Source organism: Aythya marila (genome assembly GCF_965140915.1).
Source record: "Aythya marila genome assembly, chromosome: 5".
Lineage (NCBI taxonomy): Eukaryota > Metazoa > Chordata > Aves > Anseriformes > Anatidae > Aythya > Aythya marila.
In genome coordinates this window covers 17,735,648-17,971,406 of record NC_139046.1, presented here as the reverse complement: position 1 = coordinate 17,971,406, position 235,759 = coordinate 17,735,648, and the positions used below count along the sequence as shown (strand labels likewise).

The 235,759-nt window shown below is 44.8% G+C and overlaps 1 protein-coding gene and 1 long non-coding RNA gene across 6 annotated transcripts; both read right to left on the bottom strand.

The window, feature by feature from the left end:
• Nucleotides 1–22,142: 22,142 nt before the first annotated feature.
• LOC309878230 lies at nt 22,143–31,008 on the bottom strand. Its single transcript, XR_014317512.1, has 3 exons — nt 30,849–31,008; nt 24,958–25,055; nt 22,143–22,280 (listed from the first exon to the last, which is right to left on the bottom strand). It is a non-coding gene; the product is annotated as an uncharacterized lncRNA (long non-coding RNA).
• A 12,926-nt stretch (nt 31,009–43,934) lies between these two features.
• On the bottom strand, nt 43,935–235,214 carry FOXN3 (forkhead box N3). Of its 5 annotated transcripts, none has more exons than XM_082761076.1 (7): nt 235,101–235,214; nt 166,968–167,524; nt 143,002–143,138; nt 114,998–115,062; nt 67,621–67,686; nt 56,783–56,891; nt 43,935–45,837 (listed from the first exon to the last, which is right to left on the bottom strand). In XM_082761076.1, the coding sequence occupies exons 2-7, from the start codon at nt 167,508–167,510 to the stop codon at nt 45,288–45,290; spliced, it is 1,470 nt and encodes a 489-aa protein (XP_082617202.1). In that variant the 5' UTR covers nt 167,511–167,524; nt 235,101–235,214; the 3' UTR covers nt 43,935–45,287. The 5 variants fall into 5 exon arrangements, with proteins under 5 accessions (XP_082617202.1, XP_082617201.1, XP_082617204.1 ...); XM_082761075.1 differs by lacking the exon at nt 235,101–235,214 and adding an exon at nt 169,395–169,451; XM_082761078.1 differs by lacking the exon at nt 235,101–235,214 and adding an exon at nt 169,395–169,451 and having other exon boundaries at nt 67,624–67,686.
• Nucleotides 235,215–235,759: the final 545 nt, after the last annotated feature.

Below are 235,759 nucleotides of genomic sequence, written 5' to 3'. Positions count from 1 at the left end.
TCAGAATTTCTTTAGTTCATTCCTGACTAAGCCAATGTAAACCTACTTTATTAATCTTAGATTAGAAGTTCTTTGAGTTTATGATGTTTTGGCAATACATGTGCAATACTAAAGCATGTAGAATATTGAAAGAGTTTATATTTCATTTTTCCTCTGAAGGAGAAACCAGTTTTCAAGCCATTGACTTCGATTCTCTGTTCCCATTATCAAAATGATATCACAATGAGGTAATCTAGGCTTAGATATGTCAATTTTGCTACATATCTGGAAAGAAAAACAGTATAATCATGAAGAAAACAATCCCTCCTTGTGTTATGCTGCCTGCTGCTGAACTGAGCAACTGGCTACAAATTTCCTTGGTGGGGGGATAACCAGAAGAACACAACAAGGAGAAATCAACAGCGAGTTAGATCTCCAGGACGAAGTCAGAATATCTTGCAGTGATGGCAGATTTGCCTTTGCAGATACAGTGGTAATTCCCAGGGTCTCTCCTAGTAATCAAATTGAAAACACAATTAGTACAGTCAGGCCCTTCATCACAGTTCAGAGAAACAAACCATAAAGACATTTTCTAATGACATCAACAACAACTTTATCACTGGACCTAATGAAGGTCACTTCCACTTTTCAGAGCAAAGCTTTGACACATATCTCACCTTCAGCAACAACAGCTGCTAAAGCTTCCTTCAGCAGGAAATGGAGACCTTTGAAGACATTGCTTGTAGAGGATGGTGGGAATTTTGGGGTCATTCTTTGGCTGGGATTTGGGAATGGTACTTTAGTGTCTCATGGGGATGGAGTCGGCTCCAGGGAGGCCTAGGTGCATCTCCTGCTTTCCACTCTTGCATATGTATGAATGAGGTAGGGGCCCGAGAAGTGGCACAGGTTGGTCTCTCCTCATGCAGGGTTAACAGCCAGGTTGGGGCATGGAGCAGCAGGGCCCAACCCCGGGCCCACCACAGCCACCTTCACCTGGGGGCCGGAATGTACTGCTGAGTCCTTGCCCCCAGCTGCAGTCGTCTGCAGGTTTCTGTGGGGTCAGCTCTAAGAGGTTGCCCTCTGCTATGTACAGTACAACAGCAGTATGATTGTAAAAAAAATATTTTTAAAAATCTGCTGTTCTAAAATAGGCCCTGTTTAATTATAAAGATATGCCTCTGAAAAATGAAAATTCAATCTCATCAGCAGAAAACGCAGTCACACACTCTGGACCCAATTTTCAGGTGCTCTGTGACCCAGTATCCCCAAAACACCCAATCCCCTAGGTAGTTCCTGGCCATAGTGGATGCCCGAGTATGTCCAGAAGCACTTTGCACAAGTGTAGAGACCCAGTTTTGACGAGCAGGCTCTCCCTCTGGAGGCCTCCAAGAGCATCTGCCTCTCTCCTCTTATATAACAATATGCAGTTAATTCGGAGGATTCAGTTAGTAGATTCCTAAAATGGAAGCACAATTTAAATGCTGACATTAGGTGGCTTAGCTCCCACTCATGCAGCTTCCCAACTGCTATAAAGGCACACGCATCAACCTGTCAGTGTTTTAGAAAAGCCTTCCACGGTAGTTCTTGTATATAGCTATGACAAGCAGGAAGAGATGAACCCTGTTCCTGCTACATTTGCTGTATGTAAGGAACAGATCAGTCACGCATCATTTGTATGATCCGTCTTTCCACGGCAAAAACCTCACCGTCCCATCACCTGCGCTCAGACATCGATCACGCTGGGCTCCACGAGGCCTAAGTGCAGAGGCTGCTCCTGCATGTCAGTAATGTTTTCTGAATGATGCTTTATAAGCACACAAATGATTTCTTAAGACAATCTGCACCCCAGAGATCTGGTATCGCTCTGGTGAGCCATGGCAAAACCCAGCTCCCCCTAACTGCTGAAACTGGCAGTAGCAGGCCTCTGACCAGCAGCCCAGAGAGAGCAGGCTCTCCCGGTGCTGGGCTGGTGTCCCTGCCTCCACACTTTGGGAGGATTACTGAACCAGGGGACTGGTTTTGATGTTGGTCAGCTGGGGGCTCTGAGGTTAGGACAAAGCACCGTTTTCCCAGAAGGGATGAGGAGGCAGTACTCAAACTAGAAGTCACTTCAGGCAGCACCACAGCCTACATCGCTGTGCTGACACGTCGAGCCACAGCCGTGGGCACACAGAGCTGCAGCCCCCTGCAGCTGTGAGCATCTTCAACAGCAACACCGCACGCAGAGCCCCTGGCAGGGTGAGCACTGCAGCTGTGGGCCTTTCCCCGGCCTAAATGTACACATTCATTTCCCTGCTGGATGTCAGTAACTGCTGTGTTGTTTGCAATACTGGAAACTAAATGTGCCATTCACTAGATTTCTGGAAAAAAAATAATGCATATTTTTAAAGTGTGGTGCTCAAGAGGATTATTTGTGCTGAGGTTTCTAGCTCTTTCTATAACCTAAAAGACAGAAGAAAAAAAAAGAAAAAGAAAAAAAAAAAAAGAGCCAAAGAATTATTGCACCTCCTCTGCCCAGCCTCCAGCGCAGAAATAAAACCAACAGCTCGGCCTCCCCGGCAAGCTGTGAAGAGTCAGATAATCCTGCCCCGCTTATTCTCCACTCAGAGGCAATTTGTTCCTTTTAAAACCCTTAACAGCATTTTGCCGAAGCTCCCATCAGGGAAATTGCGGTGCGAGCCGTACAAATACTTGGCCATCCCCATGCCAGTTTCCAAAGCACTTGGTGTTGCCCCGCTCCCCGCTGGCACGCAGTGCAGGCAGTGTTTAACCAGGCAACCCGTGTCATTGCTCAATCATGGTATACCCACACCGTTTATTCCGCTCGTAACAAAACCCACCGCGTACACACGCGCGGTTCGTGACCACCCACGCAAATACTCTAAAATAAGGGCAATTGGCAGCGAGCTCAGCGCAGGGACACTTAAAAATTCAGGAAGGCCCCAGCGAGGATCGAACTCGCGACCCCTGGTTTACAAGACCAGTGCTCTAACCACTGAGCTATGGAGCCGCCGCTCAGCACCTGCCCCCGCTCCGCCTAACAGCCCTCACCGCCCCCCCCCCCCCCCCCCCCCCCCCACACCCGCCCCCTCAGCGCTCTCCGCCGAGCCCCGGCAGCGGCCGCGCTCCTCCCGGGCCGGCCGCCGGGCCTGGCCGCCTCTCCCCGGCCCCGGCGGGGCGGGGAACGGGGCTCGGGGCCCTGAGGGGCGGCCGCCGCCTGGAGGAGCCCGCGGCCCGCCGGCAGCCAGCGGCCCGTGCGGGCCCGCAGCGCCGCCCCTCGCCCGGCCGCGTGTGGGGGGCGCGGGTCGTGAGGCGGGGCGGAGGAAGACCCGAAGCGTCCTCCTCTCTCGAAGGCTTTACTGGCGTTAACCCCCGTGTATTTTGTACTAAATGGCAGCAATAAAATTGGGAATTAAACCCTGAACAGTTGTTGTTGACTCTGCGAAAACTAAGCCCCGTGGGGCAGCAGGACGGTAGATACAGCACAAGGGGGGCAGGCCCATTTTCTCCACAGAGTGGTACTCACTGCCTGGGTGTCAATTCCAGTCACCTTTAGAGCAGTCAGGGACAATAAGCGTTTAAATCCACTAAGAGTTTCTTCTTAATTCTGTATTGGCTTTGGAAAGAAGATAGAAGTTGAAATCATGATACATACACACAGAAGGTAAAATTACAGATCTATATATTACTCAGGCATTATTGCTGTGTGTTTTTTTTTTTGTTACGGTTTGGTTGGGTTTTGTGTGGGGAACAAGTGTCCTCTAAGATACTACAGCAGGCCAGGGAGCAGGCTTGCCAGTCTTCAAAACTGTTGGGTGACAGTGTCAGCTTCAGTGCATCCTTGGCTGGCAGGGATCCCAACAGAAAGCCTTGGACTAGATGTGTCTATCAGCATACATGTGTGTAATGCAGTGCAGGTAGAAGAAACCACAGAATTGTCTAGGTTGGAAGAGACCTCAAGATCATAAAGTCCAACCTCTGACCTACACTGATTGCTTCCAGATCCTCCTGTTTGTTACCCATGCTGCGTGCATTAGTGTAGATGCACTTCAGCTGGGCCATTGCCTTCTCTCCCAGCCTTGCCATTGTTCCCCCGGCACAGCTCTAACAAGCCTTGTTTCATCCCCATCCCCCTTCTCACCTAGTTTAAAGCCCTCTCAATGCGCCCCGCCAGCTCCTGGCCCAGGATCCGTTTTCCCCTTAGAGATAGGGACCCATCTGTGGCCATCAGGCCAGGTGCTGAGTAAAGCACCCCATGGTCAAAAAAACACAAAATTTCTGTGTTGGCAGCAGCCTCTGAGCCACGTGTTTTATCAGGTGGGCTTTCCGTGTCCTCTCTGTACCCCTCCCTGCCACCGTAGGGATGGACGAAAACACCACCTGTACTCCCGCTCCATCCACGAACCGTCCCAGTCCCCTATAGTATTGTTTGATGGTCTTCAGGCTTCTCTCTTCAATGTCATCACTGCCAGCCTGGACTATTAAAAGAGGATAATAGAGGGGAGAACCAGGTTGGAAAGCTTTCTGGCAATGTCCCTGACCCTGGCCTCAGGGAGGCAGCAGACTTCCCTGTGGGTAGGGTCAGGCCGACAAATAGGGCCCTCTGTTCCCGAGAAGGGAGCCGCCCACAACAATCACCCTTCTTTCTGTCCTGGTGGAGGCAGCCCTGAGGCGTGGAGTTGACTTCCTCGCCCTACACATCCTCTTGGGTAGACTTTCTACCTCTTCCTCAGCTACCTGTCTCTCAAGCTCCAGGGCCTCAGACCTGTTGCGTAAGGGCACCTGGGAAGGTGGGGCTGGTGGGAGGTGGGGCATCGCCTACGATGCCGAGCAGAGACCTGTCTCCATTCCTCCTCAACTCCTAGGTCTCCTGCCTCTGCCCGACAGCAACAGGGCAGGGGGTCCACCTCCATTTGGGGTGTCTCACCCCGGTGCCTGCCCTTCAGGCCGCACAGGGAGTCGCTCCACAAGTCTATCTCCCGCTCACACTCCCTGATATCCCTCGACCTCTCGACGTCCTCCTTGAGTTCTGCCACGAGGCGGACCAGGTCATCCACCTGCTCGCACCTCATGCACACAGTCTCTCTGCCCCCCGCAGGTGGTAGCAACAGGCTCAGGCACTGCCTGCACCCGGAGACCTGAACTGCCGCAGTTTTGATCGGGCAGTCGGTCTGGGTGTGTACAGACCTACTGGAGAGCGCTGTGCCTGGTGTACACCATTGCAGCTGAGCAGCGGTAGACCGCCGTTAGAGGAGGTGTTCGTATGGGCGGGGGGGAGCGCTCTGCCCTTCCTGCTCGCCCTGCCTGCGCGAACTGCCGCGCCAACTGCTGCGCCACACCCTAACTGCCCGCCGTTAGAGGAGGTGTTCGTATGGGCAGGGGGGAACGCTCGCCCTGCCTGCTTGCCCTGCCTGTGCCAACTGCCACGCCACGCGCTGTTTGCCCACCCTGGTTGCTCGCGCTCCCTAGGGGCAGGTTTTGAACGGCCATGGAGGGGGCGCTGCTGGCTCCGCCTACGCCTCGTTCTCGCCTCGTTCACCTCCCTCGCGGGGTTCTGGCGTCTCCCTCGCGTGGGCTCTGTGCCGGGAAAGTTAGCCCTGCCTATCTGATCCCCCGCTCCGCTGCAGAACGCGTCTGCCCCGGAGCCGATCGCCTCGGCAAGTACAACCAACACTGGAGAACATAAGAACAGTACAGATTATTCATTATCATGATTATATTGACATGATAAATTGTTACACTCTGGAAAACTGAAAAAAAAAAGTCCCTTCACCTTATGAAGGACCTCTCTTCTAGTCCCTGTGCCTGTAAGGCCCAGCCTGAGTTGCCATGTGCCCATCTGTGAACCTGGGGAACCAGTGAAATCCCTGCTGCAGGGTATCGTGCAAGTGCATTGATGCATAAGAAGTCCATGAAATATTTAAGCATTGGTAAAAAAACAAAACAAAACAAAACAAAAAAAAAAAACAAACAAACCATGAAAATACCTGAAAAGCCCAACAACAGCAACAAAACTATATGGAAACTTGATGCATGTTACCATATTGTTCTCTTAGACCTCTGTTGTGTCCTGCTGCTACTACACGTCACTGCGGAGGCAGACAGACAAAAATTGCTCAGTAAAGTTTTGAAGTCCTGACACCTTCCCTCAGATGCCAAAAGGAACACATTGGCTGTGGTGCTTGAGCAGGACAAAGCTACATGGCAGCATCTGTCAGTGAGAGGAACAGCGTGTTTCCTGCATTCTTCAAAAGGGAGCATGATTGAGAAAAAACACAATGATAATTAAAAAATAAATGCTTACCTCTTATCAACATCTTAAGTGACTGAAAGTGGGGTTTTAAAAGACTGGCTTTTCCTCTCCTTGCAGTCTCTTTAAGCTAAGTTAATTTAAAGCAATAAAACAAGATTGTTGTTTGGTCCTGGAAGACATGCACAGAAACCCCACGGTAAGAATCTTGATCTAGCCATCGCATAGTCCAACAGCGAGCAGCCAGGTCAGAGGTGTCTGAATTCAAAATAGGAGAATGGACCCATTTCTCAAGCAGAGCTAATTGTGCTTTAAAATTTTCATGTGCTTGCACTTTGTTGCTATGTTCACATCACTTTGGGGAATGTACAGATCATCTCTAAAAACCCTCAGATTAGTATGGAAATAAAAATCAACAAATAAACCAATAAATCATTTACATTCCTTCCAGTAATCTCTTATTCTTCTACACTCCTCTATTTTATCCCCACCACCTTCTTTCAAACACAGTGTCAGAACTGAGCCAATAGCTAGTTGGCAATTTTCCTTTTAAAATCTATAATTCATATTCACTTCAATATAACTGAGTATCCCATCTTTTTAAAACAGAGAACATTTTTTTGCATATGAAGTCAGAAAATGCTTGTCTACCTTAAGCAACCAAAATCTATTATTGCAGTAATCACTCCCTCGCTAAGTCAGTACATCAGTGCTTGAGCTGGGAAACCCTCAGTTCCTTCAGTGCATTAGTATTGACAAAGCTAGTTCTTCAAATACATTTTTAATAACCTTTTTATACGGTGCAATATCACTGAAAGTTCACTGCATTTATTTTTGTCAGTTCAGAATGGGGAGATTTCATATGAAAGGACTGAAGAAATTTTTCTATTAGTGCTCTCCATTCTAAGGGCCCCAAAACATTAATGCTGTGAACGTTAATATTCTGCCCTGATAAGTAATCTGGTTCTGCGCATATTGCAGTAGGGCTAATGGGAGAAACCAGAAAAGTAGCTTTGTGGATCAGGAGCACTGCCAAATTGCAGGGATCTCCTCTACCGTTGATGATTTCTCTCTCTCTTTTGATTTTTTTTTTTTTTTTAATGTCACAGTACCAGAGCGGTGGCACAGGCTGCCTTTCATGTTACGTAAGACATCAAAGGGAGATACCGAGGACCTGACTCTTCACTGTTTTCCACCTTTTTCCAGCACTGACACTCATGCCTAATGCATGCAACATACTGCAAAGATAGCATCCCTGTACAAGTCTCATGCTAGCCTTCATTGTGTCTGAGGCTTCAGATTACAGCTTTCAAGCTCTTTGAAGCTCTGAGCCCAACACTAGTCATATCTAGCCACGTGATGGGAATGCCCATGCCTTGGACCACGAACTGGTCTTCGCTGGCTCCTATCATGGGATAGGGCTCACGACACACAATGCCTGGGAATCTTCCTGGTAGTCTGAGCAGACAAGGCAAGTAATAAATGGATTTGCCCTGCACGCTTGTATCACTTAAAGGTTTGGTCCCATGGCTGGAGTGAGGTCCTTGGAAGAGAACATGCTTCTCTTAACCAGCAGAGATTTTGACATCATCCAGCGGCTCTCAAGGACATGGAGTTCATTTGCCATTTATCACTCACAATTAATCTCTTTAATCGTTTGGAGGGGTAAAATTCAGTTCTCTTGCATTACACAGCTGTAAAGACCACCTATGTGCTTCCTGTGCCAGTCTGTTTCCCGAGCTAAGAGAGAACTTCCCCTGAGTGGAACAAGACTGCTTCTTGCAAAGGAAGTACCACAGTCTCTTTGTTTTTAATCAGAATAATAAATAAATAAAATTCCATTTGCATTTCCCTCTATTTCTTTCTGTATTCACTTCCATGTTTGTTTTTTCTTTTCACCAGAACAGTAGGCCAGGAGAAAGGCTTGCTGGGCACCTACAGTATGTGTATGAAATAATACCGTACTGAATGAAAACACCAAAGTCATCTGTTTTTTTGTTTGTTTGTTTGTTTGTTTGTTGCACTTTTGTTTGTTGCACTTTTTTGTTTGTTTTTGTTTTGTCTTTTTTCTTTTTTCTTTTTTTAATAGATGAGCTGATAGGAAATGAGTTCCGTACGGGCACGAGTTGGGGGAGTAGACTTCATATAAGATTTTCCATAGCATTGTGTAACTATCCATTTAAGAACAGACATCAAGCCACAGCAGGGGTCAACAGGTAATTTTCTCTGACACAGAGAGCATGATGCTCATGCCATTAAACCATGTCAGGGTAATGCAGTGAATATTACATTGACTTGCCAAACTGCATTAACTGTAATGCTTTCTCTCTGAGCCTTTAAGGGGATGCCTCTTGGAGTAAAACCACATGAGGCTGCTGGGAAATCTGACTGGGTATTAACATCTTTGCAGAGGCTAGAATCTCTCAGCTTTCTTGAAGAAGGAAAAAAATCTCCCACTGAACAAATACCATCATACTCATACAGAATACCATATGATACATTCAAAAGGGACAAGAATGAGTTATTAAATACACCTCACTTACATATTACAAGAGAGAGATTTGGAGGACAGGGTTAGGCAGTACTCTCACACCCCAGCCTCAGTTTTCTTGTGCTAACACTAGTATGAAATCTGCAGAAGGAATTAGGAATGTTCTTCTGCCTGTCCTTGGCAATGAGAAACAGGGTCCCAGCACTTTCTTAATTGTGATGAAGAGTTTTTGAACTTCAGTAATTTTCCAACTGGAGTTTCATCTAACAAAAATCACAGCCCTGGGTATCTAGTTATGAAAGTGGAAAAAAAAAAAGTTCTAAACCAGAAATTAATTGCTATGGAAAGATCTGGAAATCTCTAAATTAAAATTAAATCTTTAATTTTAATTAAAAAAGGGTCTCACAATAATTAGTCCGGCTTCTAAAGTAGTTAGATTAAATTTTCTAAATATGGATAGAAAGTTGCTTTAAAATCAGCACCGATACATGCCAGTATAATTTTCTTGTTAAAAATACTTTTTTTTTTTTTTTTTTTTTTAACATGTTCTCATTATATAATTCTTGTTGGTTCACACAGATCATATCATAGTGGTACTACTGCATCATGAAGTGTAACCCTTTGGTGGCACTCACCAGCAATGTGCTGATGCTTTTCAAATATTATGTGGTGTTATTTACCCAGGTGAAAAAAGGAACTCAGCATTGATATTGTAATGCCTCCATCCTTCTGGAAGAAACAAACACCTGACACAACCCATCACATCTCCTGGCAGTATTGCACTGTGAGTTACCAGGGGCTGTTCTGTCAAAAAGCCACGTTTCTTGTTTTGAAAAAAAGCCCAAAGAACCCATTTAAAATTATGGCATAAAGTGTCTTGGAGGAGCTATTAAGCACTATGCAGTAAATAAAATCAGTCTGCTTTTAATACAGTAAATACCACTGGCTGAATGTCATATTTTAGAATACATTCATTATCAGAAAGTACTTAGATAATGAAAGTAAAGAAAATCTAATTTAATTTCCATCATTTATGCAGTTTGTTTGCTTTTCTTTCATTTAATTCTGCTTGGATAATGAAAACGGAACGCTTTTTTTTTTTTTTTCCCCTTGGCAATATCATTTTTCTGGCTGTCAGGCACTTGCCAAGGCTGCGGTGATGGGGTCGCAGGTACCCCAAGGGAAATGGCTACATCCTGTCTTCCTTGGAGGTGTTAGCAGGGGAGATCTGGAAAACACACAGGTGTAATTCAGTCAGATCAGAGCCTGCCCATGGCCAACATTGATGCCAGTCAGCCAAGTAGCACGTACCAGACCGTGCTCCAAAGGTTAGGGCCTCACATTCATTCATACACTGTACGTAAAAGTTATTCCCATCCCATGCTCACAGCCAAGAGTCAGCACCCTGGTTGCGTTTTGGGGACTTATATTGATTGCTGGGAGCTGAACTGCCATTTTGGGTCCAATAAGCAAGCTCAATTCATTCATCAAGGTGAAAGCTTCTGCCTTAATGTGATGGGCAGAACTTGGCAAGTAAGTAAAGGTAAAGCTGAAGAATGAGAACGTGAACCGTGGCTGTTAGGAGAATATTTTTAAAGTTTTTTCAGGACCTAACTCCAAGCAATGGGATGCAGGCCCAGTCAGAAGTCCAGCTACCTTTGACAATCTGGGCTATAGTTCTTGCATTTAAGCGTTTAGGTGCATGCGTCATGTTTTTGCAGGGTCTGTTAACTGGGATAAAGTCCTACATCCCCACATCCCTGACCTTCAGTGAAACGGTTACAAAATTTACCTCAAAGTTTAGGCTGAACCCAGTTCCTACGTGGCTGAGTTTCAGAGAGGTCTGGATTTGAATTGCTTGTTTTCAGTACAGTATCATTTTTTACTGTGAATCCCTGCTATCTTCCAGTGCAACAACCATCCAAGCCATCAGAACAAACTTTCAGGTCCCACAGCTGTTGAGTGCAGGGACGTTGAGGGATTACACCCAGAATGAACTTCAAGTTTACGATTCTTTCCCTTGAAGAGGTTAAGGCTGTGACAGGAATGTTTTATTATGGTTTAATATTAAACATCCTCATTCATCTCAGGCTGTTGCAAGAACCTGAATTCTTGGAAATTCTTATACACTAGGGGGTGCACACATCCTTTTAATGATTCCAGAGATAGAAGGTCTTACCGGTACCAGCAAGGAAAGAGGCTGGTTCTGTACTAAACCTTGTGTGGAAGCAATCTAATTTTTGTCATCTTTGTTTCATACAAAGGAATAAATAAGAGTACTGCTTTCAGTAACGGCTTCTTGATGTTGTCTGGGTTTATAGACAGAGCACAGAAGGTGGTAACATAGGAGTTGCATAAGAGGACGAGTCAGACCAAGCCCACTTTGCCTGCTATTGCCTGCAGCGTTCTCGGTCCTGTGGTGACTCAGACACTGCTGCAAGCTCCATGGAGGGACAGTCTCAACTTTTCACCCCCACATTTTCGTATCCTTGTGTGATGATATACTCTTCTGACTCAGGCAGCTGGCTGAAGTCCTTACTTCAAAGCACTTTTCCTTCTCCCGTTGCATTAAGACTTGGCTCTTGCAAGTCATGGAGTGAGGCACGCTGAGCTAATAAGGCTGTGTTGACTCACCTGCATGGGCTCCATCTGACAGTGCTGATTTTCTCACCTTGCGCCAACAGGGCATGGAAGTATTTACTTGACAAGGAGCAGTCATGGTGCTGCTGAATGTGATGGAATTGCTCACATGCATAAGCATTAATCATATATTTTCACACCTGTAAAAGGAATGGAGAAACACTGGATGTGAGCACCGAATTCCAGCTGCAGCAGCAGTATGCCTTCTGTGCCCCTGCTTATGTGTCCTTACTCACAGATCAGGAACCCAGCATCTGAAGAGCTATCATCCTGTCATGACAATACTCTCAGGTCACTGAAATCATTCCATCATTCCACAGCTGCAAAGGAAGGCTTATGAATGCAGGATCCTCTTGTGTGGCACTTTTTTTTTTTTTTTTTGCATTTATGCATTTGCCCATTCCTTATCTCTGCAAGGCATGAGCCAGGCCAGAAACTCCCTTCTAAATCATGTACACAAATGACTAAAATCCAAACTCATAAATTACTGCTGGAAAAATGCCCATGTTTTAATGCACTTAGGCTTTTATGTCTGTCTTGCCTAGATTCTGTTTTTCCAAATGTATGATGGTTTTACAGATGTCTTTGCATCACAGACAACTGCCACCTTCTGATTGATTGTACCCTACCTAAATACTTCAAATTCTCTGCCCGCATCTTGGTACCATTCATACTATCAGCTTCTCTTTCTGCAGAGTGCTTCATATTACCTTATTTTTCCTGTGGTACCTTCTATGACTCTTCATCATTACATCAAAACAAAGCAAGCGGATTAAAGCAGGGTAGTGCATTATGGTAAAATATTTCTTTCTAAGGGAGAGCAGACCATTCAGAACACCATTAAGGCAGATTCCTGATTGAATCTGGTGCAGCCATAAACTATCTTAAATGAATGTTAATAGAGAACTACAATTATTGTTGACTTCAGAATGCAAACAAGAACTTCAGACACTGATTCCTATCAGCCCATTAGAGCTGGCTGAATTCTGCAACTGTTTTAACAGTTGCTTAGCAATGGAAAATAAGCTGTTCTGTCTCTTATCACTAGAGGTATAGTTAGAACAATACCTATTATTGAACTGAATAGGTATGAAATTAGTTTATATTGTTCCTCTTCTTGAGATGGCACTTGGCAGCAAAGTGAGTTGTTTAGGCTGCAGGCAGAAGCAGTGATTTTTTTTCCTGGAGCTATCTAGGAGATAAAATGAAACTGAGGCTTTACTGTGGCTGTTTATCTGAAAGCATCATCAAAAAAGAAGACTTTGCTTGTGTCTGTCTCTGTGTGCAGGAAGAAAGAGGTTCTCCTTCAAATGTCTTCCTTAAGTGAATTTCCAGGGATGTGACAGCATTAATGACTAGAGCCTATTCAAAAAGCAAATACAGCAATACTACACTGCAATGCCTCCTCCTCCCTCCTATCCCCATGGGCACCTCTGATGAAGTACCTCAGGTCTGCTCTGGGAGAACACACTACAGATGAAGCCACCAGAGCCAAAAGCCAGAAGGACACCTAGACACTTAACGCTCACTGTTGCAACTCCCATAAGCGTGCACCTTCCAAAACAGAGCCCACACAACAGTGGGGGCAGAATTCAACATCTGCACGTATTCACAACCCCTAGTTTGCAGGGTGTGTAGTTGTCACAACAGTGAATGCTTATCAGAGTGGTTTGTTTTCATTCCTGGTTCTGTGAGGTCTTCATTATATCTTTCTAGTTAGGACTTATAGCTCCTGCCTCCCACAGGAATACCCCAACAATGTGACTGTAGGCTACTTTAAGGTAGATGCATTGCAAGGCAAACTGAGCTTAGGTAAGGGCTGTATACCAATGCCAAAACCTTAGTGTTTTGTTTGTTTGTTTGTTTTGTTTTGTTTTGTTTTGTTTGTTTGTTTTTGTTTTCATTTTTTTGTCTTCCTCTAATTCTGGTCTGATGACATGTGAATTATTTTAAGTATAGTTGAGTAATTTCAATAATAACAACAACAAAGAATGCTCCTACTTTGTGATAGACAGCTTTAGTCACCAGTATGTTGGGGCAGTGAAAAGTATGGGTTTGAATACCTCAGGGTAGAGAAATAGTTTAACTTGCATCTCTGTGGATTGTCTAACTACTAAGCTACTGCAGTGATAACATGCCACTGCTTCCCCTTTCTCCAGCCACATTTTAAAGAAAACAGCAGCAGCTGCTGCTGGATCCATAGGGCTGATCCATATAGCTGGCTCTCAGCTTACTTGCCAGGTTAAACCAGGACAGACTAGGAAAGGAATACCTATTTCTGAAACCTGATGGTAACCCTATAGAAGACACACACACAATGGTTGAGGTATGAAGGGAGTTCTTGAGGTTCTTGAGATGATCTCGTCCAACCCCACATCCTCAAGCTGGGTTAGCTAGGGCCACTTGCCCAAGACCATGCCCAGACAGGTTTTGAACATTGAACATCTCCATGGGTGGAGACCCCACAACCTCTCTGGGCAACCTGTGCCAGTTTGTTGATCCTCAGAGTAAGAATACATAAATAAACAATGAATAATAAAGTCTTCTTGTGTTCATGTTGAATTTCCTGTGTTTTAATTTGTGCCCATTGCCTCTTGTCCTGTCAGTGGGCACTGCTGAGAACAGCCTGGTTCCCCCATCTGCATTCCTTCCCCTCAGATATTTGCATTCATTGATGAGGTCCCCTTGGAGCCTTCTGTTCTCCAGGCTGAACAGCCCCAGCTGTCCCAGCCTCTCTTGATAAGAAGGGTGCTCCAGTCCCTTTATCACCTTCATGGCCCTTGGCTGGACTCCCTCCAGAGGGTCTGTGTCCTTCTTGTACTGGACAGCCCAGAACTGGGCATGTGGGCAACTCTAGTTCCTCTCGGATCTGCACCTTTGTCTTCACATTTATTTGCTTCTTTGGTTCTCAGCCCTTTAGTAAAGCTTCCAAAAAGTGTGCAGAATATAGCAGTGATATTTTATGGACTGTGCATTTTTCCTTCAGAAATAGGCTTGATGCTACCAGATTTATTATGCCAACAAACACCCACAGTCTTGGAATGATTTAGGGCTTCCTGGGTGACAAAACTCCCTCATGCTCTGTGGAGGGAGGATCAGACCTTCATTACCAAACTCACTGCCTGCCAAAACGTGCCAAGTGCTCCTTCTTCCATGAATAACCCATCAAGCTTTCCAGTTACCTCATAGAAAAGATATACTAATTTTTAGCTTGTGCTACTGGGTCCTTAAAATGCCTTCAGTATTAATCAGTCATTTACACTGATGCAAATTACCCCAGTTAATATTTCTACTAATAATTTGATTGCAGTAACGAGACTCAGCAAGAGCAGTATAACCTGAGCTTAAAGCCGGAGTCAGAGATGAAAGGTTTGATCACTCATTCTTACCTGAATTCCTGTCCTGCAGCTAAATAGCTATTTTCAGATAACTAAATGAAAAAAAAAAAAAAATCAATTCTCAAGTAGAAGTGCAAAATGGAGTGGAACTACAAATTTTCACATTAAAGGTATAAAGCACTCCATATGGGGGAACTGCAGCCAGCAGAGAACTGCTTTGGCTCCCAGTCACCAGGCGTTCGGGCACTAACTGAGGGAGCAGGCCAGGAGCTGGCCAACAGCAGAGCCATCTCCCCAGATCTCCGGGTGTTGAGGGGAATTTAGGGGTACACGTTGGGGTCCCAGGAACCTCCAGCACCAGTGAGGACATACCAGTGAGAGAGCCAGAAATAAACTATGGTCTTGGTAGGAAGCAAGAAAGGGCAGAGCACCTACCAGGCAGATATTTCAAATACCTCTTGAAAGGAGAATATCATGAGCATTTCCATCCCAGCTTGATGCACAAAGCTTCCAACCACTTGTAAGCAGTTTCAGTGCCATTGACATTCTTTCCCAACTTCTACGGTGCATGCTTATGCAAGCTGCCGTCAGAAAAATAATGAGAAATCAAATGATCAAAAGAACAGTCAACAACATATCTTAAAATAAATGCTGTAGCAAAGTGGGTAAACAAAATTGTTCTGACCACATTTAAATCAACAAAAACTCATAGTTTGTTGGTTGTTGTTTTTTAATGAGATGTCACTGCAGAAATTTAAATGTGCCACAGAATTTATCATGGTGCACCACAAAGCCAGATGGGGCTAGCCCAGGTTTGGTGCTGGTGATAAATATAATTAGAAAAAAGACACAATATTTCAGGGTGTTTGAGCATGACTGTAAGTAAATACTGTGGTGTTGACCCATCACAAAATCCTGTGCCTGACAGTGCTGAGTCCCCTCACGCTCTGTGTGAGCCTCCCCAGAGGCCAGCAGATGCTCCAAGCCACCTCTTGCCTTCTGTTGTGCGAACTCTTCACCAGAACTGCAATCTCATTAATACTCACACTTGATGCTCTCAGGCTAGATCATGGCTTTGAAATACCAGGCTTTCTGGTATCTCTCTCAAACCCTCCACCATTACTGTTGTTGTCTCACATGCATGAAGAGATTAACAACATTTCCAAGGTTTCACATATAAATATTTCTCCCAGAGCTGTTTGCTTTGCCCAGCATAAGCAGTGCTGTTTTCATTTAAATAGCACTACCCACATCACTCTGTTATAAAACTATGACAATTGTTATATCACAACCATCTAATGGCAATATCTCTAGCTCTGGGTCCAATATCTGTTGCTTACTGAAACCCCTCACGTGTCCCCTCACGTCTGTCAGTTAAGTCTCTGGCACACAGAAATTTGCTTTCTCAAATCCAGTACAGGGTCCTATTAAAAAAAAAAATAAAAATGTTACAGACTTCTGCTTACACAGAAGTCTAACAATTTTGCACTCAATTTTACCTGTATTCGGGTTTCACAATGAGGATTTCACTGCCTAGTTTCACCTCTAAATATGTGTGCTAATGTTTCATATTTTATTCTATTTTATTTTTATTTTTATTTTTTTTCAAATATTAGCTTCTGTTTCATGAGTTCTTAAATAATATTTTCAGGAGGAGGAGGAGGGCTTGAGTCACCCACTGGTGTGAAGTGAACAGGAATCTCATGCAGCTCTCAACAGAGAATCAAGTCCAGGAGTCTGCAATATTTGTGCCATGGAGTAGATCTCACCTGCAATCCAGTCCTCCACTTTTCCAATCTCCTGCATTGTGCTACTGCTGTCTGCTGGAATTCGAGGTTAAAAAAAAAAAAAAAAAAAAAGGCAAAACAAAATGAAACAACAAAACAACAGGAAAAAATGATCTGTCTGCAAACTACCATCAATTCCACAAACAGATCTTTTTCTCCTTTAATGTGTTACTTATCATTCTCTCAGGTGTTAATTAAAACAGCAGCATGAGCTTCCAGTGAGTTCTGTAGGGATTTAAAAGATTTTTTTTTTCTTTTAGGACAGCTGAGGGTGTCTCTTAGAATCAGCCCTGCTACTACAATACACCATTAGCAAGAGGTTTTTTTCCTTACCCATATTATGAGAGAAATATTACACACAACATACTTTGCAGTTCAAGTTCCTAACAGAAGACACGTATGATCATAAAGATTTCCTAATGAATTTAGTGCACATGTACCATCAGAAGAAGCTATATGACTGTTTCCCATATGCTGGTGCCTAAGCTTGGCCTTATCCAACTTCTCCATCAATCACTGCACACTACTCTCTGGTATCATGTCATCATATTTCCATAATCATTAATCATGTTACCCAATAAATCCTTGAGCAATTATTTAAGCTGCTCTCTTAACAGCTGCCCACTTTGCATATTGCCACCCTGGCTGCTCACTTACCAATGTGTCTTTGATCTGAGAACTGTTCAATCAGATCAATAACATGTAAGGAAAATGCAAAGAGTTTGAAACGAGAAGTTCTTTCATGTGGAATATTCACATTTGGAAGAAGTCTTTCAACTCTGCAGCTAAAGTTTTTTCTTCCCGGAGATAAGGTTCTGTACAATGATTTAACACATTACAGCTAGGTAATGACAAAGCACAGCAAATTCAGTAGCAGAGTGGTACAAGGGGGAGCTGGAGCTCCCAGCCACACGCACAGTGGCAAGGCCCCATTTATCCCTTTTCCTTCCTGTAGGTCTCCGATACACCTTCTCCATCTTCTGCAGGTCCTGATCCACACTTCGAATGGTTTCCCACCCAGCTCTCCCACTCCCTTTCCCATCTCAGACCTTACTTTGGCATTTCTGAGCTGCCGTGATCCTGCCCTGCTCACATTTGCACCACTGCCACTGTACCACTGGCTTTGGGGGATCATTTTTGTTGTTCTGGTTTTGATGACAGGTTTTGTCCCGTGCAAGAGGACCTCTTTGGCTGCAGACAGATGCACAGCCCCTCTCTGTCTGTCAAGAAGATGCATGAGGAATAGGCAAGACTACTAAATACAGTTTACTATCTGCAGTGACTAAATGCCAAATGTGGATATAAATTGTAGAGCACTTGGAAAGGTGGTTAATTAAAAAAAAAAAAAATCAGACAAATGCTCTAGTTTCGAATGTTACTTTATCAGCATCATCTTACTCTTTATAGACTCAGGGCAGATTACCATCAGGTATTTTCCTGCCTCTTCTAGTGAAGCTCTCTTAACCATTTTGATACCTTGAAACAATTCTCTTTCTGCAGCTCTTGTTTCCTAACTGTACCACCTCTCTTAGTCATGATTTACTGTGGTGGTGTATAAATTTTCCCCCTAAAGAAGACTAAAAGGAAGGAAGAAAAAGCAATATACATCTTTATACACCATTATATTCCATGCTTTGTATTTTGAAACGAAAGCTGTGTGATGAATGATACCACATGGCCGTGCAGTTTATCATTTTACCACAAACCTGCACGACTAACGTTTGTACTGCAGCACACCTCTGGGCCTCCGGCGGGCCCAGCCCCTGCGCTAAGTGCTGTACACATACAGTGAGTGGCAGGCCATTCTTCAAAGACCTTACGAGCTAGAGACACAGAGAGATTCCTGCTGACCAACAACGTCTCCTACTTCCAGATGGACAAACAGCACATTTTGTTTCTGTGGCCTTTGTAGCCACAGATTGGCTGGGAAGGTGGAAAGCAGGGCAATTCTTACGATGCCGTATGTAGCACCTAAAGAAAAAAGTCTTCTTTCACTCACAGATGTAATTTAGAAGAATCTGGAAATATTCAAAAGCAACCTTCCTGGGATGTATGTAGCACACAAACTTCCATAGTGCTGCAGTAGGATTTTACTGGCCTTCACTTGGGATAACTTACTTGCCTCTTGCCTGCCTTTAATGCTCATAAATAATTTTGTCCTGAAAGTTCCAGCTGATAAATATATGATATATGTCGAGAGGTACAGGATCGAATATACAACATATGAACAGCTGTTTGAGCACTACACATTCTTTTAATATAAATAGTTACTATGACATGGTAATTTATGCAGAATGGATGAAAATACATATCTGTGTAGTATGTGCAATGACTAATTAATGTTAGAATATAACACTTGAACTCAGGTCCAACACTGTCTTTGAAAAGTTTGACCAAATCTGATGCAATCTGGTACTTTCCTCTTGATTAAAGTGCATCATATCCTCCTCTGGAATGAATGGAAAAATTTGGAAGACTGTCAGAAGGCTCTTGTTACATGTAATTTATACATCTAGATGAAACATGTAATTTATACATCTAGTTGAAATCCAGGGCGCTTTCCATTCAAGGCAATGTGGACGCTGTCATTGATTTCAAAATGGATAATATAACCTCCAAACAGAGCATTACTGAATGGTTAAGCAAGTGACAGATACAAATAGGTGGGTTGAAAATTAATCATTGGACAGTTCTTCTGGGGATATGCTTCAGATTTTCTTCTTTTACAACTTGAAGTACTGCGCTGTAATGAGAAAACCACCCTTACTCTGAGGATTTTGCTCATGCACAAGGCACAAGAAGATGCATAAGGCACAAGGCACAAGAAGATGCACATATAACAGTAGCAGGTCATGTCATGAGCTGGCATAAATGTCATGTGTACTTCAGCTTCAGATGCTTCTAGCTTCCCCGGCTTCATTTGAGCAATAAGAATTTCTACCACCAAACCATTTGTTGCTTGTTCCTTTTTTTGTGAACAATACTGGATACAGTAAAGTTAGGAGATCTGGCAGAAAAAAAAATAAAAAAAATAACATGGAATTTTGGAGAAAGAAGCTGATAACAGGAGCCATTTAAATGTCTAAATCTGGATGTCTGGTGCCACTTCAGAATACTTCAGGAATCTGAGATGTTTCACAAGATGATGGGCAATATGACTTAAGTGATCTGTATATGTTTAGAAAGGATGTAAAGGGAGGACAGGCTCATCTGTGTTAACACTCAATAGCTGCCACTAGGAAGCAAAAACCTACTGCTCACCTCTCATGGAGAAGAAAGAAAATGGTTTCTAAGGGTTAAGCAGGAGCTCAGCAAAAGCATGCAAACATGAGCAGCAAAAAATGATATATAGGAGGAATATTTAAGTTGAAAGAACAAAGACTGAGAGCGGGAGGAAATTAGAGAGGCGGTTTGGGGGAGGAGGGAATATTGTGGAGCAAATGTTTCCTTTGTGGTGTGTGTAATACCACCACTAAAAATCTGTTTCAGAGAGGGCCATGGCCTGGCACTGACAGGGAGCTGCTGCTGTTGCTGCTGCTGATAGCAGTGGCTAGCAAATAAAGTGTGGTGAGGGGGCAGAGCACAAGGAAATGAAGCAGCGGCAAGGAATGAGATACGGTTGGAGAATGAGACAAGAGGTTTGAGTCCATCTCATTTTATACAGATTGCAGTGGGAGCATGGTGTTTTCTGATGATATGAGCCAGTACCCAACAGTCTTGCCTGATGGACACCAGCCCACAGTTGCTGAGGGAAAACAAACAAACAAACAAACAAACAAACATCACAGCGTGACCTTCTGCCTGTGCTTACTCCTATGATTCCTGGTCACTTGTATTAGTTCTCTTCATTACTTTCCAGGCAGGAGATAGCAACATGAAGGTGACCATCACTTTTTAGAAGCTTTTAAACTGAGATCTCTTCTTTTAATTTCAGGGAGTGCATGTGCATATTGCTTTAGACAGAGATGCTCTGTACCATGTAGGACTATTCATGCCTGTGAATCACAGACTCCCTGTGAAGCAGGGCAACCAAACATGCTAATAACAGCAAGTATCCAGCACCACAAAACACTACCTGAGACTCGTACCTCACTTCCAACTGTATTACCACTGAGCTCTGTAAAGGCTACTGCAAGATCCAAGATGATATAAAAATCTTCTGACACGGTTTTACTAAAAATATTGAATCTTTTGTACTGCTGCAACATTTGCCTATGAACTAGAAAACTGTAGGTCATTTTAGCACAGGGTGATTATATACAATAATTAACATTTTTACCAGAGCATGTCAAAGACTAATAAATAGGAGTGAAATCCTGATCCTACTGAATCCAGTAGGGGTTTCTCAGGGGCTAAAGGGGTTGGCTTTTGATGTTCTACATTCTGCATCATTTTGATAAATAATTTCCAATATGATTGCATTAATCATATAACTGTATTGTTCTATTGGCAAAAAAAAAAAGTGTTCGTTTATACAAATCACCATTAAAAGTGTCAATAGTAGATGTTACAAACAACACACACAACTCTTCTGCAACAACAAACCTGTTTTAACATCCCACTTCCTATTAAGCAACCATATTTTTTTCCCTCCTTATATGCTTGTTTTCCAATTCATTTGGTTTCTAAAACTGCTTTGAAACCAGTCTCAGGACTTCAACAATGTATAGTTAGTTGTTGTGGCTGGATCTTATTCAATCTGGTGAGAAGGTTTCAGAGAGCTGGGCCCTATCACTGACCTCAGCAGTATGGGCATCACTGTTGAAATTCTGCAGTCTGGCACGACACAGCCTAGCATTTGAACTCCTGGCCCAGGTTTTCCCCAGAGGCTCATCTTCATTTTCCCCAGTGGCTCAGCAAGCCGAAGGGCTTGCTGAGATACTCGGTAGAAACTAGCCAGAATCAATATCAATGTATCTGGAAAATTCCTAATAGCAATACTCCCCACACACAGACATATCTCATCTCAACAGGGAAAAAAAAAAAAAAAAAAAAAAAGGCCGAAGTGAGTCATAGAGCCATAGAATGGTTTGGGTTGGAAGGGGCCTTAATGATCACCCAGTTCCAACCCCCTTGCCGTAGGCAGGGACATCACCCACCAGATCAGGTTGCTCAGGGCCTCTTGCTCAACTTGGTCTTGAACACCTCCAGGGCATCCACAACCTCTCTGAGCAGCCTCTCCCAGTGCCTCACCACCCTCTGAGTGAAGATTTTCCTCCTAAAGTTGGCAGCAAAGCACTCTTGCAGCTCAAATGCAAGCAGGCAAATGTAAATACAGACAAACTGACAAGACAGAAAACTATTTTTGAAATAGCCTCCAACAGCAAACCTCTACCAGCAGGGAAGGATCATTTATAAGATTTGTTTAGAGCAATGCAAGACTAAACATTATGCAAAGTCCTTTGGCTTTCTGAGACAGAAGAGGCTTTCCACAGGCCATGGATTCCTTCTTTGGGAAACACAGACGAGATATTTCAGAAGTCCTGTCTAAACACCTTCAGTGAAGGATGTAGGACATAACACAACAATGTATTGAGTCAAAGATGGGTTGTAGCAGGAAAACCTTATCACCTTCCTCAGCAATAAAATAGATAAAAATATATACAAAAGGGATCTTAGAGGTATCTCACACATCTTAAGAACTGCAAAACCAAGCTGGCTTCTTTAGCATGTCTTTGCCAAGTATGTGGATGGTGCTCCAGCTCTGTGTTTTTACTCCATATTCTAGAATTAGGAACCCTCTTCAGCAGCTGCCTCTTTTGAAGAAGTGTTTCCTTTCCTCCCCAAAGCAGTTTCTGCCAACACAGGGAAGAAACATCCAAATGTTAGCTTGCAGTCCCTCCACAGCTGCTCATTGTTCCCATTGCGCCCCTGCCACGCTTCCCTCACCTGCCCGGGGCTCCCCTCCAGCATAGCATCCCCTCCGCGAGCACGTTGGCAAACACAAGAGCTTACTATGAGGGACATAGCTGACATGGGTTTTAATGTGATATCTACTAACTGATGCCATCTTTTTCTGTTGCAGAATATATACCTAAAGCACTGATAAAGCATGTTATCTCTCTGCTGGGGGGCAATATTCAAATACCACTCAAAGCAGTCTGTGCTGTGCAGTGCAAACAGGCATGGCCTTAGTTTTTTAATCCCTCCTCTATAGTCTCCAGTACACAAGATATGTAACACAGATCATTATTTTTTTCCACTCAGTGCTCAGCCAATTCCAGCTCATTTTTGTTCCTGGAGATCTCTAGTGTGCGTCTTATAAGTTTAAAATAAATACACCATGTGTAATTGGATCCTGACCAGACAACATTAAACAAACATATTTTTCGTTGATACTTGATGCTTGTTTCTAATATGAGTGGAAGGCTCTTCTGTATGTTTTAGCCAACAATTAATAGAAGGCATAGGCCTATTTGTAGCCTCATTCCTCAGACTCCCCTTTCTGTGTGAATTGTAGACGGATTATAAACATGTAACAAGCAAACCTTACCAAGAAAAATAACTTTAATTTCTACTGTAACCCAACTGGAGAAGCTACAAATAAGCCATGCCAAGAAAACGTTCAGAAAAAAATAGCTACTCAATAATTTCCCATTTATCATTTACTTAGGCACATTAAAAAAATGAAATCTGTAATATCTTTTGCTTTAGTTGAAGTGTCACATTTTTCTAAAAGGCTCCTTGCTTGTTCAGGAGGGCAAAGCCATTGTATTGTTAGCCAGTTGCTTTACAGTGGTCTCATGTTTCAGGATATAAGTTCAAACAGGGAAAGAAAAACAATGACTTGGGCTAAGATGCAGCAGATTTGGAACCTGTTCTCACCTACTATTTCTCCTTCTCTTGGATGAATGATGAAAGTGGACAAACCAGCTTCGTGCTCTGCTTATTTGCACAGAAGGAAAACTACCCAAGTTGAATTCACAAATTTTCTGTGCAGGCTGCAAACGGTAAAATATCCTCTAGCCTGTTTTTGCCCCTGGTCTTTGACAACCAGCTTAATGAGTTAGAAATATATGTAGGTGTTTCTGGTTATTTCATGGATATTTCTGAATTCATATTCTGGACATTTCATGCAATTAATATTTTCTATTGTATAAGAACAGGAGGACTATATTATGCACCATGCTATATAAATTAGTCATCCAATAGCTTTACTGACCTGTTGTATTTTTCCTTTCTATTCTGGTTTTTCTGTATTACACTTGCGTGATTTTTTTTTCTCTATTTTTGCTTTCTATTTCTTTTGTGTACAAATAGGCCTCATTACACCGAGGCCTACCACCTTCCCCTGTGGATAGTACCACCTGACCTTTGTGCAGGCCTACAGGAAAAGAGATGGGGTGGGGCTGCATTTCATCATTTGTGATCAGGTATCTCCTAGTAACTCTGTCTGTCTTTCTTACTGGACACCCTCTTCTGTGGAATAAAAGTCTTTTAATTCCCTTATCAGGATGTAGACTTCGGTTAATTCTTCCTATATGCATATTAACTCCATTAGGAGAAAACAGGATGACTGGGGAAATAAAGTTTTGAGAAACAGGCTGAGGAAAGCATCTGAGATGGAACAATGCAGAGATGTGCTTGGGGCAGAGGGGTTGTTAGGACACCTCTGACATCTATAGATGATGCTTATCTTCAGCCAGAATCCAGCACACGGTCTTCCAGTGGATGCCACAGTCATCCTGTCTGGATGCCATCCTGCACAACGTGCTCTAGGTGATCCTGCTCGGCAGGGGGTTGGACTAGATGATATTCAGAGGTCCTTTCCAACCTCGGCCATCCTGTGATTCTGCAATTCAGTGCTAGAGAAAGAGGGTGAGATTCCCTTTTCCACCTGTGGCCAATGAAGGCTGAAGATCAAAATAACAATTCTGTGGAGTGCAGCAGTTTCATCTTTGAGTCTATGTACCTCCACTCTCAGCATCTAAGGAAATGCGCTTTGTGCAGAAGGAAGGAGGGATCCGTTCACATCTCACCTGCTGGCTTCTGTTGAGCAGGGAAGGAATCATTTGACACCTACTCGTGTTTTAGACCCCTGTGAGCACCAAGTTCCAGCATGGAGACCAGGAGGAAAATCCTTCATCTCTCATGATAGAAAGAGAACACATGGGCCAGTCACATCACCATCAAACCAACATGGACACGGGGTACAGGGAAGAGTATGTTATATTTTCTGTTTGGGTTTGGAAACTTGTCAGCCTAAGTATTTAATTATGTCTCACAACACTTCTATACATACTTTCTAAGTAAATTTTATTAGAAGACAGGCAAATTTCAAATGACCTTTCCTCTTGTGTTTTTTGTTTGTTTGTTTTTTTCTTGTTTATAAGCATTAGAACTTTTGTATGAAAGCAGATGGCCAGAAGGAATAATAATAATAATAATAATAATAATAATAATAATAATAATAATAATAATAATAATAATAATAATAATAATAATAAAGCTATAGATTATCATGTCACTTACCCTCCAAAGAACTTAAAACATTCCCTTGTGCAAAGTTAAAAAGAAGAGGGATCCAGACAAGTAGAAAGACTTCAGTATTTTTCTTTTTCCTTTTCTTTCTGCATAGTCAGAGAAATAAAAGAGGTTATTTGTGAAAAGCCACCATGGACTGAGCCTGCAGTCTGATAAACAACAATAACCTTTTTCTTGACACTAATTCCTTTATTATATTTTTAGAAGAATTTAAAAGCCACTTATTTTTGAAAACTATGATTTCAGAAAAAAGTATAATTTTCACATTTCCTCTGATGTGTTGTGTGCCCTGCTGTGTTATGACATTTCAAGTTTCATCAAGTCACATTAATTTACATTCTCACACGTTTTCTCAGTGGAACCTGCTCTTTGGGTCAATTTTCATTCATTGCTTGATCACTTTAATGTATTTGTATTACTGAATACTTGGGCCATATTAACTGATCTTCCCATACCCCATGCTTGCAATTCATTAGCAATCATTTCTCCTCTCTGCACGAAGAAAGGAAAAGCAAAATGAGAGTGAGAGAGGACATGAGAGGAAGAAAAGGGCTTGGAAAGAAAGTGAACAGCAATTTAGTACAGAGCCGGTGATGCAGCCTGCTCTGTCGCTCAGAATTTGTTTATATTAGGAAATTTTCTCTGGTGTGACTGATGTAGGTTGGTGACCCAGTAGAAACCTGTACAATAAACGTAGTTAACTGGTTTTAAACCTTCCTTGATTTTGACCTTCTGTGCTTTGGCAAGTGTGTTTAAAGCAGTGGAAGCAAACCTGTTTTAGAGATTTGTATTGGCAGTAGGTAAAGCAGTCTGTTGGATCCCATCAGTGCAGGAAGCACCAACTGGGCACCCCGTCACGTCTGTGGCAGTGCAGCCTGCAGTGCCATTTGGGGTACCCGTGCCTCTCTCACCGACCAAGGCACAGCGAGTGCAGGCAGGGCTCGGAAAGCAGTCGGGGACACTTGCTGTGCCGCTGACACAACCCATGGAGCCCCGTGCAGCTGGTGGTTATGGTCTGGGGTTAGAAGTTCCTTCCGTCTGGGCTAATGACCAAGTCCAGGCAGCCAGATGTCTGCTGCTCCTCCACACTCCCCCAGGTTGAGCTTGAAAAGAGGCCCAAATACCCAAATACGAACCCCCCTAAATTCCCACGGGGAACTGGCATGGGAAGCTTGTCCAGAGCCACCAGCACAGCTGAGGCACAGTATCACTTTTCTCCATTTCCTCACATGGTCAAATGATAAAATATTAAGACAGGAAACAGCCAATTTTGCCTTCTCTTTCTCTGTATTTATTAAACTAGTGGCTGAACTAACCCAGGGGTTCCCCACCCTCTGCTAGAAGGCCAGGTGCAAGCACTCAGGAGGAGTGCCATGCTCCATAAAACTGGGGCATGGGTTTCAGTTACTGTGCAAGGTTTGAGCCTTTTTCAGCCATTCTGCAGCCCAAACAGTGAGGTTTGGAAAGCCTCCAGCTTGGGAGGAAGGGGACAACCTGCACTTGAAGCTGTGCTCCCTGCAGCTTTCCATCAGCAAGACGTCGCACACATCTGCCATGGTCATGCATCCTATCTGTCCCCTCTGCTGTTAATACCCTCCCAACTCACCCCACACCAAGCTCTTGCCAGAAACCCCACCTCTCAGTTTGCCTCCAAGCCATGGGATCTACAGGAAAGTGAACCTTCAGCATCACAGCAAATTGCAGCTCACATCCCCCCTCTGTGTCCCTGTGGATACACACCTCCTCCCCACTTACCCCTGGCAGTGAAACACCACCCAGAGCCCAATAACCTCAAACTGTAAAATTCATTTTCCTGTCCTAGAAGCAGCTCCACCTATGGAAGGAAACAAAGCTGGGGATGGGGCCTGGTCCAAGGCAAGTCACGACCAGAGGCACAGAGAAGTCAGCCTGCCCAGTGCAACAGTCTCCTCTCCCTGAATGAGCCCGATGATAAAGCTTCCCCTAGAGGGCTGGCTAAGCAGCCTGAGTTATCACAGCCATGGGAAGGGGGCAGGGGAGGCTTTTCCTGGCCTTTATATCACTGATGGCAAATGAGCCAGCGCCACATGCTCCGCAGGAGAGCGATCAGCACAGCAGAGGGAAAGCAGCACAGCACACCCGTTATCCACTGGGCGCTGGTGACAGTGAGGAATGTAATCTGCGTGGCTCTGCTCGGGGATTAAAGACACCAGCAGGCTCCAGCAGCACGCTCTGTCCTGAGATGGGGAGCAGAAAAGGATGCTTACGTAAAATGGCCTGGCAGCGGTGCACCAGAGGTAGAAGCGGGCTCATTTTGTCCTGTGGGCAGCACAGGAAGGGATTACTCTTTGGTGGGGGCAGGGGAAACAGGGAGAGTGAAATTAGGAGTCCAGATGTTTATCTATATAGAGAGATTTCAAGAGCTTTGGAAATAAAATAATAAAAAAAATGCTGTGCCACAAAGTCAGCAATGTATGGAGGGAGTCCCCGTGTACTCAGCACTGAGGTTGTGTTACATGACCTTACGCAGATCTGGTCAGCTGGACTGCATCTCCTCAGTCTTCTCTAGCCCCGGTGAACCTGAAGGGCAGATCTTGCAGAGCCAGCTTCCAGCCAGGCCCTCCCTTCCACTGCGATGCAAACGTCCTGGTCCTTCTTAAGAGATCCTAAAGTACCCGGTGGGAGGACTGCATGGACAGCTAGGGCTGCTGTGATCCCCTCATTCACGTTTTTGGCAGCTACAGACAGTATTAACCCTGCTTCAGAAATCAGTGGCCATGAATAAGTCAACCCATAGTGGCACATAAGTCTAAAAAAAAAATAAATGGTTTGCCACAATATAGTCAATCAGAACATAAATTGTACTGTAAATAGTGTTCAAGCTTAATTAGGACCGAGGGAAGGGATGTCAAAATGCCAGAGGATGCCCGCCCCTTCATGAGAAACATGATTTCTGGCACCAGGATAGCAGAAGAAAGCAATAACTCAGAAATATGATGTTTTCCAAACACCAGGGGCAGCACCACCAGTATCTCACCAAACCACACAATTGGCCTTTTTGCTCTTTTTCGTGCCTTTTCTCACTAGTTACGGGAGGTAACAGTTATCCCTGCCATGGTGAAAATAGAGAAGCTGCACGCGACCAAGTGTTTATGAAATAGAGAAGAGTATAAAGCCCAAACCTCTGTTCTTGCTGTCACCTTCCTGCCTCCATATCTGCACCTGTGAAGTTGCTGCCCTCCTGATGTGGCCGTGGGTGGTAAGCAGGTGGTTTTGCAGGGATCCAGGCAGGAAGGTGTGCCCAAGTTCCTCATTTTGTTCACTGCCAGTTGGCAGCATGACCAAAAATCACCCCCAGCCCACCAGCTCAGGTGAGTTATGTTTTAAGTGATGTGCACTGCACAGTAAAGGGAGACGAAGAGCAGTGGAGGACAGCAAAAATCTCAATTGGCAGTACCCTAATAACTGTGGACATTAACTAATCTGATGGGGTTTTAAAGTTCACACTGTGAACACTGATATTTGCTGTGAAATGGGAAGACAGTTTGAACTGATATTTTTCCTATTAGTAAGTGTTTGAAAGGATGTTAGAAGAAATTATTGCTGTAGCAATCAGAGCTCTCTGTGTGAAATCGCTTCACGGGCTTTGAGTTCAGGGCAAGGCTGCTGAATAAATTTTGGGAGCTGTCTGGAGAGGACCCAATGCAACCAGCACTGTGCCTGGGTGCAGAATTGTTATCCTGGGAGTATTTCTTAGGTCTGTGTCTTGCCTAGTTTTAAATTCACTCCGATGGCATCGTCTGCACAGGAAGATGCAGGCGAGGTAACAGGACCGCACCGTCCTGCCTGTGGGTAGCCTTTGCCTGTGTGCTTGTACCTTCTTCTCTTTCAGACACAATCAGTCCCTTGCCAATCTGACAGCATGCTGGGAGCCATGTGACATCCTCTGGTTGTTCATCCACCCCTCTGCCATCCTCCCATGACCGGGATCACCCCATCCTCCTGCCCAGCCCCTGCGCACAATTCCCCAGTCCAGGATGGAGCAGCCCATGCTGAGCAGCCAGCATCTCTGCTGGGACGAGAGGAGCAGGGGACACCAGCCATGTGTCTCCCACAAAGCTGTCAGATGCCATCAGCTTGCATGCCTGCAGCCCTGAGGAAATCCCAGTCAGCACAGAAGCGGGTACAGTTATGTTTGTTTAGCCACTCCTCACTAATGAGGGTCAAACCACACCACATTTAATGGCATTTGTAGAACACAGAGCGCTTTGGGTTAGGCATTTCCCTGTGTTTCCTCGGGTGTTCAGTACATCCCCTAGGGTGTATTGGTTCTTACATACACACGTGGTTTGTAGAGGTGAGGCTGTCCTTCACAGTTTCTTCTGTTTCTCAAGCATGCATCAGCTTTGTGAATAGTGCACATAATTTAGCATCAGGTGGCTACACACAGTGGCTTCTCTCTCTTGCTTGGACAGGGAAAAATGCTATTCCCTTTTCCCAGGGTGGAGCTGAGACAAAGATTGTAACTTGTACTGATGCTAAGCAATGCTGTGATCTCCAGTGCATATAAAACCCAAACCAACCTTCCTTCAGCCAAATAATTACATTTATAACATAATACACCTACAGTATTACACAAGAAGGAGTCTGGAAATGAGCATTTGACACTCAGTCCAAACCAGAAAAACCTTCAGTCAAGGAAAAAAAGCAACTGCTAAAACCTTCTGATATTCCTTCCCAGCAGCCTGCTGCAGGGGGGAACAGATTCACTCTTCCTTCAAATCAAAGCCTTTTGTTTTCCTCATGTTTCCCACTCTTCTTTCTGCCTTTACATCATAATCAATACGGTCTAAGCTTAGGGAATATTATCGGAGCCATGATTGCAGCCTCTAACATTATAATCCATAGGGTTGCTGGGAGCATTAAAACATCCAGGATAAATTAATTCAGTGTAAGTAAAAGCTTTGAAGCTAGGAGCATCACTAGGCTTTTGAAGCTTAAGCCCTGTTTAGATTACTTGATTAAAGCAGGTCCAAAGCTTCACCAATCAATACATTTTGCTTAGGAGCAGTGTTGATACAGAAGCATATTTAATTGGATCTGCAGCACCCCGCCCAGAAGATAGTCCTTGAGAGCGAGATAACGTGCTGGGGCAAAATCCTCCCCATGTGCTGCACACTCCCACACAGCTCACTCGCAGAAGTGGTAGGGAACAGCCTGGGTAAGGGAAAAGGGAGCAGGGAACGACTAGGAAATTACAAACTTGGAAAAGTAACTGAACCTTCTACTAGCCTAAAATGCTATCAAGTGACCTAATGTAGACAGATGCACCTACATCCACGCGTTATTAAAGGCACAGTCCTGCTCTTCAGCCAAGGTTTACCACCACCTTCAGAGGAAACAGGGCAGGGGGTTTGGTTACCTGGCTGGCAGCATCTCTGACACCATTACCAACATCACACCCAATGGCCAACATGGACCAAAAGGCAATTCTTTGTGCTAAAATTAAGAAAATGGCTACAAATGCTAAGTGGTATTTATGGGGTTTTACGGGTCCCATAAAATTATAGTATTTATGTTGCCTGTTTAAAATATTACAGTTTTAACAGACCAGTGAACTCTGCTGGGTTTTTCACAAAACTGAGAGAAGAGGATACAGACAACAAGAGGGTACAGACATTGAATTTTAACACCAAAATCTAAAACCTTGTGTCCATCGTAATAAGACTTCTCAGCAGTTCAAGGTCTGTCCTTTAACCTTATTATCTGTGAACAGATCATCTGGAAAAGCCCTTAGTCTGAACATTAGATCATGTTTCAGAAAAGCTAAAATAACTATTTATTTTTTTTTGTCACCTGAAAATATGAATATACAACAGGTACTGCCTATTCAGACTTACAGTAAAGGGGGAGAACACGCTTACTTTTGCTCCTCTTGGGTTATCTCCTGAGTTATTTACACCTAAAAATAAAAATAAATAAATAAAAATAAATAAATAAATAAACAAACAAATAAATAAATAATAAAAATAAATAAATAAATAAAAATTAATAAATTCAAGTGAGGATCAGGGAAGGACAAAGGAGGAGGTCAAGATAAACCAAAGAACACCTACAAAAATGCTTTGCTTTCTTCAGAGAAGGTGTTGCAGTCAGCAGAACTCAGCACAGCTCTCTTTTTAAGGGTTGCTGAAGTCCTGGTTATATGGGGAATTGTTTGGCAGAAGTGCTTGAGGTCCTAGGGCCACGTAGCAGAGATCTGAGCTCACCCTGGCTCTGGGCAGCCCTGCATGGAGCCAGCAGGAGGTGGCCCCCAGCACTGAGCTGCTCTCAGGAGGCAGTGAGTGCATGAGGTGCTCAGTCCTGGCTGCGGGGAATGCCAGACGATGGCTTCAGTGCCAGCACTGGTGATTGGAAACAAAGCTGCCTTTTGTACCCCGGTGGAACACATGATCCATTTAGATTTCTAATTGGACCTGATTAGACATTTGGACAACTTATTTGCAGTAGCAATTTAAATGAATTGGTTGTATTTTCCAGCCTATTGAATAGGTCTTTAAGGAGCTCCGTGACGTGCTGAAGTATTTCCACAGGTAGCTTGTTCGGCACCACGCATGCTCGCACCCAGGTTTCACAGTCTCCTCCCCACAGCTCCAGCAGGGTTAGCTCTAGCAGGCTGAAGGTCCTCATCTATACCTGTCAGTGAAGAGCAGATAATGGTTTGCGTATTGTCCCACATCCCCACATGCCTCCCTGGCTGTGCAGCTAACTCCACATTCAGACTTCGGGTAAGAGTGAGCCACAGCACAAGAGAAATCACAAGTTTCTTTTGCCAGAGGTGACTAAAATGCAGCTATGAAAAACTTCTAAGGCGGTGAACCTTATGCAGCCTGCCCCTTCCTTTGGCAGCCACTTCCGAGTTTCTCATTTGTCTCAAAATCTGTATTTTATCGTCAGTGCCTTAAAATTAAATATGCATTTGTCTTTTTACTTCATTGTACATCAGACAGTTATCCTGATAGTGAGCTCTTGTTTATTTCAGTGGCATTTGCACTCTGAATGAATAAACAACTGGAGGCACTGTGAGGGATACAAGCTTTCCCTGCCTGTGAGCACATCTTTTCTTTTGCCCCTGAACCCGGAACCAGAAATGATTGCAATTTTTCCTTATGAATACAGCTAGGCACAAGTGATTACTTGGCTGTTTCAAGATGAATTGCTGAATTGCTTTAACAATAATAATAATAAAATTCTCCCAAGTCTAGGAAACAATTAATCCTTTTTTTTTTTTTTTTTCTTCCATTGCCACTAAACCCTGAAAAGAGATCACTCAGTGCAGCCTTCAGAGTCCAGGTACTCCATGTGGAAGCGAGGCCATGGCAAGGCCTTGCTTCGTGGCCAGTGCTTTGCTCCACAGACCAGGGTCCCCTCTGATCCTCCCATTTGCTATGAACACCACCAGTGACTGGGATGACATTACCCGCCTGACGGAGATGAGTGATTTGCTTCCAGTTAGATCCATTGTCACAGGCTGTTAATTCTACTGCAGGCTCATTTGAAGGGAGTGGCGAAGCAGCATGGCAAGCAAACAGCTCCTGCCTGTGTGGAGCACTGGCTGCCCAGGCAATAGGGCCTCCTGTGTGTTGGATTTCAGCAGTCCCCTGTTTCCACGTTTGTTTATGCTCCAGCTTACTAAAGCAAACACAATGCCTATGCAAGGCTAGACGTTCCTAAGGGGTCAGACTGTGTTAAGTCAGATGGCTCTCTGTGTAAATAGCTGGTGTTATAAAAAGAGAGATAAGAAAAAGCTGTGAAAGGTACTTTGTACTCAAACTCTGTATTGGAGGCTGTCAGCCTGCCACCACACAGAGTATGGTTCAGTTGCCTGAAATGAAGAAAAACAGGGCAGTGAGGAAGAAGAAAGGAGGATGGAGATGTGGCTTTGCAGAAGCAGAGATGCATCCTGACATGGAACCCAGGAATCGGTTGGTAATTCTCTTCCAAGTCATTTAACAAGTGGAATAATTTCAAGGCAGTGATTTTGTTCTCACTCACATCAGCATTCATCAGCCTCCAGTCCACTAGATGAAGTGACGTTTAGGCTAACTGGTTCAGGAAAAGCCCTCCAGGCATTATTTTAATATTATTTAACTTTGGTACCTGGGTGAGGAACTCAGCCTCCCAGAGCATCCCCAGAGCATCCAGATGTTGATGGAAAAGAGACAGTTCACCCCCATGGAGGCTCCTCCACCATCCAGGGAGCCTCGCCTCCTCGTTCTTGCACCTATTTCAGATATTTAAAGTTAGGAGATGTTAAAATGGTTCTCACTTCTCCCTGTAGAAAGTTAATACTAAAACTGGTCCTGTGTGTTGTCATTTGGGGAATAGTCTAGCAGAAATGTTAAAGGATGCCCTGTCACTGTAATTGCATGTTACTGTTCAGACGGTGGCACTTCATTACGTGGGACAAAGACAAGGCAGCAGGGGCCTGGATCCCCAGGAGCAGCTGCAGTGCTGGGACAGTGGCTGTGGTGGCACAGAACAGGCAGCCACAATGCTTTAGAGGAGACAAAATGCTGTGAGAAGTGGTGAAATCAAACAGGATTGTCTGTCTTGCCTGGGGTGCCTGAGCTCTGTCTGTATTCACCATTTTCCTCAGAAATCCCAAGCTTGATGAGGAGTGACATCAATGCAGCCCCAGCACGGAGAAGGGTTTGTAGCGAACACTGGCCATGCAAACCTCCTCAGGGTACATTTGCATGGCTTCAGGCAGCCTGAAATGTGCTTCACATCACCATCGCTGCCATTAGGGAGAAGTCCCTCAAAAGCAAAAGGTCTAGGAGAGACAAAGCCATGTTGGTTTCCTGCATGAGATCCTGAGCACTCACTTCTGACAGGGCTTCCTTTCCCCAGGGCTCCTGGATGTCTCAGCACCAGGAACCTCTCGTGTTGCCTCCTCTTCCTCCTCAGCAGCTGGTAAGCACTTTCCTTTCCCTCCTCTTCTCCACTTTACTCACAAAACTCAGTAATTCAAAGCAGCTGACCGGCTGCTGTTTGCAGTCTTATAGCTAATATTCCCCAAATCCATTTTATGCAAGGTGGATCACCAGCTCTGTCTCACTGCAGGCACAGCTCCTCCCCACCACTGTGAAGGAGGGGACAGAAGGCAGTGCCCACCAGGAAGAGGTCAGGTCTCCTCCTGGAGGCTGGAGGTCTCTTCCTCCGGTTGAGGAGGATTACAGTACTGCATTACACAAACCCCCTTGTATTTGATTACACCCCAGGTAGCGTGGCTTCTGTAACTGAGATGGTGAATGAACTAGGTTGGAATAAGCAAGTGTATTAATTAGTATGCCGATAGCAGAATAAAGCTATTTTTAAAATCACTGTACAGCACTGCTCTTTACTATGATTGCGGAGATTATATAAGATGATGATTAAAATCAGGTTCCTGCATCGCAGACTGATCCTTGCTTTAGAGATGCAAAAACAAAGCTGCAGAGGAATGAGGAGAACGCATTTTTTTATGTCTCTCTCTGTTTGTATCTCCTAATAAAGGGCAAAGCAGTTATGTCATCAACCTCTGAGTCGTCATCCTAACTCATCCCACTTTTTATAAGCAATATTTTGCCAACAAGCCATTTATTTTTTAAGAGTGGGTGTGTACATATGGGAATGTCGGCGCAGGAGAAAACTGCTGTGTCACCCACCAGCACGCAGCGAAGTTACCGGGCGTCCCCAGTGCACAGCGCCTGACTTGTGCATTGCATCCAGCAGAAGTATTTCTCATGTTCATGCATCACTCTGTTGATGTACTAACATTAATTAAAAAAAAAAAAAAAGCAGGAGAAGAAAAAATGTCTGCACTATCTTTGTGTATTTTATAACTCATTGAAAATAGAAAAAGAGAAGCATCTCAGCAGTAGGAAGATACTACACTCCAGGACCAAGAAAAGATGCTCTTGTTTTCAATCACGGTTACTTGGGAAAAGCCTCTAGAAATTGATTGTCATTAAGGACTTGGCGAGAACATTGCTTATGATGATAAGCAGAGATTTCAAAATTTTGTGTTTACAGCCTCCTGCACTGTAATGCTTAGATTGTTATATATACAATAATTATTTGATTTCTTACACCACAGTGGAGAGCAGCACTGCTTATCAAATATAAAGAGGCAGCCAATCCTAACACAAATAGAAATATAACAAAGCCTGCAGATTTATAAGCAATCAGAACTATGTCAAGAAGCATAAGATAAAAAGCACGGTATATGTTTGTTGTTAATTCTGACAAATGTTTGCCTTACAATGTTTTCCACAGAGTTTCTCGCCATTGTTAATCAATCATCAGCTGTATTTTTAGATGAAATTTTAAAATGCTTTAATTATCTTGTGTGGAAAACATGCCCAGTCATGGCATCGCATTGTATTAAAGCTGAATATTTAGTCATTTATAGTAGTTCTTTAAAGAAGCAGATGTCAAAGAAAATATCATTATTTGATTTCCTGGCATAATAAAGGATCATACCTTGAAGCCATTTGCCATTGCTTACATTCTCTTCTTTCCTTCCAGTCACCTCCACCAGACGACATACCCAGGCAAGCACATGGGTCAAACGCAGCCTTCTATGCCAGGGTGTCGATAGTAGCAGGTACTGTTGTAGAGAGAAAGAAATTTAACAAGGAGACCATATAGACTTTGGCATTTTGTGCTTATCCATTTTGTGAAAGACACCCTCCTCCTGCAAACAGCTCAGGTGAGTCTGGGCTCCCACGATCTCCCACCATCACGTAACCATTGAGGCCTGCGTTGTTCTTATGAGGGCTCCCTCAGCCTCATTCAGGAGCTCAGCTCCAGTGAGGGCCAGAGGGCTTGGACGAGGACATGCTGCAGCTCTGCAGTCTCAGTGGGAGAAGTGGGAAGTGCCCTGCTTGTGCTACCTGGGTTGTTTGGATGTTTTTAGCTAAAATTTGCAATTGCAAAAGCTCAAAGTCCTATACATGCCTCACTCCTGCTGTTTCTCCATGAGGCTCCTAAAGGACCCCACCACCATGTAGGGAGCAGTGGGCAGCAAGGGCCCCTGACAGCATGGTGGCTTTTGGTGGGCAGGTGCCCCTGTGTGGAGCAAGGCCCAGAGGGCACTGATAGCACTGCAGACTGCAGACATGGCCAGGCCCAGCACCCTATGGTGGCCTCTGAGGTGCTGTGGTGGCCAGGAGGAACCAGGTTTCAGCATGGGGGTGGTGGCACCAGCGCCCGCTGAGCTGGTCACAGCCAGATCTATTCAGTCCAAGGCTGAGGTCAACAACAGGGAGGAACCTGCTGGGCACCACCACTGTGGGGTGACAGAGGACAGGGCTCTCCTGCTTGAGGGTATATATAATAAAGGATCCAGCAAATGTGGACTGGAGACCCATTTTGTGTCAAAAGGGGCATGTGAACTTCTGAGGGAGGGACTGCAGCCTGTGGGCCACCCATGATGGAGCATGGGCACCTCTCAGGGTCTGCATCCCATAGCAGCCCATGCTGGAGCAGGGTCAGCCCTGAAGAAAGGGCAGCAGAGGAACTGGGTAGGCCCAAAGCAGCAGGACAAGCAGTAAGCATCAAAGAGCAGCAAAAGAGCCCCCACACGTCACTTGGACTGCTCATGCTGCTCAGTGGCTTGCTGGAGGCATTTCGACAAACTGATTGTAACCTGTGGTGAAAACAGGGATGTTGAGGCTGGAGAGGAGGTAGGACAGGTGTTTATGCAAGTAGTTGATTGTTTGTGTCCTTTCTAAATACCCAAATGAGCAATCAGCAGCTTGTGTTAATTGGCAATAAAGTAAAATTTGCAACTGGAGACCATTTTGCCCATGACAGGCAAATTTCAAGGTTGCACAAAAAGCTACAGCACAGCTGGGATTCAGCCTGCCTCAGAGTGCCTGAGGTGAACCAGTTAAGGCCTTCCTGCAATTCCCCTGCAAGGGAAGCCCAAGACCATGCATTTGGCAAGCCTGCATCTAAAGGCTAAGATCTCCTGTGCCGTGACTGGGTGGGCCGGGTTTCTCTTGTCCGGCAGCTCCCCAAATGCCCTGAGATGTTGCAGGGCACGGTGTGAGGGGGAGCAGGACAGGGAGCTGTGGGCCTCCCGCCCCCAGCACACAAAGCACTGCCAGTCATCTGCAGAGCATGGCACGGTGGTGGCTGTGCAAGGAGCCACCAGAGGATGGCCCAGAGCAATTACATGTATTTTCATTCCCACCAGTCTCCTCTCATCTCCTTGTCTGAGCTGTTTTGTCCTCACCTTCATTCTGTCACAGTGGCAGCGAACGCTGAGAGCAGGTTTCAGAGCAAAACTTTGATGGGCAATACATGAAAGCACCAATTGCCTGGTCAGACATAGGTCTGGGCATTATCATGCTCTTCTATACCTATCTTGGAAACTTGTTTCTTTTGTCCCGTGCCCTCAGGAGGTGTCCACATCTACCTGGTCCTTGAGATGCCTGCAGTGGGGTACCCAGCACCAACTGCAGGGCAGCGAGGACTGAGGGGTATTTCTGTGGCACCGCCTCAGCCACCAGCGCACGGAGCTGCCAGGAACCACCCTCCGCTGCCAGCACCAGCTCCACCCAGCCACAGAAAAGATTTCTGTTCGACAGAAGAACAGTGGAGCTTTTCTTCTCTTTCTGCTCAGCCCTGTTACAAGTTAAATCTATAAATATAAGGGCTCGTCAGAGAGCCCATGTTCAAACCACAGTACTTGGGGAATAATTTATAAGATTTCGCTCCTCAGATTAGTTTCAAGTGGAGAAAGCTATGAGGCAACTACATTGTTTTATGTACCCTTTATTATTCACCCTCTGAAGAGATGACTTCTGCACTGTTCCCCCTGCTCTAGCCTTATGTTTTATTGCTTGGACTATACAGAAAGGCATCGACCAGGCTGGGCTTTAGCAGAACTGGTCCCTGTGGCAGCCTGGGGCAGCTCCAAGGACTTGAAGAGTAGGACATCTACTAGATGGTGAAGGACTGATTCGCTTTAGGCAACTGGCTTTCAAGTTCTCAGCTTTACAGTATTTCCTCCTACAAAGAGTCTTCATACAGCAGTGCACAGGAGTAACTTGGCAGAAGAACTGGGAGTCCTGGTGCTGCAGAAATAAGAATCAAGCCTGAGGACGGCTGATGCAAAGATTAGAAAGCAATGTTTTTTGGACTCTTATATACATCCCGTTATATACGTACAATTACTGAATCTCTTCTGATAGTTGATAATATATAATAATAATAATAATAATAATAATAATAATAAAAGATACAATTCCCAGTGAAATCAGCTTTGTTTCCAGACTCTGAAACTGATGACAAAGGAAGATCAAACCCTAACTTTAACAGCAATTTAATATTGCCTATTCATTTGCATATGACAGGAAATTAACATGAGTTGATACCTACTGCAGTGAAAATACAGGTAACGTTCCACTGGGGCTAGAACTATTTAAAAATGAAACAATTAATTTGCAAAAGAAAATCACTGTTGGTTCTCCTTAATATCTAAGTATATTTTGAAGCCAATATTCACAAAACTACAATTGTTCAATTGATGCAACTCAGTAATTTTTATTGCAACTGGAAGACAATACATCACAGAAACTTTATGGTAGGTTTTGGGAAAGTGTTATTTACAATAATAATTGATGAAATAGTTTGTCTTTGGCAATATGATTACACATCAAGAAAATGTAAAATGCAAGTATGCCTCTAAATCAACATTTTCATATTTCCTAAAGATCAGCTGATTGCACTTGCCTTCGGACTGCTCATTTAGGTAAACACAAATACAACTTAACATCACTGTTCATTCCCCATCACAGTTCGTATTTTAATATTGATGAAATTGGCAGTTTCAGACGCCAAGTACAGGAAAAAAAAATTGGCTTATCACTGTACTAAATTAACTTATTGGCCAGTTAAGGTCCTGTGACCCTTAAGCATCGATATTAAATTTCTCGGTCTTTTGATTGCTTTATCACTTTTTCTGTAAAACAAAATATTTCAGAAATTACAGATCAGAGTATAAAAAAATGTACAAGTCCATAATGCTTTTCATACACACACAAGTCATTCCCCCCAACATTTTACATCATGGCAGTTTTAAGTAGTGAGTGTGAATGATGCAGGCATGGAACTGGTTATCAGATACAGGTATTACTTTCAGTTGTTGAAAAATCCCACACACATACTCAAGAAATGTACAATGCTCTCTTAACTTAAAAATGTACTGAAGTTTAATGTCATCTGAATGAAAAAAGAAAGTCTTGGGATTTTAGGCCACAGTGAACACAAGAGAAAGAATCCCACTTCTAGATGATGGCCATCATAGAGCACAATGCGTCATTTTAGCACAAGTTGTCATTTATCCCTTAAACCCTCAGACAATGAGCTCTCGTAACTGCTGGCCTGATCCAAAGCTCAATGAAATTAACTGAAAATGAAAAAGTGAAACAAAAAAAAGCCTTCCATTGACTGTGAGAGGCCGTTACATCAGGTCATTTTCCCCCTCTTTGCAAAAGGAAATGTGATACAGTAGAAAAACCATTACATAGCTTCAGATAAATATTCCTTGTTTCAATGTTAAAACGAAAACAAAACCCAAGCTCCCAAAACCAGGAAAGGCTACTTATTAGAACAACTCAAAGTGACCTTTAGATCATTTCTGGTTTTAAATGTACACCAGCAAAATACAGCACCATAGACACATTAGGTTGAGACTTCTTTTTGGTCAGTGAAGCTAGTACTTGTTGGCTGAACTGTGGAAGAATCGTAAGGTCATATACATGATAAAGCAACCCAGCTGACAAGTCTCTGCTTAATTCAAGAATAACCAGTACTAAAAATAAAAATGCAAAAATAAAAAACCCTAATAAACCACCATCAATTAATACTTTCTAAATAAAAGGGGGTTAACAGATGAATTCACAAATGTATGCAGATTTATACAGAACACCGAATGTTGTGTGTAAATCCTTATAAACTCCAGCTTAAAACAGAAACACACAAATGTATAGTTCGACTTACACATTCCATTTCAAAGGAAAAGAGACATCATTACAACTCGGTAACTGTGCTAACTGCAATATAAACCAAACAGAAAGTCAGAGTTTGGCAGATAACTAAGAAGAGGGTTATCACTTAGGTTATATAGCAAAGTGTTGATGTATATTACATAGAGTAGTATAAATAATAAAAAAGTATTATTTAAATTAGATCACAGTGCTGCATTATGTGCATAACAGTGTTTGATATATTACTGGAGGGCTGTGAAGAACACTAAAACTTAACTGGTCAGACAGTCAACACTGATACTCTGTTACAATCAAGAGGATGTATGGTTCAAATGCTCTTTTGGTGGCAAAGTCAAGAAAAAGTTTTAAAACGTTTCCTACAAGGTATGCCAATGAGCTCTTGAGGCAGCAGTGGCATGCCTGAAGGAACGTCTGCATTCTCCATGAAGTGAAGTAAGTTGCATTGCCTCTGAAATTGTAAATGCGCGCTCTCTGTAGTTTTCTTCTAATCCTGGAGTATGGGAGAGGAATGTTTTAGAAAATGCCTAGGGCCAGATCAAAGGAAAAATGGCAATAATACTAAAACAGTAGATTTTCAAGAGCACTTGGGTGTCCATAGCTCCACTGACTGCAATGGAGATGAGACACCTGGAGGTTCTAGAAAATCTCAGACACGTCTATCTACACCTTTAGATACAGAAATACTTCAAGAAAATTCAGGGCCTCAATTATTTGGGAGCCAATATCAATTGTGGCTGCCAAGAAAATAGGACAAAGTATTGTTTTGGTCATTTTATCCACGGTGCTGTTTGGCATACAATTTGGGATTTCGTTCTTTGCTCAAGTTCGTTGACATCTCACTACCTCACTCCAGTGAAGAATGCAGCCCACAGGGTTTCCTTGTATCTTTTGCAAAGGTAGACAGCAATTCAGTTGAACACTGGGAGCTGATGCACCTCCTTTGGGACTCCTTTTTCCCATTTCAAGGTAAGACAGGAGTCGGCCTATGGAAATCAACTGAATTACCAGTGAGAATACAGTCACAGGCTAGTTCTGTAGTCCTAAACAGCACGTCTCATCAATCTGCAAAACTCTGGTGACCTCGACAGAACTACTGCTGGTTTTGCCAGGAAAAGATCAGCATCAGATTGCTTTCAGAAACAGCTACAGATGATGCATTAAAGCTGTTCAAGAACTGTGCTTGAGTTTCTAAATGCAGGCAAAATCTGCATCAAAATGACTTCTCAGTAGAACATCCACCTGCTTGCAGCATGCAAGCACGAACGGCAGATTTCACCTCCCTGCAGACTCCAGTGAAATCTGCTCGTGGCATTAGCTCTGGCCTGCAAGAGCCCCTTGCTGCAGAAGGCATATTCCCAAGGAACACGTGGTGAAGTCTGAGCGACCCTTAAACACATGCCTGTGTGAAACCTGCCACTAAACACTTGCTGACCTACTGGGATTCCCCGAGCCCCCACCTGTTTTGGAGAACCATGAATTTGGCAATACTGATAGGATGAGGAAAATCGAAAGTTTGAGATTCTATGACTTCTCACCTAAAAATGGCTTAGTAAGGAAAGCAAACAAGCAAAACCAAACCACCTCATGTCTGGAAAGGGAGAGAGTTCGTAATACAGTGCAATAACCACTCAGTTTTTGGCATGACTTGGTGAAAGGAGAGACAACTGGATTGAGAGGCTGACCACGCACTTCTTTTGGGGGAAAAAAAGTTTCAATTCCTCTTAAATAAGAGAACTTTTCTGATGGAGCATTATTACCAATTCTGACAAAGCTGCCATTGTCAGCCAGGCACAAAAACGTTTTAAAAGGCGACTCAAATATTTTATACAATTCCAAATTACGTACTTCTCATCAATAGTTAGAGGAAGGGTTGGTAGGGACGAGTTGTTTCAAACTCCAGAAATCATCTGTTGATGGCATCAGCGCTCAGCCAAACTGCTGGTTCCTGAACAAAACTGTGTAAATTCCTACTGAACACCACCTCCTCAGCAGATCAGACTAGGAACAACACATTTTACATGAAAATAGATGTTTGCCAACGTTTTAAGTTTACCAGCAAGTATATAAAGGAGGTGTTGAAGTTGTAGATAGATTATATATGTGTATATATATAAAAATAACCTGCCTAATTAGATATTTATGCAAATGACCATTTTCTAAGATAATACTAGAGGTAATTATATATCTAGCCACCAAGAGTCCACATTAATGTATGGTAGGTATACAGCAGATACTGATCTCACCTGCACTGCCATCAGTGAGGTTGCTCTGAATTAGTGTTGTGTGTGACTGGGCAGGAGCTGGCCACCTGCACACCACCACATCGCTTTCTCTGGAGGAAAGAAATGGGTGAGCCCTGTTTTGAATGTATTTTCTGCCACTGAATTTGAGTTTTAAATGTGGCTTTTTGATAAATACTAGAGGAGCTCCTCGATGGAACAACTTACGCACTGAGTGAAGGTGGTGGCAAGCTGGTACTGTGCTGTCTGTATTTCCAGTGACTCTCCCAAAGTCCGTAACAGAAAGGACCGAGCTGACTGACCCAGTGCAATCACACTGGGAGGGCTCTGGCCAGAGGGAAGGATATGGCTCATTCATCTCTGTGCTACCTGGCCGACAGAAAGCTTCCCGTTTTCCCCAACTTTATCTCAAGGGCTTTTGGCAGCCAATAGATTTAGTATCTACGTACTCCAGCTTTAGCTTATGCTGGCCATCAGCCCCGGGACCAGCAAAGGGGAGCACACAGCTGCTCCTTCCACCGTCCTTGGCTCTCTCCTTCCTGATCTGCATAGCTGGCAGTTGTGCTGGGCTCCAGCAGCTGTCAGGCAGCTCCTGGATCCCAGGACACAGGGGTGAGATGGGAGGAGAGGCACAACATTGTGTGCTGCCCCCAGCATGGTCCTGTTCTTCACATTACAAAATGTTCGTGGAGCACAGGAAGGCTGGCAGGCCCAGCCCAGCCTGCCTTCAGTCTTCCCACTCCTAACTGCACATACAACAAGTGCAGTTTTTATTTCACCCCACGGAGTGGGAAGTCAGACCCTTCTCTAACTCACTCTCCATAAACCAGCTCCGCCTTGGTGATGCTGCTGCCTGGAACAGCTGTGAGGGCTGTAAACCTGTGTTCTTTTACAGGAGCAGACCATTTCATTCTGTTAAGTGGTAGGGTTTTTCAGTCCCTGGGATTTTCTTTTTGCCTCTAGGATATTCTACATGAGGAATTTTTCATGCCAAACTGACGAATCCAGGTGAGAGACTGCATTATTTATTTCACAGCTTCCCTCGGCTGTAGGGGGTCTCCATTCTAACAGTCGTCATGTCAGGAGAGGAGCACTATACCTGAATCACACCCTCTGTAGCACTGGTTTTTCTCGGGACACCTCAGTAAGGCTCTTGACTAACATCATTTTCTCATGGCAAATTAGCAAAGCTATTTTCTTATCTATTTATTCCTGAATCAAATCAGCGAGTTTTCCTCAATTAATCTCCCATTATTCTCTTGATTCTGTCATACACACTCACTACTAAACTTGCCCTCATATTATTGCGTCATGTTACACATGTACAGACGAAGAAAGGACACACTTTTAACTTTTTTTTTCTTTTTTTTTTCTTTTTTTTTTTTTAAACAGAAGTAGGGAGAGGGGGGCTGAATGTGCAGACAAGGCAGTATAATTCAACCATCCAAGCCCTACCAGAGCATGAAGATTTTATTTTTTAATATTGCAGAGTAAGTTCCCCAACAGTCAGTGTTTGTCCCTGAAGAAGGTTAAACCTTAAACACCTGCTTCAAAAAAACCCCAACAACAAAAAAGAACCAAAACAAAAACAAAACAGAAAACAAAACGAAAAAAAAAAAGAAAAAAAAAGAAAAAAATATCAAACTCTAAGCCTAAGGGCTTAAAAATTAGAGGCATAGCCTTTTTCTCTATTTTCTATATTTATATGAAAATAATTCATGCTTCATGCTAAATACATTATTTACCTTACAAGAACTTTGTCATCTTTGAATAAAAAACATTGTTTGCTTTTTGTGTTCCCCCCCTCCCAAAAGGAATCCATGCAATGTGGATCAGTTTTTTTCTGCTGGCTACGCTGGTTGAATCTGGAAATCTGCTGTTATTTTTGCACAGACGACTCCTGACTGACATTAACTGCACACTCGCTTCTGAGGGCAGTGTTGGAGCTGTTTTGTTGAACTTAATTTCACTGCTCACCAATATGCTGTCTTGTTTTGCGAATTACAGAATAATACTAATGGCAGGTTTTGTAGCTTTTTTCCCCCAGTTAGATCAAGTATTTGATCCACAGAAAAAGATTTGGATTTATTTCCTTCCTTAATATAGCTGTAATTTCTTAGACTTGATTGCTTTTCACTCAGGCAGTTTAGAAGACATAGCTTGTTTTTCCCTATCACTATTATTTTTTGCACGCAGTGCCGATTTTCAGGCTTATGGCTTTTTGAGTATTTAATTTAATATAGAAGACATAATTCAATGCTTAGCGATGCTATTGACAGTGCCCCTCCAATTCTTCTCATAGTTTCACTGAAACCCATTGCATACATTGTTTCACTTTCCCCAAACTAAGTTTACCAGTCTTCCCATTATGAGCCACGTATAGTACATGAAGCACTACAAGTGCATTACAGTATGCGTAGCTGCCACCAGTGGCTGTCTAAAGACTTCTATGGCACAGTATCCGAGTGCCTCTAGATAGTTCTTGGTTTGGTGTTGAGAAGTACGTGCCTCCTCTTTCCCCCAGATCTCTTTATTCACATTCACTTATAACCCAATTGTAAGGCCATTAAAAAAAATATCATAAGGGCCAGGCCTGAATGACTACTAAATTATGCACATCTCTTCTAGTGTAAAAGGGATTTCCAAGTGCCCAATTTTACTCCCATCACAATAATGTTGATGTCACTGCGTATTCAACCATGCATTTTTTTGACAAGCCGGAGAAAGCAATGGCAATTTTGGCTTTTTGTTGTTGTTAACTTTTTGTCTTCAGGTAATGAAAAGCTTTTGTAAATTAGCTGAGTGTCAGTATGAGTTCTATGGCTTCAATCTCCTTTAAAAGTAAAAATCTTAAGGGTCCAAAAAAAAAAAAAACAAAAAACCACAAAACCAAAGGAAAGAAAGAAAAAAAACAAAACCAAAAACAAATAGAAAGAAAAAAAGGAAAAAATTGCTGATATTGCCACAAATCATTAGAATTCACCTGACGTGCTGAAACAAAACTTTGTAAGTTCAAACAAATCATTGATTTGTTCTAATTTTTTGTGGTTTCCTTTTGCTCTTTCTGCCCCTTTGCCGTCCGATTGGTGATGTTGTTCAAACAGGACCGAATTCCTGCTAAATGCAGGAGGGATCCTGCCGCTTCTTTCATCTCCTCATCGTCACTCTCAGGGGGCTTTTCCGTACGTCTCTTTTTAAGAGGCAGTGTGTCACTTGGTACTTTTTTCGCCTTCATTAAATGTTGCCTTTTCTTGTACTGGGATGCATACCCACTGTCAGCTAAAGAATCCTTGGTCTCCTTCCGATTTTGCTTTTTGTCCTCCTCTTCTGTTTCACTATGGCTCTCGTGGCTCTGGAAGCTAACTTCACTTCCTTCACTGCTGTCTTGGCTACCTTTAGTTGCAAATTCATACTGGTCATCAGCAGAGGAAGAGGAAACGGAGTCACTAGCAGGTGATGTGCTCCTGTGGTTGGAAGATTTGGCACTGCTGTAGTTGTGATCCTCCTTCGGGTCACCACTAACAACTGGAGAGCCACACGACTGTTCGCTTTCTGTCCGCATCCGGCAGTTTGTTATCCCATTCCTGTAACAACAAATGGAAGCGGTCTTAAAAAACACATGGAAGTAATCCTGCTTCAGAGCAAAAGATACTGAGGTAAAACCAACTGACAGAGAATTATGACCATCAAAGTAGTGTCCATGCAGGCCACTTTCAGAGCCTGACTTTTTACAGACTCCAGTTGCTTGAGGATTGGACTCTACACATGTAACAAGGCAAGAGAAAGGCAGCAACAGTACAAGAGGTAGGAGCAAGGAGGATGGCCACAATAAGCAATGACTAAACAGTCCTGCTCTGAGTTAAAAAAAAAAAAGAAAAAAAGAAAAAAAGAAAAAAAAAACACCAAACCAAAAACATTGTTTTATCTACTAGTTATTAAACAAGCTCTGATGAGTTGCATCTTTTTCCCTATACCCTTTTCATGTAAAATTAAGCTACCAATAATGTGGGGAAGAGACACTACCTTTCTGGTGTACTGCTTTTGCCTCCTCTCAGAGACTTCCTCAGCTCTCCAGGGTAGCAAATGTTTCAGCTAGAATTAGCACGGCTCCCAGACAGGACTTTTCCTGACAGTGCACCCAAGTAGAGCACTCAGGTAGTAACCCAGTCATGTTTCTGACTGAGATCACTTTACTGATGATCTTAAAAACGATATAATATTAAGACACTAGCTGTCAACAAAATATTATGATGTGCTTAAAACAGACAGTAGAAAAAAATCTGTGTTTGCTCTAGAAGTTGTCGTTTTCCACTTGGGTTTTATGGCACTCAGCGCTGCGGGAACTACTGCAGCACAATATATTTTAAAACTAATAGTGTCCCCTTCTGCACTGAAAATATTAGAGCATTGCCACTGACTTCACAGTACAGAACTCAATGGCTGAAAGGCTGTTGCAGAAGGGACTGACCCTGTGCAGTGCTTAACTCCTACCAAAAAATGAGAAGAGGATGCTCATCACTGAGTAAAGGCATCCTCACTGCCCCTGACAGCTCACTAGCCTTGAACCCCTCATTCAATAAAAAGAAAAATACCAAAACCAAGAAAGATTGTTGCCTGTTAAACTATCACATGATAAACTGCTTCAAAACCTGGTCCTACCGCCTCCATGCTATCACCACGGTGCCTTCACACATTTACAGCTGTGTTGGATAAGAACCTTTTCTTAAATGCACGCTGAACACAGGTATTTCTTCGGAGGAATGGCACAGTGGCAAGCCCAGAGTATTACTGTGCCTCTACTTAAAACATGAGCAAGTGCTTTAGGGTTCAGGGGGTGGACCTCGGGTCTGGTTTCTTTACAGAAGAAACAGCAGAGTATTATCCATTTCAGAAAGGTAAGGCTGAAAGGTGGGAAATATAAGAATGGTAGGTAATCCACAGCTCCCAGTCAGCTCAGTGCTCTTGTCTGTGGAGCTTACTGAAATAAGAAAGAGGCTTTTGAGAAGCAGTGACAGGACAATGCTAAAAGGCAGTGCATTAATCAGTCACTCCAAATGTTCTTATTTACAGTATTTTCAAATAAATGTATATAATGCAAGGGCTGGTTATTAGCAAAGAAAGCCTCTTGCCAACCTCTTCTGCTCAATAAAATTATTTTCCCCTAGATTTTCAAGTAGCTTTATGATCCATAAATTATATACAGAACCCAGAAGGAATACACAAAGCTCCTTCAATTATTAATAACTAAATGCAATGTCATTCACGATTGTGCAGCAAGCCAGCTGCATTTACTCTGTGATGGTTTGCCACTGCAGGGGTTGTCATTAGAGGATGCCAAATGCTTAAAAGAAGAAATCATCCGTACTAAACTAGTTGTAAGGTGAATTTATAACCAGCTCCTTAAGATCAGTCATTACGAAAAAGCATGTGATGCATTTTAAGTGACAGATTCTTCATTTTTAGGGTAAATTTACATTTAAAGATGTTCAAAATTATCATAAATTAGCATAAAATTAAAGTGACTTGATTTTACTAGGCATCTAATAGTCAGAGCAATGCGGCTCAATAAAAATCACATGCCACTGATTTTCCATACAAAACCACCAATAAATTCCTGCTCCAAGGGAAAAAACACAGGACAGAACAGGTAGGAACTCAAATGGGATTCTTACTGACTTGGTTATGAGTGAACGAGACTTCTGAAAGATGGGATTTAAATCAAGATGCCCATTTTCATGTGATTGAATCTAACCCTGTTTGTTCCCAGAGAGGATCAATAAAAGGAAAGCAACAGTTCCATGAAGCAGAGAAACCATGTGCCAAAAGGCCTCTCTGGTTTGCCCCCTCTTGAGTCTTCAGTGTTTGCTTTTCCATAAAGGGGCTATAATTTGGATTCAAAAGCTCTGCCCAAGGGACTTACTCCAGATCCCAATCCTTTCAGAAAAGCACAAAAACAGAATGAAAAGGCCTGGGGATTACAGAAGCAATGTCCTGGGGGAAGGTGTAGTACTATGGGGTTAGGATCCCACAGAGAGTGACTGCAAAGAGGTATGATGGCAAAGAAAGACAGAAAGGTGGAAAAAAAAAAAAAAAAAACACACAAATGTAATCACTTAAAAAATGGGAGGAAATAGGAAATACCAATACACTTCAAAGGAAAGGGAACTATGGTGGAACTGGTCAGGAAATGGACAGCATTTGTATCTCAGAAAATTCTTTGTTTTTCACTTACATTTTGAAAGATTTCCAACCAGTTCTGCTTGGGGAAATAAAAAAAGGAAGAGAAAGCAGGTCAAGGAGAGAATTAGCAAAGGATATCCACAGAAATGAAAATGAGTTATACAGGGTTTTAGGATATACATCAGGTCAAAATTCATGTAGCCTGGAAGTAAATTAATCTGATAGGCAATAGCTCAAGCATAAGATATGAAGAATTAGTTGTAATTGATATTACTACATAAATAAGAGTTGAATAAAATAATATCTAAACCATTCATGTTGCACACATGCTTCGAGACGTTCTAAAGCTTTATATTGCTCTTACACAGTTACACACTCACTAACAAATTAATCTTGTGATCTACAAAGTTCAACATACAACATCAGTGGACAGAACTCCCCTGTGTTTCGGGGAATATATTTTGGCCAGCTAAATCTACTATTGCTCATAATTCTGGTTGTAATTCTAACTTTATCACTACAGTAATAGTGATAAACAATAGATTAACTATCTAGCAATAATAGATTTTTAAAACCGGCAACTGCTCTGATGCTTGGATTATCTTTAAATTACACAGGGGAAGATAAAGCATTTAAAGTTCTGTGCTTAGTATAACAGAGAGGGAAAAAATATTTAAATACCTTACTTCCCATTTTCTAGTTCAGCACTTCATTTCAAAATTCTCAGAAACTGACATTTTCAAATATTTTAAAGCAGTGGCTTCCTCTATCAGGAAAGGCCATGGGACAGTCACTAGAGCTTTTCATCTTATACACATGGACTATTTTATTTGCTTGATGGACCTCAACCACAGTTATACAACCAAAAGTACCAAGCACAGCTTCTTTTAAAAATATTTCAATTTGGCTGTAGCAAAATTACACAACCCTCAAGCACTACAGGGATAAGTTTGGCCTTTGGAAAGCCTGACTCCATTCCCACTGTTAGTTGATAAGAGTTCTGTTACTAATTTCATCGGGAGCCAGACAGAGCCCACAGGAGCTGGATCTCAAGTTAGCAATGAAGCAGTTTCCTTTGCCTTTTGAAGGGTTTTTCCTCAGGATTAGACAGGATATAAGTCTCCATCCTTCTGCCAAGGGCAGACGTACCTTCCTTAAATTTCTCTACTGTCTTTAAAAGAAGATATGTAACCACGTTCTGTTTGCAAAATGGCAAGATGTTTTGCTGGAAAATACTTACTGTATTCCACACCAGAGACAGGTACCTTCCCTTGATGAGCAAAACAAACCTATGTAGAGTTTAAGTACCAGCTTAACTACCTCCAGTCCTTCTGGATGACAAATATTGTATACACGTAGGTGACAGTTTTGGAAACAATCAGTTAAAAGATATGAAGAAAACAATACAGTGTGGTACTGTAAGCGTGGTATACACATTTTGACAGGTTCCAGGTTTGCTAAAACTGTAAAGCACTCTTTTACTGTATAGGTAATGTAATTCCAGAGGAAAATTCAGGAAAGTGAGAAGTTTTAGACACAGGTAGTTGAACTGTTATTTAAAAATACTACACAGGAGCAGATAGGCTGATGAGCTAGCACATGGAAGATAATTGATGCTCACTTGCTGCATGATGAGATTCTGGTTATTGAGTCAAAAGTCAACAAGCTGGTTACACTACTGATAGAAGCTCTTAGAGAGATACTTTACAGCATAATCCTATGCAAAGGACCGCAACAAATATGAGTCATGAGCTGTTAGCAGAAAGAGCACTTTGTCAATATCAACAGCAAATCTGAAGTTCAGACAAATGCAGTGCTCTTCTTTTGCAGGAAAAATAATTGTCAGACAGTACTTTTGTCCTTTAGTTACTAAAAAAAAAACCTTCAGCTGCCAAGGATCCTACCTATTACAGGTGAAAAGGGGAATGCAATGCAACAAGGGTGACCTGGGGCTTGTTAAGCTGATCACACCAGTAATAAACAAGAACATGAAGACTATACAGGTAAGAATTTATGAAAGAAAGCATCTACCAGTTCTTTTACCTAAGCTAAAGTAAACATTAATAAATAAGGACAGTATGTAATTCTACTTACGCTTTAGCATCTATGCTGCACGTGTTACTTATGTTTGGTTTATTTAATCACTGCTTGAATGGCTGACTTGAGGAAGAAAAAAAAAATCAAAAATAAAGCCAGCAGGAGGAACAAAGTCACCATAATGGAAGCTAGGCTGAGCTAATTGCCCTATAAATTTGAAGTTAAAATAATCATAACTAACAATCTTGCCTCATCAAATAAAGTTGGGCACAAAACCCATTCTTGTCACACACCAATGATGAGGAGCTACAGAGGAACTGCAGCATTAATGGTAAAAAAAGAACAGATATTTTAAAACCTAGTTATGCTGAAGGAGATAAGGCTTGTTAGTGTTGTATTTTTGTGTGTTGTGGGTTGTTTGTTTTTTTCCTTCTCCAAACTAAAGCAAGTGCAGTAGCTCTACCTGTGTGGATGCACTTGCTTTCCCTAGGAAGAGGGAACATATAGTCTTGGAAACTTAAACAGGAGTTTTTTTTTCACTTAGGGAAATTCCCTGGGAAATTGTGCTTGCAATTGGAAGGTAACTGTGAAATTCCTTCAGAAGCTAGAAATATTCTGTGAGGAAAGAGAATTTAAAAACAAAAAAATCCCAATAATTTCCCACTAATTTTTATTTTTAACCTGTATTAATTTAAATAATTGAGTTTTCCTAACAAACACTAGTGAAAGCAATTTAACCTGTTACCTAGGCATAAGTGGCATATAAAAAAGTTTTGCCTAAGTTTTCAACTAGCCTGAAACATACGTTGGATTCATCCTGGTGAATTATTATCTAAAAAAAACCAAACAAATAGTTAAGCAAAGATGGTCAATACTATTCTCCAACCTCAATTTTCTGACTGTATCAACAAAGACAATGCCAAGTTCAGCCACAGCATCTTTACTAGGACTGTCCCAAAACCTAATGGTTTTACCTGCTCCTTAAGATTTCCCACCAAGGTAGCTGTGAACTCTGCTTGCCTCTTTCCTACCTGCATCTCACGTGAATTTGCTGGCTAGTGCTGTGGGATGGGGTTGTCTTTCGGCCTTCCCATCAGAACAGGCTGTTGAACAGACCATGAAGCCCTGTGCACCAGGATGAGCGACAATCTGTCCATACAGTGCTGCAGCTCCAAAGGTAAAAAGAAATCCGTGGGAGCTAAAAGCATCTGCTTTCCTCAGCTATATAATTCAGTGGGAAAAGCATAATTAGGGCAGAACACAGCCAACAGGTTAGGAATTAAGAATTCAGACCCAACCTGGACACCCTGGGAGTCTATCTGAACAATGTTCAACAGCCTCTGTAGCACAGCGAACATTCAGGGCAGAGGAAAAGAAAAAAAGGCCTATTACAGAAATATTACCAAGGATATTTTGTAAAACATCTTTTGCAGGCTATCCTGGACCGAATAACAAGGCCTATGCCACACAGCTGGTGAGGTTCTCTGTGGAGAGAAACTCCACCAACTGCACCTCGGTGGGTCTGCCTGCTTCAGGCAGACACAGACATGAACCACTCGTGCACTGGGGAAAACCAAAGAACACTATAAACGTCATGGTGAGAGGCTTCCTGCTGACTGCTCTGAAATCATAGAGCAAAGAGCTCTTCCAAGCTCGTGCTCTTCCACAGGGTCGGTGTAACTGGTAACGCCTGACTAATTTGGAATTATATAGATAAAGCTTCTTGCATCTTGCCACACAATGCACACTGCAGATGCATTGGCCATTTTGATAGAGACTATACCTACTGAAGTGTCTACAGAAGTCCTCCTAAGTAAACATCTAAAGGGTATTTTCTGATTTTACATTGAAGAGCAAAAGCTCACCTTTGAAGCACAGCCAACTCCTTGTTGCACGGAAGGCACTGCTGGTTTTGCTGACTTTCACTGGATTCCTTTTTAACTCAGTATTTTATTTTCTACATATTCAGACTATCACTGCATTTGCTTTTAGATTCACTAAGGGAACTGGATAGGGATATGGTCTGCCAAAAATATCTATGATGGATCTCATGTAAGAGACATGCTACACGCTGTGCAGCTTTGAAGCGTTATTTTCCCCTGCTGTCTTCGGGTGGGTCTTAGACTTGTCAGCCACAACATGGAAAGTATGGATGATAAACAAGCTAAAAGTGGTGGGAATAAAGTAAATAAAAAGCTACTGTCAAAACACATCCAATTATGCTCTGCTGTGGAGATTTAACACCAGAGGATGATTTCAAAGTAAAAAACAGTGTGGGATGCCTTTTCCATTTGTAGATTAGTTTGGAACGGAAGGTCTATTTGTGCAATTTAAGCCAAATGCACTACAACATAATGATGCTCTCCTCAATTGCTGTTCTTTCTTCGTGGAAATGGGTGGATTTGTTGTTTTTAAATACTTTTCAGTAGGTTTTTTAAATTCATCCTACTTAAATTCACTGTATTTTATTTTATATATAAAAGATAGCATAATTGCACGTAATTACATAGGAACAACAACACATCAATACATCGTGCAGGAACAAGGTGTGCTAATACATTGTCACACTGTTGAAAAGAATAGCACAGTAAACCTTCCACCTAATGGGAGCTAACGTAACAGAAATCACTGATTTCAACAACTTAGTTCTGTGTTGTGGCTTCCCTTCTGAATAACAGAATACCACCTAATTACAGCTGCAAGTCTAACCTAAGACCAACCTTTTTGTTACTTTGTTTTGACAATACGAGCAGTCTGTGAAACAGGATAACGTACTGCAAGTTATTTGCACAGTCTGCTTGATAACAAATCTTTCAGCTGGCTGCACAGACATTTATGTTTCACTTTGCTGCATTCTTCAGCATGTGACATGGACCTGAACTGTAAGTGCAAGCAGTGGGCAGTGTAACAGAACTAACATGCTAGACCTGCAGAGGGGAAATGAGAGGGTTCATCAGTACAGAGAAATACAGAAACTTTTATGTCTGCAGAGACTCAGCAGCAGCAGTATCAGAGTATGTCCTAGGGCACTAAAGGGAAAAAAGTAGCACAAAAAAAAAAAAAAGTTTATACAGTCCCCAAAATGTGAGGAACTCCAATGATGGTACAGAAAACAGCATCTCCTTCAGGGAGGGAGCTGGCAGACTCCATGTGCACCACACTACTTGCTTTAGTTACCTAACTGCCAGCAAGGAAAGAAAAAACACATGACCAGACAGCACACATAGATACAGACACTGCAACGAGTGTCTGAAAATGTTCTCAGGCATTTCTGTTTCACAGCCTATATGAAAATTAACAGGAAAGTGGTGGTCTGTGGTCTGGCCTGGTTTTTGAGAGAAACTAGTGGTTTGCCTGACAACCACGGAAGAGGCTGGGTACTAAATAACTAAACATTTCCCAAAGCACTGAATGCATTAGGTGAAAAAGGGGAAAATAAATGCTGTATCTGTGAATGGTCCAGGCAATCCTATACAGCAAGAGACTTCAAAAGCATGGACTGTGGTTTGCAGACAGGCTCTCGCAAGCAAACAGTATTTCCCCAGTCTGGGGAACAGCAAGCCCAAAGACCATTAAGACATTGAGGAAATAAACACAAAATGAAATAAACCCCTTAGACAGCAAGGAAGGGCCAACAGAACACCAGCACCTTAGAGAAGAACCGGCAACTTCTACATTATGTACAGTAATAAAGAAAACCAGTAAGAGGTTTAATTTGATATGCAAGGATCCACTACCAAGGGAATGCTAGAGGCCCCCTAAGTTAAAACAAAAACCACATCATTTTAGGCCTTTCACTTAGGACACCAGAGGAACTCTCCAATACCCATTTGAATAAAATCTTGTAAAGAAGCTGTCTGGCTCTTCCTGAGTATACAGGCTGAGGGACATAATTTCTGCAGATAACTGGAACAAGAGCCTGCACCACCCCTGGTGAAAGCTGGAAGGGGAAACTGACCTGAACATGCCTAAAAATGCCCCCTGCCAGCCTGACTGGAGCATCTCCCTCTGTGCAGGGATGACAGCTCTGTGTGAGCAGAACTCCTACTCGTACTGCAACAGAGGAAGGCTGCATGGACACTGTGATAAACTCCCTCTGCTGTACATGATAAGCAGAAGTTGTATGGATTTTCATGAGATGCCATGAAAGCTCAACAGGACAGGCCCCACTTAGCTCTGTGTATTTGAGGAGAGGAGCAAGCACGAATAAACAGGATCTCATTTTTACAACAACAGGTAACAGAAGTATTCAGTTTTGAGAAGCCAGAATGATGGTCTAAAAGGTACTGTGCATCCAGGCTGACCTTCCTAGAGAAATTCTGAATTTTGATATCCCCAGCAGGCACAATATAAAACTGCCTTCTGAACTTGCTCTACTGCAGAGAGCCCCCTAACTTCTCAAAGTGCATGTTTTTTTCCAAGAATTAGGAGAGGGGATATTGCAGGAGCCCTTAAATATGAGCAGACATCATGCAGACTAGCAATATATTCATAGCAAGCTATTTCTAATACTGCCTAAGGCTGAAGAAGAGAATAAAAAGAATTAGAAATATGTCTGCATTAACAAATTATAAATGCTTTTCTCTGAAACAGGGCAAGAAGCACATAAGCAAAGGAGGTGTAAAATCCCTTATTTCCTGAATTTACATTAGGAAGTAGCTGGCAAAGATCCTGTCCTACCTGCTGGAAAAAAAAATAACAAGAGTCCTCTGAAAATGCATAAAAATTAACATAAAAGTTATATACAGTCTCACAGCGGCATAGCAGTTTGGGGATGTCTACATAGAAGGAAGCTTCTTAGTGGCCTGGAAGGAAGAGCAGACATATCTCCATCCTAAGTCAACCCTGCTTACAAAACAGTCTCCTCTGCTTAAGCAATAGCCCTGAGCTGGAAATGCAGATAAGCTCAAGAGAGAATATTCAGACCACTATGTCCTCCATTTAGCTTGGACACTTCATAAATATAAATACATATATATAGAGAGAGAATTAATGATCCAATAGTCCCAGAGCAGTGCAATCCCCACTGGAGCAGAATGCAAGTCCTGGCCAAAGCCAGCGGCAAAGCTAGTGAAGGGGGTTGACCTCCACTGCTAGCAAGGCCAGACTGTGGAAAAGCGAGGCGGAAACAAACTGCAGACTTCTGGAGGATGACCCTCGGGGCTGCGTCCCTACAGCACAGCAAATGTTAAAAACATTTGAAACAGCTGCCACCAAAAATCTGGATTTTATTCCAATTAGTGTCTTCCCCTCTATGCATTTTTAAGCATCAAGATTACATGAATGTCATAGGTTCTCTCTCTCTCTCAATTTATTGCATGTAAAAACTATCCAAAGAGCTAGACACTAATTCTAAAAAGGGAGAAAAACTAAAGTGCAAATGGGAAAAAATCCCAAGCAAATAATGATGGAGTAAGTAGCTATCAAGCTACTTTATTTCACTGCTCTGCAGCCACTTGCTGAGATCAGAGGCTGCAACTGGAGTAGCCCAGCAAAGCAGGGGCAGCGCTGATAATGAAACCCCACCCAGAACACCCAACTGCTTGAGCTGAAATGGCTTTTACCTATTCTGAGGGCTGTGAAAGAGAAGAGCACTGACAGCACACTTGACCAAATTTATCTCTGTTGTGACTGACTGCAAATGGAGCTCCACCGAAGGCAAATTGTTCTTGCAATGAGAAACCATCACGGCTTTAAGTAAAGCAAAGCACTGATGCACAGTTCTTATTACCATCACTAGATGTCCCTTACTGCCCTGCTTTCTGAAAAAAGTTGAGGATCTTCAGACATTTTACCCTTGAATGTTGCAGTATAACCTTGAAATAGAATCTGTAATGAAAGAAACCACCTCACAAAGACCTACATTAATAACAAAATGACAGCTATATGTTTAGATATCTTTCAGAAATTGCTTTAATATTACTGATATGCTTCTCTCTCATATTTAATCCTTGGAAAAGGTTCAGGAAATTGTCTTTAAAAAAGTGGCAGAGGCAGGGGGAGCAGGAAAACACATCTGCACTTAGAAAAACAGGTCACCCAAGGAGCTTCTCACCATAAACTGCTTGCAATTTGCTAGTGAAAACAAAAGTATGCTTTTTATAAGCCACTATGCAACAGACAGATATGCTATGACTATCCTGCAAAGAATGATAAACCACACATTTTAGATGGCAAAGGTTTTTTTCATTTATAATCTCCAAAGCATTAGCAAGCAGTAAAGTTTCTATTGATGTGAGCTTACATATACTTCTACATTTTTTACAAAATACTAATTTATTTCACAAGGATATCACAATGAATGACTCTTACCTTACTGCAACAGCCATGCTTCCTATAGGGTTGATTGGCAATGGCCTGGCTCCAGGAAATATTCCTCTACTCAGAACTCGAGCTCCATTTTGTATCACTCCTGGAGGAACTAAGAAGAAAAAAAAAAAAAAAAAAAAAAAGAACATTTTTCCTTTTAAAGGAAATGCCAGAAAAGCATGTGTGCAAAATGTGGAAGTTAAGCTTTTCAAATAATTGAGAAAACATTAGAGAAGTAATACACCTCATGTAGTACTCTGCTTACCTTTTAGCTTCTCAGTCTCAACTCTCATGAATGCCATCCTATTTTCAATGCTATTTTCATGGCAACAAGTTTAACAGCAACCAGTGGTAACATGGCTTGTAGAAGCCACTGCCTGACCTAGCTGCTGCTGACCATTCCTTGTACAACTGAATCACTGGATTTATAATCACAGTTCTGCTGGGAAGGTATGTGCTTGGAGTCAAAACCAGCTATGAGCATGGATGCAACTGTTTCATCTACAATAAGAAAGAATGACCCCTCACAGACAAACAGAATAAAAACAATTTACTCGCAAGGACATAAGTCACAGCTTGTTATCATCCTGGCTCACTTTCTGAGCAACAATCTCTTGGCCTCTGTCTCCTGCAAAATAAAATATTAACTACAAATGCGGATTTACAAGGCAAAGAGAAGAGGCTGAAAAGGCATTAGCTCCATACCACTTCTCAGCTCCTCTCTTCTGCACCCAACGACCTCTGTCACCCCACCTGACAGCAGCAAAATGCCCCCAGAACCCGGAGAGAGGCTTCATGGGGACTTTTACCTTGGCTGCATATCAAAAACTGCAGCTCTGCCCAATAAGATTTTAACCAAGGACTGAGTGCTTTGTTTGCATCCAGGCACTTTTCTGTGTCCTCAGCATTTTCTTCCTCCACCCTGGGCTGCAGGACTACTGAACACAGCACTCACCTGTGATTTAGGCACAATACCCTTGGTTTGCACTGCTGTTATGTCCCTGCAGGCTGCAGTGACAACCTCCAACAGCCTCCACCTGAACTTGCTTCTTTAATGTCCACAGATAGACAGTTTGCTCATTTTTTCTTTACCCTCATAATAAGTCAACATTTCTACCATACCCTCCCCTGGTGGGGAGCATCCAAAAAGACAGTGGTTACCATCACTCTGTATGTCATTTTTAAACATCCAGGTATTATAAAAATACATATGAGATAAATACAAACCGCATCACCTCAAATACAGCTACAGAATTTTACTTTTAAAGGTTGTACTTAAGCAAATTACAGAGACTGAGAAACTCATTCAGCCTAAGAACCAAAGCATACCCAGCTTCAAATGCTGACCCCTAAAACTGTTAGTGTATTCCTAGGCAGAGAAATACAGGCTTAGAAGTACATTATTTTTAAGCTGCTGAGGTACATTGCTATCAACACCAAGCCAGATCCAAGCTCCCCTTCCTGCCATCCTGATGCTCACCTTGCTTCACTCCTGACCACAAAGATTAGTTCTGGGAAAATAATCTTCTTTCTGCTGCTGGTGAGAGCACATCACCCCTAATCAAATCCTGCCACTGCCTGATACCCATCCTTGCATTTGAGCACCTCTTAAGAACAGGTCATTTATATTTAGGTGCTTAAGTACAGCCTAAAATGGCTAAAATTACAGAATCTACTTTATAACAACTAGGGTCAGCTTTCAATGACCAAAATAATTTAAAAATTGCTTTTTACTATTTATACTTCACTGCTGTGTGCATTTTCTTCCAGCACTAGATTATGAGAAATCGATCGTGGCCATTTCACTCAGGGGACACTACAAGACTTTCAGTGCTCCAATGTTTGGGTTCGTAGGTAGTACAGAGGAATGCTAAAAAATTGCTAAAAAATTCAGACTTTGGAGTTTTTATTATATTTGTTTCAACACCATGGCCTTAAGAAGGCCAAAATAACACTGTCATAAAAGCAAAGCACTCTGCTCAAGGATATAGCTAACCAAATGCACAGATAACAGGCAAACTCAAAGCTACAGACAGATAAACCTGCTAAATATCGAAAGATCAATAAAAAGACATCATTTCCAATGGCATGGTTTTTCCATCAGGCTTACAAGAGGGATAGATATCATTTTTCACTATGTAGTACAGTTTCTCTGTATTTACAAAGCTCCCTTAGAAGAAATGAACCAAGAAATTTGACCTAGAGAGATATGGTAATTTCATCTTTACTCAGATACAAACCATAGAGTTTTATACTGAAATAAAACATTTATGCATAAACACACACAGTCACTTGTCAATTAGTTATGTGTGTTGCTTAAATAAATACACATACCCAACTTCAAAGTAAACACGCTGACAATTCTACTCTAAAAAAAGAGCAACAGGCTCCTTGATGCCCAAAGTCTTCTCTCCATAGTTACCCAATTACCCTGGTCTATTGGCAAAGTTAGCTGATGCTTATCTTACCCTGGCTTCTCTCCTGCTCTCTCTTTCTGCCTGACAACTCTGTTGCTTCTTTAAAAAAAAGCCTGCTCACTCTTCCAAATCAATTCTCCCAAAATCTTGGCTCATTTCCTTCCATCTTGACTTTCTCTCAGTTTCATTCTTCTGCACTGCTATGTATATAAAATACACCGTAACGTTTAATAGCTTGGACTTTCTATATATCAACATCCCCACTCCAACCATTCCTCCATCTTCCACCACCCTTTGCTCTTTGCAGGCTTTTAAGTCATGATGCCCTACTCAGAAGCATTCTCTTCAAAAGCTTCATGTTTAGAAACATCCTCACCCCAACACACAATCTCTGCCCTTCAGGAATGTACAGATCTTACAGAGAATAAGGAAGAGAAGAAGGAAGAGAAGAAGGAAGAGAAGAAGGAAGAGAAGAAGGAAGAGAAGAAGGAAGAGAAGAAGGAAGAGAAGAAGGAAGAGAAGAAGGAAGAGACGAGACGAGACGTAGAAGTTTGCTATCCTATGAAATTAACCCCAAAGAGACACCTTGACTGCCCAGTACCTGTATTCCCACCTATGAAATTCACTTCAATTGTGCCTGGTCTGTTCAGCGTGCCACCACTCATTCAAAGACTTCAATTAGTGCCAAAAGAAGCCTTCATTTTTCTCTGAAGTACACCACAGCTCTGTATATTGAAATCAACACTCAGAATCCAGTAACCATTTCAGCTTGCAACAGCAGTGGTTTTGGAACTCATTTCTCGTTTTGTTTGCCAACGCAGCAGTACCACTACATGGGTAGTTAAGCCATGCAGACAGAAATACAGGAAGGTTGTAGACAAGGGATCAGCTGAAGGAGGACACTGGACTTGGCAGTGTATCCTTTCTGTAAACATCTGGAACCAGCAAGAGAAAAACACAGCTTACTGGTAAATGAGCTCCTGTAGCATCATAACCTCACATGAAAAGCAGTGGTGATCAAAATAACTCAGTGGTAAACGTTATTAATTTCTACATCATGCACACAGCCGGTGTGCCACTGTAAGCCTGACACCTATTCATCACGCATCTCTACTTATAAACTAGCATCTCAAGCAGCATCGATACCCATCCCTCCCCAGATGACAGTAACTGATTTATATTACAATTTTTTTATCTATAAACTGCTAATGTGCATGTTATCCAGGGTACCTAGATCCTATCCCTGCCTTTGTGCAGGCTGTATGAAGGTGGTTACTGATTATCCAAAGAACTGTTTTCCAGCGTTGGTACGTTTGAAGGTTTGTGGATTATTTACTGGAAAAGATGCGGTACTTTTATTCCAAAGATACAGTTGTGCCTTTCCAGCTTTAATTAAGTTTTGAAGCCGTACTTTGAGGTTAGGCGTTTATACTTTAGATTGAAGATTCAAGGTGTGGAGGTAAAATAATTTAACCCGAACCATATCAAAAATCAGTGCCAGTCTGGGCTAACACCTTACAGCCCCGACTCTTTTCTAAGGCTTCTTTAACCAGTAGCACAGGCAGGTTACACGGTTCCTCATTCCTAGGCAGAAGTGTGAAATGCAATTTACACCTTTTCTGTGCAAGTGCCTAGAGACATTTATGTCTGAGAAACTCAGCTCTGGAGTACAATGCAAAAAGATCAGTGCACCTCTTTGATAAAGGTTTCCTCTTTCATAAAATGTTCTTAGTGAAACTTGAAGAGTCTGAAACAACAAAATCATTACTCACCTTTCAGCTTCTATCATTGCTATGTTTTGAAAGAGGCAATGGATCTCATTTCTCTCTCAGAAAGCTTAAAACTCAAGCAATACTTCAACTGCAGTAAACAGAGGTAAAAAAAATCTAGAGAGAATCTGCCTTTAATCTTTTGCATTAAGAAGGAAATGATTTGGGGATCTTACACTGCTCTGGTGAAATTCCACAACTGGAATAGGATTTGATGGAATTTCAAGCCTCTAGTGATTAACTGTGGAGAGAAGCAATACATGTAACATCAAAAAATCAAAACTACATCTCTGAAATTCTCCAAGGGGGAGAATAATCCATCTTTTATACTCTATAACGAGCCTTTACATTACAGTTTAACAGACAATAAAGTGAATGCCATGTTGTAGAACATACCATAATCTGAATCCATCAAAGCATTGTGTTCAGATAACGTTAGAAAGATCCAAGAGAAGTCTACAAAGATCCAGTGCTGCTCTGCAGCCTGCATGCAGCAGCTGGAGGTGAAAGATAACTAGAAGGCCATATGACCATCCTACGTCTAATGCAGGACCTGCTTGAATTCAGAGCATATTCTTGAGCAGAGTATCCCAAACTATGGGGCTTCTTTCATCACAGCCCTTGGAACATGGCATCCATAACCTCTTCCTCTCAAGTGTGCGTGTGGTGGTGAAGCAAACTTCACCTAACCAGCTGAGCTAACAACCTTGTCCAAGATTTTTTGTAAATCAAGGAAATTAAAAAGAAAAGATGTAACAAACAAGTAGCTTATGTCATCAGGGAAAGAAGCATACTCTATTAAACTGTCTAGCTCAAGGTAACCATGATTTAGACCAGTGAGGAAGAATGAATATTTACTGAAAATGAACTTCTCAAAAGTGAAATATTAAGAGCACTAAGGTATCCTGTGGGGACAGACTGGTTCTCTGCCTCTCTGTCACCATGTGGCACATGCATTTATGCCAGGACTCTCTTCTGTGACCCATCACGTGTAGCACAGAACAAATCACTGTAGGCAAGAGAAAATTGAGTTTCTGCTAATATCTGTCAGCTTTAGCTTCTTTCTGCCAATTCCTCTTCTAGGACAGTGTTTAGCAGAATACTTTATCTCAGGCTACAAGGACTGAAAATAGGAAATTGCTGATGATGTGTAATTGATGGGACAGAAGAAGTTGCCAAAAGCAAATGTTTTCTGCCAAATGTGTAACTTTATTCACTTCAACTCTCTTATCTCAGCCATAAATTTGATACCATCTGCCCAACTTCTTCAGTTTTACTGTTCAAGAGTAATTTCACAATTCTTAAATTCCAGAGTCTGCAGTCCTAACGAGCTGCAAATCAAGAATGCATCCGACAAGCTATTTACCCTAAGCAAAAATTTGAGAGGGGAGGGAAAAGTATATCCCGATAATCCCATCCCACTCATACCTTCAGTATGGACATTTTACAAAAACAATGTAATCTTCAGAGTTATTTTTCTGCATTAAGTAAAAAAAAATAGCACTGCTTATTTTGGAGAACCCTGCAGTGAAATATCTTGTGTTCAGAAACAGGACAAAAATTAACAACCCCCAAACCCACACTTCCCCCAAACAAACAAACCAAACCATACTGCTAAATCAGAATACAAGGAACAGGGAGAAAGAAGTAGAAAGTATTTCAGAACAGAAAGTTCTCTCTCCAATTTCGTTTTTTCACTTTAATGACATAACACTGAAAAACTGAAGTTAAAAAAAAATCCACTTAAATAAAAGTTGAGGATGCCATTCTCCGCAAGTCGCCAACAAATGGAATGGAAAGTTTCAACCCAATGAAAATGTTTTTCCAATTTTCACTTTGCTACAGAATTGTCAGCAAAAATAGCTTTATGAAACATTTCACTGTCAATGATTTGTCATTTTCTGATATAAAAAGTTAGGCTGGAAGCCGCCTCATCAGCTATAGTAAATAATTTGTGCACAAGCAGTACAAACAGAACACTGCACTTAACAAATTTCACTTAGAATAAAAATACACCAGGAAGGCAGCATTTTCTATTTGGTCTGTTTTTAAGGCAATTTTATATCAGCTTTTTGCCTTTGTTTCTCTAAATGTACCTCTGATGTATACAATCCACCTGCATTCACTTAAAATGTAAATTTCATTGGCGTAGTTTTAGAAGCACAGAAGTAATAGTAGATCTCTTTCAGGAATTTCTTCTTATCCCATCAAATTTAAAATATACTAAAGGTATGTATCCTGCATTATATATAACTTGATGAAAGAAAGACTTCCGAAACAGAGAGATGCTGATCGCACCCTTGGAGAGTCTGCTCTTTAAGAAGCACCCAGAAAAACTCCATTCTCCTATCTTCCCAAACATCCTTGCCACAGTGCACCTATAAGGAACCATCCCCAAAAACAGCATTGTAAAGTATCCTGAAGGCCACCACTTCACAGCTCATCTGGAGGAGTAGTAACAAAAATGGGAGATAAATTCTGGGAGCTGAGGAGCCTCTCCTGGAATTTCCTGGTTTCCACCCAAATTCCTTCTGCAAGCATTGTTTACAGCCAATGGTAGTCTTAAACTTCAGCTTGAGCAACATACACATGGTGGTGTGCAATTCCCAAATTATATAGCAATGGGCACAGGCCTGTGAAGCTATGTTTAAGATCACTGAGTCAGGAGCTTCTCACATTAAATAAGGTTTCCAGCACACTGCTTTGACCACAGCACGTTTCACCAGCATTTGCATCAACAACAGGCTATACGAGCTCCCTTCACACTGGTTTTTGCAAATAGTTTCAAGTTCACTATGATCTCACTAAACAGAAAGGTATTGCTACTTAAAATGCCAACAGCGACTTGAACCTCTGGAAGTCCAAACACTGCAGAAGCACTAAATGCAGTCTCCATTTTGTTCATGGCAAAACAATGGCTAAATGACATACCCAGGACAGTACCGCTCTGGAGTCAGGAATGCTCTGCTGGTGTAAGTGCCAGCTAGCAACATTCACATTATCACTGGTAAGAAGCGAAGTACTGAAAATCTTAGCAATCGTACAAAATAACTCATGGGCTTGACTGAGTGAGTAGCCATGACCTCAAAGCAGAGCTTTGCCACGTATTTGGCACCTTTTCCTTTGTCCTCTCTGTGAGCTAGGTTCCACCAGAGCAAACAAGCCCAGCCACTGGACACGACCTGCCCGTGATGGCCCAGCCACCATGCAGTCCCCTACAGGTAAAAATGCAGCATTCAATGAAAGTCATGTATTTTGGTATGAATATTCATGTACTGCTACTATTGAAATCTGAAGTATTCACAAGCTGTGATAGTTCTGACTACAGAAAGCAGGTGTTCCAGGTTGTGTGTTTTTTTTTTTTTTTTTTTTACATAATCAAACCATACAAAACTTGATGAAATGCAAGGACTTCAACAAACTCAAATAAATAAACCGTTAAAACTATGTTTCTGCCTGCCCTTAGCATATCACAGTATTTTAATGCTTCATTCTCGGTGCCGGTTGGATGGTGTGTTTCAACAGAGTCCTGCACAGACCTAGCAACTCCTTAACTTCTGCCTTTAGTTACACTCTCAAAATATTTAGTCTGTGAAAATAGTGCAAAGTGTTAATATTTGGAAATTGTTTAGAAATTTCTGATGTCAACAACCCAACTATAATTGCACTATTTCCAACCTTTAGTGACAAAATGAACAATCAATTTCGTAAGTCTATAAAGTAACCCCCGCCCCCCCCAATGTCCAAATCATGATATTTTACTCTTTTATTTTGTTATTTTTTGCATGAAAATTAAACCACGGTGTCATTGGAGCAAATGGAAAGCAATGCTTGTGCCAGATCAGACACCATTTCATGATTTCATATAAAAGCAAAGGCTGATTTTTAAATTCATGTGCGGCTGTCAGCAGCGTTGAAGATGTTGGTATGGAATTTTAAATGGCCATTTAGAAATGTAAAGCTAATTAATCAGTCTATGACAAGGAAGGACTCGTTTACTCTAGATTTGCTGATGCCACTGAGATGGGATTCCTTTCTGACAGACAATATTAAAAACAAAACAAAACAAATTTTAGTAGGACTTTGAATGATGGCTGTAGCTAACTTTATCCTGAAGATGCTTTTAGCATCCACATTGCCCAGACAAGCACAGATTTTCACCCTGATGGAAAGGCAGCTGTTAGTTCAACAAGATGCCTTCAAAGTAAAAAGCCAGCATGTGCAACCATCCACACAGGCATGAGTTTGGACTGTGCCATAACCTCCTTTGGATATATCCATGGTTCACAGTGACGTTTACATATTTTCAGGACATTTTGCAACCCTGATGGTTTGAGCACATGCTTGATACCACAGTGTGATACGACGAACAGAATCCTAAATCTTCAAGGCGCCAAAGAATATCAGCATGCTTACTGCACTGATAATTTACAGGTTGATTTACAGAGCACTGCAGTCACTAACAGAGCACAGAATGAATTGTGAGCTTCCATACGATGCTCAGGATTGCTGTGAAACTTTTATAGCCCATTTGCCTTTTATTTGAAAATGAATTTAAAATGCAATTTTTCATGCAATTGTTTCTTAATGTGCACTAGTAATTAATTTGCTTTAAGTTGTCTAAGATTTTCCTAACGTGGTAGATAAGCTAGACTCTACTGCAATTTGTACAATATGCTGATTTATTTCCTCAAGGGTCCATTCTCACACACACACAAATATTTCTCCTTCATAATTTAGAGGACCTCTGAGGTTATAATCAACACTCCTGCCTTTTCTCCTGGCTCCAGTCAATCCTACCCAGCATTTGGAAGGATTCATGAACTGAGTAGACTCAGCACGTCATTGTAAAGGCACAGAAGAAGACATCGTTACTACTTGCTGGCATCGAGGAGGGAGCAACACGAGTGAAGGAGCCACCTTCCTGCTCTCATCTCCCTCTCACTTCTGAGGCCCTGACACAACAGCCCATGGGGAAGGTGACATGGAGGAGAGACATGCCAAACTCGCAAAAGGTTACAATTTCCTTCCTCAGAATGACCTCTTCAAACTGAAATGGCAATGAGCCATTTTCCAATCCACACTCTAAGATCTCTATGACATGAAAGTGTCCACATCACTTTCATGCAAACAGCTACAGCGCTGGGAAACATGTACATGACACAAAAATCTGCCGTGTGTGTTTAGTACGTGCAGCATACTATGCATTTCCTCCCTTTCCTCCCTTCCACGGCTCCTCCAGAAGTCTGGATTATTGTGATTTCTCCCCATGCTTTTCTGTCCACATACCACTACATTTCTTCTTTGGTCTCTCACACACAACCTGTCTTGCACTCTTATTCTATGCCACTCTCTTCCTCTTTTTTTCCCCCCCCCCCACAACTCTGACATACTGAAATTTCTGATCCTCTAAAGACTTCTCATTTCATTCTTCCCCCAACCCCACCAATAACTTCCTCTCCCCGATAAAATCCTTCCTTTTTCCTACCCATACATAGCTGGAATTGCTCACTTTTACTGCCCACAGCTCCTGAAGGCTGTGTAAGAAATGAGGGCAAGGACCAGCCTCTCTAGTATGGACTGTTTCTTGGTACATCATGCTCTCCCCCCACAGGAGCTTCTCAACAGATATTTCTCTGGCAGGGTCACAAAGCAGGCTGACAATAGCTTTCCTCGGTTGCACAGGAGATGCTTTGATGGTAATTGACTCTTCCCCAGGCAGAGTATCAAAGCGCGAATCAAGGCTTCCCCTGGAATTTGGATTTGGTTGCCTGAGCTAGAACAATAGCGGTGAGGCTAGACAGGCTTCATAATGGCTTCTTCTTTAACTTCTGCCTTGATTTTTTAGAGCTGCCTGTCACTTGGCATTACTGCCGTGCTTGCTGACCAGTGATATGTTTGTTTTCTTGCACTCCCTGCTTTTGTGCAGCTGTATTCCTCCATGGATTCCTCTAATACCTCTGCTGTAAGCTCTCTGGGGCAGGATGATTCTCCCACCATGTGTGCAGCCCAGTACAGTGGGGGCCGGAGCCTCTTCAGAGCTCTGCTAATACATGGCATCAAACCCTCAGGTCTGGTCACAGAACAAGAAGGGTTGTATTGGCAGGAAATCAGACTTTTCCTTACTCCCTGTTGCCTGCCTACTGCCTTGAATCAGACAGTGCAAAAAAGGGAAGTGGGCAGGATGCGTGCAAGGAAGGAGTTGAAACGGTGCCCAAGTGAATGGAAAGTATCCAGATGGCTGCGGTAACTCACACGATGGGAGTCAAATCAAAACAAAATGAAAACAAAACCATATGCCGTGTACCCTCCGCTCTCTTGCTCTCTTTCTCTCCCTGCCTTTCTCCTGGCTGTTGCCCCAGGTCTTTCCATCAGTATGGATAATAGTACGTTACTCAATTACGTGTATGTCATGAATAACAATAACCCCTCTTTTACATTAGAGATTATGGATTACTATTATTCATGTAACAATGACTGTAACATGAACCACAAAATTATACTCATGTAAGGGTCAAGGAAGTGTAAGGGTCTAAAAGGGAAGTTGTATTTCTTCATTAAATCCTTCTTTTTATCTGGTATGCTGTATACTTACAAAAGAGAATATTAACTTTACATGTCTATGTTGCTATATGCTATAGAAATATCTACTCACAACCTGCTTGTATCTCAGGGGGAGTATTCAAAAGCATCATGGCAGTGGCAGCATCAATGTCAGGATCTGGAAAATCAACCAATAAATACATTATTTACAACTGGGCTAATCTTTTTGCCCCCGTTGCTAAACTATAGGTTCAATTGAATCTCTGCAGTGAAAAGGTGTAAGAGTTCATTACTCAGATGGCTCTTTGATCCCACATTGTATTCACCCCCAAACTTGCATGTGATCCCAATACTGCTGCTGAGCTGAGCGCAGTGATGAATGTCACCACACCGTCCTCGTGTGTGCACGGTAGCACATTAGCCTCTGTTAGCCTCACAAATTCGCTATTTAATTTTGTGACAAGTATTTAGATTTCATTACACAGGATCTGTGAAAGCAGGTGCAACATCACAATTTGGTATCAGCACAACGGGACAAACCAAGAGAAGAGAGGGAAAGCATAAGGACACACCTTCACCTGAGCAAGTACAGAAGACGACGCTTGGTCTTTTTCATTTGTCAGTAAGGATTTCAGTCATGTCTGAGAAAGTGTTGGGGGCAAAACTGCTACGATTTAGAGAGAAGAGAAAAAAAAAGAAGCTAGCATTTCATTGAAGCACCAACTTACTTGCATCCTTATCCATTGTCACTTTAATATAAGCAAAAACCATCAGCCGGCTGCTGTTACTCTTAAATTGGTTTCTGAATCCATCACCAACAGTCAGTTGACAGATGGTAAGTTATAGAGACAGAACAAAATATGATCCTTTTATAACTATATTCAGTTGCTTCACACACAGCAGCACGGCTGCCATGGAAATGTGGGTAGCTATGACAACAGTAAACAACCCAAGAACGGCCACTGAATAAGCTGAAAAGAACATCTGCCCCAGCCAAGCGTCCCAGCTGCCCTGGGGCGCAACTCGCTAATCGTGCTGTGTGACAGAGAAAGCCGCCTATGCCGTGTCCGAATAAATGAAGTGTGCAATTGAAGCAGACATAAAAACGCACACCCTTGCTGACTGCTGCCTCCGTGCTGCTAAACTGAATGACTAATGAGTACAGGTTTCTTGTTTTTATTTTATTTTTATTTTTTATTTTTGCAGCTTGTTAGTATTTATGCTAAATTGCATACCAAAAAATTCAATTTACTGGTAATAACTTCATGGCTCTTTCTTTTGGCTATTATGTCAGAAAATTACTTTTCACTGTTAAAAAAAATAAATATTTTGTACATCTATATATTTTATATCTGTTTCCAGGAGAGTAATGTGATGTGAAGTAAAAATCCTGCAAGTTATTAACAATGCAAATGGTGTAGAGAGCATTTCACCCATTAAGAATATATATTTTTTTTTTACTAGTTTAAGCATGTACTATTTTGCTGTGATAACACAGCTGGAAATACAATCCTAATATGGCTACTCTATTATTTAATTGCTAAAACAGTAAACAGCAACACTGTAGTAAGTGGAAAACTAAAGTCGGAGTAGCAGCAGACTACCAGAATAAAAGGTGCAAACATACTGAGGAGCAGATGCCTGTCTGTGTCCTGGACAGATGAGCATATTCTTTTCCAAAAGTCACCAGCAGACTCCTCAAAAAAGCAGCTGTACCAACTTATGTTAGTTTTCAACTCTGAAGGTACATCAAAAGCAATATTCCTGCTGCAAGCATCTGTGCTGCAAGTGCCACCCCCGAACAGTTTAAGCCCTGAATGAGTGCCATTTTGCAGCACTGGGTCCAGACACCACACAGACCACACAGCAGAAGAGTTTCCCTTTAGTCAAACTGAAGAGGGATAATCTGCCTAAATTCAAAATAAAAAGGGGAAAAAAGCAAAGAAGCCCAAGACAGTAAAGCCAAACCACTAAACCAGAATTCCTCCATCTCTTTCACAACATAAAGGACTGCTAGAAGTTGAATTTACTGTCCTAACTTGTACAGCCAACTTCAGCATTTGTTTATAGACTGTTCCTGGATTTTATTTGCTTGTTTTACTTTAAATAAGTCCCACTACTTGCTAACTGTGTAGCATAAAGTTAATTTTGCTGCTGAAAGAATAAAAGGGCACAGCAGAGAAAAAAAAAAAAAGACAAAACAAAAAAACAAACACATTTCCTATTGACTTTGGTTTTTGTTTGTGCAACAAGCTTCTGTGTTTTCAGATAAAATTGATGCAACCAGTCTATCTTGAAATGTGTATTCTTAGCCTTCAGACCAGTAACGGCACCACCATGTTTCTGTAATGACTTCATGACTCTAATACGAGCTGTTTACAACACGCTATTGAATCCACGGCAGCTGCTTTCCAAAGCACACCCGTGATTCAAGCCCATCCGCACGTGCTGTGGTGCCTGGCATGTTTATATTGGTATGCTCCGGAGGACACCAGGCAGCTCCGTGAAGCCCCAGCAGAGACAGGCACCTGTGGTGGTGTCAGCAGGACCGAGGACAAGGTGCTTTGGGTCATCCTCCTGCAGACGGAGGAGAAAGGAGGGCCTGGCTGCACAGGAGGAGGCCTCAGCCAGGCCGGAGAACGAATGCATCAGACTTGCTCAGGGAAGAAACCTGGGCAGTAGGTAAGGCTGAAGACAAGGGCCAAGGACGAAGAGAGGGGCTGAGGTCAGGCACAGCTCTCAGCAGCCACAGACCATACCAAGAGGTGCAGCAGCAAAGCCCGAGGGCAAACTGAAGGGCCGGATCATTCTCACACAGCGGTTCCGCTCGCAGTTTGGAGGTGCCCTTCTGAGAAGGATGCCAAGAAGACCAGTGAAGATGCAGTCATGAGGAGCAGCACTGAAGGCAGGTGAGGGCAGGGTGCCCCCCCTCAAACTGCTGCTTCCCGCTCAGCTCCTTGACCCCCAGCAGTGCCCCCAGCGCCTTCCCACAGGTGGGGTCTCCACGAAACCCCTTCCAGGCCGACCCTCCCGCTTCCAGCAGCACAGGCTGACCTCGGGGGGCACCCCGACTGGCACAGTGACGAGGGTCCCTCTGTGCATCGCTGAAGCCCTGGATTTCCTAGCTGACTTCCCTACCCCACCTGAAGTGTCTGTGATCAGCACAAAGGCTTTTGAAGTTATTAGCAGTGGGTGGTGAGTGAAAAATGATTGCAGGAACAGCTTTCCCTAGGAAACCGGGTTAAAAATAACTACATCCAAAGTTTTGGAGTTTAGAAAATTAAATAAATATTTAAATGAATGCATTTGAGTTTCTTTTTGCTAATTAAGGTAAGTGGAGAGTCGACTCAGTACACAAACTGCGTTTTCACTTTTTGCTAGTGGAAAACAGAAGAGGCCCAACTTTCCCAGTGAAAAAGGAAAGTAAAAAACAAAGAAGAAGGAGGTTAGGGGATGTTTTATGAAGTAAGAGTCAAAGTCTCAAACAGGCAACATCAGATAGTGACAAAAAATTGCCAGCAGCCACATCCTCCCTAACAGACAACTGCTGCCTCATCTACTCGGTGCTTCACTCTACACCCTGAAGTTTCAGAGCTCGGTGCCCCATCCCCAATGTGCCCTTTACAGGCTATCAGGAGGAACCTGGAAGGAACCTCAAGCACTTACATGAACTCATAAGGCACAAAAGCATACATCCCAAGGCGGTTCAAAGCCAACGTGGTGCAGGAACTCCGATACAGATGTAGTATCCCCACTAGCAATGGAAGCCTAGCATCGTTTTTGCTAGCATTGCTTTCAAAGACAAAGCTTCCTTTGATGAAGACAACATCAAAAACAGGTAAGACACAAACCTCATAGCAAGTGTGTTTCTTGCATTTTAGATTCAAGGCCCTATTCAGCAAAGTGTTGAAAAGTGAACACCAAAGCTGTAAGGAGCATGCAGTTTTGTTTTTTTTTTTTACTGTGGAACTAACCTAAAATGCATCCCTTTGTGGAATTACAATCCAGTACATGTTGTCAAGATGTGTTTTGAGCCAGGCCTACATATTACCTGTGAAGATTAGAATCTGTCCTGCACTGACATTGAGTGGCAAAATAGTAGGCCTGAAATATTATGGCATGAGGTAATTTAAAAACATTCAGCAACACAGAGGGTAACCTTTGGGTAACAGACTGTTATTCTGGAATTGACAAAAAAAAAAAAAAAAACCTAATAGGGTACCTGAGAAAGTTGGACAGCTGTCCATCTATTATATTTGTGATCTCTGATTTGAGTTCATTTCATAGAGAGAGGAAGTGTTTTATAAGAATTAATATTATGTTCCTTACTTGGTATTTTATTATTTCAAGCTTTTATCTGATCTCACTGAATGCTTCAAATCCAGCCCCGTCCAGCTAAGCCACAATAAAAATTAGAGTAACAGAGTCCCTCTTGATTTTGCTAGAAGGTATTTATTTTTACAGCTATACTATATGGTTTTAAAGAAAATAGCAGTTAAGGCAATTCAAAGCAACCATGACCTGAATTTTCAAGCACAGATGCCTACTGAGAGACACTTAAGATGCATATTTAGGTAATACTAAAATGTTACTGCCAACTGATGTAAAAAATACAGTTAGTAAACAAACTGCACCATCTGTACACCGCAACCATTGCCATGTTATCTCATCAGGAAGGAATTTATAAGATCTTCTTTTAATTTAAAATTACTATATCTAAAATAGAGCTATTTTTGTAAAGAATTTCACTTCACCATTCAGTGTTGTAGCTTTCAACCCCTTCTGTTTCTGCAACAGCATCCTCCACTGCTTTTTTCAATTCAAATCCTCTACTCTAGCTGGCATGCGTAATACTTACAGCCACTCCATTCAGAATATAAAAGTCCAGTTTATTCCTTTTCTACAAGATCAGTCTCTTTATTCCCTGCCTCAATTCCTAGTATAGCCCACTCCTATACCCTTTTCTGTGGTCTGTTTCTTTGATATTTTCAGTTTTCACCAGCAGGAAAATGCTGCAATAGCAACACTGTCTCCCACCTTTTACCTTCGGGCTTATTAAATTGCAGCAGAGTGAAAAGCAGCTTGGCTCTATTAAACTTGTCTTTTAATAGATGTGCCTATTCCCTTCCCACATCATGATGGTTAACCTTGGTATGAGTCAGGTTAGGTCAAAGATACGGAGATGATTAATAGAGTGAAGGCTTTTATAAATATATATATATATTTTTCTGATTTTTTATTTATTTTGCTTAATGACAGAATAAGAACTTAGTTATTAAAATAGAACAGCAAAGTACAAGATAGATAGAAAGAAATACCTGAAGAGAACTGTAAATACAGTAACTGTAAAACTCTTTGATGTAGGATGCTACTGAGTCCACTTCTGCAATATTTAAATAAGGTTGAGTAGTGCTCTTAAAACAAGCACGAGTACTTGTGGCAGCATACTGTAAAACAATAGGATTCAGAACCAAGAGCTTGGGAAAAAACACGAAATTATATTCATACCTCAACAACAGTGCACGAAAAGACCAAGAACAGGAATTGTGAAAGCTTACAGTAGAGGCTAGGAGGAAGTTATTTCACAAGTAATGCAAAATTGGTCTGGCAGTTACAGTGGTTCTCTCTCTCCTTTGAAAGGATCTGGTATGAGGCACAGGAGACAAAAGGTATGGGTCTAAATGAACCATTAATTTTTCCTGTGTTTTAAGTTTATTTGTGGCACTGCCAAGTAAGCTACTGCACAAAGAAACCCAAGAAGACAAAGTCCAAGTTTAAACAATACAGAGCATTTAAAACAGAAACCTTCTTCCTGCTCCTCTGTTTTGTTGAACTTATATCATCACAGATCTACTGAAGCAATTTCCATTTTCTGACCACCATTTTATCAGCTGAAAATCTTTACAGTTACCACATGTATTCTTGTTAAAAACACTAGTTTCTGTATAAAAAAGGGTAGGAGAAAGAGTTAAAGAAGGTATTACAAATGCCCAAATTCATCAAAAGGATCATCTATCGCTTTGAAAGCTGTATGAAACCAAAACATATCATCATAACTTTTTATCTCTGCAGTAAAGATTAAGATCAATTAACTGTTAAAAGAAAGACTAACAACACTGATATGTATTTTACCAGCACAAGATAAACATCTTCTAAGAGACAGCTATGGAGATATGAGAAATACAATTTTTATATGAAAATGGCACATTATAATATATTCTCTGCTTAAAAACAGGGGAGATGTTTGATTTGTTTTTGTTTCTTTAATTTTAAAAGCACTTTTCCTTTTGCCGTGCATTACTGCGAGCTTCTTTGTCTACATTGAAGGATGTGAAAGTAAAATCTACCCATTGCAAAGGCAACAGTAAAGACTTCGTTGACTCCATGCAGCCTGTGCAGCTGGTGGGACTGAAGAGAAAACATCAGCTGGAGAAAACACTAGCCACAAGCCTAGCACAGAAGAGAAACAACTTGCTGTTCCATCATGTACTTACCTAATTCGTGATCAGGAATTTCAACCATCTTCTTAACTCATTGCTGCAGCCTCAGCTTCTACAGTAGAATACGGGATTGTGAGGGCTTCAACTCCTTGCAGCCTTACAGGTTGCACACACATTTTCATCAAAGGATACACACACACACACACACTCCCTCTTTGTCCCCAGTTATACAGATGTGTTATCTCTAACTGGGACATCAAAGTGATCAGTGCTTGAGCTTTCATAATGCCCCTGCTGCGAAAAATGTTTTTTTCTTCCAGCAAAGCTGGAAGGCAGATGGCAGGAGGAAGCCCTCTACAGAACTCAGACCATTTAAAGCCAAATAAACCATACCTAATTGTCACAGACAAGTGTTTTTTGTAAGCACTCATTTCCCTCTTGTGCTATTTCAAAATCATGTCCGTCCCAAGCCAGCCACTGCCCTTGAGAACTGCTCACACCTTCCAGCCCTGCAAGTGCAAGGCATGCTGGCTGGCAAAGAACCGCCACTTCTTGCACAGCTGGAGGGACCCTCAGGGAAATGCTTACAAGTTCCTCCCCTCTCTCAGCCAAGAGTTGTGCAGGAAAAGGTGGCTTTTGGGTACTTCTCAGCAAGGCACGTCTTCGGGAGGGCTTCACCCATGCATCCCACCTGCTAGAATCGTGAGGGCGCAACCCATGAACACAGAAGAGGCAGATAGAAATTCCATGTGGGATTCACGATCCAGTGAACAAACAGAAAAATGTCAAGTAAACATGAAAACAACAACAAGAAAGGTTTTTCAGTGATTTGAAGGAAAAAAAATGCTACTAATGATGAGGAAAGGGGTCAGGCATGTGACACTGTCAGCGAAAGGACTGAATATATTGTAACTGGGGAGCCAAATGCAGCAAAAACAACAGCAAAATGATGAACAAAAACCCAACAGCTAAAATAGCTGTGTGCTAATAAAGCAGGCAGACTGACAATAAAAGAGGAACTCAAGGTACTAGTGTTATTACAGGAAAATTCACAAATAGGGTGGAATAGCAATTACTATTGAAACAGGTGTCAAAAGGTCTGCGCTTTTCAGGGAAAAGAAATGCAGGTTTTATACAGTAGGATACTGTCACGCAGTAATGAAACTGCAGGCTTCTGAAAAAAATAGAAAACGGGAAATGTTGAGATGAAAATCAGGCTGTTGCAAGATGGTCAAAGAAGTTTTCTAAGAGAGTGACGCTGGGCCTGCTCTTGAATTTTTGCACCAGCTCTAGATGTGGATAGAGCTCTGCATCATTAACGAAATGGGAATTATGTCAGCACAGGAGACTAACTCCGCAGTACAGAGTAGAGAACAAATGCTATTAGCAATGGTAAGGCCAGTTATTCCTGAATGTGACAGCTGACAAGTTTCTTTATCCACGTTGCTGAATGAACAAGAATAGATTCTTTTCTGCTCTTTTTCTTAGGTAATAAGGACAACTTTGGAACAAGGGACCACAAATTGATTCAGCTTATATGAAGTGGGAAGAATAACAGCGAGCCTAATTTTGCTGCACAGCTATGATTTCAGGAGAAAGTTTTGCCGAACTAAAAATGGTTCCTCTGGAACTGCTGGAAGACACTGTCTGAAGAGCCCTCAGCATGGAGGAGATCGGCAATTTCCGTAAGTCAACGTGCAAAGACCTCGCTCAAACTTGTATCCTGAGAAAAGCTGGCAAGATTCATTCATTCGTTAAAAAAAAAAAAAAAAAAAAAAAAAAAAAAAAGCTGGACAACTGAAGTGACTTGGAAACCTACTTTAGGAGAGAAAACAGAGCTTGGCTTCCTCAGCTAAGCAAAACAAGCAGAGAAAAAGTAAGGCTCTGTCAATACAACAAGGTGACCAAGGAGCACAGGAGGGGGAGGAAGCTAAGAAGAAGAACCATTAAGTTTAAAGGTAACATCAGTGAAGCAACCTCAGTGCTGAAGAGACTGATAATTAGAACAGTTCTAGACATCCGAGCAATGACATTCTGGAAAACTCTTCTAATGGGAGCTTGAACAAAGGAAAAAGATTGAATGTGAGCTTTCACAAGTATTTATGCAGTGACAGGGCTTAGAGTGTGACCCAGGGAATGGGACTCACCAGAAGCTGCCTTCCAAACAGTGCTGCTCTACAGCACTTCAGCCGTGACACCACGAAGGAAAGCTGGTGAGCAAGCTGTGCGAGATCTTGCTTCCAAGAGGTCTCACCTCTCCCTCTGTGCACCCATGCCTACAGATAACTGCCTGTGCAGACTCTCTCAACTTCACTTTTCTGCTTTCCTCAGCAGGGCAGTGGAGCAGGTCCAGGCAGGAGGTGCTGGGAGGTGCCAGCAGGCACAGCTTTGTATGCAGGGGACGTGGAGAATTGAAGGTTTGGCTCAGTGACCTGCAACTTAGGGAAGTCTGTGCAGAGTGGCTTCTTCATGAATCTAGGAAAGGCTGGGAAAATTGGCTGCAAGCCCACAAGTTCCCTCGCTGGTATACATTGTGCAGGCCTGGGTTATGAGGTGTGGATGCAGACAGCCAGAATTGCCACCAGAAGTATGTTTAAAATAGCACACAACGATAAGCAGAACCGACAAGCAGGTACACAGAGGGGTGGGCATGCAGGCTGCCTGGGCTGAACTCCATATCACAGAATCATGAATCCAACCCAGGTTTGGCTTCTAGCTCTAGATTAGATGTCTTTTCTTATTTTTTTTTTTTTTCCCCCAGGGAGGGTTAAGAGAGGATAAATGGAGGTTGGTTAGTGCTAGTTCTTGAGAAGTGTCACACCTTAGAGAGCTGATCACTTTCTGTTTGCAGAATTATGTCCAAGACAGGCATAGCATAAATAAATCAAATCCTAGTCAGTACCATTTACTTCTCTTCTTCCTCAGATTATGATCAATGAGCAGCCATTACTGTGACTCAATCAATAAATAAATGCATCAAATGACTAGTTTTGAAAAATGATTACTAAACATGTTGGAAACCCTGCTTGGGTAACTCTTTCTCCCTTGTGAGTGTTTTTAAGTGTATCCCCATTAAAGACCAACAGGACCAGACACCCAGCCACACTGGAGCAGATTAAAGCCTATTTTCCATTAGAGCACTCGACAATCGATACCTTGCACTGCTGCAAGCCAGCCCCAGCCCGCGTGTGCAGGCACTGCAGACACGCCGGTCCCTGGTGATGACCGAGCGCTCCCCGCAGGGAGCCGTGTCCAACACCGCTCCTACAAGCTGCTCGTCTGCCCCTCAGAGGCAAATCGATGGACAAGGGAAGGCAGTCCCAGCAGCAATGCCATCCTGTGACAAATCCGCTTCCACTCTTCCTGCAATACTTGTTCTTCTACAAGTCATCCGTTTTGAAACAAAGGGAACAAGAGAAGAGCAGGAACCTGGTGTTCAGGACCTCTTGACATTTTTGGCTGCATACCCAGGGGAGTTAAGGGAAGAAATGCAGGTCAGTGGGAAGACAAATGTGTTTCATGACAATTATTTTGAAGAATTATTATCATAAAACATGAAAACAAGACAGCCTTTGAAGACATCAACACTTCAGTTGTTGCAGTATGATGTAACATAACCAATGAATTAGCAGCAGAATTATTTTCTAATTCCAACAGTGAAAATATTCTGACACCACATTAGCCTTTTTTAATGAAAGCTCCTATTGAAAGCAACGCACTGAACACAGGCTGGCTGAACACTGAGGAGACTTTAAGAGTGTAATTAGTCAGCCTTATGCAGGGCTTTAACTTATCTTAAATAGCATACATAATAATAGTATTTATTTAAAACAACTGCAACACATTTTGTTCAGACTAAACATTACAGCGTAGTTATTAGTTTTTTGTTTCTTACTTTCAGTACTCAGTAGATGAGATTTTGTAGAAGATGCACTGCAAACCTGAACAAACTATAAAACTCGCTTTCGCTTATACTTTTAATTCAGTTGCATGTGCATCTTGTATCTTCCAGTAAACACTTTGCTAATGCAAAGATCTATAGCACCTGTGCTATACAATATCAAACACGTAAGTTAAAATTGGCTTTGCTGGAATACTTTATTTAAACATTTCAAAACCAGAGGAAATAAGAAACGCTATGAACCAAACCGTGGTGAGAGAAGAATTCACTTGAGCCACTAGAGAGGGACCCAAGGCTTGGCTTTGCACGTAAGTTGCATTTACAGGCCCTGGGATGGTTCCAGCAGGCCAAACTGCTACCAAGGAGCTCCTTTCTAACCAAAGGGGTTGAAACACCTTTCTACTTATCATTGAGAAGGGGAGGCACAGGAGTCCACTTCTGCCAGCCTTTGGTTTGCTGTGAATGGTCTAAGTAATGGACAGAAAACAACACAAAGTCCTTTGCAAGCTTTCAGATCTTCAATGGAAAGACGTATCACAGAATCACAGAATTTCTAGGTTGGAAGAGACCTCAAGATCATCGAGTCCAACCTCTGACCTAACACTAACAGTCCCCACTAAACCATATCCCTAAGCTCTACATCTAAACGCCTTTTTAAAGACTTCCAGGGATGGTGACTCCACCACTTCCCTGGGCAGCCTGTTCCAATGTCTAACAACCCTTTTGGTAAAGAAGTTCTTCCTAAGATCCAACCTAAAACTCCCCTGGCTCAACTTTAGCCCATTCCCCCTCGTCCTGTCACCAGGCACGTGGGAGAACAGACCAACCTCCACCTCGCTACAGCCTCCTTTAAGGTACCTGTAGAGAGCGATAAGGTCACCCCTGAGCTTCCTTTTCTCCAGGCTGAACAATCCCAGCTCCCTCAGCTGCTCCTCGTAGGACTTGTATACTTCACAAAATGGAGTGGGTAAGCTAAGGGGGCTCTTTTCCCATTCTCTTTACATAATGAATGGAGAACCAAAAAAGCTGCTGGATGTCTAAAAAAAAAAACACACATGAAGTGAAGCTTTATCCAAATAGTAGCAAGAGCTGTGCCTGTAATCGAGGCGTATATAAGCTGGGTAAGTAGCAGTCTCTGTGGAAGAGGATCGCAGTGCCAGCATCCTGCAGGGCTGAACCTGGGACTGGAACAGCTGTACAGCTTAGCTACAGCTCAGGACAGTTTTGTAAAACGTTAGTGCTTCATTAACAAGAGTCACAAGTGTGTTTTTGCACCATTCTCATGAGAATACAGCAAGGCTGGGAAGGAAACAACGGCTTAAATTGTACTAGGTCTCATTACCACTGCAGCTCTACCAACCTGGGCTGGAGGTAAGGCCACTGCTCCAAGCACAGTGGGTGGGTGATAAAAGCTGCTATGAAGAAAGAGGCAACTTGGTTTCAGCAAATATAAAGTCTTGTCATTGATGTTATTTTTACAACTAAATAAGAAAATGCCCCACTCTCCTTTTTGTACTCCATAATTTCAGTGAATTTCAGTGAGGCCATGGTTTATTGATTCATCCACAGGTCTCTGTAATACCTGTCAGTAGTATAGCATACAGGTATTTCTGGCCTTTTAGAGAGTTCTTCACATGCATACAAGTAAACAGTTCACAGCAACTTCAACTTAAATTTACTAGCATTATCGGTGTGTGTCAGATGTGTGTGTTTGTGAGAGCAAAGCACCGTCTGTCTGAGGAGACAAATCTGAATAAAGTTTGGCAGTCATACTGATTAAATTCAAATAGAACAGAGAGAACACATTCATCTTGCCCTGCTCCCCATCTCTGCCTCTCTGAACACTGACCTTCACTGATCACCTGCCCTCTCAAGCGAAAGCCACATGGGCTCACTAATGACCACTCTAAGAGACCCTCTGGGCTCATCTCCCGACCCTTCCACAACCACAAGATACAGAGTGTCTACACACCAGCACCTCATAGGAGGTCACCCTCCCCACTCTTCATCTTCCTGCTTCTCTTCTTTCTGTGTCCAGCAGGGGGTAGAAAAATCTCAAAGTATATGGGTGGCAGACCTCAAAACAAGCAAATTCAGAATGAAAAAAGCTTCTATTTATTTTTCATTTTAAGTTCATCATTTATAAGCAAACATCTGTCTTGCAAGCAGTCAAGAATAGAACTGAAAACCTTATGGGGATTCTTTTCTCTTCCTTCCCATAGCACATGCCCAATGCCCTGGTTTGAAAATCATTTTTCATAAATCTAGCGCAACATTTCATCTGCTACAAGAAACATGCTAATGGGATGCATTACAGTCATTGTAGAACCTTAGTTATAGAAGCCACTAATATTCTTGCATTGGTATATACCAGTGAAAATACTTCTATTTCATGCAAAATTGTCAGTGAAATTCCAGTAAAATCAGAGAGCCATGAGTTAGAGGTAACCAAGACAGGTAACCAAGTGCAAGATTTAACAATAACACAGTAACAGAAAACAGAATAAAGCCTTAAAATGGCCAGAAATAAATTGTCTCTCTCCCTTGTTTCAGAGGAGACCAACCAGTGGCAGCTATTGTCAGATTAACAATTAACATTGCTGGACTTGATGCTGGCTGGGAAGGGCCTCCTTTCTCAGGGATGCATCTAGGCACCTACCTTCATTTCAGTTTCAATGCAAAATACCGGCAAAAATATTTGACGTTTATTTCCACATCATTATTGGACATTTTAGAAGTGTGGGAATGTCTTTGCAGTTTATTCATAATGATAGTTTTAGAAGTGGGAAAACTTCCTTTTCTACTCCTTTCATCTCAGAAACATCAAATCTGATCTGGTCCTTGATCATGATAATGTAACACAGCTTGCTTAGAATTTTTACTGATGGGACTGTTTTGAGATTTCTAGAAAGGACGCTGATGAGTATTAACTATGATGTCTGTCATTTTATATCTCTGGGTAATCCTTCAGTTCTAGCATTGTAATAGCAGAGGGCCTCTCAAGAATTTAAACACAGAAATTCTCCCTTCTCATTCCAAACTTTCCGATTAAGTAGTTTGATTAGGGATATATGTGTACAGAGAAAGAAAGATGGACAGATGTGTTTGTACAAAGTAATGGAGAAAAGAGGTAGAAAAATGAATTTTGTAGCAAAACCTCAGGTAAAACTCTGGCTGAGCACACATCCAATGTAAAATCTGCCTTTCATGGCCCTCACAGTCAAGGCAGCAATTGGATGTAATTGCTGATGGAGGTCACAGCTTTTCAGGGACAAACCTGTAGGAAATCTCTTGGAAAGCTCTGACTAGGCTTTCTAGGCTGGAAAGTTAAGCAGATACAGTCACAAGAAGCTCTATACATCACAGAAGGAAATTTTATTTTAAAATCAGCAGAAAGGTTCTCTCTGAGTAGCAAATTTTCAGATATACTAACAAGCTATGTGAGAGCTTACATTTCAGACCAAAGGAGAGGTTGAAAGTCCCCCGGTCCAGATGGGTGACAGCAGATGCTTCTTGCTGGTGTAGTAAAATGGGGATTCGGGATCTCTGAAAAACTGACAGGCCCCCAGAGCAGAGGCAGAAACAACTGGTCTGCTGCGGGAAGGACACTGCCTTGCATCTGTCCCATCTTCTCCACCACCCACTTTTGTCACTTGCTCACAGAAACCTGGATTTCCTAACACAGACCAAAACACAAATCTAAAAGAGCTGGAGGCTTACATGCCATGTTGGTTGATGCCATCACCTCCATGAGAAGACACACAAATCTTACATCTCCACAGTGCCACCAGCTGACCAAATCCAGAGGAAGCTCCTCGCTGACCCTGCATGGTTATTCGGTCTTCCCTAATTTTGCCTATTTTCACACGTTTTTAACATGCTAAACCTCATCTTGCTTTACAAATCTGGCTAGGGAAGAGCAGTTGACTGTAATCACCTCTGCATTTCACAAGCTGGCCAAACGGCTTTCCTTTCAGATGCCCTAAATGTATTGACAGCTGTTGTGATTAGTGACTTTCCCCTCTGCACCCTGCAGAACACAACTGAAAACAAGTTACTAGTCAAAAGCTTTCCTAATTCTTAAAATATGATTCCCTTCCAATTTTCCCTTCCATCTTCCCATTCCTCTTTGTCACACATTAGTCCTCCCAATGCTTTTTTTGTCCTTCTTCTAAGTGGTGCCTGTCACCACAGCACTGCTGCCAACTCCAGCCCCAGGCCTGCCCAGTCACAGCCATCACCTGTGCTTCCCAAAAGCAGGACTCAAGGCCAGGCCTGCACAACGACTGCTCCCAGCAAGCCAGGGCTGGACTTTAGGTGGGGTCAGAAACAAGCTCCACACTCAGCAGACAGCGATAGCTGAACACTGAAATCCAATGCTGTAATAAGTAGGTCAGCTTGTTCCTATAAAAGCAAAGGGTTTAACGCTGACCGTGCCTGCCAGCGGGAGCAGGAAACGACTGCAGCTTCCCACTGCCCATGTTCAGCCCCTTCCTTTCCACGACTCTTCTCCTTCTCTTCCTCCTGCTCCTCTTGGGCCGCAGTGTGCAGGTGCTGGACCTGGCGAACCTTGGCCAAGCGACTCCTCCTGCGCAGGGCTGCGGCCGGAGCCACCCCTGAAACCTGGCAGCAAATTCCAAGAAAACAAACACCATCGCTAGGCAATTGAAGGGGTTGGTAGCAACAAACAAAACCCGCTTCGATGAGGATCCAGGGCTCTGTTTTTGCCAACAGGTTCAACAGGTTTTGAGCATGAAGTCACAACGAGCTTTATTAGTGCCTAGAAGCGAAACACCACAAAGATCTCGTTATCTGGGGTTTCACCTCTGTCCTTGTCCTTGCTGGGCACACACTTCAGTGCCTCAGTGCTTTGCAGCTCCGCTGCTCTGTCCCCACTGCAGGCCTGGCCCTGACCCCTCAGCTCCTGCTGCCTGTCCTCCTCCCTGCCTCCCGCAGCACAAAACCCCAACACCCTTCCCAGCGCAAAACCCCAACACTCTTCCCATTTCCTCGCACGAGTTTCCAGTTGTGTAAGGAAGCAGTACTGGAACAGCAAACTCAAACTTCACACAGCAGGACTGAAACTGAACTCTCCCTGGTGAGTGCTGCTGCTGGCCATTCTGAGGAGACCGCTGCAGCCTCAGGGGAGAGAGCTCCATAAACGCGCGGCAGGATCACACCCACACACCTCCTTCACATCCCCACAACTGACAGAGAAAGCTCATCTCGGTGCAGGGATATCGCTTGCTAGGGACACCAGGATATTCCAATAAAGGCTCCGATCTACTCTTTGTCATTTTTTTTTTTTTTAAATAGAACAGCAGTCAATGGTGTTTACTAAATATAGCACAAAAACCAAGAAAGTTGATTCAAACATTTCTTTTTCTCTCAATGAAAAAGACCACGACGGTGCCTCCGGAAGTGTTTCTATGAATCAGGCCGGCATGGCACTGCATGGGCTGGGAGAGCACGACACGATGCCAACCACCACCTACTCTTCCCACGAGCTGCCCTGGAAAGCGTTCAGCTTTTGTCAATAACCACCAGTCCATTTTATTTTGTGATGCTGCACAATGTAGCAGAACACACAAGCTGGCTGTAATCAAAAGCTTTATAGCCTGCTAAACTTGTTTTAAATAATGCATAAATACCAAAAAAGACACACTGTACTCTTCATCCATTTTCACGTGAACTCAGTTCCCTGTTTGTTGCATTTTCTGTTTATAGCAGCATGACTTAAAACCACAGAATAAATAAAATTACTTTCCACTCCATTTTAGCTCTATTCCAGAAACGTACACTACATTTAATTACTGTTTTGGTCGAGTCCACCTACACAGATGAGCTGTGCCTGTGTGAGTCAACCGGTGTGTCTGCATGCAAAGCACAGAAGAGGTTAAAAAAATGAGGGCACTTATGTCAGCCCCTCCTTCCTCTCCCCTGCATTTCATCACACTGAAAGGGTTTAAAAGTAAAAAATTCCTTCCACATCATATAATCCTGGCATCTGCTGTGTAGCAAATCAAGCTCACTCATTTTGCGATGTTATTCCCAAAAGTAGCTGTACAGATTCAGGTCTAGAACTCCATTTTCCATTCCCCGAAGTTTCTGAATACCTGCTTTTCCTATTTAGGCACATCAGAAAAAGCAGTAAACACAGCTAGTAAATACAAAGCAATCTTCTCTGTCTAAGTGCAATTCTGACTGCATTACTTAAGAAATATAATTTCCTGAGGCTTTTTACTACCTTGCTTTATGATACACATGATATGGTATCAATCTACCAACTTCCTTCTGCTGCCCCTTTCTTCAGCAGCTCGCAGCTCACCCATGACATTATTTAGTTCAAATACTAAGCCATTACTGAGATTAAGGCACAGAAGGAATGCAGTCTAGAGAGCGAGTAGGTCGCTGTGGTCATGTTTATTATTTAATAACAGTGGGAATAATTCATATCACAGCAACAATTCTCTGTGACTCCATTTATCAACTTCAAAGTAAAGCACATCAGACCGCCAGGCAGGGACAGGAGACCCAGAGACTCAGCTCAGCCACACTCCCTCTGACAAGCCCTGGGCCCACAATCAAGGTTGGGCTCCAGAGGAAGACTTTTGCGATCAGTCCTTCTTCCCATGTCCAGCAAAGCTGTGTCAACAGAACCTGGAGTGTGGCAAAGCCTCAAATTCATATCCCCGTTCACTTCCATGCAGCCACTGTGGTTTCAGGTGAGGCGTTGCATTCTCCCTTCTAAATGGATGAAGTGTAATTCCTCAATGTTGCATGGGCTGCCTGTCTTCTTTAGTTACTCAGCAAGCTTTTTGAGGCAAAGACTCTCTAACTACATGCGTCTTTGATGGCAGTAATTGCTGCATTTGTCCTGAAGCGCACAGTTTTTCAGAGTTCTAATGCGATTGAACAAGAAACCTAATGCCCTCACTAACAACTTTCTGATACATCTCAGCCACACAGGACAACGTCTCAGTCACTGAGCTAAGATAACCATTAATTTCCTTCTTTAACATACTTTTCTACACGCTCACAATTTGTTGCATGGGATTTTCAATATATATTGAAGCTACAATGAAACAGAAACAAGAAGGGTAAGAAAGAGAAGACTTTATTCCAAGAATTCCCTGAGTCCTAGAGACGGCGTAGATGAGGTATTTTATTTTCAGCTTGCTTTTTCTTAAATGCCTTTATTCTGAAGCTTCAGCAATTGATGAACTACTAACTGTGTTTCCAAATCCTTACAACAGGGCCAAGGTTTTTGCCTTTTTGTTTGGCTAATCTTTTCACACATCTATTTGCCTTGCTGCCACGACAACTAAACAGCAAATAAGTGATTTGGGTTCATTCAATAGATTCCAAATTGGGAGCCTGCCTATTTTGTTTGCTTTAGGGCAAAAGGAGGAAGCAAACAGCAGCTTTGTAAGTGAAGTTGCTGATATTCTTCTCTCAATTATGGCTCTGAAAAGATATAGAAATGCAAAGTACTCTTTACAAACAGAGTCGGTTCATGCTGATCCAACTTGTTTCAATTCACTTTAATTTAATTCTGCCTCTAGAGGTAGTTTAACTGTGATACCTACCATGGATTTTTGCATTTAGACAGATTGTTTTCAACGCAGCAGGACAAAATAATGTTAATAAGTTCCATTTAGTTTTGAGTATTTGCTTAAAAAGAAGGTGGAGGCTCACAAGCAACAAACTCCAAGGCCATAACCTGCTTTCAGGGTGCTTGATCCTATTTTCTGATTTGTTTCATCTTACCATTTCCCAGGGCTGACATTGTTTAATATTTTTCCCTCTGAGGTGGAAAAGAAAAAGCTACTTTATAAGGTTAAAAACAAAGCAAAACACTAAAACCAAAAACAAAAAAAATATATACAAGCATTTTTGAATAACTGCTTGCCAAGGATGTAATGCTGCATAATACTTTTGCAGAGTAGCTGCAGCAGGAGTCAGGTCTGGCACATGCCATTTGAGCTGCAGTTTGAAACAGGTACGGTTGTTTTGCTTTGAAGCACAACTTTACTGCTCTATGACTTTATGGCAGTAATTTGAAGACTTCTTATCCAACTTAAAAAAAATAAAAAGAGAAAAAAAAAAAAAACACTGGAGTCAATATATTCTTTAATAAAATTAAGGCAATTTAAGATTTTCAAACTTCATTCAGCTTCTTCCCAGCCTGGCCTGGCAACTAAACAAGTACAGCACACACCATGGCAAGAGGCCAGAGTAATATCACAGCTAGGAATCTCCTTTCTTTAAAAGTCCACAAAATGTCATGAATGAGATTTGGCGTTTTTTTTACACGGATTTTAAAAAAACAAACAATTCCTGCATCTTCACTGAAAGGGAGCCCTCTCATGCTATTCTGCAAGGAGCAGAGAACAAAGACAAGGGACACGAAGAGCATAACCCACTGAGCTCTGCCAGCAGAGCAGGGGCATCTCCGCTTCCAGCTTCTCCTTAAGCACCACAGGCAGTCACAGAAAACTGTTTATTCAGCAACATCATGCTGGGAAGTAAATCCCCAATGCTCCCAACACACAACTTTCAGAAAGTTCCCAGTGGTGCTTTACTATTCCAGTCCCTATTTACTGTGTGCTCAACAGAAGTCACATATATGATTAAAAGCAAAGCTGCTCTCACGTAGGGTGATCTCCTGAGTGCAGAAGAATAACTTTGCTCTAGAAGTGGAATTGTTGTTGGGTGGGGGCAAGATGGAGGAATGAAAGGGGAGAGGCAGAACAGCAAATTCCTCACCTGGTTACCCCTCCTGGAGACAAACATGAGAAAGGAACAAAAAAGATGTCACCTCAGAGGCCCAAGAAATTCAAAAACATGTGACCAATACAAGACTCACAGACCTGCACAAGGATGGAAATCTGCTCCTTTGTCAACTGAAGGTAGAAAGTCAACCAGAAAGATGTGAACAGCCCTCCACAAAGCTCACAGAAGCACAGAATACCCCGAGTTGGAAGGGACCCACACGGACCAATGGGTCCAGCTCCTGGACTTGATGTTGACCCAGCTGTAGTTTCTGGTGGCATTTACAGCCCCATAGACATCCACATCCCCCCTCCCTCCCCCATATGAAGGTTCTCGCTTTACACAAACTCTACAAATGATTAAAAATTACACAAAATTTTATAAAATTACATGGTATGCTTCTGCTTCTGCTGCCAGCCCCGAAGTGCCGAGCACACTGTTATGCTATCAAGTTCTGTACTCCGTGCCAGTCACTCCCCAAGGTGTTTATGTGAAGCACTCAGGCAAAATGAACAGAACATCTGTATTCTATTTGCTAATGAGCAATCATCATTTCTACAATTCTCCAGCCAGGAATTTTGCTGTTTGGAATACTAATGCCATTTAAAAAAATTAAAGGGAAAAAAAATGTTCTGCTCATTAGTACTACAGTTACTAAAATACTTTTGCACCGTTTACAGTGCAACCAGGCTTCTACTGGAGTTGCTTTTCAGTATTTTTAAGAAAATTAGAGCTTTCAGAAATAAAAACTTTGATGATATGTACTTAATGTATTTTCAGAATTAACATCATTTGCAATGTAGTTCTTGCTTTAATTGCTTTTCACCCACACAGAGGCAAGAATTTAAAATAAACTATTATAAAAGCCTTTCAAACACACCCTTCTGAAGATCCCCTTCATCACTTGCTTTTTGTATTTTGGCAGCACCCACAGCAGGCTAGAACAGGTTAAAAAAATAAAGTTATAAAAATACAGGCCAAGGTCTGCCAAATTAATTATCTGAGACTCTGGGTGTGCAGAGACAGCGGGGGAAGACAACAGCTTTGAAACGTGGGACACGTTTTGTCTGTGGGCAGAAATGGCTGGCAGCTTCCCTGCTACCCATGGGTGTCTGCACCACATGAGGGCCTGGCTGCTGCTTGGACAGAAAGGCCCTATCCTAAAATCATGCAGCACTTGGGCATTTCAGTGACCGCGTGCAACCCTCCTTTATCATGCCAGGCATCAGAAATAGTCCTGCTGAAGTCAGTGAAGGGCAGCAAATGAGATCAGAATAGGATATTAAATTGACAAACATAATTAAAGTGGCTTATGTAAGAATTGTCTGTATATTTGCTCATGGCTTACTGAAAAATAACTTAGCAATCAAGAGGAAAAAGACTAAATACAGGGTTTGATCGACCTAAGAAAGCCCAGCGTGGTACTCGTGCTGTGGTGTGGCAGCAGGGGAGGGAACACAGCCCTGCGAGGCACATGGAGCACAGCACCTCAGAAACGTCTGGTTCCCTACACCGGGGCACAGATGTATTTCAATATGCTGTCATGCCCTAAGAATAACCACCCTTATCACCCGACCCACCACGGCACGGGGCACGGTCAGGACATTTCAATCCCTGACAAGACTGCCAGTGGCAGCTCCGCTCCCGAGTGGGACAAGGTCTCTGCCACTGCCACAGGGTCTCCTGGCCAGGGCGAGGCCGCCCTGAAGTGCACGTCCCGTCCACTGCCATGGCAGCCGGCAGCACCCGCAGCCCCTGTCACGCACAAGAGGGAATGCTGTGCCACGCTTAAAAGCCACCTTCCTTGGAGGCAGAACGAAACAAGAGGAGACAGCAAGGAGAGCCTCGCTCCTGCAAATGCTGGGTGAAACCATCTGTTCAGTGCAAGCCTTGCCCTCGCCGCACATCCTTGGCTTCGCATCACTTCAGAGGTGTTTCGTTTGCACACAGCTGGCCACATTTCCTGTGTTTCGTCCGGTCAGGAAGGAGGAAGTCTTTATTCTTCAGCATTTACCTGTAATTTTAGCAGTAACCAACCAATTTTGACAATATGTCTTTTCTTCTTACAGGTCTTCCAGCTCCTGGCAAAACCAGACCGAGCCTGAACTGAGAAGCTGGCCCCAGCTCTCAAAAGGCCCACCAAATGTCCTCTTCTCTAGCCTGCCTCACCTGAGCCAAGTATTAGGACGACCAAAATTAAGGCTACACAACATGCTGATGTGAGAAAGTGCTTCTTGTGCCCTGACAGGGTAACTTGCACCCCTTCTCATCTGCCTTCAGCGCGCAGTCTGCTCTCCCCAGGCGAAGGAAAAACACAGCACAAGGGCTGCTGCCATTCTGCAGCCTTCTAGGTCTGCTTAAGGAAACAACAAAACCCTATTCTAATACACAGATGACCACAAATCATACCTCTGCCTCACTTCCCCAAAACTAATTATACACGTGTCACCAGAATGTCATACATCTCCCTCTTTCCACCTAAAGACCACATTTCTACTCTTCACGGTCTAACACATCATATACTGAACACTATTCTCCATGCAACAGTTTAGGGGAAAAAAAAACCAAACTAATCCTTCAAGTGATGTGTGTTCTTTTATAAACTTACCTAAAAAATAACACTGGAGCACAGCAGTTATTATTTAACAACACATCCAATGGGGAAAAATAAACCACACACCTTATATAAATATCGATAGAATCCTTTCTTCTTACTGTATTACTAGTAGCCCATACCCACACCAACAGCAAACATAAAGAAACAAGGTGTACTTGCACTGAAATATCCAGCACGCCTTCACTGTGAAAGTCAAGCATGAACCACATTTAAAGGTATACTAAATAAAAATCTGGTACATGCTGAACACAAATTCACACAGTTCGCTTTAAAGTGCAGAATTTGTTACATCTGAGTTTGAGCAAAGCTGCAAAATTACCTGTGGAGGGCCAGAAGATTCTTTTAAAGGGAAATACAAGAATAAGAACCAAAAAGAAGCAGGAAAACCTCAGAAAGTACAAAAGGAAACCGTTAAACTGAGCATGTATCAATGCCTGTGGTAAAATAACAGAGGTGGGCTGTGGAAAACACAAGGCTGAAAGACCCAAAATGTTCACACAAATACATCATTTGCACATCAGGATTCCCTGTCTCAGTGTGAATCAAATGGAAACTCAGAGGCAACATTAATTACCTTCATTATGCAATGCCTACACATTTTTGCTAGAATATACTAGCAAACAAACAGACCAATTGTTTCAAAATCCATCAGAATCACAAATATTGATGTGTTTCTTTGACTTCAAGAAAAGGAAAACAAACAAAAAAAAAATAAACAAGCAGTGGAAGTTGAATGGCCCACACTTGCTAAAAAGCAATAAATTAGAACTGAACAAAAAATCCCATGCAAACATGAAAGAGTACAGAGACCTTTGTCTCCTCAAATATCCAAACACCCCCCTCCACTAGTACATGAGCACACAGCACTGGGCAACGTACCAGCGACACACTGCAAACAGAGCAGGCTGCATTACTGAACCAGCAGCAAGACATGAGTTCTTAAACTAGATTTTAATGGAAGTACTTTCATGAAAATTGAAAAATAGAGGGACACCAAGAAATCTGATGGAATTCAGTGCAACACAAGTAAGTCTGATAAAATTTTCAGTTTCTGTTTTAAGTCAAAAAGCCAGCTCTAGAGGATGTTCTCACAGCAAGCCCACTAATGAGGAAGTTTGATACTTTGAGCATAAAAAGATAACATATTCAAATGGTAAGCATGGGAATAAAGCCACCTACCTTCAAAGTACTTGTGACCAGCAGAAGGCAAGGGAGTTGGATCTTACTTTCTTCTTACACATTAATGGAGTCATGGTCACTCATCATTAATAAACTAGTTTTAGCAGTGCAAGATTGTAATTAGGAGAAAATTCATACGCGAGTCCCAAAAAGAGATGCATACAAAGAGCATCAAGCAGCAGGACTGTAGGAAACATCTGATAACCAAATGTGTGCACACAACATAAAACAGAGACATTTGTTTATTGACAGTTTCAAACTAGGTTGAACATTTTATTTACTGTTATCTCTTTTTCAGTATTACACAGCTCATCTGGGAGAGGGCAACCAGGATGCGAGTTTAACAAGCACGAACCACATTCTTGTGCATGTGCTTGTGCTAACAACCACAGGGAACATCAGCTCTTTACCTTCTGCTTTTCCCTGTGTAGGGCTACAGCAGCAGAACTACCTCAAGGCACATCAAGCACGTGGCACGCAGCATCATCCCTCGTACCAGTGTCTTCAGGCAGCTGCTGAGCCAGGTGACCTGCTGCCAGCCAGGCTGTCCCCTCCTTGGCAGTAGCAATGCCTGCTCTAGGTGCGGTATAGAGCTCTCCAGCTGCCTCCCTCCACACCCCGCTGAGGTGAGTCCAACTCTTTCTCCCAGTCAAGCCTTGTCTCCTGGTGCAGAGATCTGGCAGATGCCACTTCTAGTGGGAGGAGACAGAGCCAAGCATTTGGTGGCTTGCAGTCAGACTTTTTGGGATGGGACAATGTTCTGGTGGGACATCTGCTATGGATGAAACGGTTGAAATAAGATGTTCCTGAAACATCCAGCCCTACCACACTGTTTGGATTCCTTTGGGGTTGGTGCGTTCAACTAGGTTACTGGGTTTAAGTTCAAGGAAAGAACAACCAACCACATTTTAAACTACCAGGGTTTCGATACAGACATGCTGACAAAATCACAACATAAAGTCAACAGGGGTGCCATGCAAGTTTGGATTTCTCTTTTTCCTTCCTCTGAGACAGCACACAGCTGCACAGCCCCAAACAGACAGACAGCCCCCGTCCTTCCAAGCAGCTCTGTGCTAGGTTAGCCTCATCCTCTACGTGCACATTAACATTAAATGGTTCCATTTGAGAACTACCCACTGAAGCAATTTTAGCTTCACAATTAGCACCAGCATGAGTACAGAAAATCAGACCTATGGCTTTAGCCCAGTTCCAGTCCTCCTGTACTGAGTCCAGGGCAACGATTTCATAAAGCACTGCAGTATCCTGTACAGCTGTGTCAAAATGGCGTAACACTGATCGCCTGTGACAGGAGGCATTTGTACTAAGAGATCTCTGAAAGCAGTACAGTATTTCTTTGTGTGAAGGAGCTGAGAAATCATACTCCCCACCCCCCTAAACCTTCTTTTCCTTTGTGCACTGCCAAGCAAAACGGGCCCAAAAACATGCTCTTTTTATTCTTTAACTGATGGAAATTACATTAGAGAGAAGCCCAGCACAAAGGAAGTTTTGGCAAGGAATATGCCTTTTATGTTATGTTCCATAAAACACTCAGAGATGTATCGACTGATATTTACAAGAGATGTTCTTCACACAGCTATACGTGGTGGCTGCTGCACTGCTGACTTGATCTCCACTTCAAACTGGCAATATAAAACAAAACATTTGGTATAAGCACTTTTTAAAGAAAGAAAGACCCGAAAAACAAAACTCCTATTCCTTTATGCCAATTTTTAAACTAATGTGTGCTGCACATAGGAAAGAACTTCCAACTTCCCATGCATTTCTGAGTATTACACAAAATAGGAGCGACCTGCATTATAAGCAATTGGTAACAAATGTATATGGAGTCTTTGTTCCTACATGAAAATAACCCTAACTTATTTCACAATCTAAGCAATCTCCTCTTCTGAGCCTTCGAGCCAGCGTTATTCCCCATTTTGTTCTTTCCCACTGGCAGCACTGATTTCCTGCCTTCCTCTGTGACTGCTACAACTTGAAAACCAGGAAGACTTCTGGTTTCAAACTTGTGCTCCATTTCCAGTGATAGTGGTCTGGAATAGTTTTTGTTGGGAGACAGCAAAGAGTCAACAAACCACACGAATATGGGCAAGGTGTGCAGCACGGTGCCAGAACAAACAGTCCTTCCCAGCAAAACCTTTCCATCACAGGGGTGTGCTCCAATCTTTAGCTACACGGTTTTGCTCAGCATTGATGCTGTCACTGTGCTCTGAAGTGCTTTATTAGTGGCAATTCGTCCCCAAAAGGCACTCTTATCTGCACAACCGTGAAGCTGTTTAGCAGTAACAACGCTAAGAAATTTTCCAGTTTTGATAAGGATAACTAACACGCTGAAACACTCTCCAGTTTCAACTTCTTGCCCAAATACTGACAGAACATGATTTGAAACACATGAGAGAGGTTAAGGGGTTAGAGGGTGAAGACTGCTCTGAATATGGCAGAGTTCATTTTTGTAGCCACAGCCCACACTTGCCCATACCACCGTGTCCATATAGAACCAGGAGGAAAGCTGCCTTGGTTTGCGCTGACTTGAAAGAGCAACAAACCATTGTGGTGGCAGAGGTAACACATGCCTTGGTGTGCACGAAAGCCATCTCTAAACAACCGCCAGGGCCTTTCGTGTACCTGAGGAGGCTAACTGGCAGTGGAGCTTGGAGGTCTCTTCTACACCCAGGGCCTCTGGGGCACGGGGAGCACTCATCAGCGGTGCTGGAGGCATCCCCTAGGGTGATGCTCACCCACCCTCCACATCCCATTGCAGCAGCATTCTGCTCCTCCACCATCCAGACTGTCAGGTCCACATTTCCTTCTCAAGAAACCAGTGGCTGGCAGAGCACAGCTGGGATCATGCTGGTGTGAACAGCCTCACACTTCCAGGGAAGCAGGTCACAGCCCAAGCATGTACCAGAGACCTGCTCTCACCAAGCCCAGGTACAACACTGATAGAGCCAACAGGGGGAGAGCTTTTCATGGACACAGCTGTACAACTCTTCTCCATGACAATAAGTGATTGCTCTTCTGAGTTCCCAAAGCTGCAGTGAGGAATTCAGCTGGGAGCACTGGTTTCTCTTTGTGAGGGGATGATGAGGCGGAACTGGCAAAGCTTGCTGGTGTAAACCAGAGCTTGGTAACATTTGAGCCAGGTCTGCACAAGGAACTCACTGACACAGCGATGTTGACAGAGAGCTAGAATTGGTGATGCCTCGAAAGAAATACTCTAGTTAACAGAAGCAACTATGCCAACAAAAATGCTTTTGAGTGGCCCGCCATGTTATTAAGAAGAGAGCTTACCTGTAAAACCACATTAACAAATCCTCCTCAACAAGAAGTTCACCCACATTTAATGCTCAGGAGGTACAGCCTTAGTTCTGCATTTCTGGTAGAACGAAACACACCACAGCCCGTCAGGCAAGGAAAAGTTCTCTCCATTGTTTCTAAATAACTACTACTTTTAAATACAGTACTTGCAGCAACGTTCTAAAAGTTAACTCGTATTTCAAAATCTTGCTGTTTTGCATATAAAGTCATTTTCACTGCACTTCTAAGAGTTAGACGCTTAAATGTCTGGAAGGTCTTTAAAGAAATGAGCTTTCAAAACACTACAGAAACTTAATTTTCTTTATTTCTTTTGGCAAATTGAATCAGAACTGTAATACACTCTCTGTAGCTTTGGTAAATTACTCGTTTCCCTGAACAAAAGAACATAACTGGCCCAACATTTGGGAGGAGTTTTAGGTTACAGACAAAATAAACATTTCACAATACAGAAACTGAGCTGAAGCAATGACTCAACACCCATTGTATCTCCTTAAATTTACTTCCCAAATTTTATTACTTCAGCTTTTGCCTGTCATTTCTGGAAGGAAGGGAAGTGCTTAATTGAGAACTTCATCTAAGAGCCACAGGAGTCTGTCCTGTTACTGCGCACGTGTTGCTCTCATTAACGTGACTGTCTGTCAGACACATGAACCAGGATGAGAGAACCGAAAATATTTTAAGTTGATTAGTAGTCAAAATGCCCCTTGGATAGTATGGTGGCACTACTGCCAGCTTTTCAGAGTTTCAGCCTATTTACTTTCAAACCTGTCAAAGCCATGCCCAAGCTGTAAAACGTACCTGTGTCTATCTGAGCCACATGAAGGTCCATGAGTCACCAAGCAGAAAAGCTAGACTGATAGGAATCTCACTTCTTTGATGTCTTCCAAAACCACAATAAAAGCTCAACTTTTTGTAAGTGAAGTTACGTTACATTCGGTAAGCACTGTGTATGTAATTAAGCACTCGTCAATACCATGGGCAAAGCAAAGCCAGTGGGGAAGGCAGAGACCCCAGCCAAAGCCCCACACATGAATGCCACGCTGCCACAGGATTTGCCTGGCCCAAAAAGCCCCACAGAAATTCAGGTGATGCACGAGCTGCTTCCCTACCGCATCCCCTGAACATTAAGCTGTTAGAGCAAGATCATTTCACTTCCAATTGCTCGCCTCCTCCCCCGTTTATCACTCCGCACACCTCTCGGTGTTAATTGCTTTTTAAACAGTGCTCACACTTAAAATTCAGACTCAGCCTATACCATTTATTTCCCAATGTAACATGATGTTCAGAGTAAAACACATAATTACTGCATACAAAGTTGTACAAATATAATTAAAAATAAGGTGGCAACTTTTTCCCCCTGCAACTCACTTTACAACATCCATCCCCTAATTGAGACTAAAGCTTCCGATTCATGCGGGTGTTTTAGTAGGAGCACGAGCAGTCCGAACCCCTTGGTGAAGGCCACCCTGACTCCACGGACTTGCAGAGCTGCACGTGGTGGAATCGGGAGCTCCCACTGGGGTCTGCTTGCAGCGACTCAGCTCCCAGCCACCAGCCTGTCTGCGGCACCACACGTGTGGTTTGGGGCCAGGCCACCACACTCGGGTGACAAAGGATGATAGAAATCATTAGGGCTGGAAAAGAAGTGGCGTTAGCACGAGCACTCATAGCCAGCACATGGGAGCCTTTATGAGGCTGTATAAGTTATACGCTGCTCCCTTAAGCTCCACTCGGAAAGAAGGAAAATCATTAAAGCCTAGATTTGGGCAAGGCAACACAGTAACCCTTTTCTCTGCGTCAGTGCTAGTAAATATACACTATGCTTTTTGTTTTGTTTTTTCTTTATTCTGGTGTGAAATCAGGACTACCAAGCTAAGCAAACTAACACTGTCAAAAGGCTAGGTGGGAAAACATCAGATTTTCCTCCTAAAAAGAAATGCTAAACATTTTCCCCAAGACTACTGATATCAACACCCAATACTGCTTGCCATGAATGCTGCCTCTTGCCACAGGCTCAGGTAAGAGGAACCTGTTTGGTTTTATCCACTAACGGACACAGGAGAAAATGACTGCAGAAATTAGCATCGACCCTGAAGCACCCTTACCCCCAAGCTCACTGAACCTTTCACGAAATGTAAACTTTTGTTCATACCTCTGACCAACAAGAAACTCCAGTGTTCACTGCCAATTTGGGATTAATTATTCTTGGAAAATGAAGATTTTCAGGAAGAACTGAGGTTCTAAGATGTGCTGGTTTGGGTCCTACAGGACAACAGCAAATTTATTTCCTTTTTACTTCTCTCCCATGCAGTGTAGTGTTTTTGGGTCATTGCTGGTTTTTGTTTTTTTACCTCGCAGCTCAATTACTAACTCTTCCTTCTCTACAACACTTGCATCTGTTTCCACAACCTCTTTTCCAGGATAGGGCATGTTAAGTGTAAATACAAAAAGCCCATTCTCCTGTCTGGAGTCACAGGCAGTGGTTGCTGCAGCAATGGAGGCAATTCAAGTTTGTGCTTTTTGGAAGTATAAGCCTGCTTCTTGCTTCGGAGAAGTAGCTTCCACTATAGCTCTGACAGCTACAGTAGAGCTTCTGAGCACATTTCAGTATAAATGACCTACAAAATCATCTTTTTATAATGCTGGTACGGTTACAAGTGCCTTTTCTACAATTGCTTGATTTAATTGGTAGGGATAGGAGAGAGAGAAAAAAGGGAAATGTGTGGCTAGAAAACCATGATCAAGACCAGCGACGGTGGATCAGCTCCTGCAGCTCGTCCTGAGCAAATGGGTCGGTGTCTCGTGGAGCAGGCACATACTAATCCCCCCAACAAACAGCCAAGCTGGGCTAAAGCATTGCCAAGAATATGCACATAGCATCAGTGCAGCAAAATACTCCATTAGAGAAGAGAAACTTATGCTTGCAACAGATGTTGTGATTAAAATGAAAAGGGCTGCACAGCTACTCCTCATTCTACCCCAGAAGCAAATTACCGAACTGTAATTAACGATTGGTTTATTAAATAAACACTGGGCTTTTACGTCATAATTCTCCTAAAATCCTCAGCCGTTGCATAACACGTAAGGCTGAATTGACATGGGCTACTTTGATTCTGAAACATCAGTGTTCATTCATCCTGCAGAGGCCCAGCAGGACAGAGTTTACCATCCCTTTTAAAGTCAAACACAATGTGATTTTACTTGCTCTTCAAAATTAGGTCAGTGTTTGCACTTTTGTGTGTCAAATCAGTTTTAAAGACTCCCTTTCAGAAGTTCCTGGAACCCACTGTATTTATCACAGCAACAAAGCCACAGGAAAGGTCTCTTTGTTTTTGTTTTTTTATGTTTGCTTTGTTTTCCTTTGTAAAAGTACAGTACTTTCTGGCATCCTTTTCTTTTCACAGGCACTTTTAACAAGCCAGCACTGCCAACAAAGGCAATCTGTTTCATCAGATTTACTGAGTCCATATTGTGAAGAGACTACAGATTTGTCAGGGCAATGCCGAAGTCGTTATCCTCTGCTAATAAAACTTGCTGTAATATGCTGCAATGCAAACAGTTAATCCTAGAAGCTACTTTACAGAAAACAGTAAAAATATCAAGGTTCCTGGAGGCAACATCATTATGCTTTCTAGGGTGCTACCAGACATCTCAGCCTCAATACTACTGGAGAGAAAAAATCTCCAAGTTATGCTTGAAAACCCCTAATCCATCGTGGAGCACAGAATCACAGGTTTTATAGCCCTCTCCACTACCTCCAGAGAACGCGAGCAAAGAACAAAATACCATGCTGTCAGCGTGGAGAGAGCCGTTCTGCTCCGCTACCCATCAATGCAGGGAGTGATTAAGTCTTGATTCCTGGTGCCACAGACTTCAGATACAGAAGTGAGCCATCCATTTCCAACCATGATCACACTTAGCAGAGAAAGCAAAGGAACCAACAGTGAAGTCTGCTTGGCTACTGAAGTGTATTCTGAATCACTTGGAAGTAAGATTTCTTTCTACACTGATGTATAAAACTCCACTATGTGGAGGCACCAGCACATGCTTATTTATCGAAGGGCTGGCTTCACGAAGAAGCAAGAAATACTTGGTTTAGATGACAAATCATTCCACAAACATTATTAATCCTCAAAGCGGTAAATATTTCAGCTTTCGAGAGCCAATTAGAAAGGTCAGCATTCATCTTTTTCTGTTTCTAGCCCTAATACCTTTTGCACTCTGCTTACAGATTAATCATTGAAGGAAAAGTTACAGAGTTTTACAAATAGGAAAAATAACCTAGGTGTCATAAGAGAAGGTCCAGACTGGATACAAATTCTCTCTACCTGTTTTGGTTCCAATGGCTATAGCCTACCTTAATCCAAAATCTAATTATTTGGATTAGATTAGGAGAGTGGATTTTCCTGAAATGCCCAGGCAAACCACATGCAATTTCATATTTGGGGCACAGGGTTACATTTCATTTTCAAATCCCTTTTAATTCCACACAGGCATCTGTAACTTCTATTTTTCCATTTCCAAACAGGAAATATTTGTTCTTCTGCAAAAGTTTAAAAACCAAAATCCCTGTCTCTAAACCCCGCAGAAGACTGTTATTTGGCTTTCATTGCTATTCATTTGCTACACCTGAGGTCATTGCTATTACTACGAATCCAATAAATTCGACAGTTTTTCAAGTGAGAAGTGTTTTACAGAGGGATTGGCTTGTTGTTGGTTTTTGAGGTGCTATGTGCTTATGTTCCAGAAAAAGGCGAAGTAGCAAATAAAATACCAACACTACCCACATCTGCCAGTGCATGAGATCATTCCACCCGAGATGCAAAATACGGGATGTTTCACAGAAGCAGGGATGCAAACAAATCAGAGTCATGAATGCACAATAAGACAGCAAAGAAAGCAAAGCTGACATGGTAATGAAAAGCATGCCTCCCATGTAAACACTTTCTGATTACAAAATGGGAACCTTGCTTCCATGCTTAAAATAAATAAAAAGCCAGCCCCACCTATAACTGGTTGAACTCATCCAAACTGGTTCCTGGATATGTTCAAGTTGTCTTCATGAAGAAGTATCATTAAGAAACAAGTAAAATCTCTTCCCTTTACTGCTGGGAGAATCAGGATCTCCAAAATGCATTAGTAAGTACAAAACAAAACAAGACTCCTCCAAAGCTATCCGCATACATACAAACCTCTTCCTTGAACGGGGCACAGAATTTGGATCCCCTGTTTCTGTGCCGTTCTTGGAGGCTGCACTGAGCAGACATGTACAACTCGCAATTTACTTCCAAAACACCCCCTTAGGAAAAGATCCTCCAAAAGATTTCCTAAATGCTCGTTTGTACACTCTGTGTTTTAATTAACGTACAGAATAGAAATTACCATTTAGATAAGATAATGCTCCCCAGCCACCCCACCCTTGCTTTCTGAAACTCTGCCAGGTTTATCAGCCCCTCATCTGCCCATATTTGCTAGCAATCCTCAGGCCCCAGTTAGCATTAATTCAGCTGCAGTTTGAGAGTTTCTCCAAGGCACTCTCTTCAATTCCAAAGTGCATGAACTGCTTAATTTGAGTGCTCTGTGATTCCAGTACTTTAAATAGAAAAAAATACTGCAGGAAATTACTGACTGACTTATGTGACTGCTCCAATAGCTGTGCAGATGAAGTGAGCTACATGCCTATGTGCAGCTCCAGCCAGCAGTAAGGAATGCAAAGATACCCAGTAAATCTTTAGTCTCCTGACTGAAATTTTGGAGTTCATGGGCATGGGTTGTGGAACCCAAAATGGACAGGGTCAGGGGGGCTGTTACTTGACAGCAGGCCCAAATCCTACACAGCAACGATGCCTGCAGCGAACAGTCACGCAGATAATCTGAGATAGAAAGATGCTGTCTGGCCGTGGAAGTACTAATGGGATTTATAACCACCTAACCTGGATAATCTTCTACCCAGTTCCTTTCCCCACTCCTTGTTTGGGATGGTGGCCAAGTGCTGAATGCCTTTGCATCCCCTTATCACCTCCTCTGTCTAGGCTCTTATGAAGTAACCCTGGTGCGTAAATGTCCACCACAGACAGCAAAAGCCTGTGGCAATTTTCTTACCGTGCAATTATTAATTCAGGTCTCCAAACCTCAATGTCCGAAGCAAAGAGGGAGATATGTAACAATTCTGCAGCATGTTTCTTGACTATGTTGGGAATCTCTTATGATATGGATTCTAAAAAAGGACCAAGGAATCACAGTGGGATCAGGGATTCTGTGGCTCTTGCCAAACTTGTTGGGCTCAAACTCTCCACTTAAGCTTGGGGTGCTGGTACTCACCCAAACCTGCTGAAAAGGATGCTGGGCAAATTAATTAGATAATGCTTCAAAGTGCTTTGAAGATGAGAAGTGCTGTATGTGGTAACTGCCAAGTTATTAGCACAATCCAAGTAATTCCATAGTTGCATAGAAAATATTTGGTGGTTTTTGAAAGCTAAACATGCTACATGTATACGCGTCACGTTAGATATTGCCTATTGTAGGTCTTTTGATTTTCTTTTTGGCCTTTTGGTTTTCTGCAAAGTGCCATGCACCCCTGAATTATGGGCTTAGTTATAAACTTAGTTATCATATAACATATTTCTATTATAGTGACCGGGTTGTGAATTCCTAAAAAATGCAAGTTTTCACTGACAGCAGAAATTTACCCAGAATTTCAGTTTCATCAAAGGAAATAATAAATTATGAAGCCAGCATGCACAATGGGCAGAGGCAAGGGGAATAAACTCTTGACTAAACAATTAAGTAAAAGAATAAACTCGTGTTAATTGGAAACCTTAGTCTCTAACTGAGCAAATTCAAACTTTTACAATGGCTGCTCAAAAGCCTTTTTTTTTTTTTTTTTTGAACACCCCTGATAATAAAATAAACAAACTAATTCCATCCCCTGCAGAACTGGCATGCAGCATGCAAAAAACATGGCATAACCAGCAGTCTAGATTTGCTTATATACACAAATAACTAACCTAAATAGAAGTCACGGAGGTGGCAGAATCCCCTCTCCCCACCCAAAAATAATAATAAAAAAATCCCACTATGAAAAGGTGAAGCACTTAATAGCTAGGAAATGCTAAATTTAGCTAGATTTATAGTAACCCACCAAATCGCAGTTTCCACAATTAATGCCTTTAATAGAGGAGGAGAACAATGCAAACATACATATAAAGTGATTACATAGTAAGAGAACTGCATCCTAAAGTAAGCAGGAGAGATGAATTAAAATTATATGGAAAGACATAAAGATGTAAGTTTTGTTTGTTTGTTTGTTAAAAAAAAAAAACTCCTCTATTTATAATAGACACATCACTACCAATAGCTAATTAATGTAACTGACAGTCAGCTTTGTAAGGAGAATATATTATGGCAGAAGAGCAGTGTGACGTGGTTCAGCAAGTGCAGAAGAAATACGACTTGTGAAACCACCACTGCACAGCAGGCCAGAGAAAACCGGGTTGACTCTTTGTGTTGGTATAATAAGAACAGCATGTCGAAATCTTCCCCAGCTTCAGCATTTGTCCTGAGTTCATTAGAATCAGCTAGATTGCGAATCATTTTGGAGACTTAGTACTGTGTAAAACTGCTCCCTTCCATCTCACAGAACCCAAGCAGAGGAAAACGTACAGATTCTTAGCCAGGTGAGTTGGATGCAATGGGGCATTTCTAAAGATGTCTTTAATACCAACCATAATTGACCCCAACTGGGTTTCTCCTTTCACGTCTCTGGATGTTGTTTTTCAAATAGCCTGAAAGGGGAAGGCTGTTTCCTTTTGAAGAGGCCACCTCGCTCTGCCCTTCGCAGGGGCCTCCTAGCCCTGGGTTCCCCACTGCCCCTGAGCAGGGCTGACCGCAGCTCCCAGCTGAGGGAGCCAGCCTCCTGCCCAGGGCAGCCTCTGCCTTGGAACCAGTGAGAGGACATGGGAAACTCTACGTCATTATTTTGCAAACAGTTTGCATACCTGGAGCAAACTTATTGCAGGGGCTCTTTTGCTTCGGGAGGACCAACCGCCCACAGGGCAGGAGTTCTGCAGGTGTCGGCCTGTTGGTTTCCTATGTAAATCCAACCACACTTCACTTCCTGATTTTTAGTTAATATATACTGAGGAAACACCTACACGAAGACTCCAAGGAAGCTGAGGTGTTGAAAAAGACACCTGTAATAAGACAATGCCCAAAGAGCGTTGCGTGCTGCATGCTACCACAACAAGCAGCCCCACAGAGCAGTATGGGGTATTACTTTAACCAGCACACGCATTCCAGTGGAGACTCATGATGCTAGTTACAGCTGCCACACAGTGATTCACACAATGCAGGTACTTTGAAAAGAAAAATTCAGATTTTCATCAAATTATTTTTGATATAACTTGAATAACCTGCAGTGTGTGATGAGAGAGGTTGAGGGATTACTAAACATTTACAGATATGGTTGCTCATGTGAGTTAGCATTTAACACAACCCCACAGCTAGCCATTTTCAAATCAGAGTGTTTAAAGTCACAGAAGCAGAATAAACTGCTGAGGCTCACAGCTCCTCTTTCCTCTTGGGTCCTTGGCCAGCCTCCGCAGCACCTGGGTGTGCCTCAAATTGCAGGTTGCAGACTGCTCCAAGAAGCAGCTTTAGGATTCTTACGTATTGTCTCAAGTGTGTAAAGCTGCACCTCCTCCTGTCAGGCTTACAGAGTGCTCTCCCCTAGGATATTATCCGGAAAAGAATTTCAGCTTATAAAGCAGGTTAACCAGCTGAATAATACATCTAGAGGAACTGTATACTTTAGGATTTGTTTTCACATAACAGATCTGCTCTAAGGTACATTTTTTTCCCTTATTATTATTTTAAACCAATCTTCTGTGGAAAAGATTATTTTTGAAGTGCTCTAAGTACTGCCACAACATCTCCATTTGTTCAAATAAACTCAAATAAAAAGTGAGAGATGCCTTTAGTTAGGCTGATAGTTCACTATCATCACCTTAAGCCATTATACTCCATCTGTGGATTGCTAAAGAGCTGCTTAACGGCCTTGTATACTAGTACATTTCATTTGGGCCCCTTACATTTCATTTTCCTCCTCTTGCACAATAAATACTTAAGATCTCTTGTTGCAGTTAATCATGGAGAAAGTAAAATATCAGTCAAAAACTCAGCACTGTTTGTTGTATAATTTTTGCTCACTGTACTCCCAAGAGTGGAAACTAAGGGCTACCTAGAGGAGTTTAATGTATGTTGGAGTTCATGAAAGTATCTGCACACAGGCAGAAGGGGCATCTCTACTGACAGCTGGCAAATCACCAAATGTTACAACATAAATTACCAAGCCACTGACCTATTTGCATTTGCAACTCTGGTAAGAGAGTAGCTGTTGATCCTGGCAACACAATTTCAGAAGGATTCATTTCAGAATCTGCTAGCAACTTTGGACCCTGTTCTTTAGAAGTAATTGGAGCTCTGCTAGTCCATGGTGACTAAACAGAAAAGCCACGGAGTCATGACCTTGGAGTACTGCCTGTTCGCTAGATTTTGTTGCCACCGACTTCTGCCCCTTGTCATTTCTGCCTTCAAGCATTAAGCTGTTCAGATGGTACTGGGAAGTCAAGTGTCTGCTGGGTGTCTAAAGCATTAATTTGAGCAGACAGTACCGAGCTGCTTCTCTTGTCTTCTGGTATGAAACTGCACTCGGAGTACTCACTTGTACTCAGGTTGCCTTTGCAGGGATTAATTCTGCTCAAAGCATTAAGAACAAACATCACTGTTGTTCACCAGACCTGGCCACATTAAACCCTTCCTCAGACATCAGGTCACATCCTTCAGGCCTCGTTTTCTTACAGCTACTAGGTAGGCTTCCTGTGCAAGTACTGAGCAGAAATAGCAAGATGCTGTAACCTAACAAAAGAAGCAGCAAAGTTACTGACACAGTGAGGAACTGTATCAAAAAGCCAAAAAGCTAGAACAAATAGATCACCTCAGAGATATGACTGGATGACAAATTAAAGCAAACCAAAATCAAAACAAACCAAAACAAAAATAATAAGAAATGTACTCCTGTTTCTTAAATGATCATGCATCTTGGCCAGCATTTGCTATTTTCCAACTTTAAGCCACTAATTCAATTCTACTACAAAGAGTTTGAAAATACAGACCTAGTAATGCTTCTGGTCCATCAGTGAGACCAAGACAAGTTGTGATACTATTAAAAACAAAAAATACCTCATCTCTCACTAGCCACTGTAGCAAAACCTCAACAGACAGATCCAGAAGTACACCTTCACCTCACTAAGGATCACGCAGTCTTCTCCCTTACGACACATAGAGAAATACACCCTGGTTTGGTAATAGAGTAAGTTGTTACTGACATAATGGCATTGAGAGGAATTGGAGGGGGGGGTGGGGGTGGGGAACAACACAAACTGATGGTAGGGTAAGACAACAAAAGCAAATAAACAAACAAAATGAAAACAAAACCTGAACAACTTTATCCCACACCTAAGTTTTTTTTAACCCAAAGTGTGTTGAGCATTAACAATGTCAGAATCAGTGATTGAAACTGGAACTGCTTGAAGGAGAAGAGGGAAAAACAAACAAACAAACAAACAAACAGGGAAACACTACTAAGGGAACAATTAGATCTGCTCCAAAGGACCAAAAGGGATGGCTGTCGGAAACATGAGATACGATAAAGAAGAAAATATGTATAGAGAAAATAGGGAAAAAAGGAGAGCCATGACATACAGTGTTGGGAAAGGCAGTGCTTGTCACAAAAACTTGTGAAATGTATGATTTTGCCATATTCATACCTCAAGTCTAGCATCTGGTTGACAAAGAAACCATTGCCTATCAAGAGTGGAAATAGCTGGGTTTCCAGAACAACATTAGATTACAAAGGTAATTTTTCCTCTGTGCATGGGTTTCACAGTTTACATGAACAGGGCAGATGACCAAATCTACAGCACAAGAAGAGGTAGTTCTCTATGTAACTGCGTATTTATCTGTACATGTTCAATATATTTGATAATGCACATTTATATTAAAGGTAATTGTTTAGAAATAAAGACACACATGTATTTGTGCACACAGTTATCAGGCTGCTTGGCCTTAGCTATTTTATCTTTTCATCCCAGGAGAAACATTTTATTGTTCTTATTTCAGGAGGAACAACTTATACGTTAGTACCAGAAACGGAATGATGAAACTCAACATGTGTTTCACAAAGCAACGCGTCCTATTATAAAGAAAAACAAGGTATTCATTCGCATGAAATAAAGAACCTCTGTTAAAAAGCTGCAGTGCAAGGACGTACTGTATATATATGAAAATAAAAGACACGCAGCAAGTGTTCTTAGCATCTACATTCAAATTGTGCATGTGTGTAAAATTCTGGAGTTTCCCATTGTTCTGTAAGGAATTTTATTTCACCTTATCCTTCTCGTGCACTAGAGAGCAGTATGATGGACCAGACAAAGAAATAAATATTGTCAGAGAGAAAGTGAACGTATTACCTTTATTTTATGCAATTGCAACCAGTGTGAGACTTTGACCTTTAAAGAAAAGGAAAACTTGAGAGAAAAAAGCACACAAGATGAAGCCAAGGATCTTAATAATGGTACTTCCACATTGATGGAAGCTGTCCCAAAATAGTTCAAATATAAATTCCTGTTTTCTTTGCTAATTTGTCGTCAGTATCAAATCTATTAACAACAGGATCAATTCTTTCACCAGCTTCAAAGTCTTAAGGACTTCTGCCAAAGATCACTTTTGTAAGAAAACTTGAGTTCATCTCATTCTGCTGATCTGAGAGGATTGTTCAAAAAAAGTTCTTGTCCAGGATCCAAATGCTACTTATCTTTCCTTTAAAAGGGAGGGTAATGGGAAGGTGCTGTATCTACAGCAGGCTCATGTTCACAGTCTTCTACCCCGGCAGGTGCAACTTCAAGTAGACTGAAATGGATAGCATGAAGGCCTGCTCACCCCAAAAAGTGTCCCAGTTTTGTTTCTAGGGGGGTTGTGAACACACTGTACTTCTACTGATATAGGAAAAAATCCTGCCTCTTTCCTTCTTAAAGTCCTAATTCAGTTTGAAGTCTGTTATAAATTGCAACACAATAAGCCAATGCGTTCATAGCTGTAAGAAGGAACTTCAGCTATCCCAGAGCTCTGCACACTCTTAAGTGTACAGCTGAAGAATTCCCAGTGGTTACGTTTTATTCCGATGTCTGAAACCAAATGTTTTTTTCAACATTTAGCTTAAATAACACACAGCATGAAATGTGCATACCGCTAACCTCCCTTCCAATCTAAGATACCCTCTAGTTTTCTCAAGCGTTCAAGCAACGTTAGGCTCACTTAGTAATATGCCCTTACTGTTAATTTGCCATTTCTTGTAGATGTTTAAGAAATGCCTTTTATGGAACCAAAAAGTTACCACTCTTTAACCAGCAACACAGAGATCTGCTCTGACCAGCAGGGAGAAATTCTTTGCGTGTTAGAGAGGAACAATTATTGCCAATGTTAACCACAGACACCACTAACACAGCATAAAAAAAAAACACCAGACGTGAACATCTCTCAGACTTGATCACCATTGCTGTTTTTCCCATAATTTTCCTCTGTTTGCTAGTTTGGAAGCTTTGGTCTGCCCAGGGATCCAAAAATGTGTTGCTGCCCATCACACAAGCAGGGTCAAAGCGAGAGAGCTTCTTAAAAAATCCCAGAGCTTCTGCTTTAATTCTGCCAACGTAGTTCTGTTTCAACAAGCCTGACATGTCCTCGAGGATCAGCCCAACATGACAACAGCTTCCTTTGTTCGTGGCAATCTATACACCACCACAACTGCTCAGAGCAAAACAACTGCGAAATTGTTCTGATTTAGTAACCTCCACGTAAGGCACAGACGTATGCCTCTCTTGTGACTGTACTCTTTAACAGACTCTACAATTATGAAAGCCAAGATTACTTCCAACATGAACCACCTTCAGATTTTAGGAACGCCAAACAGTCGCAGGCTCTCAGCATGGAGCATATGCTCCAGCTCATCAGCCCAGAGATCCTGATGGCAACAATCACAGTAATTTTACAGTTACGGAAAAGAAATCTTTGCATACTCCACCGTTTTCCACATTACTGCACTCATCTTACTGCCAGTTTCTAACCAGGACCTGTCAGAGTACTGCCATAAAACAGGTGGGATGTTATGTCCCTGGTGTAGGCCGCTGAGCTCTCCTGCTCCACGCCTGGACCAGCCAGAGGGGACTGGGCCCAGGTGCCACAAGATGGACACGCACTGCTGCCAGGCGTCTCGCTGTGCTCGTGTCCAGCCACCCGACAGCCCCTCGGGAGCCCCACCAGGCACATGGAGATGCTGGGCATGGGCACACAACCCCTGTGCTCTTAGTAGCCAGCAGCTCCTGTCAGGGAATGGGAAACACAGGATGAGCCCTGGATGTATGGCAGTGCTGGCACAGGAGAAGGCCTCTGAGCAGGAGCTTGCTAAGAACACATTGAGCCATTTTGGGGTATCCCTGAAGCAGAGCTACCTGAAGGTCACCTCAGCACTGACTGGGGCAAGGACCAGCCCCTCCTCGCCTCCTCCAGGCTTTGGGCAGCCTCCCCATGTCCCTTCCTACACAGGGCTGTCAGGCCAGCGCTGCAGGGACTTGCAGCAGTTACCTGTCCTCTCAGTGTGCACTGCGAAGTGCCTTCTCACTGCCACCGGGCACGCTGTGGGCAATCATGGGCAGCCAGGCCCTCTCCAGTGCCCAAGGCTCACCTCACAGCCGGCACCCACACCCTCTGTTTGCCACGGAGAGCAAACAGCAGCGGTACGCTCTGTCCTGAGGCCCCAGGAGCTGTAGCTTCCAAGGAAGTCAGTCCAAGGGACGGTTACAAGACTTATCTGCAAAGATAGCATAAATGTCTATGCAGGTCTAAAGTCACTGAGTTTAAACTGGGTGTGAATTAAACTTATCTCAGTATGCTCTGCAACTTGAGCCAACATGAACACGACCTGCCTGCTGCACTTCAGCCTTCCTCCTCGTCAGTGCCAGGAGCCAAAGGCAGCCCAGGCATTTTGGTCACTGGGAGCACGAGCAGCCAGCGGTCACGCTTCCCTCCTAAAGGCTCCAACATCAATGTTAACACAACCACACTTCAGGCACTTAATAAATTACGGCTTTTGCCACCATCTTACATACTGAACTAGAAAAATAGGAATAAAAAGACTGTACCTGTAGTGTAGATAAAAGATCCATACTGTACAGCTAACACATAGCACCCTGTGTACAACCACACGACACAAAACACAGAGCTAAAAATGTCATGCCAAAGTGGCCATTTCAGTAAGAATTTCTTCAAAACACTGTCTGTGGCTGGTATCTTTTATTGAATGCACACACTGTTTCAAAACCCTCTCATAAACACGAGCCCCCACCAGCACCCTCAGGACTCTGGAGCCCAGCTAGGGCTTTACCCACTTTCCCAAACAAAGGCGAGCTCTGCTGTTCAAATTACTCCCTCAGGGACACATTGTACAACCCCTCCGACTTCATTTTACTTCTTCAGTAATACCACTGCAAACACACTGAATGCTAATAATAAATAAATTATTCAAATATTCTGTCTCCACAGAGGCAGCACGTGAATCATCTTCCTGAAAGGAAACTCCTGAAGAGACTGTCAGGTACCCTTCACGTGTTGGGGGGGAGCCAATTTAAATAATAATGCAATCTGAATGAAAAGTGATTTATCGTAACAAGATAGCAGCTTTGCTTTTAATTCAATAGGTTGACTGAAGTCAAGTCATTAGCAAATGCAGAGCATGGCTGTTAGCACTGCTTCAATAAGGGTGGGACAGGTCCTTGGAGAAGCAAAATTTGTAAAGACAACAAGGTGAGGTCAAAACGTTTGGTGCTCTTCTGATGAAAGCAGTAAGCTTGTGAACTCAGCTGGACACTCAAAACCCCCAGATCTTTACAAAACAGTCATTTATGGAGTTAAAAATCAATTTCCAGATGTTCCTTTAAAAGTAAGGAGACTGACTGAAACTTCAAGAGAAAAGTCTAAAATACAGTTTTTGCTAGCAAAAGCTAACAAACAGCGCTGTTGCTTTTCACAGTTATGTTCCTCCCTTTTTAAGGCTATCCCATTAGTGGAGCATCAAAATATGATACAGAGGCAGTATTTTGTAGACTGACAGCTCTGTGCAGTGAGAAGCATTACTATCATCATCCACGTTTCACAGAGCAGAAAATCAAGGAATTATAACCCCGAAGCAAAAAAAAAAAAAAAAAAAAGAGTAGTTATTTTTGGGGAACATGAGATTCCCAAATCTGTGTTAGGAAATGACTGTTCAGTTAGACTGGGGCATAAGAGTCTCACCCAAGGCTGTACTATAGATCAGACACTTGCTGACTTCTCTTACTGACTGCTTGTGCAGTGGAACGAGCAGACGAAATGAATTTCCACCTCCACAAGAAGCCCACTGTGCCTGCAGTGGCCCTCTGCTATTTGCTGGTGGATGCTGACCCACGCATCCCAGTTTTTCACAGCATCAGAGGGAGAATGTGGGCACATGCATGCACACTGGCACCTCCTCTGTGAGCCTGTTGCCAGCTCCCATCCTGAAGGCACAGAGAACAACTCCCCCCACACCACTCTGGAGGAAAGACCAAGGAGAGTGTGTTGGCAATACATCTCCAACCGGTCCCTACTTCTGCTGTATTTGTACTTCAGTGTCACTACAAACACCAAAAGCAGGCTGAACATCTTGATTTATAAGAGTGGACAATTCTAATTTAGCCTTTATAAGGGAAACCAGTAACAGTTGCACCCCTTCTCCCTCCTCCCTGCTGGCTTATTTCCACCTCCGCAAGTCCTTCTATTAATAGCCAATACTTGGAAATGTGAAGTCCCAAATCTGCTCTCTCATTTCTTACAATCAATCACTCAGCAGACAATGGATTAAGTGGACTGGTTGCTCATGTCAAGGATTCTCATGCTTATTAAAGGAAAACATCTCTGTATGAATATGTGCCTGTTCATAAATGAGCTGGCTCCCATCTTTAACACAGGGCTTCCCAGGCCTCGTTTGTACACTTATTGCACAAAATAAACTTTATAAATAAGAGATACAGCTCTTTTTGCTCTCTCAAGTTAATTTTATTTCTTATCCAAGAATAAAGAGAGCTGTGGGCTTTGCCATTCTCCAGAACATCTCATGTTATGGTCAGCTGCCAGATGGTAGTACATTAAAATGTGAAATCCACCATCTCGGCCTGAGGGCATCACGGGCCAGTACCTTGCCTGCAGAAGTAGTGTCCGGAGTCTCCACATCCACTCTGCAACAAATTCCAGTCAGTGTCTCCTACCAGTCTTGGTGACTGATACCTGACCCTGTGAAGGCAGAGTCATCCATCTCCTTCCTGCATCATCTTCCTCCTTCCTCCTTCTCACAGGCAGTGCCTGCCACCTCCAGCTACAGCAGGGGCAGCTGAACCAGGGTAGATTATGCCCACGTGGTCAGAAGCACCCGTGAGAGATGGATGTGCCTTATAAAACGCCTCCTCAGAGTAGAGGCTGAGCCATCCCCATGTGAGCATCCTATCTCTTCCTCTGTTCTAGAGAATGAAGATGCCTGTTCCCCAGGGCTGATGGTACAGAGGAAACAAAGCAATGTGTGAGCTTCATGAAAGACAATCGCTCATTTCTAAGGCTTCCCCAGCCAGCTGGGACCAGAGGCTGTGCAAGACTCCTCACTCCTCCTCTCCCATGCTCTGCAAGTGGGAGGGGATTTTTGCCAATCTTATTTTCCCCTTTTATCAAGGGAATCGTGACTTTAAAAGAAAGCTGGGCAGTCTAAAGTCAGTTCACTAAATGCAGCCCAAATGCGAGTCCAGGTCTGCAAGAAACATTTTTCACATCTCTGGGGTAAGAGTTCATACCTTTAACATCTGCAGGCAGCACATTTAAACTGCACTGATCATCAGCAAAGCAAGAGGAGGAGCTTGCCCAGAGAAGAAAGCAGACCGTAGACAGAGATCATGGCTGTACCTCTGGCTGACCAGGAACTGCTGGAAGCAGTAATCCCAGCTGGACTATCCAATCACACCGAAGAGGACCATCTCCATCTTTAGCTACAACCACAATAGCAGCCAGATGACCCAGGCTCATTTTCCTTCCCTGGAAGGCAAAGAATCACTCACCATGCTATCACAAGGGCCTTCTTCTGTTGGCCTTGGACAACAAGCTCAGAATGCTTACCTAAGAACCCCATTATGCCTGGCAGACTTGCACTTGCCTTAAAACAAGGGGAAGACACTATGTTTTGTCAGTGCTGTCCTGTCAGTTGTGGGGCTCCTGCATCTTCTGGGGCAGCTTTCACAGCTCCTACACTCCTGCTTCAGTCCCCACTGGAGCAGGAACAGCATACACAAATCTCTGTTTTCACAGTAGAGTGCTCTGTTTTCTTGCCAGCTGTAATTATACCCACAAGCACCATCTACGTACACTTCCTTGAAACTCAAGACCGAATAAATTCAGTACAAGAAGGCATAGTAATATGTTGCACTTAGTTTTATTGAAGTGTGAGGGCAAATAAAACACAAAGAAGTGTAGAACTTCCATTTTTTTTTTGTTTTGTTTTTGTTTTAAAGTTTTATCTTTAAGAAACAAAACAGAACACTTCCACAGTCCAGTTATATCTTACAGGTGGTACATGGCAGCTGAGATTTATGTATGACTGCTGCTAAAAGTTAATTGGAAGATGTATTTCTAATTTATTCAGGGAGAATGACAGAAATATCGTGAACGAAACTTGTATTATTGCAACTGATTTGTGAGCAACTGCATCCTCAAGACATTATCATAAGCTTAATACTTGAGACCTGTGCAGAAGAAACAACACAGACTTTCTTTGGACACAACGCATTTGTTTCAAAGCCTTGAAGTCAATGTGTCCCCACCTATCTCACCCAGCACAAGGTCCTGAAGAGTTTTCTATACGTCCACTTTAAAGACTTTTTCCTGCCATGTATTTTATTAAATGAAAATGCATGTGAGAAGACAGCTGAAAACAGAAAGAAAGAGAAAAAAAAAACACAAACACAGTGGGAACAAAGTCTCTCAATACAGAAGGTGTATTAAGTAACGATTTTGAAACAAACAATACAATATGTACAATACTGAGTTACAGACACCTACGTAGCAAAGGCAATGCAGTAAGAGCAGAACACTGTATTTCTGTCCTGGGAATTCTGAAGGCTAGAACACAGCAATCTCCTTGAATATAAAAATTAATTTTGAGAGAAGGTATCCAAACTTGGTAAGGCTGAAGGTCCTACCCATTCACATTCTGAATGGGATTTCATTATAAAGCCGAAGAGTACGAGGATATAAGGTGCAATCCTCACCTAGTAGAAGGAGCTCAACATTTTAAAAAGCACCTGTGTAAGTGACTTACTCAACATGAAAATTAAATTTATCATTTGTTTTAATCACAAAGTTAATGCTAGGAGCCACAGTACCATGATCCCCCAAAAAAGAAACTGAGGTAGCCATCTTGTCTCTAATAAAATGATAGGCAAAAGGAATACAGCATATATATTTTAGGAGGTAAGTTCAAAATTCTTCAACAAAGTACAAGCAAAGACAGAAAGGAACAGAGAATTAATCCCACTCATGACAAAGACATTAAGGACATAGAATAGCTACAATGAATTTTAACTTCCTTTTCTCTTCCTCTGCTATTTTGAGGTACACAGATAACTGGTTTCTCAGTTGCTCTTTCTCTGGAGAGGTAAGTTAAATGCTTTACAATGGTTAAGATTACTTTGCCAAACAGTTCAGGTATAAAATGAATGGAAACCAGGAGCGCTTGCTAGTCTTTCTTGGCTCAGAGAAGTACTACTTACATCGCAAAATTTTTTCTTCTTCATTCCCCAAACCAAAAAAGAACATTATCTTTAACAACTCAGGAGAAATGAGGTGTGACAAGTGCACACAAATATTACATTTACTAAAATTTCAGAACCATTCAGTATTATTGTCTGAAACACACACTGCACATTGTTTTCACATATTCATTCAGCAAAATATTCATCAAGTAAAGACACTTTAAAATCTTTTTGTTACCTGAACTTTTGCCAATTACATGGCAGTGTTAAAACTAGCAACAGATGTTTGAATCAATTTTTCATTCCCTCATTTGAATTAAGCTGGATATAGGCACTGGCAGACGGCACTTAAGATGGTCATGTAAGATAGGACTTGATAAACCTCTCCACCCCCTCACCTCCAACCTCCCTGCAGCTGCTAGCATTCCTCCACACAGGTCTTGTGGAAAAGACAGAAGCAGCAAAGAGGTGGATGCACTATTTCCATGCAACCTGCTGAAGCCTGTGCATGAAAGAGCTCATTGTCGGGAAAAACAAAAGGAAGAAAGGAAGAAAGAAAGGCTTTGTTATTCTGTTGACTTAAAATCAAAACCAGTAAATGTTAGAAGATAGCCTTAAAAAGTTTTTCTTCACACTCTCATCCTTCAAACCTCATTGCTGGATCGTGTATATTACAGTTCAATTTGGCTGGCTTTTCCTCTTGTAATAGCAACACAGAGTGCCAACTGAGTTAAAGGTCTGTTAGGCTTTGTTAGCTCCTTGAAAAGGCAGTCATCTCTCTCTTTTTCTCTATTTCTTTAATATGAAGACTTTTTTTGTGTTTTGTTTGATTAATTTTTTTAGCCCCCTGACCCTCCCCCCCCTTAACTGGAAGCCAGAGGAGGGCAGAGGAGAAGAGAGTGGAGAACAGTGCACTTTTCTTTATTGGCAGATGGTTTTAAGCAACAGCCAAGGCAGGGAGGACTACAAAATAGCTGTTCTTAGCTTCTGGATACCTTGCATGAAAGGAAGACATAAAATATTTACACCATACAGACTTGACAGAATATTTTACATTCCATAAACTAAATTACAAAAAGCTTTATATGTGCAGGTAAATGCTTAAAAACTGAACTCTTGAACAAATGAAAACGAATCAAGCCTGTCTATTCACAACAGTGACAAAAACAACAACAACATTCCAAGACTGCAAAGACAGCAGATCTACCCTACTGAGACCAAATTCAATCGCTGCCAAACTCTACAATTTATATTGTCTCTGACTGTTAAGAAATAATCTAAATGCCTTAATGCATTTAAAATGTGTATGAACAAATCTCAGCAAGATAAAAGAAGGATGCAAACTGTCGTATGTGCAAGGAATGAGTTGAAAAATATCGTCAGGTAAACTATGGATGTTGGATTATGTTGGTGGGTTGTAGGTGAGCACAACTGCCTGCCAATTATTCACTTGTGGATCTAGTTGTGAGTAAGGCTTCAACCAAGCTAATTTGTGTAAATGTTCTGGAGGATGTTACACAGCACTTTCAGCCAAAACAAAAAGTCGTAAAACTCTTGGTACTATGTGAATGAACACAAAACTAAGACACTTCATGGACAACTGCTTGCAAAGACCATGAAATCATCTTAAATGACGTAAGTTACTCCTGCACCATACACAAACGTATAGTTTGGGGATACATCTTTCTGTGCTTCCCTTAAGAATGACAGCAGTTCTATGTGCACAACAGCAGAAATGTAAATACATTTAGCAGTCAACAATGATTGCAAAAAGTCTGCGAAGATAGACTGAAAATCTTCACATATCAAAACTGCAAACCTGTTCATATTGTCCATCTCAAGTAAATAAGATATTTCAAGTTCCTCTATGAAGACAAGCACCCTTAAACACTGTTTACCAGCTACAGCTCTGCTACCTACCTTTGGGTACACTTAGGTATCAGCACAATTAGGGAGCAAAATAAAGGACATCTCACAAAGAACAACCCTGCTTCATCTGCACAGCTAAAATCAGTGTTACTGGAACATTTTGTTCTAGGCACACTTTATTCCACACATAGGGAAAAAAACACTTTTTCTTAATTTACTGTAAGCAAATTAATAATCTGAGAAAAGAAAAAAGCAGCAACTTTTATAGACTACACTCACTTTATGCAGTACATCGTCATTTTCAAGGCACCAGATGCGCAATAAAGGAAACAGATTAAAGGAAACAAAAACACTTGGTTACTTCTTGCCCAGTGAATATTACAAAAGCTGTGCAATTTGCAAGACAAGGTATTTGTTAAGCAGAACAGTTACTCCAAGATGTAGCATCCATCACCTACCTTGTAGAAGGGCTCCATTTCTCTTGAAAAAGGTGCTTCCTGGCCAAATGGGTGGACCTGATGTGCTAAAGGTAATAAGAAATAAGTGTAAAGAAAATCTCATTTACATTAAATAATCGTAAATTACTATTTATATGAATGCTATTTAGTTTTTAAAGCTAATGCTACTTCATGGCATTTTTGCCTTCAAGCAAGTCTCAAATCTCACTTTAAAAATAGGTTAATTTGATTCAAGATGCATTCTCTTCACAAGAAGAACAACTCCTCAGCACAGAACACACCCACACTCTCATTTAGAGGGAGAGAGAAAAAAGCAATTTGGCATAAATAATAATATAAAAAATGCAAATCAATGTCAAAAATATTTACTGAATTCTCAGTACAGCAGAATATATGCCTTTTTTTCGAAGCCATCTGCTAAAAACCCAAACACTTAATGGGTTTTACTCAGTCATAACAACCCACCATTCCAGCTAAAGTACTAACACGAAGAAACCTTGGCCAAGCACCACCCAGCTCCTGTACCTACACAAGACTACATCCACCAGTGCGCCCTATGTGAAGAGATTCACTCACTGCACCAGGAACCATTGTGGTAAATGAGTTGTCCCATGAGCGCCAGAAGGAACCAAGCTTGGTTTTGCTATATGCACAGGCTGGTGGCCAGGGCTGCCTGCTCTCACCTTTTCAGCAGTCGTGCCGCCCATGGCAGACCCTCGGGTACCCAATGGGTCCTTCTCTGAGCTCCCAGCTTGCCTCCAGCTCCCAGCAGTGCTGCCTGGGGAGATGCATGGCCAGCACCTCTCCCGTAGCAGCCCCACTGCTCCAGAAGGGCCGCTCTCCCTTCACCACATGCCACGCATTTGGCAGAAGGATGGGTTGTTGTTCCTTAACAACAGTCTGCTCCTTAATGAAACAGGCTCCACCATAAGCCCTTTAAAGCTCTAAGACAATCATACGCGCTTCTACTACACAAGGATTTTATTGAAATAACTATCCCGAAAAAATACTAAATCAGTAATAGCTGTACGTCCGAATTCTAGCACAAATTAAAAGTGAGACTAAATAACCTTTAGTAAAATTAATGTAAGGCAACTCTGCCTTTGTAGATAATCCACCTTCCTCTTCGGATACAAGATGTGAACCAAGCCCCACACGCCATCCTTGTTCAACATTACCTTTGTCCTGTTTGGGTTGACTGCCGCTACGATGCAATGAAATGGAAAACAGATGCTGTTACATTTACAGTGTGAGCAAAGTTTTGATAAAATGCCACATATAAAAGAAAAAAACGAATACCTACTTTTACAATTATTCTGCAGAGACTCTTGTGCTAACATATAAAACTTCACTGTGTGCCTTATTTAAATAAAGTGTTAAAATACAGACCATAAAAGGATTCAAGGCAATTACACGAGTAATAAAAGCCTTCAATACTCCTGAACAAAAAGGGGAGTTGAGAGACACAGAGACCAAAATGACCAAAAAGAAGTTAAGTAGGTCTACATTCATAAGTGCTCGAGTGCACTGGGGCATGCACTTGTCTGAATACACACGCTCACTTCATACGGCTTAATATAACCAATTGTTTGCATTTCCTATAGCAAGCGCCAGCTCCTTGAGTGCAGCTCCTCAGCTCACATGAAGGTCAAGGGCTGTTGAGGGCATTCACACTCCTGTCAGACAGGCTCGCTGCTTTGTATGGCGGCACAGCCCAGGCCAACCTGTAGGACAGGAGCCATGAGGCTGCGAGGGGAAAGCCACAGTGCAGCCCTCACACTGCACTGCATTGCTGCCAAAGGAATTGGGATCCGCACTGTGGCAGCTCCAGGCATCCCAAAAACCCAAGGAAAAAGGTGGAACTGAGAGATGGAGCTGTAGCAAAATGGCACTGCCGGGCTGCTGTATGCTTCTGTCTGGGTGAGAGAGGGCTTTTATACAGGGAAGAGAGGGAAAAACTTATATATTTGAATAGACAAAGTGTCTCCACTAAAGAAACAAAGCAATAGTGATTTATCTTATTTTCCAACTTGAATAAAAGCCCAAGGCTCTCATAAAAAACTCCATCTGATTCAGCACAAACCCACAAGAACTGAGAAAATTAACTGTGCCTTCCCAGGGAAGGAAGCTAAAGAATTCAAGCATGTAAATAATGTACCACAGCGCCCGGTCAAGCCTTTCAAACAACAAACTTCTGTGCTTGTGGGGCTTTGCTGGAGCTTAGTTAAGCCTGATCAGTATTGGAGAAATTGTCTTTCTGTTCCCAAACTTTTCCCTGTGAAGTCTCAGATGGTATTAATTATTAAAACATGTTTCAAGTTAAGAAATGAGAGAGTTAAACTATCTCTCACTTTAAAGTGTTCAGAAGCTGCTTCTCCCAGCTCCAGATTAGGAAACCATTTTTAAAAGTTCATTCTTCTAAAGACCATCTATAATAAAAAAAACATTTGGCCCATCTCAGGCATTTTCTCAAAGGAATCGTTTCTTCAGTTTAGTCTGTAACAGACTGGAGAACAGCGACTGGTTCTCCTATAAAACAAAAATAGGAAATCTGTTTTATGAACTAGCATTTGTAATCAATACATGTTGTAAGATTAATGTTTATGCAATTAGAATTATTAACAGCAGAGTTTTTCCCTACACTTATGAATTAAACACACTGACTAAGGTCAAATTTCGTTTCCAATAAATCCCCACACAACTACTGAAGAGAAGTAGAAGCTAGTTTGAGCTCTTGTATCACTCACTGTGAGAACACTTATGACCTGCTATATCGCTGTCACGCACAGGTCTGGTTTGACTTAACCTCCCAGCAGCAGACAAGCACAGAGTACTTTTTCTGGGCTTGGATCACCAGTAAAGAGCTGAAATTGAAAATGAACGTCTTAAAAGAACACTAACAAGCACAGTTTATGGATAAGAAGATCTGAAAACCTCAACAGTTACCTGTCAAGGACCACTGGTTTGATTTGCAGAAAGCATGGTCATTTCTAGCATACCCTTAGCCAAAGGGATATCCAGAGTGCAACAGTATTTGTTGCAAACTCATCAAATTTGTGGCACATACACCAAGTGACAAGTGGGACTGGATTTCCCTGGGAGCCAGCTTTTCTGACACGGCTGGCAGGAAACTTCACTATGCAGGGCCCTGGGCATGGGAAACTGCCTGACTAAGGAGGGGTAGCAGGGATCTTTTGGAAGGAAGGCTTTTCCCCAGGAAAATGCTGCTTTGCTGAAATCTAAAACATTCCATAGGAATGTGTGGATTTGGACACCGCAGTGCTGGAAGCCAGAGCTGTGGGACAGCCACCATGGCGTCCTGGTGGCCGGCCAGCCCCAGTGGCCACCCCATGGCTGAACCCCCTTCAATTACTGCTACCAAAACGCATGCCACGCATTTTACAAGGTCTTTAAAAGGTGCACAGGCTTCAAGAGACTTTAAAAAAAGGAAATGTAAAGCCTTTGTCTTCTGGAATTCACATCAGAGCAAGGAGACTGCAGTTCCTAAAGCCAAGCGCTAAAACAAACAAAAAAAAAAAGCCAGGGGCTTTCGCAGTTGCAGTATTTCGCAACTATGCCAAAAACTCTCACAGGCCTCTTTGTCAGAAAGGCCTGATTAATAGATTTAGAAAACCCAAACAACTGAAAATTCAAAACAAACTCAATTGTGTGGGCCGGCACACCACAATTAAGGGCTGATGAAAACAGAGAGGAAAGGCAGCAAACAGAGGCCAATGACTGTGTTACCAACATGGCCAGGGGCTGAGGGCAGGCAGGAGGATGCAGGCAGGGGGGAAACAACCAACCTGCCCAGCAGATCCCCCACAGAGGGGTTCCCAAGCCACCAGGGCTGGACACTTGGGAGGGGGATGAAGGATGAACGGTGCCAGCTGTGAGCTGAGAGCTGCTGTACGCAGGGCACCTGCACCAGGCACGCAGCAGCAAACACATGTGGGACTGCAGATGGGCTGCAGCAACACGGGTTGCTGCGTCCAGCCACTACCAGCGGCCAACACGATGGGCAAGGGCAGCGGTGACAACTGATCGAAGCACCTCAACTCCTCCAGGCAAAGGCCCTGGTTTTGTGAAGAGCTGGGGCAGGAAGAAATGCAGCTCTTCACCTCAGGACCAGCATGGACAGCTCCCAGTCATAGGAGGAGTGGAAAGGAAAGCACCAACTCCTGGTGACTGCTGCCCTCACCCCAGGGCCGGTAGCGTTTTTCAGGACAGTGATATAATGAACTCCAGGAGCTGCAGCTGTTGGGTGAAAGGACCAGAGGCATCGCTGCCCCATGCTGCAGGACCACTCTCACCAGCCCATTCCACAGCGAAAAATTCCTCACCCACACCTCCAACAAGCAGTAAATAACTGAAGGAAACATCCAGAAGGACATCAAAACTGGAAACTGTAAACCACCTTGTCAAAGAGCAACCAGCGGAGCATCTTGTGGGTAGAGAAACCCACCTCCAGAAGTTTCTGGAAATCAACAGCAACATCACCATTTTTACATTCAAAGGTGTGAAGGTGACAATAACAATAGGTGCTTTTATTTGGCTGCAGTCCATGAAACCCTGCATCGAGTGGTAGCAGGGAATGGTGCTTCTGAAAAGTACGCTCAGCTCCTGAGGTAAGTGGGACATAGCCTGCTGCCAGAAGGTACTAATGGATGCCCAACTAAGCTGGAAGACTGCAATTTTTACTGCTCCTTCAGAAATAATTTGGAATGGGGTGGTAACTAAGAAAAAACTTTGGTAGCATATTTGCTGGGAATGTGGTATCCTTCGATGCTGGAAGATGAACAGTACATCTTTAGGCCAGCCACCCCAGGTCCTCAAGCGAGAAACAGCTGGAGCATGGCGGGAGGCCTGGAGCAAGTGTGCAGCCTTAACTCGGGGCAGCTGCCACCACACACTGGCTGAGGACTCCTCCAGCGCTGCTGAGCCCAACACTGCTCAGATCCATCTGCCACCAACCGTGCTCGGCTCTCTGGCCTTGACCTGAGCGCCACTGCCGGGCCTCCCGGCCTAGCATAACATGGCGGCCGCACCGCCAGGCACCTGCCCATGGTACCACAGCTACACTAACAAAATTGGTCACTTGCACTACAGATCTGGAGCAATATGGAGGCATTTATATACTGCTGCACCTCTAGCACATGCGTTTTGTTAACAAGGAGAAAAAAAAAAAACAAAAAACAAAAAACACACACAATCCCTGCCAGCAGTTTGCTGGCAGTTAATATCACAATTAGCTATCACCTAGCAACAGTCAAGCAAGCTTCCTCTCAAATCAAAGGATAAAAAAAAAAAAAAAAAAAAGCTCTACTAAATTGGCTAATGACAATACATAAAAAATATCTGGAAGGTACGTGTTAAGGTATTTCCTGATTTTAATGAAATCTGATTACTTCAGAGATTTTAAAAATACAAAACCATTACTCTATCTTCTCAGATTTTCCATAACTGACACAACATTATTCTTAAAGAGATTTATGAATTCACAATACTAGTTTCTAATTTATGAAGACTGATCTAATATTCTGGTAATGCTTCTCTTTCCTCTGCAGTTCGGGCTTTTATTGTCTCTCAGTATCTCTCACTTACTGCGACACGGGGGATGGAGACTTTAAGCTCCTGGATGGAGTCTTTCCTGGTTTCTCTAGGGTGCCTAACACATTTTTGGGCAAGTAATATCATTCTGATCTCCTGCACACTCTAAGTGAGTTTTCTATATGTCATGACTGCCAGAGGGATTACATCTAAATTTTTATTAAAGACAAAAGGAAAGTTGCACACGAAAGCTATTCATGAACAGAACACCAGAAAAAAACTGTGGAAAAAAAAAGTGGAAAGTTGACCAGATCTTTGTATTCTCCAAATAGCCAAAGCCATTCTCTGTCTCCACTTAAAAGAAGAAATTATACAAGTAAATAAATAGAAAGGGAAAGAGATTGGGATTTAAAAAACAAACAAACAAAAAAAAACAACAACAATAAAAAAAACAACACTCTTATTTCCAGAATTTGGGATAAAAATGGTGATTCCTATTCTCAAGAAAAACATGGCCATGTGTCCTTCAGAGCCCATCAATGACTCAACTGTGGTGTTTAAAAGACCGTTCTCACTGCCTAAGTAATATATGAAGCCTTCTTGTCCCCTGGTGAGACGCTGTAGCGTTCAGCAAGAATTTCAGTCTTTGCCAAGCGCTGAATATATACTTGTGGACAACAATGAAGGAATTGTTCTTTAAATAAATTTTACAAATCCTTTTTTCTATGGAGTTGTTTCAAAAGAAATGGCTATTTGAAGTATGACACATGGAGAAAATGCAAACTTGCCACTAATCTGCTTTTAAATGTTTTAACATTTATTGTGAGCACATTATAATTCTAGGCTGAACACTGAAATAGGAAAAAGTCCATATATAGCTGGAAGTTTATGGTGAGACAACTGCCCCACATTACTTTTAATTAAAAAAGATTTGTCTCCAGTGGGAATCAGGAGATGTTGGCTATCAGCCTCAAATTCTCATTCTGCCTCTACCAGTGAATCACACTGTGACTGCAGGCAAGTCACTTCTTCCTTCCTCAGCTTCATTTTTGTTCTTTTGTGGTAAGAACAGGAATACGCTCTTACTGACATAGTCTACATATCTCTGGGAGGAATAAAGAATCGTTAAGTAACAACACATCAGATGAGGAAAAAGTGTTTTGAAGCACATACAGTTAGAGTAGGAACACCACAGTACACTTCTACTAGAGGACAGGTTGTTACTTTTCCTGATTTTGAAGGAAGGAAAAACATCGCAGGTCACTTCACACACTGTAGTGCTGTCTCTCCTTAATCCACAGCTGTTATTACCTGGTTCCTAGGCTATATATCACTGGATGAAAAACTGGTGCTAGTCGGGCTGGGGGCACTTCAGAGTTGTCTGAACTTGCTTGTGTGCTACGAGGCACATCTGTGCCAGCTCCTGCAGGCACCACAGGCCAGTCCTGTGGTGCCCAGATGAGCAGACGATCCCATCTAGGGCTGGCCAGCAGCCTTGAAGACCAGAGGGCTGTGGCCTCTTTTGGACTGTAGCAGCATCAAATGCTGACCTGATGAGCTGGGAGAAGTTTGGCTCTCTTCTGTTCTACAAAATTAGAAATGGAGCACTCCAGTTTGCTGATGATAGCCTCTGTTGCAAAACAAGTGAGGGGGAAGAAGAGCTTCATTTCAGTTTTGTTTTTACTTGAGTAGAATTGGAAGAAGGAAGTCTTTAATCTCAGATTCAAGAAAATAAAGCAAGTCCTAACAATTTCCTATACCTAGGCACACCTTAACTTTCAACTTGATGTAAACAAAGAGTCTACTCTGATAGTTAATGCTAAAAAAACAAAGCTTTGGAGAACTTTGATGCTGAGCACCTGGTTCACCATAAGCCACCACAGAACAGCAGAGCCACCAGCTAGGCACAGTGCTGTAAAGTTGTACCAAAACCAGGGTTTCTCTCAAACTGAAACCCATCAACAATTTAAAAAGCCCAAAGTGACCCAATTTACTTCTGCTACTCCAGTGCTGAATTCTCCATTTATTCCTTCTGCAGCAGTCCAGGAAGCTCTGCTGGTACACTTGGCTGGGTCTCACAAACACTTTCTGCACAATGCTCCCGCTACATTTCTAACCATGGCCCATCAGCCTTCAGATAAACGATATGCACGTCTCTGCTGGAAATCCATTAGGGAGAACACGTTGCTGGTTAAAGACACTGATGTACCGTGAACATGCACGAAGTTATAAACATACACGTACACAACAGAGCAAATCTGATCTCTGACAAAACAGAAATGGCAAAAAGGAAGACGAGGTCTTCAAGTTGCCTCCCTCCCCAAAATGTTTCATGTCACTTGCTGAAATTCTTATTTATCTGGTGTGGTGTGACTCCTCATTTCATGAATCTCAGTACCAGCAAGACTCAAAGCCAAGCGTGACCCGCAGGCTGCTGCCAATATGCACTCCCCCTCTCTATTGCTTGCTTAAAGCCAAGGCGCTTACCAGCTAAAATTTTCCATACTTGGTTTTTCTCATTAATCTTGAATGAATGTGGTTCAGATGATTCAGAACTAATCTGGCTTCTGGAATTACAGAAGCAGAGGACAAAACGAATGTTTAACCTCTCCCCTGGAACGTTTAACCTCTCCCAGATGCTGAGGGTATTTTTCCCTGGGAAGCTTAATGTGCTCACAGGCTCAGCAGCACTGCACGCCCCTCTGCAGAGGGGACTTGCAAGTACTGGGTACAACACACTGATGCATACATCACTAAGTTAAGGCAAACACGAAAATGCGATGATGATAATAAAACAGAAGCCAGATACTCACGTATTTGGAGAGTCCCAATTACATTTTTTGATTCTATCACTTCACACACATCGGCAACAAGAGCCCTGCATTCAATGGTCCCAGAATCTTGCTACCCACAAAGAGATCAGTGCCTGAGGATTGTACTGCATGGTGTGAAAGGTGCTTAAAAGGTGAAGGATACACAGTTTGTGTGTGCATCTATCATCAGCACAGAAGTGTAATATATAAAGATCTAGTTATTGTTAGAGTTACAGTTTTAGAAATGAACTGCTAAGGCATTAAAAAAAAAAAAAAAAAAAAAAAAAAACAAGAAGTATCAAAATCTGTCTGGTTTCACTCATTCACAATGCTCAGTTTGAAGAATCCAGAGCTTTATCCTTGGGCTGGGGAAGGGACAGACCAACACACACACCATAAGGCTACAGCACCTGACGGTGGGCTGTTCCACCCCACAGACTGGGTCTACAGATCCATCAGAAGAGAAAAGAGGTCTACAATCTACCAGAAGAGGAAAGAGAAGACTGTATTTTTTGCATTCAGAGGGATTCTCAAAACCTCCACTAAACTGATCCTCCTACCCACAGAACTACAGAGTTACCAGTTCCATGCACAGAAAGGAAAACGTACCCTCAGAGGTGATAAGGTACCCCCAAAAGTACCAGCAAGCCTGAGGCAGCCCAGGACCAGTCTGTGGACACCCCACCTCTGGCTTCAGGCTGCTCTGTGCTGCCCTACGAAGGCTCCTTATCACCAGCTGGTCATGTTTGCACCCATGAGAGCTCAACGCTTCCCATAAATGGATCCCACATGCTTCAGGTCGGACACAGAAGAAATTAAAACATTAATTAAAATTATCACATGCTCACCACCGTGCAGTAAATTTAAACCAAGTGGCACCAGTCTGACCGAATTCAGTCCTATCAGTCCAACCCGATCAGGAGAAGATGGGAATTATCCTTTTATTCCAGAAAAGCCTCAAATTTAAGGGCTGGGGGAGGTGAGACCTCACACGTAGTTCTACTCCCTCTTTGCAGCCTCTTTCAAGATGAAGAACCAGAACTGATCTCTGGTGAGGAGCTGTAGGTGATCTGTGCTTCTCAGGTCTCCACTCACTATCCCGCTCTCCATCCTCCACCAGACCAGCACTCAGTTACTTCTACACCAGCAATAGCCACAGTACCCAGCTCCCAGTATCTTCTACAGGAGATTTTCAAAGCAGAGCTAAGAAATAATGAATTTCACACATTCTGTACATCTAACTGTAAACAAATACTCAGAGGACTTTATTTTTACTCATTTTTAAATTATCTTTAGCCACTTTCATCTTAGGAGAAAAATAAACCTCACACCTGTAATGGGAAATACCATTCAGGGTGTGCCTTTATCCCTAATTCTTAGCTCTGAGAACAGCTGTTCTGCCTGTTGAGAACACCAACATTGTACTTGATAGCTTTATAATAATTTTCTCAGGTTATAGTATTACCTGCATGAATGAAGAACTTGCAAGGGGAAAGAAACACTGACCTTCCCATAATTTCTAACAAGAAGTCACCCTTCTACTTTTAAGCCAGCAATTTTTCATGTGACTGATGAAGTGGCATCCTTACCAAAAAGGAGACTACCTTTCCAGAAAGTGTCTTGTAGCATTGTTTCTTCAACAAATCTCAGCTTCCACAGTGAAACCTGTGATCTGGTCTATGCTTCCCTTCGTTTGCTGGCTGCTTCTCAGGTGTTTGTACAGAAATTGAATGTGACCTGGTAAGAAATGGCTTAAGCCCCCTGTTCTTCACTCCGGGACTTGCAGCAGACGAAGCAGAGGTATAGAAACGAAGGCTGTATGAGGAAAGGTGAAGGTGGGCAGGCAATTGTTTGTGCTTTCAGGTGCAGGTTTCTGTGAGGTACTGGTTTCTACATCTCCACTTTACCAGCTGCAACTTTATGTAGGGAAAGTTGAAAAAAATTGTTGCAAACATGAAAAAAAGCCACAAAGCTGCAAATATCTGAATTTACTATTTCTGCGTGGTATATTTAGACAGCAGTTTGGTAATAACCTTGTGTGAAAACACAGAAGCTTAGAGTTAGAGTCTAGACCACTTAATTCTCTCTTGATAAAGCTCAAGAAAGCAAAACAAGAAAACCAACATGACAGTTCAGCAACCCACTGTGCCCCTTGCTGAACAGCTCTGGTTTAACAGCCAGGAGAGGAGACCGAGAGCTCTCTCCTTGATGAGCCAGGAGGCCCTGGAAGCTCCACCTGCTTGTGGGCAACCCCAAACCAGAGGCATTTCGCTGACGACGAGCACCAAAAGCAGCTGTTAAGACGGGCATGGCTCTCTGTCAGATACTGAGCAATTCCCCTTCCAGTTGACTCAGGACCTGCCATGCGGTTGCAGAAAAAATCCTCATTAGAATTAACTAGCAAAAATATGTTCATAAGTGTATGTGCTCTCTCTCTCTCTCTCTGTAATTAATCCCTGGAGTAAAGCTGTTCCTCGGATCACCTCAAATATAGAAAATCAATGAGTTAGATTACAGGAAACAATTAATTATGGTTCACTGGGGTTTAGAAAGTGCCACTGACACCCTGACACCTCCTGATAGCATCCGTGCCCTCTAAAGCAGCAAATCACAGAAAGTAACAAACTGTGCTGTTCAAACACCAGATGACCTCAAGCTTGCTCATTCTAGTGAAATGATCCTAATCAGTCATAAAACGAACGGGACATAACCTCCTAAACATTACAGGCACGATTAATTTATAGAGCATCCGTTTACTACAACCGATTAGGCAGAAATCTTTCCTTCACGTGCTAAAGTAACTTCTGACAAGTCACGGGGGGCACTGAACAAGCCACTCCGCCACACCTTGCCAGCTGACTCTCGTGTTAGTAACCTCATTGACAGCCAAGTCCCTTTTTTCAGTCTCATTTATAGCACATCACTGCATTCTCCAGCAAACACACAGATGACTGAAAGCAAACACACACACATCGGAGAGCAGCACATCCAGCCCTTGGTAGCACCGACCCCTCAGCTACTGCCTGTGCTCTCCATCAGCCACAACCCACTGAAACACCAGCTCCTGTTCAGAAATCCCTGCACCTACAGTTGGCACCACAGAGAAACATGAAGGGATGCGGGGTTTTAGCAGAAATTGTTGTCATCTCACAGTACCCGTTGCCCTTTTCAAAGCATTTTGCTCTCCTACTTGTAAGAGGCCTTGCCATTCTCTTGTCATTGCTAACCTCTGCCTCAATGGTCTCCTCCTCCTCCGTGTTATCTCCTCTCCTGAACTGCTTTTTTACATCTTAATCTTATTTCAGAAAGTTTGTGACTAGTGTGTGCCACAAGATGCCTATAGCATCATCAACTTTACCACTGCAGCTTTATTAAGCCAATTAAACAAATCCCATGGGCAGTACGAGAGCCTGTGTTCCTTCACCAATCCCCGTTCTGTCTGCGTGGGAACTCTGGTGGTGGGCTCACCCCTCAGTCCCCTCCCCTCTTTTCTTGGAGGGACCCTACGACAGGTTTTGAAGGCTAGCCTGAGCAGGGTGGGAAGGCTTCACGCCCTTTCCTCCTGGACGAGGAGGACTGTGATTGAGTCACCATCCCTGGAGGTCTTTACCAGACGTTTAGCTGTAGAGCTCAGTGATATGGTTTAGTGGAGGACTTATTGTTAGGTCAGAGGTTGGACTCGGTGATCTTGGAGGGCTCTTCCAACCTAGATGATTCTGTGACTACACACACTGCTACTGTGCCGACAGGAGGCTGCTTGGAAGGGGAGCAGGAGCTACAGGACCTGCACCTCTGAGCAGGCCGACAAGCAGCACTGCTGCTCATCTCCGCTACGGGTGGCGAGAGGGCAACCAGTGCCGGTCTCGTGGTAACCACCAGGAAAAGTTTTTCCAAAGAAAAAAGGAGTTCAATCTGCCTCCTTCCCTTGGCTCTCCTTTCAAAGAATACAAATAAGCTTCCTGAAAAACAACAGGCCTTTTGATGAGCCAGTAGCTTTCCTCTGTTTTTGTTTGTTTGCTGGAAACACTTTGATTTTGCAGGAAGCGCTAACAAATGCGAGTGGGGATCAACTTAGCTAAAGAACCTGAAAAAGCAACGGGACACAGCTCCCCGACTCCAGCCACAAACGGGATTGTCTCACTGGCTCGAGCAAAACTGCTGAATTATTTCCGTAACAAAAGAAAGGCGCTTTTAGGTCCCATAATCTCATTTCAAATCCTTTTACCCACTCCCTACTCTTTTTGGCCTTGAAATTGCAATCCTCTTTCAGTAATCTGAGGACTAATTGGTGCCAGCACTCCAGTTCCTCTTGCCATTTTCTTCCCCCTCCCTCCCACACTATTCAGGTGCTGAAAAGGATGGCGGGCCAGGGCTCAGCGCCCCTATAATGAGTCTGTCCCTACAGAGTAACTGCTCATAATTAGCAGGAAGCATTTTGCCTTTAAACCGCACAGCGTGCGCGGCAGGGTCTCGCAGAGCCAAGGAGCCACCCCGGTGTTGCTCGAGGAGCTCCAGAGCTTGCAGGCCATCTGCACGCTGGGCACGCCGGGGGCTTCGGGGCTCAGCCAGGAGCAGCAGCGGCCCTGCGAGCTGCGTGTCGTGTTGACGGGACGGGATTTAGCTGGGGTGGTGCAAAGGCAGCCTTTGTTTGAGAAAGGTTCGAGAGCACGGGTCCCTGAATAATAATAAGCAAAGAAGAGATTTAAGCAAGCCTGCTACTTTTCAGCTAATGACTGTCTTTGCAGGTAGTGCCAGAAAGGAACAAAGACTTCTCTTACCGAGGTACTATCAGTGTTGACCGTTTCCCAGCCAGATTTGGGAGCAAAATTCGTTTTTCTGTAATTGGAAACTTCAGCCTAGCGAGGGCATTAAAAACAAACACACAAAAAAGCTGGCTCCAATGGACATTCATTTCCAGCAAACCTAGGGCTAACCTTAAGCTTTGATTCAGGAAAAATAAACCAAAGGCTTCAAAAGTTTTTAAAGCTGGCAAGATTACATTGCTGAGAGTCTGCACCTAGTTTTGGCACTGATTGTAATACAGTGCTGTGTACTGTCTGGAAGCTGGGGGACAGCAAGAAACTTGTTGTCTGATGGGATGTGCATTGCCTCCATCACACCCCCAAGGAGTGCTCCGAAGTACGAATGCAATTGCCAGGCTACATCCATACCCAGCTCACTAATACATGTCCTTAGGCAAAGAGCTACGCTGTGAAGAACCCATTAGCGTCAAAAACCAGAGGACACAGCCCAACACTCTCCTAAAGGATGAGCCCTTCGCGTGGAGCAGCAACAGAAGGTGGACTGCCAGGTGCCGAGCCTCCTGCAGAAGCCAGCGCAGGGCCACATCACCTCACTGCACTTTGGGAATCTGCCAGCGCAAAAAGGCAAGCCTGGCAGTTTCTGTGCAGAAAGGCTTACACTTGAGCACCCTCCTCACATCCATCCAGCATCGGAGTGGCACTGGGGGAAAAAGCACGAGTTGTCACTTCAAGTATCCCCTGGGGACGGTGTGGGTACACAACAACTACACAAAAAGAACTTGTGATTTATTTCCAGCCACAGAAATCGATAGCAGGCTTGCACACAAAGCTGAAGTTACTGATGATTTTCCTTCCTTGGCACCATAGCTTGAGATCAGCCGGTGTCTCAGTGGCCTATGATTTAAGCAGTATGCTCAGCTTCGTGCATACGACTACCTTCTGAATATTAGGATGCCCCATCAAAAAAGCAACCCCCAGTGTGACACCTCGCTGAGGGAATCGTGCTCCACCTCAGCTGGAACAAGCGCATTTAAGTCTCATCTCCTGGAAATGCCATTTGCAGCCCTGTGCGCAGGGTCTGCTGCTGATCTCTGTTTGCCTCTGTGTCAGAAATTCAAGACAGAAAGACTCTCCTCGGGTCATCCAATTCTGCTTTCCGCCAACAGAAAACTGCTTCCTACACTCAATTTCCTAGGATTTTATTGAGTCTGCTTTTCAGCTCTCTACCAGATGGATTTCAAACCATTTCCTTTAAGAGATTAATTCAGTTTAATAAGTTCATTATTTGCGCCTGGTCAGTGACCAAGACAGGCCAGAGCCCATGTGCTTGTTTCTTCCCCACAAGCTATTAAAGAGACAAGTTTTCCATCCAGGTGTCAAAGTCTGTGCACAACAGCAATGCAGCAGGCCCAGAGAGACATCCCAGTGAAAACCGAGTTCCTGCTTCACAGAGGGATTACTGTTAGCTTGTTTGTTCCCTCCAAATCACCTCCCCTTTCTACCTTGCAGTTTGAGGACTGGAGATCAGAAGGCAGGCAGCGAGGAGCAGCCCGTGCTGCCTCTCCCCGGGTCAGAGTCCCCAGGTAGCATTTGCCCGCTTTGGTGCGGTTCAAACTCCCATGCCAGCCGAGGATTAGCGAGGAATTAAGTTACAGATTAATTAGATTAGGAATAGCCCTACTGATACTGTGTCTGAGTACAGACATAGATGCAGCAGGCTGCTAAACTGTGCCATGCGAATTAGGCTCACCGAGACTGGGGAACCTCAATGTTGGGATAAGGCTCCTCTTTCCCCAGCTGCTGCTTTACCCAGCACTGGGAAACTTCCCTGTGGCATGGAAGTGACTTGACAATACAAGTTTGCAAGTCAAGAAACCTTTAGGGCAGTTTTAGAGCACTAACCTGCCAAAATACACCGAAGTATGATGATGCTCTGTGCTCTTCTGTGCTTTGGGAGCTAGATTTGAGCATTATTTTGTTATCACAGCACTGTGCCATCCACCCAGCCTCAGGGACATTGTGGTTCAGTGGCACGTTCTCTCTGGTAGGAATGTTTTTAGAAAGCCCACATCCCTCCTTGACAAGCCCCAATCCCTTAAAAATAATCAAACAACCAGGACCCAGTTTATGATGCAGTGCCACGAGCTTCATCAGCACAGCTGAGAGGACAGCTTGCTACCGTGCAAGGGCAATGAGAGCATCTTAAAAGGACGTGGCAAAGAACAGAAAGGAAACACAAAAAGAAGAAAAAACACCACAAAAACCAACCCTCTGCTGAGCAATCAGGAGATGCTGCTCCCAGGACCATGCGGCCAAAGCCTAAGCACGTTTCTGTTGTGTTAGGTTAGCCAGAAGGCAAACTGGGCAGTAAATCCAAACAGTTCATCAGAAATGTCCCCTTAGTCTGGGGGGCTTTAACGATCAGGCACAACTCAGGGCATCCCAACCCCCACAGAACAGAGAATAGCAATGAACATGGAAATAAACAAAATGGTTCTGGTTGTTGTTGTTTGGTTGTGGGTTTTTTTGGCAGTGCCACTCAACAAATTCAGCTCCTGAACCTCTTGCTCCAGAGCTCATCGATACAGCTTGCTGCCGTGCCTCTTCAAAACAGGGTTTGGATGGTAATATCCCCAGGGAGACAGAAAAAGACCAGTTCTAGCATTTCCAGCAGAATTTTCCATTCTCTTTTTCCCCAAATCTCAGCAATTCTATTTCTACATCTGAAGCCAAAAGCAGCAGAAAAGAAAAAAAAAAAAAAAAAAAAGGCAGCAAAAGAAAGATCTACATCACTTTAGCAATACATCTGATTATGGCTCTTCAACTTCCATGGAAAGAATGTGTTTGTCTAAAGTCTTCCTTTTGCATTATGTTATACTTGCAAGTAGGAAAATAAAAGCTGGCTGCTCCAGAAGCTTTGTTTGTTATTCATTCCCTTAAGTATAGAAAATGATTTCAATTTAATTAATTGTTTTATTTATTTTTTTAATCTCATGAGAAAAATGGTTGTCTTCATCTTTCATATGCAAAACAGCTAACCAAAGAACATTTTTTCATCCAGAGAAGGAACTCCAATTAATAGAGATGTTAAATACTTGGGGAGCTGCTATGAATTTTGCCACTGATCAGACAGCTGGCTGGAAAAAAATGTCTTTTCAGGAAAGATACATAATAATAATAAATTAGGTTAGTTTTAATTATTATTGTTATTGTATTTTACTTCTATTTTTTTTACTTTTTTTTTCCTCCATCCGCTAATCCCGATTAAACACTGAAACGAATGAAACCCAAAGAAACCCCAATTTGCTAAGTTTACATCTCTTTTTTATATACTGGGACCTGCACCCAGCAGAACCGTCTAATACAAATTCCCAGTGCTGCTTGGACATTTTAAAGAACCACTGCATTTTTATTAGCTCAATCTTCACTATCTGCATTATTATGCAATTACTTTTGCAAATTTCACATACTCTGGTTTAAGAAACAACAACAACCACACACACTAAACCAGAGAATTATATACACTTTTAGACACTGAAGTTAAAGTGACAAAAGAGTCTAGTCTGATCTGAGTTTTTCAAACTAATCTTAGGACGTTTCCCAAGCAGTCTATAGCAACTGTTTGAACAGGATTTCAATTAGAAGGGTACTTAATAAAATCCTGATAAAAATAGCCACAGAAAAAAATAGTGAGAGGTGTAGAGCTCTGCAAAATGTGTAGGCAGACAACACAGCCAGCCATCAGCTAAGTCAAAAACTGCAGCATGGACAAACACGGACAAGAGCAGTCAGAGGAAAGGGGCCACAGGCAACAAATACAGACATCAACCAGCAGCTGTAGGGAGCTGGACACTGGCTATTACCTTTGAAAAGGGCTGAATCGTAAACTACAGTTATTCCACATTCACAGATGAAGTCCATGTAGCACCAATTCCAATACCAAAAATATCTCATACAAGCTAATGAAAAGAAAATTTAACAACTGCACGCATGCCACAGCAAGGTAAGAATGAAATACATTTACATTTGTATTAGCAAGACCCTTTGGCTGTACAATCCTGGATGCCTTAGGAGGGGAGCAATGAAGAACGATGGTATGTGACCGAGGCACGACACAAGCCTACAGAGTACGGTCGGGCAGGTAGCAGGAGGAGAGTGCCAACAGGGCAGAAGTGAGTCCAAGTGGAAGGAAAGGAACGTGACGGCTCCGATCCACGCTGGTACTGGGCCGGCTCATCACTCACTCATTCCTTTTTCGTGAGGAAGAAATGATCCTGAGGCACGGAGGGTTAAGTCCTGCACCTTTGCGCCCCCGACAGCCGAGCAAACTGAGCCCGTTCTCCTCTGTGCCCCCCACGAGTCACCGCACAGCACAACTAAGTCCCCCGGTGTGTTTGCCGGGACGAGCTGACGGGACAAACCCACTGCAAGCCGGTTTGCTTAGGCCACCCGCCTGTCGCTGTTGCGCTGAGTTTCTGTAATGGAAATAGTTCACCTTCGGTAAACCAGCACATTTTGTTTCCAGGCGCAGAAGAGAGCAGCAGCCTGGCAGCCACGATGCCTTTGGACATAAAAGGCACCCAGTACATACACACACACCCCGGTGCACTCAAACCCCTGGAGGATTGCACATTTATCACTAAAATACGGTCACAGGGGGAAAAAAAGCCTTGGACTGAGCACATGGAATCTCCCCAAAAGCCTAACAGCATCAACCCCACCGAAGTGGATGAAACCAGCAGCCTGCTGGGGCCAGAGCCCCCACCAACAGATGCCAGAGAGGAAAGTTTTGCAGAACACCTAAGAACGGCACAGCAAGGTTCATCTGTGCTTGTTAACACAGCACAGGCTGGCTTGAAATATTGGCAAGATGGATTCCAACCTAGAAAGCCGTGGAGTCCAGCATCCTCATCCAGGCTGCATCTGAAGGAGCTCTGGAAATCGCAGCTGAACGGAAGCCCACTTTCTGAGGCCTACTGTTTAACACCCCCCTTTCCCCACCAACCTTTAACTCATAGCAAAAACAAACTAACGAATCAACCAAGCCAAAAACAACTTACAAATTAGATATTTTACAAAGCAGTTTTATGATTTAGAAATGGAGCGAATCCCCCCAACAACCAAGCATGCGCATACACCCCATGCATGCACACTGCATTCGGGGCCACACAAAATTTAAGGAAACTCAACAACACCATTTTTCAAATATACCTAAAACAACCCCTTAATTCTCATTTATGTTTAGAGGTACCAAAATTGCTTGACACACTTTCTTTAAATGGCTGTGGGGGTTCCGAAAATTAAGTTCAAGAATCTGTGAAGAAATGTGGTACAGATAACCAAACTATCACCTTCAGAGCTTCAACACAGCTTTACAAAGGAAAAAAAAAAAAAAAAAAAAAGAGCTCTTCTTATTTCATAAATGGAAAGGGAAAAGAATGTTTTACCAGGCCTCCACAGCATAAAACACATTAGCCATACAAAAAGCAGCAACTCTCAGCTCAGGTGAACGTGTGGGGAAGGCGGCCTCTCTTTTCAGCCATACACAGCTCTGCTGAAGTTGGAAATTCCTCCACTAAGGACCCCCCACGGCCTCCTCCAAAAAAGGTTTTTAGATAAGTAAACTTAGTTCTGATGAAGCTAGCAGCTTGATTTCCACGTCAAAATTCAAAACACAAAAGTGCTAAAAATTTCTGGTTAGAAAAAGGACTCCATACTTTTTGTTGCAAAACTTCAAAATGAGACATTTTAATACACTTCAAGCTCTTTTAGTTTTTATTTCTCTGAGCCATTAGCAAAATAGCTTTATTTGAACAAAAAGCAGTCCTATGAAAATCAGAGGAAGAGGATCCACTCTTACATAGTAGGATCCAAAGATCAGGCGTTGTGGTGATGAGCCACGGGGAACGTGGTCACGGATCACCACCGGCAAGCCCTGAGCTGAGTTGTGTGACACCAGAAATCAAGTCACAGCTGGCAAAGGTGATGATAAAAATCATGGTTCAAGCTTTCACCGATTAACAGACAATCCCCAAACTTCCTTTCTTGCGAATAAACAAACTTTCTTCTCCAAAATATACACACAGACTATAAATGGCACGTACACGTATCCATATGCTGGGACACCACATGTGTCCCTGAAAAAGACTGCCAGCCAATAAAGATGCAAAAAGCCTAACCCTCTGAAACTTGTTTTGAGCTTTTTATCTGAAAATAAATATTTACTGAAGAAATAGCTTTGAAGGGAAACTTTGCCTTTCGTTTTAAAATTTACGGCCATGGGTACTGCAACGTGATACTGGAAATGCTCTGAACATTTAGGATGTTTTTTAGAAAAACATTTGTAGAAAGACTGATTGATACCTCGAGAAATCCTGGCTCAAATACACAGGCAAGGATTACGTGGATACCTGACACAGGTACAAAATGCAACTGCACCTCTCATACTTTAAATGGGATCTTTATTCCTCAACATTCATTCAAAAATTAGGCAAAAGGATAAAAGGTGCACAGTTTTATGACAGCAAATACTGCAATTCTTGGAAACCGTCAGTGCACCTTACTTGGAGTCTAACACAACTATTAAATAAGTACTGAAGACTTAAACTACAGAATTCCTTAGAATCACAGGAGCAACCATTACAGAACAGCCATCCCTTCCCTATTGTTTGAAAGGCTCTGAAAAAATCTTCATTGCTTTTTTCCTCATAGAAGGTCTGTTACTATTAATATGACATTAGAAACTGTCCTAAGAATGTCGGGCTAACAACAGAGCCGCAAAGAAAGTGACTTTCCCTGCAAATCATTCTTACTAAAAGAACCAAATAAAAGAAAGCCAATAGCTAATGGAGAGTGAAGTAAAGATAATCTAAAGAAAAAGGAATAATTAAAAATAAAGTTTAAAATTTAACTTGATTTATGGAAAACCTTTATTAATATATGGAAATTAGAAACCTTTACTGAATTTAGCATCAATAATATACAAGACACCATGATACTATTTGCAGTTTCCCAAACTTTGTGAATCTGTTTTCATATGCAGAAGTCAAATAATTTCCACTGCCGTAACATTGTATGATTAACAAACATGATACTCATGTCATCCACTGTTCATCACACAGACACTCGCTCCCAAGTCCTCATTTTCAGCTCCTAACAGTTCAGGGAACTGTTACTGAATTGTGTGGCCCAGGCTTCCCCACCCCGCAAGCGCCGCAGCTGTAGCAGTGATGCAATGGCTGCTAGTGGGGTGACAGGCGAGAGATGAACCCAACACCACCGAGTGACCGAGGGAGAGGGGAGCCCCACACCCTCTGCTTTCTGCACCACCACACGGCCCTGCATCGCACCAGGCGTGCCCTCAGTGCCCAACAGCACAACGGGGACAGCACAGGGAGGGATGGGGAGTCGCAGATGACCACCTCAAAGCACAGCACCCATGTGCGTCCCAGTTCCTGCAGTCACCAATTCACGGCTCTGTCAATGAGGCTACTGTAACCATTATTCGTAGCCACGTAGCTAGAGCTAGAGGGATTTACAAACAAACTAAAAAAAAAAAAAAAAGTTAAAACACATCCCCAGACTTTCCTTTTCCCATGAACTTAAGTGGAAATATCTATAGTATCATTTCAAGCTATCTTTGGAATATGGCTATATTTGTCTACAGAACGCAGAGGAAGGAAAAAAAGCCTAAAAAGCCAAGTAACTGGGAAGACTGCTCAGCAAATGAGGCTGTGAATAACAACAACTTAATGCAAGGAGTTGGTATTTGCCCAACATCTACTGGAGAAGAATGACGGGCCAAGGATGCTGCTTTACAGTTCTTCACCAAAGGCCTTCAAACACGCAGCCAAAACAAAGATGTGAAGAACCAAATCTGCATGTATGCAGCAAGTGGGAAACATGACATTTGCACCATTTTGGGGGGACAGATGAGAAAGAATTGAAAACACCTCAGCTGAAAAAGCTCAGAAGCATTCGTCTGATTTTGAGAGGAACAAAGACGCAATCAGAGAGTTATTTGTATTTCCACCAGTCGTCCTTGCTGAGCACAGGGTGTCACAGCAAGAATTCAGGAAACTCTGTTGTATGGAAGGGGACACACTTGATTTTCTGTTCTTCTTTTTCTGTCCATGATCTGCTGCCTGCTTCCCCCATTCATCTCCCTCCCCTCAACATCCCTTATACTGCACAGTACAAGAAAATTCCATTTAAAAGGTAAGAGTTGATCTTATTTGTTTTATAAAGCCATAGCCAATAGGATACTTCCCATACCACAGAAGTCTACTGGCTAAAGAACTGATAAGAATATAATAGAGAATGGGTCCTGGACTGGCAAATCCTCAAATATTTATGCATTGATAGCGTTAGAGGCATTCACTCAAGCAAAAGTTATTTTCCTTGCTATTCCTACCTGGCATCAGACAGAACCAATGTTCTTTCATTTGCCAGAAAACTGAAATAAAGCAGCGTAGTCTCAAAATACAGATGATGTTCAAATCAAGCCAAATTACTGTGTCAGAGGGCACAGCTTGGAAGAACTTGTTTTCCTTGTGTTCCTGAACTACAGAAACAGCAGAACAAAATTCCCCAAAGACTCCGCCTTGACACCATACCAAGGGAAGAAAACTCATTCTGACTCAACCGAGGAAGTAAAATATTGAGATCAATCCTGATAAAGGGGTTGTAGCATGCACAGAAATAGTAGATTGCCCTATGGTCAGTTTCATATCCTACCCAAAGCAGAAAAAGTGACACAGAATTAAAGCTGCGCTTCTAGGCTGCAGAAGACAACCAATTAATTTATTCTCTAGGTCCCTTTTTGCAGGGAGATACCCCACAGTGTCTTTCAGTGTTTCAAAGTACTCAATGAATAGAAAAAGTTTATTTCACCAGCTTTACCAAATGGCCAGAAAAGATCATTTCTGATCTCAATACATAAAGCATTACAGATAAAAAGAGTGGTTATACACTGTCCAGAACAATAACCTTCAACATGGTCACTTTGATGCTGGTTTAATTTCAATAGGCAACAGGGTTTCTGAAGTTTGTGACAGTTTTAGGGAGGGAGCAGTGAAGCCAAAACCAGCAAAAAAATTGAACGAGTTTTTCCAAATCCAGTAGTTTTATAAGTGGCCAATCTACAAAAGCAGTCCTTGTGGTGAGGGGAAACTATTTCCACAGCAAGGTGACAAACTACCCTGTGCAGAGTTAATGATTGAACTGTCCCCTGACTGTACCAGCATGGCTTCAGACCTGCTGTTTGCACTGTAGGACAGGCCCAAACCTGAGGTGGAAATGTCTGAGCAACCGGAGGAAAAACAGAGGGACTTTTAAGGGCCCCCTAAATGAGACATAAATATGGGTGCACACTGTAACAGCGTAGCACTTAAACCAAACCATCACATGGTGGGTGTTTAACAAATACTGAACACAAAGCTTGCTAAAAGCAGCCAACAAATAGAAGCTGGGAGGTGAGTATCACAAGGAAAACAGAACAGTTGTTCATTTAGCATTTGTGCAACAGCTTCAAAGTTTCCCATCCTTAGCAGGCTGTATGCAGACCATGCATGCAGTGATTGCTCAAGTCTTTTTTTTATTTATTTTTTTTTCCCCTGTAGCAGTGTCCTGGGTGCCCCATGAGAGCTGGGGCCTCCAGCACTGCGCACACGCTGCTGCCTGGGGAGCTGCCTGGGCACCAATCAGGGCCACCAATCTGCCTCCTCCAGATGTGGCAGGAGGCTTTAAACCAGGGAAATTGAAGCAGAAAGCTGGGATTAAGAGTAGCAGGACTGCATGCTTTCAGTCTCAAAACAGGAAAATGTGATTTCCTTTGGTTCAAATTCAAAATGAACAAGCAACATCAGCGTCCCCCAGCCACCATGCTCCCTGTTCACTACACGGCTTGCAGTGATAGAAATCACAGAAGCTTGATATCCAATATACACCAAGTCTTGTATCTCACTAATAAATTTCAAAAGTCAAACAGGGGCTCATGATCACAAAGACCCCGCTCCTGTGCTACCCATCTGAACAGGGAGCAGGGGCCACCGCGTGCACCCAGTGCTACCAGGGAAGCCACGCGTGAAGCAAACCCATGTATCCACCAACCGCAGTGCCGCAGTCGGCTCCTCGTTCAGCCCAGGATGAGACGTATGTATGGGAGTGTGGTTATCTTAACCTGATTACCTCACAAGGAAACCTGTCACACGCACCGTTCCTTTTACAGCAGCACAAAGAAATGTGGCGTGTCACAAACACACGTTCCCACGGAGACGGGCCACCACCAAAATGGAGGCCGCGGGAGGCCCCTCAGGAGGGCTGCCCTCCTGAGCCCGCTCCAGACCTTTGGCTAAAACGTGTGAAAAGTGCTGCTTTGCAGTGGGCTTCTTCATAATTTAGTCTTCACAAAACCCCTACGCTTGGGACAGGTCACTGGCTGAAATGGTATGAATTAAGGGCAGAAAGAAAAACATTTTTAGCAGAAACAGATATTGAAGGACATGACACCGGAGAAAGAAGTGATTAAAATTTAAGGAGCTCGTAGCACTTCTAGAAAGCCAGCAGCTGCACAGAAGGCAATAGTGATAAGAGACACTAAATTCAATAAAACACAAGCCACTCCTCGTTTTTCAAATTCTCCAGTCGTAAAGTTTCATAAAACGTTTGGTCACTAACATACCCACTCCTACATCATGCACCTCCAAGAAAGGAAGGGAAAAGGAAGAACCAGGCCAAGCAGCAGTGCCATTTAAATGAAATATGCTCTGAAAAGGGTCTTTACACAGAAGGCAGTCACTGCAGAGGTGGCTCTGTGACTTGCTGAGCCTGGACTTCCCTGGCTGCTGAGCCGGGAACCCAAGAGCCCCACTAACACACAACGCATCAACCAATCTCACCCAGGCTGCTCCTACAGGAGAGATGCAAAGAAACCAGGGACCAGATGCAGCCTTTCTGAACAGGTGGGCTGGGGCAACGCAAGAAAGAAACCTCTCTTCAGTTCCTATTTCAGTTCACTTTTCAATTTCATCAGTTACATGGCAGCTTAGCCCAGATGTGCCAATGTTCACCACTGGTTTAGCAAACTACAATTAGCAAAATACATTGGAAAAATAAAAAGCAGAAAAAAGCAACACTCTACACATCGTATAGTCTATAAAGTGGTCTAGCCAGGATTCTGAGGTCACCCAGATCTCCAAAAAATTCTTAGCCATCTGTGATGCTAATAATTTCTGTAATTTTACATTACATTTCTTGACAGTATTTCTCCTTCTGCTAATGAAAATAATTGAGAACTATACTGATATGACATACTCAGAGAAAAGAAAAATCCATTTCAAGATCTCCTCAAAGCACTACCAGAAGAGAAAAATCACACCTATAGTTCAGTCAGAGTCAGAAAACTGAAGGTAAAGCATGCAGATAAAATATCAGGGCACTGACTTACATAGTTACTTAACAAAGTTTGTGTCTATAAATACGTTTCAAGGTTGCTATTGCCAACACAACTGTAAATATTTAAAAAGAAACACACCATAGCCCTTGGACTAAAGCACTCATTTTTCCACACCCAGGAGAGTTTTTTCTTTATCACACTGTGTATCAGTGTTAGTTAACCCTTGAAATTCATCATAAATGACATGATATATGCCTCCATCAGAAGAATTAGAAAATAAAGGTTTCTCTGTTTGGCGTGAGTGTTGCTTTTAAGAACACATACCCAACCCAATTAAAATTAAGTTATTTGCATTACTATATACTTCCTCTTAAGCTTACAGATAATCTTCTTCACGTTCAAAGAAGCAGTAGCAATTCAGACAACAGTAGTCTGAAGTTCTGTCTTGTGTACAAACACTGCGACTTGTTTTTCCCCCAAAACTACGTTCTTGTATACATGGATCCCAGTGTAATCCAAACTTCCTGGTTTGAGTCAGATGTCTAATCTAAAATGATACTAGTATAATACTGAGTCAGTCATCTAAATGTGTGGGTTCACATTATAAAACTCCTTCATAAAAAGTCTTCCCTGTTATGTTTATGCAGCATGTTCTGTTGGAGTTGTAAAGCTAAATTATCTGCTGGAATTAACTCTGCTCAGAAAAGGAGCATTTGTACATTCACTGATCATCTTGCTTGGGACATTTTTACAATACATTCCTCTGCTCCATGCTCAATTCACCCCTAAGCTGCTTACGCAGATACTAAACTGACCACGTGATTCATTTGTGTATCCTTATTCTTCCAAAACATCTGATAAAGATAAGCAATAGGTCAATTTGCCCCTGTGGAATCGCCGCAACTGATCCTTATAAACCTTACAATTCCTCCGGTTAACCCAGTTTCCTACAGGCGTTCTAATATTGGTGAATTATCTTGTTTCAGGCGTATTTCATTAACATCAGGTGACATGGTTTCTCTTAGTTGTGGGCTTCAGTTATGTAAGGCTGACGGACAGCGACAGAACTCTGCCATCCAAGGATTTTTTCTAAACATATCACTTCCACCATCAGAAGAATTTCCCTTGGAATTTGTTACTATGACAATGTATTGCTCGGGAGATATGATGATGGCAGAGCGGATTTACATTTTTCTACCCGCTACCGAAGTCTTTGTACACATGAGAAAGCAATCACATACATATGGGATTAATGTTTTTCCAAACGCACAGGGAATGTTCAACTACTTGCGAATGTATCAGAAATATATCCAAAAAATGACTTTGCCATGTAACTACCAATGCATAATGAAATTAATTCAACAGTCACTGATGGCCTAGAGAAGCCTTATGCTGATATTCTGTCAGTCTGTAGCAGGTGACTGACTAAATATTTCAGAAGACCACAGGAAGATTAAGTTTTATTTGACAGTGGAAGTGCTGAAAGACACCCAGCTAAAAATAAGAGCAAGACCACAATATTTTAATGCAAAGCTCAACCTCCTGCGGGTGTCTATTTGTGAGCAGTTTACTCCTGCAGCCTTGCAAGCTCTTTGTTTTATGATGCAGCCATTATCAGAAGACTCATAGCTACTGTGCGAGCGCCTGGCAGCACGAGCTGAGTAGCAGCAGCTCTTCCATCTCCCTCTTTCCAGGGAAGGCAAGTTTCCCTTTCAGTCTGGGGACTTGCTTGACGGTGTTTTGGTGGCACCCTCCCACCCGTTGCTCAGAGGACGGCTCTGCCATTTGCCCAGCTACATCTGGACATCATTGAAGGATGACCTGGAAAAGCCACCGCGAGCCCCTGCAGGTGACAGCTGCCAGCAACACCATCGGTTCTGGCCAAGCCACCCCACAGAGTGAATACCTGCTTCAGGCATCAAACACCGGGGCTACTGCTTGCAGCTGCGTGTGTTTGCCGGAATGTTTTGCTTGTGGGGATTAGAAGGGATCAAAGTCCCTCCAGTTGTGTGTCAGATGTGCTTTACACTTTCACTTGATAAAAGAGTCTCTGCATAAATCTATATGGGCATAATTAAAATACTCTTAAAAATGCAACAGAGACAATAAAATGAGGCTCTGAAAGCAAACCTCATTCAAATACACAAATTACCATTGTAATGCCATCACTCAAATTATTCATCTGTCCTTCTGCGAAGTGCAGTAGCGGGGGGATCGCTGGGAGCAGGGGGAGCGTAAAAGCGAAAAAATCCCATGGAATGGTGACACTGTGGAAAATATTTCTCTAAAGCCCCACAGGAAAGATAGGATGCAGCGAGGCCATACCGTGGATGCTGTGCGGCTTACAGGAGCCCTGTGCTCCTGTCACCTCCCGGCGCTGGCTCGCTACAAGTCAGCAGCTCATTTTGTAACAGGGGAGGGGAAAAAAAAATACAAAAGTAAAACTAAATAAATACACAAACGCCACAATCCTTCTGCCCCAGGCGGCAGACAAAGCCGGGTGCAGGATGCCGATTCCCCTAAAAGTTGCGGGCCACCTGCCGTTGCTATGCAGGATTCCCTGTCACCACGGCAACGGCGCGGCTGCGCCCCAGCGGGCTGTCCCCCTGCCAGGCAGCGCAGGCCCTGTGCCGCCATGCCGCCATGCTGCCATGCCGCTGCGCCTGCCAGGCTATGTGGTGCCATGGCGACGCCCGTTGCCATGGAGGCCGCCAGGCCAATCCGGCACCCGGGGCAGGCGGCCGCTGCTCCCACACCAGCATCCCCAGGCACAGCGCTAAGCGCAGGATCCATTCCGGAAAAATCCACCCCCCGCCCCAAAAAGCGCCGGAGTCCATAGGGTGTTGAGAGCCGCCACTGCCATGGCTCGGTCACAGTGATGCTGCCGGCTGGGTGGTTTTGTAGGGTTGGCTGCAGGCAGCCGGCGTTTCCAACGCAGCCTTTGGGGAAAGCGAAGCGAGCAAGCTCCACGTCAGCAGCGAGCAGAGAGCAGCTGTGTCTAAACCCAGTGCCTGCATCTCCGCTTGGCGGTCACAGGTTTCCCTCTTCTTTCGCTAAGGTTAGGCGTAAGCACCAGCCCACGTGAAAACACACGCAGAGCACATGGACAGCTTCCACCCCACGCTGATGCTGGCAAAGCAAGGAAGGCAGGGGCCGCTGCTCACCCACCCGGGGGCTGAGTGGGCACAACACAGCATGCCCCAGGAAAACAAACCCATGCCCTCTGAGCACGGGTACCCTGCTGTCCCCTAGTGATAACGGGGCGAGCCCTCCGTTCGCCATTTCTGCTCCAGGTATGGTGCGAATGGAGCACATGGCTCAGGCGGAGCAGGGCCGCCACCAAGGCTCGGCGCCCCGATGTCCCAGCCCCACGCACGGCTGGCTGCAAGCTGCCCGGCCTCACCACACTTCACGGCTCAACCAAGGTTCATATGCAACACTGGATGAAAACATTTAGAGTTGTAAAATGCGTCTAGTGCTTACCTTTGATATGCCTGAGGAGATGTGGGAGGTGTATTGAACACATGCGAATATGGGTGATAGGGTGTCTTTTTCAAAGCCTGAATAAGATTTTGTCTATATTCTGGGTCTATACACCACAAGGACCCCTTTCCAATACTCTGCAAAGAAAAAAGAATTAAAAAAAAAATCAAATATTTGATCTAATGGCATAGCCTTATTTATTTAGCAGTATTTGTCAGGAAAAGCAGTGGGTTTGGGTTTTTTGTCTGACAGAAGTGAACACAGCTTGCTTGCCAGAGATTATTACTCCATTAATAACGTACTGTGACTATATGATTTAAATCACACTTCTGGGGAAAAAAAAGTAAGAATGCATGTTCAGTTGCTCTTCTCCCCCCCCACCCCTTGATACTAGTTAATACAATTTAATATCTGGCAACGTCCCCACCACCCCGCACTGGAAAAATAAGAAGCTTCAGTTACTGTTCAATGGAAACTCTGAAGAAAGCTAGGTTCTTTTTGAAAGTGCTTTTCTTTTCCTTTTGCTGTTACACTAACAAGAAACAGGGCTAAAAAGGAGGGGTTTAAACACCCTAGCAACTGTTTTAAAAATAAAAGGATTTAGTCCCTCAACCACATGACATCAGTGCCATTATACTACAAGAGAAAATTAATCATCTTTTCTCCCCTAAGGGGAAAAAAGAAAAACAACAACACGAACCAAAAAACCACAGTAAAATCAAAGTTTAAACCATTTCAGGGTGTTGTGAAATTGTGATCGGTTAAAATAACAGTTACCCTTTGTGGACACACAGAGCAGCTCAAGCAGTCGATCTGTAATGGGAAAACTACACTGAAATTCAGCATTATTCTTTGGTGATGAGCAGCATGATTTCGGTTCTTGTCTCAGGACGCAGACACCTGGAACTGTTCTGCATGAGCAAGCAGCAGCACAGCCCTTCCTCGGCCCCACTAAGAAAGCACACGGAGCGACCCAAGAGCAGCCTCAGTTTGCACCAGTCCTCATTATTGACTGAGTTGCACTGGCAGGCTTTCAAGGCATTAGGACAAGCATTTTGGTAAGTGCTGAGGCTTTCTGGAAGCAGTGGGGAGGCGGTGCTACCACCTCTGGCCGCCCCTTCTCCGAACTCCCATCCTCAGCAGCGGAGCAGGGCTCTCAGGGTCATGCAGCAAACCCGCACGGGCAGAGTCAGGCTGAGGGGGAGACTGCTTCCTAACGCCACACAGAAGACCAAAGCCAGCCACTTTGTTCCTTTCGGAAACTTCTCTGTGGAGCCCCACCAGCTCAGCTCCTAAGTGCTCCTCTGCCTTACGGCAGCTTTAGGATGTGTGTGCAAGACACTAAGTGCTTGCAGAGCTCCTTCTCTAATCTGCGCTGAAGCCTCCCCCAAGACAACAGAAAAATAGGAAAAAGGCTTCCCTAACGTCACTGGATTGCAGTGTGGGAGCACCCAGCAAGCTGGCAGCACCGCCTGAGATGTGGTGGAAAAAAAAGGAGAGGAGCTGGCAGGACCCGCAGCAGCCAGGACCGCTTCTCTTCAGACACAAACCCATCTCCCGCACAGCGCTCCTGTGGGACCACGCTGTCCCTCCCAGCCTACACAGCCACTTGCGAACCAGAAGGCTGCCGAGCAGCCTCGGGGGAGACAGCCGCCAGCTCCTGGGCTGAGGCTGGGCCCCTGCAGGGCCACAAGGCCCAAGGGGCTCGAGGGAGGCAACCAGGCCCCTGGCTCTCCTCCAGGCATGGTGCGAGAGCAGCTGACCCGACGCCCGCTGCTGGTGTCACCAGGGGAAGCCGTGTGCCATACATCTCAAACCAGGGATTTTAGCTTTCAAATCTGGGACAATAAGCCAGAGCCTTCACATGATAGGCTTGGTAAGTGACTTTTTAGGCAAAGGACAGAGTCAAAAATAGAATCCAAACCTCTCAAATTCCACTTCCACACTCCATCCAAGAGCCAGAGCAAGAATACCACAAATTTCCTTTTAAGCGAGCAACATGCAAAGCTAGGAACATTCTTTGGGAGAAAACCTTTGCTGGATTCCTTACTCTTGACAACATGGGACAAGGTTTAAAAATGCTGCACTTAAACACTATGCATCTTACTTGTTCTTCCTGGAACACAACATACTGCTTCCAAACTTCAGGGTTTTTTCCTTTACATGCAATACAGAGTTTTCATCTAACCTAGAAGAGATCAGCCCCTAAAACCCTTTAGAGCTAGTACAAGTTGAGGGGTTTACAAGAGGAAATCACTACTGAAGACTAACTTCAAAACCTTGCATAGTTGTTAAGCTACATTTGTTTCACTTGCTCTTGTGAATGCCAGAAATAATCTCACTGGAAAACAGAAACTCTCACACAAAAGGTACTGAAAAGAGTTACACTCCTTGTTAAAATAAAGGCTGGGAAGGCAGATTTGCTGTATTTTCACTGCAAGTAAGCTGACTTATAATTTAGCAGCAATAATGAACACACTGTAAGGCAAAGCTCTCCAACCACGCAAAGTTCCTTTTTTTTTTTTTTTTTTTTTTTAAGCTATTTACCTTTGTTTTCCCACAATCACACAACAGAGCAGAAGAAAAGAAAACTGAAGTGTCATCCTCTCAGAATCCTTCCTGACAGCCAGAGGTGTGACGAGCTTCGTTAACTGTTTAGATGTGTCATTAGTCTTCCCATATACAGAGCAATCACAGGAAAGGAAATCTTTGGAACTCAGACCAATCGGTTAGTGATTAATTTCCATCTTATGACACTTGGCGTGCTGCTTCGCTACCTCCTCCAAGCCAAAAGTCAATAGTGTCTCCAATCAAAAACCAGCAAGAAAGGAAAAAAAAAAATCCTTGGATTACATTTGTCTCCCAGGCAACAAGTGACTGAGGAGTGGATAACAGCCCCTGATAATCTCGGCACTGGAGAGCTTTCAGACTTCCCGACAATGCCTCCTCCTCCTCCCTGGCCTGAGCACTGATCTCCCTCGGTCCTGCCGTTCAGTCCGTGCTACTTCTGTATTGGTGTTTGATGTTATTAAAAAAAAAGACAGAGTATTACAACGAGTCCCCTTCACCTTCTCCAAGGGCAGATTATAACCCTAGGCAAGCTATTTCAAAGGTACTAACAGGGGGAAGAAACCAACATGTAAAAGTTACCCCATAAAAATTTACAACTGAGTACTTTTTCTTAAAAAGTTTCCTGATTATGCTTTCTGCTATCATTAAGATATTGTTAAGCCTTTTTTCTGTCATCTAATACACACACAGGCTGTATCTGGACATTGTGTGCTACATTCCAACCTTTCAATTCGTTCATTCTTTCTGATATCTCAAGTACACAAAGCTGATTTCCCCCAGCAATTAACGCTGGTGCACTACCATGAAAAAGGTTTAAGATATTCACTGTCCAATTTCTTTTCCCCCAGTTCCCATTTCCAGAATGGACTGCACACAGAAGTTTTAAAATCCTATTTACACAACCTAGTAGGATCCAAACGAAAAAAAAAAAATGTTCGGCCATCTTTTAGTAGAGTGGAAAAAAGATGCCTGAAATATAAAAACAAACAAAAAATGATGCTTACAATTGTTATAGTTAGGAATAATAGCATTATCCACATTAAAACTCCTCATTATAAAGGTTCTGCTTCCATATACCTCACCACTGACTGTCTGGCCCTACACGTTACTTACCGTCTGCCCAAAGCTCAATAAAAAAATTGTGTGTTGAGCTCCTTCCAAGACCGACGGCTGGGAAAAATACATACCCTGTCTATATAAAAATTCTGGCAAATGCTTATTTGAGGAATTTCGTTCCCTGGTTATTTTAGCACTGACTTGAAATTTGTTAGGAACGCAGCTTGTTTCCAGGGTGGTTCTTCTCACCACCACACAAACAGTCTGCCCAAAATACAGCTTTGGGAAGAGAGTAGACGCGGGAGCCACAAAACACACGGGCTCAGAGAGACTTGGGCAAATTGCTGCTGCAACTTCCACAGCTCCAGCCACACGGCTGCTCAGAGCCAGCACAGGACTGCACTGAAAGCAGGGAGCAGCAACTCTAGGTCACCCATTTTGTGGAGCAACACCCTGTGAGGGGCCCCTATGCCCGGGTACCCCAGGGGCAGACCTGCCTCACTGCACTGTCTTCCCTCACCTCCTGCGTGTGCCCGGCGCTTCTTCCACAAGCCTATGAAAGCAGAAATCAGGCTGGGAATGGGAAACCAGGCATGACAGTGAGTAGGCATATGGGGGAGAAAGGGGATGAGCTGGGCAGTTGACTCCTTCGAGCTGAGGAGCCTACTGCTTCAAACAAATAAATAAAGCTAAGCCAACAACTCCCTGCTGAGTAGACCTGCCAAAACAGAAAGGGATGAATGCCCAGAGTTAGACTCTCCTAAACTAAAATTATCAACAACATGAATTAGGAATGTGGCTGTTACCCAAACTGAAGCAGCGTGCACATACACCATCCTTGAGAATTATTCCGCACTGATTACTGGGGCACTTCAGGAACTATTAAAAGCAAAGAAAACAGAAAATTCCTGTTACTCGAAAAAGGAAATGTCCAACTAGCAACTGCAGTCCCAAGTTCTCACATCTTGAAATCACAGCACTGTGACACATCACTCCCTGACCAGGTCAGCTTAAGTCGGTGCAGTCATTAACACAGGACCTGTGAATAGCACTAATAACTCTTTCTAGCGATGAGGAGGAACCTTTTGGTGTCAGCATTCCCCATTACCCATGTAATGGTTTGTTCTCAGCAGGGATGAAACCTACTATTGTTACAGCAAATGACCTCTCTGCAAGTAATCGTAGAGAGATTATTGGCTATCAAAGGTTCTCATTCTACAGAAATATTTAGCCCATTCTCATCATGCCCAGTTACCTTGCAACAGCCAACTGGAAGCAAATCTTCACACAGACTTGCCAACACGTTCACCCATGGGAATACTGTACATCTTTTCTATAGGTGTCCAAGTGTGCCATGCCAACTCAGAGGTGTTTCTACACGATCAAGCTTTAGTCAACCCGTTTTCATAAAGCTTCAATTAAAGTTTCAGTTAAAGAACTGGAAGATAGAAATGACACACGATGCCACCACAGAATTTAATGCAACCACTTGAGTAGCCACAGCCATGACCAGAATCTGAAAAAGTAACTGTTTTTTTTCAGACCAGAAACAGATCTCTGTGCCCAAGGCGTGAGAGGGAACTCTGTTCCTCAGCTTTTACACCTAACATCTCAGCCTGCTCCTCACAGAGGCCACATCCCAGGAGACACCACTGACCACGCATAGGGGTATGAGGAGCCTGGCCGTGCAGGTCTGTGGAGAGCACCTCCTGAGCGGTGGTCAGGCTGCGAGGGCCTGTACGAGCTCCCCGAATCACAGGATGATGGAAACTCTGAGGACTCCAGGGCCCCTGGAAAGAGCACGCAGGTGTACTCATCACCCAAAATGCACAGATATTCTGGAAACCTCACCTAAATCAGCTTTCTGCTGAGATCCTGGGGAGAGCAAACTAACACCAGGAAAAACAAATGCGCCCTTCTTCTCACCTTATGAAAAAAATGTATTTCATAAGGAAAGTGAGGGATTTTTGTGAGGAGATGTAATGACAGGAGGAAGGAAAGTAAAGTACTTTGGGAATGGTTCCTCGTGACACCTTTAGCTCCGAAAGGCGCAAAGAGAAACGAAATCATTACTCTAAAAGGCACCTCAGCAGAGAATGACTTGTTTAAATAACTTTTTTTGCACTAAGCAGAGATGCCTGCCAAGTGAGTTAAAAACCATCCTGTAGTACAATGTAATCACAGATCCTTCACGAAATGCGCCACTGCTCTTGAAGCTTTGCAAATGTAGCTGCAGACACAATGGGAAATAAGCAGCTCGCGCTACAAAATTCAGCCCAACTGGGGAACTGAAGCCTACAGCGACCATTGGCGTACCTCAGGCTTCTCAGCACTCCCAGAAAACTTTTGCAGCCTCCAATGCTACCCACAGCCCAGCTCTGTGCTACCCACATGGGCAGAGTGCTGCCGAGCAGCATCTTGTCTTGCCTCTGCCAGCTGCCTGTCCCTCACCTCGTCCCACCCTCTGCACCACAGGCAGCCCTGCTGGCGTGGGACCTGCTCGGGATTGTAGTTCTTTCATTTACATGAGGTAGAAGCAGCAAACTAATGCCAAGATTGGGGAAAAAAATACTACATTAAAAAAATTCTAAACCGCTGACCTGGAAAATACTCAGGAAGATTTAGCTTTAAGATGCCGAAGTTGGTCCGCTGGCCTTTTTAAAACTCTGTTGGTTATTCTTTACTCATCAGTGTTTAAAGTTATTAGGACAGACTTGATATTGCTTGCTCTGGTCACCTGTCACCTACCATAGTTTTCTAGTTTGAAATAGTTCTTGTGAGTGATCACAAATAATAGTAAACCTTTATGCTCTTTATCAGCTCTGTACCCTGCAGATGAGGTTGGTGAGTTCTCCAGTTACTTCACTGATAAACAAATGAAGTAATTCGCAGACAGAGCATTAGAATCATCTGAGGTCAGCTAGTTTAAGAAAAAAAAAGGGAAGAATAAATAAAGAAAGAAACACAACTGCTAAGGAATTCTTAAAGAAAGAAAAACAAAGCCACTGCCAATGATTGCTATTATTATAAAACACATTCCTCAGATCTACTGTAATCTCACATAAAAATTACAAATAACTATTCATGCAGTCCAAGGGTAAATTTTCATCATTCTTTTCAAGCATTTCTAGCACAGACTAGTGAAACTCTATATGGCCAGCTTTAGAAAACTGCACTACAGACCTTAACAGCAATTTTAATGACAGTAACAACTGCATGGTAAGCATTTAATTTTCATAAAACCTCACACAAAATCCCCCAAACCTACAAACTCAGAGGAGTTAGAAACTTCCTTTGCCCTGCAGAGGAACATTTGGCATTGTTGTAAGACAGTTTGACACAACACAGAGAAAACTGAAGCCATATTTGCATGCAACATGACAAAACCCTCACACCCATTTCTCCTGCATGTTTTCAACTCTTTTCCACTAAGCACACCACCACAGCTTGGATCAAACACAAAGCTGAAAAAGAGCTTTGACTAGTTACACAACCATAAATACGTGCTCATTTAATGTGTGAAACTAAATGTTTGATGGGAAGGTTTGCTGAAGCTCAGTGTTCAACTCTGAGGAAGCCAGTTACATGGAGAAATCACTGGCTGTTCTCAAGAAAACAAAAGGTTGGGGCTTTTCAGATCTTATTTTGCTCCGAGTAAAAACATCCATTAGTTCAAATTGCTGCAGTCCAGGTCTCTGCTTGCATGCTCATCTCATGGTATTTTAGCTTATGTGCTCAGTGAACTACCAGAGACACCAGCGTGGCAACCAGTTGTTAAATCCCTGGCCTGCCTTTAGGGAAGCAGCCTGCTTCTACCCCAGGTAGAAAAACATCTCCATCTCTGGAGTCCCGTTCACACCCGTTCACAACATGGGCGATCTCTCTCAGACGGGAGAGGTGCGTGGGTACAGCTCCACAAGCCAGCAGCTTCACTTCGATGAGAAGCATGACTACAGTGAGAAAGGGCCACCTAGCCTTGAAATAAAATAAAACAACGCCCCTCCAGCTAGACAACACCATGGGCACAGCAGAGCCAGTGCTCCTGAAGGCCCTCCACGGCTCCTCTAGCCTGCTGGCACCTGTGTCCCCACTGGTACAGCCACACTGTCACCAAGCACAGCCGCAGCAGATCTGCTACACCACATCACCTTCCCGCTGCTCTCCCAACAACGTGACTGGTGTTGTGTGGTGCCACCCATCTCTGGGAGTCATACTCCACCTCATCATCTCCTCGCTGGGTTTATACGCAAACCACGCTATAAAGCTACCACACAGCCACGTGGAAATCTTGCAAGCCAAGGAAGAAGCGCCGTCGTTAGCCGCCCCTGAACAACACCTGCCTCGTACGCGGTCTGTGCTGCCCCAAGGCAGCGCCTAGCAAGCCCAGGCCCTCCCAAAGCCTCCCCCGGCCCGGCAAAGCACGGGCACTGGAGAAGAAAGCCCGTGACACCACTAGGGAGGAACAAAGCCTGAGATCAAACAGGCGTGGGGAGACCGGGCTGGGAAGTCGGGAGAGCCCAGCAGACAGGCCTGTCAGCATGAAGGGCCGTCACACAGCACACTTGAGGGGGATTAGGTAGCAGGTAGCATTAATAATGCTGTTTCAGCCTCTAGGATTTCCGTGTATACACAGAAAGTGTAATTAGTCCTACTCTGTTGAAAGGAAAATTGAAGAGACAGAAACAAAAGAATAAAAAAGAAGTTCAGCGTTCAAGGTCACCTATAAAGTCAATGGCAGAAGAGAAGAAAAAAAAACCCACCCCGAGACTGCAGAGCAGTAGCTGTTTTAGTGGGACATGATGCTTTCATGTCAGAGGGGCACTGGTTTAAACACCCACCGGCCATCCGATACTCCTCATGGCTTGCACAGCTGGAGACAACGCAATTTGGCTTTTCTTACAAATAGATAGTTACACAGTACGTGAAAACCTAGGACAATTTTAAAGCACAACCCTTCACCCGACAGATACTCAAAAAATTATCCAATGCTTATATCTGTGAGAAAGGTTTGGGGGTCATTTCATGTCTGCCAGCGCATTCATGATGAAATAAGCTGGGGAGAGGATTTCCAGGGGAAGGGGTTAACAGCCAGCAGAGATGGGTGGGAGGGAGTAGGTTGAACTAAATCCATTAGCAGTGACAAATAAAAATAGAAATAAGGAAGACCTGACAAAAGCTAATGGATTGGCACCATTTTCCCATATAACTGTTTGTTTAATGTAGGGTTTTTCCTTGCTTAGTACTTAATACTGCTTCATGCGATGAATTGAGGGGAAAAACCAGGCACTTTGACAAACGGTTTGAGAGGCTGCCTCGATGTGGTGTTCTGAAGTGTCCTCGTGCTCTGTGAAGGACCGCAGCTGTGCTCCTCCCTGCGCCCCGCTCAGCAGCCACGGCTCATCCCCAGCACCTGCAGCGGGCACACGCTGACCCCGGGCCCTCCTCCGCTGACAGAGCCTGTGCTGTTATGGTGCAGGCACCAACACGCACGTTGCTTCTTCTGCTCACACATACCCTGATCTTTCCTTTGTCCCACTGCTACACCAAGTTCAAAGACACTGATTTTTTGCCACCATTTATCTTTCTCTCGTCTAGAAGATGAACCCCAGAAAGCAAACCAAAGTACTCCCCTGGCACTGCAAACGTCCTCCACAATAGGGCCGCTTCTCAGCTGCCCCTGAAGCCTTCACCTCGCTTCCCCAGCTCAAGAGCATCAGCAGTGCCCACACCGTGCCACCTGCTGAAGATGGGGGATTTCACTGCGACTTAGGAGCTTGGCAACAGCCCTTACAAACCCTCGTTCCTCCCAGCCACCAGCCACGAGGCTCTGGAGAAGCACCTCATCCATGAGCCAGCGAGGGTGGGAGCAGGACAGGGTTGCCGCAGTGGTGGGCATCGCCAGCTGGAGGGGTCTGTTCACAGAAACCGAGTGCTGTGCCCTCAGCAGGACCACTCGACCTCAAGGAGCAGCCAGGCCGCTGCTGGGAACCTTCTGCGTCCATCCAGGAGGTGGAAAGCCACCATGCCCTGCAGGCACACTCCCTGCCAGCAAGGATGGCTCCCTCCTGGGACCCGGGGCTGCTCCACGCCTCCTCACGGTGTCTGGGCAGCGGCACTCTCACCATCTATCCCCAGCTCACCAGCACTAGGCTTGTAAAAACACCAAGAGGAGACAAGAGAGGCTTAGTCTTCAAAGTTTTGTCGACAGTGAGATTAATGAGAACTGCGAGAAGACAGTTATCATTTAGGTTTTCAGTTGCCTTGGGTTTTCAGGTGCCTGTATTTTTATGAGCAAGGCTACACGGGTTGCAAACGGAACAACGCTAAAAGCACGCTAAAAGCGGCAGATGCGGCAACGCTTGGCATGAGGGACTTTGCAGCATGAGCCACTCAATCAAGCGTGTTTTAGAGTGGATAATTAATACTGCATTTCAGCATCCCTGAGCACCTCCACCAGGAAAACAGATTTGAAAAGTGTGCAGATAGTTTATTAAACATGGCAAAGTGATTACATTAGACAAATAAGACAGACTCGCCGGTGTGTGTGGATTTAAAGCAAAAGATGAATATTTAAATCCAGATTTTTTCCAAGGAAGGTGGCAAGTCCTTGATCAAAACCTACAGCTTGGCAAGAGCAGGGCTCGCAGGCTTATTCATGGTATTTCCCAGGCAGACTAGTTCTGCATTAGCACAACATTCATCAGAGTCTGAACAATTAAGGATCCTGACTCAATATATGTTCCTCCTCCATTTAGAGTCCACTTCATTTTATTCCAAATCCCACAGCGGTTTTGCTATGTCACACAAAAAGTGAAGGAAAAGCAGGTTTCCTCTAATTCACAAAAGAGAATCGAAAAGACATGCAATGCAGGCAGCAGCAGCGAGCCAGCCTGCGAGCTGTGTGAAACAAAACCCAACAGAAATAGAAACGTCACTTTTCAGGGCGCTCTTTTGGCTAAGCTGGTAGAAAACAGGATGTGAGCATCAGTTGCTGTGTGCAGAAGAGAGGTTATTCAGAATAGCAAGTTCACGCACAGCCTGGGTCTTTTACCCTGTAAGGGAAGAGTGGGAGGAAGGGGGAAAAAAGCTTTCAACCCACGCACCACAGCCCTGCCTACTTGGGTTTTCCCCGGTCTTTTTTTAACATAACTAACTCACAAGCAGGCGTTTTAAAGTGCGATGCTCACACACAGCCACCCATGAAACAGGACCGCGTGGGAAGCCCACTCTTGCTTTGAGCGTGCCAAGAGGAGGAGGAGAAAAGACACCTTCCTTGGGAAGAGGATCCGCGGGCAGACACAGGAGTGCCCGCAGCACCAGCAGAGCGACTGCTGCAGCCGCCAACAGGACAGGCACCGTGTGCAGGAAGGAAGGGCTGGAGCAGCAGAACAAGAAGAAAAGTAGAGTCTGAGGCAGGGGAGGGAAAACAGAGAAACCAATGGAGCCTGGAAACCTCTGGAAATTAGAAAAGCAGCATCAACTGCTAGACAGGGCTAGCCCACTGCCTTCCCCCCTCCCACCCCGTGGTGTTTACTAGCGAGCTGTTATTCATTCTAATCATAGTATACAAAAAGGCTGCTGATCAATATTGCACAAGGGTGATTAGTGCTCAGTGATTAAACATCAGTGTATGAATTTATCTGACTCAACATGCCTGAAGTGGAAGGAAACACAGAGAAACAACTTCTGAGCGGACTTCAGTAATGAAAATTGACAATTCATCCACCATCAGATGTTAGTGCTCTGAGGAGTTCAGAAGTAGCAAGGCGGAGAAGATTTATGATATTCTCAGAAGGACAGAAAATTGTTTTCCTCCAAATTATTCAAGATCAAATGTGCCTTTGAACAAACCTACACTCTAAAGGAAAAGAAAATCTCATTTAAGGATGCCAAAGTGAGGCTATTTTGATGACACAGGTGTCACACAAACCGGCCTGCTGTGACCTGAGTCACTGCTCCAGGTCCCCTGTGATCTTTTTCTCTATCGGTTTCACACAGGAAGCCTTCACGTTTGAGGCACCAAAAATAGCAGACGTTTCACAAACAAAAATCTTGGTTCAAAAAAGCTTGCAACTTTTTTTTTTTTTCTTTTCTAAAATGCAAATACACTCTCAGCACAGCGTGACGATGAATTGAAGCCCTTCACCTGGCCACACTGTCCTCGGCCAGATGTATGCAAACGGCTCCACTGCTGGATTGTGCAAGTTAGAGACAACCAAGAGAAAAAGAAACAAAGATATCATTAGGAAATGAATACCTAAATGTGAGATGCAACTGAAAATAACACACAAACTCCCTTGCAGAGAAAGACGTGCAGCTAGAGAATGAGGTCCAGACTGCTGAAGGGCCTATGCAAAGGCTGAGCAAAAAGGAAGGGGCACCTAAAAATTAACTGCGTTGATCCGAAGGACAACTAAAAACTTCTGAGAGCACCCATCTCACATTTCAGATCTGTGTAGCACCCCAAGCCCTGCTGAAAAAGCAATAGCTGGCCCTCCAGCACGGTGGTGGTGTGAAAATCTACCCACAGCTCCCGCAACTGCTGTACAGCAGAGCATTTCGCCAATTGCGGTGTTTTCTCTGCAAAAGGGTCCCCAGGGAAATGCCAAACATACCACCAACAAAATTTTGAAAGAAACTTGACATATTACAGCTTTATCATAACCTCCAGAATGTGGCTTTAATACTGCTCCTTCATGGCCTTTTTACCATACTGGGGTTTTAGGTGTTTTTATTAGCAAAGTCGTGATATGGTGCAAAATCATGAAAACAAACTGAAACAAACCAAAATGTTTCCAGCTGTCTTCGTATCTGTAAAGAGCCTGGAAAGGGATCTAAGAGGTTCTAAAATAAGACATCCCCCAATTACTTGAAATAACATCATGATTTTTAAGCCAATGTCATAAATGTCAGGGCCTAAATCTCTGCCTAAATAATCCCCCCCAAACCCACCACAGGCATCCAGACCTTTACACACCCGCACCTGGCCACCAGCACTACTTCGTCTAACTGAAAAGCCACCCAACACTCATTTGGGTAATTACAGAAATCCCTTCCTTTACAGAAAGAAGTGTCTGTATACAGGGTGAGAAGGAATCCCACCCCATTAACAGAGCTCAAGTTACACACGGCTGGAATTGAAATGCCGCTTGAACAAGCTGCGGCACCATCCTATTGTTTAAACTGATGCCAAACAACAGGAATTCACTGTCAAAACAGGAAAAAACAGAGCTGCCTGATGGAGCGGACTCTTTCCCTTTTTAACGCATGCCTGAATTAGAGATTCAGAGTGCGAATCCAAAATCAAGACGGTGACCCCTGCTTTACAAATTGTGGGGGAAGTAAGTTGAGGTTGACGTGACGCATGAATGGGTAAATCCACCGCAACTGAGACGTGGACGCCTGTCCCCTCAGCTCAAGCCCAGCCAAACAGATTTTTGGCATACTCAACACTGAAGGGTGAGAGGGACTTGAGTGGTGGTGAAGGAGCAGATGTTAATTAGCAAAAGTGGGTAGATCATAAGCGTGTTTACTTTGAAACTAAAATAATGCAAATATTTTAGCTGGGGGAAGGGGACCACATTTTCCTATTTTTTTCCCCAAGTCAGCAGAAAAACAGGATGAGAAAGCAAAAATCTTTCCTTCGATTTCAATACTGCCAATTAAAATCAAAGCTTTCTAAATGAAAATTTTATATTTCATCTCAAACAAGAGGAGTGACAGAAAAGCTTGTCTCTTCGTGGAAATGGTCATAATTACATTTCTGTTTTTCCAAATTCAAAATTACTCAGCTCTGAAAGCCAACAGCAAATGACACATCAAAGCGGGCTTGTTAAGCCAAGAACAAGGAACTTTATCCCTCCAAACAAAAGCCGCACTGCCTAAAAAGGCACCCAAGTCTTACAGGTGTTTTAGCAAGACCTGACAGAACAATTAACAGAACTGGAGGCTTTTTCTAAATTTTAAGGGCCAGTTTGTTTGGGGAAAAAAAAAAAAAAAAAAGTGGAAAAAAAAAACACTAACAAATGAGAGAGACAGTTCAGGTTACTATCGTGATTTCGAGTGATCTGTTCAGTCTGACTGGTAACCATTAGTGGCAACAGAACACTTCTGTCCTAAGGAAATTTTGCCCAGCCATGCCACTACGAGCAGCATATTGGTTCCCGATGCAGAGATACAAGGAGGTGGAAAGCTTTGTGTGACAACCCAAATCCATACTGCTTTTTGCTCCCATTTTACCTTAAAAGCGTTTTGATGACCTGAAAACCAAAGTGGCTATGTAGTGTTTATATACATACACACACACGCACACAAAGGGATAGAGAGATACAAAAATAAATTAATTTAAGCAGAAGAGGAAGTACAGCCTGAACAATAAAATCCCATTTGTCTCAATAGCTGGGAGCTAGCACTGTACTGAGTCTTCAGTGCAATTTGTCTCTTTATGACAGCTTCTTTCCTCTTTCTCTGCCATGCAGCCAAACGTCTAAAAAGCACTAGAACTTGATATATAATTGAAAAACAAAAAACACAAACACCTACCCTTTTACAACAGCAAGGTTTGCATATTTAGCACTGAGGGAAAACATTTATCTTTAGAGATGGGGGTAAGAGAGAGACAAGCCGAATTAATTAGTGCAACAAGGTAATCAGGTAACAATAAATATATTATATCAGTTGCTGAAACAGGAAAAACATTTTGGACAAGTGTGTTTGACTACTTCAAAGAAACTCAATGCTGGAATTGCCAGCATTTGTCTGGTGCCCAACCAGCTCAGCCCCATGGCGATGCCCTAACTTCCCTCCTTCTCTACAAAATGCCCCAAACCTGCAGCTCCCGGTACCTGCCCAGGCTGTGCGGGAAAGCAATGAATCATTTACAGTCCTCCTCTGCTAAGTACCTCAAGAAGGGTGGAACCACCTCAGGCTCCTATCACCATCTTCCCTTAAGCTTATACGTGACTATAGTCTAGTAATAATCTAGAGGGATATAGTCTAGTAATAATCTAGTCAAAGATGTTCATCCCCTTCCTCCTAACCTAAAAGCATTTCAAAAACTCTTTTTTTCCCCAATTTAAACAGAACCACATAACCTTCTGATAGGTGTGTTCCCACTCTCCACCCTTCAAATAAAAGGGTGAGGAAAAGAGTAGGAAATATGGAAATGAAAGCTTGAGATAAGGTGTGTCAGTACTAACCCCAGTTCTGCATTAACCCCTCATCCCCTGAGTGTTACCCTGTAGGCATTTTCTTCCCACTATAAAATCAGAGATCCATTTACAATAGCTGCCTCATCCCAGTGAGTACCCTCCCACAGTAGGCAGCCTTGGGATCTCATAAATACAGCTCTGGAGCAGAGCCTAATTTTCTGCTGATAGTTTGAATGAGTGTGAATTCTACTGGTAGCATCGACTCGATGCTCTTATGCAAAGTCCCACAAACAAGTTCCTGCCCTGGGCACTGCTACAGACAGTGCTCCCCACTACTCAGACTTCCCTGTCCAGGTGCCCGTTCACTCCTCCGCTTACCAACAGGCATCTGTCTCTCTGCAAGTTACACTGGTGTTTCAGCACCCTGGCAGTACTCAGCTAGTGGCAAATTGCTACCGTTCACTGCTGCAACAGAACACAGCAATTCAGCGTGCTGGAGGTAGTGTTTTGGTACCTTAAGTCACTGGTGGAGGACAGCAGTTTGGGCTCTTTTCTACTGTAGGAAGGAAAAACCCGCTCGCATTTAAGATCCTCGGAATGAGTCCTCTCACAAATTCCTACAGCAGTTCCCAGGGCAAAGTTTCCATAACACCCAGCATGGAGTTTGAAGAACATAACTAACAAATTAAAATGTACTATCTCCAAAATGACTTATGGATAACTGAGTAAGAGCCACAGACATCATTTATGGTTACAACTGCTACTTTCCACAGCCCCCCATCCCCATTCTGCTGTACCCAAGAGTAAATCCAAAGCAGCTCCTCTGAAGTCACGAGTCCAGTCTAGTGTGAGAGCAGAAGGAAAACAAGTAATATTCCAGGGTAAAAGGGGCCAATGAGTGACCTACCAAAAATTCAGGAGGAAAAAACCCTAATGCTAAAGTAGTCACCCCGCTTCTTCCTCCCTGCCCGTCTGCACCTTACGTGACCTCAGTCACTGCTGAGCCTGAGACCACTTGAGCCACAGGAAATTTAGGGCTTGGGGAAGCAAGCTGAGCTGCCTATCAGTACATATAGATCCTGCCCATGTCCAGACTTACAAAATGTTTATTCTCCAGCAAAGACGGCCACATTTCTATTGCCATTGCAATGATCTCTACTAGATGTCCCGATACTGCAGCGAGGAGCACGGACACTGGTTTTGCTCCAAGGGAAAACGTCTCGGGAGCCTCTTGCTCCCAGCAGCACAGCCAAGGAAGGTGCTCCTTGGCCTCGGCCCCGAGGCCAGGCAGCCTCTGCTGGACTCAGAGCGTCCCAGCAGCAGGTTGCAGACCCCTCTCCAGCACCAAGAGCGCTGCTAGGGCAGCACAGCCTCTCTCTCCATGATTTAAGATGCACACTATTCCCTCCGTGCCCAAATTCCTCCAGTGCAGAGAAAATATACAAAGTTAAATCAGAAAAACTAAGGCATAAACTGTTACAAACATTGAAGCAGGCACAGGATCTATTTAACCTTCAAAGATTCCATAATGCAAGCTTCAAGGACAGGGACTCCTAAGTGCGCCTGGACAGACTGCCTGTTTATTGTTTTTTTATTTTTGCTGCTTGTCAATTAAGCACTGACAGGTGATCGATTCTGGCACCCCCTCTCCTACCTGTAATAATTTCCAGTCCCTGAAACTGAGCAGGTATCCAGCCCATGTTTGGTGAGCTCTGAGGCACGAGAGGAAGCAGGAACAGCTGGGCAAGGGGCTGAAACTTACTGGGAATTAAATCGAGTGGCAGGTGTTAGCAAGGCAAAATTAACCATTGTTTTTTACTTGAGAACTAAAAGTGAAGGGCTGAGTCACGGCAAACCAGTTGCCACTGACGAAGAAAAGCAAAGTCTCATGGTTCTTAGCAAATTTCTTCTTTATAACAAATTGGCTTAAACTCCACATACCAACAAACAAGATCTATACATGCTTCATTAAAGCAAACTTTCTTCACTACCTTCTTTACACAGAAAACAGGAGACTTTCACTGGTTCAAAATACCATATGATGAATCAAATAAGAGAAAATACTTGTAGAGGGAAGTCTTCCTGAGCTTAAAAAAATACACAAGCATGCAACAGCCTTTCCCCAGGTGCTTACTGAGCAGTACCTAACCAGAGGTAGCTGTATGTTTTTTTCTTTAAGGAAATCTGTGTCCACAAGTCCAGCTGCATCATAATGAGTTGCCTCGTTAGAGCTACAGGCAGTGTTTGCATGACAGCCTTATCTAGCAGTGCTCTGCCCAGTCTCAGAATGACACAAGTCACTTACTGCTAAACATGAAGCCACCACCCATCAACACACAAATACCAAAAAAAAATAAAAATAGTCATGCTGGGCTTCTTCTTCATAAGGATTTCAGCCTGTGTTACCCTGGCCCATTTGTTTAACTGAATTTATCAGGAAGACACAGCAACAAGAAGGCAGAAAATGATTCAGGAGGCGCAGGTACAAGCAGCCAGAGGCCGCCTCGCACATCCCGGCAGGCTGGATGTCTGAGCACCATGAGGAGGAATGGGAAGCTGCCGCAGCAACTTGCCACCATCCCGGGAGGGGAGGCAGGTCCTTCAGCAGCTCAAAGCCTACCCCAGGCTGCCAGAGGAGTCTCTGCGACTGCCGCTCCATCACGGCCGGGCCTCTGAGCGCTTTGCCAAGAGGTCCTTGCCCAGGAAGCCATGGCACGCAGCACGACTCGCTGCTCTGCTCCAGCCAACGTGAAAGGCTTTGCTTCCCCCTGAGGAAAGGAAGGAGGAAGTCTAAAGGACACGAGTTTTGTAATTAAAACGGATGCTTTGATGTGTTGGTGAAGAACTGAAGCACGAGACAAAAGCAGCGAATGCTGGGCAGGACGAGCACAGCCCCCAGATCCACAGGTCCCCTCTAATTCCCCGTGGTGCAGCCTTCATTAGCAACATGTACAGTGCCTCTCCTTAGCCATCCCCTTCCCTAGCTGCTCCTCAGAGCATCCCTAGCACAGCTCCCCTCAGAGCCACCTCTGCTGTTTCTATAAGGCCTTTGGACAAAATAAACAAGCAAACCTTACACAGGTGAGGAAACACACGTGTGTGTGCCCACACTCCCCTCTGCAGTTTTCTTAGGACCATTTTCAGCCCAAGAGCCATGCTGCCGCTGGCACCCGCCTGATCACGATGGCCATGAGCTAAGCAGGGAGCTGAAAATGAATGCAACTGAATTAGCCCACTGAAAATAACCCAACTGAAAATAAAGTTTTCAGCCAGCTCGCTGTACAGGGACACATGCTGCTAAGAGCTGGAGAGGGGCTTGCAAGGCAGCCCTGGGGCCGTTTAATCCCCCAAAGGGAATTAAATCAAGCAAAGGAAGGGTGGCCAGGCCAGGGAGGGGCTGCGCCTGGTGCTGGCAGCCCAGGCTTTGATCAGGTTAACCAGCCTTAAAGCACCCCGAGGAGCTGCTGAACACGGGCCACTTGAGCAACAAAGAGCCCAGTCTTGCTCTGGGAGAAAACCAGAAGCCAACTTCTTCAGCAGAAGAAAGCCTCCAACTGCATTTGAACTTCTCTCCTGAACTTCTCACCTGTACCTGGGGGTTGTGTCTGGTGCTCCAGCCTCCAACAGTCTCTCCCCTCTGGCACTGCCTCTTGGGCAACCCAGCTGAGGGCATTCCCCATCCATCCTGTCACCTGTGGGCTGTCTGCTGGCCTGTGCTGTGGCCTGAGCCAGGGAATCGGGCTGAAAAGCAACTCAAGAATTGAAAGAGAGTAGGGAGAAAAATCCAGCTGGATCAAATCTGAGAGCAGATCCACGGTTTGCCACTGGAACGCAAAGTGTGCGTGTCAGCAAGGTGCTGGAGCGAGCAGCCACCAGCAGGGCAGGAGCAGCCGTGGCGAGCAGTGGCAGCACTGCTGACCACGCTTTGTGTCGTGTTAGCGAAGGGTGAGCAGCACACACGCGGCCAGTTACTCCAGTTTATTTATCCGAGGCAACCAGTCTGCTCTGGGAGGTCAGAGCCCACCGACGTGGCTAGCCATCACAGAGCTCTTCCCTGCGAGCAGGGTACGGAAACCGGCCGAGATCCAGGCTCAGAGGACTCTCCGGTCCTGCCAGCTCTTCACATCACTGGGAGGAGAGCTGATGGCGCACTGCACAGCCCCAAACCTGCTCAGACACCCCGTCACTGCTGCGAAGAGTGAGCTACGGCGTCAAGTCAACCAGCTGGAAGCCAGTCAAATGGAAGAGTATTATTTCCATGCAGAGCTTAGGAAATCTAGTATTTAGTATGTCCTGTATAATTTCTTGGTTTTGCACTTCAAAACCAAAACTGAAAGAGTTAAGAAAGCTCTCCACAAATTGTCTGATATCTGGAAATCCCGTATTAGGGGAAAGTTCTGGGGACTGCTGTGACTTCTCCGGAAGGAAATGACCCTCATTTCTTTAAAAACGATTTGAGGAGAGAATTTCTGAGAAGCTAGATAGCTTTTTAATATGACAGACTGAAGCAAAAGAAAATGGATTTCAAGTTCAACAAGACAGATTCCAGCTTAGAAAAACACATTTCCTTTTAACAATTTGGGAAATTAACAGCTGGATCAGTTTATTTGGGACATTATTTTACTAACAGAGCCAACATCATCTGAAGTCCTTGACATGAGTCTGAGCATTTTCTTTAACACTTTAGCTCCACCAGATGTTACAAACCCAGTGAAATCCTGCCATTTGGCTATTTGGGTTAGTGCAGGTGACAACAATATCAGAAGTGGAGGAGGTTGTTTCTATCCCCAGCATGCCACGCAGCACTCCAGCAGATCTTCCTGAATATGGTTAGAAGAGGAGGATAAGAGGAGGGAGGCGACCATCACCATTGTGTATATGCAGATTGGATTAGGAGATCTCAATGAAGAACAACCAGACTCCCTCTGCTCTGGCTCCAGCTGGCTCTTATCTTTCTGCAGGGCTTTATCTGTCAAAAGCCCGGTGTTATCACCTCGGAGGAGAGATGCACACAGAAGGGACTCCTTACTGGGAAGTCCCCCACCATGGTGTGGCACGGCGTGCAGGAAAGGTGTGCGTGAGCTGAGGACAACTTGGAGGCCGGCTCCCTTGGAGCCCTACAACCACCCGGAGCCCTCAGACCTCAGAGCCTGCTCCAGACGGAGGAGGAGCCTGGCTGGATCTCCATGACCCAGTTATGGTCCACGGACTTCTAAGAATAACTCCTACATCAAGCGAGGAGAATTTTCTTCTCCCATCCCCATAAACATATCCCTTACCCTCGTTACATTTTTATTGAGACGTCCCTCAGCACGAGTGCCAAACAAACCTTTAAGAGTCTTGAATTTCTTCAGCGTGCACGTGGCTGGGGGCACACGCGTGTTTCCCTGCCCCAGGCAGCACAGGGCGCACACAGCGAGGAGCCCGCTGCAAGGAGGGGTGCAAGGAGCACAGGGCGAGAGCCTCAGCTGCTGCAACTGGGCGCTGCTGTGCCAAAACAGATCGCAAAGAAGCCAACGATCTCCTTTCCCCTCCTTTCACAGTAACAATTGAGAAAGTTGCGTTCACGGAAGGCACAGACGAATCCATGCCCTGAAAACACACCCCTCCCCGCCTTTGTTCAAAGCTGGAATCCCTACGTGGGTAACACAAACCTTCAAGGGGAAAAAATAAATAAAAATGGGGCTTTAACAAAATGTTTCAGCAGACCCTCAGCTCCAGCAGCACTAGTGGGCGCAGCTATAATTACAGCAAACCTACATAATGCGTCTGAACTAGCGGAGCCCTTTCCCTGTGAGCAGAGGAGCTGCCACATCAGTAACTCTGTTGCTAGGGCAACTGCTTACTTTCCATATCAACTGCAAACTCGTTGCTGTGGAGACACATATACAAGAAAAATTCCTCTCCATAGCCAAGGACCAGATGGTAGGGAAGTCGGGGAAGTCATGGGCTAGCGGGCTGTGCTAAATGGGACGTACGCTAGAGGACATTCAGATCCCTGCGCTCACAAAGGGATTAATCTGAATGGCGGGGCTCACGGGTCCGGCAGGACACACAAAAGGGAACCCCGCTTCTGCTCCCCGTCGTGTGATGCTTTACTCTCTGGCCGGCTCCTACTAGACCCTGAGCTCAAGGCAAAGAGGTGTGCGCAGGCCAGGCTCAGCATTTTCCCCTCTCCAGCCCTTCTTCATCCCGAGGTCAGCCTCGTGGCCAAGCTCTGCGTGCAGCCGCCCTGCCAGGGGAGCCCCATGGCTCCACAGCTGAAGGGGACGGTGGTGGTGGTGGTGTCCCCATAAACCTGGGGGACGTCCCACAGACCCAGGGGGGACCTCGTTTCCCAGCATCGGGCCCAAGAGCACCTGAAGAGGCAGGCGGAGCGATGTGGCCTGCAAGCCCTTCTTTCCCTGACAGGGATCTCAGGCCAGGAAAAGCAAGAATTTGTAGGCATGCAGGAAGAGCTGCGCGTATTAAATACATATTTAGCCCCATGAATATAAATTAGGGGAGCCCAATGCTGAGGAAACTACCAGGCGGAGGGAAATCGAGAAAGAATTAAGTGTTCAGCAGAACTTTTTTTAGAAAAACGATTACTGAAAGGCTCTACAAACAAACACTGGAAAGCACAACTCTGAGAGAAAAAGCTTCTAGCTTTTCACAATGTGTCAACGCACATCAACTAGCAAATGCCTGCAATTCCCAGCACCGATTAACTCCTTCCCCCCATCCTGCACGTTTCAGAGCCTCGCTTGTTGGCGTTTCAGAGCACGCCGTGTGCTAAATGCTCTTTACCCCCACATAAAAGCAGAAGGACAGACAGACTCTGAGCCTGCAGCCTGCAGAACCTGGCTGCAAACTGGGAGAAGCGGCATGAAATGGTCCCTTATAACAGAGACCCCTTCTCCCCAGGTCCCAGGGACCCCACTCTGATTCACAGGCCGCCTTCTGAGCACAGGAGACGCTTGCTGTGAAGCACCCGAATCAACCCTGAGGCTGCAGGCACGCACATGAACATATTTCAACGCCAGCAGTTGAAGTTTGCTGCTTTCCAAGTCCACAATTAGCTGTCAGGCACCTGATTCAGCAATCCTGACTGAGCGCCAGCTCTGCGCCCGGGTCTCAGCCAGCCATCCCTCAGCCAGGACACGAGATAAAAGCAGCAGGGTGTTTAAACAGCCCGAGTCTGTGCTTTTAAACTTTCAGATTTTCGTCTCAATTACCTTAATGCTGGCAACCAGCAGGGTGACCGGCTAGTTATTAAGGGCTCAGGAGCACAAAAAGATGGAAGAAATTCTCTCTCATAACCTGGGCTTTCCCAGGGAAGCACAAACCCCACCTAGTTACCGCTATAGGCAAGGACTGCCACCACACCTCACCGTCTCACTAGGTAACCACGGATCTAATCGTGGATTCACGACGTAGGTGACGAGTCACGCATTGTGCTCCTCCACTTCCCTGTGGAGAAGTGCTTCGTGGTATTGTTCATATCATCTCGGAAGGCTGCCGGATATTTGACAGATATACATGAAGACGAGTTCCTCATAGGAAGGAAGCTGTAATCTAAACAGTCAGCTTGTAAACAGAGGAAGAGGGATAGAACAAACGGCAATGCCAAACATTCGCCTGGCCAGTTACAGCATTTGTTGTTTTTTTTTTTTTTTAAGAGTACTGCGTTAAGGCTTCTTATGGTCTGGGGCAGGGTCATAAAAGCCTGGTGTGGCACTTACTATTACAGTCTCACTTCCACACAAGAATTTAAGGCTGGTTTGCATGAAACAAGATCCAGTTCAGGCACAAGTTTTTTAATCTCACGCACAATTGTTCACAGCAACTAATTTGTAAAAATACCAGCGTACAGTGTGTCATCTTCAATATGTGCACAGTGGATTCCAGGGAACGACATTAAAAATAAATAAAGTCAATCATTTAAAATGGCAAAACTACTGAGAAAATAAGTTAATTAATCTAAAATGGAAAGCTGTTAGCTTAGGGTAATGTAAGATTCTCCCTCTAGAAGAAGAAAGCTTCTATTCCACAGCATTTAAAGTTAAATCGCACCCAAAATAGGGAGAACAGCACCACCAACAGAAGTCTAGCTTCAGGATAACCAGTGACGAGACAATCACAGCATTTACTTAACCGGCATACAAAAGCAGAGTGCATCTATTATTTCTGCCAGAAGAAAGCGTTCACTTTCTGACCGTCAGCCAACTGCAGAGACAGACAGTCAGCAGTGTGATTTTACCTGCTACTTATTCCACCAACCCGTGGGAAGGACTGTGAAATTAACCTGCAAGCTGGGGTTTTTATCGGAATACTCATACTTGGCCAAAGGTTCACCCAGACCACTGCTTCTGGAGGCCATCCCCTTCCGAAAAGGAGATCAGCTCCCAGTCTGATTTATGCAATAGAAGGTTATGCAAAGCACTGCCTCCGCCGCTCGGCTCATTTCCCCATTCCCTCACACACAGCCTCTTCCTGCAGATGCAGTTGAGGATCCAGCAATGAAACCAGACAGCAGCTACAGAGATCCGAAAGCAAAAAATCTGTTCCCCAGATTCTGCCACTGCACTGTTCCCAGAAGCTGCAAACGTCCAGAGAGAGAGAACAACCGCGTTTTTGGTAACTTTCCCCTGCGATGCCAGACCCATCTCCTCTGTCTGAAGAGTTTCTCTACAACCTGCCTGAAACAGAATAAAGCTTCCTCACCAAAATTCTGAACTACTTCTGCTTGGTTTAAAAAAAAAAAAAAAGTTTTTTTCTGATTACAACACCCAGCAGTAAAAAAAGAGATGAACTCTTACATAAGGCATACCCTTTCACTATACATTTGTATAAGCCAAGAACAGCAAGCAGCCTATTTATAACATGATTACATTCATCTAGTATAGCTGGAAACCATTACCACAGCATGGTAACTAAAAACAATATTTAACCACTATGCATGAAGACACCAGCTGGGGGGGAAAAAGAAAAAACACACACACCGAGTACTTTCTTACAGATGTCTAGACAATGAATTTAATAAAATCAGAATGAGCCATGCTAAAGAAATGTTGGCTCTCTGAATTTAATGAACTACATTACCAAGGACAGCATTGCGTATTCTGCTTTTTACTATTATGAATTTATTTTAGGACTAGCAGGTGAATTTTATCAGAGCCAGACAGGTTTCCACAGTTCCGAACTTACCTGACTTCTGTCTTTGTCCACCTTCTTAAAACACTTATTCAAGGATAGATTATGCCTCACAGAATTTTTCCATCCAGTGGGCGCGTTTGCAAAATATGGAAAGTGTTCTAAGATCCAGTTGTATATATCCTTTACAGGCAGTCTTTTGGTTGGCGAGTCCTCGATGGCCATAAATATGAGGCAGCTAAAGGAGTACGGAGGTTTGCAGTTGGGGTTCTGCTTGGCATCGTAGGGCATGTCAGAGTGGGCAGGAGACGGAGGCGTGTCGTCACCGATGTCCTGAACGGGGCTAACGCTTCTTAAGACCGAGTCCCCAAAGCTTTTCAGCAAGTTCTTGCTCTCGTGTAACCAGTTCAAATTTGTTAGTTCTTCATCTTCCATGGCCCCTTTATCTAATCTGATGGCAGGCAAAGAGAAATCTAGGTCCTCGTCATCGTGAAGTGCCTTTGATAAATCACTATCTTGGTAACGTTGGCTCAGTCCGCTGGGCACACTAATTCCTGAGCCCTCTGGCTTCTTACTGGGCGGCATGACTGGACCCATTTAGGCAGAGACTCCTAGGAGAGTGAATCCAAAGCGAGGGAAAAAAAGAAACAGAGAAAAAAGTTAGCTCATGAAAAGATACTGCAGAACATTTTGACAGCTTTTCCCCAACCAGTCACTTGGCCTTTTGCGATCTGTATTAAAAATGACAGACTCACATAAACAGGCATCCCCAAACGCTGAGTAAAATAATCCAAAGTCAGGAAAAGGAAAGAAATTTCAGTGAATGGAGTAAGATGATAATCTTGATATGCCTCAGTGCTGCGTGTACTTGAAGCCCCGTGCAGGAAATCCTAAAGGCACATTCCTTTAATGATGAATACGTGTATCAGACCAGTGAGTACTCTGAATGTATCACTTTAATAGACATGTAAACTTAAAAAAAAAAAATTTAAAAATAAAAAGAAGGGGGGGCTTATTACAGCAGTTGCTTCAGATTAAGTTCAGCTGTTTCACTTTTGAGGACAATACAGCAGCGTTGTGACTAAAGGCGCTCTGGCTGAAGGCTCAAGCAGACGAGCATCTAACCCAGTTGCAGTCACCATTGCAACCAAACTCCAAAATTACAGCAGAGCTCCCAAAACGGAACGGGCGAGAGCAGGGAAGGAGGCAAGCAACGCACAGTAGTTTTGGGAGTGGGGCCAAGACACGGGGAAACAAGCGCCAGAGGAATAGAGCACTTTAAAAATGTATGTAAACAGAGACAGCTCCAACACAAGCCGGCCGTCTCTCAAACATGGCAGAAAATAGAGCCGGGAGGGCGGCACGCTGCCATCCTCAGCAGGCCCTGGGGATGGGGGTGAGCCGGGGGGCTCGGGGGGCTGGGTGATTCGGCCGGTGGGTGAGGGAAGCGGTGGATGGGGGGTGAGGGCAGCTGTGTGAGCGCTCAGGCAGCAGCGGAACAGCTCTGCAGAAGCCGCCACAGACCGCCCCGGCTTCCCGCACAGCACAGCTGCCAGCGTTCAGGTCTGGAGACGCGAGCAGAAGCAAAATAAAACCGGTGAGGGCTCGCAGCGCACGTGAAGCACGGGCAGCTCCCGCATGACCACAGGGCGCAGGTTCCCCGTGCTGGGGACCGCCGGGGACGCGCTCACAGCTCCCGTGGGCGCGGGGCCGCGGCGGGGCAGGGCGCGGGGCGCGGGGCGCTGCCGCCGGCACAACTTCGCCTCCGCGAGTTGCGCCCCGGGAGCCGGCGGCGCTGCGCTGGTGGCGCTGTTGCCATGGCGACGGCGGCTGCTCCCCGGGCACCGGGCGCTCCGCAGCCCGCCCCGCCGGGCCCTCACCACACCGAGCGCTCCCGGGGCTCGGCGCGGCCGGCACGGGGAGGGGGGGGAGAGTGTGAGGGGGGCGCCACTGCCACGGGGAGGGGTTCGGCCGCTGCCCGCCGCCAGACAAAGGCGCGGCGGCCACACGGGGCCGGGGACCCGCGGCCGGGCGAGGAGCGGGCAGGGGGCGCGGGGCCGCCGCAGCCGAGTTGGGGGGGGGGGGGGAAGGGGGCGGTGCCGGCCCCCCCGCCCCGCTCCCTCCGTACTCGCCGCGCAGCCGGGGCGGCGGAGGGGGCCGCGCGCCCATTGGCCAGCGGCGCTGCCAATCAGCGCGGTTGCTAGGAGACCGGCGGTGCCCGGGGCGGGCGGGGGCGGCCGGCGGCGCGCACCCCGCCGCTGCCGCCCAGATGTCAGCGGCCGGGCAGGGCCCGAGGCGCCGCTCCCGGCCGGGCTCCGGCCTCACTCCCCCCCCGCCCCTCCCGGCCCCGCGCCCCCCGCGGCAACTCCCGGGCAAGTTGCGGCCGGGCACGGACCCTCCGGACCCGGACCCTCCCCGCTCCCCTCCCGGCCCCGCCGGTGCCGTGCGCGACCCCCGCTGGCGGCGGGGTCCGGGACTCACCTGGCGGGGGGCGGCCTCGGCGCGGCCCCTCGGCGGCGGGCAGCGGCCCCGCGCCCCCCACACACCCCCCCCCCCCCCCCCCGCCGCCTCAGCCCGAGCCCCGGGGGTGCCGCGGGGGTCCCGGCGCAGGGGGCGCCGCCGGCAGCATCGGGGCCCGGGCGCGGGGCCGCCCCGCAGCGGGTCCGCCTGGGCGCGAGCCGGAGAGCGAGAAATTGTTTCCAGCGCAAACAAAAAAAGGCGACACATGACCAGGGGAGGGAGGGGAGAGAGCGAAAACGTGGGCTGGGCCTGCCCGGGCGGGAGAGCCGCGGAAGGGAGGAGGGAGGGAGGGAGGCAGGGCCGGGGGGGGTGGGGGGGGGTGGGGAGGGCGGCGGCACCCCCGGCAGCGGGGAGAGCCCCCGCGGGAGGGACCCCCGGGTGGGCGCCGCGGGGCCGGGCCGGCAGCGGCCGCACGGGGCTGTGAGAGCCGCGGGACCCCGCGGGGCTGCACGGGTCCAACAGCAGCGGGAAGCCCTCGCCTCAGGAAGGGTCCTTCCGAATCGGGCCCGATTTCGGTCAGGAGGAACGGTGCCTCTTCTGCCCCTACACGGGACACAGCTCGCCCCTTGACACAGCTGGTATTGACTTGATTAAAAATAATAAACCCCTCACCATCAGCTGAGTTAGATTGATCGGAGTGAGCTAACTCGACTTAAACACGAGGAAGAAGTTGCCCAGTCTAGACAGCTCCGGGTAAATGTGATCTCCTCCTCTGTGCGGTGTTTGATCTCGGGCAGCTTCTGTGATGCACAGCGTTACGGCACAGCTGTCCGCCTTCAGAGCGAGCACCAGACATTGTTCTGGGGCTCAGTCAAGGACTTTCTACTCTGAGTAAGCAAGGCTCACACCGTTAGCATACTTTCAAAATCAGTTTGCCTTCAGTATAGAAAAGGTCTGCTGCAGGAATCTATAAGCAACTTAATACCTGTTAGAAATACAGGAATGTTGGTAGAGTCCTGGACACAGAAGTTATCCCTAAGCCAAGAAGCAAAGTATTTTAGCAATTTTATTTAGAAAAGTTAGGACAGCTGTCTCAAGACCTTGCAGGAATTCTCTCCTGGCCCACGCAGTCAATATTATCCTGCTTAAGCAGGATCACCACTACACTGTACCACATTTCTGTGCCCGTATTTAGCCATTTTCTGAGGCATCAGTTACCTTTTCTAATCTCTACAACATCTGCCGAACTCTCAGACAGGAGAGTAGCGACAACTTGGTTCTCAAAGTGCAGGGCCGAGAAGTGTTTCGTTTATTCTCTCAAACACAAAATTCCTGTCATAACTCGCTAAGACCTCCTTTTGCCGATAGCTCTCCCTCCCCTACCCAGTGAGCTGCTGTTTCACATTCTTGCATTTTTCAAGAAGACACGCCGGCAGCTGGATCTCAGGGTGCAGACAGTACCTGCCAGGCAGCATCTGCGCTGTTACCGCTGGCAGCCCTGCCCTGTGACCGTGCTGCTTCCAGCACCAAGCAGTCAGCAGACCTGGAGTTTACACAGTTCTTATCTCATGGCCATTTTGTTCCAAACCCAAACTAAATTAGCAAGTCATAACTCCACCCACCTGAATTTACTCCAAACGCTTCAGACGTTTCTCTTTGTGAATCAACACGTCTCTTTGCCAGCCAGAGAGGAGATTTATCACATCTATTTTCACTTGTAAAAGTCAAGTGTCTTAGCATTTGGAGAATTCAGCTAATGAGAATTACTCCTGAAGTGAGAAGGGGGAAGCCTGGCGAGACACAGGGTGGTATATAGAGCATATTGCACCTTGAGTAGGGCCTTACTCTGTGTGTATCCTGTTCAGGTACACAGATCTGCTCAGAATTAGGGAAGAGATTCCCCGTTAGTACTGGGAGAACAAGGCCAGTTTTACCCCCTTCCCGTGGCAGGGAGGAACTTCCCCAGCACACACAGTCGGGATTGCAGCGAAGCACCAATGTGAGGCATTTGACGAGCACACAGCAAAGCCAGCACAGGGGTCCGCAGCTGGGGACCAAGAGGCCTCGGGGAGCAGGGGGACGAATCCTGCATCCCAGGCTGGGGGGCTGGCACAGGGCTACGAGCAGAGGCACAGCATGGGTGCCTCCTGCTGCCTCCCCCTCACCCTGCACTCAGCAGCAAGGAGCTGCTGGCTGACTCCTCCAGTGACAACTCTGGTATCTTTGCCTCTTGGGGTGAGGGTGTCCCCCAGCTTCCCTGACTTGTTAATGGAATGGTTAACTAACTTCAGAGGGCCTGCCGCCCTCTCCAAGCCACACGGCTGGCTTAGAAACCAGCAGCATCAGCACATCCACCGAGTAACTCCCCGGAGTCTTAAGCAAGCCACCAAATTTACTTGGGTGTTGATGCCTCCATTTGTGAGCTAGGAATAACACAAACTCGTTCTGCAAAAGACTGGCAACACTGAAAGATGAAAACTGTTTGTACATCAGGACCAAAGCATACGCAGCACTAAAGGCTGACGAGAAGTACCAACAGTGCAGAGCTGCACTTTAGCCCTGTGGGCTAATATACAACAGCCTAATCTTTCCACTCAGATTTCAGAATACCAACCGCAGATATTTCGGTATCTTATTTAATGAGGATTTCCACCCATCTCCCTGCACTCCTTCATCTCTTATCCTCCTCTAGATTGGAATCCCTGATAACCCCCTACAAGCAAACGTTGCAAAATGAGCACAGCAAGGGTCACAGGCTCTTTACCAACCCTCCGAAGCTCAGCTACCCACCTCTGTTCTCCATCTCAGCTGTGACCACCTTCCTTTGCTAGTATTCCAACCATGCCACATGACCTCACTATAGGTTTCTATCTGTTGCCATCTGACCCCACCAATCTCACCATTCGATAGACCTGCACTTCTTACACTCATCCTTAAGCCCTGTTCCTAACCCGATCTCCAACTGTTACGTCCTCACTGACTGGCATCCCTGTCAGTGTTTATTCTCCCTACATCACAGGCAAGTTTCTTACCTAAGTTCTGCTGCAGTTTGTTAATTGTTCATTTGGATTTATAACTGGATGTGCAGCTATGCCCAAAACCCACCCAATCCTGAAAGGCCCCTGATGCACATGTACAAAGACAAGCGGATGGGGCTGCTGCCCTGTGTTCCCTGTGACTGCTGTGATCAGCCTCTTGTACTGGGACATCTCAGAGTCGTAACATCATCCGCTGACCATCTCATTTGTTCCCATTCTGCCTCTGTGCTGGCTTCCCCTATCAGTGTTGCCACTTCTAAGTTGTTTTTATCTCTGAGGCAATGGATTTAATCTTGCATGGAGCTGCTGAACACCTTCAGGCACCATTAAAAACTAAATCATGAATACAATATGTGTTTGCTTGTTTCCTCTTTCACAATTCCCATTACCAGTGCCCTTCTCCAATTACCATTCTGCAGCCTTGGACTCTTCCTTCACGCCACCAGCACTGCCCAGCACTGCCTTTTGTTGTTCACCACACGACATTGAAATACACGTTAATGCCTCCATCTGCCCCAGCTGTAACTGGGTCCCCTCATTCCAGGAGCAGACACTCAAAACCCTCACTGATGGCATACCAATGAGTAGTCTGATACAGACCCTGATCCTGCAGGATCAACACTTCGGTATTTCTGACCACAGCAGACCAACCTGGTTTTGTTGTTTGCACCATACCCAGTTCTGGGGCAGAAAAACAGCTGTATCCGAATTCCACACGAAGTCACTGCCCCCTGCAGAGGTAGGAGAGCTAACCATCTGCCTGCTTCACCCTGCCTCCGTGCCCCATGTCCCCTGGCTTCTCCCACTTCAAGCACTAGCTAAGGATGCAAGCTGCATACACAATGGAGACCAAGCTTACTCCAGCTTCCTGAGAGGAGATCTATCTTTTGCTTATTCACTTGAGACACATGGAAATCAGATTTAGAAGGCATTTCCCAACCTTTCATTTAATTATCCCTCTAGTTCTCATTTGCCCCAGCTGGAGAAATCCAACAGAAACAGAAGTGAATCAGTGAGAAAAGGCGCACCGAAATGGAGCTTCGTCAGAAGTGAGGTGAAACAAAAATATCTACAGCATCTCTGCTTCACGGTCTGAAATACACTGACTTTATTATCAAATGCAGAGCTTTTATGAAATAGTTCCTTTATAAAATAATGTATGCACATTTACGATGTTATTGTAGTAACACTTGCTCGCAGCTTCTGAGAAAATGAGTATGCTTAGCACTAAAATTATATACAGCTGACAAGCTACCAGCAAGTGTGTTTCTGTACATGAGTGCAGTGGGAGGAGAATATCTCGCATGCTAGTTTGTCCTATGTACCTTTATTAAAATACGTCCATATGAGAGATGCTTTACCAGGGTAATAACACCAACACACGAGGGTCCCAAGCATAAACCTAGCTTTTGCTGGTAACGGCAAGCTCCTGCCAGTGCAGCTTATTTTAGTAGCCCAGCCAGCAGGAACTAAAATGTTGCTGGGATAAACATAACTAACTGGAGTCGTCAGCTGCAATGGCTATATTGCTCTGAAATCACATCTAACATAGCTGGTAAATTAACTGCAATATAAGAGAGTACTTCTACTACTGTTGTGGTGTTTGCGGAGGCTGGGAAAAAAAAAAAAAAGAACTAAAATAAAGAACTATTTTCTGGAACTATTTTCTGGGATTCATTGCACAGACTCTGCTATCTGCTGCACAGGTGTAATGCAGCAAAATTTCGTCTGAAGTTATCTCAAAATCAGTATTTACCACTTGGCAGCTGAAGTCAAATATACAAGTAATCAGCAAAACAAGGAATCAACTGAATTTTTGTTCTTAAAAGCAAGGTGGAAGAAAAGCAGCAGCCAACATTGCATAAAAGTAAAGATCACAATCTGGGGGAGGAAACTATAATGGAGGACTAAGTTATTTTATGAAGTTTCTAAATTGTATTGCCAACAGAATTTCTAAAACTGAGACAGAATTATTTCTGGATATCTCAAGTCCTGCCTCAGTTTTTCTGAATACAAGCTGTTAATTTCATCAAAGACTTCAGGATTTTGTCCTTTATTTGTGTACCTATACATGCAAAATTTAGTTCCATGAAGACTTCACTGATTGTAAGGTTTGTGTTCACAACTCATAGTTTGAGGACCGCAGGAACTGACATATAACACAGTTTGCTATCGCTGGTGTTGTAAGCTAAGAGCTGATCACCCTCCCCTGACCATTTGCTTGCACTGGGTGGATTTCCTAGCCATGATTGTATTGATTCCCAGCTTGATTTCCAGCGCATTGTACAACAGGATATTCCAGAGTGCTTTCCTCTCCTCACCACTCAGCACTACTCTTCCTGTACATTTCTTGAACACCGTTCCCAGAGGAAATCCTGTGAGATGCGGGTCCAGATTCCCAGACTGCATCAACACGGAGATAGCCTCTATGAGGTGATGCACTGCTGAAGTACAAGCAAGGATGACCTACAGTGGTGCCTGCCAAGTGCTGCTGCGAGGATGCAGGTTGGGTAAACAAGCAAAGTGACATAAAATGATTAAGCAGACCTCTATCCTTGATGTGTTTTCAACACTACATACCAGTGCACCAAACACATCAGGAAGCAGAACAGAAAGCAATGAGACTGCAGTTGAAGGAATGAAAAAAGAAACAAATGAAAAAAGAAACAAATGAACAAACAAACAAATTAAACAAAAAATAAACAAACAGACAAACAAACAAACAAACACACCTGAAACCAACCTAAATCACCCACATCTGAACAGAAATTTCTGTTTCCAGCAATGGCAAGTGAACCACCCGCTGGCCACAGCACTGGTGTTCGGTTAGGTGGGCTTCCCTGCAAGCAGCTTTTGGCTGCTCCCCAGTGACGAGGGATCATTACAGTGTGGGCTGACATAGCACTGGGTCCTTAACTTACCAGGTCCCTCAGCACTGCTCCGGTCTTTTTGGCAACAAGTAACGTCAGCTAGCAGTGGTAGTTAGCCACTAGATACGGCGCGTCTGACGCCTCAGATTTTTTGCAGACAAATTTCTCATTCCACAGATTTTGCACAGCCATGAGAATAAAACGGGCCTGGATAGCCAAAGCAGTAGCAAGTAATGCTGGGGATACTGTTTCTTTAAATCCCCAGCCCTGTAGACACAGATAGTTATGGTTACTTCTAAGGTTCAGGTGGTCCCAGCGCAGTGTAGCACTTCCACAAGCATTTCAAGGACCAGAGACAAAGAATGCAATGGCCGTAACAACGTTTTGAAGCATGTTAGAGGAGAAAAGTAGTTTTTTTTTTGTTTGTGCGCATGTGTAGGGTTTCACTTATTCCACTTATCATCAGTCCAATAATTTCAGTGCTTTTTTCCGTAAAGGAAAAAGAAATACAACAGAAAAACAGAACAGTGTCAAACCAAACATCACATATAACCCCCAAAGCAGAGGCTGTCGCCGAGGAAGGCCCTGAAGGCTACAGGGCCAGTACTGGGCAGCAGACAGGGGTTTGGGCAGAGCACAAAAGCCAGCCCGGCCGTGACAGGGGACGGGCTGTCCTGCGACTGGGCAGCCAACCACCACACTGCCATCTCACTGTGCCACTGAGCAGAAGGCCTGTGTAATGATAACCGCAAAACTCATTTAAGCTCTGAAAAGGTGACTAATGAGCTCATTCATGCTGCCTATAAATTATTCACTACAACACTGACCCCGCTTAAGACAAACAGCAAAGTAAACTTTAAACACTGGGATGCGGAGCCTGTTGTGCCGCCGGCTTCGGCCTGCACAGCCTCACACCGGTGCCTCGCTACAGTGTCCGGGCCTCTCCTCTCTCTCACTGCCCTCAGGAAAGAGGCAGCAGCTGCAGCAGATACGTGTTTATTTCTCTGCTGCCCGATCTTCTTCATTAGTAGTTACAGGTGATCATGAAGTGCTATAAATAGCTTTAAATTATACTCTTCTGAAATTGAAGTCTGGCCTCAAAAGGAAGGCCAGGTCTAACGAAATAAGAGCACGACAGCAAGCCATCTCCAGAGCCTGTTGATACTCCTGTGAACATTCAGGATTTGTGCTAAAATAAAAACTTCAAAAACACATTTTTTTTTTTTTTTTTTTTTTTTTTTAGGTGCTGGACATGCCTCTGATATGTTTAGAAACATTGCATTTCTAAGAATACTTCTGTTATCCTGTTTAGCATGAAGCAGGAGACGGGCCACAGTTCAACGTCCCTGGTGCGAGCAGTGTGTTTGTTGCTGCTCGCAGCGCTGCAACAGGCACCGGCTCTCTTCACATGGTGCTCTTCTCTGTGAGATAAATTGCTCACAGTATCTACGAGTACCAGCTTAGTATCTTGCGACGTGTTCAACTAGCAACTACAAAGTGACATTAAAGGCACTGTCTTTATACACAACACGTGTCTCATCTTCAGTGGAAAAAAACGTTACTCGCACCTCTGGTTACACAACCCAATTCCAAAGGTCAAAAACAACTAGATAAAAGGGAAAGCCGGGAGTCACATAGCTGTGTAAGGTATATGGCAAGGTGATCTGTAAAGGGTGGGAGATGCAAAGCAACATCATGGCAATACTAAATGTGAAAAAAAGGGGGCTGGCAAGGAAAGTTCACAAATGAAATAACCATTGCAATTTTAATGATCACTCTTTCAAACTGGAAATGTTACAACCCAGCAGAGTGAGAACTTGTGTACTGCTTAAAGCAAAGGGCTTTACGACCTACCGACAACTGCATTGTTAGTCTTCATTTATTTACATCCATGATTCTGAATTTACAACAGATGTGCTGAATCCCTGCTGCCCTGCTAGTACTGCTCTTTAAAATGATGATTAAAAGAAAACAACCCAACAACCTAAACCCCCCAACAAACACTAAGAGAGCACTGGAGCAGCCTACACCACATAGCATGCAAGTCTTAACTTATCAGCAGCTCTCCACCTGACAAGATTCCTGAGCCTCTCATAGCTGAAGGGTGTTGGCAAAGGGCTGCTTTGAAACCCTGTCACATGCCGGACCCCACCAACCTGTCTGGCAAGTGGAGTTCACCTCCCAGTTCAGTGGTGGGAAATGGAGGCACCTCCTGCACTCGCCTCCCTGCTCCTCATTTCCCTAACAACACCCAGCAGTGATGTCAGTTTTGCCCCAAGACACGATCCGGTCCAAATAAAAACAACCCACAGCTGGCTGCAAAATCAGAGGAATACCGAATCCGGGGGAGGAAGAGCAAACAAACTGACAGTACAACTTTTAACTTCATGGAACAAAGCCAACACTTAGCTATGACTGAAAATTAATCTCTCGACTGGCTGATGCCACTCATCTGGTTGAGGGTGCCTCTTCAGTGGTCAACGTCACTCATCTGCTTGAGGGTGCTGTGGACGACTTTGGCCTGAGAAGTCACCTGCAGGCCTTGTGACGCTCTTCTCAGTAAATTCACGTGAGACTGCCATGCCATGGGTACATCAGACAGTGAGCACCAACCAGAGAGGTAATCCACACCACCACCAGGAGCCAGCTGGTGTCGCTGAGGTGAAGGCGGCTGGATCACACTGCACCCTGTGGGCAAGCCCAGCCCAACCCAACATGTGCAGCTGTTATCTCTACTGGAAAACTGCTCCTGCAGCTCCTCAGCTCTCCAAAGCACATAATCTCATGGCTCTCAAGACCCTAGTGTGTGCTTATCTGTCAGGAAGGTTGGGTTCCTCTGTGCTTTGGTTGTATTGTTAAAACAAAGTATATACCCTTATCAGAAATCGGTAAGTTCAGACACTCACAAAGCAAAAAACTCACATATTAAACTCAAAGGAAAAGCTATGTCCCATTTGAATTGCATAACGCTCACCTCCTTGTATAAGAAATTGGCCTCTACTCATCCATTACCACATGCCAGTTCCAACCCAAAGACAGCATTTATACACTCCCCAAGCTACAGGATAATTAGAGGGAAAGCACAACTTTGCACAGTGAGAAAGTTCTTAACTATTGTCCAGATGAGGCTGGCGATTACCTGTATTATCCTTACTTTCACTTATTTCTGGTTATCATCATCACTACTGCAATAGTGGAGAATGCAAAACAAATGCTCTGGAACAAGCACTGACATCAGTGACACACTGCTTGCTCTTCTGCCACCACACCAGGACTTGCACGCTCCCTGTACATAGCCACATAGGTGGGCTGAAGCCCCTTTCAGGTACCCAGTGATCTGTGGTTCTTGTGCTCTGCTTCACTGCATCCTTGGATTTATGCCAGCCCTAACTAGATCAGCATCCAACCCTCTACCTTTATTTCTCCCTTTCCATCCCTGTCACATAACTCCACTGAGCCTTTAGCACCAGAGTTTAGAGGCTGCTCAGCCCAAAGTTCCTCTCGCCCACGTCCTGGTTCCTGTCCCATCCTGAGGAAAAGCAGGGCAATGCACAGCAACACACTGCAGTGTACTCCCGTACGTCCAGGAACCTGTTGCTTAGGAGCTTCTGCAACTAAAGATGTTAGCAGATGCTGTGTTATGCTATAAACCCAAAGATATATATTTTTTTTCTATCAATTTGTCTAAAACAGGTTCATGTGAGCTTCAGCATCAACAAAATCTTGTAACAAGGAGTTCTATGTTTTAATTACTGACTGTGGAGAAAGTTCTTCCTTTGCTTTAAACCTGCCATCTGACAGCTTTAGTTGAAGGCCCCTATTCCTTGTAGTAAGTGAACAGTAAGGAATTACCATGCAGCTAGAACACACGGCTCGTGTCTGTGGAGACTCCCCTTGATTTTATAGATGCTTCTTACTGCTCAGACTGCTACTAATACACTTACTCCTACATTTTTGGAAGTAACTGAAGTTACACATAAACAATAAAACACAACATATAAACATACCCATCACTGACCATCTAAACATACCGCCATAATTACCAATATTGTGTCTACCTAGATGTGAGAAAAGGGTGCTCTCTTTCTATGAAACAGCCCTAACAACATGCTTTCCCTTGTAGTCACATCTTGCTTCAGACTCTCACTTGAAGCACTTGGAGCTTTTCCAAGCACTTAATGTGTCCATACAAAATGTGGAAGCAGATCGTTCCAGCTGACAATATCTTTATCCATGGAGAGAACAGCAGCTGAGAGCCTCATCCAGGCTCAGGATGTACCGGATCAGGCCCTGTGCAGGTGCAGACCTTTAAAAAAGCTGCAGCTTCAGAGTTACCGAGTTCCTCAGTGGGGTGCTCCAGTGCAGGTTGCAGCCTCCCGGCTTACACCTGGAGTCTGCAAGTGAAAATGTTCTGGGGGATAAGGAAGGGTCACAGAACCTGTAGGGAAGGCTATGGGGAAGGGACAGAGACGTGGTTTCACAGAGTGGCATGAGTTAGGTCAAGTCTGGGGTGGTGAAAGCGGGAAGGGATGTCTTTGGGACATCTTATGCTCATGTTTCAGCTCTGGCTCCACATGAAAAGGACAATCCCCCCTTCAACAGCCTTACACATGACAACTTGTATTTGGGTCGATACTTCAATAATAAGTGATAAATAACAGTGAACATACATCCAGAAAGTCCTTCATTTCCACTCAGTGTCCCAAATTCTTCACCTGCACGTCCAGCTCCTCTGGAGCACTTCCTAACCGGCCACAGCCAGTGCAGGCCAGGAGAGCTCTCCATTTTGAGGCAAAAACCAGTGGTGTTTTGTGGATCAGCTGGCAGGATATTTCTGAAAGCAGCTCAGTTCAGTCAACAATCTCCCCCTGGAGTCCAAGTACATCACCTCAAAAATATGTCTCAGCTCTTCTGGCACAGAGCCTGGGAACCCAAATTTGTTTCTGATCCAGGTTGTCCAGCTGGCAGTGTAACAAATTGTTGTCCTGCCATCAGGATGGATAAATTCATTTTTCACTCATTATGTTATTCCAAAATAGAGCAGGAGCTTTATTTAAAACAAGAAAGCAATACACTGTGCTCCAGGAAATTAATAGCGCAAAAAAATAGCTCTTTTGCTTTATAAACCACATGGAAAAGAGCTTGAGTTAGAACAATGTAAGTTAATATCCCAAGAAGTTTGACAAAAAAAAACAAAAAAAAAAACACTCTGATTGCAAATTCTGTTGCTCCCAGTGTTGTGGCTAAGGCTAACGTTACCGTGTGAGGCAGCCCGGCTTTCCCTGCAAATCACTGATCCTTTGCGCTGTAGTCCCCAGAATGGCTTCAGGCAAAATGGCGTAGATCCGTATCAGCTGCGAGATGTGTAACCTATGGACACATTCCTGCACGTGCACAGGACCGGCGAAGCACGCTGCAGTCAGCTACACCTCTGGTGTTCAGATCCCACCTTCCTCAGGCGTGAGGCACCGTGCTGTTAACCAGCCTGGGGGCAGCTCCACAGCGACAGGTAGCCCCAGGGAACATCGTGGGCACGGACCCTGCTTACCCAACAGACTGCAAGGACTGCTGTCAGCAGCTAGTCGCAGCAATAGAAGAAGTCCCCTTACAGTCGCCTTACACCAAGGCGTTACTTAACAGATACACTAATGGGCACTGTGGCCACAGGCAGGCCGTTCAGAAGCTCCCACGGAGACCCTGGGCACCCCAATCACTCCCATTGGACTCTCCTCTGCCACGATGGGGAAGGACTTCCTACATCAGCTGCTCACGCTGACTTACAGACCTTTCGTGTACAGGAGCCGTCTGTCCTGGTGCTGCCTCTCATCCCCCTCAACCGTTTTCATGGAAAAGCGATTTACCCTGAGCTTTTATTACTGACTTGGTTATTTTTCCTATTAACCTAAATCAATATACTCATCCAGTAAACATCCCAAAACTCAAGTCAATATAGAGAATTCATAAGGTATTGCAGATTTACAGATATTTACAGCTTTGATTAGAGATCCTTAGATGGATGGTGCAATGGAGGCACAACCAACAGATTAGATTTCAAGTACTGATGGTAACTTGTAAGAAAAGCATTGGAAAGATTTAAGAGCCCAAGCCTCAGTGACTTTTAATTGACTTTCAGTGAAGTTAGTATTGACAAAGCCTCCAGGTACTTTCAGAAGCGTCATCTCAAAGACGACGCTGCGTGCCTGTGAGCAGGGAGGGCAGCTACGGCAGGGGATTCGTCTCACCGGGGTCCTGACTGAAGGTTACCCTTGCTCTATTGCATCTCTTCCCTGGTTACCTTCTTTCAGCACGTTAGCAGCAGAGGGAAGGGACAGGTCTGTTTTCCCCCCAGCACACTCCCCCAGCCCTCTCTGTGCACCGTTTCACTTCCAGAGGAATGAAAGCCACCGAAAGGCCCAGGACATTGCAGCGGTGGCACAGAGCAGCCAGGGGCACAGCGCTCTCTAGAAAAGCAAAGTAGCATATCCCTGTTACTGGGTTCTGAAAGTGGATCAGAAATCCTACATATGGAGAGATTTCTGTATTTAGCTCCAATTAACTTGACTTCAGTGCAGATATGCCGGAGCCAAAAATAGATCCTCGACTGTTTGACTCCCAGTTTCTGTTCTAGCCACTACACGGTGCTTTGACAATGATGGGTACTTTACATAAATGTTGGTTTCTCTTGGTATTACATATTTTCTGTTGCCCTTTCAAATGCACTCCACTTCAAGTGGGCTGTCACATACGCGTATTCCCTGAATCAAAGAGTTCGGTTTGACGCTCAGCAGAACTATTCACACTACAGCCCTTGTGATACACCAGCTAATTACTAGGAATTACATATATATCTTTTATCAGAATATATCCATCGGAGTTCACTCCCCTGCTGACTGCTGCCAGCTGAGCATAGCACCAGGTATAGACTCGGCAAATCCAGAAACAATTGCATCAGAGCATAGAAATAGGAACAGGGCTTCAGAGAGACGTAAGCCCACGGCAAACATCCACACCAAACATCCCAGTATTGCTACCACCAGGTCTCACCATTAAGTGTGTCAATTTAAAGGTTTTAGAAGAAAAAATAAAAAAAGAATGATCTTATGTGGATTCCAGCCTGAGGGCCCGGCAAGGCCTTTCCAAATTGGCATCAAATCCTACACTGGTTATTCTTGGAACGGTTTTATTTACATTATTGCAGTTCTGGGTAAGGATTGCAAGATACAGCTCTGAGATCAGACCTCTAATCCTGCCTCTCTGTTTACTGCATTGATTGTGCTCTCGTAGACTCTGATCTCACCACTCCTGCGCAGTGCGGGCTCCCCTCCGTCAGCGGGCAAAAGAAGAATTACGGGACGGGGAATTAAATTGGGATTCAACTGAAAAGCTGAGGCAGAGCAGAGAATGATGAAAACACATCATCTGCCATGAGCAGTCTTTGCCACGGTTAAATTTAGAATGTAGGCTCCTCAAGCAGAGAGATGATCCTCTCTCCCTGTGGGGCACCAGCCACACGGTGCTACATAAATATTAAAATAATAATTGATGATTAATTAATAATGGCTTCCTTGTTCTCATGACCACCTCACAGCTTCCATAAGAAATATTCATTTCCTTTATTCTAGATGCAGATACAAACAATCATTCAGAAACTTATCTCCCTGGAGAAAATTCCCTGTCTCATTCCCTTTCACTGAAATATTATTTTCCACAGCTTCGGACATGACATTCTGCACCACTCACAAGCACTCTGCCTAAGAAATAAACACTAATTAAAAAAGCCTCACAAGCCACAATAACCAAAATAAACATCACAAAGGCAAAGTTGAGCTACAGGGAAAGAAAGAAAAAAAAAGTGAATCTATTCATTCTCTCTCGCTCTACAGCCACATCCTCTACAAAGACAAAAGTCTGTCGGTAAAAGCATTTCAGATGCTTTAAGAAGTATCTAGGGATACCTGTAGTCCTTTGGTGACTGTAGAGATGGACATCGGACTCTGATCTTACAGCTTCCATGTACCCGTGTATTGTTCTTGCTTTTGATCTGCACTAAATTGAGTTTCTGTAGAAATTCAGCAGCCATCCATTCCCGTTGCTCACCTTTTTGCACTGCCCCTCTCTTCCTATGCTGAGGCATCTCCCAGCTTCTCTTCTGCCACCAGCAAGCCATCTATTGAGCCATCACAAAACCTTCTAGAAAACCTTCTAGCTAGCAAGCCCTTTTGTAACCTACCCACTTAAAAAAAAAAAAAAAGCAAAATGCAAAATAAACCTTTGTTCCCCATCTCCCAGCATTCACCCCTCAAGCTCCCAAGCTGGTGTCTGCAGCCTGATTTCACTTCCCTCCAACTTAGCCTGCTTCCTGGATGTCACATCCTACCAAAACCTTGCCTTGCCTCCTCTTCTCAAAGCTTCCTCTTCCTCCTCATCCTTTTCTTCTGACTTTTCTTTTTGGTTCTCTCCCCCAAAACAACCAGCCTTAGACTTTTCCAGCTGCTAAGCTCTGCAGGTGCCAGCTACCTAGAAATCACAGACCTTCCCCTAAGGATTAAAATCCAATTTAGCTTTCAAGATAACTATTAAGATAGTTGAGCTTTTTAAATAAAATTCTGTTTCCTTGTGGAAAAAATTAACATCATGCAGGACATCAACATTTGTCTAGGAAATTTCTTCGTGGTATTTTTACTGATAATGAATGCCATCTCTTAATAATCCCCCAGCTCCTCTTTAGAGACAATTATTATAAAAACAGATCTTCCTAATGAAGATAGAGTTACCGAGTCCAGAAGTTTTAAATCACTAATCAGGATGGCTGTGAGACTCCATGCAGCAATTAGTTCTAAAACCAGCTCAGATGAAGTTGGATCGCTTTACGAAAGGGATGCTACCGCATGGTGATTGTGTGCCTACATCCGTGCAGCCCTCATTTCCTTGGTCCTGATTAAGTCACATGCAGTGCGTGCATTGACATGCGTGTGTCATGTAGGCACAAAAGGACTAACAACACATTAAAACCTTGTCAGAGAAATTCAGACAGCCAGAGCCCCACGTGCACTGGCATACTGCAAGAAACGCCACAAGGAACAAGTGGGGGCATGCACAGGCAGTGAGATAAATGGGAAAAAAACATGTTCTGCACCAAAAAAAAACTTTGTGGCTGTAAATATGAGAGTTGCTGGCCTTCACCTGGTTCTCCTGTACGTGCAGAATGACAGCCTGGGTGTGAGGAGCTTGCTCCGTAGCGGTGTCACCCCATGAAATGACTTCTGCACATCTTGGAAGCACGCAGTGGAAGGTCAGTACCTTCCTCCAGGAATCTCATCGCACCGTAACAGACAACGTTCACCACAATGCTAGAAACAGGTTATAAGAATTTGGAAGAGCAATTGTAAACTCCTGAGCTGGGCAAATGAGCGAGGCCACAGTCCCTCACCTGACACCCTGCAGCTCCCACAGCCCTTGGTTCAGGCCGAGGGCTGCTGCCTCCTTACAGGACAGGGCTCTAAACAAACGAGCGCCATTAAAGCACGGATAATGCCTCTGAACATATGCATTGTTCATGTATTTAACAAGCACAGTTTAGCTTTAATTATTTATGATAACACTTCAGAAGAAACTAGTAAACACAGCGCAGTATATTCTACAAAAGCAGTAAAGCCTTTGCTGTGGGAGACTGCTCGGTGGCTTTGTAAATGCTTCATCAAATTAGGAAATGGAGGTTGTAATTGACTGAAAATCCTCTCACCTCAGCTACCTGAAAAGGAGCTGAGGAGGAACAGATGAACAGAGGCCATGGTCCACCTGAGGCAGGCGGTGTGGGATCACACTGTCCCCCAAAAGCGCTGCAGCACCGTGCAGGAGCAGACCAACAGCCTCCTGAGGTCCCTCCAGAGGCAGCAATTCCTTACCATGGCTGGAAGGAGCTGCTGGGGAGCACAGAAGAAGGAAAGGGGCTCATAGAAGAAAAAAGAGAGAGAGAAGTCATGGGAAGAGGGACAGGAGCACAAACAGGGTGTTGTTGCATCTCTGCCACCGTCCCTACAGCCCTCTGGCTGCGGCAGCACCAAGCACTTGCTTCTGCTGCTCTGAACTTCGGTTATCCAGCAAAAAAAACAGGATCTTCATTAGAAGAGAACACAAGTTAGTTTGTACCAGAGGAGAAATCTGAGTCATGCCACTAAGCTAATAATAATCTCAGCACTTCTTTTCAATAAGGCCACCACTCCAGCACACCTCTTGCTATTAATGGTTTCTTTCCATTAACCTATGGCTGCAGCACTTGTGCTTCTTCACTTGGCTACGGGGGGCTGGCAATTGCTGACAGCCCTTCTGCAGCCGCAGTCTGGCCAGGAGGCACTGGCAGAGGAGGGCAGGGGGCTACAGCTGCTGCTGCAACGTGATGCACCTCTCCAGGCTTTCACCATCCTCCCAAATGCAGCTCTCTGGAAAGGAAACAGAGCTTTCCTGGCTATCCCCCTCCTGGTTACCAAAGCCCTTTTCCCCAGCACGTGTGACTCACAGTCACTGCGTTCACTGATCACTTGAAATTTCAGTGGAAAATGCCGACCACTCCAGCAGAAGGACTGTGCCAACGCTGAGGGCCAATTCCCATTGCACAGCCACCTGTTACGTCCATCGGGTATGCTGCAATCTCTTAGTCTGGGTTAGTGCATCCAAGGGGGGAAAACAGAATGGCTTGGGGTGGTGATATTCCAAAGCCCTGATCTGTACCTTCTTGAGACAAGGGCAGTGTGTAAATAATGTGTGTTGTCTACCAAAATCCAAAAATATCTGCTAATAAAGATCGCCACCCCAAGCACTGCCAGGCAGTTTCAGGACACTTGTCCTGTGTGTGTGCTAAGCCACTGTGCACGGATCTTTGGTGAGCAGAAGAACCGCCTGTCAGCAGGAGCTGCCACCTTCCTGCAAACTGCCCTGCCCCACAGACAGACAGAAGGACCGTGCAAACCCCTCACCGACGGCCACGTGCGAGCGCAGTGATGTCCGAATCTCATGCCAATTTGGGATTGTTATTCACTAGGGAAACCTGAAACTAAGTTTAGCTCTTATCTGGAATCAATTCTTTTGCCCTCACTCTATAAAAGTCAGGCCTCTTCCCTAATGAAAAAGGTGATATTCACTCCGGCTTTGCCTTTTCTGTGTTTCGACTTAAGATATCACTGGCTGTGTTTAATAGTTTCGCTCCTGCAGAGCAACCTTCTGAAAAGGTCAAAACAAAACACTAGGAGCCAAATTCATCGCTGGTACAACTCCATTGACTTCAGCAGCATTACACCTGGGATAGATTCAGCCATAACTGCTTCCATTAAGGTAAGTGGAAAAGAAGTGTACTTGCTGTCTTAACTTTACTTTTCAATTGATCTGTTCTGTTCTACTCTGTATGTCTCGTTGCAATCAATAGGAATATATCTATTAGAGAAAGTTACAGCAGAAAACATCTAAATAGCTTTTAAAAAAACCCTTGGCTTCTCAGTTTATAATGAATGTCAGGGAGATGAGAAGGGAGCAGACATTCAGTGAGCACTGAAGTGCTTTATCTTTTGAAAGCGGACAGCTGTAAGAAGCTACCGTAAATATTTTTCTGTATAAGCTACATCATAGCAAACAGAGATCTTTCTTACAGATCTGGTCTTGATAGGAGACATGAGCTGCCATTCCTGAGCAACAATGGCAAATATAGCTCAGATATTACAGGAACGGATGCTGCAAACACCTAAAATGGAGTAGGTTGGGGAAAACAAACTTCTCTGGGATTGCAGTCATGTTCATCGTGTTCTGCTCTGCACCACAGCAGCCATGCCAACAGACTCCTTCTCCAAGGCAGAGGCAAGATTGTGGCAATCTTACTGGTATTTCAAGTGCTTATTTTCTTTTCTGACCTTGTAACGCTTCTTGCTTCAGATCTTCTCTGTCTGCCATCAAGGCACCCTGCCACCACACCAGCGTCCATTTCTCTGGCTGAAACACCACCCAAAGAACCACTAACTGAGCAATACTTAACAAGTGATCTCAGAAGAATACCGCAGATCAATCTTCTGGATCAGCTTTAGTCACTGAGGATATCTGTCATGAAATGAGATGATGCTACCAGACCAGCCAGCTCCCAGAACTGCAGTCCTGTGGCTCTTGTCATTTTTACTGTTTACTGACAGAAGGGCTCACCTGTTGCTGGAATATGACCATGCTCACCTACAGCCACAGCACTCTTGTTCAAACACGGCTGCAATAAAGCCAGGCACTGCTTGAGGTGCTCTATGCGCCCAGAGGATCAGGCACCAATGTTACGTCCACGTCCCACCTCTTCCACAGCATCGGGGCTGCAGTACCCTCTGTCCCTCCCTGGCAGTCACGCCTCCTCGTAGGCTGCATGATGAAACCCAGCAGGATTACACCAGCTCTGACAATTACACGGACCCCTCGCCATTGATCTCACACCAGCTCAGTCAGCTCCAGTGACCAGGTCTCAGGTGCTAATGGCCACCACCGAAAGGCTGCTCTTAATGCACAATCAGTCAAGGGAGAAGCAATCATTTGACAGGATGCTGCTGTATTGATTCCGTTTGCATCGCTGAAACGCTGCACCATAAGGGATGAGGTGTTCACGGCCAGCATGCTACACTGGCCCTGTAAAACGCTGTGAAGATGTAAATCATGAGGATAGGAGGATTTGGAAAAGGCCTTTTTCTGCTCTTCATATTTGCTTGCTCTTCATTTAAACTGAGTATCATTCACTTTACCTCATGTGCTCTGAGTAGCTACGCAGCTGAGAGTAACTTGGTTTTCCCACCACAATCAACAAAGCCTTCTTCCCTTCATCTCCCCACTCCTCTCATTGCTTTGTGGCCACTTCAGTGTCAAACCTGCTTGTCCCTGCAATACGCCAACGCTCCTAATGCAATTTGCAGCCTACTCGGAAAGCGCCTCCTTGAAAATAATGTTAATCAGCATAATTTCTCCTCTCCCTTTAAGGAGCTCTTGATTGGGTGCTTTCAATCAGCTGTTGGCCAGAGTTACCTCAGGATTTCTGAGGTTCTCATGGTGAAACGGGACAACGCCACTGAGCAGGCTGGGAGCATGCTTGATGCATCACGCTGATCTCAAGGAGGGCCTATGAAACTCTCATTTGTCAGGTTTCATTACATTCGATAATGACTGGAATTTTCCTGAAGCATGTTGCTCACTAGAAAATTATCTCCCAGAGTTTTGCTCCCCACTTTGTCTAACGCTGCCTTCAGAACAACCGAGGGCATCTACTTCTCCCCTGCCACTGCTCAGAGGAAGCCCGCGAAAGAGGGGTTAAGAGTTCACTGCCAAATGTATTTATCTCAAAAGCAAGTATAATTCTTTTGCAAACAGCTAAGTGTCAGTGCAAAGCCGAGCTGATTCAGGGTAATAAAAGCACTTCTGTAAAGCTTTTAGGTGACACTATATCCCTTGCAAGCTTTCTCCATCCTTGCTTCTACTTTATCATCCAATGCCATCATTACCTTGACCAATCTGCACATTATTTCCTTTCCAAATGGATCGATTTCAAAACAGCTCATCTGCTAATGCTCAGCACAGGTTTGGGCGATTCTCCTATTGTTTCAATTATTTCTTTGAGGAAAATTCGATCCCGTTAAGCAAACAAAGCTTTTATCTTGGCTAAAGACGGCCAAGCTACAGTCACTGCTGACCAACCAAGAGCTTCTTCTGAAATCCTGCCAGCAGCTGCAGCACCCTTGGGTGGCACATGTGTACTGGTTCAGTTCATGACACCTCACAGACATCAGCCATACCCTGCACATTAAATAGGTGAGCTACTGACACAACTGAGTGCTGGATGTTTCTGAAGGAAGATGTGCAACCTCAGTAAATGACACAGTGATCCCCCTGTTTTTGGCCTGCCGTGGCAAAGGGAGGGCTTCCCAAAGACACTAGGGAGCAAAGGGAACAGTACATGTGGCTTCGACTCAATTTCCAGGGCCTCTTGTTTATGCAGTTAATTCCAACTGATCTGAAAGGCAGAACCACAGGAATCAACATTTGAACACGAGCCTGCTGTACTTTCTCTGATGCCTTCAGAGATTTGGCCTGGCAGTCCATAAGTAACACAGTGTGCAGATCAGAAAGCCCCAGGCAAAAAGAGAGTGGTCACAAAGGAACAAATAGAGCAAAACAAACCATCTTCCGGCTGCAGCTTGTGGAGCAGGTCTGCTGTCCCCTTCCACCTCCTCGCTCTGAGATAACAGGGCCCATTTAAGCAAGCAGGGACCACAGAGCAGCTCCATCCATGACAGTTTGAGGCACTACACAACGAATGAGCGCAAAGTGATTTGATTATGAATGTCCACCATTCAATTTTAAACACTACCACCATCTCCCAGGATCATTTTGGGTAAAGTGTTGCCAGCCACACTACAGGAGGATGTTTACCAGGGTCTGCCTTTCACACAGTCTAATGCAATGTCATCAGAAGAGCATCATCTTGGCCAGACTCTCACCTGCAGATACATCCCACTGGCATTTATATAATTTTTCTAACCTCATTCTGACTTTCATGAACAGCCCATGAAAACGGTTTGTAAGCATGAGACCAGAGAGTTACTTTTCATTACCGCCCTTAAAACACCACTCTGGTCTCCACAAACCATCCTGTCGCCACCACCGAGTGCCCAGCAGCGGCTGCAGCTTTCTTACACTGGGAGGTTAGCTCTGGTCTGCAACAAACTGGGAGGAACTGGGCTCTGCAAAGATGCTGCCTCAACCCCAATCAGACAACAGAGTGCTATTTTACTTTAATCCCCCTAGGATCCCAACAGACACAATTTTGCACACACAGATTTTTCAGTTTTTACTTATCTTCACAGGGTGCTCACCTGAATTGACTTTCGGAGTGGCTGATTTCCCCAGGAGAGCAGCTGCTGGGGACTGGGAAACCTGCCCTGTTCAAAGCAAGGGATTCAAACACCTCTTAAACTTGTAAAGGACTGGATGCAAACTTTGTGGCTCAGCCCATCACCAGGTACCTACAGACACTTTGGCATGCTAAAGCAAATACAGCAAATAACCCTATTATTTCTACACACCATTCTCCGTCCTGATTTGAAAGAGCTTTTCAGTGAAAGATGCTTTGCATTATGCCGAATGCAGAAACAGTTCCTTGTCCTGCAGCACCTTGTTGAAGTGCTTCAGATGGGCCTTAGTCTTCTCTGCTTCAGGCTGATGTGTGCACACTTTTAGGAGCAAGTGGCAGACTTAAGCCTTCATTGATGCAAAAGTCAATTTCTCGTTCATTGCTTTCACATGCATGAGCATAGCAAGAACCAGAACATTTCTGAAATATCCCTGTTGGTCACATTTGTGACCCGGCCACTTGGGAAATTCAAGCCACTCTGAATGATGGTCATCAGCATCAGCCAGCTCAGACCACGTGCAGGGTGGTGTTTCACTGGTAGGACATCAGAGGTAGCAGGACGTCTCAAATTGACATATTGGTTTCACTTTGCTAGACATAAGGGATCAAAGTCATCGCTGGCATAACTCCATAACCTTCAACAGACGGGATGTATTTGGCCCCATATGCCTGTAGCAGCTGGGGACTGCAATTGTTTTTCTCTTTTCATCCATGTTTTGAGGATACACAGCCTGGTTTCCTGCTCGCAAAGCAACTTGAAGTTTTTCCCTATACGAGATGTAAGCAAACAATCAGAATTATCATACATGGCCCTGCTATGACTGTTGTGGTCATCTGTGGCACATATCTGAATTTTAAATTAAACGCATGCTCTAAATAGCCTGTAGAATAATCTCCAGCTTGACTCTATCAGACACACAGCAATCTGTTCAGCTGGCCTTCCTGCTTACCAACCATGGCATCAGACTCCATTTTGAATGTACAATTATGTTTCCTTTATGTAGCATCTCCTACCGCCTATTGTATTCATATAGAGAGAAGCAGCTCATAAATACCATTTCATATTCCAAACAATTCGCTATAGGCAACTACACCATTACTTTGTTCAAATACATTTACATAAATCAGTATTAGAATGTTTTATCTTAGCAACTTTATTTTGTTCCCAGAGCACAAATTAAATGCATGCTTAAAGCAGAGTATTTTAGCAGCAGCTATTCGTGAGCTGTTTATGAGACAGGATTAGACGCTTCCATCTATTTTTTTCATTCCAAATGTAATTTCTGTAGCTTTCTCTGTACATTTAGAAACTACACATCTAATTTGCAGGGGTTTTCCTTGAAGTGCACAGCAGAATAGATGACTGTGCCACAATCTGTTCGTGCATCAGCCCGTGCTTCCCTTGACTCACTCCGCATTCTGCTCTGAACACTTCTTGGGAAAGGCCAGGAACAACAGTGAGATCCACTCGCTGCTTGACATGATTATACCACAAGCAAACTGTTGTTGTTAACCAAAATTTGCAAATAGTCACTGGAAGATAAATCTATTTCAAGTAAATATTTCCCTGCTTAGATTAATTGAGCAGAGCTAGTCCTCACTAGCTCAGATTTACAGACCTGCACCCACCGATACATCTTGGAACGAGACACGCTGTTCTTGCATTATTCAATTACAAACGTGTACATCCTAATTGTGCTTGGCTCACGCACCGCAACGAGTGACACCGGGGATAAAACCAGGGGCTGGTTACCCAGTTACTATCGCCCCAGCCATGCTCCGGCACCTGGCCAGGCCTGAAGGTACGATGGCCCATGGCTACCCGTGCCTTGTGATGGGCTCGCCAGTGTAATCCATGGGGCCTGGAGCACAGCATGCACCCGGCAGCTCCCAGCACTACAACTTATGTCCCATTGCAGGCGCCTCTGGTACACCTCAGCTGCTGGCTGGCCACTTACAGATCAGTTTAAACGCAGCAGAAGCAGGGACAAAGCTGAGAAGGCTGGAGTAAGGTTCAATGCAAACACCAGCTGCAGCACGGTGCTTCACCTCTGTCTTGATCTCAAAGATAACCGGGAGTTGTGCAACCGGCAGTGACAGCTGGGTCAGGCCAAGGGTGGGGAAGAGGAGCAGGCCAGAGGATCAGAGTCACAGAACCACAGAATATCCAGGGTTGGAAGGGACCCACAAGGATCATCGAGTCCAGCTCCTGGCTCCACACAGGTCTACCCAGAAATTCAGACCATATGACTAAGAGCACAGTCCAAACACTTCTTAAACTCTGGCAAGCTTGGTGCAGTGACTGCATCCCTGGGGAGCCTGTTCCAATGTGTGACAACCCTCTCAGTGAAGACCCTCTTCCTGATGTCCAGCCTGAACTTCCCCTGTCACAGCTTGACACCATTCCCTTGGGTCCTGTCACTGGTCACTAAAGAGAACAGATCAGTGCCTGCCCCTCCACTGCCCCTCGTGAGGAAGCTGTAGGCAACGATGAGGTCTCCTCTCAGCCTCCCCTTTTCCAGGCTGAACAGGCCTAGTGAACAGGCCATCTTTGTAGCCCTTCTCTGGGCACTCTCCAACAGTTTCACATCCTTTTTGTACAGTGGTGCCCAGAACTGCACACAGTACCCGAGGATGCTCACTTGCAGACTCTCCTAACTCCGTGCCAGTGCTGCTTGGTGTGAGGGCTGGGTGGTGACAGCACGGAAAAGCTCCTGCGGGCCCCTGCCTTCCCCATTCCTGAGCATTCCCAGCCCCCAGCACTTCATTCACAGAAGATGGCCCAAATCAAATCTCTTCGTCTATGCCTAATTTAAGGGTACTGCATAACTGCATAGGCCTGACCAGACCTCTTCCGAAACCAGCATGTCGCTGAAAATTGCTTCAGCTGCAGAGACTTTCCACCCCACAGCCACGGCGATACCACGTGAATAGCAAGTAACTGAGTGCTAGCAGCCCAGCGAAGCTTCAGTAACACAGCCATAGAAGATGGCCATAATTTATCATCTCTGCGGTAGTTTAATCCCAGATGCACCATTTGCTAATTTATTTCCATATGTACCTGGCAGACAGATTAATCAGCCATCTCTCTCTGAAACCTAGATTGCACTTTATCCCTTTAGTAAGCAAGAGAAAACAAATGTATGCAGCAAAACAAGAGCCCCTTGCAGGGGATCTTTGTCAACCTTTATGGCTTGCGGTTTTCTTTTTTGGCTTAACAATGGCTTTTCAAGAGCGTCCCACCCACATTTGCTTTCACACCAGTGCATTTCTCCACCTTTTGGAAGTGTCTAATGCTCGTGAGAAGGAAGGCAGAGGGAGGGAGGGGATGCCCCTACTACTTCTGGGGTCAGTCAGGGAGCACGAGGTGCTATAAGGGAAGGGGCAGCAGCCAGGGGCCATCCCCGAGTCCAACTGCAGCTCCTCTGGTTGTTCCTCTGTGCCGTAGTTTGCAGACTTGCAATACTGAGATAATAATATTTTACAAAACATTTTGAGCTCTACTGATCATCTGAGCTAATTACTATTATCAGCAGTAATGTGCTTCCGATGCACTTAGCCCTTCTTCTGGAAAACTCCGCGTATCCCTGGGAAGGGGCCGCACCAGCCGGAGCCGAGCAGCTGCTACCACTTCAGTGGTGCCAGTGGTAATAAAAACAGCGTCACTTCTGTGCCTGGTGCCCTTTAAGGATCTGTTTGCAATCCACTCTTTATTTTGATTATACGACATTATCTGCATTAAACATAATTAGCCATATTATAGCATTTGCCAGTCTAAGTGTAGTCACTGCACAAGGCCGGGTGGAGCTGAATGAGCACGGCACAGTCTAAAACTGAACGGGAAGAAGTAGCTGGAGTCAGTGCAGCCCCTGGAGGGGACATGGCCTCGGGCACCTCCTGGCCGCAGACTTTTTGTGTGAAGCGTGTCCTTTGTATAATCACGCCGTGACTCCGCTCCCCGTGACACAGCCTTAGCGGGGACACGCAAGACATCACTATTAAAACACGGAGAGGTAACAAAATGATTGCTGAATTCGAAATGATTTATGAACTTCAGTATCCTCATAACAGTTACAAGAATCCAAATACATAAATATTTGGATACGCCACCGACAGATGGTGCATACCGGAATAATCATACAGAATATGTCACTTTTCAGAACGTGCTTACTCCAGAGCTGGCATGTTTCAGGGGCTTTCTGCTACTAAAATAAGCACCTTGTATTTGACTCTCCAAAAACATATTTTCACAAATACACTGGTGTCTTTTGATAGAAAAGCTACTGCTTTGTCACCATACACACGCCATACCCAAAGAGCTGTGTGCCGCATCTGGCTTCCTTTGCTGTGCCTGCCAGTTGGTCCCAAACATAGCAGCCACGCTCCTCATTAAACTCAGCTTTTCAGTCTCAGTGACAGCCTCTTGCTGAAGCATATCTGTAGTTTGGATTTGATCCACAAGTTACCTGCGATACCAACTTCTGTGTTCGCAAAATCAGAAAGAACAAGCTAGCTTCTTTTACCTCTGTTCCTCCTTCAACAAGTGTGAAAAAAAAAAAAACAGGGCTGAAGAGAACACTGGTCCATTTTACTTCAAAGCCAGTGCCAAAACAACACGTGCTGTAAGCTCACGTGGGCTGGAAGAAAAATTGTCAGCAAAAACACCATTATGATACAGCCTTCCTTGGGACAGGCAGGGGATTTCTGAGCTTGCTGGAAGGCACCCAAGTGAGCACGGCCATGAGACAGGAGACACGACCCTTGTCTCACAGGTGAGACACTGGTTCTGTTTACACTGACAGCAACCACCCATCTCTTACCCACACAATTGAAAATTATGTTTGTTAATTAATAATGATTACATCAATTACAGTGGAAAAATGCACCGATTTGTGTCAGGTGGTCAGTGAAGCGGTACCAAAAGCAATGTCCCTGGCAGCTGCTCGTTCATCCCCACACCCAGGACAGCAGGAAGGGGGACACTGTGCAGTCACCCCGCGGGGTTATTACCCACCAGCACCCTCCACCCACCATAGGAGAGGGCATCCTGGAGGACATCGCCCTTGGTGATGGTCCTGGGAGGTTTCCTGAGGGGCCCATCCTTCCCTCAGCGAGTTCCCAGTGCACCAGCTCTGGTCCTCTCTGCAAGTGACAGCACACTGCTGGGGAGCTGCTTACGGCGTGCCACGTACCGAGCTGCCTTAGCTGCTGGTAAACAGACAAATTGAAAAGATTAATAGGCACTCGTTTGTTTTGTTACACTCTCTCCCATTTTCCCAGACAATCAAATTGGTAAATTAGAGGCATAATTTTCCACCAATTAATACCAGATGTGACACATTTTTGACATTAAAATACTAAATATAAAGGAACTGTCAAATACTTCATATCCCTAATGCATTGTCTGAATGAGCAAGCTGAAATCCTCGCACCTCAGACCTACACTGACATGCAGACACAAAGGATGCTGATGTTTCCTATCACTACACATCCGCATGTTGAGCACTGACTCTTCTTCAGTCACCAGTGCCTTTCCCAAATGTGTATCATCTACAAAGCCCAAGCCCTGGAGCAATATTTATGCCTGTAATTCAGTATAGAATGTACCGTCATAACATAAAGGTAGATGCCAATAAAAAGTAATAGAAAAAGTCAAAGACAAACCAGGGTCACCACATGTTTTCAGCGCAGCTTGGGAAAACGATAGTTACAAAAGCTTTTAGGAAAGAAAATGGAATCTGAAATCTCAATCTGGCTGCATGTATAATCAGCTGACCTGGTGCTTCTCTTTTGCAACCATTTCTGCATTAAGACATCAAAGCGCTAGTGACTACACGGTCTGTAGCGTGCTAAGATCCAGCAGCCTGTAAGACTGCGTTAAAACAGTTATTTGCAGTCTCTGTGTAATAAAGAGCCAGGTCCTACGGGTGGCTGAACACATCCTTAAGATATTACCGGAAAGTTTCTTCACCCCTCTTTACTCCTTCACATTTTAGCACATTTGACCACACTGAGGGAACCTGCCTGGCACAGCACGTCCTGCACCCAAGCCCTGTGCTCCCCTGCAGGCTGCCCACCTCCTGCAGGTGCTGGTGTCCACAAACATGGCACCTGGGGGGACAGCAGCAGTGCCACAGCACCCCTCTGCCTCATGTGGCATGCTCCTGTCCCCAGCACTGTTGGGTGACCTGCTCGAGGCCTGCAGCAGCCCAGTGCTTCCTCCGTGGCAGTGAAACAGCCCCAAGCAGTGAGGCTGGCCCTGCAAGGACCTCTCTGCCCACCCTGGGCAGCTGCTGAGCTCACCTACACCTTGCTGGGCTGCCTGCAAACTGCAGCCATAGCACCTGAAGCAGCACGACCCTCTGCCCTCATCCTAGCATAAAGAGCCTACAGCAGGTGTTGCAGCAGGTGCCCCTGCCTGCACAGTCTGCCAGCTCTGCATCAGCAGCAGGTTTGGGGCACAGAGAACACTGACCAGTAGCTCCCTCTCCCCTCAGTTATTGCCATACCCCTTTTTCCATATAGGCCCAGATGGAGGGGATTTTTGGCGAAGGCTGAAGGTGCCTTTGCAAAGCAGGAGGTATCCCTGCCGTCCAGCAAACCTCCCTGTGAATCCTCCCCACGGGTGCTGCGGAGCTGAACTGGTACCGCACGGCCCGTTACCAGCATCACACAGCACCCCTCCATCAGCTCTCTGCCACAAACTCCAGTGCCGCTCCCCAAATTCACCAGGTGGCCATTGCCGCAGGTTTCACCACAAGAAAGGGGAGTGGACAAGGAGGATGCCTGGAAAACAGGAAGCTTTTCCCATCAGTGGCTGCTTTCTGACATGGGACACGTGCCCCAGCAGGCAGAACCCCACCGTAACTACCCCCCACAGGCAAAGGCATTTAGGGAAAACGTGCCTGGGAGGAAGGCGCCCTCCCTCCTGTGTCTTGTCACGCACACAGGGAACGTGCTCCGCAGCCAGGACCACATCCCGTGCCTTGCCAGTACAGACAGGTACCTGGCGCATCTTCCAGCGGCCAGACTCACCTCATCAAACCTCTTACTCATGGGAAGCTGCCACAGACATCAGCAGAAGCTTTCTCCTGATTAGAAGTCAAAGGCTGTGCTGCCTTCTGACCCAAATTAACTGTCTCCATCAGGATTAACTGTCTCCATCAGCTCTCCAAAACCTGCAGGGGCACCCAGCCACAGCAGGAAGGAGCTGGACCAAGAAGGGGCTCAGCCACGCCTGCAGCAACACCCGAGGAGCCTGCAGCAGAAGGGTCCCCAGGGTCCTGGACCCAAAGCGAGGGCCAAGTGGCAGGTGGGAAGAGCTGATGGGACCTTCCCTGCTGGAGCTAGGACGTTTGTGGTGGGATGAAATCCAGCCTGAGGCTGCAGAGCAGCTACTAAGCCTGCCCCAGCCCCTGCCCAGGCTCTTTGCTGGGAGAGATGTGAGAAGGGGGCACAGAGCAGGGTCGGAGCCCAGGCAGAAATATCTCCCTTTCAGTCCTTTCCCACAGAAGAGCGGCGGGGGGCAGAGGGGAATGGACTTTAAATGGCTTTGCAAGAGGAGCCTAGATGAAAGCAAATCAGCTACAACTGAGAAAATCCAATCTACTTAACTGTCCTGCACAGAACTAATTTTGCCCAGTGCAGCTGTGACCTTCGCGAGCATCAGGTCGGCAGCAGCCTCACTATCTCCAAAGGAAGGTGGAAGATAGCATCCCTTAGCCGGCCACCACCATGTCAGGGAGAAAAGAGCCCTTTTTATACACTGTGGTCTCTGGATCAAGAGGAATGTTACTGAAAGATTACACTGCAAATCTAATCCCCCATCCCTAATGCTCAACAATCTGATACATGAACTTGCCTTTCATCAAAGAGGCTGGCAATTGCGGCATTAGGCAACTCGAGCAATGGGCAGGGAATGAGGCTGTCAGCTTTATCAGCTGGCTCAGGCACAGGTGAATGGTCACACCAGCTCCTCCCGATGAGGAGTCCTTACACGTGTGTTTACCCAGCTACAGGTTTAAAAAGGGTCTAATGTTTTCCACACTGCTGGTATGAATGCTCTCCTGACCATCCCGACTCCTCTCTAAGTACTTGCAGACTGCCCATTGAGGTGGTATCTGACAGCTTTCAGTCTTTAATGCTTTTACGTTCAAAACCTCACTGACTTTCAGCAACCTTCATTCACTCCTCCCAGAAAGGGGAGCAGCAGGCGAGCCACCTACAAAGAGTCACATCCACTAACCTCGGCTACCCAAGGGCAGGCACATAGCACAGGTACATGTCCAGGTCCCACCCACACAATGCAAAGGAGCAAACGGTCCAAGGGACGATCGCCAGGACGTACTGGTCCATCGGTGCAGCTCAGCTGGTGACTTGTTACTAACACAGGTTACTGGAGCTACCCCTGCATCTTCAAATAAGCACCATGCTGTGGAGCAGGGGACAAGATTCATATTTCTCATCTCAACAAATGAAAAAAAAACAAAACAACATCTTACTTTCATAGCCTTAAATTGGAAATAACCTTATCACAAGCCAATATATAAACACTGCTTTGAAATCAGAATCAAGTCCATAAGCCACAAGAAATTGTTTAAAAGTACTCAGAGCACATAGGCTAGAAAAAGTGTTCTATGTCTATGTCTTCCCTAGAGAAGTGACCTCGGAGAGCACAAAAACTGCCTCGGTTTTCAGCCAGCAAAAACAGGTATCTTCTGTGAATGACATCTGCAAGTAGTAATGAGGAGTAGACCTCTCGTCAGTAGGGTTCTGTTCCCTATACAAGAAATCTACATTGCCAGTAAAAAAATGTTAAGTGGTCCACAGCGGAAGGAGGTGTACAACCCCTGCTGGAGGTGTCTCTGTAGTTAGCTACAGGACACAGATTGCCATCTCTCTCCGCAGCTGGTAACTTCATCTGCATGGTGAAAAAATAATTTGGCCAAAGGGAGAAAGATGCCAAAAAAGCTTTTCGTCTTAATTTTACTCATTTGGTTCCTGACCCTTGAATAGGAACAAGCAGCAAGTTCAGTTACAACCATGAATACGCAGCACACGTAAGCACAGTGCATAACAGCACTCACCAACAGCACTGCTGGAACAACTCACACCTCAGCTGTAACGTGATCTGCTCTATCCCAAACCTTTCTTGTTACAGGATTTGTTATCAGGTGCTCTCTTTCTACCCCACTCAGCACCTCAGGCTCCTTTATAATCAAGCGGACACACGAAACGATCGGCAGCTGAAGGATCCAACAAGCACTATTTGCCTAACGGAGTCAATCAAGAAGGATACAAAACGTACTGAAGTCACAGAGCTGACCGTGCTTCAACTTGCATCAGATTAACCAGAGGAGCTCAGTAACCAAAGCCCCAGCTCTGTGTCAGGCTTTGTGATTAAAGAATCAGGCTGACAGCCAGGAAGATGGACACGCTCTTGCTTGTCCACAGTGGGGTCTTAGCCTCGCACCACTGCAGGCTCTCCAGGAACCACCTCCGATGCCAGGAAGGACAGGACTGCTCTCCTGCCCTCTGCAGACCAGTCCCCGGCTGTCATCGTGAGAGAAGGGGGCACTGCAAAGCTCGGGTCTTGTGGCTGCACAGAGCTTGAACTGATGGCTGGAAGTGAGAACGAAGCTGATGAAACTCGGAACAATTTACTGAAAGAACAAGCTACGAAGGGAAGCAATGATCTACATCCCACAGTCTTCATCATGGCAGGATACGAACCCGAACAGCGTTTAACAAAAGCCCAGTGACTGGGGGGAAGACTCACCTGTGTTATATAGGACGTGACACTACCCAGAATATTGAGATCATCTGCGCTTAAAAACTGGGACTTGACGAGTCCTGGTCCATGTATATGACAGAACGATGGATGTACAAGAAACATGAACCATTCTCGGCTTTTTCCAAATCAGCAAACATTTGTGTGCTGTTTGTTTTGTTTTTTATTTTCCTGTAGCGATCACAAGCATCGACTTCCTCTATTTTTGTCAGAGGAGCTCTTGGTGACTCACACATGGATTGGGAGCTTTCTCAGCCCACAGCTGAAGGCAAGGGTGTTAAATATTTCATAGAGAGACAGCTTTTCTCCCAAATGTTTAGGATAAATAACTTAACCAGAAACCAAAATACAAAAGGGTTTTAGCTGCTGGAAAAAAATGTCTTCTTCCCTCCTGAGCAACTCATCTCCCACAGCCTACGTCCCTCTCTGGTGTCCCCCAGCGCCACCACCACGGACCCTCACCTGTGCTCTGAGGCCATGTCCATCTCGCAGCCAAACTGGGCTCCTGTTTCACCAACAGGGTACTCAAAACCAGCCTGGCCTCAGGAGCCTGGTGCTCCCAGCTGAGCCCGGCTGGTACTAACACTTGTCACAGAGATGACAGTGGTGGTTGGAAGTTTTTGGAAGTTCCTGTAAAATAACCGTGTCTAGGCAGCAGAGTAGGGGAGAGGGGCACCCTCACACGGTCTCGTGGCTGTCTGACTGCTGGGGAGAGCAGTGACCACCCTGGAGTTCTGCCTTTTAACGTGCAACAAAACATCTGCATTAGGCAAGTCACTGGACCTTCTGAGGTCCGTGGTTTCTAACCCCTTATTATCTGCTGACTTTATTCTGTGCAACTACTGTGTGACTGTGTGCTTTATTTCCTCGTGGTCATTTCTATGCAGCTATATGCCACAAGTTGGAATGCAAAACAAAGTGAAAGAAAGGATTGAATCCTTGAGCAGCAAATTGTAAACTCTCTCTGGTATCTGCCTACAGGCAAGCAGGATGAAATCCTTACCTAAGCATCAAGCAGGATATTTATTTAGGCATTGTTATCTCTGTTGATGTATTAAAAGAGCACATTATCAGTGTAATGTACCCTCATCTGAGAGCAAAATGAAGATTTGCACCACGCAATCCAGAGCACTGACTTTAATCTCACCAATTTATTTGCCAGGAATGTGAAAAACGAGAAAATTCAACTTGCACAGCCATGAGCAAGGACCTTCTCAGCGGGAAACCCTTGGCTTCAGGGTGGACTGTCACCTGCAGTGTGCCGTTATAAAGGTCAGCTTTGGCATTTGTCATCCGCAGGGCAGGAGGCAAGGCTCATCTGTTTTGGTGCCCCTTCTGCTAAGCCAGAGGCATCGCTGGGGTGCCATATCACCAGGTCCTCCGCTGTTCCAGAGCTCTGACATCTGCTAGGAACAGTAAATTTTACTCTCTCTCTTTTAAGCGAAACAGGCTTCCATTAAAAATTATGTAAATACTGCTAAGAATAATAGAGAAAATTAGTTGAAACAGCACGGCAGCAATTAGTCACAGGTCCTACAGGGACCGGGCAAGCGCTGCAGCAACATGCTGAGCACAGACGCAGCCTGAGCCTGCTGCGTGGCAGCGCTCAGCACACCACAGGATGGGACCAATGCCTAAAATAACCCTTCCTGCCAGAACGCAGGTTTTAGCATTCAAACTTCATGCAAACTTGAAGGGGAAAATACTGAAGATGCCAACTTGAAAGCTTGCTGCTGACACAAACTGAACAGAGGAACAACAACTAACCAAGAAACATCAAGTGGATGTCAATGTCTGCCTCCCTCTGTACCTCACATAAATGCATGGCCCTTTCTACCCACTTCAGTGGCCACTTCAGAAGCAGAAAGCTCTTTGAGATATTTCACTAGACTAAAATCAAATTCTGATTTTGCTTATGCCTCTGTTTTGTTGTTTTTTTTTTCTAACCTGAAGCCTCCCCATCCTGTTTTATTAAAGGATGTAACTGCGAGCAGTGGGAGCAACACTTCTCCTCTGGTAAATGACAAGATGGGACTGAAGCCCTGGGATGGAGCAGGTCAACAGAGATGTGCTTAAACCCAGGGCTGGCAGGACCTGAGCTCTAAAATCACAGGAACAGTTAACATGCCATACATAGAAGAAATGCCTTATTTTGAGGACTTGTATGCATGAATGGCTCACCTTCCTATAACCCCTCAGAAGACTAAAATAACAGATTATTTTTCCCAGAATACCACTAGTTTTTGCCTACTTGACTCAGAGGAGGAGACTTTGCTTGTATTGCCTTCAAATATTAATAGTGAACTGCCAAGGCACATTTCTTATTGAGATGCACTTGTATTTCTCTGAGTAATTCCCAGTGGCATTAATGAGAATCACTTATATAAATCTCCATGCACCAGGTTAAGAACCTCATCCCATAACCATGACCGTGGCTTTAGAGCAGGCGATACTCAATTTCTTTCTCTCCCCGTTACAGCACAGTTCATATTTTGAAGTCCTCTGTACCTCCCAGCGCTGTGCTGTTCCATCTCCAAGTCAAGGCACCTTCCAGCTCCCCATCCCACATAGAGCCAAATCCATGTGCCCTTTCCTCTGGGAAGGGCTGTCCTTGCCTGGACACAGTGAGTCGTCTAAGCCATCAGTGGTTCTACTTTGGGATCACAAATTCCCGCCACAAAGAAGAGCAGGACCTTCCCTGAGCCATGCTGGGAAACCTCTCTGATGGCCAGGTTTCCCTGGTGCCACGTGGCTCCTACAGCTCTGCTCAGCCGAGCAGCGTCGCCTGCCTCGTTGTGTAACCACTCGATGCTCTCACAGCGAGGATGCCAGCTCATCTGAGCCCAATTAAACCCCCAAAGAATGATTCATATCAAACTGAACCATATTTACTTTCGGTTCATTATCACACTCCCAACTTGTAATTTGGGGGAATTTTATATTCTGAGTGCAGCAGCAGGCTGCAGGCTGAGCACCTCTTGCTGCTCATTAAGAGACATGCATAAGAGAGACGCCTTTCCTTTTTTTTCCCCCCTCTCCTTGGAGGGGAGTTAAGGCATCAGAGAACTTTAAAAGCCTGCATCTATTCATTGTATCAATGATACAAAATTCTAGGTAACAGCCGAACCAGAGGGAACTTTGTGTTTGACCTGCTGGATCAGTCCCAGGATGAAGGTTTGCTCTGGGCAAGGACAAGACAAGAAGGTTCTTTATTTTTTTTTAATAGCCTCTTAACACGAGCCCAGGCTGGTGCACAAATGAGCAATACTGCTCAAATGAGCCACACTCCTTTTTTAGGGCCCTGATCTGGCAAATCTCCCACCAAACCCAGCAGGGGCTTGGCAGAGCAGAATCAGGCGGGCAGGGCAGGACCCAGACCCGCAGGATGTTATGTGGTCACAGGGCAGAGAATAATTACCTAAGTCCAAGTTCTCCGGCGTGGTAATGTTTGTAATCTCCATAAATGGCAAAACTATACTATCAAAGCCAGCTCGGAGACAACACAAACCTTGCACTGAGGTGCCAGATTGCATCGTTATCAATTCTTCAAGCCCGTGGTACCTTAAGTGCATTTAAAGGACTGTAACTATTAAAGCCCAATTACCGCGGGGTCTCCAGAGCAGGTGTGCTCCTCCAAACAGCAGCCTCGGAGAAAGCGATTCAAATTGAAATCACCACAGGATTTTCAAAGTGTGAAAGGGACTTGTTGAGAGTAATTAAAGGCTCCAGAACGCAATACAAAGGACATACCCATCTGGGCACATGGGAGCGAAAGCACCATCTCCAGCTATGTGAATTGATGGCAGGAGATCACCAGGGCAGGCACTGGTGGGACAACTGGGTGATCCCTCTGTGAGAACCCTGCTTGATACCGGGAAGATATCACAAAATGATCAGCGTGACAATCTCTGGCTAACAACTGCACTGTCTCTAGATAAACATGGTATCCACCAAGGGCTGGCATGGCCAAGGCAAGACCTTGCCAAGCCAAGGACCACGATGTCTCATAGGAAGATCCCAGTCACGTATATAGGGTGAGGAACTTTGGTAACAGCAGCTGGAAGTGCTGGGATGTTCCAGAGGTGCGATTACCATCAGGGAATCACAGGATTCAGAGAATCATATGGATTGGAGAAGACCTTCAAGATATCAAGTCCAACCAGCAGAACAAAACCCACGGTGATGCCCAGCCGCAGGCCAGGCCCGAGCCCCCAGGACATGCTGCTCTGAAGCACGCTAGCTTGGGGACAACCACACAGGAGGGCACCTTGTTATCAGTGCCCCAAGATGCTGAGGAAAGCTTTTAAAATAATCACAGTTCCATGGCTACGAAGACCAGAGCAGGCACAGCCCCTGGGTTACGCCTCGCTCCCCTCTCCGCCCTGGGAGTTGCAGCAGGGAAAATGAGCCCAAGAAAATGCAGGAGAAACCAGCATCCCCCTTACCATCCTCCTCCTTCAGAGCCTGTGACAGACCTGCTTGGGGATTTCAGTGGCCAGACAGGATGCTCCAACTGAATCCCCGAAGTTGCCAAGGAACTTGAAATAAATACATCGCAGCACTGTCATGCAGAGTTTAATAAGTGTTAATTTCAGCAGGCAGACGGTACGGGGAGAAAAGGGTTGTGCTGTAAAGACTGGAGCGAAGAGGTGGACATGAGTTTTTGCCCCTGACATTTCCACCCTCTCAAATACCTCCCTCTCCCCTCGTGGAGGAAAAAAAAAAAAAAAAAAAAAAAAGAATACAAAAAGCTGCAGACCAAAATCCCATATGCCACTGACTCTGTGGCAGCAACGTGGGGCTGGAAGAAGCGCTGCTGCTGGGAAGCACGCACCGAGGCGTGCCATGGGGCAGCTGAACATCGCCTTTCAGAGGAGGTGCAGCTTCATTCCCGCTGTCAAAACACACACAAAGCCTTCTTTGTATTTTGGCATCCCTGTAACGCCCCCAGAGCCAGGAGGGAGCCCTTCCAGCAGGAGGGAGCAGTAAGTGCAGCACAACCCACGTCCCCTGCAGCTCGTTTTGGCTTATGTGCCGCCTAACCCGGACAACACACAGGAGCACATAAAAGTTAGAGGCACGTGCCTGGATCTTCGACTGCCATAAATTTCTGATTTTATTGCAGCAATGTGTCTGTCGTAACAGTGATTTGCCTGCGGCTATTCCACCTCACGCCACAATCCCAAAAGATAGGAAAATCCACCAGAGGCAGAGGGTAATAGCAGCAGGCACCCTACTTCAGACCCCAGTCTGCACCCCAAAACTGGGGCTGGGGACAGACAGAGCAAGGACATGCCACCTGAGGGACCCACTTTGTCAGGGGGGCTGCTGGCATCTCTCATCCCCTGGTCCCAAGGGGAAGGGGCCAGTGCTGGTGCCAGCCCGGCAGCCACAGGGAGTCAAAATCCAGTTTTGCCAAAGCTGCTGAAATAACTGGAATCATCTCTGGGCATATGGCTGCATCTTCAGGGAGAGAGGAAGCCGCGGCTGCCTCCCTGCCAAATTCCCGGTATTTATGGAATATTTACATGTTGTGCATCTCGGATGTCTCTCCTTGCTCGCGCTGCTTGCTGTGGAGGAGTGACGCAGCCCAGCCCAGCAGGGACCGAGGATATCCTGTCCACGGCCCCCACGAGGGTAACTGCACAAAGACAGCTTTAGCTGCCTCAACCCACTATGCTCTCCTCTCAGCTTTAACCAAAATAACCCCCCAAAAAATGAAATATTTTAAATGCATCCATAAAACACTACGGTCTCCCCCTCATGGCCACAATCTGGTTAGGGAACGGGGGAGAGCTCCAGAGGAGCCCACCACCAAGGCGGGTCCCTCGGCCCCGCTCAGAGGTGGCTCTGAGACAGCTCTGAAGGATCATGACGGACACACTATGAAAGCACAGCTATGTCTCTCTAACATGGAAAATATGTTTTCCAAGAGGTGCCAGCTTCACTTCTTAAGAGCAGAAGACCATGAAAAGGGGTAAAAACCCCTCTGGCTCCACAAAGCTCCTAGTCCTGAGGTGCTCCTTTAGGACGGATGGTACAAAGGAGGCTCCCAGCTGCCACAGAAAAACGTATCGTCACTTCTCTCAGGAAGAAATTGCGAAAGCTAACATCCCAAACTGAGCATCCAAGGGGACAAAGTGACTGACTGCCAGTGCCTAGAGGCTGGGGAACCAGTGACGATTTCTTACAGCTGACAGCTTTGGTGAGGACCTCACCAGAAGAAGCTCTCACACAGCCACAGCAGGCCGTGGCCCACTAGGAATGGGCTATGGACAACCTGCAGGAGCCTATCAGGAGAGGAGAGGAGAGGAGAGGAGCTCGGCTTTGCCTCACAGCTCTGGGCTTCCTTCGCGAGGATGATTACACACAGACCGAGTTACACCCCCAGAGTCACTCTTCCTTCCCCACTCCCTGCCCTGCGTTTAAACACCAATGTCAAAGGCGTCACATCTCCTCCGATGCTCAAAGCCTCAGGCACGGTGCACGCAGTTTGCTGCATCCCTGGGGGAAAAGCCAGACCCAGAGGTCACAGCTTGGTAAAGAGAAAGGAGCCAGCAAGGCCACAGGGCGCCTGCTCGGCCCCGAAACGAGCCGGTTTTGGCCTCAAACTCCACCCGCCCTACAGTCGCACCCCGGGATCCACGGCCCGTTCAGAGCCCCGATTCCAGACGTGAACATATTACAGCTTACGTATGTCCTAGGCAAAATGAACAATGCTGTGTTGATGTAACCATTGGCAAGCAAAACTATGTTACTTTGAATTGGGAGGAAAAAATCATTTGCATGCCCAAACCGAAGCCAAGAACAATTTTGCCAATACATTCAGAAAAATCACAGTCTCTTATGTTTCACAAATATTTCCAGAAGATATTATGGAAGGGTAGGATCTCCCTTAAAGCATGACAACAACATTAAAACACAGCACCACATCAAAAAATATCCGCTCCATAGTACATTCTCGAAAGGAAGCCAGCTGGCAAATAAATAGGCGATGTATTGAACAGGTTACAAACAAATACATGTTCTAACAGAAATGTTTGTAACTTTTTCTACTCGACAGTTAAAAGACAGTCACAGTAATACCTACGATATTATTTGAATACTTAACAAAGAGATGGCCGCATTTCAAAAAAGTCAATTTTCCATAAGATCATGTGTAATTCTGTGTACCAGGAGGCTACCTCAGTGCAACAACTGCACACTTTTCCATATAACTAGAAACACATACAACAACGTATGTATTTGTTTATAATCCTATATATACATACACATATAAGGCATATATATAGAAACAAGTCTGGTGTAGAGTTAAGAAGTAGAATTATATCTCATGAGAAATAGAACAAATAACAGATTAAATTCCAGAACAATGACTGTAATGACCTACGGATGAGAAAAGCAGCCCCAAGTATTACTGTTCCAGATTTTTCTTTTTCACAGCCTGCACATGCTCAGCGGTGCAGGGCCCTGTTCGAATTTCTGTTAATTGTTTTCACAATTAGTATTTCACTCTCACTATCATAATTTGAAACGCAAGTTTTATGGCCGGCAGTGGGAAGTCAGTGAGGAACGAAATCTCCCAAGCTCCCCTCAGCAGGTCGGTGGCTGGGCCTTACCAGCCCTCACGCCCCATCAGGCAATGACAGACTGTGAAGCCTCAATATGCACAGAGTAGCTGATAAAGTTCAGTAAAGAGATTAACCTTTACATGTACTTCCTCTAGATTCAGTCACAGTTCAGAAGGAAGTGCCTCTTCTAACACAAAATCTTCTAAAACATTACAGGGAATTCCAACAAAACAACTTTTTTCCCTCAGACATGCTCTTCCTCATCTACACTTCACTGTCATCTTCAGCCTCCCAAAGGGAATCAAATATTACCCCCAGGTGTTCTCATGAACTGCTCCTAGGTGTCTTCATGAACTGGCTGCCGTTTCCAAGCCATCAGGGATGTACTTCTTGGCCACTCTCATCCCACACTGGCTTTTGGTATCAAGAGACAGGTGACATTTTACTACTTGGAAGGAGCTGTGGAAATAGGTATATTTAGACAAAAATAACACCTCCTGTTGAAGACAGCTGTATTAACATTTCCACTTCATGCAGCCCAGAGTAATTTTAAAAGGACTAACTTCTGACTTTCTGCAAAATCAAACTGTTCCCTGGAGCACATATCCCTGCTGCACAACACCCCCATGCTTGTCAAGGTCTTTCCTACCACCTCGCTCCTGTCCAGAATTACTCAAGAAAGAGGGAGATACAAGAGCTTCAGCATCAAGCATCCATCATAAAGTCTCATCTACATCACAGCAGAGCTCCCCTGCTCCCCTCCCCATTAATTTTCTCTCCCCAACCAGGATGGTGGAGATTTCAGACTTATGCTGACTAGCAGAGCTCAGTGGCTACCGCAGAAGACTCAGGAGAAATGCACGACTTACCCCTGCCTTGATTTCATTCCAACATCTGCAACGCCCTTCAGTCAACAGAAATAGCCCAGAAGCAGCTAAATTATAACAGGGATATGATAGACTTTTCTGGAGCAGGGAAAATGAATTAAAGAGTCCCTCCTTCTCCTTGCAGCAGCTCTCTGTGGATGTTCATGAGAATTTGCAAATGATTCAGACTGCATTCACTGGCAAGATCAGCTCTGCCAATTATTCCTGGACCTATCTATTAAATTTAAGAAACCCCTGAGAGGTTGAGCCTGTCACAGACTGGGAGCCGAAATTAATTCACCAAGCAAGGGAAGTTTTTAAGAAACTTGCCACAGATTGCTGGCTTGGGCTCTCACTGGAGAGGGGATGTGGCTTCCATCAGCAAGAACAAAACCTAGCAGACCTGTCCGTTTTCCTCAGTGGAGCACGGCACAATTAGCAGCATTAATGGATAGAGCATTCATTTAATTCAGCTTTTTGTTCCACAAATAAAGTCTTCTGTCTGTTTTTTATTTGGTTTATAAATTAACCTCCTTCTTTTCTCATTAAGTAAACAATGAATGAAAAATTACTCTGTGGGAAAGATGCAAGTGCAAAGGGCAGCGGTTTTGTACTGATGCAGCCATTTCCTTCCATGCTTCCAAATAACTCTAGGAGGCAGAAAATCATTGATGTCTAATCATTTATTTACTAAGATACACTGTTTTCTTTTAGCTGAGCAACTTGTGCCTGGAAAGCTTCACAAAAAGCTGGTCTGTCTATGAACTCCTTCAAAACAGTGATGGTGAAAATGTTAGGGCGCCTTGGTGCAGTACAGGGAATGGAGGGCCACGGCCTCGTGCATTTTATTTGGACCTGAAGTACCCTCCAGTCTCATCACGGGCATCTCTCTCTTTGCTGTGCCTCTGGGGTGAGGTGGTGCCCAGCTGAGGACCGAGGATGGCTGGCTGAGGTAGACCTTTCCAGGGGACACTGTGCTGGCTTGTCCCCTCCACGGCCCACCTTGTTCTGGTCTGACCGAGCATCTCTTTCTGTCTGTGGGTTTAAAACAACAGCCAGATGCTGGGATCCTCCTAGCAAATGCTAAGACACACTTTTGCTTTGACTTCTGCCCTCCCAGAACATAAAAGCAGGTTGACAGAAATGGCCCTTCCCTTCTGCCCAGCACCTGCGCCACAACCCTGAGCCCTGTGTGCAGCTGTGGGGTCCCTGGTGCGAGGGGGGACACGAGAGCCTTCTTCAGCCTACACAAGAGAAGGCTCCAGGGAAGCTTTATCACGGTCTGTGACTACCTAATGGGAGGGGGTAACAGAAGATGGAGCCAGACAGAAGTATACAGGAACAGGGCAAGAAGCAACAGACAAGTTTAACATAAAAAGTTCAATCTGGATCATGTTCATTTATTTATTTATTTATTTATATAACGAGGACAGTCAAGTAGTTGAGCAAACTGCCCTGAGAGGTTGCAACATCTCCACCTCAGAGCAACTGTGTCCTGTTGGCCTAGGGCAGGTTGTTGGAGCAGCTGACCACCACAAGTCCCTCCCAGTCTAAATTCTGAGCCCGTAATTCTGTGATGATCTGAGATGCTCACGTTTTAAACTAAGAAGTGTCCTGGCACTACAAGCACAAGCAGACCTGTCTCAGTCAAAGACAAAAGCAGTAGCAGGAAAGTTGTTACCTCCTCTGCCATTTCAAAACTTCTTAACATAACAAACCTGAAGGTGTTTCCAGAATCCTATTCTTCTGCATTTATTGCTGGTCACCGCTGAAGGCCCTTGGCACTAGACTAGTGCAAAACCCTGTCCAGGATTTGGTACCTTATGCCCTCATTGCCCATGGGGTGCATCCCATTTCTCCAGAGAGGCCAGCAGACTGAAGGAATGGAAGGGGAACTCAAACCTTGTGTTTTCCAGGCTGGGCAAAACTCTGCACTGCATTCCTCTTCTCCAGATGCATAAAAAGTTCCTCAGTTAATTGGATTTAAGGAACTTTTATAATTTTGTTTCCACAGGGACAATTAACCAAGTGACCAAGAGCACTGTATCCTCCTGCCCTTGTTCCCACTTCATCAATCTTTGTGCCACCCACAAATTTTATCAGAAATAATTTTATATTTACTTCCAGATCACTGCCAAAAATGATGAATAGCATGGGGGCTTCAACTGATCCCTGCAGAGCTACATTAAAAATGTTCCCATTCAGTGACGATTCCCTATTGACAACTACTTTTTGAGATCTGTCAGTTACCCGGTTCTTAATACATTTAACATGTACTTCAGTGAAAGTATATAGTGCTAATATTTTAATCATAATGTCATGTGGAATAAAATCAAACGCCTTACACAAGTTTAAGTATATTATATCTACACAGTTATCTTATCCCCCAAACTTGCAATCTCATCAGATAAATCAGGTTTGTTTGACAAGACATATTCTCCAAAAAAGAATGTTGAATGGCATTAATTATATTCCCTACCTTTAATTCTCTAAATCCTCTATCAGTTCTTCTATTCTTTTGCCCAGGATTGATGTCAGGCTAAGCTGCCTGCAGTTACCCTGGATCTTCCTCTTGCGCATGTTCAATGTACGCAAAATGTTATCATTCATTGTAAATTTCTAAGAGCACTGTGAAAGACCAAATCCTTTACATACTTTACTTACACTGGAAAAGCCTTCATTTTATCTACCTTAAATACAGTAAGACACCATGGCTGCTCCTTTCACTCTGGCCAGGCACTTGCAGTGGTGAGGCACTCCTCGCAATTTGCCTTCATTCCGCAACTGCACGGCCCCACGCTCCTTCTCCTCTTGAATGGCCACACGCAACCAGGGAATGAAGTGCCGGGCTTGTAGGGACTAAACTGATGATGCTATGAACATGACACATAGCCCTATCTAGCCTTCGCTATGGGCAGTGGGATCAGTCCAGAGACAAAAAACAACCAGCCAAGGATCTGAGAAGGCAAAGATGGGTTTGGTGGGAAAAGGAAAGTGCTCGGAGGAGGCTGCTGACGCTGAACAGGTCCCTTCACTTTAAGGTATGCCCTCCCTTGGTCCCTACCCCATCCCTGTCAGTCAATTCAGCCTATAGTCAGGCTTACATTTCACACGGAGACCAAGCCATCCTAGTGTATGAGCAGCAAAATACTCTCTATCAACTTTGGGTAGGAATCTCCACCGTATTCTAGTAGATGATGACCCTGCTATAGCTATTCATATTTTATCATCCCTCAGTCAGCAATAGCCATGCAATCTACCCCCATCATGAAGCTTTCAGTGCTATGGATACTGCTGCTACTTGTACAAAATGCCTTGGAGCATCTCTATAGAGGACATAGTTCTGTGTGTGCTTTGTACCACTGACCTACATCAAATCAAGACCGGCGTCTTGTCCTGTTCACCCAAGTTCCCCATGGAACAGGTCCAAGCTGTCTAGAATATCTCCAACGGTACCCAGCTGAGGAATGCGACCAGCAGCTTGGGTCTTCAGACACAGCAGAGCTTTCCACTGCATGGGGAAAGCACTGCAGGAAACAGCACTTGCCTCAGAGCTGGGGTGAGTCTGGAGCAAACCTCCCAGGAATTAAGGGAATCCTATCTAATAACACACAAAGCAATACACAACATCCACCTACCACAAAAGATATAGCATGGCAACCCAAAAATGGACCCAGGGCAGCCAGATCAATGAATTGCACTGAAACGCCCTCCTCTGCCTCGGGGTAATTAGTCTACCGGTAGGAAGTGCTGCTCCAGGGAGCCAGGACACACACCAGGCAGGGAACTTTATAAACACCATCAGCGTGATGTGCATTCAGAAGGGAACACAGAACCAGTGTGTTCACTCCAGCCAGTACTGTTAAAATAGGAGAAAATTATACATTTAAATAAAACTCTTCTAGCAGGAGGTACAGTGGCAGTTCAGTGGGAAGCATTAAATACGCTTACTCCACTTCAGCCATTAACTATTTTTAATTTTTAAGCAAGTTATCACAGCTACTATAATATTATAAATATTATATTACTCATTCAAAAAGATTAAATATCTTTAGTAAGAGAAGATATTCTTGTGGCTGCCTTAGTAGCTCTTTGTGATCTGCTACCTGGCTTCTCACCCAACCTCCATGCTTTTCCATCCTAGAAGGTACTGGGTCACCTTGATTCCTCCTCACCCTAAGGAGAAGTAGGAGCACCTTGCATCAAGCAGAACCACACTCTGGATATATCCCAGGTAAGTGCAACTATGCTGTGAGGCTGGCAACAGAGGGGTGCTGGCATCCTGGGCCACGTACTGTATCCGCACCATACCGGCCAGGTGAGTCCCACCACCCAGGACAAATGCATCTCCTTGGTCTGCAGTAAAGGATGAACTCTAACAGTTAAGCTGCCTGTATTATACTGTGGAGTATTTTCTTGTAATATAAACCCTCAAGGGTGGGAAATGTCTCTTCCTGGTTTGTTTATGCAGCACCAAGTAACAGCAGGTACATCGGTCCGAGCGGTGAGCGGGCTCCCTTTTGCAGACCCTGGCAGACACTCTTGTCAGGATGTGGCTTAAAGCACATCCGTATCTGACTCCCCAGTGGAGGAAAACACAGTTGGCCTAACCGTGGGAAGGAATATCTTTCTTTGACCTCTCACCGAGATGGGAACCCACAAACAGTAACCTACTGTCTCTGTCAACGGGAGGAGGACCCACCCTGCTGGACTTGGCTCAGACACCAATCTGTCATCATAAAAATGTATTAGGGACAAAGGTTTGCTTGGGACTAGGACAGGAGCAGGACTACTTGTTCTCTGATCCTACTTTCTATTCTAAGAAATGTTTCTGACTAACAACCTGAAATTCATTCCATTAAAACCTTAATATGTAGCCTTTTGCTGTCACCCGGTCTCCCACCTGGTAAATGTGTTAGCTTTCCACAGTCCTTACTCATTTCCCACCGAACAAGCAGACAGGCTCTCCGAAGACATCCTTCCTTTTGAATTTAAGGCACCTGATGCTTTGCTTCCAGGTACTCCTCCCTGCCACACTCTCTCTGCACAGCCATTTTAGAAATAACATGGACAAAAACAATAGCACTGTCTCCGAGCACAGCTCCACCATCTAGCTGATGGAGGCTATCATTCTAGAGCTGAAGGACTTCAGCAAAACAAGCAGAGAGGAATCTGAACAGCTGAAGAACAAGGAGGCAGAACTGCAGCTTTTCAATCACGAGCAACATGCCATATGCTTTAGGAAATAACAAGTTCAACAGTCAGTTGATGAATAGCTTGCCACCAGAAAACGCATTCCAAAAGGCACCCAACTGCTGCACACGTAAGCACAGAGCGAGCAAGAGTCGAGCCGAACCGTCCCACAGTCCCCGAGCAGCTCCAAGCATGCCAGCGGAGGGAGGCTCGCAGATGGAACTGGAGTCGTGCTCCTTGGGCTGGGGAGGGTTTGTCTCACCCTGAGGGGCTGCACCGCGTGGCTGCAGCGCTGTTCCTGCTTAGGACAGCCCCTGCTTTCCCCAGTACCCCGTCTGTGTGTCTGTACCCCAGTTTGCAGAGAAGGATCGTGGGCTGAACACTCACACAGCCCCAGGTCCAGCACAGCCTGTGTTCAAGCTTAAACTCGACAGGAGGTTCATTAGCTTCAATGGCACTGTTAAAAACTCAAAGTTAAGCACATTCCCAAGTGCTTTCCTGAATCAAGCCCCAAGTAGAGAGCTTGTCATTAACAAAGGCACCGGGGGCAGGACATGAAAGATGTCTGCAATCGCACAGGTAGGGTTTTGTGTGAGCTTTTCAGCACAGTTTAGCTTTAGCCATTGTAAATGTACATGAATTTTAAGTTCACCCTGGAGCACAAGAAGGGCACATCTTCTAAAGGCATCCAAAGAGTGGAAAAAAATGTGTTGCATAGTAATTAAATATTCTATAAAATTAAAGTGACACCGTCAAGTCCTATTTGGCTTCAAGACCTGGCCATTACACAGCCTGGTCCAACAGCAACTGCCCTTTTATTTCCCCAGAGACTTCTCGAACTGCATCCTGACCACCCCTGCCCCCTGGCATGGACTCCTAGGGCTGGGAAACCAAAGGGAAGTGCAGCAGAGCAGAGGTCAGATGTCTCAGCCTGAGCCGTGAACCAGAGAAACCACCAAAGGGCGAGAGGTCAGTAGCGAGTGCCGTTCACCAAGCTCCTCTGACCTGTGGCAGGACATGGCGTTACGGGCTGGGGCCTTTCATAAGGGGAGCATGCCTTTAAGAGTCCTGCCTCGATGAGATGAAGCCAACCCAATTAGTGACTTTAATGAGGATGGCGCAGGGTGCATTTCCACCCAGCCCCAGAGCCCCTGAGAATGGCAGCAGCATGGCAGGGGAGCAGGAGGGGCATCCGTGGCACCTGGGCTAGAAGCAGAGCGGTGGCAGGACATCTGTCCGTCTGTCCCTCTGTCCCTCCGTCCCTCCATCTTCCTCCACGGAGGTTGCTGGGCAACCAGCAAGCTTTCGGCTGGCCGCTGACGTCCGCCGCCGCGCTACTAACTTGATTTTGATGGATTAGCACAGGGTGCAATCCGCTGCGTGGCTCTCCCCCCGACACACGGGCATCATTAGGATACAAAGGAGAATACGATAAAGCGCCGACTTACCACGCGTGCAGAAGACTGAGAGAAGGAAAAGGCAGGCACTAATGAGATTAATGCTCTGAAGCGATCCCTTATTTCACAATAGAAAGAAAAAAAAATCAGTTAATAAAGCCTCACAATAAGCAGAACAGAGATACACACCCAAATCACCACTCTCTTGCCTCCTTAACTCCTGTGCGTCCTTCAGAAACGCCATTTATTCTTTCACTGCTCCTCGTCAGATGATGCTTAAGACTATTTCCCTTCACCTGCTGGAGACACACCGCTGGGACACACAAGTTCCCTCTAATCCAATCCAGCCAGGCATTTATACCACTCTTATTAGCTGGGTACCCAGCACCCTGCTGAGCCGCATTACCATTAATTGTTTCTCAAGTGTCAGCTACAGACTGCCCTGCATCCAGCACAAAGCAAAGATCTGATCCCTGCCCCGAGGAGTTTTACATGCTAAGCAGATGGTTAACGACACCAGAGCAGTAACAGCACTGGTACTGGTAGGGGATGACATTTAAGGAATGTCGAACAAATTAACTGGGTTCATTATAAACTGCACTTGCCTTTCCTGGAGAACTTTGAAAATCTGGCCATGGCTGCTTTTCTTGATAACCTGAAAATTTCTATTGGGCTTGTGAGCTATAAAACACAACCTCAGTTTTTTTCAGACTAAAAGCTGTTTCCTAACTGGAATTTTTTACTGAAAAACTGACCATCCATCTTCCACCAAGCACACACACACAGTGTTTTGTCAGACAGGGGGAGAACGCATTCTTGGTTTCAATAACGTAAGAGAACTATCGGCTCTCACAGCTATGAGACCACAAACCCACAGAGCCCAACTTCTGGGGCACACCACGCACAGCTAATGCACTTGGCTGGGACAGGCAAGGTCAAAGACGATCTGAATTCTAGTTCAACAGATTTCAGCCCACTGCACTTTAATGCCACTGAGACCGGTGTTAGTACCTTCAGAGCTGGAAAGCTGCTCACAATTCGGGTAACAGTGCAGGGTATTATTACAGGAACTATAGAAGTCAGTTCTTAATTCTGAAATACAAAATATTTAAAAGTAGACCTTCCACTCAGCTTTGCAGTGTAATGCACAAAATGGTTGAACTTTTCCTGTTAGTCCTATTATGCCCTTCTCTGTCAATTGTCCAGGACACACCAGACAGCTCTTCCCCAAACACCAAGCCCTTGCTGCATTTAGAAGCACATTTCCAGTTTCTTACTCTACAGTGACTCACTCTGTATTTCCTTATGGACTCCACAGATTTTTAGGTAAGACTCTGAAGTGGGAATTGACTACACAGAGGCTTCTTGTGGGTGGTGGAGCATGCAGGTCTAGCTAGCTTTCAGTTTACGGGCCCCCATGCTAAAATCAGAACGCCCTACCCCACCTCTTGCTCCAGTTCTACCTCACCAAGTAAAATTTTCTAAAGCTGTGAAAAGGCAAGGTCCTTTCTCCATTGCGACTCAAGAACTTCAGGTCTTGTAGCTCACTGGAAAACACAGAAATCCAGGCATTCATGCCATTTTTACACAGACCTATAATGTTATTCCTGTGCGGGCAGCTAAAAGTTTGCATATGCAAGGTACATAAAGTACTTGCAAGAAAACAAAAGCCACAGAAGAAAAAACAGATCCCCAGCAACTACATTCAGACCAAAAATGTGCAGCCATTGAGCATTTACAGGAGGCAATACAACCTCCTCCCCATTTAGATGAAAACCTTTACACTTCCTCAATATAAATTCAACTTAGGACAGCTCTGAGCCGACCTAAAAATGAATTTGCGAATAGAATAATTGATAAGACTCCTGGGTCCTTATTTCTGTGTGCTCACATAATGGCAATTAAAGCTAAGCACCTTTGAACAGCCTCTAAACAAGCACATGGAAATCTAGGAGAACCTCTGAGTGGGGATTATGCATTAACCTAATGTTCATAATCATGCTCAGAAAGTTTGCTCTTTCAAAGCTTGAAACAGAAATGTTAATATTCTGAAGCAAATAAAAAACCTTAAGCTATTGCAAAAGGCAAAGTTGGAATTATGTATATAATAGGTAATAAAACTTCAAAAGACTCATCGCATACTGCAATTAAAATGCCCCAAACAGATTTTGAATAGCCTTCTCATTTCTAAGGAAACTTTTTTCTTCCCCCGGGTAAACAGCTGAACTCAGGTGAGCACCAGATTATTTATTTTAGGAATACACATACTCTTTCATCACACTGCAGTGAAAGGAGTACAGCATCACAGACCAAAGCGGCAAACAAAGCCAGTTCCACCTCATCTAATCTTGTTCTTTAAGGGTTCATGTTATCAATCCCCTTCTCAGAAATCTTCAAGTATGAACAGCCAATGCAAAAGAATAAGCCGCTGTACACAACAGAGTAACAACATAAAATGAGGAAAAAAATCCACTCCTTCCTATTTCCAGACAGTTAACTGGAAATCTTCCATTTTTTGCAAGAGGAGAAGATGTCTCCCTACAGTGTGATGATAGTTACGAGCCATGAATAGGAGCAGGCTCCAACAATTTCTACTTAGCTTGCCTAGGAGAAGAAAAAAGTGTCCCTGTGGAAGGTGAAACTTCACAATGAGTCACCAAACAAAAAGCAAGCAGCAAGCAACTCACTACCAGGGCTGACAATACACCTAAAGCTCTTACTCCTATCACCGTGACTGCCAGTTGGATTTTAAGCTAAGTCAATGCACAACCACAGACCCAGCTGGGTGAAATCACCTCCTTGATTACGGTCCCCAAGTTACAGGCGTTGGGGACACATCCCTGGGAGTCCATGGTCTTGCCCTAACAACAGGAATGGCTGTGGCATGAGGGCAGGTCTTGAGCACCAGGTTGGTATCATACCACCCTGCAAAGCAAGGTAAAGGATGCTCCTTCACACAACACGCAAAGAAATCAAAGAAGGGCACGTAGATATTAGTGGAAATTTTGCAATGAAATTAGTCCACATAAAATAGAAACAGCATGGTATTCATGACACAAAGCTACTGACATCAGCCTACAGGGCTTTATTATAGAGTGGTCCGAATAACAGCTGAACTAGCTTGGATTCTTACACCCAGACTACATGACTTAGGTACTTGTTACTCCCATTCAATATTGGTTCAAAAACTGATTCTTCTGTAGCACAGAACTGAAGAGCTAGAAAAAAATCCCAAGCACCACACCAAAAACCACTTTGCCTTATTTGGTGCCTTTAATTTTCATAGGAAGAAAAACAAACATTTCCAAATCATTTTACACTTAGTAAACTCTGAGTATGTAACATCCCTTTATTCTCAGACAAGTTCAACTTTATCCCTTGTAGCCTGTCCAAAAACATAATAAAATCAAGATGCTCTTGTTTTCCTAAAGACTGAAATCTGAGTGTGACCGTTTCCTTTCCTTCATTAGCAGAAGAATGCATGCGTGGGACATAGGATGAGAACACAACGATGCCTAGATGGAAGGAAAGCAAAAAACAAAACCGGGACAACAAGAGCAATAAAGAAAAACAAGAGTTAGAGATCTCCATACCTGTGGCCTGCCAGAGTTTCATCCAGTTTCTCTAACAGAGATGATGAGGACAACCTACTGTAGATGATCTCACTACCGTCAAAAGTCATTGAAATCCTACGTTGGGACCAGAATTTTATCCCAGTCCCTGATAATTAACATTTTTTTCTGCAGATGGCCTGACCTGAGGCTAAAGTTGCTACTCTACCTCCTCAAATGCTATTTCAGCTAGATAAAATCACACAAACTAATAAAATAAACAGGACAAATCTGAAAGCAAAGGCTCCTGCAGCCAGGCACAGCAACCCTAAGAGCTCCCAGATATGCTCTCTCCTGCTTCTGCTCAGGGGAGTGTTGGTTTGAGTGATCTCAGCCTCTCACCTGGACACACACGGCCTGCCAGTGGGTTTGTGCTCTGGTATTACCTACACACCAGCCACAAAGCCAGAGCAGGACGTGCCTCCAGCTGTGGGCAGCTCCCTGACGAAGGGTGAGCTTTGCAGGGGCAACACCTCACACATCTGGATTTTGCCCCAGGTGTGCCACGGGCTGCGTGGTGTTATTCAGCCACCTGGACCTTCGCAGTACCCATCTGCTGAACTAGGGCAATTGCCTCACAGTAAGCAACAAATCCGATAGACATCAGGACAATAAATAACTTCCTGATTTTTCTATTTTCCTACTGGTAATTATGTCATTGTTTTGCTCACAAAAACAAAAGCCCCGAAGCCCCCACGGTGCAGCACTGTTGAAGGACCATGTTTAAAACCTGAGGACTCCACTAACTTCAAAGACCCACAGCAAAGACACGAGGTGTAAATGAGGAAAGCACACTATGTCAGGGGGTGCAGTACGTCAACAGATACACACCAGCTGAGGAACTGATATAAGCATATGTTTAAATCTCAGAAGAGAGAGACCTAGACGAAAACAGACCTGGAGGAGAAGCTGTTCTCTCTCTGAAATGGCACTGTGTAGGAAGAAAATGCTTTTTACTGTGTTAAAACATCTCAACATTCTCCCTTCCTGTTTTTCTTTTACTTTCAAAACAAGACTTCCACACAGATCGGTGGGAGCAGAACTTAATGTATTAAAGCATAAACAGTTTTCACCTCGGGAGCAGCAGCAGATCAATATGTGTACTGTGGAACTGAGCCTGCAAAACTCGCTCAGACAAACTCCCGACTCCGGGTACCAGCAGTTTGCCAGAGAAAGGCTATTGAAGCCTTTTATAGCAATTCAAGCTACAAAAGGATGTCCCTCTATACACAATCATCACAGCCTGGCATATCAAAGCACTCCCTAAGTCTTGGTGCTCAGCATCTCGGTGTGTTCTTTTTTTCTTTTTTTCTGTAGCAATTTTTGTTCTGCTGAGGAACCCTTGGGCAATGTCCAAGAATAAGGGGAATTTCTGCCACAGGATGCCTGGAGCACTCCTCCTCCACAAAAGAAGGCAATAAAATCAGTGCGGGGATGTGCACAGAAACCGTGCCACCCACCGCCACCGGGCTCCTTGGGGTGCCGGGCAGGGGACTCAGCAGGGCTCCGGCTCCCGGCCAGCCACCAGCACATGGGCAAAGGAGCCCTTAGGGGATGAACTGAAGCTGAGCCCCAGCTCTGGCGTGGTGCCTGACGAAACTCGAATCTGTCTATGCGGCTGCAAACACTGCTAACAGGTGTCACGTCTGCGCTGACAGCTAAACCTCTGCTTGGCCCTGGATTAATGAATACAGTACCTGACAAGAGCAATTGAGGATTAATGGCCTGTAACTGCTCGGCCACCTCACACTCTATAGGGTCAAGCACATAAACATCGGGATGGAAGCAGTTTCTCTCAGCCCACTGCTGGCACTACAAGAACCCCATGAACCTTCGGGGCCACGTGGGCCGGGCGCTTGGGCCCACCTCACATCGCCACGTTCAGTGGCGGCCCACCTCAGCCCCAACTGGCTCCTGGGGAAGGGTCCCTGCATGAGGCACTGGTGGCTCCCCACCGAGGGACACCTCAGTCAGACACTGCCCACAGGCTGCCCCACAGTACCATGACTGAGGAGGCAACAGGCCCGAGTGAGCATGGGTCCCTCTGCCTCCAGCTTGTACTGGGACATAGGCAGCCTCCGGCCTCCACCAGACCCTTCCTTGCTGGGAATATCCCCGTACAGGAGAGAAAGACATAAGGGCCCTCTTCTCACTCTTGGATGCTGCATTTAAGTTGCAAAAAGCTGACTGTTATGTCACCTGTGGAAGTACACCTTTTGCTTAGCTTTCCATATCAGAGGTGTCTCCAGGGGGCTCAGGTCACCCCGAGCACCTGCACTCACCTCCAAAGAAACCACCACGCTCAGGCTGTATGGACAAAACTGCAGCCTAAAGCAACAGCACTCCCCCAGTCTGGATCGCTACGCATGTGCCCATACATAGTCCTCAGCCCTGCCTGAATTAGGGTTAGCTGATTATTCAGCTGCTTTATCCTGGGGGAAAAACAAACAACAAACAAACAGATAATCTGGAGATTAAACTGGAATGACTTCCTGAGAAATTGCTTTCTGTGAAGAAAAAAAAAAAAAATGTACCTTACACAGCTCCCAAGGGAAAGACAAATATTCCAGCTGCCCTTAGAAGAGTCTAATAGAAGTGCTGAGTAAATTTGTAACCACATGATGCTGATCCTCCTTCAAACACCTTCAGATGAACCTTCCAGGGGACAGAAGTAATGCTCGCAAGACCACTGTTCATGCACAACTTTGGGGTGCATACAAGGACACATTACTACCACATAAGGCTGTATTACTCTGTGGTTCACCTTCAAACACAACAGTGGCAGTAGCCAAGAAAACCCCTCTCTCTGTTCCTCAGTTTCTCACATGCAGGTGGAAGGAAGGACCTGGTGGAGGGAGGGAGGGAGGATGACACTGTGGTGCTGCAGGGATGACAGGAGATAAGCACATGACGGCCCACAAGCTGCTCTGATATGATGGCAGCAGGAGCCACACTGATAGGGACATCTCCCATGCTGGGGGCTTGCTTGGGAAGTGTGTTTGGGCCACAGAGCTCATGCAGGCTTCAGAGGCACTCCTGGCACTTGCAGAGGGGGTGCCCGGCATCCCAGTTGACACCAGCCAGGCTGCTGGTGTGGTTATCCAGTGCCTCGGGGCTTCCTCTCCCCAAACTGCAACTCAAAATGCCCCTGGCCAGCTCCTCGCCCTGCTCCCGAGTTTCCTGCAGGGCCAGCAGTGACCACAGCTCTCCTGCAATGCCACTGTCCCTAGATCCTCCCTCCTTGCTGGGTCCTGCAGCATCCCTTATAGAGGATACAGAGGGAACAGAGGATATACATGATCTACAGGTATCAGCCCCTGAAACGCTATTATGGAACACACTGGAGCCAAAATACACTAGAGGACTGTGAAAAGATTAACCTACAAATGCACCTTCTGACCATTTTTACCATTTTATACCATTTACATGTATATGCAGTGCAGCCCAGCCCTGAGCCTTGCAGTGCTTCAACACCACCAGTGCCAGAACAAGGTTCACCAAGGCTGTGGGTCTCTGAAGCTAGAAGTCAGCTCTGCCCAGCCAGAGAACAGGAAAAAGAGACCACAGTGACCCCTGAGCATGGTAGTCACTGCTAACTCTTCTCTCCAGAAACATAATATTGAGAGTATTTCACGTATTTGATGGTGGGGAGATTACATGGTGCTTTTTAAAAATGGATTATTAGGGAGAAGTAAATGCCTATTGAGATCAGCAAGAAAACACATATATATATGCATTAAAACTGGAGAATTTTACCTTTCCCTAAAAAAGCAATTGCTGCTGTCAAGTACACCCTTCTATTATAGCCACATGTTCTTTTTAAGAATAGCTAATCAGAAAAGCATACAGAGGTATTTAATCAGTTTTTTTTTTCTTTAATGACCTAATGTTTTGGTTTGCAACTGCTGCCAACTCACGCTGGGTGGAAATTTAGTACTGTCAGCATTTAATTATTATTTTATCGCAGATTTCTCTACCTTCCTACAGTGAAGAAATAGCTAGGAAAAAAAAAATAAAGAAACCGCAGCAACGAACAGCTTTTTAGCCATTAGACCCTGTCCTTGCCACGTGGCTGTACTGGAAGCAACCACTTTAGGACACCCAGAAGCTGGCTCTGCAGTCCCCCTGGGGCAGAGCCCCATAGCGCATCCTGCAGCCACCAGCTAGGTGGTAGGAGGAACGGGGGCTGAAATATCAAAACACCTGCCAAAGGACCCAAACAAAGAGCACCTGGGTTTTGTTGTACCTGGGGCCAGCAGCAAGAAATTGGACTGGTTCTTTTTGTCAGCTTAAAACCCGTTTTTGTAATTTTCCCCCTCACCTTTTGCATGAACTCAATTCTGCAACCTATAACAAGCTACAGGGGAAATATGTGCGTTGATGTGCTACAGACTGTAAGACAGGTTTATTTGATCCACACAGTGGGAAGAAACAAAAAAAAAATTAAACAGGCTGTGTGCTTTTGAAGAAATCCAGGTCCTGCCGTGCTGCTTGCGGTCAGCTCCCAGCCCAGGCACGCCTTGCCAGAGCCTGGATGGGACTACAGGCAGCTTGGCCAGAGCTGGACCCCACTTCCTTACAAAAAGCAAGATTTTGGGTTCAGCCCTGGCGTAATGGGGCTGCAGCAAGCCCAGCTCACAATGGCACAGAGGGGAGGTGTTCTGAGGATGCAGGCGGGTAACTTCATCTTCCAGAGCAGAAGAGTAGTCAGCCACACACTTATTAAACCACGTATTAGTTTGTGATAGCAATCTAAGATAAAGCTAAGAGGTTTGTCACCCAAACTAAGAGAGACAGAAAAAAAGATGCTATTGCTGGAGCTGTGTCCACAGAAATTGCTTTTAACCCTAACAGAGGATTCCACTGTCCAGCTGGCTCTCTCCCAAAGAAACACAAGCACCCTGCTCAGTGTACACTGTCCTCTGCATACAGCAATAATCACATTTAAAAGAGAAACAAATGTATAGAGGCACAAAAAATGCAGATAGGAACAGCAAAGTGACAACATTTTGTTCCTCTGATGCTCTCTCACCAGGAATGAAGCACTGCTCTCCTCTGCTTGGCAAAAGCAGTCATGGGCATGGGATTCACTACCCAGACGGTCACTACAACCTGTGGCAGACACAGGGAGCTATTCTGGCTTCTCTATGTCTTCTCCCATTGTACTTTGCACAGTTCCTCACAAGCCACATTCCTGGAGCAAAGAGCGTGTGCTGAAGAAGCCACACATAATTCCAATTGTGCAGAGTGAAAGAGAGGGAAATGGCTTTGGTCACTGGGAGTATTTGAATGTCACTTTGTTAGGCTGTGCATTGCATTTGACAGAGCTAGCAAAGGAAATGAGAAGCGATAACTGATAGTGCCATGATTAGATCAGCCACCTTGGGAAAGGTGCTGAAGCGGAGATATTTCACTAAAATAAGGAGAAACCTGGGAATAGATTTCTGGCAAGTGATCGCAAAGGAGATATGGCCAGAATTAGAAATGGATTTTGCAGGCAGATAAAACGTAATAGATAGAAGGTAGCTCAAAATGATATATCATGAGGCCCTACAGAGTGACTATAAAGTCTGCCTGCAGTTATTTAACATGTAGAGATCCTAGAAATACTTAACTTCAAAATACACTTGCTGTGTTATTAACTTTAACGTGGAGAAATAAAATAACGTTGCATTCAAGCTTTCTAGGAAAAAAATAAGTGGTCTTCTCCCCAGCTCTCTAGGCCCCAGCTTCAGTAGAGCAGCATCACTTTAAACAACATAGAAAAGGGACAGGAACCTTTTTCGGGGCTTCTGTTTTGAAGAAAGTTGCTTTAGCAATAAAGGGTGTCTATCAGCAGTGATAATGAATGCATCGTAATAAACTCATTGCATGCACTTCTGTAATGTTTCCTTCTGCAGCTCACAGGTAAAGCAGTTCTTCAGGCTACTACTAGAGCATTTTTGGGGAAGAGGGTTAGCTTTATTATCTATTACAATGGCCTTCAATCATCCTGCTGTCCTGCTGTGTGTCTGTCTACTCCTTAACTGTTAAATTTGAACATAAGGACAACAACCTTCCTGCAATTCCACAGAGCAAGGTGGCCAAGAGACCGGTGAATATGCTGCCATGGGTGAAAGGCTGCTACCTGGGGTCAGTCATTAGACATCAGGGTTAATCACGACAAGAAAGAGGTGTGTTGACAACCCATCTTCATTCACTCCAGTAGCCATCAGATGTGGAGATGAGTCCAGGGGCTTAGGAGCTCCAAAAAAGCCACATGTGCACCACTTGCACTGGCCACAAGGATGCTCGCATAAATCACCTTATGTATCAACAGAGAACACGCTTCAGAGGATTCTGAGAGAATCTCTGGGGAAGAGCACAATATTAATACTGTTTATCTACCACTGGAATAAAAAATGTATAATAATAACCATTATCACTGTATCAGTAACAGAGCACCAAATTTTGCATTCACAAAATCAGATGCAACTGCTGCTGCATCCCACAGGATCTTCCCACAAACACCCAAAAGTGGACTTTAAACACTAACCATCTACCTTGATCAGATGCTGAGCTATTTGTTCAGGCAAAATTTTCACTGAAATCATCTAAGACAAGCAGAGAGAGTAGATTCTGGCATGGAAAGGGACAAGCTTCATTTTTTTGCCAGCAGTTGTGCCCATGCTGGCACCAGAGGAAAGGCTGGCTAGGTTTTTCAAAGTGCCACACTGCTGGCTTCAACACCTGTAGAAGTCGAGCCACTTCCTTGCTCACAGATGTGGCAGACCGCCTTTTGGCACCCGGATGAAACTCCTTTTCCTCGGGTTTGGACAGAAAAGCTTGATTCCCAGGGAGTCTCCACAAAACAAAATTCTACTTTTGAAATAAAACATGCCATGGGCTGACTCCTGCTGTCATTTTTGTCATTGCTGCTTTGTCTGAGCAAGAGGTGGGAGGCCAGTTTCTGTCTATATTAATCAATATTCATGTGGTTTCCTGGCCATTCATTCATGTGCTGTAACTGTTTTTGACAGCATAAAATCTGCTGAACGTAGGCAGGCTAGTAGCAGCTGCTGAAGAAATGCCAATAATCATGTGCGTACCCTCCAAAGTTCCCCCATGTTCATATGTTACTGGCAGGCAATGGGAACTTAAAGCGAGTGAAACATTAAAGCAAGGCAAATAATTATATTGGTGTGGAGACTTCTATACTGGAGGAATTTTTGCTCCAAATACGTTATTCAGGCTTCTGGTTTTTAGGATAAGGAAGAGCACCTTTTTTCCCGCTATGCTCAGGATTGGGATCTCTGCCGTTCTGTGGTCCCAGCTCTTACCCCCAGACTAAAAGCAGAAAGCATGACCACAAACAAATTCAGATGAAAACTACTATGAGGGGCGGGGGGGAAAAAAAGCTCTGGATTTCAAAATAAGTCCTGAACTGCCCACATCACACCGTCAACAGGCATCCCCATTTGGGTGGAAGGGAATTTATGCTGAAAAAGTGAGAAGGCAGGCTGGCTTGCACACGCTGAGCACAACCAGCACAGGGAGCAGGCAGAGTCTACCAGCCTGGGACATAACGCTCCCGTGGAACTGGGCAAGTGGGAAACAGCGATACTATTATCACCAGCATAGTAATGGCCTTGTCATGGAGCCCCTCGATGGAAGATAATACTGTCTTTCTGTGAAAAAAGTAAAAAAGCCTACATTGAAAGTACTACACTGAAACCCCTGGTGAGGGGTTCAAGGCCTATATGACTGTATTTGGCCCTTTTCTCATTCATCAGGGAAGCTGCATGGGACCAGGGGCAGGCAGGAGCTCCTTGGCTCCACACTGGCTCTGCAGCCACACGTACACCACCACAACCAACTCCATACCTCAAATCCTGCGACCGCGGTGCTGGGGCAACAAGGAGAAACCCCAGGAAAGCACCCCACCAGTAAGCAAGGTTATCTTTCTCATTTTAGCGGGCAGCCTCAGCTGGGGGGACCAAGACAACATTTGGGAGTCAGGAAACATGACTACAGCAAGGCATGCTTTAGATATAACTATATATAACTAGGAAATAAATAAATCCATGTATTTTGGTAAAGAGACTGACTTTCCAACCCAGGCTGTTTCTGAGGTACCAAAAAGGGGTGCCACAAAAGTAATGGAGGGAAAACAGGTATGTCGCCACCCATCAGTAATGGCAACCTGCACTGTGAAAAGTGAAAGGACTTTCAAATACACTGCATTTTGTTCTTTTATTTTTCTTTTCTTTCCCGCTATTTCAGGTCCCTGCAGTGTGCTCTAGGACTGGTTACAAACAGGCTGCTCTCACGCCAGCAAAGACCTGTTTGTGAAGAAGGGTGACCAACATAGCACACGTGCCTAATTCCTACAAATCTCATTTTTTCACTCTGCATTTTCCTCCTCCTTGAGGACAGTTACTCCATGGCAAAATATATTAACATGATCTCATCTGGGAAAGTGTAAGCGGAGTTAGGCCCCCAAAAGCCATTTCACAGTTCACACACTGAAATTACACAAAAGATGGGGTGGCCCAGCACAGGGAGCCAGAAAGCTCTCTGCAAGGAACGAGCTGACTTCCAGAGCAGTGAATTAGATGAAGGAAAGCTCAGACGTGAAAGCAAGCTGAAGGTAGACAAAACAAAGATGTGGTGAAACCATTTTCAGTCACAAAACTGCCAAAAGCAGATCGTGGTTCCCTCAAGAAGACAACACGGAGGAGTCCCAAGGCCTACGAGACCTTGAGCATGCCTCACAGCCACTGCTACCCTCCTTGGCACATGGCACACTACACTGCAACAGCAGGAGACAGGAAAGTGTATATATATATATATATATACACACACATTTTCAGTGTATAACACAGCAGTTACAACATAGTTTCTTTACAGCTCAGCTTTTCAAAGTTTACTAAATGTAGTGGAGATAGTTCACAGCTCATGCCTCTAAAGAAGTCAGGGTCATTCCCTTTCTCTTCTCAACTCCACATGCAGTTTGTTAAGTTTGTTCTGCTCTTCCACCCAGGCTGGCGTTTTGCCCTGCCTTGGCTCTGCGAGATGCCATTTTCTGGCCCTCCTCATCCTGATCTTGCTGCTCCTCTGCACCTCTGCATCCTCTCCCCTGGCTCATGCTGCAGCCTTGGCCGTACTTTTCCCCTCTCCTCACCCTGTGGGTGATGTTGCTCACTCCCACACCAGCCACTGCTGTGCCAATGAGAAAGGTGCTTTCTGTTGCTGACTCGGCTCCAGCCAAGCCCATCTCTCAGCCTGCCCTGCTGACAGCTCTTGGCTGGGCGTCTCGCCATCAGATCAGACCTGATATAGCAGCACTGGACCTGCCGCCAGCCCGCCTCCCTTCACGGTCTGAACCAACTCCCCCCTCGCTGTTGCTCAGGCCTACAAGGCATTCCAGCTCCCCCTGCTTCATGTCCTCCCTCTTCTTGTGACACCTCTGCACAGACCTTCAGTGGCTGTAAACCCAAGTAATCCCACTCACCTCAACAGCATCGTACCAATTTATAAGAGATGAGTTTCTGCCCTGCTGCTTCTGTAAGTAAATATACTGTTGGACAAATGAAAACCCTCAGCCAGGCCCCTCAGCGCCTCCTGTGTTTATAACTGTGCTCTCTCATTCCCTGGTCCCCAACAGCCACACTCTCTGACACACACAGCCTCCTGAAGCTCCTAACCGGCCCTTCACTCTCCACCACCCACAACTCAGAAGTTTTCTTGCCACTCTCGAGCCTCCCGTACCTATGCACAGCCCACCCTCCAGCTATGCTGAGCTTCTGCCTTCTGAATATGCCTGCCATAATGCAGAATCACAGAATCACCCAGGTCAAAAAACACCATCCAGATCATCGTCCAATCATTCACCTGACCTACCAAACCCCATCACTAAACCCTTAGTGACATGTTTCTTGAATACCTCCAGAGATGGGGACCCCACCACCTCCCTGGGCAGCCCATTCCAATGCTTGACCAGCCTCTCCATGAAGAAATTCCTCCTGATTTCCAATCCAAACCTCCCCTGGCACATTGGTGTGCTAACAGTATTTAATCATCAGTAATAAATGAGGCACTGATTCAGAGGTTTATTTTATGCTAAAGAAAAAAAAAAGGGGAGGGTGGGGGGAACGTTGCCACAGAGCTCAACAGCCAATTTCAGATTTGGGCACATTTAAAAAGCAACTGTCTAACACAACACAGGCATGCACCTGCAAACTGACATGCTTCAACACCTGTTTGTGATTATGAGATGATGTGTAAAGAGTTATTTGTGTCCTCTCCTTATCAAACACTGTGCTGTCCCAGTGAAGGTACCCAGAATTTTCATGAGCATTTTAATATCAGTATAAATCTCACTTAAACCATACACAACACTGTGTCAAATGATGCGGATGATACCACAGCAAGGCCCAATGTTTTTACATTCCCCAGGCCACACCAGTGAGTTCTGCAATGGCTGGAGGCTTGGTACCCAGCAGCTCCACCTAAACATCATTATCTTTGTATGTAGGCCTTCATTTTGTGGGGAACAAAACAAACAAATAAACAACTTGCATACTTTGTTTAGTTTAAAATCTATTAAGAAAACAAACAAGCAAACTTTCCAAAAGTCAGAATAGTACCTGTGTTTGGGCTTTTATACACCTGGAGGGATGTGAGACTACAGAGGCAAGATCAGGGCCTTAATGAGAATACAAGAGAGTTCGCCTCATGCACAATGCCAGAATGATGAAATGTTAATGAAGTGAAAGTGTATTAGTGAATTATTAAAATTTTGTTCCTCTCAGCAAAGCGCAGAGTGAGAAAAACCCAGTGAAGATAATGATAAAAATAGGATCAAAACATTTGGATCCCTTTCTCTACCTCCAACAACAACAACAACAAAAAGCTTTAGAAAATCTGCTGTTAAAATTAGCATATTTATTGGCAGCTGCTGCAAATGATCTACTGTAAGACCCAGATAAAAAAAGATGGATTTGGGGGTACAGTGAGATTTAACCCAGTTCTGGGTTAAACTTCAGCTCTCTCCCATCTTCAGTGACCCCTCTCACACCTCTGCTCCTGCTCAGAGCAAGCCTGGGCAGCCACCACACAGCTGCCTTGAGGGTCCCACCATGGGGAGTGGTGCCGTGCAGGAGCTGCAGGAAGGCTCAGGCCTGGGCACCAGCATGTGTCCGCTGTGCTGAGCACTGGCTTCATCTGGGAAAGGGCGGCCTCTCTACCAAGCCCAAGGGAGAAACCAGACCAGAAGCACAGAGCCATGGTCAGAAAGCCCAGCTCTAGCAAAGAGGCCACCCAACTACAGGCAGCAAGATAACAAGAACAAGCGACAAAATATCATCCAGGACAAGGGGCTGAAGTTTCACCCCCAGCCTGTCCAGTTCCTGCAGAGATCGGGGAATAGGCAAGTTTTAGGGAGAAGTCTGAAAGAGCACAGGACGATGCTTTCACCCACATCTGGGCCAAACTCCTCTCAGGAATGACAGACAGAATAAAGCAAATTATGATTGCTGTAAAATCTCAAGAGGGCTATGGAGACCGGCCTCCTCCTTTGATTAGTAGTGGCTGTGTATAATTTGAGAGGAAACAAGAGCAAGCTTTGAGAGGCTGTTCAGTGTGATAGAGACAGAGGTGCTGGCACAGGGAAGATGCCAGGAAAGCGACCTTTTCTAGAGCAGCCCAGGAGAAGCATAGCTGCACTTGTCAAAGTCAGGCTGAAGGAGGTTGCTGTAGAGAGTTGCTGAAGGCCGAAAGCACCATCACCTCCGGTCTTCCCTGAGACAAACTGAAGCACCATACCAGTAAAGGACTAGAAAAATGCAGCTTGCCAATATCCCTTTTCACCAATTAAACCAAAGTGCTACAGGTGTGCTTTCCACCCATTTAGCACTTTGTGGTACAACAGATCACCCACGTCAAGGAGGCAGGGGGCCACACCACACCAGATGCATTCCCACCATGGGGAATCCCAGGGCCCACACGGCAAAACACACATCAGACATTTTGTGAGGTAATTTGGGGATGGTGGGAAGGAAAAAAAGCTGTTGTTGCCTCTTACTTACAAAGCAGATGAGGTGCAAATACATCCCAAAGATCCGGCCATCATCCGTCCCTAACAGGCTTGCCAGGGCTTACCAGCCTACTGCTGCTCGCCGAGCATCCTGGTTGAAGCTCAGGGAACTGTTCCCACTACCTGATCACAAACACTCATAGAAAGTGAGCCTTTTGCTCAGGAAAAAATAAAAAATAGATACAAGAGAGCAGCAACCCCTGTTAGAGACCATCCTTGAGCACTACGGTGTCTCCACCACGGCAGGACACAGAAGTGAAGAAAACCTGACCGTCAGCAAGAAAGTGTTCATCAGCAGCTGGGCTAACACCAGGGCAGACCAACACAACTTTAACCACTAAAAAGACTCAGCAAGCTTTATCCATTGCCCATACCAATCAGCAGGCCCCTCCAGAGCAGGGCTATCCCGCTGCTTTATGCCCACCCACAGGCAGCCTCGCTCCTTCATGGGCTGCCAAAGGTGCCGACCTCAGGCTAGACAACTAACTTCAGCCCGAAGCAGAAGTCTCAACACTGACAAAGGCACCTGAAGCTGGCAGGGAAGGGAGGAAGGGTCTGAGCTGCCCTGGCCCCCCCTGACAGCTGGACTTCTGGCACCACAAGTGGAGGAGGACTTCCAAGGCCCACAGAAGAGCCACTCTCTGAACACTGTCTCTCCTTCCAGAGCTCCACGCTGGTTTCCCAGAATCAGCTGATCACTTCTGAAAAAAGCACAGCCATAATTTTTACATTTAAACAAAACGCTGTTTTGTTGGATTCCTTTTTTATTATGATTTCTGCTGCAGTTTGACTTTGGCTTGGCCGTGAGAGCAGGTAACAAGCCAAGCGCGGTTTCATCAGACATATTTCAGAACTGTGGCCAAAGCCATGCTGTGCTGCGTTACGTCTCAAGTCACGAACTGGCAAATTCCAGTATCAGCCAGGACGGTCCCATTCCAGCCCAGTTTCGGCTTCTGGAGAGCCCTCAGCCCTGGCTGCCTCTTCTGCCAGCAACGACTCCTAGTTCCAGGACAGTCCCTATGCCAAAAATCACTACGTCAAGCGAGCCAGGCAGTCTCTTACAAGTTTATGCAACTGTTCCATGCTTCCCCCCTCAAAAACCTCTACGAAAGTTCAGTCTAACGCCATAAATACTCTGTTGTGAGCTGACAGCTGAGAAATACTGTTTACTTCTCTGAATCTCCCCGCCTGCAGGAACACAATGAACCAAACCTCAGCCCCTGCCATTCGCCTGGACCTTCACCCACAGCCACATCTCATCTTGCGAGCCACATCAAGTTGGACGGGACCAGCATGGACTGGCATTTCTGGGGCCACCGTCGAAATTCTCAGCCCCAAATCCACGCGTTCCATATGGGCACACCAGCCTCAGCACACTTGTGAAAGGCAGCTGATTTTCATAGTTTTAATCCATTAGCAACAGCTAATCTAGGGGCAATTAATTTGACTGCCAGCCCTGCCCCGTAACGTTGGGCTGCCCATGTGAAAAGCTACCTTTCGGTTTCCTACGCTCATTGAATTTCTGTGGATGTCAAAGAAATGGACTTCGGTGAGGTGATTTATGATCCAGGATGAAAAGCAGTTTGGAAGCGTAAGGAGTGTTCCTACTAGTAAAACTGGTGTACTTCTGATCTTTCTTTTTAAGGGAAAAAAAAAACAAACATCTGTTGAGTATCCACACCGAATATTCAAATCATTAATTAGGCTCAAAAGGCATAAGGTGCAAATTGCATAGATTTGAAAATACGGCCCAAAGAGCTTCGTGGTTTATTCTGTTTGTTTGTGTTAAACAACAGCAGGAAAAAGAGGCAGGACAACACAAGAATTTTACTTCTTGCATCTCACTCGGGAACAGCTGGCATCACAAAACTTTTACAAACCAAAACCACCAGAGACAAACACGGCAGCCGAGACCCCAAGGACCACGAAGGGTAAATCTAGAAAGTACCTAATCCAGTCCGTTTCCTTCGCTTTGTAAAAACAAGTAACCGACACGCTTCCTGCCGGCAAACCTTCCTGCAGATAAGGGTGCTCCCGACAACAGGAAATTCTTTTCTAGAAGCAAGCACACTTTCGCTCCGAAGCCAAACTTTCTCCGCTTGCACTCCAAAACAACTGGAGGCAGCACCTGGATGATGAGAGGTGAGCGGGACGAGAGGCAACACACGACCGCCAGCACCATGTGCATGGTGCAAGGGGAGGGTGCTGAGCCCCTTGCCTGCATCTGGGGGCTCAGCCCCGCACCATCCGGCCTGAACAGCTACCGCTGGCACTCTCAAGAAGTGGCAATGCAAAGAGTGGGACATGCAAGCCAAGGGACACCAAAGGTGGCAGCAGTCCCTGAAGGCTCCTAAGTGGCAACCAGCACAGCGGTGACATGCTCGGTGCTTCTCTCAGCTTGGTCACTGCAAAATGATGATTAGAGGGCAAGAAAATTAAATGCTTCAAGAAAACTCAGTGGATACTCAGTTCTCAAACATGTCTCTCCATCAAAAACATCTGAGATCAACATCTGCTACCCAAGAAAATAAGTAAAAGCATTGAAGCCCTTCTTGCAAGTTCCCTGACAAACCCTTCTCTGCTGCTCTAAGAGCAAAACCACTCTCCTCTCACACCCAACAAACTTTCAGTAGTCCGGCAAAGTAAAACTTCAGCCCTGTTTTCTCACGTTGCATTCATCAATAATGAAGTACATTGTGTTCTCTCTCTGGTTTCATCCCCAAACAGCACTCTACAACCAAGCGGTGACTTTTATTAAAAACCATCACACAACGCTTCCCACACCCATTTGACTCCCATTTTTTCCCCGGGTGAGGCTGGGGTTGAGGCCTCAACACTCAAGTTCACACCACTTTGCTCGAGTATAGTTTTGTGTAGAGGAGGAACAAAGGCAGACCCCACCAGCCCCAGCCATCCCTCCCGAGTCCCGAGAGGCACCGCAGGACGGAGGAGTGAGGCCAGCACCCGCTGCCTCCCCAGCCTCCGCTCATCCTCCGGTGGGAGCCCAGGCCGGCCGGGAGGACAGCAGAGCAGGAGAGGAGCCGTGGAGGCGGCGCAGTTTTACTGCGAGTGACCTTGGTTTGACAGGCACGTTCTCAGGTTTCAACAGATGCTGTGGGAAAGGCACCAGAAGCCAACACGTTCTGCAGGCATTTCTGATGATATGCAGACTTTTTTTTTTTTTTAAATAAACGGAGGGGGGGGGGGGGGGAAGTCTTCTCAGTTTCCATGACAACAGTGTCTCCACTTGTCTGTTATTAGATACCATCCGCTTCCTGTGTCTAAATTTTTAAACCAATCAGAAAAGTGTTTATAGATGTTGCACTCCTGGGACAGTCCCTCTCCTACCAGAGCTGCCCCACGGGCGCGCAGCCTCACGCCCTCACCGAGGCCGCTGGGCGCTGGCTTCCACCGGGCACCAGGCACAGCGGGGCTCCTGCTGCCTCGCTACCTCACCCACAGCCTGCTTGGGGGGCAGACGGGCTGAATTGAATAGTGCACGGACTCATTTCACTGTGCAGTGTTATGGGTATACGTGTATAAATACATTTTGGTACTGCACAAACTCGTTTTAGTGGTTTGCATGGTTTTGTGTGTTATGGAGATATGTATACATATATATATATATGTACATATATATATATATATGTACCAAACAAACTCATTTTCATGGTTTGATCATTTTCATGTGTTACGGATATATATATATATATATATGGTATCAAACAAACTCATTTTCATGGTTTGCTCATTTTTGTGTGTGTTATGGATATATATACACACACACACGTATATAGGTACCAAACAAACTCATTTTCATGTTTTTTTGCTCGGTTTTGCATGTTATGGACATATATATACATACACACACATATATAGGTACCAGACAAACTCACTTCCACGGTTTGCCCATTTTCGTGTTATGGATATACACGCATATATACATATATAGGTACCAGACAAACTCATTTCCACGGTTTGCCCATTTTTGTACTACGGATATACACACACACACATATTTTGGAACCAAACAAACTCATTTCCACGGTTTTGTGCAACATCCAGCCCGGGGAACACCACGACCTCCCCCCCCCGGCTCGAGCAGCAGGCACCGAGCGCCCCCTCGCCCCGCCGTGCCCCCGCCGCTCAGCGCCGCCGAGCCGGGAGCCGGCCCCGGAACGCGAGCGGAGCGGCCGCAGGGTGCGGGCGCCTTCCCGGCAGCGCGGCCGGGGCAGCCCCGCCGGCGATGCCCTTGTCCGGCCGCGGGGCCGCGCCGGGAGCCCCGGGGGGCGCTGAGGGGGGGACCCCGCGAGGCCGGGCCGGGGCTGAGCGGCCCCAAAAGTTTGGCCGGGGCAGCGCCGCGCAGCGCCCGAGGACCGCGCGGATCGACAGCGCCGTTACCTCCGCGCCTCGCTCCCTCGCCGGCTGGGTGCGCTGGGTGCGGTGCGGTGCGGTGGGAGCTCCCCGCGGCCGCCCCGCTCCGCGCCCCCGGCGGGAGGCAGCCGCAGCCCGTGCCGCCCCCTCCGGCCGCCCGCCGGGCCACGGGCCCGCCCCGGCACCGGCACCGCCCCGGTACCGCCCCGGCACCGCCCCGGCCCTGCCCCGCTACCGCCTCCCTGCCCGCCGCGCAGCCAGGGGGGCCCGGGGACGGTGCCGGGCTGGAGGGAGGCGGAGGAGGCCCAGGGCGACCTTTGGAGGTCAGGAGGATGCGGACAGTTGTAACTCGGGAATCCTCGGTGATCAGATTTGGGAGAAAAAAAAAAAAAAAAAGTGGATTTTTGTGTGTGTGGTTGTGGTGGGAACAGAAGGATGGCTCCGCTGCCCCTTTTTCTGGCTCTCCAGGTGGATGTTGAAAGGAGCAGCCCAACCCTTCTGCTCGTGAAAATCACAAAAACCACCCAGCCACAGTGTGCTCTGCACCCCCGCCTCTGGGGGTCCCGCCTGTGTCCCTGGTGCCCCTGTGTCTCTGCAGAAGGCCGTGACCTCGGCTGCTTCCCCAAAACTCACTCTTCACTGCAGACAGACTGGGTTTGTCCCATGGGGTGTACACAGCCCTGGAG

What these genes read in the sequence shown, in the direction of transcription:
- FOXN3 (XM_082761076.1), bottom strand. Translation starts at nt 167,510, where the DNA reads ATGGGTCCAGTCATGCCGCCCAGTAAGAAGCCAGAGGGCTCAGGAATT. An exon ending in TCTCCTCAGGCATATCAAAG is followed by an intron (nt 115,063 to 143,001) that starts GTAAGCACTAGA and finishes TATTACCTTTAG; the next exon opens with CACATCAGGTCCACCCATTT. An exon ending in AGCATGGCTGTTGCAGTAAG is followed by an intron (nt 45,838 to 56,782) that starts GTAAGAGTCATT and finishes TTGTTGTTACAG; the next exon opens with GAATGGGATAACAAACTGCC.